The 235,528-nt window shown below is 32.7% G+C and overlaps 20 protein-coding genes, 1 non-coding gene and 7 pseudogenes across 35 annotated transcripts; 9 read left to right on the forward strand and 19 right to left on the reverse strand.

The window, feature by feature from the left end:
• Positions 1 to 21,049: 21,049 nt before the first annotated feature.
• Positions 21,050 to 30,660, forward strand: LOC120180768 (ABSCISIC ACID-INSENSITIVE 5-like protein 2). Of its 7 annotated transcripts, XM_039186062.1 has the most exons (5): positions 21,050 to 21,188; positions 21,784 to 21,852; positions 22,099 to 23,056; positions 29,330 to 29,401; positions 30,358 to 30,660. In XM_039186062.1, exons 3-5 carry the CDS (start codon positions 22,244 to 22,246, stop codon positions 30,436 to 30,438), a joined length of 966 nt encoding a protein of 321 aa, XP_039041993.1. In that variant the 5' UTR covers positions 21,050 to 21,188; positions 21,784 to 21,852; positions 22,099 to 22,243; the 3' UTR covers positions 30,439 to 30,660. The 7 variants fall into 7 exon arrangements, with proteins under 7 accessions (XP_039041993.1, XP_039041991.1, XP_039041995.1 ...); XM_039186060.1 differs by lacking the exon at positions 21,784 to 21,852; XM_039186064.1 differs by lacking the exon at positions 21,784 to 21,852 and having other exon boundaries at positions 22,128 to 23,056.
• A 5,270-nt stretch (positions 30,661 to 35,930) lies between these two features.
• Positions 35,931 to 42,465, forward strand: LOC120180763. Of its 2 annotated transcripts, XM_039186052.1 has the most exons (8): positions 35,931 to 36,446; positions 37,614 to 37,781; positions 37,920 to 37,991; positions 38,444 to 38,557; positions 38,904 to 38,987; positions 40,232 to 40,369; positions 41,607 to 41,834; positions 42,047 to 42,465. In XM_039186052.1, exons 1-8 carry the CDS (start codon positions 35,979 to 35,981, stop codon positions 42,440 to 42,442), a joined length of 1,668 nt encoding a protein of 555 aa, XP_039041983.1. In that variant the 5' UTR covers positions 35,931 to 35,978; the 3' UTR covers positions 42,443 to 42,465. The 2 variants fall into 2 exon arrangements, with proteins under 2 accessions (XP_039041983.1, XP_039041984.1); XM_039186053.1 differs by lacking the exon at positions 38,444 to 38,557.
• Positions 42,466 to 44,369: 1,904 nt separating this feature from the next.
• On the forward strand, positions 44,370 to 50,120 carry LOC120180762 (beta-glucosidase BoGH3B-like). Of its 3 annotated transcripts, XM_039186051.1 has the most exons (13): positions 44,370 to 44,531; positions 44,721 to 44,937; positions 45,576 to 45,780; positions 46,092 to 46,182; positions 46,310 to 46,455; positions 46,870 to 47,113; positions 47,504 to 47,608; positions 47,748 to 47,930; positions 48,155 to 48,359; positions 48,468 to 48,960; positions 49,750 to 49,829; positions 49,919 to 49,950; positions 49,986 to 50,112. In XM_039186051.1, the coding sequence occupies exons 2-12, from the start codon at positions 44,721 to 44,723 to the stop codon at positions 49,924 to 49,926; spliced, it is 1,977 nt and encodes a 658-aa protein (XP_039041982.1). In that variant the 5' UTR covers positions 44,370 to 44,531; the 3' UTR covers positions 49,927 to 49,950; positions 49,986 to 50,112. The 3 variants fall into 3 exon arrangements, with proteins under 3 accessions (XP_039041982.1, XP_039041981.1, XP_039041980.1); XM_039186050.1 differs by having other exon boundaries at positions 49,919 to 50,120; XM_039186049.1 differs by lacking the exons at positions 49,919 to 49,950; positions 49,986 to 50,112 and having other exon boundaries at positions 49,750 to 49,849.
• A 487-nt stretch (positions 50,121 to 50,607) lies between these two features.
• Positions 50,608 to 55,573, reverse strand: LOC120180765 (sucrose-phosphatase 1-like). 2 transcript variants are annotated; one of them, XM_039186055.1, is made up of 9 exons: positions 55,394 to 55,573; positions 55,007 to 55,306; positions 54,166 to 54,267; positions 53,440 to 53,634; positions 53,204 to 53,319; positions 53,029 to 53,152; positions 51,868 to 52,054; positions 51,087 to 51,133; positions 50,608 to 50,859 (listed from the first exon to the last, which is right to left on the reverse strand). In XM_039186055.1, the coding sequence occupies exons 1-9, from the start codon at positions 55,451 to 55,453 to the stop codon at positions 50,770 to 50,772; spliced, it is 1,221 nt and encodes a 406-aa protein (XP_039041986.1). In that variant the 5' UTR covers positions 55,454 to 55,573; the 3' UTR covers positions 50,608 to 50,769. The 2 variants fall into 2 exon arrangements, with proteins under 2 accessions (XP_039041986.1, XP_039041985.1); XM_039186054.1 differs by having other exon boundaries at positions 53,029 to 53,319; positions 55,394 to 55,571.
• Positions 55,574 to 56,954: 1,381 nt separating this feature from the next.
• Positions 56,955 to 74,922, reverse strand: LOC120180767 (protein farnesyltransferase/geranylgeranyltransferase type-1 subunit alpha-like). Its single transcript, XM_039186058.1, has 7 exons — positions 74,910 to 74,922; positions 73,092 to 73,094; positions 59,914 to 60,236; positions 59,706 to 59,815; positions 58,529 to 58,649; positions 57,984 to 58,079; positions 56,955 to 57,383 (listed from the first exon to the last, which is right to left on the reverse strand). The coding sequence occupies exons 3-7, from the start codon at positions 60,181 to 60,183 to the stop codon at positions 56,955 to 56,957; spliced, it is 1,026 nt and encodes a 341-aa protein (XP_039041989.1). The 5' UTR covers positions 60,184 to 60,236; positions 73,092 to 73,094; positions 74,910 to 74,922.
• On the forward strand, positions 70,007 to 75,934 carry LOC120180769 (prefoldin subunit 1-like). 2 transcript variants are annotated; one of them, XM_039186066.1, is made up of 7 exons: positions 70,007 to 70,101; positions 70,230 to 70,255; positions 70,382 to 70,435; positions 71,774 to 71,879; positions 72,521 to 72,529; positions 72,644 to 72,726; positions 75,579 to 75,934. In XM_039186066.1, exons 2-7 carry the CDS (start codon positions 70,232 to 70,234, stop codon positions 75,687 to 75,689), a joined length of 387 nt encoding a protein of 128 aa, XP_039041997.1. In that variant the 5' UTR covers positions 70,007 to 70,101; positions 70,230 to 70,231; the 3' UTR covers positions 75,690 to 75,934. The 2 variants fall into 2 exon arrangements, with proteins under 2 accessions (XP_039041997.1, XP_039041998.1); XM_039186067.1 differs by having other exon boundaries at positions 70,014 to 70,101; positions 70,187 to 70,255; positions 71,774 to 71,877; positions 72,519 to 72,527; positions 72,642 to 72,726.
• Positions 75,935 to 77,797: 1,863 nt separating this feature from the next.
• Positions 77,798 to 85,867, reverse strand: LOC120180743 (7-methylguanosine phosphate-specific 5'-nucleotidase A-like). The gene is made up of 10 exons (XM_039186034.1): positions 85,838 to 85,867; positions 83,298 to 83,600; positions 82,776 to 82,836; positions 82,534 to 82,666; positions 82,226 to 82,349; positions 80,966 to 81,022; positions 80,754 to 80,850; positions 79,772 to 79,979; positions 78,990 to 79,050; positions 77,798 to 77,899 (listed from the first exon to the last, which is right to left on the reverse strand). Exons 1-10 carry the CDS (start codon positions 85,865 to 85,867, stop codon positions 77,837 to 77,839), a joined length of 1,137 nt encoding a protein of 378 aa, XP_039041965.1. The 3' UTR covers positions 77,798 to 77,836.
• On the reverse strand, positions 85,693 to 88,759 carry LOC120180766 (dnaJ protein homolog). Of its 2 annotated transcripts, none has more exons than XM_039186057.1 (6): positions 88,473 to 88,759; positions 87,404 to 87,566; positions 87,162 to 87,303; positions 86,764 to 87,040; positions 86,436 to 86,634; positions 85,693 to 86,195 (listed from the first exon to the last, which is right to left on the reverse strand). In XM_039186057.1, the coding sequence occupies exons 1-6, from the start codon at positions 88,620 to 88,622 to the stop codon at positions 85,876 to 85,878; spliced, it is 1,251 nt and encodes a 416-aa protein (XP_039041988.1). In that variant the 5' UTR covers positions 88,623 to 88,759; the 3' UTR covers positions 85,693 to 85,875. The 2 variants fall into 2 exon arrangements, with proteins under 2 accessions (XP_039041988.1, XP_039041987.1); XM_039186056.1 differs by having other exon boundaries at positions 87,401 to 87,566; positions 88,473 to 88,752.
• A 1,641-nt stretch (positions 88,760 to 90,400) lies between these two features.
• Positions 90,401 to 111,405, forward strand: LOC120180804 (pentatricopeptide repeat-containing protein At2g27610-like). Of its 2 annotated transcripts, XM_039186098.1 has the most exons (3): positions 90,401 to 91,640; positions 91,752 to 92,768; positions 111,393 to 111,405. In XM_039186098.1, exons 1-2 carry the CDS (start codon positions 90,505 to 90,507, stop codon positions 92,611 to 92,613), a joined length of 1,998 nt encoding a protein of 665 aa, XP_039042029.1. In that variant the 5' UTR covers positions 90,401 to 90,504; the 3' UTR covers positions 92,614 to 92,768; positions 111,393 to 111,405. The 2 variants fall into 2 exon arrangements, with proteins under 2 accessions (XP_039042029.1, XP_039042028.1); XM_039186097.1 differs by having other exon boundaries at positions 90,401 to 92,768.
• On the reverse strand, positions 93,398 to 94,079 carry LOC120180806 (agamous-like MADS-box protein AGL80). Its single transcript, XM_039186099.1, has one exon. The coding sequence runs from the start codon at positions 93,926 to 93,928 to the stop codon at positions 93,452 to 93,454; it is 477 nt and encodes a 158-aa protein (XP_039042030.1). The 5' UTR covers positions 93,929 to 94,079; the 3' UTR covers positions 93,398 to 93,451.
• Positions 96,862 to 97,718, reverse strand: LOC120180808. Its single transcript, XM_039186101.1, has 2 exons — positions 97,575 to 97,718; positions 96,862 to 97,473 (listed from the first exon to the last, which is right to left on the reverse strand). Exon 2 carries the CDS (start codon positions 97,445 to 97,447, stop codon positions 97,127 to 97,129), a length of 321 nt encoding a protein of 106 aa, XP_039042032.1. The 5' UTR covers positions 97,448 to 97,473; positions 97,575 to 97,718; the 3' UTR covers positions 96,862 to 97,126.
• On the forward strand, positions 98,690 to 99,388 carry LOC120180807. The gene has a single exon (XM_039186100.1). The coding sequence runs from the start codon at positions 98,982 to 98,984 to the stop codon at positions 99,336 to 99,338; it is 357 nt and encodes a 118-aa protein (XP_039042031.1). The 5' UTR covers positions 98,690 to 98,981; the 3' UTR covers positions 99,339 to 99,388.
• LOC120180744 lies at positions 100,437 to 101,424 on the forward strand (annotated as a pseudogene).
• LOC120180809 lies at positions 103,378 to 109,247 on the reverse strand (annotated as a pseudogene).
• A 10,298-nt stretch (positions 111,406 to 121,703) lies between the features above and the next one.
• On the reverse strand, positions 121,704 to 125,243 carry LOC120180772 (vesicle-associated membrane protein 727-like). Of its 2 annotated transcripts, XM_039186068.1 has the most exons (6): positions 125,174 to 125,243; positions 124,393 to 124,600; positions 124,111 to 124,309; positions 123,881 to 124,001; positions 121,980 to 122,042; positions 121,757 to 121,900 (listed from the first exon to the last, which is right to left on the reverse strand). In XM_039186068.1, exons 2-6 carry the CDS (start codon positions 124,580 to 124,582, stop codon positions 121,757 to 121,759), a joined length of 717 nt encoding a protein of 238 aa, XP_039041999.1. In that variant the 5' UTR covers positions 124,583 to 124,600; positions 125,174 to 125,243. The 2 variants fall into 2 exon arrangements, with proteins under 2 accessions (XP_039042001.1, XP_039041999.1); XM_039186070.1 differs by lacking the exon at positions 125,174 to 125,243 and having other exon boundaries at positions 121,704 to 121,900; positions 124,393 to 124,582.
• Positions 125,244 to 129,243: 4,000 nt separating this feature from the next.
• LOC120180731 (uncharacterized protein At2g38710-like) lies at positions 129,244 to 133,624 on the reverse strand. Its single transcript, XM_039186022.1, has 6 exons — positions 133,567 to 133,624; positions 132,787 to 132,866; positions 131,390 to 131,509; positions 130,162 to 130,276; positions 129,809 to 129,899; positions 129,244 to 129,515 (listed from the first exon to the last, which is right to left on the reverse strand). The coding sequence occupies exons 1-6, from the start codon at positions 133,588 to 133,590 to the stop codon at positions 129,325 to 129,327; spliced, it is 621 nt and encodes a 206-aa protein (XP_039041953.1). The 5' UTR covers positions 133,591 to 133,624; the 3' UTR covers positions 129,244 to 129,324.
• Positions 133,625 to 138,660: 5,036 nt separating this feature from the next.
• Positions 138,661 to 142,550, reverse strand: LOC120180733 (multiple myeloma tumor-associated protein 2 homolog). The gene is made up of 4 exons (XM_039186024.1): positions 142,440 to 142,550; positions 140,409 to 140,498; positions 139,961 to 140,228; positions 138,661 to 139,222 (listed from the first exon to the last, which is right to left on the reverse strand). The coding sequence occupies exons 1-4, from the start codon at positions 142,480 to 142,482 to the stop codon at positions 138,916 to 138,918; spliced, it is 708 nt and encodes a 235-aa protein (XP_039041955.1). The 5' UTR covers positions 142,483 to 142,550; the 3' UTR covers positions 138,661 to 138,915.
• A 141-nt stretch (positions 142,551 to 142,691) lies between these two features.
• On the reverse strand, positions 142,692 to 142,765 carry TRNAI-AAU. The gene has a single exon. It is a non-coding gene; the product is annotated as a tRNA-Ile (tRNA).
• A 3,497-nt stretch (positions 142,766 to 146,262) lies between these two features.
• Positions 146,263 to 158,310, reverse strand: LOC120180746 (annotated as a pseudogene).
• A 144-nt stretch (positions 158,311 to 158,454) lies between these two features.
• Positions 158,455 to 159,163, reverse strand: LOC120180747 (annotated as a pseudogene).
• Positions 159,164 to 171,877: 12,714 nt separating this feature from the next.
• Positions 171,878 to 174,182, forward strand: LOC120180789 (annotated as a pseudogene).
• Positions 174,183 to 176,241: 2,059 nt separating this feature from the next.
• Positions 176,242 to 180,966, reverse strand: LOC120180785 (putative RING-H2 finger protein ATL69). The gene is made up of 3 exons (XM_039186082.1): positions 180,486 to 180,966; positions 179,461 to 179,558; positions 176,242 to 176,716 (listed from the first exon to the last, which is right to left on the reverse strand). The coding sequence occupies exons 1-3, from the start codon at positions 180,636 to 180,638 to the stop codon at positions 176,278 to 176,280; spliced, it is 690 nt and encodes a 229-aa protein (XP_039042013.1). The 5' UTR covers positions 180,639 to 180,966; the 3' UTR covers positions 176,242 to 176,277.
• Positions 180,967 to 184,707: 3,741 nt separating this feature from the next.
• On the reverse strand, positions 184,708 to 187,814 carry LOC120180748 (annotated as a pseudogene).
• Positions 187,815 to 194,618: 6,804 nt separating this feature from the next.
• LOC120180732 lies at positions 194,619 to 196,244 on the reverse strand. The gene is made up of 2 exons (XM_039186023.1): positions 195,940 to 196,244; positions 194,619 to 194,768 (listed from the first exon to the last, which is right to left on the reverse strand). Exons 1-2 carry the CDS (start codon positions 196,213 to 196,215, stop codon positions 194,637 to 194,639), a joined length of 408 nt encoding a protein of 135 aa, XP_039041954.1. The 5' UTR covers positions 196,216 to 196,244; the 3' UTR covers positions 194,619 to 194,636.
• A 6,990-nt stretch (positions 196,245 to 203,234) lies between these two features.
• On the reverse strand, positions 203,235 to 206,434 carry LOC120180749 (protein PIN-LIKES 1-like). Its single transcript, XM_039186036.1, has 10 exons — positions 206,296 to 206,434; positions 206,128 to 206,207; positions 205,937 to 206,061; positions 205,700 to 205,821; positions 204,431 to 204,604; positions 204,007 to 204,099; positions 203,841 to 203,941; positions 203,720 to 203,772; positions 203,437 to 203,625; positions 203,235 to 203,296 (listed from the first exon to the last, which is right to left on the reverse strand). Exons 1-10 carry the CDS (start codon positions 206,428 to 206,430, stop codon positions 203,235 to 203,237), a joined length of 1,134 nt encoding a protein of 377 aa, XP_039041967.1. The 5' UTR covers positions 206,431 to 206,434.
• Positions 206,435 to 217,843: 11,409 nt separating this feature from the next.
• LOC120180774 (probable terpene synthase 9) lies at positions 217,844 to 220,189 on the forward strand. The gene is made up of 7 exons (XM_039186073.1): positions 217,844 to 218,009; positions 218,126 to 218,381; positions 218,507 to 218,870; positions 218,948 to 219,166; positions 219,245 to 219,383; positions 219,478 to 219,726; positions 219,807 to 220,189. Exons 1-7 carry the CDS (start codon positions 217,902 to 217,904, stop codon positions 220,095 to 220,097), a joined length of 1,626 nt encoding a protein of 541 aa, XP_039042004.1. The 5' UTR covers positions 217,844 to 217,901; the 3' UTR covers positions 220,098 to 220,189.
• Positions 220,190 to 221,409: 1,220 nt separating this feature from the next.
• LOC120180750 lies at positions 221,410 to 224,476 on the reverse strand (annotated as a pseudogene).
• A 2,001-nt stretch (positions 224,477 to 226,477) lies between these two features.
• On the reverse strand, positions 226,478 to 229,420 carry LOC120180799 (phytol kinase 1, chloroplastic-like). The gene is made up of 6 exons (XM_039186094.1): positions 229,118 to 229,420; positions 228,957 to 229,024; positions 228,701 to 228,832; positions 227,236 to 227,351; positions 226,993 to 227,107; positions 226,478 to 226,705 (listed from the first exon to the last, which is right to left on the reverse strand). The coding sequence occupies exons 1-6, from the start codon at positions 229,403 to 229,405 to the stop codon at positions 226,519 to 226,521; spliced, it is 906 nt and encodes a 301-aa protein (XP_039042025.1). The 5' UTR covers positions 229,406 to 229,420; the 3' UTR covers positions 226,478 to 226,518.
• Positions 229,421 to 235,528: the final 6,108 nt, after the last annotated feature.

Below are 235,528 nucleotides of genomic sequence, written 5' to 3' on the forward strand. Positions count from 1 at the left end.
ATATAATAATGTCCATAAGGACCACATATCATTCCTTAAAAATCATATACATATACTAGGGATCAAGTATGTGTCTCACCAGACTTCACACATGTTCCAAAGAATACATATATGTCCCGAAGGACCACATATCATTCTGTTGAAAACATTTTGATATTTCGATATAACAAATTAAGTTAAATGAATTTTAAGATTTTCCAAATGATTTTCTAAGTATATTCGATAAAATTATTCGAATATCAAAACATTACTCCAAATATTTCAAAAATCATTTTTAATCCTTACTTAAGTGTAAAATTAAGTTTTAATCTTAAAACAATTTTAAAATAATCTTTCAAAGTATTTCGAACCATTTCAAAGCCAAAAATTCCAGATTGCTCAGAGGGAACCGATTCCCCACCAAGGGGGTACCGATTCCCCCCTGAATGGTTTGGCTCCGAGATTTCCAGAATGCTCGGAGGGAACCGATTCCCCCATAGGGGGTACCGATTCCCCCTGTTCAACGGTCGAAATATTTGAATTTTACACTTAGGAAACCGATTCCCTATGAGGGGGAACCGATTCCCCCCACGCTCCAAGCTGTTTTATTAATTGCTTTCACACTAAAACGGCTATATGATCTTCACTAATCATCCCCAACGTTCATAAGTGATTCAAGGTGTATTTAAACAAGTTCTGAAGCCCTTGATCAACAAGAAATCATAGAGAAACAAGAGAGAAAGCATCAAACACCAAGTTTGCGCAAATCAAGCCAATTTTTCTTTCAATATTCATTTTGCTTTTAAGAACACCATTTGTGCTCATTTGTAATTATCTTTGAGTGTTCTTTTCTTGTTCTAGAATTGTGCAAACATCTTACCTTGTGAGGTTTTCCTTGTAAGTTTGCAAATTTGTAATCTTCTCTTTGGGAAAGAGTGTTCTCAAGAATTGGGGTATATTCTTTAGGGTGTTGTAAGGTTATCTCTTTGGCCTCAAAAGAAAGAACAAATTAGTGAATTTGTTGAAAATCCTTAGTGTGGATAGCTAAGGTAGTGGACGTAGACTTTGATTGAGAAAGTCGAACTACTCTAAATCGTTGTGCAATTACTTTCAATTTTCTGCAAAAAGCTTCCACCAAATTTTTAATTGCCAATTCACCCCCCTCTTGGCCAAATTCGTCAATCGATTAACTCAACAATTGGCATCAGAGCCTAACTCATTTGAAGGTTTAATCGCCTCTTGAGTCGATTCGGGAAGAGTTATATCGATAATCAAAGTCATCAATGGCCTCCGCTTCAAACTTCGACTCTGGTCTCGACTCGATGCCCGTCAACAAGCCTCCTTTCTTCAATGGAGCTAACCATGCCTATTGGAAGAATAGAATGGTGTACTTCATTCAAGCAAGTGACATGGGAGCATGGAATGCTGTAGAAGAAGGATACATCAAACCTCTCACTCATCCAAGGTTGTGGAGTGAATGAGAGACAAGAATTTTCCAGCTCAACTCCAAATCCATCCATATCATTTTTTGTGCTCTTGGACTAGATGAATACAGAAGAGTTTCATCGTGTACAACCGCCAAAGAAATATGGGACAAACTTCAAGTCACTCATGAAGGTACCGATGAGGTAAAGAAATCTAAAATTAGTATTCTAACGCATAGCTATGAAAATTTCAGGATGAAACCAAATGAAGATATCAAAGCTATGACATATAGATTTTCAACAATTGTCAATGGTCTCAAATCATATGGAGAGATCATTTCAAATGAAAAGCTTGTGAGGAAGTTAGTCTACTCCCTCCCAAAATCGTGGCAATCAAAGAAGACGGCAATCATCGAGTCTAAGGACTTAACATCCTTAACTCTTGAAGAGCTAATTGGGTCACTCCTCACTCATGAAATGATGCTCGAAGGTGAGGTGGACCTCGACAAAATTGACGAGACACCAAAGGAGAAGGAGAAGAAGAAAAATATTGGAGTTGCTCTCAAATCCACAAAAGATGAGAGTGATTCGAATAACGATGACGATGACGAGGAAATGGCATTGTTTGCCAAACGGTTCAGAAAAATGATGAGACCTTATCGAGGAAGAAAATTCAAACGAAATGAAGGCCTCAAAAATGAACCGAAAGAGAATGACCCAATCATTTGCTACGAATGCAAAAAGCCAGGGCATGTTAAATATGATTGCCCACAATTGAAGAAAAAGGGTCAATCAAAGAATAAGCACAAGGCTCATGTGGCTACATGGAGCGATGAAGAAAGTTCCGATGAAGAGGAACAAGAAGTAGCTAACTTGTGCTTGATGGCATTTTGGGAAGATTTTAAGGTAACCTCTAATTCATCCGATTTTGATGATTTATCCTATGATGAGTTATTAGAGGAATATAATGGGTTGGCTTCGGATTATGAGAAATTATTTTTAAAATATAAAAACGATGTTTCAAAATTGAAAAATGAAAACAAACTCATATCCAAAACCAACAACGATCTTGAAAGTAAAATCAAAGATTTGCAAATCAAACTAGAAGAGTTTGAAAAGAAAAATTTAGATTTACAAAATTTACTTTCAAAGATCAATGATGATCATCAAAAGAAAATTGATGATCTTAAAACTTCTTTTGATAAAGTTGGAACAAAACATTTTGAAAAATGTGGAAATTCAAAATCCAACTTTGTTAGAAAAAGTTTTAGAAACTACAATCATAGAGGTCCCTAAAGAATCTCTAATAGAAAAATCGTTAGAAGTATATGGGTTCCTAAAGAACTCATTACTACTAAAGATAAAAATATCCTACACAAATGGATACCTAAGGGGACTAGGATTTTAGAAACTAATGAATATGGACCCAAAAGAATTTGGGTACCAAAAATAAAAAATTAATCTATGTTTGTAGGGAAAGGAGCATTGCTACAAGGCACGGGAAACAAATTCAAATTCATGGTACCTTGATAGTGGATGCTCAAGACACATGACCGGAGACAAAAGCCGGTTCATTGAGCTTAACGCCAAAAATGGAGGAGAAGTGACTTTTGGAGACAATTCAAAACCATTGAAGGTATTGGTACAATAGGTAATACCTCTTCCATACAAATTAAGAATATTTTATATGTGAATGGATTAAAGCTTAATCTATTGAGTATTAGTCAATTATGCGATAAAGGATTCAATGTCTTATTTGAAATTAATGGTTGTAAAGTCATTGACATTGCATCTAATCGGATTATGCTTGTTGGTCATAGAATAGGGAACATTTACATGGTGCATTTAGATTCTTTTGATATGACTAATTTATGCCTAGTTGCTAAAGATGAACATGATAGTTGGTTATGGCATAGGAGACTAGGACATGCTAGTATGAGTGTTTTGCAACGGCTAATTCAAGGTGATTTAGTTCGAGGGTTGCCTAAGCTTAAATTTGATAATGATAAAATCTGTGATGCTTGTGCTAAAGGAAAACAAAAGCGTGTTTCTTTTAAATCCATTAATGACGTATCAACTAGTAGAGTATTACAATTGATCCATGTAGATCTTTTTGGGCCAACTAGGACTACTAGCTTGGGTGGAAAATAATATGCATTTGTCTTGGTAGATGACTATTCTGATATACTTGGGTTCTATTTTTAAGTACTAAAGATGAAGCATTAGAACAGTTCATCACATTTTCAAAAATAATCCAAAATGAAAAGGGTTACTCTATAACTAGTGTTAGGAGTGATCATGGCATTGAATTTGAAAATCTTGGATTTATTGAATTTTGTAATTCTAATGGTATTAGTCATAATTTTTCAGCACCTAGAACCCCTCAACAAAATGGAGTTGTTGAGAGGAAAAATCGAACTTTAGAAGAAATGGCTAGAACCATGCTTTGTGAAAATAATATGCCAAAATATTTTTGGGCGGAAGCCACAAATACTGCTTGTTATGTTGTTAATCGAGTAATGATTAGGCCAATTTTAAAGAAAACTTCATATGAAATTTTCAAAAATAAAAAGCCTAACATTAGCTATTTCCATCATTTTGGATGTAAATGTTTTGTTTTAAACAACGGTAAAGAAAACCTTGGCAAATTTGATGCTAAAAGTGATGAAGTAATTTTTCTGGGTTACTCCTTAAATTCTAAAGCTTATCGAGTATTTAATAAAAGAACTTTAGTTGTAGAAGAGTCTATACATGTTGTTTTCGATGATAATCCCCTTCCAAGGAAGGATTCTTGTGTGAATGATGATGTAGGTGTTATAAATACAAATAATGTTAGACATGAAGTTGGAGAACCATCATCAAAGGAAGAAACGAAAAATGAGGAAACTCATGATCCTCTTGAGAATCCAACCATTGAACAAAGGGAAGTATCTTATCCAAGAGAGTACAACTATGTCAAGGATGGTGAAATTATAGGTGATCCATCAAAAGGGGTAACAACTCGATCTTCTCTTAGAAATATTTGTAATTATGTTGCATTTATCTCATGCATAGAGCCTAAGAATATTAAAGAAGCATTAAATGATGAACATTGGATTATGGCTATGCAAGAAGAGTTAAATCAATTTGAGAGAAGTAAAGTATGGACATTAGTTGAAAGGCCTAGTAATAAATATACTGTAGGTACTAGATGGGTATTTAGGAATAAGCTTGATGAGAGTGGTAATATAGTGAGAAACAAGGCTAGACTTGTTGCTCAAGGGTATACTCAAGAAGAGGGCATAGACTATGATGAAACATACGCTCCAATAGCTAGGATGGAAGCAATTAGAATGTTATTAGCATTTGCATGTTTTCATGAATTTAAATTATATCAAATGGATGTTAAAAGTTCATTTTTAAATGGTTTTATAAAAGAAGAAGTGTATGTGGAACAACCTCCAGGTTTTGAAGATTCAAAATTTCCAGATCATGTTCTTAAATTGACAAAAGCTCTTTATGGTTTAAAACAAGCTCCTAGAGCTTGGTATGAAAGATTGTCAAATTTTTTAATTGAAAAAAGTTTTTCAAAAGGAAAGGTTGACACTACATTATTTTTAAAGCATAAAGGTAAAGATTTATTAGTAGTTCAAATTTATGTTGATGATATAATATTTGGTTCTACTAATGATGTTCTTTGCCAAGAATTTTCTAAGCTAATGCAAAGTGAGTTTGAGATGAGCATGATGGGGGAGCTCTCATTTTTCTTGGGACTCCAAATCAAGCAAAGAAAAGATGGCATCTTCATTAATCAAGCTAAGTACGTCAAAGATATGCTCAAGAAGTTTGGACTGGAAAATGGGAAACCTCATGACACTCCAACGAGCTCTTCGACAAAGCTTGACTTAGATGAAAGAGGTAAATGTGTAGATGTTAAACTATATAGGTCAATGATTGGATCTCTACTTTATCTAACTGCAAGTAGACCAGACATTATGTTTAGTGTTTGCTTATGTGCTAGATTTCAATCATGCCCTAAGGAATCACATTTACTAGCTGTTAAGAGAATCTTTAGATACCTTAAGGACACTCCTAGTTTAGGACTTTGGTATCCTAGAGACTCTAGCTTTAGCTTGCATGCTTTTTCTGATGCGGATTATGGAGGATGTAAATTAGATAGGAAAAGCACCTCTGGTACTTGCCAATTCCTTAGAAATATGTTGATTTCTTGGTTTTCAAAGAAACAAAATTGTGTTGCATTATCTATCACTGAAGCGGAATATATTTCAGCCGGTAGTTGTTGTGCACAAGTTTTATGGATGAAACAACAACTTTTTGATTATGGAATTGAAGTAGGTACTATTCCTATCAAGTGTGACAATACTAGTGTTATTTGTCTCACTAAAAATCCCATCCAACACTCTAGAACTAAACACATTGAAATTAGACATCACTTCATTAGAGACCATGTCACTAAGGAAGATGTAGTTCTAGAATTTGTTGATACTTTGCATCAATTAGCAGATATTTTTACAAAACCCTTAGATAAGGAAAGGTTTTGGACACTTAGGAGAGAATTAGGTTTAACTGACCTATCTTCACTTAGTGTTTAAAATAATTCAACACTTTTAATAAATACTGAAAAATGCTCATAATAGTAATTTTTGATTGCATTCATTGCTATTAGTTAGGGGGAGTTTATGATTCTTGATGAAAAATTAACTTTATGTTCAAATATTGATTAAAGATTAATTTAATTGTTTGAACATAATTATTTTTCAATATATGAGTTGCCTATACCACTAGAGAAGATTAATTTAGCATTTTATGTGCTTAAAAGTCGGATTTTAGCATTTTGGTGCAGATGGAATCGATCCCCCCCATGAGGGAACCGATTCCCCCTTTGAATGGGAACCGATTCCCCCCACAGGGGAATCGATACCCCCTGGGGTTATGTTAAAATCGAGCAGAATACCCCAAAAATCCTCTTATTTTTTCTTGCCGCCGTTCCCTCTCAACTCTTTCCCTATCTCCATTTTTGCCTCAAATCAACGATATTAATCGGAATTCGAATCAAATATCATCCTCTAAACCTGTTGGAATCATTAAAATCGTGCAAACAACATCTAAATCCCCTCAATCTTCATCTTTCAAGGTAAATTTTTCTAAACTCTCTATTCCATTGATTTTGAACATAGGATTAGTTTTAATTAGTTCTAGGTTGAAATAGTGATCGGGCATTGATTGTTTAGTGATTAAAAACTAGATGTTACAACTAATTTCATCAAAAACACAAGAATTTTCCAAAAATTTTTAAATTTTCGAAATTAAAAAAATGTTAATTTTCAAATTATTGTGTTTTGATTAAATTATGTTGTTGTTATGAAAACTATACATATATTGTTTCTCAAAACCATATTTTTCAAAAGTTTTTCAAAAACTTTGCCCATTAGGATTGATTTAGAGAACCTTGAAATATTGAGGAGTCAATTGAGTTTTGGGATTAATTGAATTGCATACATTTGTTTTTAAAATTGCAGGTTATCCGATCTATTTCGATTTCCTTCACCATGTCTAATCCTAAACGTGCTAGGTCTTCATCTAGTCGTTCTAGTCGTCAACCAAATCCACCTCCAAATCCTCCTCCTATTCCTCAAAATCCTATTCCAAATCTTGATCCTAACTTGACTATCCAAAATTCTTGTTTCAATCAACCGGGTCCTAAAGATTATCGTTATTGGTTTTACCAATATTTTGACTCGTATAAGATTAGGGAAGAACGTATCCCATCTCTTCAAGCTATGGTTGCTATTAACTTTAAATATCTCCCTATCTTGCACGAATGGAAATTTGATAAACTTTTCGAACTTGAACCCGTTGTCTATTATCAACTTGTTCGTATCTTCTATTGTAATGCCGTTTGTATCAAAAATCGTGATAAAACCAAAACCATAGGAGTATGTTCCTATCTCCTAGGTCAATATTTCCATCTTGATCCGGCTTACATAGCCAATACCTTAGGCTTGGATAATGAAGGTTTATCAAATGAAAAACAAGTTTTAGGCTCACGATATAAACGAAATGATAGTGCAAGTGTTCTAGATCTTCATGAGCGTTTTCTTCATCTCATGATCACTTGGTGGTTTCGACCATCCGGGGGTCGTTATTCTACTCTCAGAGCTTTAGATCTTGGTGGTTGCATTGTTTTGAACACAATATAAAAATAAACCTTTCCGAGATTCTCTTTGCTGAGATTGTTAAAACCGTTAACCTAGTGCCAAATAAGAAACTTTGTTCTTTACTAGTTTACGGTTGTATCCTTAGTAATCTCTTTTCTAAAGCCGAGCTTTAAGTTGGTCTAGATGCCTCCTTTCCTCTTAAGAAACAAATCAATCTTCTTTCTTTAACAAGAACGGGATGGGTCAAAAATAAATAAACTGGTGAATGGGTTCGATCTTCTGCAACTACTCCGGGAGCTAGTTCTTCACAAGCTCCACTCGAAGCTGACGAAGATCCAGAGTTTGAATAATTAATGAGGGATATCGATGAAACCGAAGATGAGCCTGAGCAACCCGATGAGCACGCATAACAATCGACTCAAATGCCTCTATATTTTCAATCTTTTATGGAGACATTTGATTACCGATATGCGACCATGGATTCGCGCTTTACTTCTATAGAGTCTCATTTATCCACAATGGGAGCTCAACAATTAGAAATTCTTCGGGAAATGCGTGCAAATAATGAAACAACCAACGCACGTATTAATGACCTCACTAACAAAATGGCCGCTATGCGAGCTCGTTTTCCTCCTCCTGATCCGGATATGTGATTAAATGTTTTACTTTGAACTCCAAACTTATTGTTTTAACATTTTGAATATTTTGGAATGTTTGAATTTGTGGATTGTGAATTTGTTTGGATTTATGGATGGTGTGAACTTATATGTTTGGTGTGATTTATTCATTATTGCATCATTTACATCATTATTAGCAATATGACCAATTTTGTCATATCACATTGTTTATGAATATTGGTTATGGAACTAATGGCTAATGTTTCTCTTGATTGTGATCTTAGCAGCTTATGCATACATATACCTAATCAATTGGCTAAATGTTTTTCACGTTTCTTTGAATCTTTTTGATTTAACAGAAAGGGAGAGAAGTGTGTGTTGTAAGTGTGTTTTAAGTGTGTTTTAAAATGATAAATGGGAGAAGTGTTAAAGTAAGGGGGAGTAATTTCAAAACTTGATTTCAAAATCTTAAAATTACTAAAATGTTTTGTTATATCAAAAAGGGGGAGATTGTTGAAAACATTTTGATATTTCGATATAACAAATTAAGTTAAATGAATTTTAAGATTTTCCAAATGATTTTCTAAGTATATTCGATAAAATTATTCGAATATCAAAACATTACTCCAAATATTTCAAAAATCATTTTTAATCCTTACTTAAGTGTAAAATTAAGTTTTAATCTTAAAACAATTTCAAAATAATCTTTCAAAGTATTTCGAACCATTTCAAAGCCAAAAATTCCAGATTGCTCAAAGGGAACCGATTCCCCACCAAGGGGGTACCGATTCCCCCTGAATGGTTTGGCTCCTAGATTTCCAGAATGCTCGGAGGAAACCGATTCCCCCATAGGGGGTACCGATTCCCCCCTGTTCAACGGTCGAAATATTTGAATTTTACACTTAGGGAACTGATTCCCTATGAGGGGGAACCGATTCCCCCCACGCTCCAAGATGTTTTATTAATTGCTTTCACACTAAAATAGCTATATGATCTTCACTAATCATCCCCAACGTTCATAAGTGATTCAAGGTGTATTTAAACAAGTTCTGAAGCCCTTGATCAACAAGAAATCATAGAGAAACAAGAGAGAAAGCATCAAACACCAAGTTTGTGCAAATCAAGCCAATTTTTCTTTCAATATTCATTTTGTTTTCAAGAACACCATTTGTGCTCATTTGTAATTATCTTTGAGTGTTCTTTTCTTGTTTTAGAATTGTGCAAACAACTTACCTTGTGAGGTTTTCCTTGTAAGTTTGCAAATTTGTAATCTTCTCTTTGGGAAAGAGTGTTCTCAAGAATTTGGGTATATTCTTTAGAGTGTTGTAAGGTTATCTCTTTGGCCTCAAAAGAAAGAAAAAATTAGTGAATTTGTTTGAAAATCCTTAGTGTGGATAGCTAAGGTAGTGGACGTAGACTTTGATTGAGAAAGTCGAACCACTCTAAATCGCTGTGCAATTACTTTCAATTTTCTGCAAAAAGCTTCCACCAAATTTTTAATTGCCAATTCACCCCCCCTCTTAGCCAAATCCGTCAATCGATTAACTCAACACATTCCTTAAGAATCATATACATATACTAGGGATCAATTATGTGTCTCACCAGACTTCACACATGTTCCAAAGAATACATATATGTCCCGAAGGACCACATATCATTCCTTAAGAATCATATACATATACTAGGGATCAAGTATGTGTCTCACCAGACTTCACACGTGTTCCAAAGAATACATATATGTCCCAAAGGACCACATAGACCCTCGAATATTGGCATGCCAACTATACCCCTAGCTCTCATGACACATAACATGGGCATTGTCATTTATATCATTTCATATTCACACATGCATATTAATTATCTTTTATCACATGTCTGATCTCTTATAATCATGTAATCGCATAGCTCATGTCATTTATTGTAAAATCACATATATCATGTAATACATATAACTTATACACTTTCTTATATGTTCACATGGTTCACATCACATGAATCATATCTTTTCATATAATTTATGCTTTATTCTCTTATATTCCCATACATGTAATACATATCAAGCATGGTTACACAACTCCTTTCGATATAACTTGCATGTACCTATATTCTTTTTCATATACTCACATACTCACATAGTCATATAGTATAATATTTCATATAACCTCATGAAACAACTCACATGGATACATACTCAAATACTCATAGTTACATATCACTTAAATTATTCATATTTACCTAATCCATGGTCATATAGCTTTTATCACCAAGTCACTTATCTAATCTCTTATTCTCATATGTTCATATTTATCATATAACACATAAGTTTTATTGCATATTTATATCTCATTCCTACATCACTAATTCATAATATAATTTACATCATATCATCTACCTTATTCTGTATTTCTTAGTATACACTTACATTACCTAACCTACATTGTACTTATAAACCTGAATATATTACTTCTATTATTTATTTTATGTACAATTTAATCTATTTACTTAATTCAATTCTGTACAACTCCTATAATCATTTCATATCACTCCATAGCTTCTATTATACAACTAATGTATCATAATTTTATTTAAGCATATGAATCTTTCTCCTCTATCTTATCTTATATGCTCATAGTATCACTGAAGTTCAAGTCTACTAGTTAATATATTATTTATGTAACCTTTGCTTACTTAGTTCATATCCTTTCTCATAAACTCACTTTTACCATATTCTCATATTATTACTTAAATTATCTCATAACATGTATTCACGTAGTAATATTTCATTTATATATATATATATATATCAAAGATCTTATCACATAACTTATCTTTTATATTCATATAATTTATTATCATATCATATGGTTTATATCATCATAACATATCATATATTCACATCAACCATATAATACATATATACAATAACATGTCAACACATATAAATCATACACATATATACTTCTATTTATGAATTCATGCATTTTATTATGGAAATAGACTTGTCGCAAGTCTTATTTCCATTTAACATCATATAATACTAATATGCACTCACCTGGCCTCACTAGTCCATTCCAATCTCTTATCTTCCCTTTTTATCGATCTTACATGTCAATGATTCCGGAACTCGTTTAGGCTCTGAATCTACATAATTATACATTTTAAGACAATTATTAGATACCTACACCTTGTAATTTGATACTAGCAACTTAAGCGAGCTTATTAAACCAATATTTACAATTTTCCTTTAGGGGGTATCGATTCCCTACTGGGGGTATCGATACCCTCATGACATTATGGAATTCTGTCGTTTGAGAGGGTATCGATTCCCCTAGCCCAGAAATCCTATTTTAAGCTCGGAATTCACTTCATTTCAGCTTAAACCTTCATATTTTACTTCCTTTAATATTCCTAACTTCCATACACATATTTAAACTCATTTCTATTCCATAATCACTTCTTTAAACCCAAAATTCCATCATTTACATGGCATTCAAGAATGACACTAAATTTTCAATGTGTTCTAATTCCAATTCTAACACTTCATACTTCTTAATTAGATTGATGACAAGTCAAATTCATCCATAAAACTTCAACAACCATACCATATCAAAATTCCATCTTAAAACTCATATTATAAATTCCTTCTTAATTCCTTTATCTTATTGTTTAAATCCCATATAAGCTTTCCTTAAGCTTATTTAATACCCAAAGAATCAAAATCCACTTAATATTTACCGTAATTAACTATAAAAACCCAACTTACCTATTGTAGCTAAGCCCCACGTGAAGAAGAGAAAGCAAGAAGAAGAAAGCTTCCAGATAGCTCTCTTCCCACGTTTTTTCCACTCTTATAAAAGGAAAAAAATATCTTTTAAAGGAAAAAGACCATAATACCCTTAATTTCCTTTAATAATTACTAAATAACCTTCATCATATATTTCAAATAATCATTGAATTATTTCATTCTTCTACTTTAGTCACCAAATTCTAAAATTTTTCAATTTAGTCACTAACCCGGTATTGCGGATGTTACAATACGTGTCTTCGACACGTCCGTGTGAATTCTATCTTTTTAGAGAAAATTCTTAAGAAACAAATGCAATATTTGGACTATCGCAACGAATTTGGAATGAATCGTAACGCGAACTTCGCCTATCGCAACGAATTGGAATGAATCGCAATGCGAACTTCGCCTATCGCAACGAATTGGAATGAATCGCAACGCGAACTTCGACTATCGCGTTGCGAATCTGGAAACTGATTTGCGATACCGGAGATCGCGTTGCGAATTATCGATCGCATTGTAATTTACTTGGTCATTTTGGCAAATCCAATAAAAGTTGGTCAAAATCGTATATTACAAGGCATTTTCGGTCACTGAGGTTATTTTCTCTTACTAATATTACTAATAATTATTTAATAATTATTATTAATCTAATGATTTGATATTTAATGATTTAATAATAATATGATTTAGTCATGATTACTAATAATTATTTATTATAAATATTTAATGATTTATATTTGATACTAATCATTTAGTAATTATTACTAATAATAATGATTAGTTTGATAATATTTTTTATTTTTTAAAAATATCAAACAAATTTGTTAGGCAGAACTGTCGAGATAATGTTCTCGAAAGAATTATTTCGTGAGATAATGTGTTGACCGGATTATTTCATTCAATTAATTTTTACTCCTTACACTAATTTACACATATAATATAAATTAAACAAAATATTTTTAAAACAACACTAAATATTTTTAAACACAATATTTTTTTAAACATAAATTATCTCGTACAAATTATCTAATATAAACTTACTAACTAACTAATTTACACATACACAACAACTAAAAATGGACAACAAAAAATAATAAATTACCTGCGCATTTGTGCCTTCTTCCTTTCCTTTCTAACAACTAATTAAGCACTAATTAATTTTTTTATAATATAACTTCAACAAACAACCTAATATACGTTTAAAGATACTAACAAATTAATTAATTTTTTTATATTTAATAACTTAAACTAAGAAACTAATTAACTAATTTTTTATATAATATAATATATAACTTAAACTAACAAACTAATATAATATAACTTAAACTAACAAACTAATTAACTAAATTTTAGTTTTACCCTAAACCCTAAGCTAACAAACTAATAATTTCATATAATAAACTAAATTAAACAATAAAAAATTACCTCAAAAAAATGTTTGAGCCTTTATCTTCTTTTCTTCTTCTTCCTTTTCTTTCTCTCGATAAAGTTTCTATATGTGCTGCTTCTGCTTTTACCCTAAACCCTAAACCCCCATATCCTCTATATAAAGAAAATGAGCGTTGGAGAGCGTCATTAAATTTGATTGTTGAAGCAAATAATATTGAGCATTGAATCGTGTAACTATTGAGCGTTGAAAGGCTGCAATTCAACAGCAATATTTGCTGCATTTAGCAGCTAAATTAACGCTTATGGATGCAGGAATCTCCCAGCTATGGATGCAACGCATGCATAAGGGAACAGAGGGTTAAAGCTTGGCTACAATCTCCCAGCTATGGATGCAACCCATGCACGAGGGAGCAGGGTTAAGTTTGGTCGCCAGCAAGGATAAGTTTGGTCCTAAGCTTGGTCGCCGGGACTGCTTGGCGACCTACAAGGTCGCTGGGAGTGCATGGCGACCTTGTAGGTCGCTGGGAGTGCATGGCGACCTGTGTTGGGGTGTTGGGGACGTGCATGGCGACCTGTGTTGGGTGTTGGGGACTTGCATGGCACATGTAGACGTCCATTATCTCTGTGCAGCTCCCGGGAAGCCATGGCGACGTAGTAGGTCGCTCGGAAGGCATGGACGTCGCCATGGCGACCTACAGCCACACTGTGGATTTCACCCTATTTCAGCAAATAATATAGGGAGTGCATTAGATCGTGAATTATTTATTTTGAAAGCATTATATCGTGAGTTTAGCCCGTGAATGGGTACGTACATCTATATCAAACTTTTTCTCTTCCTTTTTTATATCTTTTATTCTTTCCTCCACGTAATATTGGTATTGTTTTTCTTGATAAGGTTAATACGATGAGGGTATAAATTCAATCTTACTTTAATTGTTTCTAGATCAATTCAGTTTGTGGTAAATAAAATTAGAATACTAAAAGGAAAAATGCATAACTATTTTCGTCCCTACTATATAACAGTTTTCTTTATTTCACGTAAAACAATTTCTGAAAAAGTTTTTCTCATTTTTCAGTAATTGATTGACGGAAAATAAGTTAGTCAATTTAAAACATTTTTTGGTCAACAGAATTTCCTTTGTATTTCCTAGAAAATACTTACCCTTTGATTTTCCGTCCAAACTTTTCACTTCAAAACATATATACTCAAATTATGTATTTAATATTAATATAATATTTTAATAAAAATATTAATTATTAAACATTTAAAATATATTTATTATTTTTTTAATAATATAATACTATATTTTTTAATGTTATAACAATATACCCAATTATATTATAATAACATATGATACTATATACAATAAACTATTAATAAAATTTATGTTATTTATTAATTTCCTAAAAATAATATTATTGAATTATTAATAATGAATAATATTATTTATGTATTTAATATTAATATAATAGTCTAGTAATATTTTAATAAAAATACTTAAAAAATAGTTATTAATATTTTTAAAATATAATATATTATTATTATTTTAATAAATACTTATTCTAATTTATAATATTTTTATTTTAGTATAATACACTAGAGTTAATATTTTTATAAACAAAATTGTAGAAATAATATTTTAATAATAATATTGACATAAATAATATTAAATAAATTATTCTAATATTAGTGTTTGCAAATGGAGCAAACTAGGTTGGGAGGGTCGCCTTTGCCTATGCAGTACCCGTTCTAGATTAGTCGATCAATAGATAGAATACTAGTGATTAATTCAAAAAATATTCTAATATTTTAAAAATAATAATATTATGTTTTTATAATAAATAATAATATTTATTATATTTCATATTTGAAATAAATAATTTTTAGAAAATTTATCAACTAGTGAAAAATGATTTACACAATAATTTTCAAACGCTGTATAACGTTTTTTCAAAAAAAATAAAAAAATATATAAATTATTTTATAAAAATATCTTTCAAAAAATATTTTCAGTCAAATAAACTATCCTAAATCCAACCTGTCTAAACATGTTATTTGTTATCGGAGAATGCTAGTTAAACAAGGAATCTCCAAAAGAAGGGGGTGATGTGTCTCTTAAGCATATATTCAGGCTGAGTTATAGATTGAATATATGCTCAGTATACATGGTTTTGGCCTTATATATGAAAGGAAAACACCTTGTTAAGACACGTACATAACATAGAACCAATATCAGGATTGTCGTCTTTTTAGGGAACCAACATGGGATTTACATTTGGACCTATCAATAACATAACTACTTCTGCAGAATCTCCCGTGAACATGGGATGGACTGCTTTTGTATCATGATATTTTTTTGCCAACATATGGCAGATCTAGAAATTTTGAGTCTAAAATTTTAATTTTCTTTTTTTAAAAATAATATATATATAAAAATTGTAATTTTTTTTCTTAACGTATTAAATTAAATTTAATAAATTTTTTAAAATAATAGGAATGCAATTTGCCCCTACGGGTTAATGCATCCGCCACTGCATATTACTAAGATTGGAACCTATACTCATGAGTCTCGACTTCAATCATAATTGCATTGTACTACTCCATACCTACATGCGTATAAATTAATCTTCAAACTATATATATTTTTAAAATGTTTAACTTTTTTTTTAGAATAAATATCTAATGTTTTATTTTATAATTATTTTAAGATGGATCAATTTTATTATTTAACCTTTATAAATATATTTTATTTATTACTATATTGTAATATATTTCCATATTTTAAATTTTAATATTAATTATTACTATTATTACTTTTACACTTTATTAATATGTTAGAGTATGTTTTTGAATACTTTGTTTTGTAACATTTTAATTAATTGTGCATGATAGTTTTATAAGCATAACTCCACAAATTTTATAATTGGACTAAAGACAATATTAATTATTTTAAATTATCGAGAAAAATTATACTAATCCAACTAATAGTCTTATTTCAGTAATTTAAAATAATAAAATATCATCCAGTGAAACAAAAAGAAACTTTTAACATATTAAAATTAATCAGGAGGACGAAGAATGAAACATTTTCTTATTTTAATTTATCAAAGAAAAATTGCTTGATTTTATTTGAGGGTTTGGTGTCGGCATTTATAGATAATTGAATATTATTCATCTATCTTAAATGTGTGGGTAATTTTAATTAATGAAAATTTTAAGGTATTATTTAAATTTGAATAAATACCAGTCCTAGATTCTAAGGAGAACATCGACATTACCTACTTCTTTTGGAATGAGAAATAGTATCTCTGCTTCTTATTATAAGGTATTTCTCCTCGATCGGAAGTGTCGAAATATCGTCTTTTTACTTTATATGTCTTAAATTATTGGAGGTAAATACTGATATTTTTTCGCTTTGATTAGAAAGAGAGAGTGTTGTCCTATTTAATATTAGGAGGTTACCTCTCTTCGTTTGAAAGAAACGAAATGTTGACATTTTCCCCAAGAATTTGGGAGGGTCAATAGCATTGTATTTACTCAATTGAAAAAAATATCATTAATTAAATTAATTTTTAAGTCATAAATTTTATTGTAAAGACAACAATTGATCGACTAGGTATTGATTTTAGGGCGTTATTGGTTGTTATTTCCTATACGTAACCGACTCCCGAACTCATTTTTTTAGTAAGCATACCTAAATGTTCTTTTAATAATTTTAAAATTAAATTTTATTAAAATAACAAATTTTGTTAAGTGATCCAATCACTTTCTAACTAAAAATTGGTGACGACTCATTGAACCATATTTTTAAATTTTAAAAGAAAAACTCAATTTAACTAAAGCGAACCTTGAAATTATTTTTTCAAATTTTCGGAATGTTACGACATAATCAAATTAACAAGGCATAACGAAGAAATTAGCATCAAACATATGTAGAAATGGTCATTTTGTGTCTTAATTTTTTAACGTTTTAGCCCTGGCATTTCAATTTTTGGTCAAAATGGTCACTATTAAATAAAAATAGTTAGTTGACTAACTGTTAATAAATATTACTAACGAACATTATCATATATATTTAATTAATGACGTGACTTATATTTAATTGGTAATCGACTATTTTCATCCAACATAAATTGTTTATCCCAAAACTTGGAACCTGATAATTTATCATAAATTTCCAATTTCAACTTAGTTGATTTGGTATTTAGACTATAATTTTATCTAAGTTTATCTAAAGTATGTTAAATTACATCGTTAGTCATTAAACTTTTATTGTATTTTAATTTTAGTCAGTAAAATGTAAAAGTTACAAATATTGCACTAAACTTTTCAAATTCGTTTGTTTAATCACTTTACCATTAAATCTTTAACAATGCGGTGATATGCTAGTTTCTTTCTATTTTTTTTTTCTAGAAAAACTTAATTTATTTCCAAATATCTCGTGGATAATTGTTCATGACAAAATTGGGGCCAAAAAGTTACCTTTTTCCCTCTCTTTCTTATGTTTAGGTTGGCTTTCTTTGAAAATAACTCAAAATAATAAAAGGGGTAAATTACGATTTAGTACCTAAACTATCAGTTTTGGTCTGTTTTAGTACTTAAACTTTCAATTTTTTTAAAACCATACCTAAAGTGTACTTTTTGTTTCATTTTAATACCCCATCATTAGAAACTTAATGTGTTTATTCTCTAAACTATCATTTTTTATATGCTTTAGTACCTAAATTTTTAATTTTTTTCAAAACTTAAGTATAATTTAGGTACTAAACATGTTTTGGTACGTAGACTTTCATTTTTTTTAAAAACTTAACTGCATGGTACTAAAATGAAATAAAAACTAAACTTTAAGTATGATTTTGAAAAATTAAAAATATAGATACTAAAGCGGATCAAAACTGATAATTTAAGTACTAAATGTGTAATTTACCCTTAAAAAAGACAAAGCTCTAGTGTTCTCTTGGTATAATCTATCTACGATTGTTTTGACGAGATTAATTTTGAAATGTATTATTTTTTTAGAATAATATTTTTCGTTATTGGAATTTTCAGGCATACATCCAAACAACCACGGATCTATCGAGGATTGAGGGTAGGTACGTGTTCATTATGAAATATAATTTTATTCGCTTAGTTACTTATTTTATTGAAGGTGTCCTCATTCAAATTTTATTTATACCTACCATATTTAAAAAATTTATATTATTAACATATATATTATCACTCTCAAAATTATTTTTGAATCCGTCACTTCATCTAAGACCCCTCAAATTTAATGGATCCTTAAAATTGTTGGCTTTTGTGTTGAAGTAGCATAAGTTTAAATGATGATTTGAGAAAATTTAAATTATTAAAGTAGTAGAGGACAATAAAATAAGTTTATTCGTGTCTAAAGTGACAAAAAAAAACAAAAAAATAATGGTTTCCACTGATAACTTGAAACGAGAGAAAATGTTGATGGGTTCTTTGGGGGGAAGAATATGATAACGGAAAAACAAATGTCCAATCAAATGAAGAAATGATTAAAAAATTATTTTGATTTTCATATAAGAAAAAAGATAGCGTCATCTAATTGTTTCATAATTAATGGTTGAGTAACTAAAAAGGAAAAATAAAAATATTGTGTTATAGTTGCAATTTTTATAATTAAGTTAATAAAATAAAAATAATTAATAACTATAATTTATTTAAAATTTATAACTTTAAAAGAATAATATCAACCAATAAAAATAGAGCACACCATACACGACATACATGTCACATGTATTTTTTTGTTTTAAATATTGTAAACTCTTTATCAGAAAAACTAAAACATAATGATAATTTAAGTATAATACTTAAGCAAATAAAATTTTCAAACATTAAAATGGAAACAAATATGATTTTCTTTTTATACAAAAAAAATTAGGTCAAGAAGAGCCAGAGCATACTTAAGACTCAATTGAGATATAATAGCTCTAGATTAAATAGATAATATATAGTGATAATATTGTTATTTGTATTTTTGATAAAATTTGTATTGTGATATTTTTATTGATATAGCCACCGATATCTAATCTATTGACTGATTAATCCGAATTAAGTACTGCAGAGGTAAGGTCTACCATCCTAACCCGGTTTGCTCTATTCACAAACGCCATGTTTCGAATTTCTAAACTTGCTTAAGGGATTTAATGTCTTATCCCAGTAGACCAACTAGTTATTGATGATACATAATATTTGATAAAATATTTAATATGATACTTGAACTATTATTTCATGTATTATTATAATATTCGATTTTAACATTGTTAGTATAAAAATCAATCAATAAAAAATTGACACAATATTTTTTTTATAAATCCATGCTAATTTTATAATAATATTAAAAATATAAACAAAACATTTTTTAATTGTACATTTTTTTAATCAAAGTACATATATTACATTATTATTTTTAAATACAAATACTACAATGAACATTTTAAACTTACAGATATTATATTAGGTATTTTGTTAAAACACATATACCACATTGAATGATTTAAAAGTATATATATCACATTAAATATTTCTTTTAAAAATAGGTACTAAATGTGATATTACCCCTATATATATAAATTAGAAAGAAAAAAGGGGAAGAGAATATTGCATTGCGCTCACGCCGTTTGGCATAGTGGGTCTCATGATTTACGGTAGGATAACTTGCGAGCAAATTCTTTTTTTTAATATTAAATTTAGGAGGTTTTCAAGTGATAAATTATATTCTAAATATTTTTAATTAATTTTAAAAAAGAACGCTCAAATGTTCGAAGTCTTTAGTGCTCGAATTTGGAGTTTTAAATAATAATAATTATTTCTTTAACTACTGATTTAACTTGATTCATACAACTTTGAGTAAATTCAATTATATTAAAAGAATATAAAAAAGCTATCGCTCATTTCGTGAAAAAATTAAATTAATATTTTTAAAATTTATAATTTAAAATACGTTAAATGATCTTAAATTTGTGAATATTCATTTTAAATTAGTACTCAACTTTTTAACAGTTCAATTTCATCCCTAACCTATGACCCTCATTTTAAATTAGTCCCCAAACTCCATAACATTCCAATTTCATCCCAAACTTGAGGATTAAAATGGTCCCCAAAATTGAGTCTAATTTAGAATAAGAGTTACAATTCAAGGATAAAATTAGAATATTCAAAAACTTGAGGATTATTTTAAAATGAAAGTACTAATTTAAGGATGAAATTGAAATATTCAAAATTATCAAAATATGACACATGTCGATTATTTTAAAATGAAAGTACTAATTTAAGGATGAAATTGAAATATTCAAAATTATCAAAATATGACACATGTCGCTTAACAAAAAATTTTAACGGTCGTTATGATCGGGACACTTAAAATGATAATATTTGTAACGTTAGATACCTAGATTGACAAAAATATAATTTAAATACCTAAATAGAAAAATAATATAATTTATGCGCTTATTTTTATATTAAGCCTTTAGAATATGGTTCACTCAAATTATTAAAATATTTTATTTTCATCGATTTTAATTCCAATTTTATACTAAATCGATATTTATTAAGTATAACGAGATCCTATTTCTTTTTATTTTATTAATTATAAATAATATATTTAATACATATTAGAAAAAACAAAACACATTATTCACAACACTGAATAAACTAATAAACGCATTTTTAATTTTCTGTTAAGCTTCTTGCTGGTATGCAGAGTTGATAAATGCGTTGGTTTTCTTCTATTTTTGTCGATCAAAGTTCATTAAGCTTCGTTTTCCCGCAAATTCGTTGCCTTTCGATCTCCACTTTCTCTAAATCCAAGTAAGGTTTTCTGTTTTTTTTAATTGTTTAATTTTGAAATTCTTGCTTTCTTTTCGTTGGCTCTGATCCTTTAAGGGTTTCATTTCATTTCATTTCTCCGTTGATACTTGATCGTCTGGGTTTAGTTTTTGTCTTCTAATAAAGTGGACAAAACCATTTTTTAGATCCTCCTCTGGGTTTTTATGTCTTTTCATTCAGATTTGTTTCAATAAATTTCGTTTTAACTCGCATTTTAAAGCACTGTTCTTTTTTGTGTCATGCAATAAGCTTATCATTTTCTTTTTAATTTTGTAATAATCTGAGGATTTAATAATGCGTATGATTCTTCAATTTTTTTGTAATTTATTTGGCGAGCAGATTATAACGTTATAGCCCTTAATTATTTTTCAAAAAAGTATTTGGTAGTTTTTGCATCAAATTTATTTATTTTCCTTTTTTCCCCCATCTTTAGTTTATCTGAGCTCTGATTTGCTTCTTTACTATTTCCTTCTCTCCATTTTTCTCCAATGCCTTGTGTTTTTCTTTTATTGACTGTTGAAGTGTGGATCCTTTTGTAATTTTAGACATTTTTGTGTTATTTACATCTGTTTTGTAGGGGGGAAATGTGTTTCTTCTTCTCTTATATATATCTTTTGAGGCGGGATTTGTTACAGTAGGCTTTCGGGTATGTTAGTTTGTTCAATACAGAGTTTGGGTTTGAAGAACTTTGAATGATAGAGGAGTTTGTGGTCTTCTGCATGCATGTATGCATTTATTCTTGAAATGAAATGTATTTGGTAATTTCAGTCAATTTTAAGAGAAGTAGAGAATTATTTATTTCTGTTTCATATATTGTTACATACACAAGAAAGATGTTTTCAGATAATTTCGACTGAAGGGAATTGAAATGAATAGCTGGGTCTAATTTCAGGCTCTAAATTTTGGTGCTGACTTGTGAAGCTCCAGATATGTGGCCAGGTTGCTTCCAAGTCAACTTTAGGACTGATATAGTCATTTGCCTATGGATATTTGTTTGAGAATTTGGGGAAAAAGTTGCTTTAAGTAAAAGTAATTACATGGGAATTCAGACAATGGGGTCTCAAGGTGATAGTGTTGGTAATTGCAAACAGCTGCAGTTTCAGCAGTTGGCTCAGCAAAATTCAATGTATAGTCTCACGTTGGATGAGGTACAAAATCAGTTGGGTGACTTGGGAAAACCTCTGAGTAGCTTGAATCTAGACGAGCTTCTCAAGAATGTATGGACCTTGGAGGCTAACCAGACTTTTGGGATGGAAACTGAAGGCACACCACTGACCAATCAAACTTCTCTGCACCGTCAGGCAAGTTTGTCAGTAACCGGTGCTTTGAGCAAGAAGACAGTTGATGAAGTTTGGAGAGATATTCAACAAAGCAAAAATGATGGGGAAAAGAAATCTAGAGAAAGGCAGCCTACCCTTGGAGAAATGACATTGGAGGATTTTCTTGTGAAAGCTGGAGTTGTTGCCGAAGCATCGATAGATGGTAATGCTGGTGATTCTGTAGGTGGGGTAGATCTGAGTGTTGCTCCGAAGTTTGCACCGCAAGGACAGTGGATGCAGTACCCACAGCTTCAATATCACCATCCTCAGCAAAGTATAATGGGGGTTTATATGCCACCCCAGCCTATGCCCCAGCCTTTAGTCTTAGAGACTGCTGCTGTTATGGATGTCTCCTACCCAGAGAACCAGGTGCCGTTGCATTCACCTTTGATGGGAACATTATCAGATACACCGGCATCTGGAAGGAAAAGAGGTGCTTCTGAGGACATGGTTGAAAAAAATGTTGAAAGGAGACAAAAGAGGATGATAAAGAATAGGGAATCTGCAGCACGTTCACGAGCAAGGAAGCAGGTCAGCTTTTATTCGTTTTCATCTCTAAGAATCTGACACTTGTTTTCTGAATTATCGAGTGACCTGAAAAATATCTATAAACAGGCTTACACTAATGAACTGGAGAACAAAGTTTCACGCCTAGAAGAGGAAAATGAGAGGCTGAGAAAACGGAAGGTTAGATCTGTTGTACAAGACACTTTTCTGATTCATTTACATTCAATTGATGATCTTGAAATGTTTTACTTTTGAAATATAAATTATTTTTATTTTTTCCAACATGTTCTTTGAAGAAAAGGATAAACTTCTTACTCAAAAATCAAAATTAGTATTTTTGTTTGCGTTTCCAATATATGTTTATTCATTTCTATAAGTTGATAACCTGTATACACCATGTCTGTATTCTATTAAAAAGCGAATATTATATCATCAAAACATTCTATTGCATTAAATACCTATCTGTCCATAACTCCTGGAACTTACATATTGCAAATGGTTGATATTAAACACTCATTTTCCTCTGTATGTGATACCAGTTATATGATATTTATGGGATTTTCTAGTTGGTTTACAGCTGTTCTTCGTATAAGTAGATCATGATGCTTCCTTGTGTTGTTCTTTTTTCTCATAACCTAAATGGAACACATTATTATTCACCTGCACAGAACTATGATTCAGATTTTAGTTAAATAATAATAATAATAAAACCCTGCTTTATGCAAACATGTTGTATTCCTTGCCATCCCCGTATCATATATTACTGAACATGGCAGCTACAGAGTCGATGTGTTCAATCTGTTGGTTGCTATGGCTATCTAAGATCTCTTCTCAACATCACTAACTATGTATTATGTATACACTTTTCGTCTATGATAAATCTGTCTTCTATAGTAAAGCCAAGTTCTTACCCATTATCCATCTTGATAACTTCATCTTCCTTTGTGTGTAATAATTATGTTGAAAACTTCTGATAGAAAACTTGTTTAGCAAATATCAGCCTTTGTAATATGGATTCCATTGCCAGTGAATGGAAAATGAAAATTTTAGTCAGTGGCCCGGTGCATTTGTTTTCAAGACATATATTCACTTTCCCATGCTTGCTTGGTTTAAGGTTGTTAAGGAACCTCTAATCAATTTGAAATATAACATGAGAACATTCTCCAAAGTTAATTACTGTGCATAACACAGACTAACATTCCCATTTAAGTCACAAAATCAATAATTTAGACAAGTTGGCCTGTCACAGGGTTACGGAAATAAGGTAGCAAATACTAGCAGAAACAGGGCAGCGAAAACTTCTGGTTGTGGTTGCATGTTAAAGCATTCAGCTTAAAATCGAATAGTATTAGATCAGTAGCCACCTTGAATATAAGATTCCAGCAAGCCGTAAATTGTGCTGAACCGCTCCTTTGTCATGAATTGCTTTAGGATGAACTGGATTTCTGCACTGTAGCTAGAGAGGTGCTTAGATGAATTTTACCAGAAGTTTGGTATATCTTGCTGCAGGACAGCTTTCACATATTGTACAATATAACCATAACCTGAAGAAGACATTTTGGACCACAATATTGTGTCTCAAATTCTGAAGTCTAATCTTATTAGCAGCTTATCTGTTGGGTGACTTCATTAGAGCCAGGTTAAATCCAATTGTGCCGTGTTCTTATGTTTATTTGGGACATACTAGGATATTAGTTTTTTTCCTTCTTAATTTCCTATTTTTATCTCAAGTCCTTGCAAGGCTAAGACCTTAAAATGTTTAATATATATTGCTCCGACATTTCATTTAAGTATTTATGTCAGAATGTGACGATATGTTTCTCCAAGGACCCATCAAATACATGAATGTTTTTCCTTTTTAAAAAGTTAAATATACCCTTCCCAGGCACATACTCGTTATCCGGCACATCCGAGTCTAGGTAACATAATGTTTAATGTTTGTTTGAATTGATGGGAGGAAGATTGATGCTCTTGTTCAGACAAAGTTTGGGACTTGAGAGGTTAAGTGAAGCCGACAAAGCACTGTCAACCTTCAGTTCTTCTAAGTCTTCCCTATCCTATCCAACCCCTTCAACCGTGAATAGCTATGTTGCTCCTATTTTCCTACCTCCTATGCTGTTCACATCTAACTTGCATCTTGAATTGTGCGAAGCAACTGAAATGGTTAGAATTATAAGATAATATAAGCCGACCCCAAATTATGATTGAGCTCATGCTAAAGTTCGAGAATCATATGTTTTCTGACGCTAATGATATGCTCGTTCTGTTAACGTTTGCTTCTGCATATAGTTTTCATTCATGGTTTCAGACATTAAAAAAACAAGTAGTCCATCAACTGGAAGTCTTAACTTATTTTTTATTTGTTGTTTTTTCCACATATGATTTGTTTCATTATTGGTTTTGGATGTTTTGTTTCTCAGGAGCTGGAGAATATGCTGCAGTCTGCGCCACCTCCTGAGCCAAAATATCAGCTTCGTAGAACATCATCAGCCTCGTTCTAACACTCCGTAGAAGCTAGTGTGAAAGTTTTGCATATATGTACCAGCTCACGGTTTCGGTTTCCAGTTTCAATTGAGGCATAAGTTTATAAGTAGATGCATCTTCCGGAGGCAGCCATTGTTTCATATGCTGGTAATGGTTGCTTCTCGTGTAAGAGTTCTTTTATTCATGTATTTACTTTTTCACTATGAAATCAATTCAACCTGTAAGGTTTGTGCCTAAATGTTTAGTTTCGAGTCCTTTCTTTTTCCTTTGTTGGCATTCTCTTGATATGAGCATTAATTGGTTTAACCTGAATTTAACTTACTGAACCGATCAAATTTGAATAATTCGATTCGGTTCAATCAGTTTAAAAATTACAACAAACCAAATGCTAATACAATCTCCATTGGGAACAATAAGAGTACTTAAGCTCTTCTTTGTGTTCAATTTTACAAAAGATATAATACAAAAAAATATTTTAACATTTGATTAAATATTCATTTTAGTCCTTATTCTTAAGCATTCCAAGATAAACAAATCTTAATATTTGACTAAATGGTAATCTTGATTCTTTTTTATAATTGGAGTATTTTGTCTCATTAAATTTCTTTTTAGGGCAAAAAGTTTCCATTTTGGATTATTGACCATTTGTTAACCGTTAAGTTTTCATGCACATTAATCTTTTTTATCCTAAAATGAAATAGTAAGACTATAGTGTTTTCAAAAAAAAAATCCTAAAGTAACTATAAAATACTTAAAAGAAATGAAATAAAATAAAATGACTATTTAAATGAAGAGAGATTTTTTTTATCATCGTACATTTAGATGATGAGGCTACCTCTAAGGGATGGTACATCAGTCAGTTGTACCATTTGAGGGTCGACAGTTTCTCCCCTTTAGCTCCTCATTCACATAATTTATGGTCAAGATACTTTTTAGCATCATATCGTTACTCTGGGAATTTTACTACGTGTAATCTACAGAGTCCATCACTATGTCTTCTTCGAGAGACAAAACAAGAAAGAAAAAACATAGCAACAGTAGTACAATATGCACATATCTCTGAAGTGAAAAAAAGGGGGGGGGGCTGATGAGGTGAAAGAGGAGATTTGAAGGGAGAAGCAGGACAAAGAGAATAAAAAGATGAAGTCATGGTTTATCTTTTGGTTTTGTCATCTCGTGTATTAATAGAATATATAAATTTTTAAGATTAAAATTATGATTATACTATTGCAAACAATCATTTTCATTATGTTTTAATCAAAATATAATGATAAATAAAAAAATATTATAAATAATTTGATAACAAAAGTATAAAAACAATAATAAATTTATTTTTTTCAAAATCATACTTAACGTTTAGTTTATATTTAATTTTAGTATCTTGTTGTTAAAAACTTAACGGTGAGGTTGATATGTTACTAATATGATAATGTCACATCATTATTAAAAAAATAATAAAAAAATATCACGTTAGTAGTTCTATTAATTTTTTAACGGCATACATTAAATTGAAATTTAAACTGAACATTAAATATGACGTTTAAAAAAATAAAATTTAGGTATCAAAATAAAATAAAAGTAATAGTTTAGATATTAAACTTGTAGTTTACCCTGTATTTAATTTTATTTTTGAAAATCCATAATACAAACCTAATAAATGAAAAGGAATGTCAATATTATGTAATTTGTCATTTTGAGTTCAATTATTATTATTAATATTTAAACTAAAGCTTAGATTTCACTCTTAACAAAATCAAATTTAAAGACAGATTTGTGTTTGTCGAGATCTGATTTTTATTTTTTAGATGGATTTGTCTGGAAAGCAAAGAAAATGCTTAAATAAACTCAAAACAAAACAGTGTTTCAGAGTCGAATATGTTCAGAGCACTCCCAAACAAATAAAAAGAAGAAATGAAAAAACCTTTTTTGAAACTCAAAATGTTTTCACAACGAAAGCTTCAATCTCTCTCAAAGATCAGTGCCCTCTTCTCCTTCCCCAACAGGTAATCGCCCCCTTTGTTGGTTTTGCTCCTTTTTTTTTTCTTTATATTCAAGAGTGAAGAACCCTAGATCTATTTTTCTTCTCTTTTCCCTTTCATCTTTTTATGCTGATTCTTCTATTTAAATCGGTGTTGTTTTTATTCTTCTTCTTTTCTTTTTAGTAAAACTAAGTAAAAGTTTGTGAAAAATGAAATGGGTATCTCTTGGTTGTAAAGAAGGATGGATTTCCCCCCGAAAGGCTTGATTTTTGTGTTATTTTGTTTCACATCGGACATTGGTTTTATGCATGAACAAGTCAATGATGTAGAAAAATGAAATGGGTAATTGCTGGTTTTGGAGAAAAAAAGGGGGGAAATTTTGGTTAAAAGGTTTGATTTTTGTTTAATATTGGTTGACATGGGAAAAAAATGTACTTTCTAATGGTCTTTTGAGAGGGGATTTTGTATATTAGGGTTTTGGCTATGTTAGTTTATCAATGCCCGGTTCGGGTTGGCTTATCTATGCCGGGTTCGGGATGAGAGGGGAGTTTGGGGTCTTCCCTGTGCATGTATGTATTTACTCTTGAAATAAAATGTTTCTGATAATTTAATTACTCTAAGATAAGTAGAGAGTTATTTTTGCTTTTGTTCCATGTATCTTGTTGCGTATACGAGAAAAGATGTTTTCGGATCATTTGGACTTAAGATAGTTGATATGAATGGTCAGGTTCTAATTTTTGGAGCCGACTGGGAAACTTCAGGTGTGCAATCGTTGGGGGGGGGGGTTTCAGGTGGACTTTAGGACTGATATAGCTTTCATAAAGTTTTTATTTCCGAATTTGGGGAAAAACGTGGCTTAAGTTGAAGTGATTACATGGGAATTCAGACAACGGGGTCTCAAGGTGATAATGGTAATAATGGCAAACAGTTGCAATGTCACCAGTTAACAAGGCAAAATTCAATGTACAGTCTCACCTTGGATGAGGTCCAAAATCAATTGTCCGACTTGGGAAAACCTCTGAACAGTATGAACCTAGATGAGCTTCTCAAGAGTGTGTGGACCTTGGAGGCTAACCAGACTTTTGGTACGGAAACTGAAGGAACAGCATTGACCAATCAAACCTCTCTGCAGCATCAGGCGAGTTTGTCGTTAACTAGTGCTTTGAGCAAGAAGACAGTCGATGAGGTTTGGAAAGATATTCAACACAGAAAAATCGATGGGGAAAAGAAATCTAGAGAAAGGCAGCCTACACTTGGAGAAATGACGCTGGAGGATTTTCTCATGAAGGCCGGAGTTGTTACAGAAGCATCTACTGATGAAAATGTTGGTGCTCCTATTGCCGGGGTCAATCCAAGTGTTGCATCTCAGTTTGCACAACAATGTCAGTGGATGCAGTACCCACAACAACCGCAGTATGATCATCCACAACAAAGTATGATGGGGGCTTATATGCCAGTTCAGTCTATGCCACAGCCTTTAGCCATAGAGACTACTGGTGTAATTGATGTCTCTTACCCGGAGAACCAGTTGGCATTGCCTTCTCCTTTGTTGGGAACTTTATCGGATACTCAGGCATCTGGAAGGAAAAGAGGTACCCCCGAGGACATAGTTGAAAAAACTGTTGAAAGGAGACAGAAGAGAATGATAAAGAACAGGGAATCTGCAGCACGTTCTCGAGCAAGGAAGCAGGTTTTTCATTTATTTTCTCTCTCAAACGAGCTTGACAAATACACCGTTCCTTTTTCTGTATCTTCTTTGCTTTTTTATTTATTTGATGTTTTATGATCTCTTTTTCTGAATTACCGAGTGAACCTGAAAGATATTTATAAACAGGCTTATACTAATGAACTGGAGAACAAAGTTTCACGCCTAGAAGAGGAAAACGAAAGGCTAAGGAAACAAAAGGTTAGATCTGTCTTATAAGCCACTTTTACAAGATTAAAAGATTCTTTTTTAAGTATAATACATTTCTTTTTCAACATGTTCTTTGTCAGAATTAGTATTCTTGTGTTTTCATTTTATGATATCTATATACTTATGCGACAGGGTTTCAAATAGCGGCTGAATAGCGGTGTTGCGGCCGTTATATCGCGGTCGCGGTGGTATCCGAAACCACTATCGCGGAAAATAACGTTGTGAAGCGGGATCACACCAATAGCGGCAGATCGCGGCCAATCGCGAACCGTTATTCCGTTATTTTAAATTTTTTAAAAAAAGGTTTTTTATTAAAAAAATCAGCTCCTTTGAAAAAAAATTCATGATCGCGATATCCGCAATGACCGCAATAGCATCCGTTATATCCGCAACCGTGATAAACACGACGCGACCGAAAACGTGACCGCAAACGCTATTTAAAACCCTGCTTATGCCTTGACTTTGATAACCTGTATACATAGTTGGTAAGCAGCTATTCCTTGTACGAGTAGATCATAATGTTTACTTGTATTGTTCCCTTTTCTCATAACCTAAATCGATATAGATCACAGTATCTTAAGTTTGATGCATTCTTCAACTTGGCTAGGCTAGTGTTTTATGAGGTCATTTGACTGGTCTAAAGTTGTGAACTTGTGACCATCCGATTCCGACCTTAATCCTACCTTTTACTAAATCCCAACTGTTTTCTGACAATGTTAAAAGGTACTGCTCATAGTCAATAAATGAAACATTTTGGAATCATCAATCGTATGATTCGTGTCCTCTTTGATGCTCAGCCAAATCTGCCATGAAATGTTTCTTTGTAGCAGTTGTTAATTTCCTGACGTTTACCTTCGTGGACGCCAAATCACTTATCATATTTTTATTCATCAGTGTTTCCGCGTAAAATTTGACTTCTCTCTTGGTTTCGAATTTTATATTCTTAGGAGCTTGATAAGATGCTGCCGTCTGCACCGCCGCCTGAACCAAAATATCAGCTCCGTAGAACGTCGTCAGCCCCATTTTAACAATTCGCCTAGTGGCTAGTGTGAAAGTTTTGCATATAAAAACAAGTTTCTGGCTTCTGTTTCTAGTTTCAATTGAGGCATTAGTTAAAAAGTGAGCACAACAATCTGCAATGCATCTTCTGGCGGTTTCCGTTATTTCGAATGCCATTGATGGTTGCTTCGTACTTGTACGAGATTTTGTTCATGTATCTACTTCTTACTATGAAATATCAATTCAAACTAGAAAACTTAATGTTACATTCCTACTCTCTAACCATTAAAGATAGTAAGGATTGCTGCGAATGTCTAGTTTTGTGTCATTTTTCTCTCTTGATACGATCATTTCACCATCTTAGCAGGGTTTATCGCACAAAAGCACATGTGCATGTATGTCTACATGTGCATGCATAGATGATAGATACATGCATGCATACAAGATCCACGAACACTCTTTTGGGTTTCTGCATGTTGCCTGTGTGAATGGAGGGGACTGGATTGAAAAATAGTCATTTTCGATGTCCATGAGATGAAAAGGTTTTGTGTTTGAACTGCTAGAAAAGTCGATCAAGGAAACTTCAACAATCTCCTCTGGTCACATCGTCTTCTAGCAATTAAAAGTCATCCTCATCCAGGATCCATCAAATGTAGAAAAGTCGATCAAGGAAACCACGACAACCTCCTCTGATCACGTCATCTTCTAGCAATTCAATGTCATCCTCATCCAGGATCCATCAAATGTAGAAGGTCTATGCGTACATGGACTTTACAAAATCCAAGAGTCGTGGATGGAGAAGAGGATCCATCAAATATCGTAGGTTTACGTGTACGGTAGGACTTTACAAGATTCAATAGTCGTGGATGGAGACAGGGAAATCAGGTTGCAGATGTTCAAGTCTAAATTGGTAAGGATCCCTGGACAGCCAGTTGCTTTTGCCCCTCTGAAATCCGTTCAGAAGTGGAAAGGTCTGTCTTCGAGGGTCGGACTTATTCTTCCTGATCTCATTTTGGGTGCGGAACGAACACCTGTGTCACTAGTAAATGAGGTTGAAGATGAACAGGGGCCTGCATACTTGACATATTCTCCGACTGTCAAATATCCGAAATCATTCACACTAGTGTAACCTTCAAGTGGAATATCGAAACTGGAAGTACAGAAGATTTCGATATCCCGTTTCCTTTAATCACAAGTTCGAAGAACAGTGGAAATGTAGCTTTGTTTATGGACCACAGTTTCTCTTTTCCGAATGTTTTCTGGCAGCCAGTCACGTATGAAAGCAACAACGAAGCGTTTCTCCATATAGGATTTTTCTTGCAAAGAAACACATCCCTCCCATGACTGAGTTGACATTCAATTACGGTATTCCGCATTCAGATAGGACCGAAGCCTACAACCCTGCATATGGATCGTCGAAATTCCGAGGTTATTTCTGTTGAGCTTCTGGTTGCATGCAGCTCTCTATGCATTTCATCTTTAATGTTTAATGATTGTTCTTCTGCTATGGCTGCCATTAATTGCAGAGGAACTGGAAATGTATGGAATATCATGTCTGATGGCGTTTTTGTAGTCTATTTGTAGAATGCTAATCTATGGTTCAAGTCAAGTTCATGGATGCATTTGAATATCAAAACTTTGAATATGATAAATTAATGGTTAAAATATGTGTCAGGTCTTTATACTATTCACCCACTTGAAACTTGATCATTCTATTTTTTTTTCCTCCATGAATTTAGTCTCTTTATATAGGTCCAACTGTTAACACTGTTAGAATAAATATATTAATTTCTTTAAATTCAAGTTCAATCATTAATACTGTTAAATTCAAATCGAAAATTTCAACATAAACAGCTACAGGAATCGATTATGCAGAAAATAAGTTAGCTTATCAGTTTCTTATCTAATACTGTTAGATTTGACTTGTGATCTTATCTGCCATTTAACCATGCAGATAATTAACGGCTACAATCAACAATAGGAGAGTGGTGCTGCATTCTGGCCTTACCTATATTGACAATATACTTCCAGATGTATATTTAATCCATGAATTTTCAATCTATATTTGATTTTATAATATTAGATTAAACAAAGAAAATTTTGATTTTGATAGGATTAGATTCGAATTTAGTGTGAAAAATATATGATATGACCTGATAATAATATTGTAATTAATATTTATATATTTAGGGATATTTGTTATAATAGTCTCTATCTATATTTTTTTTCAATTAGGTTACTATTTAACTTAATAATATTTTATCTTAAAAATCAGATCAAATTTTGGACTTAATGATTTTTTAAAAAGTACGGATAAAGTTAGAGGTGAGTAAAACTCGACTTGAAAAATTAATTTTTTTTTCAATTTTGAGTTATTCAAGTCAATTCGAATTATCAATTCGATTTTTGAGTTAAGTTGAATTTTTAAAAATTCGAGTTACTCGAAAACCCAAAAAATTGACTAAGTATTTTGATAATTTTACGATTTAATCTATGATTTCATTATTCCTTCCATTTCTCCTTCATTTTAAGTCAATTTTTTACCAAATTTGAACCACATGCTTTAAACCATTGTATAATACATATGTCCTTTCAATTTCACATTTTTTTTTAACAATTTTCTTATTTTTCAATTTAGTCCTTCAATTTTTCATAATTTTCTTATTTCTTCAAATCATCATGTATTTTAAATTTGTTTTTCACCAAGTATTAACCACATGCTTATATACCACTATAGAATATCTATGTAACTTCAATTATTATTATTTTTACAAAAAAATTAACCCTTTTTTTTATTTAGTCCCTTAACTTTGCATTTTACTCAATTTGATCTTTTGATTGCAATGGTTTACAAATTTTTTCTTTGCATCAATTCCTTGATTTTTTTATACTCTCATCAATATTTTTACCCTCAAAATACTTTATTTAAAATATAATATTATGAGTGTATTTTCATAATTTTAGATTTATTTGATATATTAAATAATATTATAATGAGAAAAGAATATGATATATATATATATATCTTACATTGTTAGAGAAAGTCAAAAAGTTAGAACCAATCTTTATCATAATTCTATAAATAATTATAATAAAATTAATATAGAAACTCGAATAACTTGACTAAATTTTTTTTAAGTAAAGTTTGATTTATAAAATACGACTCGTCAACTAGAATAATTCAAAAAAAATTTATTTGACTCGACTCAATCGAATGCTCACCCTTGTAAAAGTTGGATAACAAATCGTGGAACATCCGTGAAATACAACATTTGATCTCTGAAGAAACAAGGGAGGAAATTAAAAGAGTTCCGATTCCTATTTTGAAGACATCCAGGAACATGACAAAAATTCATGGGGTTTTGCCAAGGATGGCAAATTTACAGTAAACTCAGCATACCAAACTATTAATAACATGGAGATTGAGGTTCAACGGGGGAAAATCTTAAGTGGATTTGGAGTACTAAGACTAGCGAGAGAATTCGATTTTTCGTTTGGTTATCTTACTTGGACAAACTGAATACAAATGAAGTTAGAGTCAAGAAAAACATGACTCAAGACATAAACTGCAAAATTTGTAGAAACGAAGTTGAGTCGATAAATCACATTCTTCGATCATGTCCTATAGCAAGAATCGTTTGGGAAGATCTGAAAGCGTGGGACCATGATAGACAATTCGGCTTGATGGATTTCAAAAGTTGGTTAAAAACGAATAGTCTTTCAAAGAAACCCGGAATAAAGGATTTAGAATGGGGTCCCTTGTTTTTTGTTACTATTTGGGGTATGTGGAAGAGCAGAAACGATAGAATATTCAATGACACGAGAACATATCCGTTTGAAGTAGTTAAGCAAGCTAAACAGTTTGCTAGAGATATAGAGAAAGCCTGGACAACCCCCCAAAGAAAGATGATAAACGATTCGTATTGGGTTAATTGGAAAAACCGCCTGAGGGAAGATGGATTTTAAATACTTATGGTGTTTACAAAATGAGTTAAGGTTTGGCAGCTACAGGAGGCTTGATCCGAGATAATAATGGGGATTGGAAAGTTGGATTCACGCTGCGACTAGGAAGAGTGAACAGCTTGATCGCTGAAATTTGGGGGGCTCGGTAGGGTATGATTTTAGAAAAAAGTTTTGGCTTAAGGAATGTGATTTTAGAGATGGATGCTAAGTGGGTTGTGGATCTCTTCAAAGGCGAGAAGATGAATGTCTCAGTGGATATGGGTCTAATAAACAAATGCATAAACATCTTTAAAGAAGGATGGATAGTAGATGTACGACATATTTGGCGCGAAGGAAATAAATGTGCTGTTGAATTGGCAAACCTGGCTTTATGACGAGACAATGAATTGTCTATATTGCAGACGCCTCCAACTGATTTGCTGGCATCGTTAGAAGCAAATAAGAATGGAGAGGGTGAATTAAGATATTAACTTTCTGATTTTTTCATGTGTATAAAAAAAATATTCGGATTAAATTTAAATGAGCTAAAAATTCAATTCGATCCTACCAATAACCATCCCTACGTTTTTTAGCCTGTGTTCCGAAAATGTCCGCTTTAAACAGTCCCATATGGCAGATATGTCCAACTACAGTTACAGTCATCTTTTTCATTGTTATTATGCACGGAGCAATGGGAAAAGGACATAACGGATCGAACTACAGAATTTGATATAAACTTTACCGAACAATTTTTAAACCGTTGAATCAATTAAAATTTTAAATTAATTTCCATTTAATTTTTCTTTTGTTTCATTTTAATTTCTAATTTGTAGCGGTAATTTTTAGATCTAAATTCAAGTCGTTAAATGGCGCCGCACGTGCTATTAGATTTAAATGTGAATAGCGCGAGCGCCATCTAGTAGTAGCTTACATAAATGCAGCTGATAAAATCAAAGGGTAAATTACAATTTTAGTATTTAAATTATTATCTTTGTTCCGTTTTACTAATTAAGTTTTATTTTTTTCAAAATCATATTTAATATTTAGTTTAGATTTTATTTCGATACTTTGTCGTTAAAAATTTAATTGAATGACTATATGTGACATTTTTTATTGGTGAATTACATCATTCATCCCTTTCCACTCCTATTTTAGTCACCGAAGTTTAAAAATTTTCAATTTAACTACTCAACTTACAAATTATTTATGTTTTAATCACTCTAATTTATTTTATTAATATTTTTATGACATTTATTATTATTATTATTTTATTAATATATGATTAAAATAAAAAAAACAAAATTAAAAGTTAGAGTGATGAAATTAAGAGTAATTTGAAATTTAAATTATTAAATTTAAAAAATTTTAATGACTAAAATAAGAGTGAGAATATAATTGAGTAACGAATGATAAATTTACCTATAAAAAGTGATATATACAGTTCCTTTAATTTAAGTACCAAAACAGGAAAAAAATTATAATTTAAATATTAAACTTGCTCTATAGTTAATGACAAAATTATTATTTTTCCTTTATTTTATTGTGATGCTTAAAAAGGGGAAAAAACAGAATCCCTTGTCCCTGCTTCCACTCTCGTTTTTATCGACTCCTCCCAAAGAAAAGATTAATGGCGTTTGAATCCTCTTTAAGAAGAGGGAATCCAACACCCTCGTCGTCCTCCACATCGTCTAACTCTTCCAAAAGAGCTGCGGCAGCTCCTCCTCGGAGATCCAGAAGCGTAAGTGCCTTCTCAAGAATCTCTAATTCCGACTTCTCCATTAAAAGAGACAATCCTCTCTTTGTCAACAACAACAGAAACAGCAACGACGACGATGGCGAAGCTAGGTTCCGAAATTCCGTCCTTGAATCCGCCAGAATCACTTCCAAAACGAAGCCCAAAGCTACTTCCGCTGATGATTATAATAATAAGAGAGGCAGATCTGTTTCCAGATTTGGCTCCGATGGAAAACACGGGTCGGGTTCGGGGAATAGCAAGGAGTTGTCTCGGAGCTTGTCCGTTGTGGATACAAGGGGACGTGGTCGCTCGGTCTCCCGTAATCCTCCACTTTCAAGAACGCATTTCACTACTTCTGAGGTTTTGCTGACTTTCAATTCCATTTAAAAAATGATTTCTTTTCAATTTAATTTCAAATAGAAGCATTTTGAATGAATATTTTGCGTAGGGCTGAGAAAACATTGAGAAAACCGAATATTGATTATAGCTGTACTTCTCTAGTGTTCCTTTCACTTTGGCTCGGAGTTTTTTTTTGGAAATCAACTTGCTTTTGATTCAAGTAACGGTAAAATATATTAAGTTTTGGCTGATAACTTAAAGACAGTTGTTGTTCAAATTGAAATGGACCGAATTTTATTTATTTTGAATTTTTATAACATAAAATGAATATTTTATTATTTAAATTACTGAAAAAACTTAGAAACATTATTTAAAAGGATATTTTCCAAATTTTAAATAAATTCCGAACCGAACTGATGGATTTAGTTCAGGTTAGTTTGAATCAATTATCTATGGAATTCGGTTCCCTTTTAAATACAAAATATAGCAATCTTTTTTTTTCCAAATTGAATCAAAATATTGCGTAGATCTGAAAATTTGAGCATATATGTTCTGTTATGTATTTTACATAAGTTCTTTGAAATCCTTTCCTAGGATATCAAATATGAATTTGTAGTTAACGTGCTTTTCATAGGTTGAAAATATTTTATATTTATATAGAATTTTGATACATTAGTAATTCATTATATATATATATATATATATATATTGAATACTTGTGCGTTTGCATTGTTTTCATGATATTACATTGTGTTTGTATTGTTTTCACTTTTTTCATGCTATGTTTGTGTCATGTGATCCTCTTATGTCTACTATTTTCGATGTCTCGTTTTCTTTACTTAGTTTTTTCTTTTTCTTTCTCATTGAAATGGAAAAGTAATTAGTAAAAGAAATAAATTACATTTGAGGAATTAGTTCTATCTAATGTAAAACTGATATTCAAGTACAATGTTTTCAATTTAATTATGTTATAGAACATAATATATGATTTTTATTATATATTATATTTTATACTTAATTTTTATAAAACAATGTAAATAATATATTTCCTAAATAGATGAACTCGATTATACCGAATGAACTGTCCAACTTAATTTGGATTGAGCTGGTTTGGTTAATCATGAGAAACTTTTTCATTTCCTTTTTTTAGTTTAATTCTTTTTTACTGATATTTCTTGATTTGGGCAGAGTGAGGTGGAGCAGGAAGGTAATTCCCTGATGAAATCCAAGAATAAAGGTAATTTAATTGCCACATTGGGGAATGGTCGAAAGGGTAATTTAGTTCAAAGCACGTCTAGTTTGTCACAGTCAGGCCAGCCGAAGCATATTGATCCTTTGGATTCTCCTACAAGTTTGGTACTAATCCTGTGGACCTTTTTCTGTTTCTGGATAAAATGTTTTTGAAAGATTTGTTTGATATTGAAGGCAAATAAGGAAGGATCTATCTTTGCAATGATGTGATAATGATTCCTTTCTTCCTCTCTTTTTATTTAGTCTCGATTAGAATCCGCAAAATGGAATGATTTGATCTCAACGATTTCTTTTTCAGAAGCAGAACTTGTGGAGGTGAGATTTTGGATAATTTGAATCAATTTGTAGTATGTGGAAGTTTTAATCACTGCTAGGGCCGGGAAAAAGAAAGTGAGAAAAATTAAAATCAGTACTGTTTTAATTGAATTTTGTTCCGTTCTAGTCCTGACACTGGATAGTATATAAAAACATTTATTCAGTTTTTTTGCTGAGGAATTAAAAACCTGGACCAAATCGATCCAAATTTGTAGAATCCGATTTCCTATGACGTTTGATTCATCTTCTTTTCAGTTCTTAAGAATATCATAATACTGAATGGTAACTGTAATTTGTTTCTAAAACTGGACTGTTATTACCATATCTCCAGCTAAGTGTTTGAATCCTAGACTAAGAAGTGTTTAATATTTGATTGTCAAAGCTGATCAGTTTATTAGTTTACATGTCAAAATCTGCTAAAACACTTTCTTTGTCCTGCCTTATTTTTCAAGTCACTCGAAGGGGATAATTTGGTGGGAGATGCTCCTGCTGCTAGTGACATATACAGAACTGTTAAATCCGAAGTGAGACGGGCTATTTCCGACATCCAAAATGAGCTTCAATGTGTAAGTTATTTTGGTTTCTTGGATTCAAAATTCTCCTTTGGGTCAATAGATGAGTTCAAGTCATTAACACGAGGATGCCTTTGTCTTTGGAGCCGCTTTTCTCCACATGCTCTTGTAAATTATGACCCTCCTAATACAAAGAAAACATAGCTGTATTCAACACTCATATTTGGTTAGAGTAAAATAGTTTGTAAATCGTCTGGAAAAGAAAGTAAATACTTGATTTTGGTATCAGCTAATTTTGCTCACAGTCACAGCTTCTCTAACTGTGTTCTTCAAGCTTACCTAGTACATAGGTCGAGCTGTATTCCAGTCAGTGATTTGTTCTTGATTCTTATGATTTCAGGCTATCAGGAGGAGTAATCCAACTACTGATGTGGTCGAGTTAGTGTCAGACATACAACATGAATATGCCGCAAAACTCGAGCAGGTAGTTTTCTTCTTTGCAATCATCTTTCCTTTAGATCCGTTATAGCATTATATGCCACAAACAGACACATATTCGGGAGGTAAAGGCTGCAAATCAATATTACTCAAGACTCTGGTGCGAGTGTCGGATTAGCATGCATATGACACATGTTTGTTCAGTTTTCAGTATACGGTACTTGGAGGGTTAGATCCACGTATTTGTATCTGGAAACCCATTAGACAAGGGTTTCAAATATGAGTACTTAAAGAAAAATGAAAAATCAAAGTAGCATTAGAGAGAAGCGTGTGATATTTGAGTTAAATAGATATGCAAGAGGCGAGGAAGGGTGCTGCCATGTTTGTTTGGCGTTTGGAATTTTCTTTATACCTAGTTCTTATCTAAAAAAAAATCAAAGTAGGCCAGTCTCATTTATTGTTGCTATATTAGGAGTGATGAGATACAATTAGGTAGCATTTAAAGAGAAGCGGATATACAAGAGGCGAGGAAGGGTGCTGGCATGTTTGTAAGGCGTTTGTAATTTTCTTTATGCCTAGTTCTTATCTAAAAGAATAAGTTAACATTGCTTTACGGTATGTGATGCCGTGGTTTTTTAAACTCTCTTATCTTTGTTCTGTTATATTCTTTTCTACCCTCTCAGTATATATTAAGGAATGCTATGGAGAATGCCCTCGTGGTAAAAGGGAATGTTGTTCTCCTTCCGAGTTTGAGCAGTTACGTCTGTAGGGTGTGTGCGGGTTGTCATAGGTTAAGAAAATTTTTGAACATATTGGTATATAGAGAATAAAAATTTGCAATTAGGTATCAATTTTCAACGTGGTTGATTTTTTTTATATAGAAAATTCTCACCTTTTCCTCTATTTTTTTTAAAACTGTGCCAGTCCATCTCAGTCTGGATGTCTGAGGCAGATCAGCAGTGCATCTGCCTTTGGTTGGCCATAAAGGCCCACGGCTTTTGCTTCTTCCTCCACCTCCTTCCCTCTCCCTTTGTGGCAAGGGACCCACAAGATAATTCGCTGACGGCTATGATTTTTTGCCAATGTGTCCTGATTAGATTGATTGTTTTTGCCTTCTCAATCAATTATTATTGATGTTTAGTCCCAGAGCCAAATTACTTGACAGAATGGAAGTTCAAGTACATAAAGTACACAATTTTGTTCTTTTAGGTACCAAATCCAATTAGTGTATGTTACAGTGGCTAAATCAATATTTAACTAATATATTTTCGTATTTCCTTACATTTGCAGTCCCAAGAACGGGCCAGACAACTTCGAGCTGACCTAGCTGTAGAGGAACACCGGGGCATGGAGCTTAGTAGGATCTTGAAGGAAGTGCTTCCAGATGCTAAGGCTCCTAGCACAAAGAAATCTCGTCCACGAAGAAAAGTAAGCATTTATAGTTGAGACTAAATTGTCCGACACAGTTTTACATTTTACATATCAACCACTATATGTGCTGGTGCATGCCTATAATTGTTCAGATGTGGATTGGACCAGTCCTACTGGAAGAAAACTATTTTCCAGATTCTTATAGTCATTTCAGATAATGTTTCATGCAGTTTTACTGGGTTCTTTGTCCAAGAGAATTCATTTGATTCTGTTCTATAACTATGCATTCTCATTTGTATAAATCTCATTTTCACTCGGAGTAACTTCCATTGCAGTTTACGCATATTGCATCATTTAGAAATTTTAGGTAACAGTTCTTACTTGGGTTTTCCTATTTTGTTAGTGTTAATTCTAAATATTCACTGATGAATCCATTCATAGCATTAATGTTCTCTGTTACTCAGACTTAGATGCAAGGATCGAATGAGTGTTTATGATACAATTATGTTAATTGGCGAATCCAATTTTTTTTATCAGTTGGGCTGAATCTAAAAATTTTATCAATTGGACCAATGTATAACTTTCTAATACAACTTATATATATATATATATATATATATATATATATATATAGGATAAACTACCTATTCGGTCACTCATCTATTACTTAGTTTCTATTTTGATCACTCAACTATTGTGGTTTTTCAAAATCATACATAATGTTATGTTTTAGTTCTGTTTTGGTCACTCAGTTAAAAAATTTATAGTGATATTGACGTGACATTTTTTATTATTTTTCAATGCTGACATAGAATTATCTTACGGTGACACGTCAGCTTCACCTTTAATTTTTTAATAGCAGGTGACCAAAATAGAACTACAATGTAACATTATGTATGATTTAGAAAAATTAGATGACCAAAACAAAAACTAAATAATAGGTGTGTGACCAAATAGGTAGTTTACCCATATTTTTATTAAAGTTATATTTTATTTTTTTAGTATGGGGTGGGCATAGCCTAGGCCTATATACGCCCCTGGTTATGTTTGAATTTTCCCAGACTTCCCATGTATTTGGAGGCATCAAATCTTCACTTCCATATCCAAATATCTATCGGCACGTTTGCTTCAAACAAAATGAACAATTAAACTGACAGTGTTTGCAAAAGAGAATGCATGCAAGTAGTTGATTTCGTTGATCCTTATATTGAAAATTTTGCAGATAAGTTGTTGGTCTCTGAGTTTGCTTCTTTGCTTGCTCTCTAAAATAAATTCTACTTAAATATGATGACAGTCTAGTATTGAGAGAAGGAAGATATCAAAATGTCTGACTGACGATGCCCTTGCCTTTTTCGATGAGTGTGTCTCGCTATCAACATTTGACGGCTCTGACTTCTCATCAGTCGAAGATCCGCCACTCAAATGTGTGGGCACCGTCGATGTAGATGGAGTATCTTTTCCGCATGCAAATTCAACCATTCCAGCCACCAATCCACCTAGTATTTATCTCCATGATACACAGGTTCGTTTTTTTCTTCATATTTTAGTATTTCTCTTTATGTTATTCTTTCATTATTTTTAAATCCAGATGCGTTAACTGATCGGCAAATCAAGTGATTTTGAGGTTTATGTTTCTGAAAACCAATGTTACTAGAACTCGAATATTGTCGAGGTCTGCTTTGTACTTAGAAAATGCAATTAAAAAAAATACATTGTTGTCTATATTGTTTGCAGGAATGTCGAATCACATTAGGCCATGATCCTTTGGATTTAACAGCCAGTAACAGCAGCATGGAACAAACTCAATACCTCTTCCATCCAAACAGTACCGATAATGAATGGAGTCGAAAATTCCGGTTTTCCTTTTCTGCCGAGCCACGTCCGATATGCGAGCTCCAACAAGACATTAAAAAGTATGTCAAAGGTTTCGAGAAAGACACCAGGAAGATCAACATTGATTCGAAGATCATACGAAGAAATAGATATGATATGGACGATTATAATTTGCAGGCGTCGCAACAAAGCTTGTTTGATCATGTGTTCCTAAAAAACAGGTTAGATTCTGGAAGTTTGCTTATATGCAACGGCGGATGTTTTTCTTCATTTTTGCCTTTTGCTTCTTTAATCTAAATTTTATTTTATTATAAACATAAATAAATTCGGTATTATACTTCTAGTATTTTTTTTGGTATTTTCTTATTGATTAAAATTTATATTTTCATACCAATAGTATTTTATTTTCATGTTTTATCAAATTTTCTATACAAGGTCAGGGGTCTGAATCATGACATTCGTAAGTGGAGTAAAAAGAGTTATCCTCATAATAGGCATCTACAAAATCTGATATGGATTAGTCGGTTAATATAACGTATACCAGCGATTAATACATTTTTTTTAATATTCTCATTCTTTATTTTATTTTATTGATATATAATGAATGTATTTCATTGAAATTAAATCTATTAATGAAATAAAGTATAAATTTATTGGTATAAATGTTTTCCCATTAACAATTACCTATAATAGACACTAAATAATCATTTTTAAGAAAATTTATACATCATAATTGGAATGAATAATTTTTTATTAATATGTGGTGAGTATGAGGTAGTATAAATGTTCAAAAATAACTCTTAACCATTTAATATTAAACGTTCATACTCTTTACATTCATGATAATAAAAATTTATTTAATAATGAGGTTACTTGGTTCATATAGATTGTATACTGATATAGAATATTTTTTGATACAATCATTTCTTCGTTTTCATGATTAATTTTTTCTAAAAAATTGTTGATGATATATAATGGGTGAGGTGATTGTAAGAGTGATTAAAACTGATTTCCTGCAATTTTTTAATACCGAAAATACGAGTATTCAATTTTTTTTGAGTAATAAAAAATGGTTTTTTGTCTCAATCCATAAAGATTGGATACTTGTATGTTAAATATCCAAAATAACTAGGTCCAGTCATAAGATATATGAGGTTAATTTGTATATATATTTTAAACTAAACAAATTAAAAGATTCACATAAACAAACATAAAATTTAGAAGTTCAAATTATATAAATATATATTTTATATAAATGAATATGTTAATAGAAAAACATATATATATATATATATATATATATGTTAATAGAAAAACATGTAAATACACAAATTCTCTTAATTCTTTTTTATTGATAAATTCTCTTAATTCTAAATAAGTTTAACCCATTATAATTTATCCTCAAATTTTCAACTTAAAATTTTAATTATTGAATCCTCAATTACTACGACAATCGAGGTAAAATTTTAAATATTAGAGATGCATGTGAGTGTGTGTATGGCCCCAACTCCAATTCCTAGTGATAATAGTAATAGTTGGCAATTCAAAGTAAATGGGCAAATTTAACGGTTAAAAACAAAGTAAAAAAGATGATTAGATGAACTAAATGTAGAGCCAAGATTTGAAGAAAGGTGGTGAAACCCCCCACTTTTCAACGACTTTCTAAACTGTTTTAAACCCCACCAATTCACTCCCCACGTTCTCTTAAAAATAAAATAATAATTTAAAAACTCTTTATTTAAATAAATCTTAAAATAAATAAATAACAAATACTAGTAAAAATTATCACATTCATAAGTAAAAAAGCTTTCTTTTTGAAACTTTATTGTATTTTAAAATGAAGTAGTTTTTCTTAAAAAGATTAACTACGCCTACTTTTATTTGATTATTATAATTTAAAATTTATTATTATATAATTTTATTAATTTGGTTGATTATTATCATATTTATAATTAAAGAAATTATTGATTTCGAATTAAAGTACTGTAAATATCAGAGGTGCGAGTTTTTAATATTAAATAGCTGAGAATTATTAATAAAAAAATTATACACTAAATTATAATAGATTCAAAGAGGTATCAAATTTTCTATTCAACCGATCCGATTTCCATTCCATGTTTTTATCCACCAGTGGTGAATGAAATAGTAATCAATAATAAAATAAATTTTTATTTCAATATATTTCAGGAAAAACACAAAAGAAACCGTCCCCAATCTCTTTTAATAATTTATTTATTCTCTCTCAAATAAAAGAAAAGCCAAAAACCAAGATCAAAACTTTACTGCAATTTCTCATTTTCCAAAAGCATAAATTAAAGCGCTTTCACTGATACATTACTCTCTGGTGCTCTCTGCTTAAAAGGGTATCATTATTTTGCTTTCATATGTAAGATTTCCCTTTCTTTTTCCTCCCTTTTTTAAAGCCAATGTAGTAGGAGCTGTTGTGTTCTTGGTTTCTGTAGCTGCTAACAACGTTGCTTGTCTCTCATCAGTCTTGTTTGGATTCCGACAAAACTTCAATAGCTTATAAAGTTCATCGTCTCTGAAATACTGGGATTTTTGTTCCTTTTTTTAGATGGGGATGAGTTTTGTGAATCTGGTGGCGGTGGGGTTTCTATGGTTAGCAATGGTGGTGGGAGCCGAGACTATCACGTACAAAGATCCCAAGCAACCAGTAGCTGTTAGAGTTAAGGATCTGATGTCCAGAATGACATTAGCTGAGAAGATTGGTCAAATGACCCAGATTGATCGAAGTGTTGCTACTGAACAGATAATGAGAGATTACTCCATTGGTAATAGTTTTCGCCTTCATTTTCATAGTTTTTTATCCTTTGTTATAGTTCTGATTGCTGTGTCTGGCAATGATTTTTACCACTTTTTTGTGAGCTTTGGTTATTGTTTGTTGATGGGGTTGGCCACAACTTTTTCACAGTTACCTTAAATACATTTGTGTCAATATTATTTTGCCACGTATAGAAAGTAACATACATTTTGTATTATATAATCATACTTTTATTGTTTTTTTGTAAAACTTACACAGTTATATAATCATTCATTACTGGATGCCTTTTTTGTTCCTTTTTCTTTTTCTAAATGTTGTGGCCTATATTATCTTTACTCTTCATTTTGATCTAAAATACAAGTGTTTGATATTCGAATATGGGTATGGTCCTCCAAATATATATAATATATAGCATGGCCATTGCATGCGTACAAGTAGAGAAATTAGAGACAATGTGATTAGGAGTTTGCATTCTATTTGAAGTAACAATGTTAGACATATTTGGATATGAGTATAGGATATGATTCTCCAAATATATGCAGAAATATCTTAGAACAAATAGAGCATACGTATCTGGAACTCAACTGCAAGCCCGGATATCACAGGTTAACTGTCGGTAATTGACAGCATTTTCTTTTTCTTGCACAGGGAGTGTGTTAAGTGGTGGTGGGAGTGAACCGCTTCCGAAGGCTAGTGCCCAGGACTGGATCAATATGGTTAATGCTTTTCAGAATGGATCTCTGTCTAGTCGTTTAGGAATTCCGATGATTTATGGCATTGATGCTGTTCATGGACACAACAATGTCTATAATGCTACAATATTTCCACATAATGTGGGGCTCGGAGCAACCAGGCAAGCATAGCTTTTGATTTGGTTTCTGCTGATATTTGTCATAGAATCATTACCTTGTTGTGCTTTTAGCATTATTTACCCTTCCATTCTTTAGTTGAAAGCTTAGAATTGGTGTTTCCAACAGAAGCAATAAAAAGGACAACATAAGTAACAGTCTCAATTCGATGAAATGATCATTTTATATCTTCATTAGAGAAACCCATTATTTTCCTGAAAGGAAGGATAGAGTTGAGCTTTTGTTTCTCTCCAGTTCAAAAGTAAACTCCATTGGAACGAACTATCAACATCTTATAAAAACTACGGATATGCAGAGATCCTGAGCTGGTGAAGAAGATTGGTGCTGCAACTGCTCTTGAAGTGAGAGCTACAGGGATTCCTTATGTCTTTGCTCCATGCATTGCGGTAATTCATGTTCTTTTTATAAGATCAGACAGTTGCATCCAGTAATTTCTTATACTTTTAGGATGCTTTCTGCATTTGAACTCACCACATAGGAATACAACCTTTTTTCTTGACATTTTCTTTATAGGTATGTAGAGATCCAAGGTGGGGTCGGTGTTATGAAAGCTACAGTGAGGATCATAAAGTTGTGGAACAGATGACAGAGATCATACTTGGGTTGCAAGGAGATCTTCCTTCCAGTTCGCGCAAGGGGGTTCCCTATGTCGGTGGAAAGTATGAAACATGATCAAGTTAACATACTTCTTGCTGTATAACTGTATATACTCTTTAGAATTCTGTTGTTAATGGTGCCAACATAGAGAAGCCATTCTTCTAAGTGTCTTTTTTTAATTCCATGGATTTTTTCATTTTCCCTCACGCTCCTTGTCATACTATTACAATTCAAATCAAGTGATCTAGACAAGTACATATATTCAGTCATGCTTTACTTTCCCTTTTCATTCGTCTTGGATGCTCCATGACTATCATGGTTTATGTAGTCTTCTTGTTATTCCCTAATAGTACACGATTTGCAGCGTATGTTTGGTACAGCATCACTAATGATGTCTCGATATTATATGCTGTGTATATAAATATGCAGTATCCCATCTTGTTTTCCCTCTTTATTCTGTTCTTTGGTTCTGTCAGGGACAAGGTTGTGGCTTGTGCTAAGCACTTTATAGGCGATGGTGGGACAAGACAGGGCATCAACGAAAACAACACTGTGATTGACATGCATGGGTTGCTTAGCATGTACATGCCTGCCTATGCTCAATCTATTATTAAGGGCGTTTCGTCGGTTATGGTTTCCTACTCTAGCTGGAATGGGCAAAAGATGCATGCAAACCGTGAGCTAATTTCTGGTTTCCTCAAGAATACTCTTAAGTTTAAGGTTGAACCTTGTTACAGCTCTTAATCGGTAACAAATATTTGCAAATTTAAAACATAATTAAAATCCTATGATTTTTTTTATGATATAGGACTCTGTTCTCTGTTTGGTCCTTGATATAACTATAAATACTCAAATAATCTATCAAATCCTTGACATGAGTGTTTATGATGTTTTCAAAGAGCTTTTCTAACAGCTTATCACATTGCATGTCATTTTCATCGCTTCAAAATGTAAACATTCATTCCTCATATGCATCGATATATACATATTACCCTAAACAAAGAAATGCTGACATTGTGCTATGATTGCATTTGTTTCCATTAGTAGTACTCACCTATAGCTATACTTGATATGTTCCTGTTAACAAGTGTTGTTTCGATGGATTTTCAGGGTTTTGTAATATCAGATTGGCAGGGAATAGACAGGATCACCACACCACCGCATTCGAACTATACGTACTCCGTTCAAGCAGCGATTCAAGCTGGCATTGACATGGTTAGTAGCTTCTGTATAAACCTTTTTCAGATAAAATCGAAGATAACTGCTTTCTTGCACTACTAATTTAGTGTAAACTCGAATCTTGGCAGTATGAATGCATTCTAAGACTTGGAGTCTCATGATTTGTGTTCTGCAGGTCATGGTCCCCTACAACCTTACTGAGTTCGTAGGTGATCTAACTGATCTAGTGAATAGTAAAGCTATTCCAATGGATCGTATTGACGATGCGGTGCAAAGAATTTTGCTAATCAAATTCACAATGGGACTCTTTGAAAACCCTATGGCTGATTTTAGTCTAGTTCCTGAGCTCGGAAGCCAGGTTGGTTAGTTAAGCATATCATAACATGCAAGATTATTTTCATCTTTCCAGTTGACTTTGGATGTATAGATCTGAACATTAATATCCATTACCGTGTTTTCCGTAAAATTATTTGTTGTCTTTCTGATTTTCTATATATCAAGTAATTTGCTACGAATCATCATCCAAATGCTCTTTGTAAAAGTCGTATTCTATAAATGATTTGATATCGCATTACTAACTAGGCACATCGAGAGTTGGCAAGGGAAGCTGTGAGAAAATCGCTTGTATTGCTGAAGAATGGGAAAGCCGGAAGTACTCCGTTACTGCCCCTGCCGAAGAAAGCTTCAAAGATCCTAGTTGCTGGTACCCATGCTGATAATTTGGGTTATCAATGTGGTGGATGGACAATCAATTGGCAAGGATTTAATGACAATAACGCTACAAGGGGTATGCTTTACTTAATAATCTTTCGAAAGACTGGCCTTTTTTTCCTGGATAATCAGCTTACAAGTTTTCATTTGCAATAAATTTACTAATATTTTTTTCCATGACTAGGAACAACAATCCTTGGTGCCGTAAAATATACTGTTGATCATAGTACCGAAGTTGTTTACCGTGAAAGCCCTGATGCCAACTTTGTGAAATCAAACAATTTTGATTATGCAATCGTTGTTGTTGGTGAGCCCCCTTATGCCGAGACCGCAGGCGATAGCACAAACCTTACGATGATAGACCCAGGTCCAAGCATCATTAACGATGTCTGCGGAAATGTCAAGTGTGTGGTTGTTTTGATTTCAGGCAGACCCATCGTGATTGAACCATATGTCTCTGCTATTGATTCTCTAGTGGCATCGTGGTTACCTGGAACTGAAGGCCTAGGTGTGACTGATGTCCTTTATGGGGACTATGGATTCAGCGGAAAGCTTCCGAGAACATGGTTCAAAAATGTTGATCAATTGCCGATGAATGTTGGGGATTCACACTATGATCCACTCTTCCCCTTTGGATTCGGACTTAAAACCGATACGGGCGCGAGCATTGTGGCAAGGTATTCTCCGTTACTTATTTTGAAAACTATTCATGCATGCATATGAAAACTTCCTTCCAGTGACTGAAATGTCTCGGTTGGCCTTATCGGCCCCTATGCAGTATGTCCTGTGTTAGCATGCAGGGTTCAATAAACTGGCGTAGCACTCCTAAAAACAACTTATGTTTGTAGCTAATCCGAATCATTACTTAAATTTGAGTCAATAAAAACAAAAACAACTGGCGGGAACTAATTATCTGATTAATTGCATGTATGTTCCTTTCTTACATGGTTGATAGTAGGGGTGAGAAAAATTCAACTCGATTAGAAAAATCGATTTTTTCGATTCGACTCGAATTGACTTTGAGTTGTAATTTCATAAACTTGACTTGACTTGAAAAAATTTCAAGTTCAAATCGAGTTGTAAAATATAGCTCGAATAACTCAAAATTTTTAGTAATTAGTGGACTGATTTTTAAGTTTGAGTCGAGTCTCTCGACTCTGTATAATATATGTATATCACATATGAGAAAAATATGAATAAATATATATGTATTGTATAAGGTTATAAAAAAATCATTTAAATTGGAATTAAACAATATCATAATATTATAAATATTTGTAATTAAATTTAAACAGAAACTCAAAAATCCAAGTCGACTCGACTCGAATTCTGTAAACTCGATTTGACTCGAAAAAAATTCAAGTTCACTTCGAATTATAAAATAAAATTGGTCAACTCAAATATCTCGAACCTTTTTTACTCGACTCGATCGAACGCTCTGCCTTAATTGACGGTGTTATCTGCAGGTCAACATCATCTGTAGCTTCCATAAGGCCATGCTGGTTTTTCCTTACGATAACCATAACTTTGAGTTTCTATTTCACAGGTAATATACCGTGCTTTTGAACGTATTTCGCTTTTTAAAGCTTTATATTCATTCGAGTTATCAATGAATTTGCTCGAAAATTTTTGCAGGGAAATAGCTAAATTAGTGAAAGTTCGATTTTGAAAACACCGTAGCCGAGGTGGTAGGATTCGCTTGGACCCGAGGCCGGATTGGTTTAGGCATTGCTCAACATTTTATGATCTCAAAGCAATGCCAAATGTGATGGTAGTAGCAGTCTCAGCCATTCTCAATTGTGGAAACCATTGCTGTTTTCAACTTTTTATCAACCAACGTACTGAATCCCCTTTATGTTGCAATTTTTATTTATATAAATTACTTGCAACCTACTTTTTCGCACACTTATTTCTTGCAATTTTGTCTTTTATTTCTTAGATGATTTCAGAAATTAACAAGTTTTTTGCTAAATGTTGGGAAACTTAGGAGAGAGTTATCAAGGATTCCCAAGTTGGGATGATAACAACTCCATTGGTTCAAATTTGAAGAAAAAAATACAACTAATAAAATGTTGTTGTTTTGGACATTAAAATAATACGACCCACGTGAATCAAATAATTTTCGTAGTAAATGAATTATTGTTATTATTCCTTAAGGATCTAAGTTCAAGGATCATAGATACTAGGGGTGTGAACGTTCAATGTCGAGATGTTGAGAGTTATCTTTAAATAAATATTACCTTATACTTACTCCAATTTAATAAAAAAAAATGTCAACCCAAATGACATCATTTCGATGTAACACCACATCGACAACCATTATCTATACAATCACGCCATTTTAACTATTAAAAGTCAATTTTTTACAATAATGTTAAAAACATAGAACTTAAACTAAATAATTTATACGTATTTTTCGAAATCATTTTTCTACTTCACTTTTCAGTCCCAAGACAAGAAAGTAAATTACATGGGCAGGTTGCAGGCTAGAGAAACCAAACGGATTGGTCTTTTGCTTCCAAGCCATCCAACCATGTCTGATGTATGTGCATCCATGTGAAGGATTCTTCAGCTTGCTGAAACCCAGGACGAAGAATATTGGTTATCAAACCCATACCTATTAATATTTTGCTGTCTTTCTTGAAGTATTTGTATCTAATATCTGTCTCTAGTACACAAATCTGGACGTGGGTATAAAAACCCGAGTATAAATCTATATCCAACTCTCACATCCGAATCCAAGTAACAGACTACTAAAAAAATAACCCGAAATGAATAAGTTATAGAAGGGGAGAGGGGATACCTTTGTAGTCAGTAAGACTGTTGTAAGACAGCAATATCTTTCCTCACCTGGAAGTATGATTAAGAAATAGTTTATAAGAAACTATAATGTTTCAGAAAAAAGAAGGAAATGATTAATGAATTTATAAAAAAGAATACACAGAGAATCCAGAGCTTAACTCGGCTAATTCGTGCAGTCATTTTTAGTAGAAGACATTTTAACAAGTCTAGAGTTCAGATCACAACATATATGATTCCTTTCCCTATCCTCAGTTGGGGCCTCTATTGTACCCAAAGAACATGATACACATAATGAATCGATACAAGTCTATCGTCCCGACCACAACCATTTGTAACTCCACCTATTCTCAGTCACAGCCTCCATTGTGTGGAAAAGGAAAGGATATACATATAATGAACTGAAAGGTAAGATGTTGGCCTACTAACAGTTTTCATAAATATGTGAACTATTTCCCGAGGGCTCTGCTTACACGCAACCTCCAAATCAAAATGTTGAGCAACTTGTTGTTTTACAAGTTATAAAGCATCACAAACAGAAAAATAAGGGCACTTTGCTTTTGGTACTCCGATTCTTGATATTTCTAAAAGAATCTATACCTGACGTTCATATCTGATACATATTTGGATATGAGAGTGGGATATGAACCTTCAAAGACATTCACATCCATATTCAAATTACAAAGCAAAAAAAGCTAAGATAAACTTACATTGGTTAAATGCCTATTTGGTTGATAGGGAATAAGATTGTGAGATTATAAAGACTAAGATCAAACAAATCTTACCAGTTGACTCCCATTTATCAAACTTCACTAGCCATACATCTGATCCAACCTGTGATGTTAAAACGCGATCCAACCAAATTTGATATTGTTTTCCTCGTTTATCCCCATATAATCTTTCAATTGTATCTGTGCACTTGTTCATTGGTTGCTCAGTCCCACAAGGATGGACAAAAGTACCTAATGGATACTAGAGAGGGAAGACTTGATCAAATCAATTCTCAGCAATTCAACAAACATAAATGAGACACATGTGATCACAAATTATTTGAATTCAGTTAAAAATAATTTCTAATTCAGTTCGATCATTTTCAAGTTGAGCTTGAGCGAGCTGAGTTCGAGTAGCTCATGAGTCAAATTGAACTTTCTTGCTTTTAATATATATATACATACATATATATATATATAATATATATATTAGTATTGAAACTACAAATCAAGTTCAAGCACAAATAATCAAGCATGAGAGTTGAGATAATTGTTTTACCAAATAAAATGAGTCTAATCAAGCAAGATTGAACAGTTTGATCTTTTCTCTCAGATTGAACACAAGCAGCTTGGTACAAGATGATATCCTCTGAGAAATCTCCAAATATATAAAAACTTGGGTGAAAGAATTTAATATGCTCATATAGAACATGTACCCATGATGGAAACTCACATCCAAGTACCATGGCTAGACAAAAACATATCTATAAACAGAGATATCCAGGCAGAGATTTTCAGGTTAATGCAATTCATTGCTAGAGATGGTAACAGGTCCAATATATATATTTCTTGAAGGATTTGTATCCAGCGTAATTGTTTTAAAATTCAAATCCATTTTATTAATCGCACTAAATCCGAGTGTTACTAGCTAAACTCAAATAACATCAATATGCTAGATATCAGAATTAGCTAAATATTTGAATTAATGAGTAAGAACAAATTAAAAATGTACCACAAATAATATCTGAATCCATTATCAAGAAAACTAAAATGAATTCTAGTTAATATCTGCATCTGCTTCGAATATTAAAAAACCTGAACCCAAATATTATTCAAAATCCATAGAAAAATTAATAAGATATTGATAAATATTTAAATTGATACTATCCATTACTATCCCAATTCATTGCGAAAACAAATATTAAAACACTGAAAGGGAAGAGAAAGGAGACATACAAAGCTTGATTTAAGATTCTGCAAAATCTGGTCAGACTTCTCGACTTCAGCACGTCGCCATCGCTCATAAAACAAATAGAACTTCACAACTTCGTAACCAGGGCTGAAAAAATTTACTCTGCATTTTCCAAAGTCTGAGATATCTCTGGGAGACACATTTGGACCCAGAGTGAATTTTCCAATGGCTTGTATTATTCCGGATGCACATCTCTCGCTTGAATGGAATATATTGGGATTGATTTTTGCATTTTCAGCATGCCACTGTAATAATTCTTCTTGTGCATTGCTAACCTGAAAAGTAGAAACAAAAATAGGTTGAAAGCTGCTAAGTGGTGATCAGTTCAATCTGGTTTTGAAAGAAATTTGTGGTTTCCATTTTCTTGAGGGTTTTTTCCCTGAGCTATAGCATACCATCACACCATATACTTCAGGAATGGTAAATAATTCAGCATCATTTCCAGAGTCGCCACAAACAAGGGAATTAAGTGGAATTCTTCCTTTAGCTTTAAACTTTCTCAGCAAATATGCAAGCGCTTGTCCTTTACCAGCACCTTTTGGTAATACATCCAAAGCTGTCCCATTGCTATATATTATTTTAACATCTAGCTGCAAAAAGAAGAAATTAAGATCCAAAACCATTTATGAGAAAATCATGGTGTCCAGATTCTTTATTGTTCTTAAAATATTTGTTGTTGACATAGTCAACACATGGATGGATGTAAGGACTGTGTTACTTGAACTCAGGTGTCTGTCCAATACGGATACGAGTCCTTGGAGGATATATCGTCATATTGATGTGTTGGACATGAGTATCGGATACGCCAAAAAAAGTAGAGTATAGTAGGGTAAAAGTGTTCATGGGCTGGGATAGGCTACTGCCTGAAAAATCTTCAAAGCCATTATTATTTAATTTAAATTCGGACCATATTGGATGGGACAGATAACCCAACCGTGGAAGGTCCATATATGAGCCTTCAAGAATTGTCTAAATATATGAAAACACATGTTAAAATCCTACACTCATGTCCGAATTCTAATAACATAATAAAACAATTATATTAAGAACAAGCATTCTCCTGAAAGATTTATTATCTCATGTTAAAGAATCCTTCATTAAAAGGAAATATACAATCTCACCTTAAGTTTTTCTAGACGTTCTGAAAGCGCCTTGATTACTTCTGATGAATTAGGCTTCTCCAAGAAAAAGCTAACCTTGTGAGGTCGTTGCTCGGTATCTGGCTGAAAAGGAAACATGAAATTCTTAGCCATCATAATGATTGTTATTTACCTCTACATTACTCAAACTCAGTTATGAATATCATAAATGTATTCGATACAGATATAACTCTTTTTCTAAAGTTTCTCCATATATTATGTCCACATATGTATTGGACACGAGAACTTTAAAAATATAGAGTATAAGCAATATAAAATTTCCAGCTAAACTTGATTAACTATAACTAAATTTCTACAATTATATTGTTCTAACTCTTTCATTTTTCTTGAAGTATTATATACAAAATACAGTAAATCCTCTATAAATTAATAATTTCGGAACCACGTAATTTTATTAATTTAAAGAGTATTAATTAATTGATAAACATGAATAGGTTATGAACCAAGGTTCTCATTTATGCCCTACATGGCTACACGCCAATATGCAAGCGATGCCAATGGTTAATAGACTTCCAGGTAGACCCAAATGTAAATAAAATCTGCAGGTTGAAGATATATTAAAACAGCAATGCATAATTATATCAAAAACTTATGATATTTGGCGCATGAATATGAAGTACAAAGATACGAATTCGAAATTTCTACATGAAAAGGCTTATCATGCTCATGCCCAAACCCATTCTCACATTCGAGTCCAAATAATGTGGAACAACTAATTATCCTTAGCTAAAGTAGAAACAAAAGCCAAATTGGCTTTTTTCCTGAGAAATTAAAGAAACAAAGAAGAATATAATAAACATACCTGAGGAATAAGCAGGGAAAACTTTGCAGTTTCCTGAAAAACAATATCTCTGTTCCAATTGAGATTCAAACAGTGTTCCCAATCAGAATCAGACACCATCGATTCACCATAAGCAATCTCAGTGCCCACTGACATTATCGTTATATCCGGGGTCAAAAGGGGCTTCACCTTCCTCAGCTGTTTATAGATAGTCGGGGACCTTCCAGTGGAATACACCAGCAAAGAAACCTGGCGGTAATAGGCTTCCCAAAGGGAATTGAATCGAAGAAGGGATAAGTTTTCCGGGTCTTCATGATCGACCTGGAAATTAAACAAAGAACAAGGAAAATCACTTAAAATTCAATTATTCTTACAAATTATGAAACGGGGTATCTTTTTTGGGAATACCATAGTGAAATCAAGATCTGAAACTATCATGAGATGGGGAGGACCATTGAGACGATCCATCACGGGTGTTGGTTTAAGTTACTTGTTTCACTGCAAACTCACCACATTTGTGAGAAGTTTTTGTTTAAAATGGAAAGAAAATAGAGTTTAGGGGAGAAATTGGCAGGGTTTTTCAATGAGTGTTTGTAGACTGAGGAAATAAAATAAAATTGAAAATGGAAGCAAACAAAGAGAAAAGTCAATTATAATACTATGAGGACGACATTCCCCTTTGTAAACGGTAAACACAGCATCTAAATTCTAACTCTAATGAGTAAACTGCTATATTTAGTTAATTATCCACCAGTTAGTTTATTTTTTATTTTAGTTACCTAATTATTATTTTTTAAAAATATATAATATAATATAATATAATATTTTATTTTTGTTTTGATCATTTGTTGTACGTAGGAGATGGGCACGAGACTCGAATTTAATGGGTTTCGACTCGACTCAACTCGATCGGGTCGGATTTTTTAAATAAAAATTAAGGTCGGGTAGAGTCAACATCTGGTTTAGGGTGAAAAATATTCGACCTGAAAAAACATATAATTTTACCTTTATATTTAGGGGTAATTACAATAATGCCCATTTATATATATATATATATATATTCGATTAAATCCATATTTTTATTGAATAAAATAATATTTTTTAATAAATATATTATTTCGGGTCTGATTCAGATTTTATCTCAAAAAATCGGGTCAAGTTCAGATCGGATGGAGTGTGTATATTTTTGGGTCGGATCGGATTCAGGTGGATGATGTATAATTTTCGGGTCGGGTGACCAAAAATCTAACTGACCCGACCTATATTCATCCCTAGTTGTACGATACATTTTTTAACTTTTATAATTTCTATGTAATTATTTTTTTATACTTTAATTTTATTGAACCAATAATGTGGTGACAAGAAGAAGATGGTTAGAAACTAAAATTAAATTAAATAAAAGTAATAAAATAATAATAAGTGAAAATAAAAAAATAAAAAAATATTAACATTATCATTAATTTTTAACAGAAATTGATAAAAACAAAAATAATACATAAAATTATTGATTGAGTATGATTTTTTTTAAATAATAATTAGATGACCAAAATAAAAACAAAATAATAAATAATAACTAAATGGTAGTTTACACATTCTCATGTAAAAATATTATATCAATAACATACATTGACTGAAAAAATAAAACATTACATGCTAAAATGCTCCAAAAAAGGATAATAACCAAGATAGTCATTTGGACAAATGTTGGGGGTTAATTTTGTTATTATACCAAAATAAAAATTTAAAACATATACAAAATAATATTTTTACAAGTGCGATCTGGTTTTGTACCAGTTTGACTAACGATCGGATTTAACATTCTAACCAAACCAAATAGGCGAGTGGTTCTATTCAACCAACAGTACTGATCCGGTTCTCTATTCCATGCATAAACTAGCAACACACAGAACTTTTGCACTTTAGCAAGGATGGTTCAAACATTGTTCACCTAGTCACCTTATTTCTACTATCAACACACAGGAAGCTTGTTTTTGCGCCATATCCAATAGCTTGCTCTCAAGGAGTCCACGTGTTCCAAGATGTCACAAATTGTTGTTGCCAAATCAGGATCTAATGGGTGAGCGTCCGAAGTCCAAGGAGCAACTACAGCATCTCCAAACTCTTGGCATGGCTGGAAGCCGTAACAAAGAAGATCGAGAAGCATTTTCAGCGCGAGAATGTATTCGTTTTTCGTGTTTATTACCTTCAAACATTCTGATGAGACCTCCCGATTATTAACCAAAGATTCAATGTCGTCTTTGTAAAGACCAAGGAGGTATCTCCATGGACACTCGTTGTTTGGGATGGACAAAATAGCTTCCACAGAGTATCTCACTTCAGATGCTCTCATGGCTGTCAGGCCTCCCAAGAAAGGAGATCTTGTTTCAACAAAATATCTCTGTTGCAAATTAAGAAACAAATGAATAAATGTAAATTGATATTATCATATTGGGAACAGAAAATATCAGTTATGGTATGAAGTAATTGATGGAACTAATGAGAATCATGACAGATAATCCTGCATTTCAGTGACACCAAATATTGGGTTGGCAAAATAAACCATACCAATCAGGTTTTACCTATAGGAGCAGTTCCTTTTCGAAAATCAGGTTTGGTGTAGGGCATAAAAGATATAACATAAAGTTTTATGTAAAATTTTGGAGTGAGATGGTCAAGTTTGGGGGTTAAAGTGTCGAATAAATCCAATTCGAGACGGGTTTGAGAATGTATACACAAAACTTGGGTTAAAGTCGGACCGAGCAAAACCCCACCCATTAAAGTGCCTAAATATGCATTGTTGGGATACACGTAGCCCAAATTCTTCATTTTCACTAAAATATCAATGTCCAACACGTATTCTAACAGGAGAATGAAGGAACGATTCTCCAAATGTATCGGAAAACTTAGCTAACTTTGAGCATAGTCAAGTCGGACAAATACCCATATCAAACACAAACCCCCAAGTCTGGGTAACATAGAGCAGAACAATGAACCATACCTGATTCCAAGCAGAATTATTAAAGATATATTCTTCAAGAAGTTGCCGACAATAATCAAGTTCATCTTCCCAGCCTCCTACCGCCTGAAGCACCCACTACACTCGAAAACAAAAAAGCCTACAGTTTAACCTCAATTCTCAAATAAATTACAAAAACCTTAAAACGAATAAAGGTCAAGAAATAAAACAGGTTTGACTAGAACAATCAAAAGGTCCCTGAACTTTACCATTTTATTTAGATAAGCTCTTATACTTCTATTATGCCAAATAAACCCCTGACTTTTAATTTTAATTGTTCTAATATAAGCCTTAATCATTAACTTTTGTTTTTATTCAAATAAGCCCCTAATCTTTAACATAAACAACCTTTCCTTTGGAATTAAGCTTATTTATATACAAATAACAGGATAAGAGCTTATTTGAATACAATAAAAGTACAGGGGCTTGTTTAAAAAATGCAGTGGGTCAAGGGATTTGTTAATATTTTAGTCGAGAGTCTTCAAAAGATTCTTATCATAATAATCTACAATAGATGTTTAACCAACCTGCCTATGTGACCGGGCATAATAATTTTTCGCATCAAGTGATAGTATACTCTTAATGAGATGAAGTTCCTTGGCTCTAGCATTAGTTCCCAATCTCTCGACAACCCACCGCCGATGGTGCCTAAAGATTTTCACAGAAAAATAACCATGTAATGGATACTAGAAGGAGAATAACAAGATCATAGAACATGAAATGAATCAGATTTACTGAAGCGATGTTACTCGGACTCTAGTGTAAGTGTTGGACATGTTATGTGTCTTTCAAGATTTTCATGTATTTGGAAGTCCCTTACAGGATCATATCCCTATACCCTGTCTGAGCATGTATTGAACACCAGCGTCAGACACAAGTACTTCAGGAAAAACACAGGACTGTGGTCTATAGACTTCAAAATTTATAGTCTCACTACAAATTCAAACTATAGCTGAGGAAAATTGGTCAACCCTAGCATTTGGTCAATATTCAATAACCATTTCCGTAATAAATTAGGCACACAATTAGCAAATAACATGCATGTTTGCGGAGCTATGGATTGTGAAACTCATAGCATATCATCTCAAACATTAAAATCATGAATGGATAATAAAAATTCATTTGCAATCTAAAATTTATTAACAAGCCATAGTTTGACATATTAGATTTTGAAGTAATGATCCCATCACGAGTGTCACAAATCAAATGAACAACTTGCACCAAAATGATTAGAGAATGCATTCTTTATAAACTTGCATTTTTATCAAGATTCAATGACTATTTCCATTAAACATAACATCCACGGTAGCAAAGCTAAGAATGAAACTCGGATATCACTGCAAACATCAAAGTCATGCTTGGAATAAAGAAAACCATTACAGATCAGTTGAAATAAAAATTTACAGCAAGTCATTTTCCAGGACTTTTCATTTTCCAAATACTACTTTGACACTCTGAGTTTGACATATATCACGACATAGGTCCTGGAACATGAACTTTAATACCTGAGAAAACTTTTAAAACTCAAGCATACTCGAGTTTGACACCCTTATAAAAAACCGACAAATCGATATATCTCCAGGTTCAGCAGAGGATTAACCCAAAATGAATAGAGTCCCTGAATTAATTTCAAGATAAAACATTTTTCCTCATGTATGAATAACCAAACATGACTAGGAAAATAAATTGAAAGATACAACTCACCATAATTGATAGTTCTTAGAATTAGAATTAGCAATCCGTTGAACAAAATCCAATTCATCGTCCAGATCGGAATTAAGTGCTTCGAGCAAGAATCGTCTAAAATGCCAAACCTTCATCAACACAACAAACAACAAAGATTTACAGATTTTGAGCGTCGAAAAGGAGGCCATTAAACCGACAAACTACAAACACGTATATAAAAATTTACAGTGTAATTGCCAGGATTAAGATGAATGACTCGTCGAGTGAGGCGGAGAGAACGAGGGGAGCGTTCGTCGGCCTTGTAAATGGTGCGGAAGTAATTCATGGTTTTACGGAATTCTTTTTTTTTTTTTTGAAGGATGGTTTCGCGGAATTTTTCTTTGTAAGCAATGGGGACGACAGGGTTGGGACCGTCGTCTTGAGGAAGAGGCGTCACATCACGCCACTCCGCTATCCGGCTAAGTGGCTCTTCGCCGTCGTCTTCACTTGATTCCATCTTTTTCTCTCAGCGCTACTACTGGATCGAAATCGAATCACCTCACAGTCAAGCTGGGAAGTGTAGACCTGTAAACGATCCAAACGCTAATGAAAGGAGCATTGTTCACATTCGTTCACTTAATAATTAAATGAACATAAACGAATACGAATATAAATGAATAAAATTTTTTGTTCATGCTCGTTCGTTAAGTAATATAATTTATTCATAAACGAATACAAATGAACGAACATAATAAATGAACATAATAAATGAACATAAACGAATACAATAAACGAACATAAACGAATAACACAAACACAAAAAATAAACTTATTCGAACACAACAAATGAATGTAAAAAAGATAAACAATAAGAATAACAACTTAAAATTCATTAATATAACCTGTAATTTTAGAGTTAATTTGTTCGAATACGACAAAAACATACATAAATCATAAATAAGCTATATAAACATAGTAAAGTCTTAAAGTTAATTTGTTCAACAAAATAATCTTCTTGAAATCCAAACAACTTCAATAATCTTCGTAACATATTCAATTTGCCCTCTATTCAAACATAAATGAACATATAATCGAACGTTCACGGAAGTAAATGAACGAACGAGCCTTTTGTTCGTGTTCGTTCATTTAATTAAACAAATTTAAAATCTTGTTCATGTTCGTTCTTTTAATAAATAAACGAATATAAACGAATTTTCCACCTCATTGTTTATGAATGGTTTACTTAACGTTCAGTTCATTTACAGGCCTAGGGAAGTGCTTACCACTGTCTAGTTTGTATAAAAAAATGGCTTCTCTCCATGGGTCTAAGCCAGTCATAGTTCTTTAGGTGGTTCCTTTGAGCGAGTCTGAACCAAATGAGACGATCTTTGAATGACTCCCCTTTTACGGGAAAGCCCGCTAATGAATTCTGTCAGCCGGATATCTTCCGTCATGGAATTGAAATTTGGCTTGAAAGTGTTAACTGGAAAGATGTTGCTCTTTGTTGAGTTGAGTTGAACTGAATTTGGTCTGAATTGGTTCTCGAACCTATCTGAAATTAGTTCTGAGATCTGTAGATATGTCAAGTCGGTTGAGGTGTAGCTTCTCACTGCTGAGTTAAGCAACCACCATCGTTCTTCAAAGGCGCTTGTGAATAGAGTATCCTTCATCCTGAAGTTGAAACTTGATTCTAAAAGATACAAAAAATCATCTATGCCAAAATGATGAATGTGATGCACTTAAGTATGTCTAAGATGCATGCAACATGAATGAATTATGTGTTATCTCTTGGATGGAGTCTCGTGTTTTGTCTGCCAGTCTGGTCCTTGGAATCGATTGTGCCCTATTTGCTTCTCGAGCTTTGGCTTTATAGATCTTTCATATCTGAGACCATTCCGTTTGAAAACGTTTTTCATTTTTCTTGTTTTAGGAGAGAAAATGATAAAAATGCTGAAAAATATTGTTCGCAATTGAATCAAATTGTAAATGTGAGTTCAAAGAATATCAAAGGAATCAAGAGCTCCTTTAATGCTTTCAGATTTACAACTCTTTGACAAATGTTCAAATAGATGAGTTGGCTTTAGGTTGACCTCCTTTATAAAGTTTCGGTAACCCAAAATGTCATTTTTTTAAATATCGCAATATGCCTTGGCATTTCAATTGGGTGCGGACAAAATGACGCAACTAGCATGATAAATTACTAGACCTTTTATTTCGGTCATCTGAAATCTTCCATTTGTTCAAGCTTTGTAGGCTCCTCTAACAAAGGCAGTGCAAAAAAAAATATCGGTCTAAAAATGAAATTATTGAGTGCTCGTGTGTAGTTGACTATAACAGGTGTTCCTTAACTCCCTTAGCCCATTATTACCGAAAATTTATTGCTTAGATAAATTTGATTTAATTTGCCGTTATCTTGCTAGCTGAATCCATAAAGCCGGGGAGTTTAACCAATTGCTTTAGAGGGACAACTTAACATTATAATCAGTTTTATCAAGTTCACTAAAGGGTTCATCTCATCACAAAGTCTTCGACTGGACAATAGTAGTGGAGCAAACACCGAATTGCCAAGTGTTCGAGTAATGTCATGGTTTGAACGTAACCTATTTATAAGGCCAGGGATTTCAAGTTACCTTTATAACCAATTGCCTTAGTGGAATAGCTCAGCTTTGCGGATTTAATTTCTTAAGATTGTCAAGAAGAACCTGTTATTGTCTAGGTGTTGTTGAAAGTCAAAAATTTCATCTTTAGAGTTCAATTTTCAAGCAACTGACCTAAACTAGATCCACCTACTCGATTATTTCATTTGTAAAGATCATGATCATCACTGAACGTCTTAAACGAAAAGTATAGTAATTGTCATATGCAAATGATGCCCCATGTTGTCTCCACCTTATGAAAGGAAAAAGGTTAAATTTCAAGAGCAGGGTACGGTGTTTGAATATATATTCTGGATAAGGCCAAAGTCCTCGTTTTAAATCATGTTACTCCGTCAAAGATCTGTAACTTTGAACTATTTACAGAGTTTCTTAATTCAAATGATATTCAAAGAATTGCAAGTTCGCAAACGTGGTTTATTGCTTAACATCTTTAAAGTAACATAAATTTATTCGAATGTCCTTACACAACCTTGAGAGGAAAAAACAAATTCAAACAAAATGTCTCAAATGATGAAATGGTCTTCCTCACTTGGATGCCCCAAGTTGTTGAAGTCGATCCAGTTTTGATTACGCATCTTCTGTACAACTCTCTTGAATGCGTAACAGTTCTCAATTGTGTGCCCTGGGACACCGCCGTGATATTCACAATGTGCATTCTCATCATATCACTTGGGGTATGGGGGCTTCATGGGTTCTACCGGATATGGTGACACTATATGGGTGTCAAGAAGTTGTTGGTAAAGCTCCTTATAGGTCATGTGAATAGGGTCAAAATGCTCCATTTCTTTCCGGGGTTCTCTAAAATCTTGTTTAGAAGTACCTAATGGTACAGCTGCAGTTGATTTTGGGCCGGAGATTGTAACACTTTTATTGATGTGTTTGATGTTGTTAATTTCTCTATCCCTCTCTCGCATAGGAGGTTTCCTACTGGCCTCCCCATCCTTAATTTTGCCTTGCTTTATGGCCAACTCAATCACTTCTCCGGCCATAACCAAGTCTGAAAAGCTTCCTGATGTGATCGCAACCAAGTGCCCAAAGTATGGAGCCTTCAGGGTCTGTACGAAGAGCTTTCGGGTTTCCTTTTTATCCAACGGTGGATGAACTTGCATAGCCAAGTCCCTCCATTTTTGTGCGTATTGCCTGAAACTTTCATTATGCTTCTTTTCCATGCTTTGTAGCATAACTCGATCTAGCCTTATATCATTGATATGCTTGTATTGTTCCAGATATGACTTGGTCAGGTCCTTCCAGGTCTTGATATTTGATCGGCTTAACTGGTTGTACCACCGAATGGCTGAGCCCGACAGACTCTCCTGGAAGCAGTGGATCAGGAGTTGGTTGTTTCCTCCATATTCTGTCATATTTCGGTAGAACATGGTGATGTGAGCGGATGGACAACTGTTCCCGTCAAACTACCTTCATTTGGTCCTCAAATTGTTTGATTTTTCGGAGGAAGAACCAAGTCCGGGACTAGACTGAGTTTCGCGGCATCGATTTCATGGTAGTTATGGTCTCATTTGACTACCTTCATTTGGTCCTCCAATTGTTTGATTTTTTCCTCCATCTTCTTCGCTTTGTCCTCTTCGTCCAAATCCGGTACATGGTAATAACCCGGATTATTCTTAAGGTTAAATACAGAGGACGAGGGCTTCGCTTTTGCAGCAGATGAGTCCCCTCGAAGTTCTGGTAAGATTTCAAGTGAGATAACCACTTGCGGTGTAGGTTGTATAGTTACCCCTTCCGGTGAACCTGCCCCAGGCGCACTGGTCTATTGTAGGATAACTAACTTGGCAACGATTTGATCAACCAAGGACTCTTGGTTCTTTGTGATTGTTTCCAGAGTATTTCGACTGCTCTGGTTTATCTTGTCTTCTAGCTCTTTCTGTAGTTTCAACATATTCTCCTCGATTTGTGTAATTCTGGCTTCCATCCTCTTCTTCTTCAAACGAGTGTTATGCGGATGAAGTGTGTCCAATGCTTGAGGCGGTGTATCCAATATTTCTCCTTTTGATGAGACATGTATATGTTAGTTAATGTGAATGTGAAGAAAATAACAAAATGCCAAATGTCTAAATGCATGATACATGAAATGTCAGAGGCATTAATCCAAAAATGTGTCTGTTATTAGAAATAATCCTTATTGGGGACAAAAGTGTTTTATCTTTTAAGAGACAAAAAATATTCTGACAGCTTCTGACATGTTGGCTAGTCTTCCGCCTTCATCCGTCACCGGTTGAATAACCTGTCGAACCGATCTGGCTTCTCTAGATGAACCATGCAAATGACGAGTTGTTTGCTCCAAAAAATCTCGAAGGACTGCACCTCCGGCATTTATCTTTTGTTGAGCTTGTTCCCAACGAATACGTCATTGGAGCCCTTAATTGATAGGAACTATGTGAAGTCCATTTGTTTGTTTCTTGAATTCGTCAGCAATGGTCTCCAATTTCAGTTATCGTTTTGCCATTGTCGTCTTTGAAGTGACTGCTAAGAAGAGTGGTCTTCATCTTGCCCCTGCAACTTCTGCCAGTCAGTTCTTTAAAGATAGACTTTCATTGTGCTTGATGTAGACCCGGTTCATTGAGTCCTTTATAATGCAATATAGTGATATACTCTTCAATTGCAGACACCACGTCTTTTGGATTATATGTGACACATAGTCTCGTTGTAGACTGTCCTCTGCATTTTCATCTCTTGTATTACAACCCCTTTGTCCATTAATACAGATTATTTATGTTTAGCAAACACGTTTTTGGTGGATCAACACCTCTTTTAAATGATGCAAGTGATGAAAATAAAAAGAGAACAAAAAATAAAAGGGTTAGTGAGGTAAATCAAAACGATAATAAAAATGAAAGATCCTACCCCACATGATATCTACCCCACATGCTTTAATTCCTACCCGAACATGATCTCTATCCCACATGCTAATTTCAAACAAATCCTAACCGCATATTTGTCTAGTTCGCATTCTTTGTACAAAAAGTAAAGCAGGAAATAAAATCAAAGCAGCCTAGGGTTTGGAATGAGGTTTTGGGGTAGGCTCTAATTCCCTGTACTCTCCCGGTTTAGGTTCTAAAAAAAGGTACTCGAGTTCTCCTTGTCGGTGCCCCCATGGGCTTGCCAGACTCTTAGTCCTAAGCCTATTACAAGCTTGTGTGGACTAAGTTAAACTCGAGAGGGCACATTCCCTTATGTTTGTGCGGTGAATAAATTCACACGAAGACATAAGGTATATGAATCCCGAATATTACTTGCTAGGCATGTACGGTGAATAAATTCACACGAAGGCGTCGCTTTCACCCCACTTAAATAGGGTTTGGAGCTCGGGTTTAGAGCCTTAACTGAAAATTTGAAAAATCTGAAATCATTAAAAAAAACGTCAGTACAACTATTTATTTGGAAAAGATAATCAAAGGTAAATAATTAGAATCAAATAAATAAATTAAAATTTAAACTTGTAATTTTCGCTAAAAAGATAACCGAAAATTAATTTTGGCCTGACTCACTTACCTTTCCCCAACGGAGTCGCCAAACTGTCGGAACCGTCTTTCGGTTAGGCCCATTATCGGGCTTCGACTTGGATTAAATGCTTTGGAGTCGCCATCGACCATTTTAAAATGAAATTAGGTGGGTCGGACACCATCTTACCTGATATGCGTTGTATCAGAAACGTATCGGGTCCGGGAGTCGGTTATGGTCAAGGAAGGATTAGCACCCTTGAACTTCCCTTTCGGTACCAATTAATTTATCGGTTGTCTTTTATTATGAAAATTACAAATTGAAATTGAAATTTAGAATCTGACTCGAATTGCTTACCTCTGATTAATTGAGATTATTACTGAAAAAGGCAAAAAATGTTAGATAGAAAAAATAAAAAAAATAAAAATGAAAATATAAAAAAAATATATAAAAATAATGGTACTAAAAAAATAAATCAAAGGAAAAGAAAATAATAATAATAATAAATTATATATACCAAAGAAATAAAATAAAAACAAAAATAAATAAATAAATAATAAAGAAGCATTAAATAGATAAAAAAATTATTTTAAAAGTAAAAATAAAAACAATATGAGGAAAAAAATAATACTAATAATAATTTAAAAAAACATGATAATAATAATAATAATAAATAAAATAAAATAAGAATTTAGGGAATAAATTGCAAAAAATGTAAAATATAAACGAGGACCAAATTGAAACAATTGAAAATCCAGCGACCAAATTGCATACTGTGACCATATTGTAAACCGATTCAAACGTTGGGGGACGGCGGAGCGAATTAAATTTTCTCATAATTACAAATAGACCCTTGCTATATAAATACCCCAATAGCCCAAAATCCCCTTCATTTTCACATTCTCTCCCAAACTCTCATCTCTCTCAACCGAGAGAAAACTCTCGCCCAGCCCTCCTCGACTAATGGCCGGCCGAGTCCCAGCCACCGACCGATGACCCCCCTCCACCGCTAGCGGCGGTCGGGCAAACCCAAAATACCCCAAGACACTCATCTTCCCCCCCCCCCCCCGAGATTCTAAATCCAAACCTCAAAACATCAAACTCGAACCCTCCCGGCGTAGATCTAAGCATACAAGTCTCGACCTTTACCCTTTTTCCGGTGACCTTTCGCTTTTCCGGTGGTTTGCTCCTTGCTTTGCTCGGCTTCCGGTTGTTTCACGTATTTTCTTGCTTGATTTTCTTTGTGTGCTACTGTTGTGATTTGTTTTGGTGGTTTTAGTTGTACTTGGTTCGGTTCTGGATGTGGTTGGGTTTGTTTTTCTGTTACGACGTGTTGTCGTTGTTGATGGTTGTTGGTTTTTGTGTGGTTGATGTTCACTGTGTTTCTCGGGGGTTTTTCTGTTCCTCATTGGTACCGTTTCTGGTGATTGGTTGTTTTATGGTTTTGCTGGTTCGTTGGCCGTCTCCCCTTCCCATGTTCGAGGCTGGGGTATTTATACTCCTCCGGCCGTTTGTCTGCTCCGGTTAACCTGGTAACCAACTCGACGTTGGTCGAGAATTTCGGGATGGGTCAGTCCCGATTTCCCCGGTCGAAAATCCCGGTGTTGACCGGTGCGTGCGCTGTTGTTGTTGACGTTCAGGCTTCCTCCCTATGCGACGCATGTGACATGTTGACCCATTTGTTAGGGTTTCACAAACCCTCACTTGTACTGGGTTGGTTCAGGCCCAATCATTTGGACTGACAAGCAGACTCCACTTTGGACCTAAACATTGGACCTGTAACAAAAACGAAATAAATTAAAATGAATAAAATTAAATAAAATAATAATAATAATAATAATATGATATATATATTTCAAAATGATTTTTAAACTATATATTATATATAAGTTTTCAAAAATGTTTTTTAAAACTATATAATATATAAATGTTTTCAAAAACGTTTTCAAAACTATATTATATATAAGTTTTCAAAAACATATTTTTAAAACTATATAATATATAAACGTTTTCAAAAATATTTTCAAAACTATATAATATATAGGTTTTCAAAAATGCTTTCAAAAACTATATATTATATATTTTAAAAATATTTTCAAAACTATATAGTATATGTTTTCAAAAATGTTTTCAAAAAAACTATATATTATGTACTTTTAAAACATTTTAATAACTATATATATTATATATATGTTCTAAAATGTTTTTTTTAAATTATATATTATATATGTATTTTTCAAAAACCATTTGCACACTATATAACATATAGATATATATATATATATATATATATATAAAATAAAATAAAATATGGACGGAAATGAGTGTCTACAATTCATAAAGATTTTAATAAATTGAAAATAAAACTCAACAAAATACAAATTATAATAAAATATTGTGTAGGATCTTACACCAACGAAATTTATCTATTCTAAATTACTTATGAAATAAAAATAACGTTAAATTCATCAAATTAGATGTATATAAAATTGAATTAACTCGAGCTATAATTTTATATTTATTGATGTATTTATATTATGTATGAGTCATGCATTCAATATATCATCTATTAATTTGTTTTATTTTATGATGTGTTGTGTTAAATTTTATTATATCGAAGTATGCAAGTCATAGGTTATTTATTGATGGTCACTTGTCGAGGTGTTCTTCGCGACCACTTAGGTGGATGGGTGTACAGAATCTCCACGTTCATAGGTTGTTGCTCTGTACTTGATTCGGAGTTACGGGGTATCTATGAAGGTTTGTGTTTGGCGTGGATTTTGAATATAAATGAGATGATTGTTGAGGTGGACAGCAAATAGGCACTGGCGGTTATTGCTAAAGATCCGAGATTCAATGGTGCTTCTTCCCTTGTTCCACATATCTATGAGCTGTTGAATAGAGAATGGAGTTTTTCGTTCCGTTTCGTGCCTCGTGAAGGCAACAAGGCAGCAGATAATATGATTAAAATGGTTTGGAGTTTACCTTCTGGGTTTCAGATGTCAGACCCCTCCCTCGACTATTGAAGGATTGCTACATGATGAGAGTTTCATGCAAAAGACTCTGCTTGGTGGAAACTAGGCATTTCTATTAGATTACACCAGCTTTGTTTTCTCACTCTTTATTCAAAAAAAAAAAAAAAAAAAAGGCTACGCAAGTCAATATACATAGTCCTCAATCTATTCAGGATTAAGGTAAATATATTTTAAACATGACAAGTGAATTTAATCTTTAAATTAATTTAAGAATATCAATTTATCTTAGATCTAATCTAATATAATGTCAATTTCAGATTAATAAATCTACGTCTTTACTTGGAAGTCAAAACATATTTCGATAATCAAGACAATTTATCTTCTTGTTTGAATTTTAGACAACATAATAATTATTGTATATTATATATTCGTCATAAATTGTATGAACTACAAACATATTTACATGACCAACTAATATAAGTTCTCTTTCATATTATAATCAACATTATAATATTATTTATATTTAGTTAAATCTCATATAATAAATGAATTGATATTTTGTTATCACTTTATTACTTTACATGTAATATCAATCACGAGGACAATGTGCATAATAAAATAGTATAAAAATATTAAAGTTGAGTTTAGTAGTTATAAAAGTTACCTCATTTAGTGCACAAAACTCCAACAAAATATTATCTTGAAAAGACGAATAACATATATTGAAATTGGTCTTATCAAATGACTATAGAAAGAAATAAAAACATTAGGAAATCAAATCTTTAAGTGTATTTTCTTCGATTTTTGAGTAAAATTTATAGAAAATCAAATCAAAAATAAAAACAATAAGTGAAACACAAACGATTTAGTATCAATCTTGTCGTGAATATCATCCATTGAGGAATATGGACCAAAACTTAATAATTTTATTAAAAGAAAGAAAGAAAGAAAGAATCAGAGACGTCATCACATCTTTCACAATTTAATGACCTAATAATCTAATTGAACCTAAAATCAAACTTAAGTAATAAAATCGATAAAATCTTAATGTTTAAGGACTATCGGTGTAGTTTAACCTAATTATTAATAAGTTTTTAAAATTTACATTATTATTGGAAACTACCATGAGCCATTGGATACATAAAAGACAATATTGCCCGTTGGATCAAAAGTGATATAAAATCCAAATATCACAAAACCATACGGTGTCTTCACGGCGGCGCCACTCTGCTTCTTTCTCTGTCTCTCTAGTTTTGTCTCGTCCAAACAATCCGATTTCTATTTCTCTGACAACTCGACCCGAATCCGGAAAGATCCAAATAGAAGCCAAGTTCCTTCGTCCAGGTAGGAATGGCCATTTTGCATTTAATTTAATTTCATTTTTCCATTTTTTTTATAGTTTTGATTTGAGTGATTAAATAAATGTCAGAACTGTTGCTTTTTGTTCTGATTTCTTCTGCTTGAATCTTCAGATATGGCAGAAGAAATTAACAAATCTGTAAGAATCAATCTTTCTCTTGTTTTGTTTTCTCTAGACAATTCGTTATTTGATTTGATTGCCGGCAAAGTTGAAAATAAGTGAGGGGAGATCTCAAATATGTTAATGATTTGTGTTGGATAACAGGCGTTTATAGAGATTCAAGGTCGAATGGTTGAGCTCACCGGCAAATTAAAACAGGTATTTTTTTTTCAGATTAGTAGTCTATAGGTTACTCGAACTTTTCATTTTTTTTACCAAATTGCTTATGCCCCATTTATGATCGTACCTGACATATACTTTTAGGACATTCACATCAGAATATGTTTAACACTGTTAGTATTACCACTCTGTCTTGATGGTTTATGTGTCCAATATTTTCTTCATTGGCCGAAGATTTTATCTCATAATTATTGAACAGAGGAACTAGTAGAAATGGATTGAAACAGGGACTTGTTTTCTCTCTATCTCTCTAATTATATCTAGCAAGTGTTCTGCAGAGCTAACTCACACTTCCTACTTTTTGAGGGGTAAAGTAAGAAAATGCTCAAAGTTATATTTAATGAAGTATAATCTTTGGTTACATAGCAAACAGAATGCCATTTTGATCTTGAACCCTGGATGATTGCAATCAGAGTTGGAAATGTAGGTTCATATTTGAAGTTTTTTTTTATTTTAAATTTTGGCGTTGGTGTTTTTGGCTGGGACCTGGGATAGGTGTTGTTGAAGATTGGGGGTGTAATTTAGCAAGCTTAAACTGTAACAAGGTTGAGCTTAACTTGAAATTTGAGTCTTGAAAGTTGGTTCAAGTCGATTGAGTTTCATTTTTAAAGCTCGAGTTTGATTCAAAGATAAAAATTGAGCTAGTTGCTACCGCCTGCTTAGGCTCAATTCCTTGGTAAAAAGATGAGCTTGTCTCTCATCCTTGACTTCAAACTTGATTATTTATGTTTGAGTTTGAATTGAGATTTCTCGTACTTATAGGGAAAAAAAAAAAAACTTAATTTGGCCTGCAAGTACCTCGAGTTAAGAATTAGGATATTTGAAGACACGAGATCTGTTGAGTGCATGTTTAATCTACCATGTGTGTGGTGCTCAACGCCTATGCTACTCAAAACTTGGATGTAAGTGTTATTGTTAAACACATGTATGAATGTGTCTGACACAAAAAAATGTATGAGTGTGTGTGTGTGTGTGTGTGTATTTTATCAAAAAAATGTATGAATGTGTCTGACACAGGTATTTTCAACTTTTTCAAGTTTCCATGTGTCAGAAGGCCATATCCCTATAACTATATTCAGATATTTATCGGACAAGGATAACAGGAAAAAATAAGGATACCTATAGAAAAATGAAGAGTCGAAGCAACAAAGCTCGACCCTTTTTTAAAAAATCCCAAAAAAAAAAGTGTTATGTGCAAGAGCGGCTGTTGTATAATTTATGTGAGTTTTGTACCCAACTAAAATTTTCTCCAAACTGGAGACTTGTGAGATATCTTTAGCCTCTGATGCTGAGGTGAGTAAATCCTATGACTTCTAGGTGCAAAACCAGATGCGAACCAAGGAAGGTGAAAAGAAGCGTGCTTTCTTAACATTGGAGGAGCTGAGTCAGGTGCCTGATGATACAAATACATACAAATCCATAGACACAATACTGAAGCTGTGTTTTTGAATCAGAATAGGATGCTAGTTTTGTGTTCTCTTATTCACAATGGATAAAAAAAAATTCTCATATCACGATGCTGGGTTCAGACTTCTCTTTAGTTTCACAGCCTGGCATTCTGTTTAGGGGTGTTTCATATGTTGCGACTTATGAGCTGCTATTTAACCTAGGGGTGATGACAGTTTTGGGATAAAATCATGGTTAATGTGCAGTATTCTGGTTTTCAAAACCGAACTGAATGCACTGGATTAGTTTGGCTTGTTATTAAAAAGTATATATATATATATAAATATATATATTTATATATATATATATTAAAATCTACTAATCTAGATCGAACATATTTATTTTTATATCTTAATTTTTTCTAAAAATAATTAGAAAAAAAATAAAATTTGAATTCGGTTTGGTTTGACCCATTTCAGTCTTTTAACTTCTGAACTGAAAACTGAACCTAACCAAAGTATTAAGTGTTACCCAAACTGAAACCGGACTGAATTAATAGAAACTGAGACTGAATACTACAGTTTGAATCAGTTTTCTGCTCCGCCCTAATTTTTACATGGATTAAGATTGATTGTGCCAGATCTGCAGAGCTATAACCTGTTTGTTTATTTTTTGCAGGGAGAACGTGAGTAGCTGTTGACCTAATTAAATGGTTATAATGATTCATGGACAATGAGAAAGAATACATGAAATGAACTGACAGACATTTTATTTGCCTCTCTTTTTATCCCCTGTTCAGGTTTGTTTTAGAGCCTAAGGCAGTTTTAATGAATGAACAAGAACAGAAGCTGAAAGATAGTGAGTCTGCAATTGGTTCATTACAGGTAATTTTCTGTGTCGTGTATAGCTTTTTGTCTGCATCTTCTCTCGACTCATTTGTTTCTGTTTGTCTGTTCCCCCCCCCCCCTTTTTCAACTGTTACTTTTCTCTTTCATGTCTATAACTAATTTAACTAGCCCTTCTGTTGGATATTTTACTTATTTATAGATATCACAAAAGCCTGCTAAAAGGATATATTTGCACAATATTTAATCGGTGATGTTAAGGCGTGCAACAAGCTGTTGTGTATTAAGAAAAGCGTCTTAGACCTTTTTTAGGGCACATTTTGATTAGGCGAATGCCAGAAGCTCCTACCTTTTTTTAATTATTAATTCTATTTTTACTGGCAAAAAAACATATAATATCAAACTTTCTACTTTGTATTTGAGTATTAAAAAACAGACAAGGGATCATAAGGAAATATTAAATGAAAGGAAAATTTTGCATGTGTTGTAAAATAAACAGGACCTGGACCACTTTTACTGTTTAATATCATAATATATATATATATATATATATATTTTATAGAAGTTGGAGATCTCATTAAAAACTCCCTTCGTATTCGTTCACATACTAAGAAGTATGTTAGCGAACATTGGAAGGAAGAAGAGAGTACCTCATGGTTTATTAATAATAATACCCAATACATAAAGACAACACGAAATATCCTCCTATGGTGATATACACCATTACAACAAACACCTTAAACTCACACATCCTCATCCAAAAGCCATAGTCGACTATCACCTTATTTCAAGTTACACATCCAGCAATAGGATAAAAAACAACGCAGAAGAACATAATACAAAAGAAAAGTAACACCTGCAACCATTTAAACTAAATCAAAGCCACAATTGAAGATAGGAGATCTAATAAGATTCGTCTTCGTCAGGGGCCCAAGAGTTTGGTTTGAATGAAGTCTCAATCTCATGCACCATGATTTTGAAGGAGTTGTCACAGACCTTCAATTCCAACGTCGCATCAATTCTCACATCAGCCTTTGTGAGGACTTGGATTTTTGCCTGATCAAAAGATGATGGTGACTGACAGCTTTCGTCGATTGCTAATAAATAACCCCACTTATCTATAATGTTTTTGAAAGTATCCCAATTCCATGCGTGAAAAGGAACCCTCGCAAACTAACCATACTCGACGACACTCCACTACCAAACTCTCTAACCAAGCTTCGACTCTGGAGAACCACTTTGCGATAGTCTCTGATTTATCGTTCTTGACACTTCTCAATGAACCAGAGTCTTCGAAAATCATTAATACCGCATTTCCAGCAGTTCTCATTAAGGAGAAACCTGTGAGGCCCTTTGTTTCCATTTGTCTAGCGAGATGACTTATTTTGATAAAGTCCTTGCACCACCCCACTAGACATTTACTCAACACTTGAAGTTTTTCTTCGTCCATAACACCTTCAACTTCACAATGATTCTTCCTCGAATCACCTTCCATCCCAGAATTACGGTGAACAGTTGTAGTGGTCTTTCTCCAAAACTGACTTATATACATATTGCGCCTTGTTTCACTTAGATGAACACTTTTTTGGTGCACTATGACCTAGGCAATATAAAAGTTATAGCACCCAGAATATGCCTTATGCCTCTGTCAACATTGTATTGAATATATCACTGCCATGTTTTGCTCATGTTTTATTATATGGCATAACAACCACATGTTGAACTATTATGAGATTTGTTGTGATTTTATGGTGTCTATTGCTGTGATCTGTTGTGGCTTTTGTTTATTCTTAACAAAATTTGTAGACTTAATTTGTTATAAGAACTTTACAAGTTGTGGAAAGTACTCTCTTGTTTGTGCTCTTTAAGGTTTTACAAAACAGTAAGAAACAAAGAATAATACGAGTCCATTTTCTTTTCGTGAATATAATGTAATAACCAAATTTCAGTATGAAAATTTGTAGTTGATTACTTGGTAACTACTAATCGGTACTAATCTGTAGCCAGATAAAGTTTGGTTTTGGACAAGCTGACAAACTTCCTTCCAATGGATATAATAACAATAATGTTATTTTTTGGAGGGGCATTATTATTGCATGGTAATTGGTTTAAGAGCTGTAAAATAGTCAATATGGTGCTTTTACTTTGTTTTAGACATATGTGTCTGATGCATATCTTGGCATGCATATAAAACTATGACTCTTCTAGGATCCTCTAAATACTTGGAATAGCTTAGAGAAAGTTAAGCATATCTGTTTCGAGCATGAATGCTTGAGTCCAAGCAACATATAGGTGAAGTAAGCAAATATTTCCCTGCCTTGCCTTTCATTTGCATCTTCATTCTCATCTTGAAGCTGTTGGTGCTACTCTGAACATTTTTTACTGACTTTCAATTGAGATAATTAACCACATCATAAAGTATGCTGATTAGTGATGTAATCAGGGCAAGCCAAGCTTAATCTGTAAGAAGCTTGAGCTTGACTGGAAATTCAAGGCTTGAAGTTTGGCCTGAGCTGATCAAGTTTCATTTTTAAAGTTCAAGGTCGATTTTAGATGAAAATTGAGCTGCTCAAGTTCATTTTATTAGGCTATATTAAACTCGTTTACATAGTAAAAAATGAGCTAGATTCCTGAACTCAACTTCTAATTTGAGCTTAACTTTGAATTGAAATTTTTTAATACTAATTTAAGTTTAAACATATATTAAAGAAATTGATTAGGTTTATGAATTACTCGCGTATTAGTATTCTTGAATTTTGCTCGATAATGATTAGTTGAATTTGAGTTTCTATTAGTTTAATTCTAGTAGCTTGTGAGCATCTTGTTTGCACATGAAATGCTGATCCATTCACATTGAAAGTTGCCTAATTTGTTGAGTGAGTTTTTGACAGACCTCAAAGGAGTACATGGAAAAACAGCTGGCGGAGGTGGAGAACAACTTAAGAGAGCTGCTGCAACAAGATCCGGGTCTTGCTCGTCAGATAATGTCGATGAGTGTGTAATTCGATGCTCTTTTCTTATTGGAAACTTCCTGATTTATGGTGTTCAGTTGGTAGAACCGTGAATCTACATCAATTCATGCTTGTGTTCTGAATTGGCTAACATGGACTTAACTTTCTTACTCTTATCAATCTCTTTTTATGGGGTGGTTGCATTAAAAAATTAGATAACTTTTTAAATATTTGTTTGGTAATTCAGAAACCCTTGTATAAGGTGAAATCATATGAACCAAAGTTTTATTTTGTAATTTAGAAAATTTTGTCGATGAAAGGTTTGAAATTCCATAAAAACGGAAGCACAAGAGATAATCTGATGCACCACTGGAGATATTCGCTTTGTACAAGCTGCGGTTTTGGTATCAGTTCTTTATTTCTACTGAGCCTACACTGGTACATAATTTCTACTTTTAAACTATGTTTAGACTACTTAATATATTACGGATAACGTTAAATTATGATAAGATTATGTTGTTTAACTCATCAAATATAAAATTACCATGAAAAATACTTTTATTAATTTTTTATTTCAGGTTATTCAGCTTCATTGTTTTATTGTGATAAAACATCTTAATTGTTGATATATTGTGGTGCATTGCTATTCAATTTCGAACAATTAAATAAATTGTATATTAGTTAATCATAATTTTTTAGTCATTACAATTTTAAAATGGACCAAAAAATGGTTAAAATTTTGTTAAAATAGATATTTTCAAAAAAAAAAAAAAGAAGATGATCTAAATAAACATACTAACATTTTTTTAGAAGAAAATCATGTAATTCCAAATTTAATATTAATTAAGGTGCCATTTTTTTTATAACTTAAGAGTTAATTGCATCATATGTCCTCCAAACTGTAACCCTCATTGTAAATTGATCTTTAAGTTTTTGAATATTTTAATTTCATCCTCAAACTATGACTCATTCTAAACCAGTCCTTAAATTTTTAACATTCTAATTTTATCCCTAAACTATGACCTTTTTAAATTGGTCCCCAAACTTTTGAATATTCCAATTTCATTCACAAATTCATCCAAATATGTAATTAGTATTAACCATAATTTAACATCACTTTTGTTTTCTTTTTCAAACACATAATAATATAGTTTGGCCTAATGATTTCATTAACAAGGGATGTGGTTAGTACACACGTATAGTTTGGGACAAAATTGTAATGTTCCAAAAGTTTGGGGACCTATTTAGAATGAAGGTCATAGTTTGGGGATGAAATTGAAATGTTCAAAAGTTTGAGGACTAATTTAGAATTATAGTCATAGTTTAGGGATGAAATGGGAACACTTAAAAGTTTAGGGACCAATTAAAAATGAGGGTCATACTTTGAGGACATGTAATGCAATTAACTTTAATTAATAAATTATAATTATCATTAAATTTAACACTGTTATTAATATCACATTACATGATATGACGAAATCAACCAATAATGTGATGCATGACGAGCCAAACGACCATAAAGTACTGCTATAAATACCTTTAGGAATGTAAAATTATAAACGGTTAAATTTAACTTAAATCTTAATTTTATTAACATAACCATATTTAAAATGCTAAATACTTTATAAATAATTTGTTATACAATTTATTTTAAATAAAACAAACACTTTCATATTATATTCATTTTATTTTTACTATATCAAATTTATGTCGCTTTTTAATTATTTTTATATTATCTTTCAGTGAAATTAAAAAGCACGTCCGATAAATAAAAATAAAAAATTGTGCAACATATTTGTATCTATTTTATCACGATAGAACTTGAGATTTAAGAAAAATTCAAAGATTTAATAGTTAATATTATTAGGAAAAAATTGTTTCTACACTTGTATCCGGGTCACTTCATCAATTAAAATTTAAAGTTAAAAAAACCTTTATTTTCAATATATCCAGTTTTATGAAGAATTTTTATTGAGAACAATGAAAGCAACATGTTTTTCCTCCTAATTTTCACATTTCATTTTCTAAAATTTTGAAATTTTCAACTAAATATTTTCTTTAATACTTTCCACTTTTCAAGCAAACCAAAAAACCAAAAGAATAATGAAGATGATATTAAAATGTCTTTGTTTTTGAATTACAAATGTTACAACCATGAGAAGAGCCTAATAATAGCAATGCAATCCATTGGCAATCGATCAAGCTTCCATTGAACACAGTTGAGCTGCAAGCTTCACCACTCCCCACATGGCTGTGTCATTCTGCATAAACATAAACATTGACTACTCAAATTGATTCTAAAGAAACTCCAATCGGCTTGGTTATTGTCGAGTTCTAGCAACTCGAGCTATCGGACGAGCTGCATCCAAGTATCCTAATCTTGACTTGAGTAGCTCATAAGCCTAATCAAGTTGTTCCTTTTAAAAAATATATACATAATATGTGCATTTTATTTTTAATTAGTACTGGATTCCAAATTCGAATTTGAAACCGTGCTCAAGAACAAATAACAAGCTTGAAGTCAAACATGAGAATAAGCTTATTTTTAACTAGGTAAACAAGTCTAGTCGAGCTTAAACAAGAGAGCAAAATCAATTTGATCTCTATCTCGAATGGAGCTCTAGCATTCTACAACTTGAGTGGTTCGGCTCAAGGGACAGATGCAAAAATTTATGTTGGGGTGGGGGCAAACTTCTAAAAACGAACTTATAAAATTCTAGGGGTGCGAAAACAGATTTTCAATAGAAAATACATAAAAAAATCTAAAATATATGATAATTTTAAATTTTCAGGGGGCGATTGCGCCCACCCGCCCCCCCTTCAGTCCATCCCTTCAATTACGCCCCTAACAATGTCAATGTCACCTAGACACTTCGTTTACTCTACCGACTCACATATTTGAACAGATATACATAACCAAGTTCAGATAACAGATCACAATGCACGTAAACAGGAATGTCTACTTTCACACTTTATGATGGAAAACCCCACTTCCTCTGCCGGAAGGTATTGGAAAAGCTTTGCATGTCAAGAAACAGATATACAGACAATGCTTGGACATAGAATACTGAAAGGAACCGGATTGATCAAACAATGACAGAGCTTTGCCGGCAACACAAGTAATGCCAGAGACAGATGGGTTTCTCTCTGCAAAAGCTCATAAAGCACTCTTTCATGTTTCATTTAGGGATGAAAACATCCTAAAATGCTAATGTAGCAATCTACTGTTATATATGAGTGGAACTAGCTCCCTAGGCTCATATAACAACCAGGTATAAAACTTTAAAAATACAATCAAGAAAGGGATAGAGAGTTCCTGGATGGATGAAAACCTAGTAAGATTTGACTTACCATGTAAACAATATCGAAGGCATTACGGTAGCTCTCAAGGTTCTTCTCAATGTTGTCATTCCTGAAAAGTATTTCAAGGAGATAAGCGTTTACATAAATTCTTACCAAGAATGTAATCAAAACTGATCTCGAAGAATAAATGGCATCAGAATAAATATAATGAGGGGGAAACAAAAAAAAGGAAGAAAAAAAAAGAGAGCAGGAAAACAAACAGTGTTGACATTATCTGAATAGTTGCAACTAAATAACAGCATAGCAGAAACAACAAGTACCAGTTTTTCTTCTAATATAAACATTTTATTTGCAGGAGTTAAGGATAAAACAATGTTACACGGACTCGGGTGTAAGTGTCAGTATGGTTAATGTGTATGCCTCTGACACATTAATGTTCAAAATTTTCAGGTTTTTCCACGTACTTTGATACCCCACATCCATGCCGAAACATGTGTCGGACACAAATACTTCATGCAAAATGAAGAGTAGTAGCAAGTAGCAACATAGGGGTAAAGGGTTTTAATTGCCTATCAGCTATGTTAGTCACTCACATGTGAGTATAGGATACTGGTATGTGCCTGGCATGGGTATATTCAACTTTTCTAAGCTTTTCTATGTATTTGGAGAATTTGGGGAGGGTTATATCCTCATACCCATCTTCTTTTATAAGCCAGAAATAATTGTCGGACACAAGGACTTCAAGAAAAAGGAAAATTAGTCCTCTGCTTAACTGAGACATTGTCTTCAAACATACGAATATGAAGGGCACATATAAGTGTTTTACTTACAGAAATCCCACAGATATACGATTCTCATAATTCAAGCCATCAGACATTCCCAAATCACCAACATGATCACCTAGAAGTAGCACATTAGTCCTCTGCTTCACTGAGGCATTGTCTTCAGCAGGACCGTCAATTCCACCCATTTGATCATGAAGAGGTGCCGCCATATCAAGAGCATGCTCATTTTTATTCAGACTGTGAATCAACTTCCCTAGGCATAAAGGAGCGTGTAGGCAAATCAGTAAAAGTAACATTCAATGCAATTATCAGTTCATCAGTCATGTGTTTCTGTTCCATCATATTGTAAAAAATAAATAAATACTGCATGAACATACAAGATGACTAGATGGATGGTCCAAGTTTTATGAAACTCATATTAAGTATCCATCAATCACTTTTTCCACAGAAAAAAAAAGGATATCTTGAAAGGTATACAAAGACTTTTCCTTCCTTTAGCTGCTAGATAAAAGATTGTATGAAACAGTTACACCATGTTGATATATATCCTTCCATTCAAATTATGTTACAGAATTATACTTTTTATAAAGTCAATTACGTATTATAAGAATCATTAATGAACTGCTGAAATAAATATATAGCATTTAGTTATTACATGTAATGCATATTAACAATTGATTTTTCTAAAACTCTGATTACGTGATAAGACTTGAATGGAAGATATATGATGACCTGGCATAACTGTTTCATATGTTCTCTCTAGCTGTCAATTTTATCAAACAAGGCACCTCCCATAGCACAAATGTTTCTCAAGACTCAAGCAGTGATATAAAGCCAAAGTGAGAAATGCAAATTAGAAGATGCCATGGTACTGGAAAAGACCGATGTAAAAATAAATTCATCTGAAATATAATTTCAGCAATCTTTGAACAAATAAACATGGCAATATTAGGAAGAAGGGAAAATAACATTTGTTAATGTATTAGCAGCAATCATTTCAGCAGAAGACAATGTGAATAAAGGATACCTTTGAAAGATACAAGGTGACCACTATTGTCAAACAACATCTGGTTTGAGACAATCTTAATGTTCTTAAAAGATCTGTGAACTTTCTGCCTTAGGACCTTAAACAATAAGAAAAAGATGCAACGATGCATAACAGATTAGACCAGGAAAGGTTAAAATGCCTCTTCTAATAGATGACCACAAGTCCAGGAAAACAAAATCTGCCAGGCTAACCTCCTCTATAATATCTGCAAGCCCTGCTGAAAATATGAGAACCGGGACATCTCTCTCCTGAATATTCCAGAGGAAAAAAAGAAATTGAGGGAGAAATGGGGGAAAATCCAAGCCTTACAGACGCTTAATGCATCCGTACATGCAAACATACATATATAGGTTTAAAAGATTTTAATTTATTAAAACCCTCTTTTCTCTATTGTATTTCAATTCCCATGCATTATAGGATAGACTTTTCGATTTATCTTTAAAATAGATTAGATAGTCTGGCATGGAAGAAGAACTTTATTGCTTTCATATCTATAATTTCAGTGCCAGCAATTTAGGACTCTACTTCTTAAAATTCTGGCTATTTTCATGTACAGGGGCACAATAGCAATTATCAATTCCCTGAGGACGCAGAGAAGAAAGCCGTCTTCTATCACTATACAAATGAACTGAATATAAGGAATTGGAATTGGCATTTGGGAGCCACGTAATGATCTAGATTATAGATACAAACTATAGTTTTCTTCTCATTATTGAGTATCATAAAATATTCTTCACCCCAACAGTGTCATCCTAATAAATCAACAATGGGTGTATGCTGTAACAGCTAGAATTGAAGAGAGAAAGCAAATCACAGTTAGATAGTGTTTTGCAGAAAATATCTTCCCTACTTTTAACTAGCGGGGGGGGGGCATTGGTATTTACCAGTTTTACCATGACTTGTTGATGACAAATTCAAAAGACAGGATGACAGGAAAGGAATGTCAGAGTTGGTAACATCAGGAACCTTGGAGGGAACAATTTTCCAAATCATTGTGATAAGGAATGAGGGAACTATCTACAGTAGTTCTTCATTCAGTTTGCACAAAAAAGAGTTTAATAAAATATCCTGTTAAAACTTTCCGCTAAATATTTCACATGATCAACAATTCTTAATGCTTCTTCTTGAACAAGTATTTAGGGCAGTGGATTTGGATTTGGCTTTTCAAAAAAATTCAGAACTGTGTGACGCAACTAACTAGCCATCATAGAAAAATCAATAAAGATTCACCATACATATTTATTTAAAAGTGAATGAAATACATATAAATTTCAAAATTCTATTAAATTCACTCCATAAAGATCTAATAGATTCATGATTTTAATAAATGTATAAAAAATGTCATGAATCATGAAAATTGTACAACATTCAAAATCTAGATTCTTCCAGTAAATCGTATGGCACCAAAATGAGAGCTAAAAATAAACCAAAAAGGAAAGTTTGAAAGATACCTCCAAAAACTCAAAAAGTTCAACTACACCATCCCTAAAGGCAATATTAGAACTACCAACAGAGTTCTTTATTGCATCATATGTAAGGCCTCCTTCAATAAGAAGACCATGTGTTTTCCCCCACCTACAAGGGTTAGAGTAAATAGCATCAATTGTAATTGAAATCCAGACAGTGCAAGGCTAAAGACTTCTTTGTACTTGTTTAAATAAACAAAAGAATAATTTGCAAGAAACGTGAAATAAACCATTCCTATCATTCACATGCTCATATGCTACTAGAAGTCTAAAACAATGGGTGATTAACATACCATTCTTCCATGAGTTTGGTTTTCTCTTCAAGTGGAATTGTAGGAGAGAACTCTAATGGATGATAGTACTCAAATAACGCTTGCCTCTTGGCATCATACTCGGGATTCCCTTGCTTCAAAAGGCCATGACTGCCTATACATATTATATTAGAGCGGGGAAAAGGAAAAACCCAAAACCTGTAGATAACTTATGGTCATATTTATGATATAAAGATAGAATCGTAGAATCATGGTAAACCTACTTTGTCCTCGGTGCCCATTGATCCAGTACCTTGTTAAAGTTGCATCAAAATCCGCAATTACCTGCAACTCAAAATCTAACATTTTGAACCAAACGAGAATGAAACCTAGGCTCCAATCAATAGAGTTTTGTTTTTAAAAAAAATATATATTTTGCTTGCATTTTCTACTTAGTCTCTTTACTTCCTGAAGTTGATAAATAGCAAAAGAAAATGGTACAACACAATTGAATAAAAAGGAACGTCACTAAACTCCAAGAGAATTGCTTAAAAAGGCATAAAAGCGTGCAATTTTGCCCTTAAAAAAACAGGCATTTAAAACTGTTGATCACTGAAAAGCAAAATAGCAAACTAAAAGATCAACTATAACCAAGAGAGAGAGAGAGAGAGAGAGAGAGAGAGAGAGAGAGAGAGAAGAAACTAGGGAGTAAAATTGCAATCAATGAAATATGTAAAGCAGAGAAAACAAGCATATTGTTGGAAATTTAAAAAGAAAAAAGAAAAAAAAAAGAAATTACGAAGAACCTGGAGTTTAGAAGGGCCGGCGTTGTGAATGGCGGAAATTTTGTGGTTGAGTGAGTGAGTTTCATTGATAACGGTGAATTTGGAGAGATCGTGACCCTCCATTTCCAAATTCTTGTTGTTTTTACTACAACACCAAACCCTATTAAAGAAAAAGAAATTAGGAATTTGGTTGGAATTAGGGGGAATCTGAAGTTTGAAAAGGGCACTGCACTCAGTGTTGACGATGCTGATGGTGATGCTGCTGCTACTGCTTAGCCTGTAACTCATTTCAGCTCTTAAACTGTACTGAGTTTTTAAATGTTCCTTTTAAAGATTAAAGTTGTATTTTTATGCGTAAACTACGTGTTTAGTATCCAAATTATCATTATTGATTGGTTTTAGTACCTAAATTTTAAATTTTTTCAAAATCATATCTTACATTTAATTTTTATTTCATTTTAGTATTTTACCTTTAAAAAATAACTTATTGAGTACCTAAACTATCAATTTTAATCCGTTTTAATAGCTAAAGTTTCAGTTTTTTTCCAAAACTTAACATTAAACTTTTAATATGGTACTAAAATGAAACAAAAATTAAACATTATGTGTGGTTTAAAAAAATAAAAATTTAGGTACTAAAACAAGCCAAAACTGATATTTTAGGTACTAAACACGTAATTGACCCTATTTTTATAATATTTGCTTTAAACACAATTTGTTATACTTAGGTCCTTTTAGCTTTTTTGTCTAGATCAGGACCCAACATTATAATTTTTTTTCTAAATTGTTCACAATCCTAATAATTTTATTAAAAAAATTGCAATGTGATGCCTGTTAAAACATGTCATAAGATATTTTAAAACATGATATGTGAGATATTTCCATCTTACGCCCCCCTCCACCGAAATCAACAGGGGTGAACACCAACTCCAACGTTATCCATTAACAATGTTCTTTTGATTTTGTTAAACCATGTGCAAATGTAGTAGGAGACTGGGTTGCAAATCATGTTAGCAAGAAAGATTATGACCATAAAACTAGATACTGCAGATTCCAGATTCTCTTAGTGTTCTATTGTAATCTCTTTGAACAATATAATAGTGAAATACTCGGTTTATCCTCTTCTTTAAACAGGCGATATAATATATTCATTCATTAAGAGACATGTTAAATTATTTATATTTTAAGTTTATTAAAATATAAATAATAAAATAAAGGGTAAACTATGCAAATGGTCACTAATGTTTGAGTATGTTTTTGTTTTTACCATTGATGTTTCAAAAGTCACAAATCAGTCACTAACATTATCGTTTGTTACAAATTGATCACTCAACGCTAGCAATCATTAACGGCATAACGGAAATTACGGCTGAACCGTTATCTGCTTATCTAGATCATTGGCCGCCACAGTGAAAAACCGTTGAAATCTCATTTGACCATATTAAACTATTTTGACGGACTCTTCTTCACCCAACCTGAATTGGCATCCAGTGAGTTTCTTTAACTAATGCATGCATATTTCACATATAAAAACTTCACCTTTATTTCAAAAGAACACTGTAGAACTTCACCTTTATTTCAAAAGGAAAAAAAAAACCCATATTTTTTATAGTCCAACACCCATTTTTTGGCCTCTCTCTATGTTTTCATTTCCTCAGGAGTTTACCCATTTTTACTTCATAAACACCTATACTCCTAAATTTTGCAATTTCTTCTTCTTTTCTCCCTTTCCCCCTTATACTAGCACTGTTTTATTTGTGATGATCTATCAAATGTAGAGTGTTTTGTGGGTAATGTGATGCATGGTGTTTGTTTATTATGTGAAAAAAGGTTTTTTTTTGGTCGGTGGAGTTTTATTTAAAATTAGCTAATAGTAGAATATGTCCTTAAAACTGGTGACTTTGGTTAGGTTGAAGAAGAAGAAGAAAGGATTGGATTGAAGAAGAGCCGATCAAATGACATTTCAATGATTTTCTATTGTGTCAGTCAATGATACAGATAAGCAGATAACGACTGTTAACATTAAATGACCAATTTATAACAAATAATAACAATTAATGACCGATTTGTAACTTTTAAAACATCAATGGTAAAAATGAAAACTTATTTAAACATTAATGACTATTTACAAAATTTACCTTAAAATAAAGAACAAATTTTTTTCTTGAAAACAACAATATTAACTTTTGTACTTGACTTATTGGGCATTAATTTAATTAACTGATATAATACTATTGCAACAGAATTCAAATATTCATAAAAGCAATTGTCTTCAATTTAGAACTTAAAAAGTTGTAAATAATTTGATATTTATAATCTATATCAAAACAAAATAATAATAGTTAAGTCTAAACGAGCCTAATAAATGGATAAACATATTTTTTTCCGCAACATCACAAGGAAAAAAGGATGTATATCATAAACAAATAGGTCAACTTCCAAAGCTAAATCTTTCCATACGTTTTATCAGTTCCCAGAACATATATAGCAGAAGGATAAAAGACTAAGCAAACAACAACAATATTGAGAATAATATTTTCAAATAATTTTGTTAAACGTACATTCCACTTGGCACTTTCTGCCACCGGCATTTGTTCAATCATTGCTGAGCGCATTGCACTCTTTGGGCACCACCATGCATGTCATCATCTTCCTCGTACGCCTCTTGAGCTTGTGCCTGTTTCCTACGCATCTCTTCCTCGAAGTTAACATCATATAGAGTTGTTTCCTCACACTCATCCAGCTCCATATCAGTCAGCTGGACTGAGGTCCTTGGAGGTAGCACAGCCTCGAGTGCCTTGCACTGGTCAGGGGCCAAGGAGTCGGGAAAATCGACTGTGAAGTGAATGTATAGTTTACCCCTCATGAATGGCCTTTGATACACGGGCATTCCTTCATCATTTATGGCCTTGAATTGATCTTTGTATTGCAAAGCCGAAGTAAAGATTTAGTAACAATATCACATAATGATACCAGTTATAAAGATCAATATCAGCTAACAGATGGGTCATTATCCACTAAAACATAAAGAGACTTCTTGAAAAAAACGACAATATTCAACAACTACCGATACCACCAAAAAGATGAAGGATGCAAAGATTTTATCATTAAAAAAAGAATGCTGCAATTTATGCAAGTCGGCAGAAATTTGACACTTACTAGGCTTAATCACTTCACCAGGTTGGGTCTTAATGAGGAGTTGTCTGCCATCAAGGTGGGTCAGGATAAATTGGAAGCCACAGAGTGCCTCGGTAAGGGTCAATGTATGTTCTATAATTAAGTCATCACCCTTTCGTTTAAACTTTGAATGATCTTTCTGTTGGAGGACAAAGACGATATCCCCAGTGACTGTGTCAGGCTGCAAATAAGAAAGTGTTAACAAACAACCAAGTTACCGACAGCAAGAAAGCTGTATTCGACAATACGAAACAAAATGCTTCTGTTAAAAATCACAGAAAGAAAAGCAAAGCCAATTTATCGGCCTTACAGCTTCATCAGCTTCACCGGGGAAAGTAATCCTCTGTCCATTCTGCATACCCTTTTCAACAATAACCTCCAATACTTTCTTCTCTTGGACAACCTTATCACCTTTGCACTGTGGGCAGCGGTCCTTGTCATTGATGGTTTCACCGGTACCCTTACACTCATTGCAAGGGTGCTGCATCTGTTGGATCATGGAAGGACCAAGGTGCCTGATGGAGACTTTCATTCCTGAACCTTGGCAACCAGAACATTTCATCGATGCACCTGACTTAGACCCTTTACTGCAAGATTTTCACGAAGAAAAAATTCTGTTAAAATAGAACAAATAAAAGGCAGCCTAACCACTATTGATGCCATAAAAGCTAAATTGCAACAAAAACATTACTCAATTCAAAAACTTACCCCTTGCATTTGGAGCAAATAACATTGCGTGAAAGTGAAAGCTTTTTGGAAGTTCCATTATAGAGATCTTCCAAAGAAACCTTGAGGGGATGGACTACATCCTCTCCCCTTCTTTGTCTTCGACCTCGGCTGCTACCACCACCTGAACAGGCAACCAAGATTTCAGCTCAGAATGATGAAAATTCTATAATACTCAAACCACTGAAACAGAAAGAGAGAGAATTAATCAGAAATCTCACCACCAAAAGGATTGCCACCAAAGAAGGATTGGAAGATATCAAATGGATCATGAGCACCACCACCTCCACCCATTCCTTCTTTAAGAGCATCCTCCCCATACTGATCATATATCTCACGCTTCTCCAGGTCACTCAGCACCTCGTAAGCTTGAGCCAACTCTTTAAACTGAACTCCAAACACACAACCCACAATCAAACAAGATACTTTCTATAAAAGCTAAACAGCATACACCAAAAATTCAAAACATTTCCAAAAGAAAACCTTACAAACAAGATTTCCTAGTAATCCTGACAATACTGGACACAAATGGCATGCATGAACCAATAGGACATGGAAATAAGACGAACATTAAACATACAGGAATGTGGTACATATTTCATATAAATACCTTAAACACGATTATGAATGACACACAAACATAGTATATAAACAGGAGTTGCCATGTCTACTTTATAGACATAGTCAAAACCTAACATACTCTAAATCCAAAATTTTTACCATGTGCCAAACGCAACCATAATTAAACAAGCTACTCTCTAGACAAGTCAAAAACCCATGTTACTCTCCAAGTCTACATTTTGCTAACCTTTAAGCGGCATCAACACTAGAAATGTATCCATACAAGAATGTAGATATATAACACTACAAAGGCCCTATAACTACATGAAGAAAAAAAAGCTCTTCAGAAATATAATTGACCTATCCAACATTCACACCCAAGTCACTGTCCAAGAAGCATATAGCTCAAACCCGAATTTTTAGCCATTTCCAAAACACAAGCATAATCGAACAAGCTACTTTCTAGACAAGTCAACAACAAGATGGTTTAAACCGAACCATCCTGGATCAAACGAGACTTCAATTCTATCAACCTTTCGACCCAATCTATGACCAATTACTTAAAACGAAACATGGAATTCAAAATGAACTAGATCAGAGCATATTATAATAGATTAGTTCATAACCCGCTCCAATCAACAAATAGAATCGACGAATCAAACAAACCCCAGATTATTAAAAACACAAAATCAGTATAAAAAAACCAGAAAAAGTTTTTTTTTAAATATCAACCTTTTCAGGATCACCACCCTTATCAGGATGATTCTTAATCGCAGCTTTTCTATAAGCCTTCTTCAAATCATCTTGGGAAGCGTTCTTGGGCACTCCCAATATTTCATAGTATTTAGTATTGTCGCTTTTCTTTGGCGTTCTCCCAAACATCTTTTTTTATCAGATCAGATCCTAAAATCAAACAAAAAAATCAGTAAATACTCACAAAAACCAGACTATAAAAAATATGGGAGGGTTGAAGAGAGCAACAAGAGAGCACGAGAGACGGCTAGGGAGAGAGAGAAAGAGGGAAGGGTTGAAGGGAGGTATGTTTGTGGTTAGAGATGGAGTTATAGGGGGAAATGAACGGTCGATATCTAAAGTTGAATCACTTTAGAGAGGTAGCTGAAAGGTGGATGTTTGTTTTACGCTCGTTTTGGAATTTGGTTGCATAGAAGGATCTAGAATCCTACACTCAACGCCTCTAATTAAAATTTGGATAAACTATATCGTTTAAGTTTAGTATTTTTTATTAAATTAAAAAAATATAATATTTTGTAATCTTTATTTTTATTTAATTAAAATGTAATTATTTATTTTATCAACTTTTAAATGTTTAATATTTGAAATTTAATTATTGTTGGTGTGAAAACTAAAAAAATGATCGTATATTAATTAAATAAAAATAAAAATGATAAAATATTATATTTGATAAATTCAACAAAAAAATTATATAAAATTTAAACGAAAGTTATCAATATTATAATTAATTCTTAAAAAATTTTACACAAATCAAACCTTAAATTTTTGCCGGGCCAATGATTCACTCCTTTCTTTTAAGCCTTTTCCCAATAAATAAATTTAATAAAAAATAAAAAATATATATTATTAAAAATAAAATAATAATATAATCCAACCAAAGTTAAATTTAATTACTCATTTATAAATATAGACAAAATTTAAGTTTTACACTTTGAATTTAATGATTTTTTAAATAATTTTATTTAGAGAAGTGAGAGAATAATTTTGTTCTTAATATGTATTAAATTCATAATCTAAGAGAAGAAATGTATTAACCGAGAAATTTTAATTACATATTATTGATATTGATGATCGAATTTAACTAATTTAAACAAACATAAAATATATTAATTCATATATAAACATGGTTTTACAAGTAAAATAAAATACATACATTAAGTCAATATGCGTTTGATAACAAACAAATCGTTAAAAGATATACAATTCAATTAAAATATTATCACAAACATATCGTTATCTTTTAAAATTAGGGTAAATTATACTATTCCTCGTTAAATTATATTTTTCTCCTATTTTCCTCTCTCCTATTTTCTTCACTTAACTTTCATTTTTTTAATTTGCTCATTGAGTTTTACAAATTAAATCATTTTGCTCACTCTCTCGTTAATTATTTAATAGTGTTATGACATGACATAAGAAATTACATAAGCAACATAAAATCTTCATTTTTTATATTTTTCCTTTTTCTTTCCACTCATTTTCTCTCTACTTTGCAACTGTTTGTCGTTGTCAGCCACCACATCATTTTCATTTCGACCACCAGCCATCATCGTTGATGGTGGTCGCCCGTTCTCAAATTTCATAGGTTAATTCATCTCGACCTCTTGAGTCTGAATCTAGTGGTTGTTTCACCCAAAAATATCTCAAAACCCGTTAATCTGGGCTGAAACATTTCGACCACATCATTTTCATTTCGACCACCAGCCATCATTTACCCTTAATTTTTAAATTAGTGACCAAAGTCGGTCAGACCCTAAACAAAAGGGACTATTTGCATAGTTTACCCTTTATTTAATAAATCATAAATTCAAAAAACAATCACGTGCGAATAGTTTTTCTCAATTACAGAGAAAGTCCAAGCGCAGGCACTCGTATAAACAAGAATACGAAGACCACACAGCGGCACCCAATTCCCAAACTTATAAATCTTTCCTTAATAATCCAAACCATGTTGTCTTTCTATCTATAGAAATGTTCATCCACCAAATACCCTTTTCCACAGTCCCTTACAATGTCGCCATTCTCTCGCCTTCTTCGAATTTTCGGCGACACCCGAAGCATTTCCAAAGGCAGAGCACTCCACGCCAAGATCATCATATCCGGGGTTCCCCGAGATATTTACACCAACAATCATTTGCTGGCAATGTATGTGAAACTCGGCCGTATTTTTGATGCACGTAAAGTGTTCGATGAAATGCATGAAAGAAACGTCATTTCCTGGACGGCGTTGATTTCAGGATATTCTCAAGCTGGTATGGCGGAAAAGGCCCTAGAATGCTTCAGTTTGATGGTTAATGATGGTATGGAGCCAAACTATTATACCTTTGTTAGTGCTGTCTCAGCTTGTGCTAGCATAGGTTATGATAGAGCTGGGAAGGAAGTTCATGGGAAGATTTATAGGAGTGGAGTGGATTTTAGTACGCCTGTTAGTAACAGTTTGATTAATATGTATGGAAAATGTGGGTTGTTGAAGTCAGCTCATTTGGTATTTGATAGTATGTTGGAGCCGAATTTGATTTCTTGGACTTCAATTCTTTCTTGTTACAGTCAATGGGGAGAAAACTTGAAGAGTTCGAAGATTTTCGTGCAGTCGATAAGGGTGGGTGTGAGAACTAATGAGTTTGCTTGTGCAAGTGTTTTGAGTGCATGTGCAGGACTGGAAGACTTGAAGTTTGGAATGCAAATACATTGCTTGGTGGTTAAATGCGGACATGAGTTCGACAAATTTGTTGAGACGGGGTTGATTAATGTTTATGCAAATTGTAGAGACCTGAGTTCGGCTTGTCAGGTGGTTTTGGAGGTAAACCAATCAACCTTGGCGGCTTGGAATTCGTTAATTGGAGGGTACGTTCAACAAGGCAAGAGAAGAGAAGCCATAGATATTTTTCTTAAGCTGCACTCTTCAGGAATCAAGCCTAGTGAAAGAACATTCTCTTCTATACTTGGAGCCGGTGGTAATGCTGAAAATATTGAAGTTGGTAATCAGCTTCATTCTTTAATCATTAAAATGGGATATAATTCATTTTTAATTGTCAGAAATGCTGTTCTAGATTTTTACTCAAAATGTGGGCTTCTTCAGGAATCATTGAGAACTTTTGAAAATATGGACGAGCGTGATATAGTCTCTTGGAATTCGCTGATCTCTGGGTATGTTGGGTCAGGTCAACTTGAGGATGCCATCAATCTCCTGAAAGATATGTTATTTCAAGGATATAAACCCAATATTTACACATATTCTATCATTTTGAGTGTATGTAGTGATTTCCCAGCTATTGAGTGGGGAAAGCAGACACATTGCTGTATCATTAAACCTGCATTTGATTCCAATGTCGTTGTTGGAAGTGCCCTTATAGATATGTATGCAAAGTGTGGGGTACTGAATGCTGCTCGGAAAGTTTTTGATTCTTTAACTTCTAAAAATTTGGTTTCTTGGAATACTATACTTACAGGATATGCTCAACATGGATTTGCGATTGAAGCACTAGATATCTATAGTATGATGCAGAGAGGTGACGTCAAACCTAATGACGTTACATTCATTGGGTTATTATCAGCTTGTGCACATGCTGGTCTTTTAAAGGAAGGTTTGTCCTACTACGATTCCATGATTAGGGACCATGGTATTGTTCCAAGGCTTGAGCATCTAGCTTCAATTGTCAATCTTCTTGCTCGTAAAGGAGAAACTAGAAGAGCTTATGAGTTCATAAGGAGTTTCCCTATGGAGCCAAGTAAGGTGGTTTGGAGATGTCTTTTATCGGGCTGCAAAATTCACAAGGATCTAGTCTTAGGAAGACTTGCCGCAGAGAAAATTTTGAGTATTGATCCAGAAGATGCTTCGGCTCATATTATGCTATCAAATATTTATGCAGAGGCCAAAATGTGGGATGAAATACCGCTATTGAGAAAAATCATGAAGGAGAAGGCAATGAAGAAAGATACAGGATGTAGCTGGACAGAATTGAAGAACAAGATGTATTCTTTTTCTGCAAGTCAATCTACACAATATGAAGGGGTCGACCTAATCGAAGTTTTAAATCAGTTGACAATCCATTTGTTCGATGCAGAATATCTTCCTGATAACTCGTTCAATTTTCACAGTGAGAAAGAGCTGAGTCTGTGAAATGGAGAAAATCTTACTGCCATAACTTTTCATTCTATTAGATGTATCTTATTTTGGTATACACAGATCTAGAAAGACGTACACCAGGAGAAAGCAGGCAAAAAACACCTGAAAGCTGAGATCTTTCATCAATTATGGCTTCAAACAGTATGCAAGTATTCTTGTTCATATCAGAACTTAGAACTGTCTGAATCAGATGCCGTCATTCCATGCAGAATGCTGTAAATGAAGCAACGTCAAGTTGTCAGAATACGCAGCACACAATTGATGAACTGACACTGGTCGAAGCTTTAGGCAGCGGCATAGCTGGCTGTGAGGTTGGTTGATGTACTCTGGAGTTCGTACTCTTTAGTTTCATGGGGTAGGCTGAAAATGCTCTAATTCTAAGTCCTATGCTTGTTCTTTTAAATTTTGAAGGTGGTGGGTAGCCAAATTGGTAAGAAGTCGCTTCCTTTTGTTGATTTGATCAATTATTGAATTTTGGAAGTTCGTCTAATTAAAGGATCTTGCGAATAATGCAATTTAATTAAAATATAAATAATAATTAAAATCATCAAAATATATTGTATTCGTGATCTACAATCCTACATAACCAATTTAAAGTTTTCCTTATATTTTGAGTGTGACAAATAAAAATGTGTCGAATACAGATTTATTCACATTCAAATAAAACGAAACCAAAGTTTATTCATGTAGAGCAAAACAGATACTTCTTGGTCTTCATATCAATTCTAAATAAACATGTATGCTAAGTATGCCCTACTCTTATTTCCATTTACCAACTAACTTGATTAAACTCCTTTTAATTCTTAATCATATTGGAGATGAACTTAATATTTTACTGCAATTGATAACTCAACTCTTCCAACTCTTCTAAATTATTCCAATCACAGTTATTTTCATCCGCCATGCTTTCGACCAAAGCAAGTTCCTTCTCTAGCACTTCGTTTTTCTTTCGTTGTTTCTCTAACCTATCATTCAACTGCAATATGTTTCTTTCGAGAACAATGGTTTGGTCCATCATGTTCTTACCTCGTTGCTGTTCCGGTAAACTCTCGAACTTCTCGAGAATTCGACACGCTTCGGCTTGGGAAGGCCAAACATCCGGCCGTGCATCATAAGAAGTGAAGATTATAGCGCAAGCAGGAACGTCGCACAGGGTTGTCAGTTCACTCAGCTTCTTCAGCAGCCCAGCCTTTCGCTTCTTTAGAGTGGTTTTCCTGGCAAATTCGTTGGTAATCAGCTCGTACGTGGTCTTCTTTCTGCCCATGGTTGAGAATACAGGGAAAGAATTAACGCCGCACGCATACTCCATTATGGGAAAATTACAAATATAGATGGATGGTCATGAGCATATATGGTTAAATATCACAATGTGGTAATATGGTAATGGAACAGCTCATGGCTTTTTCATGGTAGTATTGTAACAGATAAACGGATAAACTTTCAAATATAACAATTTTAAACGACACGAAAGTATTCCGAGTTACGGTGTTTTCATGTATGAGTATATGGTATGCAATTTAAAATGGACAGCTAAGGAAAGATTTTACACCATTTATGTAAATATACTAATATGCGCTTACATTTACTTCGGCAATTAGCCAAATGATGCTAAGGAAAGATTTTACATTTACATTTACTTCGGCATTTAGGAAAGATTTTACATATTGCCACTAATAAACTAGTCGAACGTATTCACAAATGGATGATTTCCCCCCTCATTTTGTTTAATTACATTTAGATTTATAGCTTGACTGGGATGGAAAACTCCACGGGCAAGTTCTGGCATCCTATTGCAATTCACAAATGGATTCTGCTCTTTCAGTTAGCATGCAAATAATTGTCCATCTCAATGTTCAAAGTATTGTTATACTCGCAAATAGTCCACTTGCTAGGCTTTATGTTAAAATAGTAGGACGAAGCAAATATACACAGCGCTTGCATATGTGCCAACGTCACAGTAACTCACTTTGTTTTCATGCATTGCCAAGTATGCAAATCACATCTAGAAGTTCGGGCGTTGTGTGTCTGGGAAAGAGAGAAAGCTCTACTCACCAGATTCAAAGTCGAAACCTTCAGGATAAAAATTCTAGTTATATAGACTGATAATATAAGCTGAGAAAAGCATGTTCTCATGTTCTGAACTTTATTGTCTACTCTGCATACACATGCTCAATTAAATAAGCATAGGCATGCATACCTGTTTTTCCACACACTTTGCATTTACAGATGGCTTATCTCATATGCAGAGTTTTGTGTCCAAACAGCTTTCATTAATATGTTTCTCACATTTCTATTTCAAGTTTCATATTTCATTTCCTATAACTCCTCCAATTCAGTGCATTTTCGTTCTTTCGGATTCATCACAAGCAGTAATCTCTTTCAAGGCAGCAATTCAACAAAACCTCTTGCTGCTACCAGTAAATTTCTACAAGAAGAAGAGCCATCTAGGAAATAACAAAAGAGTAATTAGATCTCTGGGATTATTTCTCTCATTTCCACCTTTCACAAGAGCTTTGATTATCATCTGACAATCAGGACAGGATTACAAATGCTTCATCACCCTAGCAGGAAGTAGTTTTTGGTGATCGAGTAAGTCTGAAAGTTATTGGCAATTATCTGTTATAGTTCGTTGATAACTCTCTAAAAGAATTATCATTTTAACACTTTATACCTAGGTTTATCTTAAAATTGAGTATGTTTAAAAGCATTTAGGTTTAGTTTAGTCTTATATTTATATATTTTACATTGTTAAAAGTTTGGTTAAATTGGACTAATTTCTGGATTTTTCTGCTGAAAAAGGTGTAGATGTTGCAGCGTTGAAGCGGATACTACAACAATTGATGACTCACTAGGCTGGGCAGAACTTTCTGGAACGGGACAGCTGGATGGGACAGTTGTATCCTCTCCAATCAGCTGCTGCTACGTGGTAAATCATCATTGGAGACGATTTGGCCTCCTCAACCTATAAATAGGACCATCCTTAGCTCATTTGATCATCAACTTTTCATCTTCTCGTTTTTCTACACAAGTTTCTCGTTCCTTCTCCATGGCTTCCTAAGCCGCTCAGTTGGGGAGTGCTACAGCATCTGGGGATCAATCTTCGTCGAGCAGTATCGGCAATTAGCAAGATCGCTTTAGCTACTTAGACTTCACCTGAGATAGTGAAGTTTTAAATAGTTGAATCTATGTATTTGTGGATGCTGAATGTTCTAAACTTAGCCGTTTGGGTGGAAACTGTCTTTGTGAATGCTTTTTGAATAGTGAAAGAGATTTCATTATTTAAGTATGTTATTATTTTGTTTAGAGATAAATTGAATGATATGCATGTTAATTTCTTGGTATTGTGAGAATAAATGCATGTTGAGATATATGCCTCCAAGTGTTTAGCATCATTACTATGTGATTGTTTGTCTTAGTTAGCGCTAATCCATATTAATCCGTTAATAGTAATTAATGTTAAATACATTATAGTTAAATTAAATGCATGAACTTGACAAAGAATCCCTTTTAACATCTTACTCCAATTGATAGTTCACTCTGTGCTAAATCCTATGATGTAGCATGACTGCCTCTATTCAATTATCTTTTCTCTTTTAATAATTGTTTCATTTATATGTCAATTCAACCAACACTTAATTTTCTAATCCAATTGTAAACTTTTCTGCTGTCTGTGAGTTCTATCTCCGAAATCTCAAAAGGATTTTCACCTTATTACTTGGTGACGATACATATACTGACGTGATTGCTATAGCATTCATCACAGAGCTCCATTTGGCTCCGGGAGTAATCTTCTCAGCAACATACTTGAGTTTCCTTGTTTATCCAAAATCTTTTCCAACCTCAACTGGTTTCAACTTCATAAAAATTTATGCTTTCAAAGTATCTGCAATATCAATAGGTAAATCTCTTATGATGACTAAAAGTGAATAAATAAATAATCTGCTTGCCCGGAAGGTTGAAAAGGAGGATGGCTAGACAAACATAGTGCTTACGGGATAGATAAAAGAAATTCAATAACACATGGCCACAACACTAAGCATCCATGAAACCTATCCATGGCCACTTTTAATGGCATATCTGAAAACCTGATCACCCAATCTTGCTGTTGCTAAATCTGCACAAGCACACAACATATTCAACAAAATGAACTCATCTGGTGGCTGGTCATCCTACAGATGCCAGCAATCATGGATGCCCCCGAGACAAACCTCGCTTCCAAGTATGTACATAATGGAGTTCATATTTATGACACATCAAACTTCTAGTGGAAATGCATCTTATTAATAAACATTTAACCTTAACGTTATTAAAAGAAAAAATTATATTAAATCCACCTTCCAAAAAAAATTGTGTACAGATTTGAATTGATATCCAAATTCCCCCCAAATTCCGTATAATATCTTCATCAATTACTAGCTAGTTCAACAAAAACCTTGATAATGCATTTACAAACTGAATGTAAAATTTTTGTCCTACATGAAAGGGAAACAGAACTTTTAAGGTATATCTACTTGGGGACTTTATCATCAGAAGTTGAAGCCTTTCTAACAGATGTACCAGAGTTAGCTGATTCTTCATTTTCAACAAGCTTGCGGAGTCTTCCTTGCAAGGCTCGAACTCGATCCTCAGTCTTTCGAAGTTTTCTGTATCTGTAAATAGTCCAAAGTGCCAAACCGCCATAAACAAGCGTGTAAGACGCCCACACATAAGGATATGTTTCAGCATGCTCCTTGATTTTCCGATATCGTTCCTGCACCAGTTCCGATATGCTAGTTAGCGGATTAGTCGTAGTTTCCTGAGACGCTTCCCCTTCTCGCTGAGTCGCCATTGTCGGCCTTCTACAGTTATCAAACCCTGCTAATTATGCAAACGGTATAGTTAAGGTTTTAGATATCAAATGTATAATAAGTCTTATGATCAAAAGTTCAATAATTAATTCGGAAGGATATCTTAACCTTTGTTGCTCGGACTCGCCGGTATCGACACGCACTGAAACAAGTGACAGGACGAAGCTCGGAGAAGAAGAAAAGGCGGAGATAGTGAAGAACCAGAAGAAAAGGGGAAAATGAAGGAGGAGATGGCGGCGGTGGCAAAAGAAATTGAAACAAATAAATAAAATCGGGGTTGAAAACGGTCAAAATATTTTGGATTTTTCAAATTTGATTCTAACAATAAAATAAATCTAACAAGCATAGTGGGATGAAAATTTAATTTATATGCAATTAGGAGTTAACTTTTCATTGTTTTTGAAAAATGACATTACAAAGTATTCTCTAATGACCAGAACAGGGGATACATTTACACCACGATTTTGGATCAGAAGAGAGATTTAAAAAAATGATAGATCTATTTATTCTATCAATAATCGAGCCGGATCTGGTGTATCATAAGGGATTTGCCTTTTCTGTTGATTCCTACGGATTGGATAAAAACAATTCTTGAAAGGTATTCAACTCTAAGGATGAATCAAAAAAAAATCTTTATGGGTTCTACCTCCTGTTTTTATGAAGAAAATGAATCTTTTTATAGAAGGATAAAAAAAAATGGGTTCGGATCTCCTGCTGGAATGATTTAGAAGATCTAAAACAAAAAATAGTGGTATTAAATAGAAATATATAAATAATATAAAAATAATATAAAAATAATAATAATTAATAATATTAAATATTAATTTAAATATTAATAAATTCTACATAAAATATATAAGTAAATTAGAAGATATATTAGAATATATAATAGAATTAATATTCTAACATCTAATATAAATTATATATATAATATAAAATAATTTTAAAACGTTGTTTTTAAAAATATAAAATTTAATATTATTATCAAAAAATATTTTAAAGAAAATAAAATTATTCTTTGTAATAATAAAATTTAAAGTAAATTATTAACACTGATTCAAATCTCAATTTTTTATATGCTCAAAAATTCGAATTTAATATTTATTTAAATGATATTAATCTAATTATCACTAAAATAAACCTCATCGATCATAATCTCAAATTTTCGGAATATTCATTCATCTACAATTGGTTTACATAAACTAAATTTTTAAATATTTTATTGATTATAATCACAGTTGGAGCGGCGTGAGTGAATAAAGAATTCAAAACTATTACTAATGAACTTTCTCAAGCATAAACCAAAATCAAATCCACTGTTTATTCATTCAATTATGTATAAAAATCAGTCTCTTCACTAGTTCACTTCTTTCAAACCCTCACTATAAGATCACCGTAGCCACTTCCACCAACCCTCCGCCGATTCTCAACTCTCCTTCCCGCCATGCGCCGCTTCTCTCTAATCCCAAGCCTACGCCTATATTTCCTTCATCCTTCTTGGCCCCTGCTCGCCTCATGATGACTACGGTGTGGTGGTTCCGCACGAGCCGCCGTCGTTGTCTTCTTCTCTTGCTTTGCTCCCCTCTTCTGGTCCCCATTCTCTGCGCTACTTTCCCTCTGCTTTGTTTGGCTGAAGTCTTCTTTCGGATTTACCGGAGGAGTAGCAGCGGAAAAGCTACGGCGGCGCAAGAAGATGAGGAGAACCGGTTGCGGCAGTGTGAAGAAGGTTGTTACGGCGACAGAAAAGCGATGGAAGCTTGGCTGTTGCAAAGGTATTTGGAAGATCAACTGGCACTCGTTGGATCTGTTTATGATTGCGGCGATGATTTAGATGATCAAGATCTTGACAGTAAAAGACCACTTTTGAGCTGATTTTAGCTGTTGCTTCTTTTACTCTGTGTAAATTATGCCATTGATTTTAATTTTTGACTTCTCTTTTCTCCTCTCGAAATTTAGAACGACTGTTTGTCGCTCTGATTTGAACAGTGAAATTTAATAATAAAATATCATTAAATTTATTAAATGGTTGTAAAATATCATTAAATTATTATTAAATAACTCTAACGATTATTATAACGTTATAAGTTTTAATCAAACAAAGATGAGAGTCACGTTTTACATGTGAATATCAATATGGCCAACAATAAAATTTAGAGTAAAATATAGTAATGGTCATTGAATTTTTCTAAAGTTTTCATTTAGGTCTTTCAACTTTTAAAATTTACAATACAGTCTTCTAACATTTATTCCGTTTGCAATATGGTCCCCCAACAGTTGCAACGGGGACCATATTGCAAACGGAGTAAGTGTTGGAGGATCATATTGCAAATAGACTAAATGTTAGAGGATTGTATTATAAATTTTAAAAGTTGAGGGACCTAAATGAAAGATTTGAAAAAATTCAATGACCATTACTATACTTTACCCTAATTAATAAACGAAATTGAAAATGAGGACGAAGAGAAGAGATGCGAATGTGATGTTTATGGCCATAAAATTTTGCAAAAAAAGACACAAAAACACAAATAAATCCCCATCTCTAGACATTAATAATTTATAAACTACCAAACCCCAACAATTGACGCATATTGACGCATGCAATTGATTTTTTTAATTAATCATTTAGTATTTGATTTATTGGTCGACTAATCTAAATTGAATATCGTAGAGACGAGGATGATCATTCAAACATAGTTTGTTCTATTATCAAATGTCATAGTTCGAACTCCTAACCTTACTTAAAAAATCTAATGGCTCATCCCACTAAACCAACTGATTGTAGTTACGTATGCTATTAATTAATACACCAACAAAGTATAAATCTTCAAATTGGTATTTTCTTCATAAATAAAACCACAAAAAGCCATTTGGAAACCTTAACGATTATTCTTTGCTGTCAAGTATAAATCTTCAAATTGGTATTTTCTGTCAAGTTCACAGCCATAGACGCCATAGCAGATAAGCGCAACGATGGCATCACTCCATGAAAACATCATCCGACAACCCCTTCTTCAACCACAAACTTCGGACATGAAATCCGAGACGACAAGTTTGGAGCTGGAGAGTGTTTTGTCGGACGCTAACCTTTCCTTGTTTAAGCGTTTGAGAAAAGCAACATGGATCGAGTCGAAGCTCCTTTTCCACTTGGCAGCACCGGTTGTTATCGTATACATGATCAATTATCTCATGTCTATGTCCACCCAAATCTTCTCCGGCCACCTTGGTAATCTTGAACTAGCCGCCGCCTCCCTCGGAAACACTGGCATCCAAGTCTTTGCTTACGGCCTCATGGTACGTACTTTCATCAACTTTTCTTTTTCATATGACGGATTTTCAAAGATTGAATCTTGACACTCAAAGACTGAATCTTGATCATGATAACTAGAAACAAAAACCCAATACTTTATGAATAATCTCAAGGGTGTACGTATAATTATATATATATGATGACATGATGAACTTTGTTTTATGATATTTATGACGTAGTTAGGAATGGGGAGTGTAGTGGAAACACTTTGCGGACAAGCCTTTGGAGCACACAAATACGACATGTTAGGCATATATCTTCGCGTACACCATAAATTTCCCGATACAAAATTTTCTGCAGGCTCAGAGCATAGTGTGTCCTAGTGCTTACATATCCACAGCCACATTAATCATACATCTACTGATAAGTTGGGTTGCGGTGTATAAAATGGGGCTTGGTTTGTTCGGTGCGTCGTTGGTGTTGAGCTTGTCGTGGTGGATCGTGGTGGTTGCTCAATTGGTATATATAGTTAAAAGCGATAAGTGCAAATATACATGGAATGGGTTCAGTGGTCTGCCGGGATTCTTCAAGTTATCGGCGGCGGCGGCGGTGATGTTGTGCTTGGAGACTTGGTATTTTCAGATTATGGTTCTGCTTGCAGGGTTGCTTGAGAACCTAGAATTGGCTCTGGATTCACTCTCCATTTGGTAAGTGCAAATCAGAAATACATTACTATTTAAGTCTTAACAAACTGGTATTATAAAATTTAGGGTAAAGTATAGTAATGGTCACTGAACTTTTTTAAAGCTTTCATTTAGGTCCTCCAACTTTTAAAACTTGCAATACAGTCTCCCAACATTAATTCCGTTTGCAATATGGTCCCCTAACAGTTACGTCGGGGACCATATTGCAAACGGACTAAATGTTGGGGGACCATATTGCAAACAGACTAAATGTTGAGAGACTGTATTACAAGTTTTAAAAGTTGAGGGACCTAAATGAAAGCTTTTGAAAAGTTAAGTGACCATTACTATACTTTACCTTAAAATTTACAGTAGGATATTGGTTCATTATCTTTGATAATAAAGTTATTAGAATATGATATTACTTGGAAATATCGTATTTATTTGGTTTATTTAAGGAATATAAGATTAAAATATCTAGTTGAAAAAATATAAGATTATTTGAATACATATTTTATTAAATTATATATATGATGTATGTTTTTAACAAGTAAAATTTTAATATTAAATTATTAATATTTAAATAAAAATTCATAGCAATATTTTAATTATTACACTACCTAACTTTTAAAAAAGATACATTTAACATATAGTTAATATAATAAGTATATCAAACTTATATTTTCAAATATTTTTCATAAATATCATATTTATATATATAAAATATAAAAAATATAATATTATGATCTCGAGTGAACAAAGATGTCATTTTTCAATGTATAAGATATATATATTTTAATAACTCAAAATTCGATATTATTTTAAATAATTACATATTTTACAATCATCTTTTCATCTCATAAAATTATAAATGATTAATATATTAAATATTAAATATATAAAAAATTAACTACTCAAATTTATTAATATTTTATTATATCAAGTTATATATATATTATGTTTACAATTTTAAGTAAAGCACAAATAATAAAATTGAGAAAGACTCGTACGAAAAAATCATTATTCTAAGGATATTATTGTCCAAATTAGTAAAAATTGTATAATACTTGGGGGGAGTTTGGATGGAGGATTTTAACATTACTGGTGGGAATATTTTTTTCCTACTTGTGATTCTCATTTTTGGATGGACAATATTTTTAATAGGGGGTAATATAATGTGACCAACATTAACTAATCCCATGGTGGCTTAGGTATTTTTTGTTTCCCTTCAACTTAGACTAAAATGTCTTTGTCCTAAAAGGTTTATTTAAAAAATACCCTTATATTTCAAAAGCTATAGTATATTATCATAAATTTATTAGCATAACTTTATTTCAAAAATATTCCCAACCGGGAATTTTATTTATTTATTTATTATCATAAATTTTTAAATATTAATTAAAATTAAAAAAAATGATATATTTACTCTTTTAATCTACACATTTATCTTTTAAATTTTGTAAAAAAATTATATAAATTTTATGAATTTAAAATTTAATAAAAAATATATATAAATTAAAAATAATACAATAATATATTTTCTATAAATTTTTATATAAATATTTGGAATTCAACTTGTTAAAAAAATATCATAAGGACAATTTAGTAAAATATGCATTCCAATAATATTTTATTCCTTTAACCAAACACTGTAATCATACATTCCTGTCAAACAAACCAAACACAATAATATAACATTCCCAGTAATGTGTAAGGTAATGTAACATTCCAGTAATCTTATTCCCGAAAATAATATTACATTCCATGAACCAAACGCACCCTTAAGAATTTGGAGAATGACATTCCCACCCTTTTAACACAAAACTACTAGTATTGATAATAAGTTATTACTTATTAATGATCTTTTTCACGAACCAAACGTGAGAATATAATTCCGAAAAATATTATTCCCTTTATTAACGATATTTTCATGAACCAACCCCCCTCTAATAGTAAAAGGAAAATCCGTCGACTTTATATGTAGTATAAATACTTTAAATACAAATATGATAATATGTAATGACAAAATACACGCCGAAACATGAATACCCAAATTTCCAACTCGAATGACTCAGGCTTATTATAGCTCCCAACCCCGAGATGTAAAAATCAATTAAATTGCACTGGTAATTGAAAGTTAATTCTGCACAATATACTTACAAAGGCATGATCCGTCCAACTTCATCATGCATATTAGCCCATCATCCAACTGCGGACAGATGCTCGAGGAACGGTTGGCAAGCCAAGTTCACCTTCACCCTGCAGAGCATCCAAGTTAAAATAAAAATTAAGATATTATAGTTGGGAGATTAGATTCAAATTCAGATCTCAAGATTTAGATATTTCGGCACCTCAATCAGTTATAGCTCTCTATAACTAACGTGAGCTCGACAAAGCAGATGACCATTGGTGGAAATACAAAAAACTTAGGGACTTAGAATAGAGAAAATGAGCTCCTTGGTTGCGAGTGTCCCATACATACCCATGTTTGATACAGGTATGCTAAATTTTCCAAGATTTTCATGTATATCTAAAGTCCTTCCGACGACCACATGCTCATACATATGTCTGATTATGTGTTAGGTTCGGGTGTCAGACACGTACTTCGAGAAAAATAATGAGTTCTAGAAACATAGATTTTTCTCATATAGTTAAAATTGGGATAGTGCCGGAAAAGTGGACAATAAAATTTGAACAAAATGCCTATTTGCATCGAGCAGCAAAAGAATGATAAACAGTACGTATATCTTGATTCTCGTATTGGATGCTAATACAAAACTTGACTAAAATTGGAGGGTATTTAAGTTTACCTGGGCATTAGCCCTACCAGCTGCTGCTGCATTTCCTGATGGAGCTGAAGGTAAATTGAGCTCTGCAAACAAATCCGGTTCCTCCTTGTCAGGTTGAAGATATGAAGGAACGCCATCAGCTTCAGTTCCCATGTCAGCTTCCAAAGCATCAAGTTCTGCCATCAAAAAAGGATTGATGGCAACATATAAATTACATACATGCAGTTCTACCCTAAAGTCTTTCAGACAACAAAAGGCACGTTAAAGGACTGTGAAAAAAATCAAGGGTATCAACACATTGACTTCTTCCAACGTTACAGGTAAACATAGTCGGCAATACTTCTATCAATTTATACAAAAGGCAAACAAGAAATAAAATTTTAAGTCCATGCTTGTGACTTTAAATAAGGCCGATGCTTACCGCCCATGAGTTCATCTTCATCAATATCATCAGGCACATTATAGATTCTGCCTAGGGTCTCTTGAATTTTATTACTCATATCCATCATCTCATCTTGCAAGTTCTACAAGTAAAAAGAAACAAATATCAGTGACACTTCATTATAATAGACGCAACATGGAGAATGGAAAGTATAAAAGAGTAAAAACGTCTATATCTTGAATCTTCAGTCTTTATCATTCCTTTCAGCTCGTTTTTTGATAGGAAGTGTAGGTCTCATTAAAAAAACTCTTCATGATTAATGGAACACCAATCGGTGTTCCTTAATCAGCGGAATGAGGAAAAGAGTGCCTCAAAATTCATTAATAAGTAAAAGATTACATAATGTTTAAAACAAACAAACCCCTTACAAAAACAACCCGAAACACACCAGTACAAACATCCTAACCCAACAAATAATAACTACCCAATACTAACCTTAGCTAAGCTATCAGCTTCTATATTTGTTGTTCTGTCAACCCATCTGATAGCTCCTTCCAAATCTCTTGTCATGAAAACAATGTCTTTCACTAGATGAAGGAAAACACCAGTACAACTATCTAAATTCTTAACCCAATCCACAACAAGTTTGCTATCAGATTCAACAATCCACCGATTCTTAAACCTCTGAAGAATAGGCTCCAAGATAAGTACACCCCTCTTAATGGCAATAAGTTCCAGCAAAGTTGGAGGGCCTGGATATGCAAATTCTTTAAAATAACCCATAATCTTGCCAGCCTCATCTCTTAGTAAACCACCTACACCACTCTTTCGCCAATCATTGCAAACTGCTGTATCTACATTCAATTTTAGATAATCCTTTGGAGGAAGAATCCAGGACACAATTTTAGTAGCCGCATTTCTGGAAGAAGAACAAAACTCTGAAATAGATGGATCACTAATCAGGGAGTCTTTAGTAATAGTTACCTCGTTGAACTTAGCTAAGAACCAAGAAGCAAGCCTTAGCCTAGCCATGAAAAAATAACTCAATCTGATCCAAAGACCTTCCTTCAAACACCACGACATTCTTGAATTTCCAAATAGTCCAAAGCACTGCCCCCGGAATAAGGACCAAATAGAAGAAGAAAGCAACATATCATTCTAAGCAAGTAAAAATCCTTGTGCATTTACATGAAGAACCGAACTAATTTTCCAAAAATTCAAAAACTTATTCCATAGGGACCATGCCACCGTGCAAGAGAAAAATAGGTGAGGGACAGATTCAATCTCTCTTTTACACAAAGGACAAGAAACATCAACAATCCCCACAACCCCTCTTTTTTGTAACTCAAACTTAACTGTAAATTTCTGATGGGCTACTTACCACATAAAAGTTTCTATTTTAGGAGGCACCAACCCCTTCCAAATACATTTCTCCTAAAAATTGTCTTTTACCGATTCAACAAAACAAGTCTTCATACAAGAGTTAACAGTAAATATGCCTTCCCCATTCCCTCTCCAAAGCATACCATCTCTTTACTCTTGGGATAGACTGAAGTTATGAATGATGGCTAGAAAATTAGAAAATTGTTCTAACTCCCAATCACATAGGTTTCTTCTCAACTGTACATACCAAGACCACCCCGATGAATTGAACTCACCAAATTCATTTAATATAACAAACTGATTCAAAGAAAGAGCATATATTCTCGGGAAAGCAGACTTCAAAGGATGATCTAGAGCCCAAATATCAAACCAAAACCTTATTCTCTCCCCATTACTCACTTTGACTTGGAACATCCTATGAATCTTAGCACCAAACTCATCATCTTTAAAATGATTATTAACCACCGATTTCCAAATCCAAGAAGCATTTGTTGGTAATTTTTTAGAGAAAAAAATCATATTAGTGTTCTGATTATATTTGGAACAAATCATCTTCTTCCAAATTGATTCGCTATCATTAGCAAACTCCCAAAACCATTTCTCTAATAAGGCCCTATTCATAAAATTAAGATTCAACACACCCATACCACCACAACTTCTTGATTTACACACTGCTAACCATTTGACCCAGTGTATTTTCTTAGATTCTGCCCCTCCTCCCCAAAAAAAATTGGCCATGATGGATTGCAACTTAGAATTCACTGCTACTGGAATTTTAAACATAGACAAATAACATGTAGGTAGAGAGCATAATACTGATTTCAATAAAACCAGTCTCTCTGCCAAAGAAAGAGTTCTTGCCTTCCAACACGACAGTTTCTTGAAAAATTTCAGCACAACCGGATCTCACATAGCAGCAGAGTTCCTATTTGCTCCAAGCGGCAGCCTTAAATAATCATAAGGGAAAGTACCAACTGCACACCCAAGGTCCCCCGCTCACTCCTTGACCTCTTCATCAGTAATATTAATGCCAAATAATTTACTTTTGTTGAGATTAAGCTATAGACCGGACATAATTTCAAAAATCCGCAGAACTCTCTTAACGTTTAAAATATCCGTCTTAGAAGCATTACAAAAAATAATAAGGTCGTCTGCAAATTGCAGATGGGATAGCATGTAAGAACCTTCTTCTTTGCCTACAACCAAACCATTGAACAACCCCGAAGAAACTGCCTTGAGAAGAAATAGATTATGTAGCTCTCCTATAAAATTAAACAATAATGGGGAAAGTGAACAGCCCTGTCTAAGAGCTCTTAACATTGAAAATTCCTCTGTAGGCACACCATTAACCAACATTGAGACCGAGGCTGTGGTAACACACTTTCTTATCCAGCTGCACCATTTTATGCCAAAACTCATTTTGTCCATAACTTTGAAAAGAACATCGTATCATAAGCCTTCCTGAAATCTACCTTAAACACAACCCTTCAAGCCTTTCTTTCTCCAAAAATCTATTCTTTCATTAGATATAAAAGAACAATCCAAGATTTGTCGGCCAGGAGTAAAAGCAAATTGTGAAGCACTAATGACATCTATTCCTTTCAGCTCCTTCTTGGCAGATTTCAAGGCTGACATCTGGCACAGGAAAATAATTATGATTTAAAAATCCCAAGGAGTAGTTCAAACATAGGTTATGCAATTCGGGGTCATCATGGCTTGAACTGATGCCAGAATGAGTATAAACAATTTGGGATACAGATTGTCATTCATCACATAATCATGACAGAAAACTCTCTCAGCACGAAATGGTTTATCCTACCTCCCACAAGGTAGGCTGGCAATACCAATATGGGAACTGAAAAAGCTACGATTTTATCCTCCTGATTATGCCCCTTAGGGCACTATCAAGAAACATAAATGTTTTACAGTAAATATACAACTGCCCCAATAGATACACTATATCAAGTAGAAATTACCCTCAATTTTGTAAAAAGACCAACAAAAAAAATGGCAGCTCATCAATTACACCAATACTCCTGAAAAAATATAAACAAGATGAGCAATACTAATGACTGAACAAATATCAATATCATTTTAGAAGAAAAACAATAGTCTTATCAGTTAATGCAAGTCTGCAACAGGTCAGATACATAAATGAAATACAGAAGGAAGTCAAAGGCCACCACATAAAGTTTGCTGAGCATCTTTAAGACCCTCAGATGCAAAAGCAACTTGATCAAGGTTGAACGTCTGATTATAAAGCATATCACGTTGACCTTCATACCTGTACAGAAGCCATAAGTGTAAGAGATGATGGTATAGAAAATAAAATACTCAAACTAAAAATGAGGTCAAATTAACAGAGATATTTCCCCAATATTGTACCAAAAAATAGATAATAAAACCCCCCTTTAATGTTAAGAAAACACACACACACACACACAAATTTACAACCTTTAGCCACAAATACCAATCAAGAAACAGACTGCAAAGGCATATATTGATTCATAAAGCAAACAAGTTCAATAACTTGCTGGTGGTTTCAATGACTATTATAATCTATGTTACTCGGACCTGAGTGCAAGTGTTGGACATGGTATGGCTAGAATTTTTTCCATATATTTGAAATACCCTTGGAGGTTATATCCAGAATCCGATTGTCGGACACGGGCACTTCATGAAAAATAAAGCGTCCCACCAAACATATATAGAGAAGAATGTACAAAGCATGTACGTACATAGTTCAAAGATTGTACATACATAGTTCAAAGATTGTACATACATAGAAACTCGACATAAATGGGTGCAAGCAAGAATTAGTGAATGAAGTTAAGGAGAGATTTGATAGAGAAGAATAATGTACATTCGTTTTTGCTTGAGAACCATCATGGCTCGAGCTTTAAGAGCCTCTTGAGAAGGGCCAGGCCTTGTCTTTTTTTATCTGTTCTTTATACCTACTCAATTCAGCATCAAGCTTCTTCAACTTCTCACCAACCGTATCCCTTCTTTTATTGATCTGATTACGAAACCCAATATATATAATTTCACAATTACAAAATTATGAAATGAAACAACCCAACCAAGCACGTAACACCTGTACTAAGTCGGAAATCGACGGGTCAAACGAAAATTTGAAAAAAGAAAAACAAATCAAAAGATAAAAGGAGAAAGAGAGAAACCCGATCGGAGGCATCTTGAATTGAAGGTGGGGGCTCTTTGTCTTTCTTAACGCCGAACACTCTTCTCATCTTCTTTCCTTAATTAAGATATTGATTTTGGATTTTGGATTTGGGGATTATTCTGTTCGTAGTTAACCAGTATAAGAATTTTCTAAGAACGGGTTTGAAAAGTTCAAAAAACAAAACTAATTTGACGCGTCTTTGTGCACCGCTATAAATAAACATAATTAATTATGGGTAAATTCTGCTAATGTTCCCTTATGTTTTTGATCTGATCGATTTTAGACACCAATTCAAAAAAGAATAATTTTGACCTCTTACATTATCAGTTTATTCGATTTTAATCTATCATCTGTTAATTCTCATTAACACCCTAACAAAAATATTAAGTGGTAATTAAAAAATTAAAAAAATCTACGTAATCACCAACTATAAGTGATGTGTCTTCTTTTTCTTCTTCTTCAGTAAACTTGCAAAAGAGAACAATGAACAAATGAACAACTAAATGACTAACTATTATCAAAAAATAAACAAAAAGTTGAACAAATTTAGAAACCCAAGCAATATATACATAAAATAGTGAGTAAAATGATTATAGTTAACAAACTTATCATTTTAATCTCTTATCCGTTAACTCATATTAACTTTTTAACTGAAATATTATGTGATAATTAAAATATTAAAAAATTTCTATGTAATTGTAGACACTCATTTTTGTCCGTTTTTTATAGCAATATAATATAATTTTTGAAAATGTTTTTAAAATATATGTACTATATAGTTTCAAAAACATTTCGAAAATATATATAGTATATAGTTTTTAAAAAAAATTTGAAAATATATATAATGTATAGTTTTTGAAAATGCATTTGAAAATATATATAATATATAGTTTTGAAATCATTTTGAAAATATATATAATATATAGTTTTTAAAAAAAAACATTTTTGAAAAATTATATAATATATAGTTTTAAAAACATATTTTGGAATCTTATATAATATTCTTAAATCATTTTTGAAAACTATATAATATATAGTTTTAAAAAAATATTTTTGAAATATATATATTATATAGTTTATATTATATTATTATTAGTATGTTATTATTATTATTATTTTCATTTCATTTCATTTTATTCATTTAATTTAATTTAATTTAATTGTTTTTTTGGGTCCAGATCCAGTCCAACAAGTCTCAGTTCGGTTTGGAAGGCCTGAACCAACCCAGTAAGCGTTAGGGTTTGGAACCCTAAAAATGATGCCAGTCAATGCGCCGCATGGGGGAGTCAAGGGGACACGCGTGGCCAACAGTCAATACCAAAACAGTCGGCCGGGATCCCGGGACTGACCCATCCCGGGATAGCCGGTCAACCACGAACCCATGACCCCGAAATATCCGGGATTGTCCCAGAAATCACCGGAAACAGCCTCCCAACGGGCTATATAAATACTAGAGGAGAACGGTATCAGAAAAGAGAGGACCATCATCGAGAACCATTGAAGACAGTAAACCGAAGAACCATCAACAGTACCCAAAATCTATAGAGACCACCACGGTCAAACAAATCATAGCCAACTACGAACGAACCCACAATACCAACACATCAAACACGAGAGAGAACCACAAACGCAAGAACAACAAAACCAAGAACCATTTTCTGGAACAAAACATCATCAAGCCAAGATACTAACAGAAAAAACCATCATCAACGGTGAGAACCATAGCACCATCACGAGAAACCATCAACAGAGGGTACACAGGAGATCCATCAACACAGAAACCTCAACCGAGACAACACCACAACAACCACAAACATAAAATACCAAAATCCGAAACCTACCACAGCAACCAAAAGCCAAAACGAAACTCATAAAAACACACAAAAATACAAAAACAAAGAGCACCGGGGAAGTGAAAGGTCTCGCCGGAATAGGTAAAGGCCGAGACTTTCGTTTTAGATCTACACCGATTGGCAAGGTTTTTAGGGTTTTGGGCTTCAGGTTCATGTTTAGGGTAGCTAGAGGAGCATTTTGAGAGTAGGTTAGATTTTCCGGCCACCACCGTCGGTGGCCGGAAGCGGCGGCGTTCGGTGGCAGAGGCTCGGCCGAGGGGGCTGTTTGAGAGAGTTATCTCTCATTTGAGAGAAGAATAAGTCTGGAAAATGAGAGAAATGAATTGAAATGGGCGTTTTAGGCTATTTATATACTAGGGACTGCCTTGTAATTAGAGGATAGTTAAATCCTCTCCGCCGTCCCCCAAGGTTTGAAGTGCATTTCATTTCAGTCACCGTATGCAATTTGGCCACGGACTTTTCAATTGATTCAATTTGGTACCATTCATATTTTACATTCTTTGCAATTTAACCCCTAATTTCTTATTTTACTTTATTATTATCATTTTTAAATTATTATTAGTATGATTTATTTTTACTTCATATCGTTTTCCATTTTATTACTATTAAAATATTTTTTTTGGCCTTTTAATTTTATTAACTTATTTTTCCATCTAACATTATTCTCCTTTTTTAGTAGTAATCTCAATCGGTCAAAGGTAAGTAATCTGAATCGATTTTTTTAAAATTTTAATTTAAGTTTCTAATTTTTCACAATTAAAGACAACCGACGAATTAATTGGTACCGAAAGGGCGGTTCAAGGGTGCTAATCCTTCATTGACCGTAACCGACTCCCGAACCCGACACATTTCTGGTACAACGTAGATCAGGTAAGATGGTGCCCGACCCACCTAAATTCGTTTTAAAATGGTCGGTGGCAACTCTAACCCAATTCATTCAAGTCGAAGCCCAATTCCGGGCCCCAACCGAAAGACGGTTGCGACAGCTTGGCGACTCCGCTAGGGACAGGTAAGTGAGTCAGGCCAGAATTAATTTCCGGTTGTCTTTTTATGCGAAAATTGTAAATTTAAATTTTAATTTATTTATTCGATTCCAATTATTTACCTTTGATTATTTTTCAATTAAATAGTTGTACTAACATTTTTTTCCAATGATTTTAGATTTTTTAAAAGTTTCTATCTCAGGCTCTGTACCCGAGCTCCGAACCCTTTTAAGTGGGGGCGAAAGCGACGCCTTCGTGTGAATTTATTCACCGTATAGGCCTAGCAAGTAACCTTCGGGATTCATATACCTTATGCCTTCGTGTGAATTCATTCTCCGTATGGGCATAAGGGAATGTTTCCTCTCGAGTTTAACTTAGTCCACACAAGCTTATAATGGGCTTAGGACTAAGGGTCTGGCAAGCCCAAGGGGGCACCGACAAGGGGAACTCGAGTACCTTTTTAGAACCTAAACCGGGAGAGTACAGGGAATTAGAGCCCACTCTGAAACCTCATTCCAAACCCTAGGTTGTTTTATTTCATGCTTTATTTTCTGTTCAAAGCATGCGAACTAGACAAGCATGTGGTTAGGTTTTGTTTGAAATTAGCATGCGGGATAGAGATCATGTCCGGGTAGGAATAATAAGCATGTGGGGTAGATATCATGTGGGGTAGCATTTTTCATTTTTATTATTGTTTTGATTTACCTCACTAACTCTTTTTATTTTATTATTATTATTTTTTCATTTTGTTCTCATCATTCGCATCATTTAAAACGAGGTGTTGATCCACCAAAAATGTGTTTGTTAAACGTAAATAATCTGCATTAACAGACAAAGGGGTTATAATACAAAGAGATAAAAAAAACTCAGAAGTCCAACCGTGGTCAAAGAATACTCAAAGGCAAAGTTGCAGGGGCAATACGAGGAAAAGGTCACTGACCCGGTCGCTCCTTTCGAAAACTACAAGAACAAGATGGTGAAACCCTAGCTGAGCTGGATGCCATTACTGACGAATTCAAGAAGCAAGCTTCGGATAGTTTCTCTCGATGGAGGGCTCCAATGACACTTTCGTTAGAAACAAGCTCGGTAGAAAGTGAAAGTCGGAGATGCAGTCCTTCGAGATCTTTTTTGGGGCAAGCATCTCATTATTTGCACATTTTAGCCAAAGGAGCCGGAATGGTTCGACAGGATATTCAACTAGTGAAAAAGACGAATCAACTTGTCAGAAGCTGTACATGATTTGTACCATCAAAAAGAGTTTTTTGTCTCTTCAGACGTAACACTTTTGTCACCAATAAGGGTTATTCAGAATAACAGGCACATTTTTTGGATCAATGCCTCGGACATTTCATGCATCATATATTTAGACATTTTGCATTTCTTATTTTCTTTGCATTTTGTTATTTTCTTTGCATTCACATTAACTAACATAAACATGTCTCATCAAAGGGAACAAATACTGGATACACCACCTCAAGCATTGGACACACCCCATCCACATAACACTCGTTTGAAGAAGAAGAGGATGGAAGCCAGAATTACACAAATCGAGGAGAATATGTTAAAACTACAGAAAGAGCTAGAAGACAAGATAAACCAGAACAGTCGAAATACTCTGGAAACAATCACAAAGAACCAAGAGTTCTTGGTTGATCAGATCGTTGCCAAGCTAGTTGGCCTACAACAGACCAGTGCGCCCGGGGCAGGTTCACCGGAAGGGGTAACTATACGACCTACCCCGCAAGTGGTTATCTCACCTGAAATCTTACCAGAACCTCGAGGGGACTCATCTGCTGAAAAAGCGAAGCCCTCGTCCTCTGTATTTAACCCTAAGAACAATCCGGGTTATTACCATATACCGGATTTGGACGAAGATGACAAAGCGAAAAAGATGGAGGAAAAAATCAAACAATTAGAGGACCAAATGAAGGTAGTCAGAGGAGACCGTGACTACCATGAAATCGATGCAGCGGAACTTAGTCTAGTCCCGGACTTGGTTCTTCCTCCGAAATTTAAGCCCCCGGAGTTCGAGAAGTTTGACGGGAATAGTTGCCCATCCGCTCACATCACCATGTTCTGCCGAAAAATGACAGGATATGGAGAAAACGACCAACTCCTGATCCACTGCTTTCAGGATAGTCTGTCGGGCTCAGCCATTCGGTGGTACAACCAGTTAAGCCGATCAAATATCAAGACCTGGAAGGACCTGGCCAAGTCATTTCTGGAACAATACAAGCATATCAATGACATAAGGCCAGATCGAGTTATGCTACAAAGCATGGAAAAGAAGCATAACGAGAGTTTCAGGCAGTACGCACAAAAATGGAGGGATTTGGCTGTGCAAGTTCATCCACCGTTAGATGAAAAGGAAACTCGAAAGCTTTTCGTGCAGACCCTGAAGGCTCCATACTTCGGGCACCTGGTTGCGATCACATCAGGAAGCTTTTCAGACTTGGTTATGGCCGGAGAAATGATTGAGTCGGCCATAAAGCAATGTAAAATTAAGGATGGCGAGGCCAGTAGGAAACCTCCTATGCGAGAGCGGGATGGAGATATTAACAACATCAACCATGCCAGTAAAGATGTTACGATCTCCAAACCAAAATCAACTACAGCTGTACCGACAGGTACTTCTAAACAAGACTCCAGAGAACCAATGAGGGAAAGGAAACATTTCGACCCTATTCCTATGACCTACAAAGAGCTTTACCATCAACTTATTGACACCCATGTAGTGTCACCATACCCGGTAGAACCCATAAAGCCCCCATACCCCAAGTGGTATGATGAGAATGTACATTGTGAATATCACGGTGGTGTCCCAGGACACACAATTGAGAACTGTTACGCATTCAAAAGAGTCGTACAGAAGATGCGTAACCACAACTGGATCGACTTCAACAACTTGGGGGCATCCAAGTGAGGAATATCATTTCGTCATTTGAGGCATTCTGTTTGAACTTTTTTTTTTTCACTTTTTCTCAAGTTTCTGTAAGAACATTTGAATCAATTTATGTTACTTTAAAAGATGTTAAGCAATGGATCACATTTGCAAACTTGCAATTCTTTGAATATCATTTGAATTAAGAAACTATGTGAATGGTTCAAAGTTACGGATCTTTGACAAAGTAACATGTTTTAAAACAAGGACCTTGACATTACCAGAATATACCTTCAAACACCGTACCCTGCTCTTACAATTAACCAATACAACCCTTTCCTTTCATAAGGTACGGACAACATGGGGCATCCTTTGCATATGACAATTACTATGTTTTTTATTTAAGATGTTCAATGACGATGAGAATCTTTACAAATGAAAGAGTCGAGTAGGTGAATCCGATTTAGGTCAGTTGCTTGAAAATTGAGCTCTAAAAATGAATTTTTTTTTACTTTTAACAACACCTAGACTATAACAGGTTCTTCTTGATAATCTTAAGAAATTAAATCCGTAAAAACTGAGCTATTCCGCTAAGGCAATTGGTTATAGAGGAAACTTGAAAGCCCTGGCCTTATGGGTAGATTACGTTCAAACCATGACATTGCTCGGACACTTGGCAATTCGGTGTTTGCTCCACTGCTCTTATCAGGCGGAAGACTCTGTGATGAAATGAACCCTTCAGTTAACTTGATAAGAGTGATTATAATATTAAGCTATCCCTCTAAAGCAATTGGTTAAATGCCCCGGCTTTATGGATTCAGCTAGCCAGATAATGACAAGTTAAATCAAATTTATCTAAGCAAGAAATTTTCGGTAAAATGGACTAAGGGAGTTAAGGAACACCTGTTATAATCAACTACACACGAGCACTCAAGAATTTCATTTTTAGACCGATGTTTTTGCACTGTCTTTGTTAGAGGAGCCTACAAAGCTTGAACAAATAGAAGATTTCAGAGGACTGAAATAAAAGGTCTAGTAAGTGATCATGCTAGTTGCGTCATTTTGTCCGCTCCCAATTGAAGTGCCAAAGCATGTTGCGATATTTCAAAAAAAATGACATTAGAAAGGAGGCCAAGCTAGAGCCAACCCATCCATTTGAACATTTGTCAACGAGCTGTAACTCTGAAAACGTTAAAAGAGCTATTGATTCATTTGATATACTTTGAACTCATGTTTACAATTTGATTCAACTGCAAACAATATTTACAGAATTTTCATCCTTTTCCCTCCTAAAACAAGAAAAAGGAGAAAAACATTTTCAAACAGGACAGTCTCAGATATGAAAGGTCTGTAAAGCCAAAGCTCGGAAAAGAAAATGGGGCACGATCGATTTCAAGGACCAGATTGGCAGGCAAAGCACGAGACTCCATCCAAGAAATAATACATAATTTATTCACGTTGCATGCATCTTAGACATACTTAGGTGCATCACATTCATCATTTTAGCATACATAATTTTGCAGCTTTCAGAGTCAAGCTTCGACTTCAGGATGAAGGCTACTCGACTTGCAAGCACCTTTAAAGAACGATGGTATAACTCAGCAGCAAGAAGCTACACCTCAACCGACTTTACAATTTCAGATGGGTTTAATAACCAATTCAGATCAAATTCAGTTCAGCTCAACTCAACAATGAGCAACATGTTTCCAGTTTATGTCTTCAAGCCAGATTTCAATTCCACAATAGAAGATATTTGGCCGTCAGAATTCATCAATGGGCTTTCCCATAAAATGGGAGTCATCCAAAGATTTTCTTACTTGGTTCTCGCTCAGAGGAACCACCTGAAGAATCATGACCAGCTTCGACCCGTTAAGGGAAGCCATTTCTTAAACAAATCATTTGCGGCATAACTTAAGTCGAGAAGGGTTATCCGCCAACCAAAGACCTTTGAGTTCGACTACGCTCAGCTCAAGGCACATCATTTACAGTATAGCTTAAGTCGAGAAGGGCTATCTGCCAAAATACCCCCGAGTTCGATTACACTCAGCTTCGAGGGCACATCATTTGCAGCATAACTTAAATCGAGAAGGGTTATCTGCCAACCCAAGACCTTTGAGTTCGACTACGCTCAGCTCAAGGCACATCATTTGCAGTATAGCTTAAGTCGAGAAGGGCTATCTGCAAAAGACCCCCGAGTTCGATTACACTCAGCTTCGAGGGCACATCATTTACAGCATAACTCAAGGCTAGAAGGGTTATCTGTCACCAAAGACCTTCGAGTTTGATTACACTCAGCTTCGAGGGCACATCATTTGTAGCATAACTTAAGTCAAGAAGGGTTATCTGCCAACCAAAGACCTTCGAGTTCGACTACGCTCAGCTCCAAGGCATGTCATTTGCAGCACAACTTAAGTCTAGAAGGGTTGTCTGCCAACAAAAAAACCTTTGAGTTCGACTACGCTCAGCTCCAAGGCACATCATTTGCAGCATAACTTAAGTCGAGAAGGGTTATCTGCAAACCAAAGACCTTTGAGTTCGACTACGCTCATCTCCAAGGCACATTATTTGCAACATAGCTTAAGTCGAGAAGGGCTATCTGCTAAAGACCTTCGAGTTCGATTATATTCAACTTAGAGGCAAATCAAGCTTACAGAATAGCACAAGGCAAGAAAGGCTATCTGTCAATAAAATTATCGAGTTCGGTTCCAGTCAGCTCGATGACTCCTCAATCACACTACTGTCCGGCTGCAATCGAGGTTTTCAAGTCGAGAAGAAGACCTGGGTTAACCATGCCTTAGTGACAAAAAACTGTTTTCCGGCAGCATAGCTTAAGTCGAGAAAAACTATCTGTCGACGAATACCTTTCGAGTTCGATGTCATTCAGTTCAAAGGTATATCAACCACATGTTGGAGTCAAGGAACTACTTTCCAGTCGAATTTTAACCAAGGTCTTTAAATCGAGAAGAAGACCGAAGGACAACGAGAAGTCACATTCCAATTCCGAACAACGGATTCAATCCCATATCATTTCAAGGTGGACTCGACTTCGCGACGGAGGAGCCATCAACATCTCAATTCGACAGGGAATTATTCTTCTCCACCGAACGAAAATTTGTGTCATTTTATCTTTGTCCTATTTTTTCGTTCCACGAAAAAAGGACAAAGAGGGGCAGATGTAGACACTCATTTTCGTCCGTTTTTTATAGCAATATAATATAATTTTTGAAAATGTTTTTAAAATATATGTACTATATAGTTTCAAAAACATTTCGAAAATATATATAGTATATAGTTTTTTAAAAAAATTTGAAAACATATATAATGTATAGTTTTTGAAAATGCATTTGAAAATATATATAATAATATATAGTTTTGAAATCATTTTGAAAATATATATAATATATAGTTTTTAAAAAAAAAACATTTTTGAAAAATTATATAATATTTAGTTTTAAAAACATATTTTGGAATCTTATATAATATTCTTAAATCATTTTTGAAAACTATATAATATATAGTTTTGGAAATTTTTTAAGAATATAATATATAGTTTTAAAAAAAATATTTTTGAAATATATATATTATATAGTTTATATTATATTATTATTAGTATGTTATTATTATTATTATTATTTTCATTTCCTTTTATTCATTTAATTTAATTTAATTTAATTGTTTTTTTGGGTCCAGATCCAGTCCAACAAGTCTCAGTTCGGTTTGGAAGGCCTGAACCAACCCAGTAAGCGTTAGGGTTTGGAACCCTAAAAATGATGCCAGTCAATGCGCCGTATGGGGGAGTCAAGGGGACACGCGTGGCCAACAGTCAATACCAAAACAGCCGGCCGGGATCCCGGGACTGACCCATCCCGGGATAGCCGATCAACCACGAACCCATGACTCCGAAATATCCGGGATCGTCCCAGAAATCACCGGAAACAGCCTCCCAACGGGCTATATAAATACCAGAGGAGAACGGTATCAGAAAAGAGAGGACCATCATCGAGAACCATTGAAGACAGTAAACCGAAGAACCATCAACAGTACCCAAAATCTATAGAGACCACCACGGTCAAACAAATCGGAGCCAACTACGAACGAACCCACAATACCAACACATCAAACACGAGAGAGAACCACAAACGCAAGAACAACAAAACCAAGAACCATTTTCTGGAACAAAACATCATCAAGCCAAGATACTAACAGAAAAAACCATCATCAACGGTGAGAACCATAGCACCATCACGAGAAACCATCAACAGAGGGTACACAGGAGATCCATCAACACAGAAACCTCAACCGAGACAACACCACAACAACCACAAACATAAAATACCAAAATCCGAAACCTACCACAGCAACCAAAAGCCAAAACGAAACTCATAAAAACACACAAAAATACAAAAACAAAGAGCACCGGGGAAGTGAAAGGTCTCGCCGGAATAGGTAAAGGCCGAGACTTTCGTTTTAGATCTACACCGATTGGCAAGGTTTTTGGGGTTTTGGGCTTCAGGTTCATGTTTAGGGTAGCTAGAGGAGCATTTTGAGAGTAGGTTAGATTTTCCGACCACCACCGTCGGTGGCCGGAAGCGGCGGCGTTCGGTGGCAGAGGCTCGGCCGAGGGGGCTGTTTGAGAGAGTTATCTCTCATTTGAGAGAAGAATAAGTCTGGAAAATGAGAGAAATGAATTGAAATGGGCGTTTTAGGCTATTTATATACCAGGGACTGCCTTGTAATTAGAGGATAGTTAAATCCTCTCCGCCGTCCCCCAAGGTTTGAAGTGCATTTCATTTCAGTCACCGTATGCAATTTGGCCACGGACTTTTCAATTGATTCAATTTGGTACCATTCATATTTTACATTCTTTGCAATTTAACCCCTAATTTCTTATTTTACTTTATTATTATCATTTTTAAATTATTATTAGTATGATTTATTTTTACTTCATATCGTTTTCCATTTTATTACTATTAAAATATATTTTTTTTGGCCTTTTATTTTTATTAACTTATTTTTCCATCTAACATTATTCTCCTTTTTTAGTAGTAATCTCAATCGGTCAAAGGTAAGTAATCTGAATCGATTTTTTTTTAAATTTTAATTTAAGTTTCTAATTTTTCACAATTAAAGACAACCGACGAATTAATTGGTACCGAAAGGGCGGTTCAAGGGTGCTAATCCTTCCTTGACCGTAACCGACTCCCGAACCCGACACATTTCTGGTACAACGTAGATCAGATAAGATGGTGCCCGACCCACCTAAATTCGTTTTAAAATGGTCGGTGGCGACTCTAACCCAATTCATTCAAGTCGAAGCCCAATTCCGGGCCCCAACCGAAAGACGGTTGCGACAGTAATCATCCACTATTAAGTAACGTGTCTTCTTCTATAAACTTGCAAAAGAGATCAATGGACAATCAAGCAACTAAATAATTAACTATTATCGAAAAGTAAATAAAAAGTTGAACAAATGCAGAAACCCAAGTAGTATATACATAAAATAGTGAGTAAAAAAAACTATAATTCACATATCGATGTCCACAACCAAAATAATAAATTTTAGAGAGATCAAATTCAACACTATCACGTCAGCATTGTAAACCGTTACATTAATAATGTGAAGTGTCATGTCAGTATTTTAACGATCAATAAAGAAAATTATTGATCAAATGACCACATTAATTTTTCAAAAAATTTGAAGATCACATCGGGTACAAAAATAGTTCGATGGTCACCGTTTTTTTTTTTTTTTGAAAAGTATGAACACCTCATGTACCCTTTTGCTATAAATATAAATATAATTAGCTGATCCTTATTCCCATATGTAATGGGGTAAGGGGAGGTAGGATAGTAGGTTGCCCCCAACACCAGGTTGAGAGCAGCTTCCGTGAGAGACCTCCAATTTATAAAGAGAGCCGCCATAAGACCCACAGTGGTATTTTCCTTTGTTATGTTGAAAGCAACATTGCGGGATAACGTCAGTCGGATAACTCCAAGGGTTTGTCTGTCGAGAAGAGCCCAATCTTCATTCTTCATGCCCTCTGGTTGTTTTCCTGAGAGAGGTTGATATAGATTTTTCTGGTACATCAATGATAAATATAAATATAATTATGATTCTTTTTGTTTTCAAATTCTTGGATATAGATGCATATTAGGAATGAAAATTGAAATTCCTATAAATGTTTGTAAATTTAAAGTTCATTGTTTCTATACATTTCAAATAGACAACCGTATTAGATCTTTTTTAATTTAAATATATTCTAGCTGTTTTATCATCACAGTTTATATAATATCTCAAATTCATATTCCCAAATACAACATGAAAAAAAATAGGTTGCGGTCATTAATCAATGGTTAATTCTAATATCATTGCATTTGTATGCTACAAAATATAGATACCGAAAATCAAATCCAAAGGAAGTATTTTCCAGCTTGCAGATCTGCACAGCATCTTACCATTTTTGTCAATTTTTTTTCAATTTTCGGAGTAAATTCATATTCTGAATAAACACATGGTATTTAATTCATACTAAAATACACTTATTTTCAAAAGGAAAATAACTTTTATTATAATCAACATCAATTAAAATACTCCGCATGAAAAAATAAATAGACGTGGATTAGTGACATAATTACAAATAGAAACAAAAATATTTGAAAAATAAATAAATAAATAAAAATTTGGAAGAGAAATCAATTTCTTTTCAAATTAAAAGTTAAAAGCTTATACAAAGTATATATATATTTTTGGAAGATAAGTACAAAATAATAATTAAAAAATATAAAAACAGCAAGGTAAAGTACTACAAATACCAACAGCAATCCATGTACAAGACAAGCATAACTATTAATATATATAAAACAAAACACAACGCAATGCAATGGTTCTTAACTTGGGTTGATCTCAGTCAACATTTGAAACCTCCACATGCAAAAAGCCACAAAAGGATGATCAACACAACAACAGCTCCTCCTACCATCAGTTTCATTTGCAGATTCTGCAGCCACATCCTCCGTCGCAGTTGCCGCCCTTGCCTCTGGAAGCTATCAGCCTACAATAATATTACAAAACCATAAATATTATGAGCTTACCCAAACCCTAAACAAAACCGCAAAAAAGATGGCACCAACCTGGAACTGCAAGTTTTCTGTTTTGTCCACTAAAAGTTCAATCTTCTCCCCACGATCCAAAACCTGTTCAAAATGGGAATTAGTGAACCGAACATTAGCTGTTCTGCCATGGGAAAACATTCGTTTCGGACAGAGTCCCGAAGTTTGAAATATGAACTTTTGGAATGAAAAGTTTTAGGTCTTGTTAAAGTAACCCATTAACCATATATATGCATAGGCATGTGCACTACTAGCAGTCAAAAACTCCATAGCATTTGTGGGCACATGTAGATATTTGGTTTGGTACTATACTACGTTTGCGCTAAGACCATACTGTACGCCACTAAAATAATGCACAAAGAGCAGGATATAACTCTTAAGTCCTTACCACAACATGGCCCACGTAGGCAGCATCCATTAAGTAGTTTATCATTCCTACACTTAATAAACTGACTATAAAGCTACGCTTTGATCAATAGATACTTGATAAATTGACCAAGTCACTTAAGTAAACAAAACCAACTTAGAAGAGTAACTGAAGTTGAAAGGCTTATTATCCTATATAGTGACAATGGAGCTTAGAAACTGCAAGACCAAAATGGGTTCATCCACTTGACAAGTGTCATCTAACTACAAACATGGAAGTCAACACTCTTAACGACTTCTTTATACGAGGATGTGACATGTAAATAAATCCAAATGTAGAATGATACTCGTAAAAGTTGACCAAGACCACCAGATTTACCATATAAACCAAGTTTTATGCCCGCAAGTTACCACCTCAACCAGAGACGTATTCCTTTCTTGTCACATTGACAGCTACTTTTTATGGGCCTTTATTTCAGGTAGGCATTGAAAATCTGCATGGCGACTTTAAGGACGAAAGTCACGAGACAACCAATTAAATCCATTACTAAGGGGGAGTTAGAGCTAGTATGTTATTTGACGAAGATTTCACATATGTTAGAACAATCTCCCAGGGCATTGTTTTGGAGGTGCAATGAAGTTATCTATTGGCAAACAAAAGGAGACAGTTTTATTGATTATCATATGGATGATATGGTCATTATTAGTGATGATAGAGAAGGGATACAAGTACTGAAGTAGCATCTTCAAACTAAATTTCAGACCAAAGATTTAGGAGATTAGCGATCTAAAATAGGTTTAAGCAACAAAAGCCTAATGACTGTTTCCTGATGATCAAGCAGCTTGTCATATAGCCTAAAATCTTGTCATAAACCCTCAAATCCAGCAATGTTACCCTGCAACATAAGACCTTTCCTTCTTTTTTTTCTCATATTGGAGGGGGCGTGTCGGGTGTTTGTTGTTGATGGGTGGGGGCCTTCTTATTCCAATTTTCTCCTATAGTTACCACCCCTGAAATTCTCATGATCCGCATGAAATATGGAACTTGATGGTTAATTTTCTACCCAAAAATATAACTAACTGCTCCAAAGAAAATAAATAAATGTTCTACCAAAAAATACTAACAGGCAATTCCAAAGCTTAACAATAACAGCTATAGTTTTCCAAGAATGAAAAATCCCTATTAGTAATTAGTTAGAAACCATAAAATGCAGAAGAAATTTTGCAAATTGAACTTCCGGTTGAAAAATCCACTGTTGTTGGATACAGGCATAAAATGAAAATGTCGTATATATGACTGCACATAAGCATTTGAAAAATAAATGTACAAAGAATGGATAATGAAAATGAATACTAATAACAACAGCTAACATGTATGTTGAGAAAACAAAAGCCATAACAAGTTAAATTTATAGACAAGTTCAATGGTAACCAAAGAAATCTGTATACCAGCTACTGGAAAGGAAGATTGTTACAAAAAACTTAATCTCTACATTCAAAATAACACATCCACTTTTTCCATACTTATACCACTGCTCAAGAAAATAAATACATACCTTTTCAATGTTATCCATCATAATCCCCTTCACCTCAGTTATTTGAGCTTTCAATTTTGAGAGCTTACTAATTTCTTCTGGATGGTTCATGCAATATTGCATGTGCTCCTTCAGCCTTGGACTGTCATACATAGCAAGGCACAACAGGTTAGGATTATACTATCATGATATAAACACCATAGGATAACTGGACAACTGTAACAATCTAACCTTGCAAAGCATGTACTCACCCAAATTCTCTGTCAAGGTTATATGCAATACTAAATCGGTCCTCAAATAATTCGTCATCATCGTCAGCATCAGCTAAAGGATGGGGACCCTCTTTTCTTATACTCGCACCATATCGCTGTTTAAAATCGTCTAGCACTCTCTCAAGAAAAACAAAAGGCACACTCCTGCCAACTGATTCATCTGCAACAACAAGAAACACTGCAAGTGGAAACAAACACCATCAACCGCATATTCTAATATAAAAAATTGACCAACATCAAGAGATAACAAGAAAATAGTACCAAATCCATTGTCAACGAGGAAGTTAAATGTGTGACCATCACAAGAATATGTGAACTTGCTGCTATTTGAAGGAAGCTTCTGTAAACATTGAACAGCAATGGTACTAAAGTTCCCAGAATATGATGTGTGCTCTGCTAAAACAACAGTTCCTTTCGCAACAAAACTATAAATCAAGCCTTTTTGATTCATTTCCCAAAGTATCAAGATCTGCAGATCACCATTAACTTAACCAGGCATTTATGAACATTACAACAAAATTATGCTTCTTTCCCCGAAAACAAAGAAACAAAAGTCAAACCAAAAAAAAAAACAAAGACTGTTCCAGTGAAGCTTAAGTTCACTTTAAAAATGATAAATGCAACTGAAACTGAATGAAACCACTGAGATTCCAACATAACTAAACAAATAGACAAATTAACTTTCCCCAAATTTTGATACAACTAATTCATGGCTAAATATGGTAAGCTGCAACAAAGATATATCACTACATTAAAGAGGGAAATGCCCTTTTCTTAAGCAGATCTTAGAAACTCAAGAACTAAACCCTAATGATTAATTAAACTCCCAACAGAATCTCAAAGGGAAAATCGAAGAAGCAATCTATCTATGCTAAATTTCAAAAAGATGGGTTTTTTCCTTTTTATGTAACTACAAATCTCTCTACTTTACCCCCTAAAATAATGGTACCCAAAGAAGATTAAAGACTGAAAATAAAAGACATAGTAGATCTAATCAAATATTTTGATAATTAAGAAAAGAAGATGAGATGAAAATAATTGCCAAGAAAATCAAAGAAAGGAAGTTGGACGATCGAGAGAAGCTTACCTGAAACAAGTTGGAATGTATTTTGGGTTATTACGCTGAAAGGAGTCGGGGTGATATTGTCAAGGACGTGGCGAAGCTTCTTTTAGGGTTAATGCTCTTTTTGACCCCTAATGTTTGATTGTTTTCTAATTTGATAGCTAATGTGTTTTTTTTTTGTTAAAAGCACTTTTATGTTTACAAAAATTGCTCATTTTACTTAAAACATAATAACGATAATCTTTTTTTAAAAAAATATCTAATTATAAGTTTTATTAGTTTGTTTGATATACTTTGTTCATAATGATAATTATTTTACAATTTATTCTTATATAAATTTAATAATATAAAATATGACATAAATAAACATTAGAGTATATTAATTATATTAATAATAGGCTTAATGCAAAAATAAGTGTCCAAATTATACTCTACGTTAACTTTAGGTGTCTAAAAAATTTTCGTTAAAAATAAGTAGGGGTGTTCATTCAGTTAAAACGGTGGCCGATCGAACCGAATTACCATTAACCGAACTTTTTTTCTTTAACTGTTAACCGAACCGAACTTTTTTTTGAAAATATTAACCGGATCGAATAAATTTAGGTTAATTAGATAAATTTTCGAATTAACCGAAAATTTTAAAATTTTTCTAAATTATATTAAAATTGAATATTTTTTAATTAAAAAACAATTTACAATTAATTTAAATAATATATAATTATAAAATACAAATTTTATATGGATTTTTTTAATTAATTAAATTGATTTAGGTTTAAAAGTTATTAGATCTTAAATTATTAATTGGGTTTTAAATAGTTTGGGCTGAGCCATATGTTATATATAATATATTTAATATTTAAAGGTTAATTCGGTTAATTAACAGATTTTGAACCGAATTAACCGTTAACCGAATTAAAAAAAAAATTAACCGTTCCCCGATTGAATTAACCGAACTAATTCGATTCGGTCGGTTAATTCAGTTAAAACCGAATTTTGAACACCCCTAAAAATAAGTGTCTAACATTTTCTCCGTTATGCTTTTAGGTGTCTAACATTGTTTCGATTACACTTTAAGGTGCCAACCATTTTGTCTATTACACTTTTAGGTAACTACGCAATAACGATCGTTAAAAAATCGTTAAGTGACACATGTCATGTTTATATTTTGGCTTAGTGTAAAAATCAATGCCCAAACTATACCCTAATTTAACTTTAGGTGTCTAAAGAATTTTTCGCTAAGAAAATATGTGTAATGTTTCCGACTTTGTACTTTTAGGTGCATGTGTTGTAACGACTAGGGATGGTCAAAATACTTGAATCTGATGAGTCTTGATCTGGGCCTATATGGGTATTTTTTTTTAAATCAGATTCGAAGCGGGGCGGGCTATATAATAGATAACTTCGGAACTAGATGGGATAAAATTTAAGGTGAAAAATCATTGACACGACTCAATCCAATATAAATTATTAATTTACACTTATGCATATATATAATATTTAAGATTTTAATTTTTATAGTGTTAAAATATATATTCTTTAATAGTTTAAAATATAATAAAATATAATATATTTTAATTGTTAAAAATTTATCGCAATGATAATTTAAAATGCATTTTTAAATGATAACGTATTTTATATAATACAATTTTATATCAAATAACCAAACAAATTAATAAAACAGTTTCAGAATTGTACTAAGTAATATTATATTTCAATAATTTTATTTACATAAATAATTTTATATTTTTTCAATCAAATATTCCTTAAAAATGGGAAGTTCTACAATGCGATTAATATACAACTAAAAAAGGCGTTATCGGTTTTGTTATTATTAAATAAAAATCGGTAAAAAATTACCTAAAACATTATTATTTATATCTAAAATATCAATGTTTTTTAACAGTTCCGGTAAAGTGTCCAACAATAACAAAACTGGTAGTGTTTTGTAAAAATAATAATGCTTCTAATATTTTTTTTACCAATTTTATTATTTAATTAATAACAAAACTGATAATATTTTTTTAAACCGTATATTACAGATACCGCACGTAATAATTCCCCTTAAAAATTAGCCGTTCTTGAAGTATATATCGAAAACAGTTATTTTTTTATGGGTAACCCAAGTAGACCATATTCAAAGATCGGACTACTTATCCAATCTCAAAACTTAGACCTATATAGAATATTGCGCATATCTAGACTTCAATATTCTAGGCTCAATCCGTTTTATAAATTTATTAATCTAAGATGTTTATAAGGTAGTATATATTCTAAAGATTTTTAATTATTTGACAATGAAAGCTCAATCACTCTTGTAGTCTCTGGCAAGAGCGGAGCTATAAAATTTATTTTTGGGTGTCAAATTTAGATAAAATTTATTTTAGGATGTCAAAATTAGAAATTGTATACAGAATTTTTTTAAGTGGATGAAAATGAATATTGTGTGTTAATTTATATATAACGGTATCGATATTTTAAAAAAATATATATTTATTTTATTTTAAAATATTTTTATATTAAATTTATAAAAAAAATTCAAAAAATTTTGGGGCGTTAATAAGTTGGCTCCACCAGTGATATCTAGTGCTCAAACCTGAGACTCTAGGAATAATAATCATCTCTTTAACCATTGAGGTCGTTTGGTTCGTACTATTAAAAACGGAATTAAGATAATTATTTGTAAATATGAATGAGTTATATAAGATTTTAAATATATATTTCGAACATAATTTTACTTAAATAAATATTGTATATTAATCTAATATCCATGAACAAGTTTATACACAAAAGTACTCAGGTGTGTAATTGAGTCTGGGCAAGAGGGTTGCCTATTTAGGGCACCCTCCTGCTTAAGACCCAAAATTATGAAGTTCATATATAATTAAATAAAGATAAATCATTTATTTAATCGCTCATTTATTATTATATTTTTATTTTGATCATCTAATTATTTTAAAAAATATATTTAATGTTACATTTATTTATTTTTTAATTACCCACCATTAAAAGATTAATAATGATGCTGATGTAATATTTTAAATTATTTTTCACTTTTCATTTAATTAGTTTTTTATAAGATAGAGAAGGTAGAAATCGAACTCGGATCCTCTTAAAAGAGAAAGTTGTGTGTTTAATAAAATTTCTTATTATTATTTTATTTAAGACTTAATGTATTTATTAAATAATATATTAAACATGATAAAGAAAACAACTTATAAACAAATTTATTTATTTTTACTTATTCTTACAATTTAATTTTTCCGATATTTATTATTTGAAGTATAATTCATATGTATGTCTCAAACCACTAAATTCTCAAAAACAAACCCGTAAGTACTTACCCAACAGGATCCACTAGAGCAATAATTTTCTTATTTTATTTTAAACCGAAACATCTCGAATTCAACTTAGTTAATAAAAATTATTATATCTTTAACATAATAATAAAAATAAAAAATAAATGTTTTACTTAATTTATAAATGAATAAGGACTAAAACAAGCTCACAAAGACGAACCGAATTCAACTCTAGACAAACATTCTAAAATTGGATTTGGTTTGCACGAAATATGTTGAAATTAGACTGCCACACGACCCGTAAGCAAATCTAGATGTATATACGCGTAGAGGTATGCTAGTCCGATTTTCAAGGCAAATAATCCATTTATAATAATAATTTAATTAAATGATAATTTTGTTATTAAAAATTCCATTTATAATCAAACTAATAATCAAATTACCTAAGTAGCGTCAAAACATATATTCTACGCTCACACCCAAATCCATATAACATAATATAAAATTACATAATTAAATTCAAATAAAAAAACGATAATAATGTTGTGTTGTGAACAAACATACTTCCCATTTCAGGTCACATTGAGATCTGTCTTACATCAAACAGGTTTCCAAAGACAACTTGTATGCCTGACTTTGCATCAGACATGCTTGGTTTATTTCTTCAAAATCAAATGAATTTGAAGAAATGTTATTTATAATTACACATACAACTGGGTTGGAGCACAATCAACCCTATTCAACCCTTTTTTTTTCTTTCTTTTGTTTGATATCATGTCCTTGTAATTTAGCCAAAGCAGCTTTACCCTTTTTCGGCAAAAGCTGTTGGAAGAATCATTGATTTCCGACCTTGGCACCGGCACCTCTGGTTGCCTTCATATAGGAGACATAGTCAACGTAGTTCATAGTAAATAATGAGCTCTGGTAGCGTGTCAGTTTTATACGCTTCATGAGCGACTCGGTGATGGGGCCACTGAGCCCTGTCTTTCGGACAAGTGAGTCAATTGCCTCCACCTTAGTCCAACCTGAAAGCAAATATAAATGCACCAAACCACATGAGAATTTGCGCAGAAAACTTGGTTCGTTGCAAACTATCTTATTAGGACATTTTTTGTCATTATGCCATAAAAGTTCCGCACAGACCAAACTTTTCAATCTAAATTTTTTGCAATATTTGTAACTAGACATACACATGCAGAGACGCGAGTGAGTGTGTGTGCATATCACATAAAAGAGGAGAAAGAAGAAAGGTCTCCGCATCACATCATATCATATAACCAGTAACCGCATTAGACATAAAAAACTCAACAAAGTCTACCTTCATGTGCCGGCACATCAGGTAAGTAAGTAGCACTTCGCCTTGTATTATAATCATCAACAAACTCAATAATTAGGCCATGCTTTCCAACCTGAAAGAAAAATTAACGAATATTTGCGGAAGAAATATCAAAAGTACAGAAAGAATTAGGGAGACACATCAAAAGAGAAACAGAAGAAATTCAATACAGAGAAAAAATTTGCACCAATACATTCAGAAAAAGGTACGGCCGTATCCAATCAGGATATCCAAAACTGGGAATTATTTGATCAACCAATACATTCAGGTAGTGCATGTTACAGTGTATTACTTGATCAGATGTTAAAAGATCCAAATTGAGATGAATTACTTACCTCCCAATCAAGATAGTTATTAGCTGTTTCATAATCAGTTAGAATAGAAACTGTACATTCTAAATAAGGCAGTTCTTTAGCTTGTATGGGGGGGAACCTGCGGTCTCTCAAGGCACTGCAAACAACAGATATTAGAACATATCACAAGGCATGCCATGAGAAAATATGAAGCATGCCCAAGTAGCAACACAATGAAATGATTAAAAACTTGTAGCTTATACAAGCCATAGAGTAAAAACAATTTTGAAAGGACCAAAATCATGTGGTTACAAGCCAAACAGAAGTACAAATAGTTGTAATGGCCTAAACCATGAAGGGGCCTTACTTTAGAGATCATGATGCATATTCTATTACAACACTAAAGTGGTTGGATATTGCAATGTAGGAAAGAACCGTAATGGTGGAAAGTATTATTGGCATTCAAGGTTTCTTAATTTATTTAGAGTAATTCTACCCAGTGAAAAAAGTGCCACTGGAATTCAAATATCATGCCCTATTAATTTTAGGTGAAGCAGCTGCTCTCAGGACTTCTACCCTCTGCTGAACTGTTTTACCATCATAACAAGAACTACATGAAAATCAGGCTTAGTTGACTGGAAGCAAGACATTAAATCAAAACAGTGCCGTTTGTCCGACCACGTTCTCTAGTCTAAAAAGCACTAAAAATTTCACAATTGACCTTTACTAATCAATGAAAGTGGCTTCCCTTGGTAAGACCATTTCTTTTATAACAACCCTTCTGGCTAGAGGTTAAAAACCACTATTCTTCCATGTAACTTGCCCGACTTTAATTCTATCAAGTTCAATAACTGAACATATTAATTATAGAAAAATGCTAACAACCTAATTCTGGTATTAAATAGGACTAATCAATCTACGGATACAGCAAATCTACAATGTCCAATAACTTAATTTTTATAAAGCATTCTCATTCCTTCCATCTTTTTTCCTTTTCTTTTAGTTCTATCCAAAATGCCCCTCTGTTTAGAATGCACTTTCCAAATATTTGCTTCGTATTAGGTTAATCATTTTCTTTCTTAGATATACCACTTATGAATCAGGGTTAGGAAACATAATGAATTTTATTTAAAATACAAAAAATAAAAGAGTTATAAGGATGAGCTCACAGTACATATTGTCATAAACTCATACTAGATACCTCAAATACATGGGGAGTGCACACATACAAACAGAGAGTGAGAGGGGGGGGGGACTTTGGTCTTAATACCTTGTCAGAGCATAGTCCCTAAATCCGTTAATCAGCTGGCAAGCTTCAAGTGTGCCGATACATCCTCGTAGACGAGCCTCCCCGCCGTTCACAACCTTCTTCCATGTCACAAACAACGGGCTTAAAACATAAGATGATTTGTATCAGACGAAAGCACCATTTTCAAAGTAAACATAAATGAAATGAGAAGAAAAAGAAACCAAAAATGCCGGAGACAGTTTAATGACCATCTATTGTATACCAGAACCCAGCAGCAAAAGAAAACTGAATAGAAGCAATAAAGGGAAAAAGAAAAAACTTCAACACTACTGAATTTCTCTATTTGATTGTGAAAAGCAACCAGAAGAATAACAGTCATATTCTTTTCTACTAATCCATGCCAGGGCAAAGGCATGACTTTACAACTAAATTGACAAATTAATATTACTATAAGGACTTTACAACTAAATTGACAAATAAAAAAAGAACGGCAATAAACCGAATGGGAGAAGCTAACAATAGCACTCACTGATAAGAAAATCAACCGAAAACGCGACTGCAACCGCTATTTAAATCCCTGCTAGACATAGAAAACAAATAACCTAGACAATACCCCAGCTATAATTCATTATCACATACTTCCAAGTCAAATCTAATAAAGGGCTCTAATATAAAGAGCATTGAGAAGCTCAACTCAACTAACAACTTTATTGAAATTGATTGCATAATGTGTGCTTGCATTCAAAAACCCTTATTCAATAATTTTTTTGAAGGAACTAATTCTAATTTAGGTCATGAACATAAGGGATGGAGGATATATCAATTTTCTTTTACGCATATAGTTAGTGTAAAGTCAGCTTTTGACGAAAACGAAGTATGGAATTCACAACATTGCAGCGATAAGACTTGTTATTCGCGTATATTAATCGAACTTGGACATGCGTAATCGTCCAACACTGATATATTCAACTTTGTTTCAAATATTTTCACATATATGGAGTGTTCAGGTGAATCATATCGGTGGGATCGACACAGATACTTAAAAGGAAAATAAATAGTCGAATAAACCAAATAATTTTTTTTATAAGATTGTTATTCTTACAGGAACCAAACTGCTTAAAATTTAAAACCAGACACAGATTTTGAGCTGACAACCTTGATTTGTGTTGTTGACCAAAACATTAACACATACTGATTTTTTAAGATCCAAAAACAACAATGACAGAATATTGAATTCCCAACTTCTACCAATAATTTTCGTTTTCAAAAGAACAAAAAACTAATACCAAGAACAAAAAAAAGGAGAAAATAAAAACAATCAGCATCCAACTCATCATTATGAAAGAGAAGAAAGCAGGGAACTTGGATAGAAATAACAAGAGGATTAAAAAAACAAAGAATCGGAGAGAAGAAATTACTGTTGGCCCTCGTCGAAGGCAGGCGGAGCAGCCTCTTCGCTTTTATAATGGGCGAGCAAAGTGTCGAAGCAGTAGACCACCATTTCCTTGTTTTTTTTTTTTTTTTTTTTTGGATAAATTAAATTTTATTATCCAAATAACAGTGTTCTGCTATAAAATACAATTAACCAATCAATACAAAAGAATTATACGTTGCTATTACATAAAAAGATTGATTAAGTAATATCTCAAGCAATACAAAGGTTTGAATTAATTCTATTAACTCTATTTATATTTTTTCCTTTAAGTTGGATTCGCACAACCTCAATAATAACTTTGAGCAAATCGTCTGTAGATCTGTGACGGCCTTTGAAGATTCTGTGATTCCTTTTCTCCCACAATGTGTAAATATAGGTTGTTCAAGAAATCTTCAGAATTGTGATGAGTAAGGATTTCCCTTTCCAAGTTGAAGAAGCCCGATTAACCATTTCTTCCCAAGTATAGGAGGTATTATTCATACCATTAAGCGAAAGGACGGAGTTCCAAAGACGAACTGCGAGGTTGCAATGGTAGAAAATATGGTTTCTTGTCTCTTGTTCGTCTCTGCAGTTAACACATGACCCATCAGTTGAAATTCTCATTTTGAGTAGTCGATCTCTAGTTGGTAATCTGTTTAACAAAGACATCCAAGCAATCAAACTGAATTTAGAAATGTACATTAGAAACTAAATAAGATTGTGCCAAAGAACTTTCTCCCTATTGATACGGATAGAATCCCAAATATCTCTTAGCCCGATTAACCATTTCCTTGTTTGCCAACACCATCTTCGTCAATTTTTGAAGGTCTCCAAACTTTCTTCACTAATTGCACCCCCTTTCCCCCTTTTTATTCCCTCACGTCATTGCTTTAGCCTTTAATTAAAATAATTATAATAAAGAAAGAAAGAGACATTATTAATTCGCTGACTAATAAATTAATAATTAAACTCTGTGAGCATTAGTCATTATGTCGAAAGTAAATTCTTAATATAAAAACTTTTTTTCATAAAAAAAATTGGTTAATGCAAAATAAAATCAATTACAAATATAATTGTTAATAACAATGTAAGACTTTGATGAAACTCTCTACATCAAAATATAATATAAATTTTCATAATTCTTAAATCGTAATTTATTATTTATCTTAATAGAAAACTCTTTAAAATAAAATTATTATGTTTAATTCTTTATTAATTAGAGTATTATTGAGAGATTTTATAATTGCGTGATTGGGATATTACTACCTTAAAATATTTAAGATTTTATCTCTTTGTCTTATAACATGTTTTATAAAATGTATTGAGAAAAAGAGTAATATTCGTAAACTACGTAAAACATAGATTATGGTATCAAAATGTCATATAATGACTAAATTAAGGATCTAATGATGCTGAAAAATAAATTGTATAATTAACAAAATTTGTCGAATCAATTGAAGTTGAATGAAGTAATTAGAGCACGTCGAATAACAAAGAGATCATGACATAATAATATATGTTTATTCACTCTAAAATTTAAATCTGTTTTAATTAATTATTTATTTTATTGATTTTCTTAACTCATTCTATTTATATTTACTCATAAACATAAATTTTATATTATTAATATAAGTACGAATACACTCAAAATATATATAAATTCACTACAACCATAATATGAATAAAATTCGGATCCTTCAAGGACACTAAAGTCAACTAGCATTGTCTCCGCAACAATACATTCCGTAAATGTATACTAGACATTCCACATCAGCACGGTTAATAGATTAGTGTGCTTGTAATTATTGTTTTCTTTTTATTTATAAAATATAATAAATTATGAAATGGTTAAAATATGATATTAAAATATCAGTGAAGTAAGATCTCAAATTTGAGTTATTGTATATGTAAAAAATTTATGTAGGAAGATTTATCTACCATAATCAGATATACGACACGAGTCGGTCCGGATTAGTCAAGACGAAGCCTTAGAACCGAGAAAGAAAAAATATTAATAAAATAATATGAATACAAAATAAATTTAAAAATAAATAAAACTATTTAAAATTAAAATAATACAAATACAAATTAAAATGAAGGTATCTTGATTAAATTCAAATAATTTTTTATACAAACAATGAGTATCTTTCGTTTATTCATTTAACAATTTAAACATTAATATTTTTTATTATTGTTATTCATAATATAATCTCATTTAAAACTTTCGAACATAAGATAGATACGAACAAATCTAACTATATTGATAAACAAACTATAACAGAGACCGATTAATCTATCGAAAGGCCATTGACAACTACAAATCAGATTCGGATGTCATGAAAAAACTATCTACGAACGCAAACCGTGTATCAAAGTCCAATATGAGGTTCTAAAGTAGAGAAGATTAATAGGATAATAAATAAGCACTATCTCGATCGGTCGAGACGACATCAAATCGAACCATAAAAAAATTACATAAGAAAGGTCTAGCGACAAAAAAGTGTTATAAATATAGAATTATCAGAAACTGAAAAAAAAAGAATAAATATATGATATGAAAAATTAATTGAGAAATAAGGAATACAAACTGTTGACAACCTACGCTACGACTGAGGTTAAATACGAGCCTCTTTGAAATATTTTTTTTATTCAACCTCGTTGAATTTCCAATTAAAGCTTCTTATTGCACGGGATTGTTTTCACATTGCTAATACTAATGCTCTCGTTATGTTTCAGTAAATTGGATTGAAGTTTATATATGATTTTTATGTTTCATATCAATAGAGTATTGTTAAACCCCTCTGATCTTAGTCTGACGCTCTTCCAATTGAGTTATCCTCACACATGAATTTTTGTTGACAGTTTATTTACACAACAGAATGGGGTATGATATCTCACCTCTATTTTATACGCTGCTTGCTTTTTGACGGTTTTTTTTAACCATTTTACTGCTCTAAAAACAGAGAACTGGGCAGGATAATGTTAGTTTTATTGTGTTGTACAATACAAAATTCATTCCTACCGTAAAACATTTGGTTGAAGAACTGGGTCCTGCCAGAACAATAAGGCGAGTGGGGTCCCTGAAGACAGGAACAGTAATGATGGTAATCCTTTCCATTTGTTCCATTATTTAAGAGAAGAGGCTGTAGTGTCATTTTATGTCCCTGCTGCCTGCTTATTCTCCTCATTGACTAGTTAGGTCCAAGCCCTGGATCACCTAAAGTCACTTCTTTTCCTGATATGCCACCAATGAAAAATTACGAAGATCTTTAGCCTGATGTTCTCCCAACTGAGCTATCCCCATACATGTCCTTACACTGATTATTACGTGCTTAAAAAAAGTATATTTTTAATGTATACGTTTAAAGTAAAGCTTATTATTTAAATATAAATAAAAAATTACGAAGATATGGTAAATGAAGAGGGTTAGGTCTGATTTTCTAGTTTTGCCTTAGGTTATCATTGATTTCAATATTTATCGTTACCTACTGGTATCAACGCTAAGAAATATTACAAATTTTGTTTTTAAATTTAATCACGTCAAAAAAATATAAATAAAACTATTCTATTAAAATGAAGTAAAAGATATAAAAATTAGTATTAATATACAAATATCGAATCGAACCAAATTAAAATTGATAAGTCTAAAAAAAATCAATCGAATGAAATCAATCTCACTCCAATAGAGGTGAAGGATTATTGATGAATTGAAGATGTATAGGTATCACGATGAGTAATGTTGCTTAGGTATATAGTGGGTTGTTAGGATGGCGATGATTATTATGTGTTTGAGGACTAAATTGTAGGATTTATAAACATAGAAGATTAAATTTATTAAATTATTTAAATATATGATTAAACTAATGAAATATGAAACTACTATAAATTAAATATATTATTATTCAAATTTAAAAAGGTCATATCAATAGTGTTACTACACAACTAAAAGTTTTTAGAATTCAATAATCAAAATAGAAACACACTAGCAGTTGATTGATTAATGTTATAATTTACTTTAATATAATAATTGGTTGATTAGTGTTAGAATTTACTTGTATTATTTTATTAAATATAATTTAAAAACACAAAATAACGTTTTAAATATGTTTATAAAAATTAAAATTGTATACTGCTAATATATTTTGATTAACATAAGGGTAAACTATGAAAATGGTCACTAATGTTTGAGTAAGTTTCTGTTTTCACTACTGATGTTTCAAAAGTCACAAATCAGTCACTAACGTTATAGTTTTGTTACAAATTGGTCACTCGTTGTTAACCGCCGTAACGAGAGTGGCATAATACACAGCTGTACTGTTTAAAACTTACTTGGACTGGGTTGACTGCCACATAGGTTATTAAATTCTCATAATTTCGCCGATGTAGAAGGTGAGAGAGAAGAAGAAGATGAAGCAACAAACCCATGCTAAAGTGAGGAAGAAGATGAAGCAACAATCCATGTTATTGTTCTCAATCGAAATTTCGCCGATGTAGAAGGTGAGAAAGAGGAAGAAGATGAAGCAACAACCCATTATATTGCTCTTAACCGAAATTTCCATTCCAAGATCACCACGGACAATCATAAAGGCATCGGTCCTATGCTCCTTGGGTTGTCTTCTTCGTCATAATCATCATGAAAAACATGGAAAGAAAATTTACAGATGGGTTCTAAAAAAAAGTTTGGCTTCCCTCTAGATGCCAACTTTATTATCAGAGACTGGCCAAATACTGGACCAAAACATTGATGCAACAAGATGATGGAAGCATACTTCGATAAATAGACATCAACTCCCTTGTATCCTTGCGCTTCGACCAGTTTGCATAACCCAAATACTGGACCCAACCATGGAGTTAATAAATCATAGTTTTCTTCACGAGCTTCCCTTTCATGGTAGCAGGATTCACAGTCATCATCATCAATTAAAACTCAACGAGACATCAACTATCATGGAGTTAACAAAAACATAATGAAGAAATGAAGACGAGAAATAAGGAAAACTCAAAAGAAAAATGGGAATCTTAAACGTACATGTTGATTGTACCTTCAAAATCTTGAATGTGTGTTGTGAAGATTTTGGTTGCTCAACCTTCACAAAAGCAATCGAACTTAAGAACAATAGTTGAGGATCTCTTTTCCTTCTTTTCTCCATCCAAGTCTTCTTTGCTTCCATTCTTTTTCTGCAGTAGAAACAAAGAAGAATCAACATTTACTAAATCATATTGATTAACAATGAAAAGAGAAATGAAAAAATATGAAACAGTAAGAAGGAAAGCGAGGGGAATGGGGTTAGAGGGGAGTCGAAGCTGAAGCAACAACCCATGGTAAAGCAAGGAAGAAGATGAAGCAACAACCCATGATATTGCTTTTAACATTTGACACTCCATGTGGCGGTCAAACCATTCCAAGTAAGCTTTAAAATGTCTAGCCGTGTATTATGCCACTCTCATTAACGGCTGTTAACGACGAGTGACCAATTTGTAACATATGATGACGTTAGTAACCAATTTGTAACTTTTGAAACATCAGTGGTGAAAACAAAAAATTACTCAAACATCAGTGACCATTGCGTAATTTACACTTAACATAAATATTACGAAATTTAACAATTGAATTGTTAAAATATTATTAATATAATATTTTATATATAATACTCATTTAATTTTACACTAATATAAATAAATATCTCTTCCCTCTCTCTAGAGAGAGAATCAAATAAAACACAGCTTGAGGATATTTTAAAATTTTTAACAAGAAAAATGATTTTTTCCTAAAAAAATTATTATCGGTTGATTTAGTTTTTCGATAGATTCAAAGTAATATCTAATTCGACATGGCACTAGACCTGATAAACCACCATTTGAGCCGGTCAATCCATCATTTCAATATTTTCAATTTCACCTGAAAGATTTCCATGTGATTCAAGCCCTAATAATTGCAACATAACATAATATGCCATCGCCTGCAATCAACAGACGGGTCTGCATTCTCCTGCAAGTTACTACAAAACAAATCATACCGTGTTATTTTGAACCATTCCACCAAGGAAAAAAGTGCAGAAGAGAAACGAAGATATCAATCCATAACACGAAACGATACAAAGGTGGCCCTGAAGATGTTCAATCCTATACGGATTCATGCCCTCTTTTCCTTCTCCTTCTTACGGCTTCTCTTATCATCTGAATCACGAGAATACAGCTTCTCATACCTTTCATGCTTCCCATGCCGCTTCTCATTCTTTTCGTGCCGCTTCTCATGTCTGTCATGCTTTTCCTGTCGCTTCTCCTCACGCCTCTTTCTCTTCCTGCTGCTTTCATAGTCTGATTCACCTTCTTCAGAGTTGGCAGTTGAAGGCACGGGTTCCTCCACCTTGATCATCTCGGGTGAGGGTTCCTCCTGAGTGGATGGAAGTGTGCTTGGATCTTCCCAGGGACGTGGCATTCTGTGGCAAGAACAAAACAAAATGTCAAAAAGGGGGGCAAAGTGAAAATTAACAAGGGTAAAAGCTTGCAAAATGGACATTTTATGAAAAAAATATATGAAATATGGTATTCTCAAAGGGTTGATACCATTAATGCTCTAGCAAGGGCAGCCATGCAGTTTTACATATGAGGTATTCAAATATCACAGACAACAAGACTAGAAAATATAGGCTTAAATATCTATTATACTATAGAGCAGAAAAATATTCGAGTCTACATACTATAGATATAGAACTAAGTAATTAAATCCTTGCGCATTTGATATTAATGCAAACAAACAAAACTGTAACAGTGTTGATGAAAAAACATCTAAATGCAGATGTAGACTTCAGAAATTTCCTACTTTACTTCTATCTACAGATCCATATTTTCATCAAAAGGTATGGGGTGTTGGTAGATGCTGTTATTTGGGATGCTCGATCAAACAGAGTGCATTTGACACAACAAATTATCTAGCACCACCCCTCAGAGATTGTATCTAAAATGACCCCTCACCCCTTAGAACCCGAAATAGCAGCAAATTTCTTTTATGTTCTTAAAAGGAGTTCATAATTGAGAAATAATATAAAAACCTGCCAATCAGTATGCATTTTTTGGAAAATGACAACATTTTGCAACCCCCACAGCATTGCTTAATTGTTCTATTGTATAATCATATCTTGAGCTTATTTTTCAGATAATATGAATCCACCACATACCTTGAGAAACCAAGACCGTCTACTCGTGCTGCTTCGGCATGGCCTGCACCCAAGTCCTCTGCAGTGGACCCTCGTTTCACAAGTTCAGAAAGCTCATGCTTATCAAGGCGATTCCCTTGAGGATGACTAGAGCGTTTAGGAGCCAGTCCAAGAGCCTCCCTCATGGCCTGCTCCTCCTCTTCTTTGACTCTTCTCATCTCTTCTTTTAGAGCCTCTGCCTCTGAACCCTTGGAATTTTTATCCCTTGTATACCAGTGTAGATCCTTCCCTGTAATTTAAAAGAACTTCATGAGTCGATAGGCTTTTGCTTATGGCAAAAATTTCAGAGCACCGAGTATTCCAGCATGATTCATTAAAAAAAGGATGACATAAACACTCACCCTCCTCTAGCTTACAAAAATATAATTGCTTTTTACTGCAAACTGAAATAAGTAAGATTGAATCATACCTTTTTGCCATCTCCCAACGGGTGCCTTAATACTGTGACCAAGATAATTCTCCCGATGTTTATCCACCTTTACATCATCCCAGCTAAATTCTGCATGTCACAAGAAAATACTCATTGGTGTAACTCATAGTGCATGGAGAATAAAGACAAATTCATATAATTTAGGCAAAACTATAGTTGAATTTATGTAACTAACGTGAAAACAAGATGTAGAAACAAATACTTTAGTCAAATACACAAGAAATAATATAAAATCCTCAAATCTTTAATATTATGTCTCAAAACTTGATATACTAAATCATGAGAAGCACTCGAAATCTTTAAAAAAAATTAAAATGTCAAAAGCTAGTAGGAGTTGAAAGATCAATTGTGTCAGTCCTCAACCGGGTGTGGGGACTGTACTTCTAATTCTAGCATTTTGTACACTTTTCATCCACCCTTTTCCAAATGACCAGTAAAGTATCTGATGATAAAATGGTCCTAGGTTGCTTATAGGCAGCCAAGAACAAATGTATAGTTAGCATCTAGTAATTGGAGATTCCACTACACCTATCAAATCAACAATGGTCTTTGCTTTTTTCTTTTCCTTTTTTTTTCAAAATATATTTTAAATTACACACAAAACTCTCTCAATAAAGGAAGCAGATCGATATGCATAAAGATGATAGTTGTGTGTGTCTATGTATGCATGTGTATCAAGAAATAAATATACAAATATAAAACTAACAATAACATTTTCATCAAATGCATTAATGCTAACATGTTTTTTTTTCCTTGGATAATTTTTCAACAAGCAGAACCAATAATATCATTTATATTTTTAACACCATTGGTTCAACAAGCTTCTTCAGTTTGCAATCTTTTTGGCAAACCTTTTATCAGAATTCTGAGCGTACATAAGGATGTGGAATTTCAAAGAGGGGTTTCTTTTGTAAAGATTTCAATTTTCTGAAATAATTAATATATTGGAAAAATAAAAACTGGAATTTTCTAAATTATTAGAACTTGAATGAGAATAAAGAAATTCCTAGATTTTTAATAAGATGTCAATATATATTATGTTCCTTCTTTTATGCATCTTTTACTTTCTTTAGTTCTAGCTACAAAAACTATTTTAATAAGATTTAGCGAAAAAAATTGAGATCTAGAACTGAAAACAGTTCCATAATGGAGATAGAAATGAGAAAGCAACAGGATTGCCTTTATGATCAGCTATGCCAAATTGGTAAATAAAGCGCTCCCCAATTTTATCTATCCGCAATATGCAGAATAAAAAAAAAGGACATAAAGTTGAAGTTTGCTTCTTATTCTCAATATTAAGGTATCTGGCAGGATAAACACATTTCCAGAGCCACTAAGTTCGAGTTTTAAGTAAAAAATTATGTGGATTAGGTATGACTGTTGTTCAACTTCAAACATGGCACTCATCAACAAAAGTTAATTTGATTACACAAGACAAGCCTGTCAGATTAGATGAATTGAAAATTCAACTTAAAGTTTTCTGCCATGAAATTCACACTTAGTAATTCACCTTATATTAATGGATAAACCCAAACTCGAACATCTTACATGAAAATCCTGCTTCAGAACAGAAAATTCAGGTTTCTAAGGGAACAAAATTGTGTGTATTATAGCTTTCCAATGACGGCCAAATATAAAGAAATAGGGATGAAGAAAGACGAGCAGGTCATAGCTATATGACTCTGACATGACCAACTTGAAATTACCATTCAAATATATGAATTATTCAGAATTCATAATTAGTTAAAAGGGCAAAATTAACCCATGAATCCAGATCGCAAAATTCTCTAAAGCAGCAAATTTACAATCGGTACATAAATTTAAATTTCTACTTCTTTTTATCTCTTATCATTCAATTAAAGAAAATCCAAACAAAAGGGCCGAGAATCATAAATTGTTGCTATAATTATTTTTTTGTTAAAATCAAATTGAATTACGGAACCAAAGAAGACGAAAACCCTAGAAAATAAATAAAACCAAAAAGAAGAAAAAAAGGAGGGGAAAACTTACGATCTCGGCCACCACGAACGCCACCTCTGGTTGGATGATACATTTTTCTCCCTCTCTTTCAAATTCAACAAGTACGAGAGTCTTTCTTCTTTCGATTGCTTGGATTTTGAGCAACCATTTATTTAACGGAACTCTCACCTTATATAGACATAAATAAATGAAACGACGCCGTTATGATGAAGTTGAGATAAAAGTCTCATTAACAAATAACGGGAAAGCATTGTTTATTTTGAGATAGCATAAAAGTAATGTTGGCCCATGCAGGTTTCGAACCTGCGACCTTCGCGTTATTAGCACGACGCTCTAACCAACTGAGCTAATAGGCCATTTGCCTAACGCTTCTAAATTTTGTTTTAAAACCTATAAAGTTTGTTTAACCAAAAACTTTAATTTGATTATTTTGCTGTCACTAGTTTTTAATGTAACATGCACTGCATATGATTTTACACACTGCGTTCTCATGATAGTGAATGACAGAACTAAAACATTTTCTAAAAAAATGATTCCAAAAATGGTTAACAAAATATTGCTAAAGTTTTATTGGTTGTGATAATAATATGCATTTAATAGTAAAGGCTTTTTTTTTCTTGAATGGAAAATGAGGTTAAAAGATAACATTAGCCTTTAATCCGCATATAAGACGAACCATGAATATCTCTGTGAAGGATGCTGTGTGTTATATGCGGATTAAAACCTTATATAAAAATTGAGGTGAAAATAGCTAATGATCCGTCTTCCTTGGGAGAATTTTTGGCCATGTAAGCCGCTGCTTCTTTGGCCATTTATTTAAAGTCGACATACCGTGCTTTTTGGCATAGTTCAGCTATGGTTTTCAATTGGAAAAAAAAGACTGTTCAGAGTCGGGGGAGAAATGAGGTTGATAACGTTATTATTATCCGTGTGAACAATGACCCGTTCAAAGCCATAGTGCCATACTAGTTTGAGCCCTTCAGAAACTCCTTAAGGTGCGTTTGATTCACGGAATGTAAGATTATCAGTGAGAATAAAAGATTATCAGGAAATAAGATTACTGGGAATGTTGTATTTTGTGTTTGGTTGGTTTAGCAGGAATGTAAGATTACCGTGTTTGGTTAAAGGAATAAAAGATTATTAGAATATATATGTGACCAAATTATCCTTATTATATATTTATTTTTTTAACAAGTTGGAAGATATTTATATATTTTCTTTAAAAATTTAAATTCATAAAATTTATATAATTTTTTTACAAAATTGAAAATATAAAAAGGTTTAATGAAAGGGTGAAATTTTATTTTAACCCCTGAACTTCATATAAAATTGTAATTATAGATTTTTTTTTTGTAAATCTAAAATAGTTTAAGGATAAATTTGTAATTTAACCTTCGTAGAATTTTTATTATTCAATGACAGAATAAGGATATTTTTGAACGAATTTTTTTTTAAGGACATTTTAGTCCAAAACACCGGTAATCCAATAATACCTAAAGAAAGGGAGGTAATGACATTCCCGGTAATATACACAAAAAAATCCACTATTGGTAATGTAAGATTACCGGGAATGACATTCCCGACCAGCCAAACGGAGGAATGTGGATTCTATTCCTATAAGAATCACACATTCCCCCAACCAAACACACCCTCAAAGTTTAGCTATATACAAATAATTAATTGCGAATTATGATAAAGCTCACAGTGTTTGCAAATTTATGAATTCACGTTATTTGATGAAATCGTGCAAAAATTCAAAATAAAAATACAAAATTTAAAAAAATGAATATCTCAAGTTTTATATCTACTCATATAGATGTAGAAATATGTATGAATCCATGAATATTAATAATATTTATTTATTCTAATAAAAGCTGTTAGTTTATTAATATATATATATATATAATTATAATGAAAGTTTATAACCACAAATGTAATTAAATATATAAATAGGACATACTCCTATAACAAGTGTCATAATAAACTAGTCACTTGAGACCATAAGGACTATACAATAAAAATGCTAAAAACTCGTTCAAAAAACTCAAACAAAATATAGATATAAATAGATCGGATTGTATCGACAAGTAAACCACAACAAGAGAATAAACTATTGAAATACCATTAACAGTCATACATTAGAGTCGAGCTATGTGAAAAAATTATTTGTGAACGCAAACCACATATCTAAATTATCCAAGGTTTAATTAAAAAAAATTCTAATCCAAAAGTTCAAAGTAGTGAAAATCAATAGGATAATAAATAAATGGATCAATTGAAGCGTTGTTAAATCCAACCACGAGTAAATTAATTTAAAAATAATCAAATGACTAAAAACATGTCAAAAGACAGAGAAAAACGTACCATAAAGATAAAGTAAAGTGTGTATAGATAGTTATTAGGAATTTTTAAAAAATGTGATATAGAAAAAGGGTAAAATACTTGAATGACCACCTATCGATAACATTTAATGAAAGTGTTGATGTGACAGTTAACAAAATTGATATAATTACATATTTGATCCTCAATACTTGTATATTCAATCAATTTGACTCTAATTTTAATTTAATTTAATAAATTAACCCTTCAATCAAGAGATGATACATGTCAACATATGATTGTGACACATGTCAACACCTGATTGGAGTTTTATTTTATAAATTTATTTTATTTTAATTGAATTAATTTTTTATCCAATCAGGAGGTGACTATGTATTTGTAGTCAAATTCATCAATTGGTTAAATATTGCAACAAACTTTATTTATTTTATACTATTATTAATGATAAAAAACAAAGTAATAAAATCATTCACATGAAGAATCGAACTTATGCTAATTATAAAATATAAGAGCATCTAAACTATATTTTTTTATAATATAAATTATAAAATTATAAAAATAAGTATGAAAAATATTAAATTTATTTAAAAAATATAAAAATAATAAATTTATTTTTATTTTAAATATTATATTAAAAACGGTTTATAATATACGAGCCCTATTTAATTATAGAACACCTGGTTTAAAATAATTTTATTTAGATTTTTGCAGTTTCGAAAGTGGACATTGTTACCAAAGTTAATACAATCTTTCTAACTTTGTATACCGAATGTGAAGAAATGAAACTCACTTAAATTATTCTCTTGGGCAAAAAGTTTTTTAAAAATAAAAAAATAAAACTATCGATTGTATGTTGGAGAGGGATTAACTTTTTTTTATAAGAATAGTAAAAGGACTAACTCTTTTATAAGAAGAATAATAATAATAAAATTATTATTAAATAACAACTATCCACTCCAACCACTTCCTAAATATAAATAATTCACTCTTTAAATTCAGTTCTACTGTTTGTATTACTCACGTTTACAGCACATTGTTTAGTTGGAAATTGATAAATTTATGATTTATTTGTTTCATTTCATTACTGTTTAGAAAATAGATTATTTTAAAAATATTATTCAATATTTGAATAATTTGTATATAAAATAGTTTTATTACTTAGTGATTTTTAAATATTATTTATTATAATTATAAATATAATAAATAATATTATTTATCATAAAAATTTAATATTTATATTTTAAAAATACTACAATAATTATTATCTTTTGGTATAAAGCTTTAGTTAATTGCGTGTCTAATATTGCAGAGATAAAATTGAATTTGTTATCTTTTCTTTTGTTCAAACAAAGAGTCGGTATGGATATATAGCATTATTAGACAGCAAAGACCTATAATCCCATTTTCAAAGATAATTAAAAAACAAGACATTGGGTTCCTCTGCAATTTCTCAGGCATAGCCAAAGCTTGAAAACTTTCTTTCTCAGTCAAGCTCCGATAACTGTTCTCTGCTTTATTTTCCTCTGATCTTAACTTTAAGCGTCCAATTAAACCAACCTTCCGGGAGCGGTATGGATTTCGGCATCCGCAATTGCACATCAAACATTCCAAATGTCTCCAAAGGTGTTGGAAGGTGCAGGTTTTCAGGTTCGATTTTAATGCATAGCCGTCTTGCGACCTGAAACGGTAAGGAGGAGATTAATCGACAATGGAGTGCGTACATGTAAATAACAAAAATATAATGTCCCAAATTCAGATCTTAAAACGTTTATGATTAAGTTCATTAACCGAAATTCACATCTCCATCAATATCTAACTCGGACTTAGAACTGAGTGTGGAATGTAAATATTTCTTCACTGCATGGAATTATGCAACTTTTTTTCTCTCATATATTTCGAAGATCAAACTCCACACACATCCAAATGTATGTCGAATGTTTGTGTCGAACACAAATACTTTAAAAGAACAGAGTCTGGATACCATATCATATAACCAATGTTGTAAGAATCGGACTGATGGTCAAACGGTCAGACCACCGGTCCCGTTTCAACCTCTTATACCAATTGTCGCAGCCGTCTTTCGAATGGGCCCGGAATTGGGCTTCGACTTGAATAAAATGGTTAGAGTCGCCACCAATCATTTATTTTAAGAATAAATGGGTTGATCATATACCTCGATATCTTACCTGATCTGTATCTTACCAAAAATATGTCGGATTCGGGAGTTGGTTACAGTCAAGGAAGGGTTAGCACCCTTGAACTGCCCTTTCGGTACTAATTAATTTTCAGTTGTCTTAATTGAGAAAATTGTAAGTTAAATTAAAAAGTAAAGTTTGATCCAAATCACTTACCTCCGATCGATTTAAAAAAAACATGCCCTTAAAAAGTCAAAAAACGTTAGATGGTAGAGAAACATGTTGAATCCAAAAAAAAAAGAATAAAGGTGAAATTATAATGTTTTAAGTAAAAATACACATGATGAGGAAATAATAGAAATGAAAACAAAGGGTTCATATTAAAACACATAGCAAATAAAACTAATGTAAGGAAAAAAAAAAGTCTATCAAATTATAAAAGTAAAACACTAATTGCAAGATTAAACAGAAAAATAAAGAAATAAAATAAAAACATAAAAACCCTAAAGAAATAATTAAATAAAAAAGAAAATAAATAATAATAATAATAAAATGTTGATGCTAAAACAGGAAAAGAAAAGAAGTAATAAAGTAAATAAAACAAATAAAACCCCCTAAAACATAAAATAAATCGAAATAAAATAATGAATTTAAAATACAAAAAAAAATAAAACAAAACAAAACAAAACAAAAACCCAAAAAAATTAAAAAAATTAAAATAAAATAAAATAAAAATAATATATATATATAATAAAATGTAATATTAAAGAAATAAAATAAAAAAATTGAATTTAGAAAATGACTAAATTATAAGAAAAACAAATTGGGTGGTAAATTTCAAAGCAATTCGGGGTAAAAAAATAGTTTAGGGGGGAAAATGAATTCTTAAAAGAAATCGAGGGACCGAAAATGTAATTAGCCCACTTTTTCAGTAAAACACACGGATCCCCTAAGGGATCTGGTCGGCTTAACGGGTCATGGGTCGATTTGGCGGGTCACTATAAATCCCACTTTTTCAGAAACACATTTTCATTTATCATTTGCTTCAAAACCGATCAATAGCTAAAAAAAATTCTCTCAACTGTTCTTAGTGTTCTTCGTGAAAACGAAGAACACGACCACCAAACCCAGAATCCGGTCGGCCACCGCCTCGCAGGCCGTCGTTCATCGGCGGTGGCCAAATTTTTTTTACACTTTCCGAAAGATCTTTCCTTCCTCTTTTCAAAAACCAAATTAGTTTTTTTTTTAAATCGCCTTGGGGAAGGCTAGATCTGAGATGGAATTTCTCGAAACACCATCCCCGTTCATCGACGTAACCCTTTTCCGAGGGCTTTTTCGAGTCAAAAAGGAAAACAAATACCACTAAAGCCACAAGCAACCCGAAGAAGGTAAGAACGAAAAAAATACCTTTTTTATTTTGTATTTGCTTTCGAAAAGGTCATAACTTTTGCTCTGATTTCCTTGTATTTCTATCGTATGCTTATGTGTATTTCTACCGGATCCCTTGCTGTACGACGCTGAGAAAAGGGTAAAACCCTAGTCGAGATCTTCTGTGGACTTTTGGACTAATCTTGATCCAACGGTGGATACTGCTGGCGGCTGGGACAAAATGAGAGAAACCCTAACTCTCCTAGGGTTGCACACGTGATAGACCGGTTCGGGTTGGGATGTCGCTAGGCCTAGATCTCGGGTCAGGTCTAGATTGGATCCGGGTCTGTGGGGCTCCACTTGTACTTGGGCTGCTGGGTTTGAATATGTAGGATTTGTATTTGGGCTTTGAGCCTGATTCTGTAAATGAATGAAAAAATAAATTAATATGTATAAATAATATAATATATGTTATATAATTATAGTATATAACATAGTATGTATATATTATACATATACACTATATACCATAAATAATAACACATTAACTATATAGTATAAATTAACATATAAATGTTCTATAATAAAGTCAGATGAAAATGTGTGTCTACACCAACAGTTCAACAATAATAGATAGAAGAATAAAAAAACCCTGATTCAATGGTTGAACAATCGATTTTTTTGGTTCTAGTTAAAGATTCATAATGATTCGCTTGAATTTCTAGTTTTATACCACCGGTTCAACAAGCCGGTCCAGTTTGAACAACCATGCATATAGCATAAGGAGACTGTCTATCGTAAAGATGCGAGACAAACTATTACTATCAATTAACAACATGACTATACCTCAGCAACAAGTTCATCTTTTGTCACAAGAGTGTGCAATTCAATTGGGTCATCTTTGGTCGAACGGGCACGAAACTTTTCAACATTGATAGATCTACTCTACACCTACAAAATGCAATACAAATAATACACTAGTTCCAGAAAAAGGCCGACATAAATGCAATTACTCTTTTCAAGCTCCAACAAACTTTTGAAAAAGATAATTTTTCATCAATAACAAGTTAAATTAATTATCACTTCTAGCATCTTTTATAAGTTAAACAAGTCCCACTTAAAAAACACCATTGTTTAACAACGTATGGTCAGTTCAGTTGTTGTTAGCCTACCCTCAGAAGGCAAGGTCCAACGTTTCAGTCCCTCACACCTTAACCTTGTTCCTCCCAAACCCTTTAAAAAGAAAACACAAATGCATATTGTCGACGGGTCATTTCTTGTGTATTCATGTGCATTCAGGAGTAGGGGGATAGAAGTGTCCGACAATTAAACTTGAAAAAATAATTACTAGATTAAAAGTATAACACCCCTAACCTGTATCCGACCTGAATATGAGTCCGAGGTGTCACATTGACTTTTCAAACTTTGTCACTTAAAGAATTACAGGGAAATTTTAAACTTTCATTAAAACAAAATATGTTAATTTACATAAAACAGATCACGAAATACAAAATTGATCAGAGCATTCATAATTAACAACTTATTACATGCCAACACTCTATACACAACCCAAAATACATACTTTGCCAATTACTTCTGATATGATCTTTTAGTAGTGATGCTATTCTTGCCACTTCTAGTATTACTCTTCTTGTTTCCTGGTACCTACGTGTAAATCACTTACACGCTAAGTCATAGACTTAGTGAGGCAATAAATAAACATGTAGCTATAGATTCATGAATATGCATTCTTACCATTTGATCATGACATTTCAATATGCATGTATATATTTCACTATAACCGATATAATCATGTCATGTACATATGAAACTTATCTTCTTGTATCACTTTCACCTTAATTTATATTTCAATTGCCCATGTACATTATTGAGAACAGAGGTATTTAAGTACATTGAGGTTGTGCACTGATGTTGTCACCACAGCTCAATAAATTCCCTCATGGGGCACTGAACATTTGTTCAGTATTTGTCCCGAAGGACCACTGGATACGTCCCGAAGGACCACTGGATACGTCCCGAAGGACCACTGGATACGTCCCGAATGACTAATATACCCTCGACTCTTGGCATGTCAACTATACCTATAGCTCTCGTATCATATAAAATGAGCTTTAATATGAATACATTTCTCATTTCATATCTCTTTCATCACTTTTCATATAAACCCATAATCTTTTCCATTATTTCACATACCTGGATTATATTCTCTAGCAATGATATTCGCTCATTCAATGTCATATGAACTTATAATGAATTATGTATGCAATCACTATTACAATAGTATATATCTGCATATACATGGGTATGGAATCATTAATTCAACTATCAGAGATAGACTTATCACAAGTATTGTCTCCATATACTTTAACTATAAAATGCACTCACCTTAGCCTTGCTTTGATTCGATTCTAATCCTTCGATTGTTCTAGAATAAGATTACGCTCTAAATCTACATAGTAATACATTGATACTTATCAGCATACGAATTGATATATTCCAAACTATTAATCTATAGGCTAAAAGAAAGCTATTTCCATCTCTTACTGAAGGTATGCATCGATGCAGTACACCATGTATCGATGCATATCTTGACGGGTGCAACGATGCACTACCCATGCATCGGTGCATAAATCCTATTCTATGTTTGTATTTTAAGCAGGTGCATCGATGCACTAATGGCATTCGATGTTCATTTATTTTAAATGAGTGCATCGATACACTCCATGTGCATCGATGCACCTTCAATAAATTTTGGGATTTTCTCTTGATGCATCGGTACACGTTGAATGTGCACCGATGCACTCTGCCCAGAATTCATTTCTTGAACCCAAAAACTTATCCATTTCAGCTTAAATCTTTCATGTTTCATCCCCTTTTATATTCTTAACTCCAGTACACATACTTAAGCCAATCTATACTCATTTATTGTAACATCCTCAATACCGGGTTAGTGATCAAATTGTAAAGTTTCATAATTTGATGACTAAAATAGAAGAATGAAATAGCTCTATGATTATTAGATGCATATGATGAAGGTTATTTTGTAATTGTTAAAGGAAATAAAGGGTAAAATGGTCATTTGATCATTTAAGGAATTATATACACGTGGGAAGAGAGCTATCTGGAAGCTTTCTTCTTCTTGCCTTCTCTTCTTCACGTGGGGCTAGCTTCAAAAGGTAAGTTCTTTGTTTGTAAATGAATTGTTGATTTTAAGGTTGGGTTTTGATTATTAGATGATAACTAAGCTTAAGGAAAGCTTAAATCATCTTAAAAACAAATGATGGAGAGGTTAAGAGAGATTAAAGATTTGGAGTTTTTATATGAAATTTTGGAAAGGAATTGATAAGTAGAATTTGAAGTTAAATTTGACTTGTCAATGGTTAAATTAAGAGATTTGGAGTGTTAGAATTGGAATTAGAACACATTGAAAATTTGGTATGATTTTTGAATCTCATATGGAAGATAGGATTTTGAGGTTTAAGATGAAATAAATGAATATAGATTGGTTTAAGTATGTATACTAGAGTTAAGAATGAAAAGGGGATGATATATGAAGGGTTTGAGTGGAAATGAAGTAATTTTCGGGTTGAAAATATGATTTCTGGGCAAGGGGAATCGGTACCCATTCAAGGGGAACCGATACCCCTTCAAACGACAGAATTCCAGAATGTCTTGAGGGAATCGATACCCCCATGGTAGGGAACCGATTCCCCCTAAAGAAAAATGTTAATATTGGTTTAATAAGTTCGTTTAAGTTGCTAGTATTCAATTACAAGGTGTAGGTATCTAATGATTACCTCGAAATGTACATTTATGTAGATTCTACGCATAAAGAATTCCGGAACGTTTGGCAAGTAAGATCGATCAAGGGGAAAGATAAGAGATTGGAATTGACTAGTGAGGCCAGGTGAGTGCATATTAATTAGTTTATGGTGCTAAATGGAAACAAGACTTGCGACAAGTCTATTTCCTCTGTTAGAATGCATGAATATATGATTATACGTATATGAATGACATGATATATGTGATCCTATGAGAATATGAAAAGAAGCTATGTGACTACAAGTATATGTTATGAGATAAGATCTATGTGATTGCATGCAACATATGATATTAGATATATGTTTACACGTACATGTGATACGTGACTGAAAAGAAAAGATATGTGGTTATAAGAGAAAGAATATGAATAAGTAATGTGAACTGTTATAAATGATAATGCCCATGTTATGTGATATGAGAGCTAGGGGTATAGTTGGCATGCCAAGGGTCGAGGGTTACCTATGTTCTTCGGAACATATGGACTGTTTACCTATGTTCTTCGGAACATATGGACTGTTTACCTATGTTCTTCGGAACATATGGACTGTTTACCTATGTCCTTCGGGACATATGGACTGATTACCTAGGTTCTTCGGAATCTATGGACTGGTCCTTCGGGACATTGATCGAGCTGTGGTGACAGTATATGTGTGCACAACCTCAATGTACTCACATACCTTAAGTTCTCACTAGTGTACATGGGCTAATAAAGTGATTAAACAAGCATACTGAATGTGATATGTATACGATGGGGTTATAAGTGGTTTGAAATGTGTTACGTGAACCATATGATGTTGTGTGTGTATAGTGTTTGATTGAAAAGGTTAACAATAAAAGTATGTGATTACATGATAAACTGTTAATGATGAATTATGGGTCTGTATGTATTTACTGTAATTAATCTGATATGATTTTATATGATACGAAGAATGCATGGAATTGGTATAACATGATAGAACAGAACATGCATGTATTGATATATGTTATGAAGTGCATTGTAAGTTGTTATGCCTCACTAAGTCTTCGACTTAGCGTGTGATTGTTTCACGCGTAGGTTTCAAGAAGAGTAAAGAGTAATGTGGAGCAAGACAGGTCAGTTTTCCTTACCAAATGTCAGATCAGAAAAATGTAGGTACTGTTTACCGAGTGTAGTTGGCATGTAGTCTAAAGATATAAATGGTATGAACTCTGATATCTGTTGTAAACGTTTTGAAATAATTTAAATGTTAACAAAGTTTTTAAATTAACCACTATTTTATACGAATGAATGTTTAAAAAGTCAATGTGACACTTCGGACTCGTATCCGGGTCGGATACGGGTTGGGGGTGTTACATTTAATGGTATCAGAGCCAAGGTTTAGCCGATTCTCGGCATAAACCGAAGTTCAAAGTGTCATAAAAGGTGTACATGCCAACATAGATTGAAAAATTTCTGATCTGATTGTGTAAGGAGTATGTTGTCTTGCTAATAGAATAAGAATAGTTTAATACAGTAGAAATCCGATCGTAATAATTTCAAAGTAAGTGAAAGGTGATATTCCTGATTGTGATAGCTATTCACTTGCCCTGGCCAGGCAGGATGAAGAGCGTACACCTCAGGAAATGCCTAGTAAGATCAAAAGTTGATTTCAGAAAGCTGAAATCATATCTGAATAATGATAGAAAGTTTTCATCGTTTGAAATCGGAAAAACGATATAGAGTTATTATGTGGATAAGATAGAATATGGTGAACGGGTGTCACCATAAGAATGTTAAAAAGATCTAAGGACGTGATGAGTACGTATAGAAGAACTTAAGGATAAGTGCATCAGTGACAAGTGTATAAGATGTATAAGTCAGAGCTTATAAGTTCAAAATGAAGGAATAACATTGTGTATAAGCAAGAGCGTTTATATGATAAGGGTTTGCAGTTAAGACGGAAAAGTTAGCGTTAGCTAACGAGAATATGCGATGGGAATGTACTGGAATTATAAGATTATAAGATATTGTCAGGATATGAGAACCAAATCCGTAATGGATCTGGATACAGTTGCATATTTGGATCATAGTAATGTGGTATAGTAAAGGAAAAGGAAGTAAGAATTTGTATATTTAAGTAAAGCTGAGGATTGATAAGAAGAGTTTGAGAATATGTATATCGATGATCAGATTATAGGACACAGGAAGTCAGAATGTTGAGTTTGAGTAAAAGAAATTTCAGGATGTATGAGAATAGAGGTGAAATTGATAAGTTGAGTAAGCGAATGTTAAGATAATTTAGATTGGAAAGAATGTATATGATTGGTATAAGAGGGCTTGTGCCCTAGACTGAACCAAAGTTATTATCTAGCTGTCAGAGTAAAGGTGCTAGAGTTATAAGATTGGAGGAAAGATATAGTGGAGTTAATTGATTATGATATGAATTTGAATATAATTGTATATTCTGAGCAGATAGCTATGATGTAGAAACAGAGATAAGTATTTGCATGGAACCTTCAGGAAGGAAAATACAAGTATAAGAAATGAAAGGGATTGATTTAAAAGAATCAGATACGATAAATATGGAAGTACAGAGGACAGTTTTGATATAGAGTGATGAGATGAATGTTATTGTCAACGTGATGAGTGACATTATATGGAATTTTAGAAAGATCAAAGGAAAAATGCATAATCGAATGAGAGAAAAGACAACAATGGATTGGTATTACTGGTTATTGCTTATATGATAAACAACAGAAGATGAAGGTATAAACGAAAAAGATAGTCGAAAAACTAAGGGATTGAAAAGTAAGTTTCTGATGATGACAAGAAAGAATAAGTCAGGGAAGCAACATAAGAACATTAGAAGATATGTTCCTATTAAGATGTGCAGTGAAAATTCGAGGACGAATTTTCTTATAAGGAGGGGAGATTTGTAACATCCTCAATACCGGGTTAGTGATCAAATTGTAAAGTTTCATAATTTGATGACTAAAATAGAAGAATGAAATAGCTCTATGATTATTAGATGCATATGATGAAGGTTATTTTGTAATTGTTAAAGGAAATAAAGGGTAAAATGGTCATTTGATCATTTAAGGAATTATATACACGTGGGAAGAGAGCTATCTGGAAGCTTTCTTCTTCTTGCCTTCTCTTCTTCACGTGGGGCTAGCTTCAAAAGGTAAGTTCTTGTTTGTAAATGAATTGTTGATTTTAAGGTTGGGTTTTGATTATTAGATGATAACTAAGCTTAAGGAAAGCTTAAATCATCTTAAAAACAAATGATGGAGAGGTTAAGAGAGATTAAAGATTTGGAGTTTTTATATGAAATTTTGGAAAGGAATTGATAAGTAGAATTTGAAGTTAAATTTGACTTGTCAATGGTTAAATTAAGAGATTTGGAGTGTTAGAATTGGAATTAGAACACATTGAAAATTTGGTATGATTTTTGAATCTCATATGGAAGATAGGATTTTGAGGTTTAAGATGAAATAAATGAATATAGATTGGTTTAAGTATGTATACTAGAGTTAAGAATGAAAAGGGGATGATATATGAAGGGTTTGAGTGGAAATGAAGTAATTTTCGGGTTGAAAATATGATTTCTGGGCAAGGGGAATCGGTACCCATTCAAGGGGAACCGATACCCCTTCAAACGACAGAATTCCAGAATGTCTTGAGGGAATCGATACCCCCATGGTAGGGAACCGATTCCCCCTAAAGAAAAATGTTAATATTGGTTTAATAAGTTCGTTTAAGTTGCTAGTATTCAATTACAAGGTGTAGGTATCTAATGATTACCTCGAAATGTACATTTATGTAGATTCTACGCATAAAGAATTCCGGAACGTTTGGCAAGTAAGATCGATCAAGGGGAAAGATAAGAGATTGGAATTGACTAGTGAGGCCAGGTGAGTGCATATTAATTAGTTTATGGTGCTAAATGGAAACAAGACTTGCGACAAGTCTATTTCCTCTGTTAGAATGCATGAATATATGATTATACGTATATGAATGACATGATATATGTGATCCTATGAGAATATGAAAAGAAGCTATGTGACTACAAGTATATGTTATGAGATAAGATCTATGTGATTGCATGCAACATATGATATTAGATATATGTTTACACGTACATGTGATACGTGACTGAAAAGAAAAGATATGTGGTTATAAGAGAAAGAATATGAATAAGTAATGTGAACTGTTATAAATGATAATGCCCATGTTATGTGATATGAGAGCTAGGGGTATAGTTGGCATGCCAAGGGTCGAGGGTTACCTATGTTCTTCGGAACATATGGACTGTTTACCTATGTTCTTCGGAACATATGGACTGTTTACCTATGTTCTTCGGAACATATGGACTGTTTACCTATGTCCTTCGGGACATATGGACTGATTACCTAGGTTCTTCGGAATCTATGGACTGGTCCTTCGGGACATTGATCGAGCTGTGGTGACAGTATATGTGTGCACAACCTCAATGTACTCACATACCTTAAGTTCTCACTAGTGTACATGGGCTAATAAAGTGATTAAACAAGCATACTGAATGTGATATGTATACGATGGGGTTATAAGTGGTTTGAAATGTGTTACGTGAACCATATGATGTTGTGTGTGTATAGTGTTTGATTGAAAAGGTTAACAATAAAAGTATGTGATTACATGATAAACTGTTAATGATGAATTATGGGTCTGTATGTATTTACTGTAATTAATCTGATATGATTTTATATGATACGAAGAATGCATGGAATTGGTATAACATGATAGAACAGAACATGCATGTATTGATATATGTTATGAAGTGCATTGTAAGTTGTTATGCCTCACTAAGTCTTCGACTTAGCGTGTGATTGTTTCACGCGTAGGTTTCAAGAAGAGTAAAGAGTAATGTGGAGCAAGACAGGTCAGTTTTCCTTACCAAATGTCAGATCAGAAAAATGTAGGTACTGTTTACCGAGTGTAGTTGGCATGTAGTCTAAAGATATAAATGGTATGAACTCTGATATCTGTTGTAAACGTTTTGAAATAATTTAAATGTTAACAAAGTTTTTAAATTAACCACTATTTTATACGAATGAATGTTTAAAAAGTCAATGTGACACTTCGGACTCGTATCCGGGTCGGATACGGGTTGGGGGTGTTACATTTATTTCATCTTAAACCTTAGAATCCTATCCTTCTTGTGAAATCCAAGAATTATACCAACTTTGCAACATGATTTAATTCCACTTCTAACACTTAATATGTCTTAACTAGATTGATGACAAGTTAAATTTAACTTCTAATTCTAGATATGAACTCTATTCTAAGATTTCATTCAAGAACCTCTAATCTTTAATCTCTTTTAACTCCATCATCCTTTGATTTTAAGATAACCTAAGCTTTCCTTAAGCTTAGTTATAATCTAATAATCAAAACTCAATCTTAAATTTAACAAGAAACTCAATAATCAGAAAACTCACCTTTGTTTTACTTTACACGTACAAGGAAGAAAGAATAAGAAAATAACTCTGGAAGCCTTTGTGTTCTCCCCTCTTCAACCCACGTGGATACATATATAACCCTTCTTTTCTTATTTCCTTGTAAATAACCTCTTTGTCCTTCTATTCCTTATTCCTTTCAATTCAATTCCATACAATAATTTACAAATAAATCTGTATACTATTCAATCATTCTATTTTAAATCACCAAATTATAAGACTTTACAATTTAGTCACTAACCCGGTATTGAGGATATTACAAACAGCTTCAGGATAGGGAACTAACCAGCCGGCTATAAAGTAGACGATATGCTGCCTTTTCATTTTCTTTGGTATGATCTTCCACATTTTTCTTTATAACTATTTGAATCTCTTCTTTCTTAGGTTGATAAATCTGATGAAGAAGTAGACCATGGGTAAGTTATCATTTAACTCTAAAAGTACAGATATCCCACAATTAAAAGTGTCTCCACCGAATCAAAGACCTCAAAACAGATATCCCACACACACACTTTTCTTTCACACGCAAGTTGTATCATACTCTCAACATTCTCCCTGATTTTTCAATCTTCTTAATGAAATGATGAACACTTGAATCGAAAGTGTCGATGATTCCTTCCGTTCGACTTGAATCGAAAGTGCCGATGCTTTCTTCCATTCACTTAAATCGAAAGTGTCGATGCTTCATTTCGTTCACTTGAATCGAAGGTGTCGATGCTCTTTTCGTTCTTATTCACCTTCGTTTCTTTCTTCTTCATCCTCTTATACAAGATTACTTGACATTTTTTTTTCTAAAGGCCTATATTATCATACTTATTACAAATTCACCCCCAATTAATTATAACCATTTTGCTTTACCAAATTGAAAAAAAAACAGTTGATGTAGTAAACCACGAACTCCTTCAGATGAAGAATAGAACCAGTGCCAGTTTAACACGCCTGCTACGGCTCATCAACTGGTCCTGCACATCCGAAGTCCAGAGAGTAAGATTATCCCTTAGCAGTTGCATTATGAGAGTGTTGTCCTTATATGACTATTCTCCAAGCGTATCCAGCTCTGCAATGGCTTCATCAAAAGCCTGTTTCACAAGAGTGCAAGCACGATCGGGAGAGTTCAAGATCTTATAGTAGAAGACAAAAAAAATTCAAAGTCAATCCTAATCGGATGGGATGAGTTGGGGCCAGCTCAGCAGTCGCAATGTCCTGAGCATATTTAAAGGAAGTGAGCGTGTTCTCGACAGCCACTTTTTGGTCATCGCCAGTCTTGAACTCAGCCAAGTACCTATAGTAATTTCCCTTCATCTTCAGGTAAAATACCTTGGAATCACTGGTCCTAGAGGCCGGAACGAGCTTCTCTTCGAGGAGCTTCAAGATTCCAGTGCAAATCTCGTACAATTTGGCCTCGATCTTGGCCTTGTACTCATGGATGACGGAGACGTGGTCGGTGTTGCTGCGTCCTTCCTCCTGCTGAATGGAGGAGATGATCCGCCAGGAGGCACGGTGAGCACCGATCACACTCTTGTAAGCGATGAAAAAGAGGTTCTTCTCCTCGACAGTGAGTTCATCGGGGACGGGGATGGTGGAGACTACGTTCTCCATGAGCTTGACCATCTTCTACGCCAACAAGCATGATGAACTAACAAGAACGCCCTGAGTTACGCATCAAGAAAACAGGAGGCTCCAGGAACTTATGACGATTGATACCATATTGGAACACTGTAGAAATTCACAAAAAGAAACAAGAGAATACTTTCTTGATTGAATAGCTTGAATGAATTTACAGTATGCAACCTTATGGTTTTATACAACACTACAACAACCTCCTGTAACTAACTAACAACCTTATAACAGCTTAGCTTCTAGAACTTCTCTATACTCAGATATGCATGAGCTGTACATACACGTAATGCATTGTTGATAATGCTCAATTGAGAATTGAATATTGGAAATATGCTAGTTAGGTTATTCCACTAGTATATGCTCAAATTATGTAATGTTAATGCTCAATTGAATATTGGAAACATGCTAATTAGGTTATTCCACTAGTGTTGGAAATGACCATTTTGCCCTCACTATTTAGCCTATAAATAGAGAGCAATTGCATTCATTTTGAATATCCCAATCAAAACATTTGCTTTGAAACACTCCTCTATAGTGAGTGTTGTTTGAGTTGAGAGAAGAGCAATACCACCAAAGTTCACTCCAGTTTTTGGGTGTACGAATTCTTGGATAGCCATGTTAACCTCGGGGGAACGGTCCGCCTACTGCAGCGATTACACACATCGGGGCGAATTCGTTTCTAAGGTAGTGGATTACCACGACACGGTTATCATTCTGATTGATTATTTTATTTAATATTTTCCAGTCAGTGCTAACGTCTCGTTTTGCAGCAGTCTATTTTACCAACAATTTAGAAACGCATTTACTGCTGTTGAAAGAATACTTGTCATGATTGATCATCGTTACAAGGATCTTTAATCCGAGTTCAGGTTTGATCTATCTTGTTACTAGAAATAAAAAATGCAACACGATTTAACAAGATAATATATCACTACGAAATATATATAGCTATTTTTCGAAAGTTAAGATAGCTACTTCAGTACTGTTTATTCCATGGTGCAAAAACAAGTAAACATGGAATATAGTGTGAAGGCTATAAAACAGGGAGTAATTCTTTGCAATTTTTTTTAAAAAAAAACCGCATGATATGGGTTAAAACCAAATGTTATTAAATTGTCTTAATGTTTGAAATGGTATTACTTATGGATTATAAAAGAATTGACGTTGAGATGAATTAATATTCAACGGATTTATAATCATAATTAAGATAATTTTTAATGCTAATTATGGTATTAAGGTTGAACAATATTTTTAATTGTAAAAGGCCAAATGGTTATGGAAAATATTTATTAAAAGCTCATAAATATTTTGGGATATGTTATTCATAACATTAGAAACGATCGAATGACAAAAAGTTTTAAAATTTGTATGTATGATAGTTGATATGTGGAGAAGAGTAACTATTTATTTTCATATCGGGTAAGGTTATTCAATTTCTGAATATTAAGTTGAAAATAAATATCAATTATTTTATCATACTAATAATTTCCTTTGAGAAATTTATAAAGACAACATGATGGTTGCAATTTTAGAGAATCATGAAGATGATGATGTTGAACGAGAAGATTCTTCAAACCAAATAGTTGTTAAATTCGGGTTTGATTTTCACAATCTACTGAAGATAAGAAATCAAAATCCTAAAGATAATGATCTTGTCACAATCAAATTATTGTTAGTAAATTAATTTCGTGACTAACCATGTATATTTTTCATTTGACTTCAGAAGATTTTAAAAAAATGATGGTTCAGATGAAGAGATTGTCACGATGGATTTTGGGATCATGCTGATTAAAAATGATGATGCAAAGGCTTAAGTAGCATGCATGGTGAGGATGAATAAGTTTATTTGGAAATTATGACTCTACATGCGAGGTCAGATTATTTAGACTTGTTATCTGTTAATTCATGTTTTTTTTAAATACATCAATTAGATTGCATAAGCCTTAAGATAGTCTTTAAAACTCAGTGAATACTATGAAATGAGATAAAACCACTAGCAAAGACTAAGGTAGTGCTACTAAGGATAAGGTAGTAGTGCAAGCCCAAAAATATATATGCATAATAAGATACTATTATGAGTAAAAGTATCGAGCATAATTCTTCAAAAAGATCTTATTTAAACAAAGAGAAAATTCACAAATGATTTATTGGAAAATAGTATGAAAGTGCATGTATAGGATTGGTTCTATGAAGACTTGGTACTTAAGCGTGCCTAGTGCACCACCTCTCTTTCATAGAAACCTACCTGGTGCATTGTTCATTACTATGCTCACTATTCAAATACTATGACAAGATAAAAACTCTTAAAACTTAGTGCAGAAGTTAAAAGAGTAGAGATTAATTTGGATGAGTAGAATACCAAATTTAGTCATAGTAAATAAAATATATGAGGATCTCTTTAAGGCTAATATGTTGAATTTCATGAATGAGAATATGATAGACTCTATTGTTACTAAGAGTATGCCCTAATCACTCGAAATTATCATCAATGAGTTGGTCCATGATGCGTCATCTCGTCTCTTCTTGCAGTAAAATTCACGGATAATTGAAAGTTTGGTTCTTTTGAGGTCTTTTGGTTTATGATGGTTTTGTGTTTGGAAGGATAAATGTGTGACTCTTAAAGTCATGTATATGGTGGAAGGTAGTATCATCAATCAATCGACTCTACCCGAGAAGGTAAACATCTAGAGTTTGTGTCTCAAAAACAGGTAGAGACATTTCTTCAGAGTCTCAGATAAATGTAGTGTCAGGATTTGGTTTTGGTAAAGGTCGAGTAATTGGTGTTGGATGGGATATGGAAGATATAATTTTATCACTTGCCAATAGATCTATAACTCTTGCAAATTTAAAAGAATATTTAATCTACTTGATACTCAATAATCTCAAGATTAAAACTTGATTCTTTGCTCATAACCATAAAAGCAACACAATTTATTTTTTTTGCACAAATGGCGGAGAAAGAAACAAAAAAAACAAGTTCAAACAAGATGCTGAAAATAGAAAAGTACTATAGTGGTAGATAACACTTCCACTTATTTATTTATCATGACTCATCACTCCTCTATTGTTGGGTATGTACTTGGCCCAGGATTTTTATCCTTATTTGCTCCCCATTTCTTGATCGTTTCTTGTGTCAAGACTCCCTTATCGACGAGCGTCTCTATTTCCTTTAACAGTGACCAACAATTCCCTGTTGAATGTCCAGATACTCCCAAGTGAAAAATTACAGAAGCTATTTTGATCATAGCAATGAGCATAAGGCCTTGGTGACACCTTCACCAATCTTGGTGTAATGTATTGACCTTTAACAAAATAAGGGTACAGGTCTGAGATAGATTCTTGAAACACCTTTAGAGTTTTTTTTTTGCTCGCGAGGCTATCACTTTCTTTGATCGTTCTGAACGAATGAATGCTCTCATGTTATTGAGGGGGTTCTGAATGCTCATTTCATCTATAACTGGGGTAGTATTAACCAGACTCCTTAAGTTTCCCCTTGCCTTACTGGTTTTCGGAAAATCTGATATAGGCATCTGAGGTGTCTTCTGGGTTATATCTGCCTCATTCTTTCTTAGACCTATAGGCCAATCTCGAATTACATCCATGGGAGCCTTTTGATTTCTTTTCCCATTTTCTTGTGCCTGATATTCTTCGTAGGATTTGGTTATATTAGTTTCTGTTGCAACAATGTTTCTGAACATTGAACCTTAACCCCTTCTTTTATCTTGCATTTTTGAATTGCTTGCTCTAAAGGGTCTTGGAAATTTCCCTTAAGGTTACCAGGAACCTTAGCTGAACAATTTGGAATTCTAGTCTGATTTATCCAAGGAACTTCCTTATAGGTCCAATTCTCATTTGGAGGCCATTGTGATTGATCCAGTTGTGGAGTAATTGATCTGGCTGAGAGCATTTTTGGATGTAATTTTTCACTCGAACAGTGGAAGGGAGGAAATTGAAATCCCTGCACATTCTTTTTTCTTGATCACTCTATAAGGTTTGGCACCATGTTTAACTGAATAAGACCTCATTGTATTAACCCCAGCTTCTTTCTTGACTTTAGTATTGTCAGAGCCTTATCTTGCCATTCTTGATAGCCATTTCGATGATTTCTCCACTTATGATGATGTCAGAGAAATTATTAGGGACAACCCCTATCATGTGATTAACATAAGGAAATTTTAATGTGCTGATGAACAAAGTAGTGAACTCTTTTTCAGTCAATGGTGGATGTACTTGAGAAGCAACGTCTTTCCATCGTTGTGAATATTGTCGAAAGCTTTCATTGCACTTCATATTCATGCTTTGCAACATTGTTCGATCATGGGCCATATCAGTCATGTGTTTGTAATGACCCAAAAAAACTTGAGCTAAATCCCTCCAAGAACGTATTTGAGTACGTTTTAGCTGATTATACCATCTGGATGCAGACCCAGATAAACTGTCTTGGAAACAGTGGATCAACAACTTTTCATTCTCTACATAGCCAGCCATACGACGACAATACATAGTGATATGATATGAAGGGCATGTGGTCCCATTATACTTCTCAAAATCTGGAACCTTGAACTTTGGTGGAATAACCAGGCCAGGGACCAAACTTAGTTCTTTGGCATCAAACCCATAAAATGACTCAACTGTCTCTATAGATTTTATCACCTCTTCTATATTTTCCAGTCGTTGAATAAATTTTTCCTTCTCAACTGATTTGTTTAGGTCAAGGACCTCATTACTAATACAAAATTCATCAGGCTTTAACTCAGAAGTAGTAGGACAATCAGTGGGGAATGATGCTCCAGCTTGATATGGTGAGTTCTTAACAGCGAAGTAAATCGGTGATTGAATTTCCTGGGGTACAGAGGTGAACTCAGAAATATGAACAGGTGTAACGCACAAAGAATTTGTGGGGTTTTCAAAAAAACTCTTTCCAGCTGTCCGGTGCTTCTCAATCATTTCTTTCATATTGTTCAGTAGATCGATATGAGAATTTGTGATATTAGCTTCAATTTGTGCCAATTTGCTCCTTAATTCCTCTTGTATTTCTTTCTGCTCTATCTCAAATTTGGCTAGCCTATCCTCAGTTTCTTTAGACATTTTTCTTGTGTCGTGCTGAGTGTTCTTGCTTCAAGGAAAAACCAAGATCACTTCATTTGAAATCCTTATTTTAATGAATGAATGTTTTAATGTATTATGACATAAAAAATGCAAAGATGCCAAATGCAAATGTAAATATGTGAATGTAATAATAAGAATACAAATTGTGCAATACAAATGCAAAGATGCCAAATGTAAATATGCAAATGTAAAAATGTAAATGTAAATTATTTAAAATACCAGAATAGGACATCCAGTTATATTAAGACTGCCCTTTTCTTTGATATTGAAAATAAATAAACATTATTATTTAATTAAATATGTTTTAATGCATGATGTAAATTTAAAAATGTAAATGTAAATACAAACGTAAAAATGTACAAATGCAAAATACAAATGCATGTACGAAAAGGTGTTACTCAAGAGTGATCATCTTAGAACAGATTTCATTGAACGCAAAAGTTTCGGTACATCAAACAAAACTTTACATATAGGGATATATTTCATTCCTAACTTCTCCAAAGCCAAATTAGTTTATCAACTTAAGGGACATATTGCTTGTCTGGACTGCAACCTCTTCCATGACATTCTCTTTCATTTTCTGTGTCACTTCTCGGAGTTGCTCATTTTCCCTTGTAAGAGATCTTTTCTGTCCAAGAAGTTCTTGAACAAGATCTTCATATATGTTGCAGTTCTTTTTCAGCTTGGTGACCCCTGCTATCCATTCTTCTGGGGTACTTCCTAGGCCAGCATTTTGAAAGGTTTGACTGATCTTCTGAAAATCTTCATGCATGGTTTTCATTTCTGTGCTCAATTTCTCATCTTGGTCGTTCAAGTCCTTCAAATAACATGCTTGAGCTTCATAAAAATCTCCACTACTCTGAATGTCCCGACTGATACTCTTACCATAGACTGCTTTTGGTATCAATCTGGCAGAATCTTTATGGATTACTTTTGGTATTAATATAACCGGTTCTCTGTGTGCAGAACTTCCCTCGATCCTCGTAGTTTCTTCAGGATGTCTTTCCTTGGTCGTATCATATTTTGTTTGATCATAAAACTTTTTGTACATTTCCGATTTCTTTCCAATATGATGAACAATCTTTCAAGCCAACACCTTTTGGTTATGCCATGATCATGTAATGCAAACAAAAGAAATCAATATGAACATATTAGAGCAATGTAATATGCATGAAAACAAATAGAATAGTTAGTACCAACTAAAAAAAATCTATTTATCAATGTATAAATCTTAACCTTATGCTTTCTAGTTCCATGCTTTGTTTGGAAAATTTAACCTAACCGCAAGATTTCTAGTTCGCATGCATTTATTCAGGAAAAAGGAAATAAAATAAATTAAAAGCTAAAACTTATTTCTCCTTTGTGTATACTTACTTACAATGGTTTCAGATCAGGAGAGTTTCTAGGGTTTATTATATGCAGGTTTTTAGTTCTAGGAGTAAAGGTACTCGAACTGTCCTTGTTGATGCCCTCTTGGGCTGTCAACCCTCAATCCTAGTCCATTACAGACTTAAACGGATCGAGTTCAATTCGAGGGGATACATTTCTCTATGACTAACACGGAGAATAAATTCTCACGAAGACATAGAGCATATGAACCCCAAAAGTTATTTGCTAGGTCTGACACGGAGAATAAATTCTCACGAAGACGTCGCTTTCACTCCCACTTAAAAGGGACAAACTCAATTATAGAGCTTTATGTTATGCAAGTGTTGTGTGTGAGGAGAAATGTTAAAACCTCTAACAAACAAATAAAATAATTAATTCTTGAATATAATAAAAAAAAATAATATATAAAAAAAATAATAAGTAATAAAAAATTTGAAAGAAAAGAATTAAAAATTAAATATATGAATTTTTAATTTCTAACTGATAGAGACAATTTACAATTGATTTTAAAGTTTGACTAACTCCCCAGCGGAGTCGCCAAGCTGTCGTAACCGGTTTTCGTCCGGGCACGAAAAATTTAACTTGACGGGAAAAGTGATGTGAATAAATGGTTTTGAAAATAATTTGGGAGTCGCCATCGGCCTTTTGGGTCAGGTAGGTCGAATACCTAAAAATATCTTTTAAAAGAGTTTTTAAGAAAACATCAATTAAAAGATAAACTGATCTGCGTTTTAACCAAAAATTCGTTCTTTTTAATAATAAAAAGGGATTCGTGGTCGGTTACGTTTAGGGAAGGATTAGCACCCCTACAACGCCCAAAATTGGTACTTTTTAATTATAAATTGTCTCTATTATTAAAAATTAAAAATTAAAAATTAAAAATATATTTAATTTAAATTTATTACTATAATTTTAAGTAAATTTATTAATTTATATAAATAAAATATTTATTTATTAAGAAATATCAGAAAAGGACTTCTAGGTGCCTTAAGACAGCTCTTTTCTTCGATATTAAAAATAAATAAATATAAAAACATTTTTCTAAAAAAATAATAAAAAATAGATTAATATATAATTTATAAAAGTAAGATGTTTATTTATTTAAAATATCAGAAAATTGACATCGAGTTGTTTTAAGACTGCCCTTTCTTAATATTTAAAAATAAGTAAACATTGTTATCTAATCGAATTAAAAATTTATAATATTGCATTTCATATAAATATTAGTGAATAAAAATATAAATAATAAAAATATGAATAAATAAATAAATAAAATACTAATTTAAACATATAAATGATAAAAATATAAAAAATGACCAAAAGAAAATGATATCTAAATTAATGAACCTAACTCGAAATATAAAAATATATTTAATAATAGTGTAAATATCCCTTTATTAATCGATGATTAGAATAATAATTATTAAAACTACAATGGTTAAATAAGTTATTTTACCTTAAAATATATATAAGCATATCATGTACTAAATTATAAAGTAAATAAAATTATAAGACCGAATTAGAAGTTTAGGATTTGATTTCAGTGACCAAATTGTAAATTTACAGAACTCAAGAGGACTACGTAAATGGTTTACCTAAATTAGAAATTACACAAACATCCCTCACCAAAACTACGTAGTTTTGGTGAGGGTTTAAATACCCTTTAATTGTCCCAAATGATCCATTTTCCCTCATTTTTCATTTTTTCAATCTCTCTCTTAAAGAGAGATGACAATTCTCTCTAACTTCTCTCTAATCCTCTCTCACCGGAGGTGATCCGGTCATCGGTTGGTCGACTTGCTCCAACGCCGGCAGCCCCCGCCGGCCACCACCCGCGGTGGTCGGAAATATTTTTTTACACTAAAATTTCTTTTTATTTTTCCTAAACCCGAATTTGAGATTATTTTAACCTAAAGAGCATTTAATCTTAATATATCTACAATAATACCTTCGAAATCCGGTGGTTTCCGGCGACGTTCGGGTTCCCTGCTCCGGTAAGTTTCTTCACGATCTTCTCTTTCTGTTTTGGTGCTTGTTTGTTGGGTATTTTCTCTAGCTTCCTTCTCTTGCTCTCTCTATCGATTCCCCTCTTCTCTTTGTAGGCTCGGTGGTGTCTTTTATAGCCACCACAAAGCTCTCCATGGACCGGGTAATAAGGGGGAGTTCGGTGAGTCACCAAACTATGGTGGTGACTCACCTATAGCTTCAATGTGGAGGGGCAGCTGTCGCTGGAAGCTACTGGAAATGCTGCGTGGAGGGGCTGCTGCAGCTGCTGGAAATTGCTGGAAATGCAACGTGGAGATGCTGGAATGGAGAGGTAAAAATGGTGATTACAAAGGTCAAAATTAACTAAAAATGTCCAAAATATAAATAAAAGATAACTTTAAATATTGATTTTATCAATATATATATATATATATATAATTGAATGACCAAATTAAAATACAAAAATATGTGGGTCTCTACCTTTTGCAAAATTATAACCATGACAACGAAGACTCCATAGCAGGAAGCCAATGAAGAGGTGTCCGTACAGTTTAGATGATGATGTAAAGCTGTGAGTGTATGTCCCTCCACTCCACATTTCCAATTTAGGCAATGACAAAACCCACTATCCCAAATTAAATATTTCCTTTTTAACCTTTTTGAATTCATTTCCTATTGAGTCGAGATGATGAATCATTCCAATTCATGGAGTAATAATTGGTAAGCTAGACCCTTAGAAATGAAATCGGTTATGACTTTCTTCATCCCAGACACCAATAACACTGAGATTGATATTAGTAACCCTCAAAGCTACAAGATAAAAGGTTTCAATCTACAAATGATTTGAAAATACGAAAGGGATTTGTAGAATAAACATTTATTTTACCTAGATAATAGTCGATAACAAGATAATAGTGATTATAGTACAAGTTCCTAAAATTATCCTAAAAGTTCAATAACTACTAGTGTAATTTACCTTAAAAATTCCTTTCATATTTGATGTAATTATTTTCTAGGTTAAAGTATACAAATGGTCCCCCGATTATAGGATATTACTTTTTTGAGTCTCTCGACTATTAAAAGTTATAAAATAGTCACTCGACTATCCATTATGTTACAAACTTGTCCTTTCGTTAAAAAGTGACGACAATCTGAGTTGAATGTTAATCCGCTGACTGAGATATGAAAAATTTTGATATCATAATCTCATACGACTATCATATCCCAATCAGCAGGTTAACGTCCAGCTCAGACAACCGTTAATTTTTTAACAGAAAAGGACGAGTTTGGAACATAATGAATAGTCAAGTGATCATTTTGTAACTTTTAATAGTCGTGAGACTTAAAAGCAAATTTCTATAGTCAGGAGATCATTTTGTAACTTTTAATAGTCGAGTTACTCAACAAAGTAATATCCTATAGTGGAGGGACAATTTCTGTACTTTGCCCTATTTTCTACCCCTCGCGAATGTTTAAACTATGCTTTTTATGGTGTGTTTTGTCCCCTGTTTGCTGATTGTAGGGTGTGATCTTTCTTTGATTCTAAAACCGTTGTATAATTTGTTGGGCTAATACTAGTTTTTTAAGAAACTCTGTTGCTTTTACACATGAATTATATGTTTCAATTATCTAAAGTTGTTCCCAAAACTGTAAAACTTAAAAACTCAACTGTGGTAAAAAAATAAAAATAAAAAATTCTACTTGTATTAAAGTTGAAAAATCAAATAAAAATGGATAAAATCTTTCCATAGTGTAGCTCAGAACAGAGATGCTCAAAAGTTGATAAAGTCCATGTAGTTTAGGAACTTGTAATGTCACGAAATGAAATGAGATTGGAGTGGGTGAAATGACACCATCAGCCAAGATAAAAATATGTTGAATACAATACAGAAAAAAAGAAGAAGCAAGTGTCGAGGTTGCAGGAGGGTCTTAAATTGCATGCACAGTGCAGTGATTTGAATAATTAAATAGGTATTTGTACATTCTATTGCTTTATTTTTGGTCTGTACCGTCCAAGAAATTATATACAACACTTCTTCACAAGATAGATAGACGGTGACACTTGGGTCAAACACAACAACCAACCAAATCTCTTCTTCATATATCTTCTTTATAAAAACATTATCATTATAGTTTATTATTTTATAATAATAATAAAACGAGATTAACACAAAAAGTCACTTATAAAATATGAGATTTAATATAATTTGATCTTTTTTTTTCTTACGAATGGTAGAAATAATAATAGAATTACACAAATTAATGTATCTTAAAATTTAATGTCCCGAAACACTCTCTCAACATCTTACAAAATCTATCCATGAAATATAAAATCTAAAAAATTACACAGATTACAAAAAAAGATTGCATCTCATAAAAATAATTATCTTTCATAATTCTAAATGTTAAATCATACTTTATTTATAAATTTAGTTACTTTTTTTTATATAAAAGTTCAACTATCAAAAATTTTCTTATAAACTTCAAATTTAACAATAATTTTAAAATTATCTTTCGAAATCTCTCATTCAAAAAAGAAAAATGTGTTTAATAATAAATAAAATTAGTAATCATAAATTACTTAAAATTCTAAAGATTTGGCTACAGATATTGAATAATCTTAAAGATGATAGTATATGATTATAAATATGTAAATATATAATTTAACGGTTCCTACCTATAGGCTAAGAAAAATATATTTTCATTCTAGTTGTTATAGTCATCCGACATATTGCTTATGATTATATTTATTATTGTAATTTTTTTTGTATTTATATCTACTTCAAAATATTAATATAAAGTATTTGTATTTAAATTTAATTATAAAATACTTGTTTTCTATCATGCTTTGAAAGCAATGGCTCAGGCGCGCAGCAAGCCGACATTACTTATAGGCACGGTACTCGGTAGTAGGGGCCCAAGTGCCAAAAGTCTACGCTTGGATCCCACTACATTCCACAAACGCTAAATTATATGAAAATAACAGGGCTTAAAAATTATATTCCAAAAAAATTCGTTTGAAATACGAGTATAGTATCATTTTAACACTAAAAACACAAATTAAGTTCAACTTTACCTATTTTAATTTTAATATTGTAATATAATGTATTATTTTATTTTTATATATCATGTCATTTATATTACAAGTGTTAAAAATATGTTAAGATATTAAGATTTAAAATTTTAAAAAATAGAAAGTTGTATAAATTATTAAATATTAAATAATAATAACATATTTTAAAAGAATTTGAGAAAAATCATGTCATCTAAAGGAGCTTGGATTAATTATTATTATTATTTTATTAAGGATTAAATATGAGTGAATTAAGGTAAAAAATTGTATTAATTACATTAATTATCCTCAAATTAAGATGTGAATTTTTTATTGGTCTGTCGAGCTCAAAACATTTTAATTTAATCCTCAAAGTATTATATCATATTAGTTGACTATTTCTATCAATTTATGTATCAACTTGAACGTTAAATGTCAATTCAAATATGACATAGAACACATTAAAACATATGGATCAAATTATAAGCATATTTGTTATCATAAATACGTTTATAAATTGAATATAACATATTAAAAATAAAATAAAAAATTTAAAATTTAAAATTTATTAACATTACTTTGTAATAAGAAAAGAAGTGTTTACAATTTAATCAACATGTTTTTAAATACATTCAAGTTGGAATTTAATACCTAAGTTAACATAAATATCTTATTAATATAATATTGATGCTTTAATAACTCAATTCGAATGTTTTGAAGTTTATGAATTATTTAGCATAATATCTAACCTCGTACGATCAAAATAAGATATTATAAAATTTATTGAGTGATTTTAGTCATTAAAAAGAATATTGTTTTCTTTTAAGGTTCTGATTTCAAGCAGTTGTATCTAAAGTGTTTATGCATTATTAATAACTAAGACAGATTATGAACATATATTATCTTATACTCATGCTAAATTGTTGAAAAAATATTATAATAAGAGAAGAATAAATACCTTAAATAGATTTATAAAAGAAAACGATCCATTATATACGAACACAACCCGAAGCTATTGGACGACATCCTTGGTCAAAAGAAAAGGTGCAAGGACACTGCAACACGAGTCATTTGGGCTTTCGTATATCCATATCCTTGTGTAATGTTTCGACACTTTGCAAAATCTCATTGGTCCAGCAATCTACGTATACTTTTTGTATCGCAGAGAGGAAAGAAGAAAGGGAAAAGCCAAACATAAATTTAGTGATGAAAGAGTGATGAAAGTTGCGGTAGACTCGGATCCTGTCCCCATTCAAAATGGTCCAAACAAAGTCCTCATTCAATCAAACATCTTCTCTCTATCTTCAGTATTGTTCTTTTACTCTTTAAGCGGGGGAGAAAAACCTAATGGAAATGGGTGATCAGTACGGCCCGCCTGATCTCCGGCGACTTTTGACAACGAGAACCCATTTTCCGGCATCCCTGCCGCTGCCTTCTGAGTCATACCTTGCTCATAGGAACATGGCTCCGTCAGCTCCTTACCATGATGCATCAGCCTACATGCTGAGCAATGGGATTGCAATACCTAGCGGTTTGCTAAGGTTTAGCCCCGCCACTGCTTTTACTGCTTCAACTTCAGCTTCTGCTGCTGGTGGTTGTGGTGGATGGAACGTGGGAAACTACGACGGCGGAAACAGCCGGTGGCCGAGGCAAGAAACTCTTACACTTCTTGAGATCAGATCTAGACTTGAATCCAAGTTCAAAGAGGCTAACCAGAAAGCACCCTTGTGGGATGAAGTCTCTAGGTATATAGATAGATAGATAGATATTATCATTAATGCATTAAACTGTCTTCACTATTCTTCTTCTTCTTCCTTATCTTTTCATTTGGATTTCCATTTTTTAACTTTTGTTCCAATTTTATGATACATGCTCAATCAAGAAACCCTATTTATCTTTGCTGAGTGAAACCAGTTTGTCTCTCTACTTACATGAAAAGTCACACAAAAGTTTTAAATCTTTTTCTTTCAGATAGATTTTTATTAGTTTTGGATTGAAAGCAACAGAGCTGTGAGTTAACTCAGAGATGCAGGTGTTCTTTTTTGCTTTAAAAATATAAATAAAATATGCTTTTTTTCATAGCTTAAACTGAGACTACCTTGTTTTGCAACACTAGCTAATCCCTGGTATTCTTCAAACAATAAAAAGAAATCAGAAAGGAATGCTTTGGAATAATTTTACTCCTATTTTTCAATTTAAAATTTATTACTTAAAAGACATAATGATGAGGAATGTTGGCATATGATTAATTATTTATTTGAACTCGATTAATAATTATTTTTTCATATTTATAATTTTAAATTATTTGATGTCTAACTTGCTTAGGATAATGGGCGAGGAATATGGATACCTGAGAAGTGGCAAGAAGTGTAGAGAGAAGTTTGAAAACCTTTATAAATACTATAAGAAGACTAAGGGTGGTAAAGCTGGAAGACAAGATGGGAAAAATTACAGGTTCTTTAAACAGCTGGAAGCCATTTATGGTGAAACAAGCAATCCTCAAACCTCAGTCCCAGAAACCAACATTAATAATGTCCCGCTGGAGGAATCTAGCATGCAACACCAAAAGATAAGCGACAGCCTCAGTTTCTCCGAATCTGAATTTGAGGACTCTTCGTCGGGGAACATTGATGACGAAGACGATGGACTTTCCGCCGTTGCTTTCATGGCAAAACAGCCGTCGATGGAGGATCAAAAGAGGGTTAAGAAGGGATCGTGGAAGACGAAGAAGGTGGAGGAGTTTGTGGATTCTCAAATGAAGAAGTTGATCGATTCACAGGATGTTTGGATGGAGAGAATGTTGAAGGTCATCCAAGAGAAAGAACAAGAAAGAGTGTTGAAAGAGGATGAATGGAGGAGACGAGAGGTTGCTCGGTTTGATAAAGAACACGAGTTCTGGGTTAAGGAGAGAGCTTGAATCGAAGCTCGAGATGCTGCATTAATGGAGGCTGTGAGAAAGTTGAGTAAAACCCAGAACGAAATCAACACAAACAGATGGAACGAACATGAAATCTCGACCTTGGAAGGAAGATTCCAGGGGTACTCTAAGCAAAGCATGTGGGAAGAAATACAAGAGAAAATGGTGAGTTTGGGGTACGAACGTGATGCAGACAACGCAGAATGTTACAAGAAGCGTAAAGAGGATTACTTCCAGAGGCTTGACTCCATTGATGGTCAAGAAAATAAGAGCGTTTACAGTGTGAAACAAAGGGTACTAGAGCAGGCTGCCATGGATTCATCGTCATCACCTTCGAGTTCATATGACATAAATTCCTTTCCTATTTCTGCAGTAAACCAAGGAGATCAATGGGACAGGTATGGATTGAAGATGATAAGTAAGGGAAAGAATCAACAAATTTAGCTCTCTATATTTTCTCTTAAATGTTATATTATTGGCTATGATGCATATGAAAGAGCTAAAACTATGTCCCCTAAGCAAGTTCCTCCTCTCCACTCTTGTGAATCGAACAAATATGCACCAAAAAAACATTATATTTTCTTAGGATTCAAAATAGTTGATGCTGAACAACTGATTTTTACTAAAAAAAAATGTTCATCTCTCTTAGGGTTTATATTCTAACATATATGTAGGGTATGTATGTGTTTATTGTCAATCGGTTAAGAAAATTTGATAAGAAAATTCTGAACAAATACAACTTTATAATCACCACAAACTAATACAAAATTAATAGTTGAGGTTGAATGTGACTACCTAATATATATCGGAATATTAGTCAAATAAGTTGGGAGTCAATGATCCGAAACCTTTTCATAAAATTAAAATAAATTATTTTAAGTTGTAGACATTAATTTGATTATTCTATAACTTGGCTTTTATTCTTTTTTTTTTCTTCAATTCCTTGTTCATTTCAAGTTCTTAAATTTGAAACACATGCTCTTCAATCTTGTAACTTCAATTTCATTTTTTTATAATATTTTTTTCAATTTAATTATCAGATTATAACCCTTTACAATTTTTTTCTCATTAATTCGTTAACTCTTTTATAATCTCATCAATATTTTATCCTCAAAAATTTATCCTTCAAAAAAATTATAAATATATTATAAAATTTTAGATAACATTTAATCTACTCCATTAAATAGCATTATAAATCTTACTTACACATGTGAAAAAGAATATAAAAAAACTATATATGTTGTATATGGTTGTAGAAGTCGTTTAAATTGGAACCAATCATTATCAATATATTATAAATAATTATATTTATAAACTACACAGAAACTTAAATAAATATATTCTATTTGGCTCGATTTTACTCTACTTAATTTTTTAAATAAAATTTAAAAAATAAAATAATATTAAAAAACTTAACTAATTTAATTTTTCCCATTCAGCTCCATCTATCACTCAATTCAGCTCTTGAATAAATTTAATTTATATTTTTTTCTAGAAATTAATTAATTAATTTTATCTGCCGAAAAATAAAAATGGAGGAGGGAGCATTTCTGGTTATATATATAAAATATATGTGTTGAAGAATATTGCAAAGAAAAGTCAGCGAAGTGTAATTGTTTCCTGACAGATTCTCTAATTGTCTGTTGTAAGAAATCTGCAAACAGAAGCTGCAATTTAATACCAAAATTATTAATTAACGATTAAGCATTATAAATAAATGCAAGGAAATTCGATATATAATTCGAATTCAACTCTGATCAGAAGTACACCGGAGTTGTTGAGACTCTGGGTTAGAAGTATATATATATATATATATATTAACTGTAGTAAAATATTTCAAATTAACTTTATTTTTTAAATATGTATATCTAAATTACATAATCACTTTTCTTTAATTATAAATGAAATGTTTACTTTTATTTTTTATCCAATATTTTGGGTATAAAATGTTATTATCAAATTTATTTTGAAAATTTAATAATTTTCCAGATTCAATTCCAAGTTAAAATTCAGCATTTCTTTTCCAGTAGTAGACTATTCAAATTCAATGTTTGTGAAGAGAAAATTGGAAGTTGAAAAAAAATCTATATTTTGCAGTTCATCTTAATTAATAAACAAACTTGAACTTAATCCTCAGTTTCTTACACCATTACAATGATAAAACAAGCTTTTACGATATTACATAGATAAAACAACAAGAATAAATCCTCGTCATTTCCTTTTATGTTATTCACGTATTTTATCAATTTATTCTTGATTTTAATTAAATTAAAATTAAATTGATAGAAATATGATTAATAATAATCAATTGTGTAATTATATCGAATGTTTTAATTACCATATCACATTCTCCCTTAACGGTTAACAATTAGCGACTTGATTGGTATCAAATAGTTAAATGATTTGATTGATAAAACTGAAATATCAATGTTCAAAATAGAATCCATCCATAGTTAAATGGTCACGAGTGTAGTTTACCCTAGATTCAGTGTTAGTTTTACAACTAATAAAACTGCCAAAAACAAGCTAATATTGAGGATTAAAATTAAACAAAAAAAATACAACTTTTGACATATTTACAACAATCCACCAAAAATTGTAACAAAGGAAAACACAAGCAGGAGATCTTTACAATCAACAAACTAACATAATTCAAGGGTTTGATTGGCATTCCGCATGCTTCTTTCTTGTCTCTTTAGTGGCGTTTTCATCATCTTCAATTGTACGGGACATGTTTTCCCCTGCTTCTAAATTTACATTTGTTCCCCCTCTTGCAAAAGAATTCTCTTGAATCAGTTCCATCGCAGGGTTGTCACGGGCTCTCGATGGAAAACGGTGCCCTCTCGACAAACAGTTGTACGCATGCCTGTCAAAAGACTCTGTGCCAAAATGAGATCGATTCGGTGAACTGAACAACGGTTGCATCAACCTTTTCTTCTCGGGGAATTCCCGAAGTGATATTCGGCAAACAGGGCATGTGGAATGCTGTTGTAGCCATTTATCAATGCAGGTTACATGGAAGGAGTGCCCACAATATGGGAGGATTCGTAAGGTGTCTTCGCAGCGGTATTCCGAAAGGCAAACTGTGCACCTGCGACACATTGCAGTTCTACATTTTCATTAGTTAGGTTCGGATTAAGATTCTATATGCAATCTAACTGAAGAAAACACGTAAAAAGTTCTAAAAACACAAACTATTGATGAAATAAATAAGAATAACAGAATGCATGAACACTTCAAGTTGCAATATTAAAGAAATATAGTCTGTCGTGTGGAATCATCAGTTAGATTGTCAGAAGAATCATGAAGCCAAATGATTCCTTGTTCCTCAATCATACTTCAAAGTTTCGCTCTATATTGCTCTGACTATACATTTGTCTAGAAATTTCCTAGTCCAAAACTCGAGCTCAACAGATTTCCCGACAAGATTGCATTTATCTGAGACTCACATCTAAGTCCAACTAACAGTACACTCATCAAAAACTTCCGGGTATGTGACAAGATCCCATTTATATCTCAAACATGGCAGCAGCTTTCACTTGCAGCTTTGCCGCATCAAAATACCTAATACGCAACCTCACAAGAGAAATATGACATGTTTTCTAAAACTGCTATGCATTAAACTTACTGAAAGCAAAAAAGAATTCAAGTGCAATCATAATTTTGCAGGGGTTAAATCCTTTTTCTCTACTTCAGATCAAAATAGAGTTCGGATAAATCACCAACGTGGATGTTTCCACTAGGTCCACTCATGCAGCACCGAATAGGAAATAGGGGGAAGCAGAGAGAACCAAGAACATATACAATCTGAAGTCTATCATTGAAAAGTTCAAGTAAAAATTCCAGTAAAAATAGCTCAGAGACTACCTCTCGAATCTTAAGATACCAAAGAACATGTAAATAACCGAAGGGGAAAAACCCTAAACTCGATTCCATTAGCATCTATTTACACAGGGATATAATTAGCATATTGACTTAAAAATAAGATCAACACTAAGTTTTAGTTCCCACATGTTGCACACCGTCCCAGGACCGTAGCTAAGTTATAAACCAAGTAAATGAAAAAGGAGAAAAAAAAATGAGACTTGAGATGATGCCCAGATTCCAGACCAACTTGCAAATTTGCAATAATAAGAAAAAGAAAGTAAAAATTTCTATCATTAGAAAGCAATCAAACAGATTGAAACCAATAATATTTCAATATTCAAAATATATATTATCAATAAAAAATTACACCCCTAGTCTACACGAACCGAACCTGAAAATAATCAAAACAAAATGGTCTTAATCTGAAATATCCCAAAGGCCCCAAACCTGAAACGACTTGAAACTGAAATGCAATGCATTTGAAATTATTCAAACTCAGAATCATCTTAAAACAATCTAAGCTCGGAGCATATCGGAACCGAAAAACACTCGAGCCACTCCAATGGCCACCTGTAGCCCTTACCTAGTCATTTCAGATTTAGTGGGAACAAATAAATAAACAACTGCCTCCACTTTTTCATTTGATGGAACAACCAACCCCCACTTAACATGATAATTGGAGGCATCTTCATCCATTAAAAGTGGAGAATGGCTTCGGTCAACCTCAAGGTAGTGAGCTTTGCGATTATTGTTATGCAAAAATTCTTAAAACCATATTTTTTGTATTGCAGGCTGATGACAGGTTAAAAAGGTTAGATCTTTGAATAAAAAAAATGTGTGATAAGGGGAAAATGTAAAGAATACGCTCTTCACCATTCTTTAATGAAGATGCTAACTTTATCAATCAAGAAAACAGAAGTTTTATAATCGGAAAAAAAAGGAAACCAGAAGTTTGCTTGATGACTAAGCTGAACAACAGTTTTCCAAGCAGTATTCTCTTCAAAGAAAGCATCTTTGATAATTTTTGCCTAACAAGTCATTTACTGAAAATTTCAAAAGAATAATTAATATTGGCTATGAACACTAAAACTGGTAGAAGGATCAAATCATAATTGAAAATATGGCATGTTTATGGTACAAAAAGTAGGAGATGATAGAACAAAGGAAGGCAGTCAATATCTAGGCAGGCACGGTGAAGAATAACGCTTTACATCAGTACTACCAGGCCAAAAAAGTGCAAAAGTTTAATAGGACCCCCCCCCCCCAAAACAAAAAAAATGTTATCAAAATTTAGAAGATCTCAAATTATTGTGCATTAATCTTCCTTTATTGGGACTCAAATGCACCTAGGCATCGGAAGCGAGTTCATGAAGCAAATATGACAGGCCATAGCTCATGCCTACATCTTCCAAACTTCTAACAGGCAAGAAAAAAATGAGGGGGAAAAAAAGAAATCTCAAGCACAGAGAATTTTAGCCAACTTCTGAAATCTAGCATTAGCACATTTTGTTGCTCTGACTGTTCATTTTTCTTTATGTATCTGAGCCCAAAACTCATGTCCGAAGCATATTTAGACATGAGAATGGGGATATGGTTCTCCAAGAAACGTCAAATACATAGAAAAACTTAGAAAACTTGAACATTCCCTATCAGCAAATACCTTTATCTGATACTTCCCCACTAGAGTCCTAGTAACATAGTTAGCATAGGTGAGAGATATGATTTGGAAATAGTAAACAACAAAGGACAGCTATAAAGAAAAGAAATAACTATGTTTTCCTACTAGAAACATCTCTGTTTCCCTTCTAGAATTTGGTCATGGTAACCTGCAAATCCAAGGCATCTAATGCTTTTCACATAGAAAAAAAAGGAAGGAAAGAAACATTATCTTCATGATATAAAGTAAAATGTCATATGGTAAAGAAACATGCATAATTTCCAAAACAATGCAAGGTTCCAAGCACGTACTGAGCATCCTTGTTAGCTGAGAAGCACTCATCACAGAAAGTCTTTGTCGGGAAATTTGCAATTGCAACAGGCTCAAGACCGTGTATACCCCGCTCGAGCTGTAAATATGAAATTCAATATCCATAAAAAATAGGGATCACTCAGTAAAGGATGAATGCCACAATTGAAAAGAGAATATACATGGAAATGACTCGAATTTACTTCTATAACTTTCTGATTTTCATTTTTGCTTGGCTTGTTGTAGCAAAGTGTCGTTCATGTTATGTACTGACTATGTGGCACAAATTCTTCAGTTTTCTCTATGAATACTGATGTCCAACACATATTCTCCAAGAACTCACTAAATTTTGGGTTGAGCATATTTGTGTTGGAACGTACTGATCCGAGACTCTCACCCTGATCTGAATAACTTAATGCACTGATACCACACTTATATACCTAAAAGATACCTAAAATGAGAAACATTTTCTCCTTTTTATTTTCTTTTGTCCTCCAACCTTTGATTCACATATCAACAAAAGCATTGAAGCACAAAAACCAAAAATCCTTCAAAATCATTACATCACTAAGAAATTTAAGGATGAACTTCCGAATCACCCAAAGAATAAAATAAAATAAAATATATTTGGAAACCATTTGTTGAAGTTTAAATGCAGAAGTAAACAATATCAACTGTAATTCCTTAAGAAATTCAAATTTTCACATAAGCCGAAAAGGGAAAAAAATCATATTTCCTAAAATAAAAATCTTCCCTTCAGTTCCCTTAAAACTCATCCTTTCATTATTAATGTTGAATTTTTCTTTCTTAAATAAAAAAATGTTATTATGATTTTCTTTTTTAAAATGAAAATAAATCTTTAGGAAACCATTGTTTACCATCAGCATAGTTGAACGCCCAACGAAACCAGATTTGTTAATGAACCCAAAAAAGAAGAAGAAAACACACAAACAACACAACCCAGTTCTAGAAATGTAAGAATTAAGACCCCACCCCACAAAAAAAGGAAAAAGTAAAAAAAACTTACTATACTAAGATCAGATCTTGAAGAAACTGCGAGGGATCTCCGAGAAGCACTGATCCGAGCACAAATCAGACGTGTACAAATAAACACTATGAACATAACACTCACTGTAAAACCTATAACTGTCATCACCAAATTTACCCCTCCTGATATCATTTTTTTTAATTATACATATGTTCTACGAAAACAAGCATAAAAAAACCTTCTATGAAAGGAGAGAAAATCAACTACTCGCGCTCACTACAATCAGTAGAAACAATACTGAAGTAATTCTAAGACAACCCATTCTCGGTTTACACGTCATGATACGAAATTGAAGGGTTTAGTTGGAGTGACAAAGTGAAAGAGTTTGAGGTTTGATGATGAGTGTTCCATTGCTGGAAACAGAGAGGGAATCCATGAGAGAAGAAGGTAAGGGAAGGGAAAACTCTGTTGGGAACAATCAGTGCAATTTGTGAGAGTTTGGTGTAAATTTGAATCCTTTTAAAGCCTAATCTTGGACTCGAACGAAGAAAAGCTGAAAACTGATCCGACTGCTGTCTGTTGCTCATCTTACTAAAATTGATTTATGAGTAAACTACACTGGCTACCAGTGAATTTTAGACTGTATATTTTTTACGTCACTTAATTTTTAATTTATCTAATTATAACACTAAACTTTGAATTTAATTTCAATATCATTAAAATTCAAATGATGTGATGACATGGACAAAATGATACTGTTTTGGTGTGATTATTTATGCCTAAGTGACATTGTTTAAGATATTGAACTTTAGGGATGTATTGAATTTACTACAAAACTTTCAAACATATCACTTTTGACATTATACTTTTCTAATCGTCGTAGCAGCTTATCATTGTATGCTGATTATCTTTCGCGAGAGCTAGGGTTGTTCATTCGGTGGCCGACCGAATCGAATTAATCGAATTTTTTTCCTTTAACCATTAAACGAACTAAACTTTTTTTTCAAAAATATTAACCGAACCGAATAAATTTCGGTTAATTTTCGAATTAACTGAAATTTTTTAAAATTTTCTAATTTATATAAAAATTAAATATTTTTAATTAAAAAAATAATTTCTAATTAATTTAAATAATATATAATTATAAAATAAAAAATTATATAAATTTTTTAATTAATTAATATTGATTTAGGTTTAAAAATTATTAGATCTTAAATTATTAATTAGGTTTTAAATGGTTTGGGCTGAGCCCATATGTTATATATAATATTTTTTAATTCAAAAAAATAGTTTACAATTAATTTAAATAATATATAATTATAAAATAAAAAATTTATATAAATTTTTTAATTAATTAATATTGATTTAGGTTTAAAATTTATTTGATCTTAAATTATTAATTGAGTTTTAAATGGTTTGGGCTGAGCCTTATATATAATATATTTAATATTTAAAATTTAAACTTTAATTTCGGTTAATTAACCGATTTCGAACCGAATTAACCGTTAACCAAATTCTAAAAATTTTCTTAACCGTTAACCGATCGAATTAACCGAATTAATTCGGTTCGGTTGGTTAACCGAATTAGTTCGAAAATTTAAACACCCCTAGCGAGAGCATTAGTATCAAAATGTTTGTATTGCACTCTCATTTCTTTTACTAGACTGTTTTTCACTAAATCAATCCAAACTCGGCGAAATTAAACAAAAAAACTCATCATTTTAGGGACTTTGAGGATTTCTTAAATTTGAGGGGTTGTGGTGTTCGCTTGAAAATTTGAATGGTGAGAAATATTATTTCGAGAAGACCTTAAAACTAGCCTAGTCAGGTGATCATTGGAGGAGATCAAACTATTAGTACGTCGAACATTTAAATAATTTTTTCTCGATTTTAAATGGATTTCATGTAAAACCAATCTAAAAAATGATCATATTGTCTCACTTAAACCTTGGTTGCAAGGAAAGGATCAGTCATAATCCTAATGATAAAAATGTAAACAAAAAACATAAATATAAATAGGAAAAAACATACTCTACGGACTGGAACGTAAATAATCAGTAATCGATGATTACAAATCACTATTTAAAATGGAATTGAGGCTTCATCAAAATTAATCACAATTCTAAGGCCACAACTTATTAAGCAATCAAAATTAATGATCAAATTAAATTAAGGTTGTAGTTTTATTAAGCTGTTAAATTAGGATATAATCATAGAACCCTAAAATTCATTCAGACCTAATTAGAAGAAATAGAAATTACAAGGACAAAATCATCAATCAGTACACTATAAGGAACCAATTGAATTACATAATAAGTTGTGGGCTAAATTGAGAGTGTTTAAAGTTCAGAGCCTAAATCAACAACTAAAAGTGCATAATCCGGACACAATTGATTGAATATAAAAAAAACAGTGTGGCTAAGGCCTAATTTCCCTTAAAATTAGGTCAGAACGCAAATCTAAAAACGAGTTGGACGGTTTGAGCAAACTCCTCTTCAAAAAGAAAATAACTATTTTTTTCTTCATGAAAATTTATAATTTCCTTTCTTTGTATTTTATTTTTTTTGGATCAAGATTATTTATATTATATCATTCGTTCTTCAATAAAGAATATAAATACCCCTACCCAAAACTCGTTGGATTTAGAATCTGTGAAATGAATGAACACTAATCCATTTTTTTTTCTTTTAAGAAAAAGGGAATGCAGTAATTCAAAATTTATGAGAAAGCTTACATAGTTTGAGATTTTTAACACAACCCTATAACTTATGTTTAAAGTTGTTTGGTAAATTACAAATGATGATTGTAAGACAGAAAAAAGATCATCTTATTATCGATGAGAAGATATTTCAAGAATTAACTCTCCAAATTTTTTATTTATAAGAAAATCACAAATATGAAAATTGAAAAATGAAGTACCACATACAAGCAATTTGAAGTTTTTGTAACAAAATAAAGTTATGTTCATGAGATATTTCTCCAACTCTTTTGTAAAGTTGTAGACAAATTGGCGACATAAAATGATGATGTTCGAGACTGAGGTCTACATTCAATAATTATTAATTAAAACACACAAGAAAGATAACGAGAGATATTATTTTTTAATTGTATTGGTTGATTATAAAATATTATATATTTAAATATTTTTTAAATCTATTTATAACGCATACGAGTTTTATAAATGTAATCATATGAACTCAAATTTTTTAAAATGAACAACACTTTCTTTTATTATTAAAACTGTTTAATGAGTTTTAATAATAAACAGTTTTAATAATAAAAAAAATATGATAATAAGAATTTCCGTATAATTTCCCCATTAATTGATCACTTTAAATATATTGATTCTCAATTTGACGAAACTAAAAAAATTCAAGTAGACACTCACACGTACATGTGACTCTATATGTTTTTGTTTATTTTAAGATAATCAGTGCTCTTTGAACGGATAAATTGAATAATAATCAATAAGTCAAATGATTAGGTTAACGCTTATTAAACGAATACAAAATTTTTGTTCATACTCATTTATTTAATTTAATAAACAAATGTTATATGAACGATTTACGAATAATTTGTCAAACGTTCTGCTCATTTATACTTACTACTTTTGTCATAATATACATTAATTTATCGAGTACTAATATTATGTATTAATGTATATGATTTTATTTAGATATTTTAATTTTTTAAATTATGATACCGTAATTTAAATTTGTTAGTCTCTGGAGCGAGGCAGTCGCTATTCCTAAAAAAATTAAATTAGTATATATTTTAGATTTTTTTTTGTATTTTTAGTTGATAATTTGTTTTTGCCACAAAATTTATATGTTTATCTCTTTCTTAAATTTTAGAAATTCACCATTTAATATAAGATCTTACGTCCATCCATAAAAATGATGATATTAAAGAAGCACAAACATGTGTGTTAGAGTGAATAAACCATGATTACTCTGGCCAAACACCATTTTTAACATATTGCTGGTGGATTTTATTGCATGTTCTCACTCATAAATGGATGCCAATTTTTATTTATTTATTTATTCATTCCATTCTCTGTGGACTAAAACAAAAGAAGAGAAAAAGTCTAATCCCTCAAAATTGTAATTTCCCATTTTGGATTTATTTATAGAATTTCTCTCTTTTTTTTTGGCCTTTGCGCTTCTTTAATTCAATTTATCCTTAACTTTATCTTCTTTGTCCAAAATCATTAACAAAAGAACACATATAGTCAATTATATCATTAACTAACATATTAAAGTTATCTCGAGATGCCTCTGGTTTTGAGAAGAACCTTCCCTACTGTGCTGGAGTATAATGGCTGCAAAGGAAATGTAAAGGAAAAATACTAAGATAAGCCAATAACATCAATGCAATAATAGACATTTTTTTGCATGCTCTTAGGAAATCTTACAGCACTCCATCTTTTATCAAGAAACTTGGTAATGACAATGGCATTTTGTCCATAGGAGATCGGAGAGATGTAGTATCCCCATATCATCCATGGCTTGATGTCATCTGCAAAAGGAGATTAATAATATCAATAATGATATAAACAAAACTGAGTATCGATATCTTTTGTTATCATTCTTGGAACCAACAACAAATGCTTTGGATAAGATAAGGAACCATTCATTTCTGCTGGAGAGAAGTGGAACAAGTTTAAGTACAGAAGCGCTAACCTTTGGCAACAACAAATCCGCCGAGTACAAAAACCACCAGCAGGGTAAATGTACCAAGTGTGATTGCCACAACCTGAGTTCTGCCAACTGCAGCGATGAATCGAAAGAACGAGAGGGCCATTTGGTGAATGCCGAACAACGCCAAGAATTGTCGAAAGAACTTGAAACGTTGTTGATGTGCAAATGAATAGTATTGTAGATTGGCATAGCTCATAAGTAGGAAAATGGAAACTACAATTCTATGTAACCGAATATATTGCATTTTCCATACCTGCTAGCAGATGGGGCAAAACCAATGGTGTAATATGTGAGGATGATCCATATCCCAGACTCTACCAAAAGAGGGGGATCCTGAGGACCCAAATCGGCAAGGCGAAGGCCCATGCCTCATAGAATAAGAAATCCCTTTGCTTGAAGAAAACTGGAAGCCTAAATGTGGTGAGTGCAAGCTCAGCCATCCCATTGAACATGGCATTAATGAGACTAAAGAAGAGTGCACCATAAAATTTTGTTCCATTTGATAGATGACCAGCTTCCATTTTGGTCCTGAAGAACACTGTGAAAGCAATGACAGACATAATGGTAATCTGGGTGGTCTTGAATATATATACAAAAGAGTTGCGCTTCATCAGTAGCCATTCTCTCGCGAAACAAGCCTTGAAAAGTTCCCAGTTTGAGATTCTATACTTTTCTTTCACCAATGCAGCTTGATGAGCTCCGGATTTATCATAAGGTATCCTGAGTTCATCATCAAGCTTTTGACCGCCATGGAAAGAGTTGAAATGTTCCACGAACTTTGGCACCGATACATACCGGTAAGGTTCATTTTCTCTACACCAATACTGCTGCTGGTCTTTCCTGGAAGTCACCTCTTTTAAGAAATCTGCAATTCCTTTCCTGTCGGGGCATTTTGAATCCCACGTTTTCAAAGAACTCGAGAACATGTTCTCGAGGTCCTTGATACACTATCTTACCCTCGGAAAGCAAGATAATGTCATCGAAAAAGTCATAGGTTTCCGGTGCAGGTTGCAAAAGAGAGATTACCATATTTACATCCATGATATGTACCATCTGCTTCATAAGCCTTGCAATCTGAAAAGTTGTGGAACTATCCAAACCGGTTGAAATCTCATCCATGAAAAGAGCTTTGGCCGGTCCGACCAACATTTCCCCTGCATTTTGTACAACAATCTCATTTTAGTCCGTTCTTACCAATTGAAATGCAAACAACAAGGACTTTTACAAATGATTTACCTGTAGTTACACGTTTCTTTTGTTCACCAGATATGCCCCTTCACATGTCATCACCCACCATAATATCATAGCAGATATCCAGTCCAAGAATCTAACATCACCTCATAGTTAAAAAGTTAAATCTTTAGAACTTTGTTGCTCGGACTTTAAGTATTTGTGTCCGACACTCCGTCTCAAGTCCGAGAAACATGCATGACGAGGACTAAAAGACTGGAAAGCAGTAAAAGATTGGACAAACCTTGAACACTTAATCATTAACCAGACTAGTGTTTTGGCCAGCCATATGAAAGCATCAATCTCAGGGTCTGGTTTAATGCCGGCTTGTTTTTCTCGCCTCGATAGCTCAGCCAAGAGTTCGTATCTTGTCCCAACTCCCAAGCACTGTCGTCAGAAATCTAGTGTTTCCCTTACAGTCATCTCACCATGGTGAAGATCATGTTGGCTTATATAAGCACTTGTTCTTTAAGGGATGAATTCATGAAATTCATGGCCGCAATATGTTATTTTTCCTGATACCCTGAAATCAGTATCGGTTTTCCCTGCAAGTGCCTGCAACAGTGTAGTTTTTCCAGACCCCGGAGGGCCTAAAAGCAGCGTCATCCTATGTAAAAGAAAGAGAAAGAAAATAAGTTGAATTGCCGAGAAAATTTGGAGAAAATAAGCATGTTCATGGTCGAGCAACATATACCTGGATGGTTTCACTATTCCACTGACATCACGGAGTATATTAACCACTCTTTTCTTCGAGGGGAAAAGCGTGATTAATCCACTGACATCACGGAGTATATTAACCACTCTTTTCTTCGAGGGGAAAAGCGTGATTAATCCAACAACTCCCTGTTTTAATCATAATGTTAATTCAAAACTAAGAATTTGAAACTCATATGTAATTAAGAAAGAATTTGAATCACCTCAATTGTGTTTAACGTCGAATTCAGCAAAGTTGGGAGAGCCCTTGTTCCAAGATAAGCATCTCCTTCGATGGATAAATGCTGGAATCGAACTTCAATCTTTGGGCATCAATTCCCACCCTATCAGTTCTCTCTCGAAGTCTTAGAAGAAACCTCTCGTTATCTTCTTCAGCGACTCTCAGCACACTTTCCATGATGTTCTTCCTGTTGTTCATGTCGAGATTCGTGATGTCAACTTGTTCGTATCCGATCTTTCCTTCTTCCAAAACATGTTTCAGCATTGCTTGTCGAATACGATCGTAGGTGGGAAGCCTTTCGATGGCGGCCCACTTGAGCTCGTCTTCGTCTTCTTCCCTCCCACTTCGTTGGAAAACATCGGTTTGATTATTCCTTGCCTCTCGGATACTACCCGAACCCCAGCCTCTTCTGCTTCCGGAAGCCAAACTCATATTCCTCCGGCTCATCGATCGGGCGTTGCACATCGACCGGACAAGGTCATCCCTTGCCAATGCCGATGCCATGATCGATGCCTTTCTTTCTTCTTCTTCTTTGCTGATATGTAATTAATTTGACAACTCAAGCATCAAAAAGAAGTAAACATAAGTGAAAGCAGGGTGGATTGTGAGGTGGTCCGAGGCATGGTTTCTGTAGCTGAAGATCGTTACAAGGACAGTGTTGCGCTGACAGAAAATGGCGTCCCAGAGTTTACTCGATAATATATATATATATTATAAAATTTATTTAAGACACATTTTAAATATTGAATCTCCTTAAATATGCATCCAACCATCGATCAAGGGATTTTATGCATATACAAAAATTCGAACTCAAAATTTGTTTAAGTGATATCAAGCAAATTACCACTTGAACCAACCCCATTAGTATAGTTTTTAGTTTTTTGAGTTTATATTAATTCATATTCCATGAATTTATTTATCTCAAGAAAATAAAAATAAATTTTTTCTTAGAAAGAATCTTAATTCATATTACTATTTTTTAAGTCAAATTGAAAAAAAAATCCGATTCTTATCACTTGACCTAATTGTTGAAGTCCATTATATTCAAAATATTGATTCTATATAGAATCTAAATTTTCACATCCATTATAGTTTAATTAATTAATAAAATAAAAAATAAAAATACTCCTACAAAACCCATGTATTTTGTCTGAATTTATCATTTTCAATGATTTTTATAATTAATTTTTTCTTCAATGCTCGTTTATTTATTTTTATTTAATAATCACAAAGTTAATAACATTTTCTTCCATAATAATTCAAATTTAATAATCACATTTGCGTTATGAATTTTAACATTTCATATATTGATCCTAAATAATATCATGATACATAATTAATAACAAAGTAAATTACTTTTAAAAATAACTAAAAATAAATATAATAGTTATTGAAAAGTGAGAGAGTGCATGAATAGAGGCTGAAACACAGGGAACCAATAAAGAGAAAAGGCAGCCGAGCAACTTGAGGAAGAAGCTCGCAAGAAAGACCTTCGGTGCTGGCCTCATTAATTGGAAATATAAATTATTTTCATTTTCTTCAAAAATAAAAAATTTGAAGAAAACATGTTTGATTATAAAATTAGAAAATGATTTTTGAAAAATAACATTAAAAGTAAGTGCCAATATGAAAATATAAAGAAGATGTTTTCAATATTTTCATTAAAATTATTTTGGAATTTTGAAAAATAAGAAAACACGGAATTTAGATTTTTAACTTAACTTACATGGGTTCGGATTATTCTAATAATAATGTTTTGATTTAATGATATCCGAAACCCTTAAACTTTTATTTTAAAAAAATCATTATAGTCCCTAACTTTTTTTACACTCAATATAGTCTTTAAATTGAAATTTTTCAATAATTTAATTTTTTAGTATTTTTATATTCAATGTATTGAATATCTTAATAATCTTTTATATTTTTTATTTTTTAAAAAATATAAATAAGTCCTCAATTTTTTTAAAAAAATAAAAAATGCCATCAAATTTAGTTAAAAAATCAAGTAAGCCCATCTATCACATCATCGTCTATTGTATAATGCAATAACAATATCATAAACTGTCGCATTTATATTGTAGATTGTCATGTAAATGTATGAATTTTCGTGTAAACATCGTGACAATCAACATCTGATTCCGTTCTTCAAAAAAGTTAAATTAATTTTTTAATACAAAAAATGTTCAGGAGCTATTTTTTTCAAAAAATTTGAGAGTTCAATTACCATAAACATATTTTTTATTTTAATAACACTTTTATGTGTTTTACTTATAACAATATTTTTGTTTATTTTTAAAATTTAATTGATGTCTAATAAAAAAATTTTGATGTCTAGTTCACCAGCTCCTTACCCTTGACATAGAAGGGCCCTCATATTGTAAAAACTAGTCTTATCTAGTTTAGCTCCTACCTACCTCTTATTATTAAAAAAATAATTTTTTAATAATTATAATTTAATTTAATTTTTTAATAACGATTTATTTATTTTGATTTTTAAAAAATAGATACCAAATATATTTTTACTATTTTATTTTTGAATTTAAGTTTTCTTTTATATTAACTATATATATTTTTTAATTTTCAAAAACTTAAAAATAAAAATAAAAATATTTTCTAAAATTAAACGGATACTTAAGCTTCAACAGTAGCACCATCTTCTTCTTTCCAGAAACTTGGAATATATACAGACTCCATGGAAAAACAAAACCCACTTCATCCACCTCCTAATCATAATCTTTCCTCTGATATTGTACCCATTTCTGGCCATATCCGGATGCTTCCCCTGCAAATTCTGTATTCCCCCCGGTGCAGGCACATGCTCTGCACCTAACAAAAATACGTAAATCCAGATACCATATCGTGTTTATGGTGGTTGCAGATATGTATGTTACTCAGAAAATAAGTAGAGATGATGAACTAATTTTCACCTGTTTTCCTTTGGATTTTGTGTTATTTGGGGGATGAAAGTTTCCGGGCAAAGACGATAATGGCGGAGCATTTTCGCCGGTAGCTTGAAGTCGGAGCTGGGAACGAATCCTTTTGGGCGTCAAAACAAGAGCATCAAATAGTTTAATGAACATGCCGGAAAGTACAAATAAGACCACCGTGGCAATGATCACCACCACAAGCATTAGTAATTCCATGGAGGATCGATGATGTTATAGCTTAAATCTTTTTCACACTACATGGAGGATGATTTGAAGACTATATAATCACACACGTGTACCGGTTTGGACTTATTTAATATGGTATGACTACTTGGTAAGCAAAGTGGTTGGATTTCCCTTTGTTAGTCCATATTTTCTAACAAATGTATGATAAAAAAGTTTAGGGACTCGGTTATTCAATAGGATTTATAGTTTATTTTATTAATTAAAAATATATATTTTTAATTTGTTTTAAAAATTATTATTAGACTTAGGATTATTACAATATATTATTTATTCAAAAAATTTCCATTAATTAACAGTAAATACACACACTATATAAACGTAGTTACTCGAATCTAAAAATTCTAAAAAAAATAAATACTTCTTTTCTAGAAATAAGGCCCCATTGTTTAATGGGTAAAGTACACAAATGGTCCCTAACTATAGGGTAATGTTTTGTTGAGTCTCTTGACTATTAAAAGTTATAAAATGAGTCTCCGACTATATGATGTTGCTTTGTTGAGTCTCCGACTATTAAAAGTTACAAAATTGCCTCCCGACTATTTAATATGTTCCAAACTCGTCATTTTCTGTTAAAAAATTGACAATAGTCTGAGCTGGATGTCAACCTGTTGACTAAGATATGATAGTTTTTTTAGATTATGAGATCAAATTTTATTATATATTAGTCAACAGGTTGACATCTAACTCAGACTACCATAATTTTTTAACGGAAAATAACGAGTTTGAAACATACTGAATAATTAATTGACCATTTTGTAACTTTTAATAGTCGAAGGACTCAACAAAACAACATCCTATAGTCGAAAGACTATTTTATAACTTTTAATAATCGAGATACTCAACAAAACATTATCATATAGTCATAAACCATTTGTATACTTGTTTATTCTATGAAGTGGGGCCATGTTAACAATTTTAATTAATAATATAAATAAGATTGTACACGAAATAAGCATGACAATTTTAGTCGACAAATAAGCTGAGTCATCTATCAAATGGAAATATAAGTTGAGTACCAACCTCCTTACGAGCAAAACAGCTTCTAACCCGGCTTCAATACTTGCAATTTATTCTACTTTGTGATTGTTTACATTAAGTCATACTCATATCTCCACAAAAGAATGAAAAATATTTCACGGAATGGGAAAAAAATTCAACTCATATTTAATATTAATAAAAATAAAAATAATAGTATTATTATTTACCAATATATAAATTTAATTTTGTTCAAAAAAACTTAATTAATATTTAAAACTCAGATTTTATCAAATTTATTTAAAATTATATATGTTTTTCATAAAGAAATCATTAATTTTACTAAAACGATAAAATATCTAGAATTACAATGAATATTTACAATCATGACTATAAATTAAACACATAATTAGGATATTTTATTGTATATTTTATTATAAATATATACAAATAAATTTGATCGCAACGAAAAATGAACTATAAGAGGGATCAAAACTGCTGAAAGACCATCGACATATCGCAAATCCAAATCCAATCTGAAGATCCAAATCAAGGAAAATCAACTTGATAACAAATAAATATTATTTTTATCTGTCGAGACAATGTCAAATCCAATCCTTAAAAATAAAAAGATAAACGAAAACGACGATCAAAATGACCGATAATGAAGATAAAAAAAAGTATTAAAATAAAAAATACCATAAATATATAATTATTAAAAACTAAAAAATAAAAAAATAAATATATAATATAAAAAATAAAGAAATATTAACGGCAACCATAAACACAAAAACTGACACCATGGCTTATTAACGAAAGATTAAAAAAAGAACAGGAGGCGCTATGCTTTTTAGAGAAGAAGCGGCTAGGTTTAAATAATTTATTTAAAATTATATTACTATAAATTTATTGTAAAAAGTAAATATGCCGTATGATTTACACTTTAAATAAAATATCATATTTTAAAGTTTTAGAAAAACTTTCAGACGTGAGAGGGATATGCTACTGCAATTATTACGATATGTGGCTGAAATGGAGTATTCACGTGATTTTCAATTATTTCACAATCAAAATAAATGATTGCTAATTTCAATAAAATAAATTGCTGCTCTGCAATATGCAGCCTTTTCATGCATTACGTTGCTCATACTGTGACCGTGTAATCACATAGACTTAATACATCAATATTATGAAATGATGCAACTACGTTTAATATCAATATTATGATGCAAGATCAAGAGAGTTTCCACAAAAAGGTTTTAATTTGTATAAACCATCAGACAAAATACCAAACAAATGAAATGATTATGTTTGAACAACCTGAAACGCCCTTTTCCAAATTTAATAGAATACTCAATTGTATCAAGTTTAGACCAAAAAACCCTTCAATTTGGCTGAATGATAAGCTCATGCATTGTACAAAAACCATCAAACTTCACGGTAGACAATTAATGATGCACAAGATGACTTATCAACAACATCAACTGGATCGCTTGTCTTCATATATTTCTTTGCATTTTCCATTTTGGGAATTGTGAACTTGGAGTTGTTTACTATTGTTATCCGCATAAACATCACGTGCAGTCTATTAAATCTTTCTCAATAATTATAGATAACCTTTGTTCAACATTATTAGAATCAATAAGGGCAGCACGCTCATTAGTTAGGAGTGTTAGATAAACACCTAGATGAAATTGGACTTATTCACACCACTTAGAGAAATTAAACTCGTTATACTTCATAATTGACGAAGGTTGCAAATTAAGAGAAAATAAAAATCTAATCTAATCTTAGGTATAGAACCAATTAGGGATATCATTACTCTCCTTAGACCATCGATACTCTTGAATAATATTGATATAAATCAACACTTTAGAATCAAACATCTTATTTTGATTTCAATACACAAGATTTGAGTATCGATAATGATAGAACACTATCGATATCACAAGAATGAGTATCAATACTCTCTTTACAATTTGTCCAAGTTTAAAGAGCTTCTAACCTCGTTCGAGTCCTAAGACCTTGAATCAACTTCACAAAGTTAACATCATGTTTTAAATCTATAATTTAACATAAAATACACATGTAGCTATCAAATTACTTTCATATTTAAAGAAAACTCAATCATTTTATTATAAGAGAGCATTACGAATATTTTAGTCTACGATGATATTTTCGTCATTTTCATACACAACGACATGTCGATCATTCTGCTAATCTAGGGTTGAGGGATTTAATTCATAAGCCCTAGAGTCTTGTCCTCTTTTCCTTCATAAGAGACCAATTGCTAAAATTAAAAGCTAACATGGCCAAAATAACATTTAAAATTGTGTATTATAGACCAAATTAAATACTGATCAAACTAAAAGAGTTTGAGAAATTCACATTTTATATATATATATATATATATATATATATATATATATAAGAAATGAGAAGATATTCAGTGGAAAAAGAAAAACGAGTTAATCTCATTCATCTATTTTTACTCGTTCAACAGTTTTAAATCCACATAAAACTAAAAGAGCATAATATGATCTTATCCCATATATATAAGATCTTGCTATGTAATGTAAAATTCTTTCACAAATTTATGATCGTTAGATGAATAAAAATATGATTAAGATTAACAGTAGAAAATGAGAATATATTTACTAGAAGAAAAAAACGAATCAATCTCAGTCATTTATTTTCACTCATTCAACGGTCCTAAATCTATGTAAAACTAAAAAGTTTTACAATGTGTAAATGGATCCCAACCCATATATATAACAAAGAAAGATCGAGTGGTTGAGTCATGATTTTGATGAACAAGTTTAATCTCATTTGTGTTCGTGCAACCAGATCGAGTGGTTGACCCAAGAGTCCTGGATGAGTTCGTTTCAAAGGATTTCAAGACTGAAAAAAACCAAGAAAGAAAGAAAACCGAAAATCCGACGATAGTAGATAAGACAATCGCATGGGCATCCATGCAAACATGAATTTTATCATATGTTTGAAATTCATTTGAACATGCTCAATACCCAAACTTCTTTCTCTTCCTACCAAAGATAGAAAATCAGGAATGATGGTAAACAAGTACAATCAGCAGCTAAGCATTACGAACACAAATCTCGCTTTAGTATAACTCCTCAAGTTCCAAACGTGAACTGTGCGCTTATACAAAATTCGAGAATCATACATATTGAGAGTCATCGACAGCCTGTCCGTCTTCATCAGGTGATTCCTTCTTGGATCCCATCTCCTTCTTTTCTTTCCATCTTGCCCAAATCCATTTCAGTAAAAAGATACCACCAATGGCATATACCTGACAAAATCAACTTGTTTGATAAGAGAAACTCCTAACCAAGTAAAATGGTGTTGGGAATGGAAGACAAAAACAATGTATTCAAGCTCTCGACAGCAATTTATTTACTATAATCGATAACAAAAAAAATGCATTGCCAAAACAAACATCAGAAGGATCCATAGGGGTTTCGACTAAACCCGAATGGACAAAATTTACGTAACTTGCAGTCTCAAAAATATGGGATTTTGGGGAGTATTCCTCCTTTGAGCCAACGAAAGCACAAGCCAACTATTATGCTAGTCACCACAGACTTATTAAATAGGGATAGAATTCAATTACATTGTGTAAAACTCTTTTAGTTTTACATTTAGGACTGTTGGATGAGTGAAAATAGATGGCTGAGATTAACAGTAGGAAACGAGGATCTATTCACTTGGAGAAAAAAACATGGAATTAATCATCATTTATTTTCATTCATCCAACGGTCTTAATATGAGATTAAAAGTTTTACCCATTGTAAATAGATCCTAACCCTATTTAATATGTTTTTCCCATGTCTGAAGAGTCTCCAAACTTGGGAATAGGGATATGAAGAGTCTCCAAATACATGAAAAAACTTACGAAAATTGAACATACTTGTATTAAACACCCCTATTTCCGACAATTATATCCGTGTCCAAACAACATAGCTTATAAAAACATATCTATGTATAGAATCAATACCGCATATTCATTTAGGGTTCAAATAGCATTAAATTTAAATTGAACTGTCAAAGGTTACAAATTTCCGCCAAACAATTTACTTTTATGCAGTTTTTGGTTTGCAACCCTAAGTAAGAAAAGAAAAGAACCCTGAAAAATGGTGGAAGACACAGCAGGATCTGATAGAAGAAAATAAAAACAGCCAAAAAATGGCATGAAAAAAGAAAAATCGAAAAGCATTTATATATAAGAAAAAAGGATGAAAATCAATTTCAGAAGTATAATTTGTACCTCAAGATAAGCCAAGATTGCTAAAAAGAAAAGGAAGATCAACATCAATGTTGCAAACCTATAAGATAACATTATGCTAATCTCAATTTATTCTGAATAAAAAGATGACATTTGACAAAACCAACCAAAGTTTGCTTCTTTTAACTACATCTTTATTTACCTAAAATACCCAGAAACAAGAAGAAGAAAAGTATACCTGCCAGAGAACTATAGGATTAGAAGTTCTCCCAAGGCGCTCCTCCGCCTCGAATTCCAACGGGGGAGGAATTTTCCGGCGGTTTCCCACAAATAAAGATAATGGTTTCGCAATTTCAATTTCCTCCTCTTTCTTAACCGAAACATCTGGTTTTTCCGGTCGTCGGTTAAAGAAAGGGAATTTCAGCTCCACTTTGGGTAAGATTGAGAAAATATTTCTGGGTCCTAAAGGATTTTCAGCTTTGCTGTGGATTTTTTTGTTATTTTCTTCCGCCATTGCTTACTTGGAATTGTTTCTGACTCCAGGGTCCATTCACCAAGGTTTTTATTTGTTTATTATATCGGCGAAGAGAACGGAGAGGTCACGTGCCTATCGCCTGCTCTTTTTGAATTTTTCTGATTTAAATATTTTAGGCTTTTAATATGTTTTGAAGATTTTTTACTGAAAGAAGTGTTTTTCAATTGGCTTAACAGTATATTTGTATTTGATAAATTTATCTAAACAAATTAATGAGATATTTAAAAAAATCATGTGAACTTTAGATTAAAAAAATAATTTGATTTATTAAATCATACGTTGATTGTTACGATGCTAATATGATAGTCTATGATATTAATGTGGCAGTCAATAGTACTAACGCAACAGTCTATATTAGATTATAATGTGATAAATGTTTTAAATTAATTTTTTTAGTCGAGTTTAAGGAGAAAATTTATTTTTTAGAAAGTTTGAGGATTAATATAATTTTTTATAAATATAAAAAATAGTAAAAATAAAATTATAAAATTACTATATAAAGATAAAAAATATTACAAAACTATAAAATAATAAATTGTTAATTATTTATAAAAAAAGATATTAGAAAACTTATATTATACATAATAAGGTACATTAAATGAGTGATCATTAATATTTGACTAATTTTTTTTTCTTTTCTATTAATGTTTCAAAGTTAAAGATTTAGTCGTATGTTATCAGGTGACGAAATATCGATATGACACGTTAATCTAGTTGACATAACATGTTTTTGCAACGCTGGACCGGCCATTTGATTCTCCTATATTATTGATTGGAACTCTTTAACCTTAGAAATGACCACTCATCTTTTTCAAGTAAAGCTTGGATCAATCGTTCGAGAGCACCGCCAGTAATCTCGAAGACAAAAAGGGAAGTCCAACGTCAAACATCTCTATCGCTGGAAGGAGGGTTTCGGCGATGCACGCACTGCACGTCGGAGAAGACAAGATTTCAGGAATTAATTCTAACGAATCACATAAAAGTACACCTGCAGTAATTGATAACGGCCACAACAACAATACCAACAACTCCGATAGTACTGGAGTTTCATACGAGAATGATCTGAACATGTTGCTGACGCTGATGCATCTCTAACTAATAATAAGATAAAATAAAATGAAATTTCCAGCTTGTTGAAAATGAATCTGCGGATATTGTTAGTATAAGATAGTAAAGTGGGCAGTGGCTAATAAGACTGATTCGAGTGGTTTGATTTGAAGGATGGGGAAGTTTACTTGACTGCTGTGTTGCAAAAGCCTGTTTCAAGGTGATAGATTGGGATGTAAGGTTCGAGGATTCTTTGAGTTTTTTAGGTAAGCTTGTGATTCTTTCACACTTGCATATGACTGCATTTTTACTACATTTATGGGTTTAGGTTCTTGTTTGATCTGAGGTGATGATGAGTTATATATTAGTGGCATTTTGAAGACTCCAAGTGAATTGTTGTTGTTTAAGGTCAATGTTATAATGAACGAATGAATGAAACTGTTGGTTATCTGGCTATACCAGAATTTGAGCTTATGGATAAGCTTTCATATCTCAATCATAGTCCTTTCAGATGCATATGCTTTGAGAGTTTGAATGGTTTCTTTCCGGGGATGGAGTTAGAGGCTAAATTGTATATGGTTTCCATCGTTATTTGGCGCACTCTAGAACGGTTGCTCCCTTGACTAAGACAGTGGTTATTTTTAGGGTAGAAGGTTCCGATCAATAGTATAGAAAAGTCAAATGGTCGCTCTCGTGTGGTAGAACATGTCATTTCATCAACCTCCTCGATCCATCCCTAATCATAAACCTCGTTACAAGAAAAGCATAACTTATCATTGAAAATAAATTGTTCAAGCTAGATCAAATTTAGTTAACATTTGAACTTCCAATATCCTATATATGACCTTGACAAACTCGAAGCTACAATATCTCTCCCATTTAGGGAAGTTGACTCTTTTTTCTTTTGGTTTTGGTTTTTGGTATTTGGGCAGCAAATAGTTAAGCCAGAATCCACATGAACAAGGTAGACCAAAGTGTGAGGGTGAATGCTGTTAAAAGTTTCAAAGTTTGGCAACCAACTTTGGAAAATGTTTTTTCAAAGTTTGGTAAATGTTTCTTTGAAAAATGTTTTTCAAAGTTTGGTAAAATTTTGGTAGATGTTTGTTGAAAATAGGAATGGGTAAATTCACTTTAGCCATTGCACTTTAGGGTATTTTCAAAGATTAGTCCCTAAGTTTCTACTATAAATACCCTTACCCATTTAGCTTCAAAATCATCCTAAAACATTTCTTTCTTCCTATACTAGAGAGCTTTCTTGTGAGTAGTGAGTGTTTTGTAAACACCTGTAAATTTTCTCTCTTAGTAAAAGATCTGCAGCAGCCCGGAGACGTAAGCACAATTGGCTGAACTCCGTTATCAATTTTCGGGTATTATATTTCCGCTTTTATTTCGCATTCTCACTAATCTGGTTATAGGGAAATTACTTGTACTCGGTTTATTTTCTTAACAACTGGTAATCAGAGCTTTTGGTTGTGAATTTTGTCAAATTTTCTGCGAGGTTACTATTCATTACTATTCACGTGAATAGTGAATTTCGTGAATAGTGAAATTCGGTCGGCGATACGAGTTTGTCGACGGTGGTGTTCTAATACACGGTGATTCGCAAGAATTGTCAGAAACGATCCAAACGAAGCCAGATTCGAGTGGGAGCGATGGCTGCAGACGAAGGGAAGGTGAAAATTGAAAAGTTCGATGGTGCGGACTTTGGCTTTTGGAAGATGCAGATTGAAGATTTTTTGTACCAGAAAAATCTATATCAACCTCTCACAGGAAAGCAACCAGAGGGCATGAAGGATGAAGATTGGGCTCTTCTCGACAGACAAGCCCTCGGAGTTATCCGACTGACGTTATCCCGAAATGTTGCTTTCAACATAGCAAAGGAAAAGACCACGGCGGGTCTTATGGCGGCTCTCTCCAGTATGTATGAGAAACCATCGGCCTCAAACAAAGTTCATTTGATGAGGCGATTATTCAATTTGCGGATGACGGAAGGGGCATCGGTGGCACAACACCTAAATGAACTCAACACAATCACAACCCAGTTGAGTTCAGTGGAAATTGAGTTCGATGATGAAGTTCGAGCTTTAATTCTCTTATCATCTCTACCAGACAGTTGGAATGCTACTGTTACAGCAGTCAGCAGTTCGTCGGGAAACAGCAAATTAAAATTCGACGATGTTCGGGATCTGGTACTGAGTGAAGAAATTCGACGGAGAGAATCGGGTGAAGCATCAACCTCCTCAGCCTTGCACACGGAGTCTAGAGGAAGAACTTCAGAAAGATATTCAAATCGTGGCAGATCAAAATCCAGACGGGAAAAATCTAGAACGGGAAAGAAAGATTTTACCTGTTATAATTGTGGCAAGAAAGGTCACTTTAAAAGAGATTGCCGAGCACTGAAGAAAGATACCGATGCACAGGAATCTGCCAACGTGACAGAGGAGACAGGTGATGCCATGATTCTAAGCGTCAGCAGTCCAATTGAATCATGGATCTTGGATTCAGGGGCATCTTTCCACTCCACCCCATGCCAAGAAATCATGGAGAACTATGTCAGTGGTGATTTTGGGAAGGTTCATCTTGCTGATGATGAAACCTTAAAGATCGTCGGAAAAGGAGACATCCGACTAAAGTTGCCAAACCAGACCACCTGGAAGCTGACAGGAGTGAGACATATTCCTGGCCTCAAAAGAAATCTGATTTCTGTTGGACAACTTGATGGAGAAGGATATAGCACAACCTTTTCAGGCTGTGAATGGAAGATTACCAAAGGAGCACTCGTCATTGCTCGTGGTAAGAAGACTGGTACTCTCTATGTAACCTCAAATTTAGAGAATATCATTGCAGTAGCAGATGCTGATGGAAAATCAAACCTATGGCACCAAAGGCTTGGCCATATGAGCGAGAAAGGGATGAAGACACTTTTGTCAAAAGGGAAGCTGCCGGATCTAAAAAATGTAGATGTCGGACTATGCGAGGATTGCATCTTTGGCAAACAAAAGAAAGTCAGTTTTGCAAAGATTGGCAAGACACCCAAGGCAGAAAGGTTAGAATTGGTTCATACTGATGTATGGGGACCATCCCCAGTTCCATCTCTTGCATGCTCACTATATTATGTCACCTTCATCGATGATTCAACAAGGAAGGTGTGGGTTTATTTTCTGAAGAAGAAATCAGAAGTCTTCGATATCTTCAGAAAATGGAAGGCCATGGTGGAAAATGAGACTGGTTTGAAAGTCAAGCGGTTGAGGTCTGACAATGGAGGAGAGTACAGAGACAGTAGATTCAGAGATTTCTGTGCAAACAATGGGATCAAGATGGAGACAACAGTTCCCAAGACACCGCAACATAATGGTGTAGCAGAGCGCATGAACAGAACTCTGAATGAACGTGCCAGAAGTATGAGGATACATGCCGGCTTGCCCAAATTTCTATGGGCTGAAGCAATCAACACTGCAGCTTACTTGATCAACTGTGGGCCCTCAGTTCCTTTGGATGGCAGAATACCAGAGGAAGTTTGGAGCAAGAAAGAAATAAACCTTTCACACTTAAGAGTGTTTGGTTGTATTTCTTATGTACACATAGACTCTGCTGAAAGAAGTAAGCTTGATGCTAAGTCCAACAAATGTGCCTTTGTTGGTTATGGCGGTGATGAGTTCGGTTACCGGTTTTGGGACTATGAAAATCAGAAGATCATCAGAAGCAGAGACGTCATTTTCAATGAAAATGTGATGTACAAAGATAGATCAACCGCAGAATCAAGTAATACCGAAGCTGAAACAAAGGAATTTGCTGAGTTCGAGGAGATTTCTGGAAATGATGTTCAGATCAATCCTGAAGCAGTTCAAGAAGAACCAGGCACACCAGAACTGAGACGCTCCTCCAGAATTCCTAAACCAACCCAGCGGTATTCTCCTTCTTTACACTACTTGTTGCTGACTGACAATGGTGAACCAGAGTGCTATGATGAAGCAATGCAAGTGGAGGATTCAGTCAAGTGGGAGTCTTCCATGAAAGATGAGATGGACTCGCTTATGTCAAATCAGACATGGGAATTAGCTGAATTACCACCAGGCAAGAAAGCGCTCCACAACAAGTGGATTTACAGGATCAAAGAAGAGCACGATGGGAGCAAACGCTACAAAGCAAGATTGGTTGTCAAAGGCTTTCAGCAAAAAGAAGCTGCAGAGAATTTACATCTTGAGCAGTTAGATGTAAAGACAGCTTTCCTTCATGGTGATTTGGAGGAAGAAATCTATATGATGCAGCCAGAAGGCTTCATAGAGGCAGACAAGAAAAACCTGGTATGCAGTTTGAAGAAGAGCTTGTATGGTTTAAAACAAGCTCCTAGACAGTGGTACAAGAAGTTCGATAGCTTCATGAGTAGCAGTGGTTTTATCAGATGCCAAGCAGATCATTGTTGCTACATCAAGAGGTTCGACAACAGCTTTATTATTTTATTATTGTACGTTGATGACATGCTCGTTGCAGGCTCAGACATGCAAGAGATTATACACTTGAAGCAAAATTGTCGAAGCAGTTTGCTATGAAGGATCTGGGCGCTGCAAAGCAGATTCTTGGGATGAGGATCAAGAGAGACACAAAGTCGGGGACTTTGATGTTATCACAGGCTGAGTACATCAACAAAGTACTCTCCAGGTTCAACATGCAAGATGCTAAACCAGTAAGTACACCTTTAGGTGTTCATTTCAGACTCTCCAAAGACCAATCACCAAAGACGGAGGAAGAACGTGCACACATGGTGAAGGTGCCGTATGCCTCAGCAATTGGAAGTCTGATGTATGCCATGGTTTGTACCAGACCAGATATTGCTCATGCAGTGGGAGCTGTTAGCAGGTACATGAATAATCCGGGCAAGGTACACTGGGAAGCAGTCAAATGGATCCTCAGATATCTTCGGGGTACCACAAACAAAGCACTTTGTTTCAAAGGTGGAGATATGATACTGACAGGCTATGTAGATGCTGACTTAGCCGGAAATGTCGACATCAGAAGGAGCACTACAGGGTATGTCTATACTCTAGGAGGAACTGCAGTGAGTTGGGTTTCTCAACTACAGAAGATAGTTGCTCTCTCCACAACTGAAGCAGAATATGTCGCTGTTACGGAAGCCAGCAAGGAGATGGTTTGGCTCCAAAGTTTCTTGGAAGAGTTAGGCAAGAAACAAGAAAACAATATCTTGTATTGCGACAGTCAAAGTGCTATCCATCTAGCAAAGAATCCGTCTTTTCATTCCAGGACAAAGCACATACAATTGAGATATCATTTTATCCGGTCTCTTCTGGAAGATGGGATTTTGAAACTTGAAAAGATTAGTGGAGCTCAAAATCCGGCAGACATGTTGACAAAGACGGTGACTACGGACAAACTGAAGTTGTGTTCAGCTTCAGTTGGCATGCTAGAATAACAAGACCAGACATGCTGCTGCATTGATCGAGGTGTGAAGACATATTAAAATCAGTCTTCAAGTGGGAGATTGTTAAAAGTTTCAAAGTTTGGCAACCAACTTTGGAAAATGTTTTTTCAAAGTTTGGTAAATGTTTCTTTGAAAAATGTTTTTCAAAGTTTGGTAAAATTTTGGTAGATGTTTGTTGAAAATAGGAATGGGTAAATTCACTTTAGCCATTGCACTTTAGGGTATTTTCAAAGATTAGTCCCTAAGTTTCTACTATAAATACCCTTACCCATTTAGCTTCAAAATCATCCTAAAACATTTCTTTCTTCCTATACTAGAGAGCTTTCTTGTGAGTAGTGAGTGTTTTGTAAACACCTGTAAATTTTCTCTCTTAGTAAAAGATCTGCAGCAGCCCGGAGACGTAAGCACAATTGGCTGAACTCCGTTATCAATTTTCGGGTATTATATTTCCGCTTTTATTTCGCATTCTCACTAATCTGGTTATAGGGAAATTACTTGTACTCGGTTTATTTTCCTAACAAATGCTGCTACTACGTAAGTCCACATCATTATCATTGAAGTTTCGCATTGACCAAGCTGAAAAAATTCGGTCATGGTTCCTGTCAATGTTCATCAGATTATCAAATATTTATATCGTGTTTGTGTATTTTAATCATATTATAATCTTATTCAAGGTGATATATATTTATATCGTGTATTGGTGTTACAGACATTACCTACGGCAATTGCAGGTGGAACTGCAAATTGAAACATAAGAACGAATTGATATAACTTATTATCTGATGGGACCAATCCCAAATGGAGAGCTGTTTTAACAACACCGATCCCTATTAATGGCAATAATATGTTCTTCACTGCTATTATCCCTATTATTACACCTTGACTCACATCCGATCCCTTTAGACCTGCAACAACAACCATATATATATTGTTAAAAGATAACGACAAGCATTATTATTAGTTTTCGTTTTGCAAAATGACCGACATAAAAACACCAACCTTTCAAAAGATTGGCCCCCATGATCAAGGTCATACATGGGATCGCTGCCTCCCTGCATTTGACATCATTTTTATTTGTAAATGAAATGAATATATAGAATGTGTAAGGAAGCATTCATACCCTAATATATATGCTGAGCTGTCGATTACACGAAGTGGAGCTTCATTTCCGATCAATAGTTTCCGGATCGGAGTTGCTATCCCGATTATAAACCCTACAACCTGCGCATACGATTACGATTCGTAAAAGAAGTAGATGAATATGATGGATTTCATTTTTAGCATACCGCTGCAACTGCTGTTGGTGCAAACACTTTCTTTAGGTCGACCTTTTCCGAAATGCTCTTCATTCGCTGCATTATTTTCTTCGAAGTTGACATCTATATTCAAAAACATCTTTATGAGATTTATCATTTAGGGACCTGAAAAATCTTATGGGCGTAATTAATTCCTTTATTTGTTGAGATGCTCATTGAACACACATTCATCACCTAACATCTAACTTTGTATCCTATACTTTTGTATCAACAAAATTATGTAGATAGTCCAATTAGTAAATAAAATCTAATTAGGATTTAATTTGATTCAAATTAACATCGTATTATGTAATCGATGTAATTGAATGTTCCAAACAAGATGCTAAAGATAATACCAAAATTAAAATCAAAAGTAAGGTTTGAAATTTAGTTGAGAATGGGAAAAGAAACAAACCTGTGTAATTGTTCCATGGAAACGGGTGAGATGCATTGGATTAGTTGAAGGAAGAACAGCTAATTCAGTGGAACTCCTGGGGAGTGTTTCAGAAGTGGAATCATTTCCCATTTCTGTATTTACATACAATCGCAGGACACCAAACACGTACGACCACATATAAATCGCTCCAATCTATATAAATGTCATTCAAATCGTAATTATTATATGAAAAAACTTGACATAAATTTAATTCGTTTGATTAGCATTTAGGAGAAAAAAAGAGGAGTAAATTGTAAATTTTGATGTCCAATAGTCATCGGTGATGGCGGCCAATGTCGGTTGGATGTGACAGTGGCGAGTGACAGCCAATAGCAAGAGATTTTTTCTTTTTGAAAAGAGAAGTGAGCCTCTTAAAATCCCCGTCGTAACTCAATCAAAGCCAAAGTTCGATTGCTTAAGTAGAAGAGAAAAAGAGGACTCAGAATTTTATAAACCATAGCCAACAAACAAAAGATAAATTCAATGTTCACTACAAGGACACCAAACAAAAATCCTAAAACAACAGAATGACCAAATACAGTGAAGCCTACAAGTTGCATTCGAAAATACCAATGTGCTCGACTCACGGGCGAAACCTCCTTCAGCTATGAAATTAGCTAAAGTCCCAGCTGCTGCTACCTACCCTGATAGAAAACACACATTCCCTGGTGCACTGATTCCAATTACAGTCACTCAAAATCACCTTGCAGCGAGGCATAGACAAACAGCCAAGGATAGGGAGCAGCAGCAAAATAAAGAAAGATGCAGGCAAACATACCCCACATAGAACATCTTACGTAAAAAGAAGAACCAGAATAATTAACTCACCGCAAATTGCCTCCAACCCCACAAATTTCCATATCAAGATAGCAGAAACCGAGAACCCCAAACAAACAAAGCAACAAAGTAAAACGGCCCAGAAAATGTTCCAACAACGAAGTCAGAGGAAGAACGAGGCAAGAAAGGAAGCAAGGGAGGGATGCGAGAGACTTTAGTTGAATTCAGGGTTAAATTGATATTTTATCCAAAGTATATGGGTTAATAAGATATTTCATCTAAGTTTAGAGGTCCAATTAATATTTTATCTAAAGTTAAGGGATTAAATTAAAATTAACCTCTTTCACTAACACGTTATGCTATCAAACTAACCGAAATTAACAGTTTAATGAAAAAAATAGAATAATCAACGACATAAGTGACCAAAAATTTAAGATTAATATTGAAAAATGAATTAGAATGATATAATACCGCTAAAGAGAGTGAAGCATATGGCCTAGCATGCATGGAACAAACAGATGGATCTCCAAATGGACTATTTGACTCCTCGCACACTGCTGGAACCATAATCAGTGGCAAATTCCCAGTATTTCCTGTTGTATTAAGTATACAAATAAAAAAAAATCAAAGCAAACCCTGATAATAGAGTTACTGATATCCGCAAATCCATAATATTTAAATCTGAAAGAATAAATGAGGTGAATCCACCTGCAGAACAGCAACCAATGACAATGCCCTGAAGGTGTTTAGGAGTTTTGGTAATTTTGATGAGAAGCCAAGCCAGTATCGAACCCAAAACGTATCCCAGCAGGAGATTCAATGGCATGAACCACCTGATAACCCAAAATCATCAACAAAAATTGCAGAAAAGAAGGATTAAAACAAGGTATGGAACTAACAATGTCATGAAACTTTGGAAAGTGACCGTTTCAGCTAAGCTTGTGGCTGCAAGTGCAGGACTTAACACGTAGAATATAATCTATAAATGAGAGAAAAAGAAAATTCTAATTAGTAAAGAAATACAGGAATTACGCCGGGGGTGGGAGGGTTGATTTAGATGAAATTACTTGGTTCAAATGGCGGTTTGGCTCGGGCCCCAAGAGCTTTATGCGATCCAAAGCCATGACCAAGCCAACTCCAGTTATCAAAATTACTTTGAGAACGGGCATTAGTGCCACAATGAAGAGATTTAATAACCCCATTGGCCTGAAAATAGAGAAGAAATTATATAAATTCTTAAATTCTTTTAGCAGCAATAACATATCATTGTTGCAACTCTGTAAACTGAGTATTGAAATCCGGATTGTTTATTGTTTTATTATAAGTAATTGTTAGGGTAAGAACAAAAGGCAAGCAGGGGTGAATATTCGATCAATTCAAATCGAATCGAATAGAAAAAAATTCAACTTAATAAAGTTTATGATTACCATTTTAACGTTTAAACTTTATTTGATTTTTTTTTCGAGTTAAATTTATGAAATTCGAGTTGAAGCCAATATAATTTAAGCAATTTTCTCTAATCATATACGAAATACATATATATTTTTCTTATTCCTACTTCGCATGCGTAAGTAAGAGTTGTAATGTTATTTAATAAATAAAATTTCATCTAAAATTATTTGATATTTATAATATTATTTTTTTAAAAGAATAGGTATTGCATACAAAGAATTAAGGAGAATATAAAGGAGTTAATGAATTGGTGGGAATAAAAAATTTGTAAAGAATAGAAATCGAATGATCAAATTAAATAGAATGTAAAGTTAAAATATTAAATTGAAAAAATATAAAATTTATTGACAAAATGAAGAATTGAAGGTACGTAAATATTTTATTTGGTAGACGAGCATCTAGAAAGTTGGGGCTAATAATAGGAGAGACTAATTAAATAGAAAAAATATATTGGTATTTTTAGTAAATAATTTTTTTAATAATATGAGATAATTATTGTTTGTAATTTTTTAATTTATTGATAGTATATATATCTTACAATTGTAATTATCTAAATTTAAAATTTTTAGATAAAATAACATTTATTTTTACCATATTAGTAAATGAATGTCTCTAAATTGAGATACTAAGATTATTGGAAGTAGGTCGCTTAACATCATTTATTTGCCTAAACTTGGTAGATGCAAACCTTTAAGTTGTAAAAAGGAATTTGCATACAAAAAGAAAAATAATATTTTGAATTATTGTAAAAAAATATTTTTTAAGGGAATAATGTTTTGTTTTTAAATGATAAAATGCATACTTTTATTTTATACAAATAAATTATATTATAATCATTGTTTTATTTTAGCAATTTATGATTTTTAAATTAATAATGATTCAATAAGTATGAATATGATTCTCGAAATATTTATATCAATATTTATATAATTAAATGTTAGAGATATCCGAGAAATGTAACGTGTTATGATTTTAAAATATTTTAATTCGATTTCAACTCAAAATATTTGTTTAAATTCAAATTAAACAGATTATCTGCCCTAATAACAAATCTATTAAACATCAATAAAAAATACTTTTACAAAATCAATTTTAATTATCCAAGTATGCTTGAATTCAACCCAAAACATGGGCCAAGAATCCTTACGTAAAATTATAAATATATTTAAAAAGATGCAAGATGAAAATATAAAATCAATTTTAAGATTTATAATGTAATGATAATTTTAATAAATAAATTATTAAAAATATTAATCGTACAAGTTTTGTTTTAAAATTATGTGAGAAAACATATTCTAACTATATGTATTAGTTTCCTAAAATGATTGAGGAGAAATGCAAATCCAAAGGTAGATTGAAACAACAAGTTGATTAAATGCACATACCTTATTGTGAAGAGGAGAATTCGGGAGAGCGTTTATTATGTAGCAATGCGTTTGGTGTCTCACAATATATAGGCAACAAAATCAAAATCTCTCAACTTAGCTAAAGCAGCACACGGTAAAGGCGAGCATCCATAAATATATTGTTATATCAAATGCCAATTGAGTCACGGAAGTAAGTAATATTTCAGAAATTTATTATTTGTATTCCATAATTGTGTTTATTATGTGAAGGCAAACCTAGTATGTATCAATTTAAAAATACGTGATTTGAAGTTCCACTTGTCAATAATTCAACGCTGTGTACGAGATGTGAATGAATTGTGTAATAGAATGTAGACATCTCAAGAATTGAGAAGGAGCACATCGTTATCATAACCAAAGTTTTAGTGGCAAATTAGCATGCGATTTGGTCACTCTGCTGAGTGGAAAACAACGGAGCTCAATGTCAGCCTAGCTGATTTCAAAACAAGTGTGTCAGGTGGACTTTGATTCCTTAACCATTATATAATTATTCTGTTGGGTGGGACTGTTGTTAGTGTTGCCATTCGTAGTCCCACTATCATCTTTATGTCAATTAAAAGTCTGATGAATAAGTACAAGTTAGTTTAAAAGTTTTAGGCTTACCTCATGTTTTTTTTTAAGGAATAATGGAATATTTCAACGTTTATTTAGATAGTTACTTTGTTATTTTTTTTCTTTAGTATTTTAGTTTTTGGTTAGAACAAATTCTATTGAATAAAAATTATTAATTCACTAATAGTCAACTCATGTTATTGATATAATATTTTTTTTAATGTGTTTAATTGCTTATATGTTATGTACCATGTTATCACTTTGAGAGATGTGTTATATGACACATCATCTTTATGGGTGATGTGACATATAAAATGTCATCATTTTGAATGACGTGGCACGTGAGACGACATTACTTTGAGAGAAGTATTACATATCACGTCTTCAATTGAACACATGAAAAAATCACGTTAACATCACATATTAATTGTTAGTCAACAATCGGTTTCTATCTAACAGAGTATGTTTTGATCGAAAATTAAAACGTTAAAGACTAAAATACTCTAAATAATAGGAGACAAAAAATCATTTGTGCAAAAGTTTGAGATAATTTTGTTATTATGCCTTGTTTTAATACTAAATATTACACATTTTAAGGACATATACATGATTTTAAATTATATAAAGTGAATTTTTAAATTTTAAGAAAAATAAATTTATAAAATTTTAGACAAAAACAAATTATTAATAAAATATATAAAAATAATTAAAATATGTAATATTTAATTTTTTTTTTAAAATAACTCATTATCCTTCGGTCTATTCATGAGGCTGGTCGTGGAGTATTACTCATCTGCTGTACTGGTTTTTCCGACCAATAGTTATCTCTGCCCTGAAAAGTAGGGGAAAGGCGCCTACGTACTTTGGCATTTTTTTTCCTGGTACAGTAGTTTTCTTCAGCGTCGGTCCTCCTCTCATGTGGGTATAAATATAATATGTATATCAACATGACATCAAAAATAATTACATTACATTATTTTATATATTTAGTTATTCACTTTATATATTTAATCAATACAACAGAATGTTTAGTTTTAGTGGTTTGGAATTTGGTGGATCGCTGACGTAAAACCTTTTGTGTAATATGTCTAAACACCAAACTTTCCCAGCCATTCTTTCATCAATGCACTTCAAAGTAATAAAGAAAAATACCAAAGTTGCTTGCCATTATTTAATATATATTTTTCTCTCAGCAAATGAATTTATTCTTTATTAATATAAAAGGCCAAAATGCCTACATAAATAAAGCAATAACAACACGATAATTGACAACACCAGTCATGCCAATACACATACTAGAAATGAAATCACACCCAATCTCCACCGCTTTACTGCTCCAATACATCTTAATATATATTGGCTTATAATTATTTCAAATTACTACATTTTCATTATCATATGGTGTTGTTTTATTGAGTCTTTTGACTATTAAGAATTATTGTTCAAAGAATGGCATTGTCGCCTATTAGTGTTGTCCGGACCGAAGAGACTACATCGATGATTAGTCGGACTATCTAAAGAGGGAAAAAGGATAACGGAATGAAAAAGAAACGATTGATAAAATGTTCCTTTGCTAAGGTACCAATGCAGACTTTGTTAACAAACGTAATGCATAGCGCTGCAATAGCCGACTGCACGAACACCTTCTTAAGACAACGAACAATCTTTTACATAAATGAAATCTACACAGACAAAAGTTAGTATGAAAGTAGAAAGAGGATAAACCTTTTTATTTCCTTCAATTAATGAGAGGCAGTTCCGGTATCCCGGGGCCGTAGCTATAACTCGAGGTTAGTAACGGCTCCGTGCAACTGTCCGGTGATGGTTCAGAGACTGCTGTGGCAGTCGTGTTCGAATCTGAACAATCAAACATATAAATGAATGTTAGAGGTAAATCTAAAATTATATGTAAATTTTATTTTTTTTAATTATTTAAAAATAAACAATCTCTTTAAAAAAATCAATTTAATTTGAATATTTAATTATTTAAAAATAAAATATTAATCTAGTTTTTTAAAATAGTAAAAATAAAAACTATTACTGTTTTTATGTTCTATAAAAATACGATTATTAGTTCTTTGAGTGTGATTTTGCGAGAGAGTTATGGGGTGTCATACTTACTTTATGTGGTGTAAATTGTAGAGTTAGCTATTGGGACAAGGAATTAGTATGGGCTATTCATTGCTTGGAAGGAAAGTCTCTTCTTGTGAAAGTGTTTAAACTTGCATTGGCTGTTCATGTGTATGTCATTTGGAAGGAGAGAAATAGCAGGTTGTTTGTGGGTAAAGCAAGATTAGTGGATGATTTGTTGAAAGATGTTAAAGAAGCCATCCAGATTCGGCTGAATGGCTAGACTATGAGCACAGTTAACTCGAGAAATGACGCCCTCTATGTAAATTGGGATATCTCTTAAGTTGGGGTGTTTTTGTTCTCTTGTTCTTCGTTGTTTTTGTTGGTTACACATCAAGTGCTAAGTTGATGTATATGTAGCAAATTGTTTTATGTAGCAGGTTTCCTGCTTTCTTGGATAATGAAAATGGAATTATTTAAAAAAATACAATTATTATATGTTTGTATGCTTTTCTTATTATAGTGTACCGTTTAGACATTTTTATCTGTTACGCATTCGAATCTCCGATCTAAAAAACCTATATACTTCTATACATAAGAAGTAGTTAATTTTATTAAAAAAGAATTCAAAATTACAATAAGAATTCACAAATAGAATCATGAACTAAACATATAATTGAAATATTTTTCTATAATCGTTAAGACAATAAACAAATTATTTAATATCATATATGGACTATACAATGAAAAACTAAAAAATACATCTCAAAAACCTCAAATAATAAGTAGTTATATAGCTACTACGACAAACGAACTACAACAATGTATAAAACTATTGAAAGATTATCGACAAATACAAATCAAAGTCGAGTATCATGAGACAATCATCTACGAACGTAGACTACGTATCCAAATATAATTCGAGGATCCAAAACATGAAAAATCGACGGAATAACAAATGAGCGTTATCTTGATCAGTCGCAGCAACATCAAATCAAATCTTAAGAAAAATAAAGGCTTAATATTAAAAAAAAAGTACTCAAACTGTATTTTTTTCGATCTTTAGGTGCCTAAACTATTTTTCAGTCAATCCAAATGTCTAACGTTATAAATGTTACAAATGTTATTATTTTAAGTGTCTCAACCGTAACACTGTTAAAAAGTGATACATGTCACATTCGTATAATTTTTTTAAAATTATTTAAAAAAATCCTATTTCTCTAAAATTGCAGTAAAAAAGAAAAACCAAAATCCATAACCTTAATCCTAATCTTAAAGCATCAACTCATTGCCAATCAACCCTGCCGTCGTTGTTGTCAGCCGCTTACCCACCCATTTCCGGACCTCCACCGTCGGATATCTCCTTGTCAGTTATCATTGCCCCAAATTTCTAAATTCCAATATCCAAATCCCTAGACTCTAATACCTAAATTCTTAATTTCCAATTAGAATGCAATCTCGGGTCTCACCGGTTTTTACTAACAAGAAGAATCTGCTCGTCTTTGCTGCCGTTACGTGGATTCGCCAGTGAAGCACCGTCGTGTACAAGGTGGCCGCAAATGAATTTGCAATTTGCGCTGCAAATCAATTTGCAAATTGTAAATTTCAATTTGTAATCCACGAAAGTGTAGATGGGCCCATTTAGATGGATTGGTGATGGTGGCCAGCGGCTCGCCGGTGTTGCAACTTGCATGGGATTTTATAAGTTTTGAGGTATTTTCTGAAGAAGAAGAAAATCGAGGGTTTTCTAAAAAATTATAAATTTTATTTGTAAAATCTTAAAGGTAATTAAAAATTAGGCCAAGTGTCAAATATGGATTGATTGGTTGATTTTTAATGAAATATTTTAACAGTCGTCACGGACCAGACATTTAAAATGATAACATTTATAACGTTAAACATTTATTCTACAAAAAAACTTAGACACCTAATGAAAAATATGTATAATTTGAGCACATTTTTTATATAAATCCAAAAATAAACGATAAAACTTACCAAAGTACTAAACGATCAAAATATAAAATTAAAAAATATATCAAAAGATAAAAAAAATAATTATAAAAAACGTACATTAAAAACAAAAAAAGTAATACTGTAAAGACAAAATCTTTTTACATTACTTAAATAAATTGCTTCTTTATTAAAGAGGTTAATTTGAATCCCATCTTGCGTCCCTTTTATTTTCTGTTAATTGTTAAGAGATGCATAAAATAAGTGATTTCAATAATTAAAAGAATGATTTTTATTTTAAGAGGTCTCAGGTTTAAGTACCAAAAGTTATAGGTTATTTGAGTATTCATTGTCTAATAGTTGAGAGTCTTTAGAACATATATTATTACTTGTATTTTTAAGTACCCTACATTAATAAAAAAAGGTAAAGTACACAAATGGTCTCATGATTATAATAGACTATTTTGTTGAGTCTCTCGACTAATAAAAGTTATAAAATGATCATCTGACTATAGAAAGTTATTATGTTGAGTCACTTGACTATTAAAAGTTATAAAATGGTCGCCTGACTATTTATTATATTCTAAACTCGTCCTTTTCCGTTAAAAAATTAACGACAATTTGAGTTGGACGTTAACTTATTGATTGATACATGATAAAGGCCGATCTCATATTCTCAAACAACTATCATATCTCAGTCGCTATGTTAACGTCTAACTCAAATGATCGTTATTTTTTAATGAAAAATGATGAGTTTACAACATAATAAATAATTAGATGATCATTTTATAATTTTTAATAATTAAAAAACTTAATAAAATAACATCTTATAATCAAACCGTTTAAGTGTACTATACCCTAAAAAGAAAATTGTTATGAGACCACTTTTGTTGGATAAGCATGGCGGCTAAAGATACACAACTTTGATTCACAATTTAATAATAAAATTCAAAAAAGTTCTTACTTTTATGCTTATCTTAGTTGAGGAAAAATATACGTGTCTTTATCGATATAATTGTTTATTATTAATATATAAATTTTATCTTATATAAAATTAGGATCTTACACATAATGTCTATCATTTAATTTTATATGTTTTTAGGATTTTTAGATAAATAAAAATAGATGATTGAGATTATTTATTTATTTATTTTCTATAAATATTTTTCTTATTTTTTCTTATTAATCTTAAATGTCTATTTTTACTCATTCAATAACTTTTTAAAAAAATAAAAAAAAATGACACAGTATATCTTGTATCATATATCAATTAAGATTAATTATAATTACAATAATCTTAAATATATCCATATAAATAAAATTAAGATTAATTATTCTAATGAATAAATAAAGAATTATTGACTAAAATATATCTAAATGTAAATCATAAAAATATTAAAAATCTATATATATTGAGATTCAAATTAAAATAAATTTAGACTTAAAATATATACATGAATTTAAAATAGATGTTGAGCGTTAAAAATTTTCAAAAGATTTTCTTAATTTCTAGATTTGTATTCCTTACAATTTGGACGAATAATAAGTATTGACCTAAAGTTAGCTTTTGGTTTTAGGTCAAGCCCGGCCGACATTAGAAAAGCCAATTGCTGAACTCCTGCGGCTGGAGATAAGAAACTAATGTTTCGGCCGAATTTGACCTTTGATCACCATTAATTAGCATTACTTTTTGTCCAACTTGAAATTTTAGTCTATATTGAGTTTTACATTTATAATATTTTTGGCTTAATAATATTTGAGTCTCTCAAATATTTTCAAAAAAAATTAATATGACCATCGAATTATTTTTATACTTAATATGAGTCTCAAATTTAGAAAAAATCCAATGTAGCTTTTTTATCAATAATTTATGTTGTTGACTGTTGAGATGATGACATGTCGGTATATGGTGATTGATAATGTGACACATATGGATTGAATCAATTTTTTATCGATTTTGAGCGTTAAATTGATTTTTTTAATTTCAATAACTTATTTAATATTTTTAAAAATAAAATATTATTTAAATTTAAAATATGAAGAATGAAAATATTCAAATATTTAAAAAATAAAATATTAAAAATAAAAAATAATTATTAATTTTTTTAAATATATAAATATTAAAAAAAATGGTTTGTCCTCTTCGGATTGCTTTTTTATTTGGATAATTGGTCTTTTCTTTTACATTGGCCGTGGTGGTGTACCAACTAAAATATGTACTAAAATTGTATATTATGCATCAAAATCGGTATATTTCTTAGCATGAGTCGATTAGCCATGGAAAAGGATAATAAACAAAATGAATTGAATGGTTAGCGGGTGAGGAATTTGAAAACAGGTTACTTTTTTTTAAGTGCTACACTTCTTTATTAAATTTATAGTAATTGAATTTAAACTAATGATAAAATATATAATCTCATTTAAAAATATTATAATATATTTTCAATTAAAATCTTATTTTTATTTTTAATATTTATTTTTTTAAATATTTGAATATCTTATTTTATATCTTAAATTGAAAATAATTTTTATTTTTAAAAATAAATAAATAAAGCTCTAAACTTAAAAAAAAATTAACTTGACCCTTGAATTCAATAAAAAAAATTAATTCAATCCATATACACTATGTCAACAATCATTGTGGACAATCACATCAGCGTCGTAAATCGTTATGTTAATACTGTAAACTACCACATCAACATCATAACGATCGATGATAGAAACTGTTGGTCAAAGAGTCACATTTATTTATTTTTTTAATTTAAGATTCACATTAAGTGTAAAAATAATTTGATCACCATATTGATTCTTTTAGAAAGTTTGTAAACTTCACATACTATTAAGCCTATTTTTTGTTGTCTTTTTAAAGTAAAATTTATTTAGTTTTAAAAAAGGATCTTGGATTTTTTATACTATCAGTAACCTTCTCCTTTTTTACATATTATTAATGAATTTTAATTTGACTATAAAATATCTTGAATATAGCCCTACTTGCTTATCCTAGATTTAAACATTTAATTAATGTGAACCGAGAGAAATCAAGTTGGTTTTGTTATCCACTATCAGAGGTGAACAAATTTTGATTTAATTCAAAACAATATATATTTGATTTAATTTGATGTTAAATATTTTAATTTAATTCGACTCATAATTTCATAAATTTAATTACGTTCAAAAAAATTCTAAATAAAAATTGGATTATAAAATATGACACAAAATTTTTAATAATTAATATATTGATTTTCAAGTTCAAGTTGACTCCTTCAACTTTGTATGATATATACATATGACATATGAAAAATATGAATATATATATATATATAGTTATAGTTATAGAAAATCATTTAAATTAAAATCAATTATTATCATAACATTATAAATATTTACAATCAAATTTAAACAAAAACTTAAACAATTTAATTTGCATTGGCTCAAATTTTATAAACTTGACTCAAATTTTTTTAATTAAAATCTAAATTATAAAACATGATTCATCAAATCAACTAATTTAAAAAATTCTACTCGATTCGATCAAATGCATATCACTCCAATCTACTACTAGGATGAAAGCACGAAAGGGGTTGCACGTGCATGAGGAAATTCTACAGAACGACAGTCTTAATATACGTCTGAAGAAAGACGCTACCAGAAATGTTTTATTTTTTAACATTTCCAGTAAAAAATTACCTAAAACATTAATGTTTTTTAACATTTTCGGTAAAATATCTAATATTAACATTTCTGATAGATAAAATAATGTTTAGGTAGCGCTTTATTAGATATGTTAACAAACTCGGTAAAATACCCAATAATAACATTTTCAATAGAAATAATAATGTTTTAGGTAATTTTTTACCAAAAATATTAAAAAAATAATAATATTTTTGGCAACGTTTATCCTTAGTTGTATAATAGGTTGACGCACGTAAGACTTCCCCTGGCCATGGAGTTGCCGTCAGTCGATCGTCACGTCCTTCCAGGAATAGAGTTAGTTTTTCATTTTCGTAATTGTCAACAAGCAGCCAGCCGCAATCTTTAATAATATAGCATTAATGAATACAGCTCAATCATATAGCTCTTTTCGTCTTATTATTATTTATTATTTTTTAGTAGTTAATTTTTTTTATAATTTTACTTTTTATTATTAAAAAATCATTATTGATAAAATTTTTAAAAATATTTTAAAACCTTTATTTAATAATTAATTGACCGTCTAATTCAGTTGGTAGAGCGTAAGACTCTTAATTTTATGATTGTGGGATCGAGTCCCACAGTAGGCAATTCATAATTGCCGGAGGTCTTCTACGGAAGTCACTTTCAACCTAGCGTTGGGGGCCAGCCTACTACCCTACCTCCCTCTTACTCTATTATATATGAGAATAGGGCCAACTAATTTTTTATTTAAGTAACTTTTTAAATAAAAAAAAATCTAATCTGCAAAATTAAATTTTGACAAATTTACAGTATAAACTTCTTAAAATATCAAGATTAAGAATATTTTAAAGAGACGATAAAAGCAAAGTTAAAAGGTGGGTTTTGATACATTTCAATAATGACAATTTGACAATATCATCGACAAACATATTACATTCACGGGATATCTGAATGATATCAGATTCATACACATTCTCGTAGTTGATGAATAACCCAAACGAGGAAGAAAAGACTTAGAGAAGAGTCGACTTCTTCAATGAACTTCACCGCAGTTAAAAAATCTGTTTGAATTTAAATCTTCTCAAGTAAGTCCATAGCATCATACAGTGAACAATCTCCGCAATTCAGGTTGTAGGATATAGGTGATGCCAACTGTTCTATGATATCCGCGGGTGAGAGCAGTCGCTACTCTTAAAATTTTTAAAATTTTATATATTTTATTATAAATTCATTATTCCAAACATAAAATATTGTGTCCGTCCTTTAATATCCTAGTAGCCATCTACCTTTATGATTTCAGATGATACCACCGATGAAGAATAATAATTTAAAATAATTAAAATTAAAATTTTAAAAAATAATAAATTTAATGGGAGAATAATGTTTTTTAATAAGACCCCTCAATTTTCTTTTTTACCATGAGCCGGCTCAATTATTAGACCATAGGAAACATCATTTAATTTAACGTTGAAAAATATCTTGACCGTCTACAACCTCTATATAATGGAATCTAAGTTCAAGTACGTTCCACAGCAGTTCTAAACTTACAATATATCCAGAAAGTTAGCATTCCTGTAACTTAATTCCCAATGGCACCAACACCCCAATCCGCCGAAGAAGAGCAGCGCCGATCAGCTAACTATCATCCCACTATTTGGGATCCCACTGCCATCAAATCCTTCACTACTCCATACACTGTAAGTGATTGGCGTTCCAATTCTTCATTTATCTGTTCGAATTTGAATCATGTTGAATTTATTGAACTCAATCGATAATCAAACTTTAATTAATCCATATATGTTTTTACTTTTAGTATGAACTCTATGGTACGCAATTGGAGGATCTGAAACAAAAAGTTGGAAAATTGCTTGGCTCGACGAAAGGCATAGCTTCCTTGTTAAAGCTAATTGATTCGTTGAAGAGGCTTGGAGTGGCCTACCATTTTCAGCAACAGATTCAACAGGCTTTGGATCAACTGAATGTAGATCAAAATCTTGTCTCCTACGATCTTTCCACAGTTGCAGTGCGTTTTCGACTCCTACGAGAGAATGGTTATCCCGTTACTGCAGGTCGTTACTTAGTTTTTCTTTTATTTTATTAGCCTATGAAGAATATGCACGAAAGTGTTCGAATTTTGAACACAGATTCGATATGACCAAAATATGAATCAAATTATTACGGTGAAATTGGACAGATGTGTTGGCTAAATTCAAAGGTGGAGATGGGAAGTTCATGAGTGGAGACGTTGAGGAGCTTTTGAGCTTGAACGAAGCTTCATTCATGGCAATACAAGGCGAAGAAATCCTGGAAGAAGCCAAATGTTTTAGCAATCAAAGTCTCAAGATTTTACTAGGAAAAATGGAGGAAGTTAAGGCTAAGCAAATTGTACGGTCATTGGAAGTTCCACTTCATTGGAGGATGGAAAGGGTCGAAGCACGAAACTTCATTGACTCCTACGCCATGGATGATTCAAAGAGCTCAGTTTTGCTCGACCTTGCTAAGTTAAACTACAATCTTGTCCAATCAGCTTACCAGCAAGAACTGAAACAACTTGCAGAGTAACAACATTTACTTAATCTATGCTTTTCAACATCGATTTTAGTTTTGGATAAAAGTTTATAATTCATGAAAACAGGTGGTGGAGGGAATTGAACTTCAAGGAGAAGCTTAGTTTCAGCCGAGACCGTTTGATGGAAATATATTTCTGGGCTACTGGTTTGAGCTTCGAGCCCCAATATGCGAAATGCAGGATCTGCTTCACTAAATATGCATGCCTAGCAACCGTAGTCGATGACATCTACGACATTTACGGATCACTCGACGAACTCGAACGTTTCACCAAAGCTGTCACAGGGTACTAACATTCTTTCAGTTATAATTATTCAATTGGTTCACTAAATTTGCATCCCCTGATTAATTGGTTTCACAATAGGTGGGATGTGAAGGCCGTCCAAGAACTACCAGAGTACATGAGAGTAATGTTCTCGGCCATGTCGGACTTCACTAATGAATTAGCCCAACAGACCATGAATGACCATGGCCTGGACGTTCTGCCATACATCAAAGAACAGGTAACACGGAGAACCCGAGAGTCAACGTTTCGTAGATTCGACTGTTAATTAATTTGATGCAACTGATATGTTTGTTTATTTCTGCGAGTTGCAGTGGGCTATACTCTGCAGAGCACATATCACAGAAGCCAGATGGTTTTACGGAGGTCAAACTCCAACTTTTAATGAATATATAGAAAATGGATGGGTTTCAATTGGAAGTCTTGGAGGGTTGGTTCTTCTTTGTTTTGTGGAGGTAGACTCCATTGCTGATCGGTTTCCGAATTGTCTCGAGGATTATTCCCAGTTGTTTTACTGGTCATCTCTCGTTACTCGACTCAGCGATGATCTTGGTACTTCCAAGGTAACATATATATTGTTCTTCGACACTTGATTTTGCAGACCATCACTGCAAAATGTGATGTTTTTCTTTTGATTTTGAAGGCGGAGATGGAAAGAGGGGACATACCGAAGGCGGTGCAGAGTTACATGATCGAAAAAGGAGTATCGGAAGAAGAAGCAAGAGATCACGTAAAAGAACTGATAAGCTATGCGTGGAAGAAGATGAATGAAGAAGTTGTGGATAATTGTTTCCCTCAAGTGATGGTGAATTTAGCTAAGAACATGGCTCGAACTGCGCAATGCATGTACCAGCATGGCGATGGAGTTGGGACATCAACCGGTGTCACTAAAGATTGTATTGTTTCATCTATTCTTAAGCCTATTCCATTTTAGATTACAAATAATGTGCGTGTGTTTTCGATTTCAATATTTGGTTTAATGCAAAAAAATGGACGTGTTGAATAAAGAGTTTGGGATTCAATATTCTGTCTTGAACAAAAGTAATTGATTTTGTTTTAATTAGTTATTGAACATATTTAATTTAACTTAATTTAATTTTTATACATTTAATTTTAAAAAAATACAAATTATAAAATAACAATAATAAATTCAATTAACTTAAAATTTTCATTACATATGAATCCAACTCGAATATTCATCCTTTTCCGTTTCGTTAAACTGTATAAAAGTCAAACGTGCTCATAAAACTACTGTCAGCCTTGTCGGGTGTAGCCTCTTTATTTTGACAACGCAAATTGATGTAATGGAGTCATGGTTTTGATGTGACTTAAATAAGATATAATTTTCCCTAGATTTATGTACACAACATACTCATATCATGTTGTATTATAAAATTTTTAAGACATTATCATTTTATGTTATAAAAATCTTACATGTTCTAATAGCATTTGTTTCAAATTTTATTTTAAATATTCCCATATCATGGGTAAGCATAGTCCCCCCCTCCATTTATTATTGTTGTTCTCTTACTATTTGATAGGGGCATGAAGTCAATCATCAATACCAGGCAGATGCAAGTAGGACTAAGGTTGGGCAAGTGTTTAACTTAAATTCAAATTTCATTCGATTGTGTTAATTTTAAGATTTTATTTATGTATATTTTAAATAAAATTTGGAGGTCTCCTACGGAAGTTGCTCTCAACCTGGTGTTGGGGGCAGCCTACTATCTTACCTCCCCCTTACCCCATACATATGGGAAAAAAGGGACATCCATTTAAATAAAAGTTTACAAGAAACATATATAATAATATACAGTTGTCTATCCTCAAAAATCTACTGCCGTCAAACATGAATCCAAACCAAAGGAGTTCAAAGTCAGAGACAGAGACATGTAAGTCGTGGTCTTAGATTACGTCGGAAAGGATAAACTTTCTGTTTAATAAAGCAATAATGTATGGCCCACGAGTATCTGTCTAAACCCTAGACATGCACATGGACATGCACGTCCAAATTGGAACAATTTTAAGAGGACATACTCTATAGATTTGAATGTATATTTTGCTTTTCATTGTAATGTCATTATTTTTCTCAATCATGCTTATCCAATATATTTATTGAACCATGACTAAATCCAACAGATCTAAACATTTCGTTATCAGATATTATTGTTTCTAATTAAGAAAAGGGGACTAATCAACCTGTATTAAACTTTCTAAAACCTGATGATCAATGTGCAATCTAATATCAACAGCTCAGATTGAGGGGAGACGCGAATTTACCCATCACCGTCAGTGAGAATCTGATGAACGAGTCGGAACTGTAGGACCAGCCACTCTAGAAGCTATTGCTTTCGTGCTATACATCCCAACGATCCTTCCGGGAATTGAATTCCCATCGCCGGTCACTCATACTACCATACATATCAGTGAATTTCCTAAGGCATTCTCTTCTTATTTTGTAATGCCCGTTTGTGTCTCGGCTGATTGCTGCACTTGAAAGTTTTGATGTATCTATTACCCAAGCAAGCCTCACATATTCAACTGTTTTATGCAAGCTTGCATTCGCATACAAGAAGTTCATGAGCACGTCCTCACAGTTAAAATAGGCGTCGACCACTTCTCTTCCCAGCTTAGCTTGCTCACTCCAATACCGTTGGAAGGCTACTTGACTATCGATGAAAGCAGCCCCTCTAAGAATCATATTATAATAACCCTTATTTCATATTTCTCACCGCTATACTCTAATTGGTTCCCGTCGACATACCGTGGGTAGAATCCTACAATCCTATCAGGATGTTGCCGCCACAACATAAATCCACGCTCAATAACATCTTTATATCTTCATCAAGCTCAAGAACCGCACGAGTCTCAATCAACGCGCGGGTCAATCTTGAATCGATTATTGAGGGAGTTCTGACCCTCAACTCTGATCCGAACAGGTACTGCTGAGTCGAGATCACTCAACTTAGGAGGTATCCCTTTGTTCTAGACCACAACGATTTCTTTTACCGAAGCAAACCTTGAATAATGGTTCACAAACATTTTCAAATTCCAGAGACGAGCATCATAAGACATTGTTAATAATGTAAACTGCGAAAGCTGACCCTTCCATGAATATGGTCCACTGCCTCCGTAAATGAAGGTAACACCTGTGCAAGAAAGCACAACTCCTAAAGCAAATACCAGGGCTAGAACTGATCTTCGAGCACAAGTGTTCGGTTTTATCCAGCTTAGCAGATATGAAGGTGCTCGATTTAAGCGGCTGACAATCCGTCTCTGTTTCGAGGAAACTACATTTGCTCTTTCCCAAGCAATAAGAGAATCACTTCTCTTTCTCGAGTAATCTGAACACCAGTTAAGGGGGATAATGCAGTTCACTGCTCCTACTAGGACACCTAACAACAGAATGAGGCCAGCAACTGCTGCAACTGAAGCACAGCCAAGAAGTAAACGATGTCGAGATGATGATACCGGGCACCATTCCAGGCATTCCGACCCTTACTGTACTCTTCAAAGGGAAACGGAACTTCAACATTTCCTTGTAATCAACTAGAACTTCGACCTTGAAAATCCACACACGTCGTCCATATGTTTCTCCGCAGTCCTGACCAATCCGATAAAGATTTCCATTATACCTAAATGGTCGTCCCCCTTTAAGAGCCCCAAAACTACTGTAAGTATTATAAATAGGGTTCTTCTTGTGTAGTTCCCAAGGACCAAGGGGTGAGCTGCTATACGAAATTTCCAACTGTCGGTTCGTTGTTCCGAAATAGCAGTGTTCTGAGCCAAAAAGCCAGTACTCTCCATCATGATCGATAAAATGGATCAACAAAGGGCTTCTTCATGATGATCCTATCCAATTCCCACTCTAAGGGAAAATTGGTTACTCGGTACAGACGAAGTTCTAATTTCTGACTGATTTCGGGCATCATGTATACCTGTAGTCACGGGCAAAACAACAGACAATTCTGCCAATAAACGAGATAACGTACGGAGTAAACAATATGACTATCATCAATATGATGGTACTTAATTATCCAAAAAAAAACAATATGATGGTACTTGATTACTATGAGAAACAGTGACATTTTAACTGGCCAATCCTAGAAACTAGAAAGATTGGTGTTCAAAAATTTTATGTTATTTGGACTTGAGGGTGAATTTTGGATGCTTGTATGGTACGACATGGGCATGTACAAAAATAATTTTAAAATGGAGGATCATTCCCTCATACCATATCTGAATCTGTCGTGTTCGGGTTTGTGTCAACTAATTAGGCATGCTAGCGATTTCACGAGCCTATATGTTCATGTTCAACACTACTTTGGCCATGTCGTATTAGATTGCACCAGTTATGTTCCATCTTGTTTTCCAATATTATGAAATCATAGGGTTGTTAAAGTTGTTGATATTAAGCAACAATTTCATGTAAATCAAACCTAATGTAGATGGTAAAAAAGAAAACAAACGAAAGATATCGATAGTCTTACTTGGCCATGATAATTGAAGACATATGGGTATGAGAGATGCCATTCCTCATCCAAGGCAATGCCCAGTTGTTGCCATGTTGCTCCTTTATCGACACTTTTTGCAACCCCGATATCCCCTTGCATGGTGTACGGGTTCTTCGTTTCTTAAAATAGGTAAAAGATATCTCCCTGGACCATGATGCATTTCAAGCAAACATGAGAATAGATTTCAGAAACAAACAAAAATTAACATATAACGTAAACTTTAAAACACAGAACATTCACCGGAAAAAATCAGGTCTAAATACGTAGTGAATGAAGCAAAAGACTTACACTCCCTCAATCTTGTTTATTTATTATCAGTATAAAAAGATGCATGACACAAAACTAGATATTGGGTGTGCATGTCCAACTTCCTTCCAAACCCCCCAAAGTACCTCAAATATATAGAAAAAAGGTTCAACACATTCATATCAGACTCATACCCATGCCCGCATAATATAGAATTCATTTGAAAATAACTAAATTACAGTCTAATTTAACACCTTAGCAATCTAGTCCATTTCCATAAAAAATATTAGTGGTATAAACCTAATAAAAAAATAAATTAGAAAACAAATAAGATAGTCTGGTAATATAGTTTAATCACAACAATGCTTTAAAGGACCCGATTTGCACCATATCTAGGTACCTCCTGCAATTCGTTGGTCAATAAGAGATGAGCTTAGTTCATTTTATTCTAAATGTAACAATAGTTCATGGAAGTCAATTTCCTTGTTCCATCTAAGTGCAGTAAACCCAAGAATCATACGAGTGGAACTTTGTCGGCAATCAACTCTTCCATTACAACTTTTTAGAATTCGTAAAAACAATGTGGAAGAAGTGGGGAGAGCAAGAACTATGTCATATGACTCACATCGTCTCTTGATTTCAAACAAACCATGCCACAAGTCAAGGCGAGATTCACTAGCTCTTTACTCAAAATCCTCTACCTTTATTCTTGATTTAGGCCTGATTCTCTCATTCACATTATCTCCCAGAGAAAAACTGTCAATATGCTTGAGAATCAAGCTCGAGTCTTCCCAAGCCAATCTCTATTCAGATAGCTTACCAGTTCAAACAAAACAAAAAAGGAGTAATGTTGTAAGTGTCGACTCAAAAGTGTATTCTAGCTACTTTTGTAATTTGTTACTAATCGACATGGAATAATTATAAAATAATGGAACAGAGCCGGTAAAATGGGACTTTTAATTCAACTCTGTAATGTTACCTTGAGCAGCTTCAATGCTAACAGAAAGCAGCAATTCTCAACCAAAACAGCAGCATGAGCCCTACGATTCCTCGAGAGACTTTTCTATTGCATTGACATATCTAGCCAACACAAAATCTATATATTCACAAATCCAGTTGATTTTCCTGTGTATTTCATTGTCAATAGAGAGCTTAACCGATAAGCTAAAAAGGATCGGTATCTGGAAAGTCAATTATTCTGCTTTGCACCCCATGTCTTATATAGTTCATCCTACTTCAACAACATAAAGTTGAAGACAATAAATCCCAAATGACATATTTGGTCAAAGATCTGAAGATATAAACAAAGGAAATTTTCTTCTGCTGATTTGAGCTAATATATATAAACTTCTAACCCTTCAATGATAGTTAACTTTAGTCATCTAGACGGTGGAGAAGGATATCCAACACGTGGTAACGTAATTGGATTTTTACTCTCTAAAACAAAAACAAGATAAAATTCTTGAATAAGGAAGAAAAACCCTTAAAAGACTTTTGAACAAAAAATTATTTATTAATTGTTGGATTTATGAAGATTAAATAAGAAGAGTGATTATTCATGAGCTTCAAAATCTTAAAAAACCAAGTCTTTTATTTGAGTAATTAGTTTGCTTGAATAATAAGCAATTCGAATATACTATAAAAACAAATAGAATCATCCCTAAATAAAATAAATGATAAAATATATTACCTAAAATACATAATGAATAGGCCTTGATTGAATTTAATCATTACTAAAATAATGAAAATTGATAATAATTTAAAAATATTATATTAAACTCATATTTAATTTTATGTTTGTGTTTTCTTCACTAAAACAGACTTTTTTTGAATTTTCGATGTCTAATTGAGTTATTTCAAGATGTATTTTCAAAATAACTTACATTCGATCCTTTTATTAGAAAACATCTCGACTCATAGATGACTGTCATGAAATTGGTCGCAAGTCCGATGATATTTCAACTTTCAAAAACAACTTCAATCTTTTATCCAAATTAAATTGTTTTACCTCTTATGTGCTATTCTCAAGATGAGTTTGTGAATATTGATTAAGGAGTGGATCATAGTTAATCTTAGTCGGCCTAAATACTATGTACAGAACCGGAATGAATAGGATGTTTTTTATTTGGTGTTATATGTTGGCATTTGTGGGCAACAACAAAATCAAATAGTTTTCGAGAACCGCAAACTGATGCATGAGGGAGGGTGATAGAACGTAGCTTGCGGTTGTAGGAAGAAATGATTTGTGTTGGGAGAATCAAGAACTTGGCTGCTCCCATAACTGCTTGTAAAAGACATGGCAGAAGTGTATGGTTGTGTCCGTCGGCGGCATGGATTGAGATAAACATTGACGGGACAGGTCGTTGCTCCGATGCTGCTGCTGCAATTGCTTCCTCAACAGGAGATTGGGGCCATAGCAGCGTAGTTTTGCGAGAGATCGGGCCGATGCTACAATGGCAGTGGCGTGTTAACTTACAACCGGAGATTAACATGCTTTCAATTGAATTTAGGCCGAATGCTTAGCGTATCTAAACTTGAACATTACATTGAAAAGTAAAAGAAACAAAATGAATACAAGGATAGAAAAAGAAGAAATTAGTATGTAAAAGTGAAATAGGCAGCAAGCATGGAAGCAAGAGGAACAGAAATATTATCATCTATTAAGTTAGAAATTGGAAGAGATTCAACCACAGTTGCCGCTAGAGAAACTAAAGCAATCCTATGCATTGCATATCCCCAATCCAATTCGAAGTATCCAAGAGCTGAATACGAGTACACCATCCTACATTCATTCACCAACACATCAGAAAAATTAAGAATATAAAGATTAAATAAGAATATAAAGACTAAATTCATGTACAGACGTAATATTTTATGTTAGGGGTAAACTTATAAAATTTTAAAGAGTAACGAACATATAAAATTTTAGGGAACGAAAATAAATTATTAGTCAAAAAATACACTGAAAAAATCTCAAATATAAGAAAATTTGAAAATTTTATGGACGATTGCCGAACCCTTCCCCTCGATCCATCCCAGACTAAATTGTAGGAAATGTTTGGAACTCACCCAGTAGAAATGAAGAATCCGGCAACAAACATGGAAATGCTGCCAACCCAACTCTTATTTTGATTATAAGGAATCTTGGACGACCCAAATTTTCTTCCCATTATATCTGCAAAACCTGTAAAATCCACGCCTACATATTATATGCTTATACAAAATCAATAATTTATATCATAACGAGTTTATGTTTAATTTATGTTTTTATTTATATTTTGATTATTTTCCATGCAAGAGGAAATTGTATACCATCTCCGCCGCACATCATTCCCAAGGAGATGACACCAACCGGAGATTCACGCCAAAACAACAGAGCACATAACATCAACATCACCACATAATATAAAGGCCCTCTAAGCAACTCCCTGCATTTATAAAAAAGAAATCCAAAAATCATTAACCGATTATATTAACTTATTTGATATGTTACTCAACAAATTAATATGAACACGAAATGGGTATATGATTTCTTTTAAAATTGTGTCAATATTATATATCACACTAAAAATATAAAGATTAAATCTTTAATTTAAACATAATTGAAGGATCAACATATAATCTAACTAAAGTGAGAAATAAAACATGCTATCTAAGATAAATAACACTACAAAATACATATATTTGGTTGTGTTAAAAATTACATAAAAATATTAACATTAAAAACTTTATATTAACTTAATATAAATAGGATACGAATACATCATTTTCTAAAACAAATATTTATGATAAATTGCATAAACCATTGCATTACATACAAAATAACATGTTAAAATCCATATAAAACAAATTATCTTTTATAAAAAAAATATTATACGTAAATTTATAAAACTAAGTATACGATACAAAAATGAGATGAGAAGCATTATTTTGTATAGAATATTATTTTGCATGTGTTTTTAGACTGATGAATTTTAAACTCGAGAAAATAACTTTAATGACCGAAAATGCCTTATAATATACGATTTTAACCATTTTTTTTTTTGATTTGCGAAAATAACCAACAAATTCACAACTCGAACTCTAGTTTCGCAACACAGTTTCCAAAATCGCAACGCGGTTATCAAATTCGCAACGCGGTTATCAAATTCGCAACGCGATTCTCCAAAATCGCAACGCGTTGCGAAAATAAAAGCGCTTTGTGAATTTGACTTCTGTGTTGCGTTTGACTTCTGTGTTGTGAATTACAAATTCGCGTTACGATTTACATATTCGCGTTGCGAATTTGAAAATCGCGTTGCGAATTTGGAAACTGATTTGCGAAATTGGAGTTTGCGTTAAAATTTGTTGGTCATTTTCGCAAATCCAAAAAAATAGTTAAAATAGTATATTATAAGACATTTTCGGTCACTAAAATTATTTTCTCTTTTAAACTCGAGTATATCATAAGGACCAAAACTACAATTTTACCAAAATAAGCATACAAAAATAGTGAAATAGAATTTTGGAAAATGACAGTGTGAATGGATTGAAACTATAGAATGCTTTGGGAATTGGGACAACTTCCGGTGTTGTCGCATAGAATATAGATGGGATGTAAATGAAAATAATAATTTCTTGTATGTATCGGAAAAACATAATATTTTTCCTCAATTATTTATTTTCCTTTTATTTTCGTACTTACCAAATATAATGTAAATGAAAAGCTAATCTCTATCTACTTATTTTTTTTAATGATATTCACTAAATTATACTTAATATGAATCAGAAAAATTACTTGGGATTTCCTTCTCGAGTTACAGATTTGATCAAGCTTTGATCATCAGCCAAAGAGAGACCATGAATTACAAGCCTTAAGCAATTCACAAGTGGAACCAGAGATGCAAAGTAACGAGCTTCAATGGTGTTGCTATTTTTCAAAATAAATAAGAATCAGCTACAATAATAATCAATTTAATTAACAGAATGGATTTTTTCACAAAAATAGATAGATAAATATTTTTCCAGCATAGAAAAAAAATACTAAAATTTACCTGAATATTGGCCACGAAATGGCAAAAAGTAATCCAGATACTATATGCACCAATTTTCTACTTAAACTCTGTTAAAATAATTAACCCCCAAAAATACGAAAAAATGAATTAAAGCTTTTGATAAAGTGGAAAATATATTTTAACAGAGGGAAAAAGGAAACCTGTTGAATGAGTTCTTTTCGGGTGAGAGTATCGAAGGTGAAAATGAGAGCATAAGCGCCAGCGAAGACAGCGGCGGAAGCAGCGATGTCTTGGAAGATAGAGGCGGTGGTTGAGAGTGCTGTGGCGCGTTGGGGAACGCGATAGAGAATATGAAAACGGGACTTGGTAGGGGAGTGAGGAGAGAGAAACAGAAAATGGGGATGAGAAAGAGGAAAAGGATGAGAAAATGCGGCGGAATATACATAGCGGCTTAAGATTGGATTAGTGAAGGATAATGAAAGACTCATCGTAACAGAGGAGGAGGAGAAATAAAAAGAAGAAATGGGACTCTCGACTTGATATCTTCTTTGAGATCTTCATTCCCCCCCCCCCCTTTTAATTAGTTTAACAAAGTGAGTGTTATTTTTATAATCTATATAAAATAATTTTCTTTAAACAAAACTTATTAATAAATAATGATTTTTATTTATTTTATTTGTCATTATAATAAGATTATATTAGTCGTTGTTTTTTATTAAGTTAAATAGATTATAAAATAATATATGTTTAAAATATTTTCAATCATTTGTCAATGAATGTTTAATTACCTTTCTAAGAGTTGGAGCTCAAACTCATGGTCTCCAAGAACATAACGATTTCTTTAATCACTGAGGTAAGTTAATCAGTGTTATTTTTTTTATCTACTTCATCTCTAAATCTAATTATAAATATGTAGTTAATGTTTAAGTTTGAAAACATCACATATATTAATTTAAAATTTTAATTCTAACAATTAATGACATGTAAAAGCTAGAAGTTGAGTACTGTATATGATTTATAATATCAGATTCCAACAAGGACTGACAAATTTAGCTGAATTTGGCAGTGCTTTTGCCTTTTAAAACGAAACAATCTGAAACTACAACGTTTCACATAAGTTACAAAACAGTTTCAACCTTTACACTTCCCCATTCGGCTTTTCTATATTACGATGGTGAAATGGAATTTTGCAGTGAAATTGCCAATTTAGAATTATTAAGAGAGCTCTAGTAAGTTTTAATGTAAAGTTCAAAGGACGTCATCAAATATATAGTAAATAAAATTGTATTTGATCTGAAAAAAACATTTATTTATATTAAGTTATTTTACTTTAGATTTTATTTTTATTTTCTCTTTAAATTCAATTAATATGATTTGAAATTTAAAATTTAAAAAAAATCAACAATATAAATTAAATAAGATCAATATTTATCAAAGTCCGAATAATTTATACATCTCTATTTTAAACTTGAGAAAGATAAACTCTAATTTTAACTTATGAGCGAAAACCTGATTACAAGTAATAATAATAAAATAATTTTAAAATTTAATTATAATATATTAATAAAAAAATTAATATGCTTTAAGCTTTTACTACTATCAACCAACTTAGACTAACAAAAGATATCAGTATAATCTTAATCGACATTAAATCCCGATTCAATTTCTGTCTTTCTCTCTCTCTATATATAAAAAAAACTAATATTTTATGAATAATGATTTGGGTTTATGGGTGGCCCGAACTGAGACTGAGCTAGGGCCTAGGTGATTAATTTATTGGGCAGCAGCCCACTTTACCTTTTTATCATATTATTGATAATCTGATGTTCCGTTTCTATTTTTGTGCGTATAAGATTGTCTTTGACTTATTCTACCCAAATATCATAAGATGGTCTTCCCGTAGTTTGGTCAATTTTTTTTCGTTTGGCATATATATATGTTATTTAAACAAATTCAAAGTTTCTCTTTTTATGAAAATTAATTTTAAAAAAGAAAAATTTTTATTCTTTAAATATATAATTTCTTTTTTTTTGGAGAAACCAATTAAATTATTTTTCTAATTTTTTGACTTTAAGGATAGAACAGTTTCTACTTTTAAATGAACATTTTCTTTAAAAAAAAAGTTCTTTTACAATTTTTTAAATCTCTTTTTTCTATTATTTATATTGAAAGTATTATGTTTCTGTCACGTAATACTTTTCTACGTAGTCGTATCATCGTTGATCGACGAGATTAGTTAATAGGCGATGATGATAATAACTAATAACAACTTTAAATACTAAACTGAATTAATTTTCTTAAAATATTAAAGTGATATTTTTATATAACTCTGGGTGAACTACAAAAATGGTCCTCTGATTATAAGATATTATTTTCTTGAGTCTCTCAATTATTAAAAGTTACAAAATGGTCCTCGACGATTAAAACTTAAAAAATTATCACCCGACTATTCTTTATGTTTAAAATGCATCCTTTTTTTTAAAAAAAGTTAACGATCTTCTGAGTTGGAAGTTAACATGCTGACTGAGATATGATAGTCGTTTGAGATTATGAGATCATATTTTAGCATATCTCAATCAGCAAGTTAACGTTTAGTTTAGACTATCGTTAATTTTTTAACGAAAAATGAAGAGTTTAAAACATAATGAATAGTCAATTGACCAATTTTGCAACTTTTAATAGTCGAGAGACTCAACAATATAACTCTCTATAGTTGGAGGATTATTTTGTAATTTTTAATAGTCAAAGGACTCAACAAAATAATACTCTATAGTTAGGGGATTTGTGTGTACTTTACCCTATAATTTTAGGGCTAAATGGATATTAATGAGGCCATATGATTCTGTCAATTGTCCGAAACAAGCTGCCAATAATCTCCACAAAATTCTTCACTTCCGTTGCCAGCCTACCAATCTAATACACCGCTTTCATTATAACCAGCATTGTCTTGTACATTTCTTCAAATAAAATGTTTTCATACTTAATGTATAAATAAAATATTTTTTTATTAAGTAATCTCGGTAATTAACAAAATATATTATTCTTTCTTAAAGTTTTAAATTTAAATAATTATGTCTGCAAGATATGTGTGCGTTGTCATTTGTTAAAATAAATTATTAACAAATATCGCCTTATAATCAAACTATTAAAGAAAACTATTTTACATCATTTTTAATTTGTTAATTTTAATAATTTTTTCACTGTGTAAAGTAAAATATATTATTTTAATTAAATTTATTTTTTCTGTAAATTTAAAATAATTAAATATGAAAATAATTTATATTTATATTTAAATCTAAATTTAAATATATTTATGAAAACAATAATCTGAATTTAAAGAATGACTTATTCCCATTTTGTTCATTTGCAAGGCATAAGAAGATATTGCCTTTGTAACTGGACTTGTTAACAAAATAAAAAAAATGTTTAATTAAAAAATAAGTACTTGAATTGTATTTTTTTTATTAAAGTCTTTTTTTAGTTAAAATAGGCGTTTAATATGTATTTTTTGTTATCATTTAAGGTACTAAAAAAAATTATTCTGTTATCAATCATCCTATTAACAATCGTTAAAGAAAATCTATTAACCGACGATTGCTTAATACAATATATTACTTTTTTTATTAATATTATTTTAAAATACTAATTTTTTAAATTTTTATAAAAAAAAACCTACAATTTTTTTAATTTCTCAACTTCAAATCCCCTAAAAATCATATGTCAAATAGTGAGTGCACGACCGGAGATTAAGGTGACTCAGTATTGGTTCGGGCGACAATGTAGTCTCAAAAACTACAACAAACATATGATGGTTGGGTGAAGAAAAAAATGATTTTGTGCGATGGGATTTTGGGACAACATGTGATTTTTATGCTACAACGTGCAACGACAAGAGGGACAACTGACCGAAAACCATCCTGATTAACTATGCATACTCCCTTAATTTCCAGTTTCTATAAAACTTAAAAGGATAACTGAAGTGCTTCAATTATATTCAATTTAATAGAATTAATTAATTATAATATTTATCCAAATATATTTTATGTGTAGTTACAAATAATTATATACAAATTCAGTTATTGTATTACCTTTTTTACTATATATTATTATATTAAAAGACATGCAAAAGGAAGTGAAAAAAATCAATAGACTAATTATTGTGTTTGAATTATTAATTTTAATATTAAAATTTTCTTCTTGAGTCCACTCCGTCCAAAGGCATGAATCGTGTTGTGAGAATATTATTTGGATTTTTTTTAATTTCTACCAAGATTTTGTTATCGTTATCTTATTTGAACCCTCACAAATCGTATAAGATTTTATCATCTTTATGCTTATCATTACAGATTCAAATTCATGTCATAATACATACATCGATTAGTATTTATATACGTATAATACATTAATATGTGCTTTTTGACACGAGATTCAAATTTCTTAAAGTGAATTTGGAGGTGAAAAATCTGATAAAATATTTAATATTTAAATAAAACAATTCAAAAATAAAATTCTCACATCACGGTTATTTATCACTAGTGAATTTATATAATTAAGATAAAGGTTATTTTTTTACGCATGGTGATAAATGCAATTCAAAATAACCTTTGTCTTAATTGTATAAATTTAAAAAATTAACATTTTTTAAAAATAAAACAAATAAAGATTAACTAATTCAAATTATATTTATCACTAATAAATTTATACGATTAAGACGAAGGTTATTTTTTACGCATAGTAAATAGCTGTTTCTTAAAATTTTAAATAATCTTTAGAAATAATCAGATATATTTTTTTCAATAATTTAAAACTGAAATAGAAACATTCAAATACTTACGTGAAAATAATGTCAAAAAGAAAAATACTTAAGTGAAAATAATAGTTTGCATAGATAGACCTCTATTAAGGATGATTTAATATTGTCTAAGTGATAAAAATTAAAGGACTTATGTTCGAGCAGTTATGTCTCTAAGATGTACGTACATTGTCAATATATTAAAAATATTATGTGTGTTGTCAATAAATGAATAAGATTCTAAATATATGATACATTGAAATTATCTAAAAAAATTAATTAAAAAACTATTCAAAAAAATTAATTATAAACACGTCAATTAATATAATATATATTTTAAATAATTAAAAAAGTCATCTTATCAAGTTAAATCGACTTGTTTGGCAAAATGTATATAGATAATAATTGATAGTTTAATTTTAAATATTTGATTTGTTTGTACTAATTAAAATATTATAAATTTAAATTATATTTAGATTCGTAATTAACGACAAGGTATACGGATATTTGCTCTCAAATTAATTAAATATGTGTTTTTTTAAAAGGGTAATTTTTTATATTTTTTATTAAATCGTACAAAATATAAGTGTAACTCATTGGCTTCATTAAAAAATATCCCTATATCATAGTTGGAGGAAAAAGAAAAGAGTATCACTCTCAAGTAGTTTAAGTCTTCTTATCACCTCGTTGTCCTGTTCATGGAATTCCACTCCTAAAATTTTCCCCACCATGAATATCAATTCAGCCTCTGATTGCCCTTCACTCTGAGATGTTTCACCGACGTCATGGGGATCAATTTGAGGTTCATCCCCTTTACCCTTTGACTGCATTCCCTTACGGTTTATTCCACCTCCCATCCCTTTGGTCTTCTTAATATTTTTTCTTTTAATTTGGTCTGACCCACTCGTAATGGGAATACTTTCTACTTGCGTGACAGCTAAAGGCGACAATATATAATTGTCTGATAATGCTACATGAGCCCTCGTCTGGCCAACACACTCCACATCAATCTCATTCACCATCTCGATTGGAACGTCTTGGAGTCTCAACCCATTTGAGATAGAGGGGAATGGGACAATCGACAGCCCACTTCTATCCAAAGAATCCATGCACATCGATCCACTTCCAGATTCCACAGGCACGCCATGTAATTACTCATTCAAATCTTCATCTTTACTCACGTGGCAAAAACTCTCATCTGACCTGGGCAACACGTTTACTGTGTTACCTACCACTTCCTGACAAAAACCGTTGGCTCTTGCTTCATCATTTCCATCCTTCTCGGGATTAAAAACGTCGTCGTCATCATTCTCCCCATCATGCTCGATCACTGCACCATGCACAATCAAGTTCTCCTCACCCGTCGTCTTATAAGGCGAACAACCATCAATGAATAATCGTTCTCCGTCATACTCCTCCGTTCGCACGATTATATCTGAGACGTTCCCATTAACATTAATTGAGATTCTGTCAGGAACACAAGACTGTTTTTTGACAGATAGCAATACTTTCGCAATGTCAAAGAGACCACGATTGGACATCTCTTCGTCTATTTTCAGGACTCTTCCCCACCTGCTACAGATATCAGAAAAAAATCTATCATACCATAGTTGAATTGGGACATTCTGCAAGGTTACCCAGATTTTTATGCTCCGCTTCCCGTCGAAGCCTTCAAGCTTTTCCAGTAAATCCAACCAGGAATGGAGTAGCTCTGCTCTACTCTTCCAAGCCCTCTATATTTTCTCTTTGTTATCAAAAACCAAAATTGTCAACAAGCTATGCAGGGACACACCTTTGCCTTAAAACCATCATACTTGAG

The sequence above is a fragment of the Hibiscus syriacus genome, unplaced genomic scaffold (assembly GCF_006381635.1).
Source record: "Hibiscus syriacus cultivar Baekdansim isolate YM2019G1 unplaced genomic scaffold, ASM638163v2 tig00112501_pilon, whole genome shotgun sequence".
Classification (NCBI taxonomy): Eukaryota; Viridiplantae; Streptophyta; class Magnoliopsida; order Malvales; family Malvaceae; genus Hibiscus; species Hibiscus syriacus.

Coding starts and splice junctions, on each gene's coding strand:
- LOC120180806 (XM_039186099.1), bottom strand. CDS start 93,928: ATGGAGTATGCGTGCGGCGTTAATTCTTTCCCTGTATTCTCAACCATG.
- LOC120180743 (XM_039186034.1), bottom strand. CDS start 85,867: ATGCCGGTGGCAGAAAGTGCCAAGTGGAAT. Junction 82,837..83,297: donor CCGGCCCTTCTAAACTCCAG/GTTCTTCGTAAT, acceptor TTTGAGTTGCAG/GTAATTGCGGATTTTGATGC. Junction 79,980..80,753: donor TCACCTTGTATCTTTCAAAG/GTATCCTTTATT, acceptor CTTTATGCCTAG/GGAAGTTGATTCACAGTCTG.
- LOC120180766 (XM_039186056.1), bottom strand. CDS start 88,622: ATGTTTGGGAGAACGCCAAAGAAAAGCGACAATACTAAATACTATGAA. Junction 87,304..87,400: donor TGGTGGCAATCCTTTTGGTG/GTGAGATTTCTG, acceptor TTGCCTGTTCAG/GTGGTGGTAGCAGCCGAGGT. Junction 86,196..86,435: donor TGGTGAAGTGATTAAGCCTA/GTAAGTGTCAAA, acceptor TGCAATACAAAG/ATCAATTCAAGGCCATAAAT.
- LOC120180749 (XM_039186036.1), bottom strand. CDS start 206,430: ATGGGGTTATTAAATCTCTTCATTGTGGCACTAATGCCCGTTCTCAAA. Junction 206,208..206,295: donor CAAACCGCCATTTGAACCAA/GTAATTTCATCT, acceptor TCTCATTTATAG/ATTATATTCTACGTGTTAAG. Junction 203,626..203,719: donor GGGGGCCAATCTTTTGAAAG/GTTGGTGTTTTT, acceptor TTGTTGTTGCAG/GTCTAAAGGGATCGGATGTG.
- LOC120180762 (XM_039186049.1), top strand. CDS start 44,721: ATGGGGATGAGTTTTGTGAATCTGGTGGCGGTGGGGTTTCTATGGTTA. Junction 44,938..45,575: donor AATGAGAGATTACTCCATTG/GTAATAGTTTTC, acceptor TTTCTTGCACAG/GGAGTGTGTTAAGTGGTGGT. Junction 47,931..48,154: donor TTCCTGAGCTCGGAAGCCAG/GTTGGTTAGTTA, acceptor ATTACTAACTAG/GCACATCGAGAGTTGGCAAG.
- LOC120180785 (XM_039186082.1), bottom strand. CDS start 180,638: ATGATATCAGGAGGGGTAAATTTGGTGATGACAGTTATAGGTTTTACA. Junction 179,559..180,485: donor CAAGATCTGATCTTAGTATA/GTAAGTTTTTTT, acceptor TCATATTTACAG/CTCGAGCGGGGTATACACGG. Junction 176,717..179,460: donor TCAGCTAACAAGGATGCTCA/GTACGTGCTTGG, acceptor AATGTGTCGCAG/GTGCACAGTTTGCCTTTCGG.
- LOC120180808 (XM_039186101.1), bottom strand. CDS start 97,447: ATGGCGACTCAGCGAGAAGGGGAAGCGTCTCAGGAAACTACGACTAAT.
- LOC120180763 (XM_039186052.1), top strand. CDS start 35,979: ATGGCGTTTGAATCCTCTTTAAGAAGAGGGAATCCAACACCCTCGTCG. Junction 38,988..40,231: donor ATGCCGCAAAACTCGAGCAG/GTAGTTTTCTTC, acceptor TTACATTTGCAG/TCCCAAGAACGGGCCAGACA. Junction 40,370..41,606: donor AATCTCGTCCACGAAGAAAA/GTAAGCATTTAT, acceptor ATATGATGACAG/TCTAGTATTGAGAGAAGGAA.
- LOC120180768 (XM_039186059.1), top strand. CDS start 28,370: ATGGGAATTCAGACAACGGGGTCTCAAGGTGATAATGGTAATAATGGC. Junction 29,186..29,329: donor GTTCTCGAGCAAGGAAGCAG/GTTTTTCATTTA, acceptor ATTTATAAACAG/GCTTATACTAATGAACTGGA. Junction 29,402..30,357: donor AAAGGCTAAGGAAACAAAAG/GTTAGATCTGTC, acceptor TTATATTCTTAG/GAGCTTGATAAGATGCTGCC.
- LOC120180731 (XM_039186022.1), bottom strand. CDS start 133,590: ATGGTGTTGGCAAACAAGGAAATG. Junction 131,510..132,786: donor GCCTTCGACGAGGGCCAACA/GTAATTTCTTCT, acceptor TTATGTTTTAAG/CCCGTTGTTTGTGACATGGA. Junction 129,516..129,808: donor TGATGTGCCGGCACATGAAG/GTAGACTTTGTT, acceptor ATTTGCTTTCAG/GTTGGACTAAGGTGGAGGCA.
- LOC120180772 (XM_039186070.1), bottom strand. CDS start 124,582: ATGAATCAAAAAGGCTTGATTTATAGTTTTGTTGCGAAAGGAACTGTT. Junction 124,310..124,392: donor CCTCGTTGACAATGGATTTG/GTACTATTTTCT, acceptor TTCCACTTGCAG/TGTTTCTTGTTGTTGCAGAT. Junction 121,901..121,979: donor CAGAAAACTTGCAGTTCCAG/GTTGGTGCCATC, acceptor ATATTATTGTAG/GCTGATAGCTTCCAGAGGCA.
- LOC120180733 (XM_039186024.1), bottom strand. CDS start 142,482: ATGTATCATCCAACCAGAGGTGGCGTTCGTGGTGGCCGAGATC. Junction 140,499..142,439: donor CGTTCGTGGTGGCCGAGATC/GTAAGTTTTCCC, acceptor TGTGACATGCAG/AATTTAGCTGGGATGATGTA. Junction 140,229..140,408: donor CGTTGGGAGATGGCAAAAAG/GTATGATTCAAT, acceptor TTTAAATTACAG/GGAAGGATCTACACTGGTAT.
- LOC120180765 (XM_039186054.1), bottom strand. CDS start 55,453: ATGGATCGTCTCAATGGTCCTCCCCATCTCATGATAGTTTCAGATCTT. Junction 55,307..55,393: donor CAGATCTTGATTTCACTATG/GTATTCCCAAAA, acceptor TTTAATTTCCAG/GTCGATCATGAAGACCCGGA. Junction 52,055..53,028: donor AGAATCTTAAATCAAGCTTT/GTATGTCTCCTT, acceptor TTCCCTCTCTAG/TATCCATTAGGTACTTTTGT.
- LOC120180774 (XM_039186073.1), top strand. CDS start 217,902: ATGGCACCAACACCCCAATCCGCCGAAGAAGAGCAGCGCCGATCAGCT. Junction 219,167..219,244: donor TTCACCAAAGCTGTCACAGG/GTACTAACATTC, acceptor GTTTCACAATAG/GTGGGATGTGAAGGCCGTCC. Junction 219,384..219,477: donor TGCCATACATCAAAGAACAG/GTAACACGGAGA, acceptor TGCGAGTTGCAG/TGGGCTATACTCTGCAGAGC.
- LOC120180807 (XM_039186100.1), top strand. CDS start 98,982: ATGATGACTACGGTGTGGTGGTTCCGCACGAGCCGCCGTCGTTGTCTT.
- LOC120180769 (XM_039186066.1), top strand. CDS start 70,232: ATGGCAGAAGAAATTAACAAATCT. Junction 70,436..71,773: donor TCACCGGCAAATTAAAACAG/GTATTTTTTTTT, acceptor TATGACTTCTAG/GTGCAAAACCAGATGCGAAC. Junction 72,727..75,578: donor CTGCAATTGGTTCATTACAG/GTAATTTTCTGT, acceptor AGTTTTTGACAG/ACCTCAAAGGAGTACATGGA.
- LOC120180767 (XM_039186058.1), bottom strand. CDS start 60,183: ATGGAATCAAGTGAAGACGACGGCGAAGAGCCACTTAGCCGGATAGCG. Junction 59,816..59,913: donor TTAATCCTGGCAATTACACT/GTAAATTTTTAT, acceptor GTGTTGATGAAG/GTTTGGCATTTTAGACGATT. Junction 57,384..57,983: donor ATAATTCTGCTTGGAATCAG/GTATGGTTCATT, acceptor AATTTGCAACAG/AGATATTTTGTTGAAACAAG.
- LOC120180799 (XM_039186094.1), bottom strand. CDS start 229,405: ATGAGTCTTTCATTATCCTTCACTAATCCAATCTTAAGCCGCTATGTA. Junction 229,025..229,117: donor GAAAAGAACTCATTCAACAG/GTTTCCTTTTTC, acceptor TTATTTTAACAG/AGTTTAAGTAGAAAATTGGT. Junction 228,833..228,956: donor ATTTCGTGGCCAATATTCAG/GTAAATTTTAGT, acceptor TTTGAAAAATAG/CAACACCATTGAAGCTCGTT.
- LOC120180804 (XM_039186097.1), top strand. CDS start 90,505: ATGTCGCCATTCTCTCGCCTTCTTCGAATTTTCGGCGACACCCGAAGC.
- LOC120180732 (XM_039186023.1), bottom strand. CDS start 196,215: ATGGCGGAAGAAAATAACAAAAAAATCCACAGCAAAGCTGAAAATCCT. Junction 194,769..195,939: donor ATCCTATAGTTCTCTGGCAG/GTATACTTTTCT, acceptor TGATTTTGTCAG/GTATATGCCATTGGTGGTAT.